Source organism: Coturnix japonica, chromosome 3 (genome assembly GCF_054131305.1).
Source record: "Coturnix japonica strain WE chromosome 3, WE-NBRP24, whole genome shotgun sequence".
NCBI classification, from domain to species: domain Eukaryota; kingdom Metazoa; phylum Chordata; class Aves; order Galliformes; family Phasianidae; genus Coturnix; species Coturnix japonica.
The window spans coordinates 59,788,576-60,076,933 of NC_140665.1; the positions used below are offsets into that span (position 1 = coordinate 59,788,576).

Consider the following 288,358-nt stretch of genomic DNA (forward strand, 5'->3'; position numbering starts at 1 on the left):
CTGAAATGGAATTCTTTTTCCACCACTGAGGGGATGCACCTGAACACTATATTGGTCTCCCTTAGTTCTGATGTCACTCTTTTAATTACATCCACCAATAAGAAATATCCAATTCAACTCCTGTATGCGCATTACTTAAAGCAACTGAGGATTAGAATAAAAACTAGGCAGAGGTACATTTTGCTTCATTCTTCATCACTGAAAAGGAAAGAAAAATGTAAGGTAATGGGCAAAGCAAACACTATGAGGAATGCAAGATAATCCTATAAGGTCAACTGATAATTACAGAAGAGTTGTTCCATGATGAAAAGTGAGTTTGTGCAGCAGGTACTATTTCTGAATCAGACACTTTTATCCCTGAGTGATGGTAGATGAGAGTTGAACAGCTGAATTATGTATTATGATCAAATAAATATTAATTTTTGCATGAAGAATTAAAACACTTTAAATTAAAAAAAAAATAATAAAAGTCTTTGTACGTCTTCCAGTAGTTTTCATACTTTGCAGATCTTCTAGATGGAAACAACATCGAGATTTCTTCTCTGAGTTTGAATTGCATCTTTTACTACACTTAGATGTTCTGGGTTTCCCAAAGATAGAACAAAGGTTGTGCAGTAGACTCTCTTTCCTGGAGTAATTTTATTTCATTGTATGAATATCAGATTCCAGTACATATCAATACAAACTGGCAATCTGCATTAATCTATGCATTCATACTGTGTAGTTATGAACCATGATATAAATTATGTTTTTATTAAAAGGACTGTCTGTTTGGGCAAGAATGATAGTATTCTATATGTGTGTATACAGATGTGTATATGGATTAGATGTGACCCCGAAGGTCTTCTGTAACAGTAGGATATTATACAGATTTTATCTTTTAGAACAAAGCTTTTCTGCACTGCTTCTGCAGGAGTTGATCTGAGCCTATTTTTATTACAATTCCTGCCCTGGCAAGTTTGACGTGCCTCCAGAGTACACACTGTATGACAGCTACATGGAGTAGAATCAGTCCCTTACTTCTCAATATCTACTTGGCCTTGCTCTGTCTTTTGGGTGGGTTCCAAATTGAGAGCTACTTGCTTCTATGATGGACCTATTTGTGCTGCCTCATAAGCTCTGGCTCTGGAGGAAAAAAAAAAAAAAAAAAAGGTTTCTGAAAGGCAAAGGTTTTTCCCCTGAGTAAAACCAACTGCTAGAAATTTAAGCTGTCTTTAGGAGAAATGGTACTATTTATAATATTTATATTTGAAGTATCTTCCTTTTCCAGGATAATTTCCCAAAATTCCTCTGGGTAGTCACTAAACAAGGGTCTAGCATCAAAAATTTTGCTTCGGTGGCAAAAAGTGAAGCAGCTAGACACATAGTGTATGGGAAGACGAAGCTTGCATAGACATGGAGTTTATTTATTCTAGAAAATCTTTTAAAAAGCAATGCATTTTTAGTGAGAGGAAGGTTATCTGCAATTGCTATTGCAAATGTTCTGTAAATATGGATTTAAAATCTTATAAGCAAAAATGTGGTATTTCAAGTTACACATTAGCACTCCTTAAAGTATTTAAAGAGAAACGAAGGACTTTTAAATGCAAAGATTATGGCGTTGATTGTCATACCATTTACAAATACTAGATTTTCTTCCAAACTGGGATTTAATATTGTTTCAAATAGATATCTTCATTTTATTTTTTTTTTATTATTTCTCTGAGTGACTTTCATTCTAAAATTTCCTGAATATCACAGAACATAAAAAAACTGGGCAGCAGAAATATTTGGAAATATTACATGTCCACAGCTAACTGATAAGGGGGCTGCTCTGAAAACTGCGCCTCCAGTTTACTTAGGTTGGTCCAAGTCATCACAGGCAGATGTTGGTGGAAGTCTATTGCCAGTATTTGTAAAATTTTGCTGCTGTGCAACAGATGGCAGCATAGGGGCAGCCTGACAAAATGGTATCTGACGTGGAAGTGCATAAGAAGCAAAGATGTGTAACTGAATTCCTCTGTGCTGAAACAGTTGTACTCCTTGATATTCATCAACGCTTGTTGAACACTGATGGAGACCAAACAATGTATGTGAACACAGCCAGGAGATAAGAGGTACATTTGTGTAGTGGTGACAGTGATGTGAGGGACAAGACATGTTCTGAATGACCATGTGCAGCTATCATACCATGAAATGAGGAGTATCTTGATCAGCTGGTTCACACAAATCAATGATTATGACCAGGGAACTGCATATAGAACTGAATATTGGCTTTATTGCATTGGAAACTATAGTGGCAAAATTGGAATATCACAAAGTTTGTGACAAGTGAGTCCCACAGATTCTCACACAGGAGCAGCAAGAATGCCATATTGCGAGTTTTTCAGGATATACTGACACAATAAGTGACTGAAGGTGACCATTTTCTGGATCACATCATTACCAGTGATGAGATTAGTGACACCATTACAGGTCCAAGTCCAATATAACTTTCAGTCAGCAATATGTATGTACAAATTAATCTTAAAATACTGCTCTTTTCAAAATGTTGCATTTCAAATGAAGCTTTCATGTATTTGAAGGAAATAGAAAACTTTACAAAAGACATTTTTGAGTTTTTATTTTTAATTGACACTTGTACAAAGCCTCTGGGGCCTCAACCCAATTTTAACAAAACCATTAATCCATCACTCTTAATTTTTTTGGAATGATGCCAGTCTATCTTTCTTCTTCCTCGAAGCATAACCAAAATTCTCTTTGGAGTCCAAATCTGTATGCTCAAATCCCTCCCAAATACATTGGCAAGATGCAGTGATTTGAAGTCACGTGAGTCAGGGAATAGACCCACGATAATTGTGTGGACCAGAAAATCCTGAACCAATGTTAGAGATTAATTATTCACTTTCAAAGTAAAACCCTCCAAGCAACCAATCATTCAATTTCCAATACCATTATAGTGAGAAATACAGCTTGCAAATGTCAATGTTGCTTTGCAGAATAACCCTGAGGGCAGGATCAGAGCTACACCAGCCATCTGTTTGAACTTTCCTATTGTGGAACATTTCTCTATCTGCTTCCAAATGACCCCATTGGTAATGATGGAGAAGGAAAACCTGGGTAGTTCTGCAGCATATGATGCCATTCTTGCACTGTAGATTAGATTTGCCACTCAATGCAGCTTTAAGTTATTGCATCCAGCTTTCCACAGTTGACATCAAGAAGACAAAAATATCTGCCTTTCATTCATGCCTGCTGTGAGAGTGGATGCCTTTTTTAGGCTTCCTGAAGTCAGAATGAATACACATGGAAGCCAGCATAGAAAGCAGTGAGTTAAATCATAGCTTAGCTTAGCTTAACTCTATACTGGTGTTCCTATAATGAACAGGCATTTAGCATTAAATTAAACTGCTGAGAGCAGCGACTCTTAAACTGGGGACTGATGCTGTAGCCATTTTTCCCTACTGATGATTTTTTCCCTGAAGATGCATAACAGATGTGATAAACACCAGCTGGCAATAACTACGCTAAAACCAACAAACATCATCAGCCAGCCAGATTTTCCCAGGAAGGTCAGTGCTGTAAGTCTTATTCTCAATCACAATTGTTTACTGTTGTTTATTGTAGACTAACATTCTAAATAATGTTTTTATCAGTCAGAATTATTTTTGTATTTTAACCTACAAAGCTGCTTTTCCTCCAAGAAGAAAACAAGGGCATTATGTGTCTGCACAAGCAAGTCCAGCATATCTAAATAACATCAGGGCTGGACTGAATAAGTCACACTAATCATAAAATTGTCTTTACCAGCTACTACTAAACGCACATGGCAAATTTCCTTGTCTTCTTTTTGAGTGTCTTGTAGCACTTGTATTAAACACCACTTGGCCTCACTCACAGCACTCCCTTGCATTTGAGTCCCAAGAAAAACGTTATAGAAGTTAGCAAGATTATACAGGAAGACATGGCAGGTGGATCATACCACACTAACACAAGCTCACCAAGGCAAATGCCATGTGCTTAAAATGGTGGAAGTAACCAGTGGATGGCTGGAAACATATGCAACCATGGTAGAAGCTATGATAGTATACCACAAGTTACTGTTACTTCCAGTATAAGTGCTTTCATCATAGTGAATATAAACAAAAATGTATTAATTTAATTAACTGACGTATATTGTTTTTTGACTCTGAGCAGTCTCCATCTGAGTTATTTGTAGGGAACATAAGAATGTAAAAGACTGAACATCCATAATTAAGGCCTTTGAATCAAACTGTTAATACATAGTTTTTTATCGCATCTGCCATTTTATCCAAAATAAAAACAATTACAAACAACAACAAAACTTTCTAACATCCTTGGATAACAGCATAATGGGCAGCTAAGTTTACAGTCCAGTGAAGAAAGCAAGATGGGATCCCTCTTTTGCAGTAGAAAAGTCAACATAATAAGAGCTATACTAAATTTAACAAATATTGATAAAATTGTGCTTTCATGTGCAGAAATATGCATACAACAGAGAAATTATATTGAAATAAATTGAACAGAGACTTTAAAAAAAGTTTTCTTTGTATCCTTAAACTTATCTGTAGTACAAATCTAGGGAGTAATTTGAAACATTAAGATCGGTGTTTGGTTTACTGCATTTCAAGGAGTGGAAAACAAATTTGATTCATACAGGTGTTGCAGGAGGAAATGCCTGTTCCTTTAAAGTCTTTGAAATACCCCGTGTGGGCCCTGCTTAGCAGACTTCATCCAAAATGAGAGTTCTTTGGCCTCCTATTCTTCACTACAAAGACCAAATCTACCCTAGAGGGCCCAGGTTTACACAACTAGAGCTTTTTGTCTCCATCCTCCTGTACATTCATTATTATTATGTTCACAAACATAGAAAACAATTTGGGCTATTTATTGACCTTTGAAAATCGAAAAGTAAATCTACCCCTCTTTACACAATTTAATACAGCTAAAAGAAGATTCCCTTGCTACTTTCAGACTTTAAAAAAGAAATTGCTTTATACACAGATAACTCGGCACAATAGATTAAGCTCAACCTTAGCAATGAGGTTTATGTGATAAAGTAGGACATTGCGGATTTAGTCAGTTGTTATATTCCAACAGGTTTATTTGGACTAGAAAAGGTAGGAATGACAGCTAAGATTTCATGTTATTTTTAATGGCGAATTGTCATTTAATAAAAATAAACATGTGGATTCATATTGTGTCTATAACAAATGGATGGTTTAGCATTCAGGTAGAAACAAATTATATTGTCTATTTGTTTATTTTTGACCTTTCTAGACCATATTGTCTAAAAAGTCTATTTTGTTATTGGAAGAGTCTCCATGTTTTAAGTATTTTGTTGTGAAATACTTGCATAATTCAACCATTAAATGAAAATGAGAACTGTGATAAAAGCATTTATACATATTTGGAAAAGAGTTGAAGATTCACTGTTTAGAGTTATTGCTGGAAGTTTACAAATTAAACAGAATAAACTTGCAAATACCACTAGGTCAAATCTCTTATTAATTGTCCTTTCTGTAAAAGCTGCTCTGACATCTTTAGAATTGCCAAAAGACATTATTAGAAAGCCAGCTTGGTCTTTGTAACACTTTCTGTCTGTAAAGGAGAGGGGGGGTTCTATGTCTTTGGCTTGAAACTTGAGCATACAGTGATTGCACATAGTTATCTTAGTCATAGCTGTGATGAGATAAACAAAGCAATTTGTACACATGGAAATTGTAATCCACATTAATGTAAACAGTTAAAACTTAAATGAAATTCTTCCCTAGTCTGCAAGTCCTGGTAATATGGTAAATATTTTGTCATTTTAGGAAAGAGACACACATACTGAAACGTATGAGTATCAAACACAAAGATGGAGACAAATAGTTATGCAGGAAAATACAAAGAAACCATAGGTAGATTTTCACATAGGCAGAGTTGTTGATTTTACAATGGAAAAATAAAACTATAAAGTCACAGTAAGTTTTCCATGTATGCTTCCATGTACATATATATGTGTATATATATACACACATAATTTATACATATTTATATGTATACATATATATGTGTATATATGTGTGTGTGTGTATATATATATATACACACATATACGCGCACACACACACATATATACATATATATATATATACACACACATGGCAGATATATAAAAGTGCAATCTAAAAAGCATAGTTTTACTAACAATATTTTTCATTCTTAAGAATCTTCCATCTATATATACATACAAAGACCATTCCTACACAGTGCCTACACTTTTAGAGAAAATGGATAGAAATAAATTGTCTTGTCACTCTCTTCTGTGGGTGACAGAGATGCTAAAGATTTCATGTCACAGCTTTCATGGCAGTGATATATGTTAAGAGAGCCCAGCTTCATCCATCGCTTTCCTCCCCTGCCAGCAGACCCAGAGCACTGTCTCCTTGTTTGTCTCTACATGGTCTCAGCCCAAACCCTGGGAGATCTCTGCATGTCCTAATATACTGACACACGTGAAACCTCGCCAAGGGAATAAAAGCACTACAGTCCCTGCTATTTTGCTGCATAAACCCTCTTTTCAACAGTAACCATGAAGAAAACAGGTTGTATGCTACAAGTAGAAATTAATTAATGGAAACAAGATTGAGCAGTCAGCATCTGAGCGCTAAAGGCATAAAAGGTGGAAAGTAACTCTTGCAACCATTTTAAATACAAAAACTACTATTAGACGACAAGCAAAATAAAGGCATAACATATTTAATCACCTCCTGAATTTAAAAGCTAGACAAAATGTAATATTTGGCAACCCGATACAAGAGACAGACAGAAATTAAACATTCTTAACTGTTTCATTGCAGCAGATATGAGACACTTGACAATGGTTCAAAACAATAATTTGGAGGCAATACGAATCACAGAAAATGAATACACTTCTCAGGAGAAAATTAAAAGTAAAACAGTAAAGCTTACTGTCTTGAAAGAAATTGTGATAAATTCAAAACACCTTAATAGCAGAGTCATTACTAGGGACAGCAAAGAGAGTAATCTTTTGCATGGGAGTTAAGAAGCTTGCTTAAGGTCAAGCAGTCAGCCAGACAAAACCATTAACTGAAAACAAGTCTTTGGAATCAGTCTGCTGCTTTAATTTGACCTTCCTACATATGGAAAATCATTCTTAGTCGCTGAATTATTTTTTAATTTGATCAAACTGAACTAACAGTCTGTTCTATTCATGGATGTTGTCTATGGATGCATATTTGATACAGATGCTCCTAATATTCTTTCTACCCCTTACATTTCATCTGTATGAATCACTGCCTGGGTAAGCACCATCTGTCCTTTGTTCTCTGTTGCCAGAATGGGCCACTTTGGAATGAAAAAAATAAAATAAAAAAATAAGTCAGCATCAGAATATTCTGAACAATGCAAATTCCAGGCTCAACACAGTGCAGCTACCCAAAGAATGAGATTAAATCACTTTTGAGACTCCTCCCTCCGCCAAACAGTTGGGTTTACTGAGTCTTTCAATATACAAATCCTTTCCCAATGTACGTAGCTCTTCTGACCCTTTTTCTGAATTTTTTTTCTGGTATGCTGATGTGTGGAAATTGCAGACACCAGACCTCAGCTTAAGTATTTCAGTTGCACTCACAATTACCCTGAATGAGAAAGTAGGAGCACCTAATTGTATATTCTTTTTAGTGCCCTGTCTCATTTGCACCACAGCCTCTGGCTTGCACTGCCCATCCACGTTGAATTGGTTATTTATCACACTACATAAGCATGAATCTCTGTAACTGAGATACACTGCTGTCACGGGTTACTTAGATTTACCTATGCCCGTGACAGGGGAAGCCACCCCGTGGGCCCCCTCCCGGGGCCCGGAAAGGAGGGGAGAAAAGGGAGTGGGATAAAACAGCGACAATCTAAGGAGGAAAAACTTATTTTACTAAATATGATACCGAAATACAAGATAACACAATATAATATAATTGAGGCTAACAAATTGAACGAAACAGAGAGAGAGAGTCCCCGAAAACCGAGAGGCCTACTGTGAACTCTAGGCGACACGGCTGGAACACTTCCCCCTCTCCGAGAAGTTCGAGAGAAGAAGGAGGGCACTCCAGCCTGGGAACGAGATTATACAGCGTCCTGGTCCCGTGACTTATCATTAACCCTGTTGTTCTCTGGGATATGTAGTCTTCTTCTGTGGACTGCACATTCAATAGAAGTATCCATACTTTACATGATGTTATGATGTGGAATACTGATACTGATAGCAAAATTACAAAACCATGACATTCCACCCCTTATTCTACATTATTACATCATGGTAAATATATATATACATATATATACACGTATGTAAAATTATGATAGCTAAACAGTAGAATTACATGTAACATAACTAAATGTACAACTATAATAACTAAAATATACTACACATGCAAACATATATACATATAAATACATAAAATTATTGACTGCACTCCCCCAGCATCAAATTCCCTTGTGGTACACATTGAACATCCCCATCCTTCTGCATTACCCACCAAGTGCACCCAGGTCCCTGGGCAAAGACAGTTCCACGGATAGGTTTGCCCTTTCCAGAAGCTGGAAGGACCCAAACAGCTTTTCCCAACATGTTCTTTACATGTACAACAGGGACCTTATCTCCTTCTACAGTGTGTAGGGGGCTAGATTGACTAGGACCGTCACGATTGACAGATCCTCTAGTATTCACCAACCAAGTGGCTTCTGCCAGATTCTTCTCCCAGTGCTTAAATGTTCCGCCACCCATTGCTTTCAACATAGTTTTCAACAACCCATTATATCGTTCAATTTTACCAGAAGCTGGTGCATGGTAGGGAATATGATAAATCCACTCAATGCCATGATCTTTGGCCCAAGTATTTATAAGGGAATTTTTAAAATGTGTCCCATTATCAGATTCAATTCTTTCTGGGGTGCCATGTCGCCACAGGACTTGTTTCTCAAGACCTAATATGGTGTTTCGAGCAGTTGCATGGGGTACTGCGTATGTTTCAAGCCACCCAGTGGTTGCCTCTACCATGGTGAGTACATAACACTTACCACTGCGAGATCGTGGCAAGGTGATATAATCAACCTGCCACGCCTCCCCATATTTATACTTTTGCCACCGCCCTTCCTCCCAGAGAGGTTTCATCCTTTTGGCTTGTTTAATTATGGCACATGTTTCACAATCATGAATAATCTGCGCAATAGCGTCCATGGTTAAGTCCACCCCTCGGTCTCTGGCCCACTTATATGTCGCGTCTCTTCCTTGATGACCTGAGGTCTCATGAGCCCATCGAGCTAGAAATAATTCACCCTTATTCTGCCAGTCCAAGTCAATTTGAGCCACCTCAATTTTGGCAGCTTTATCTACCTGATGGTTGTTTTGTTGTTCTTCAGTAGCCCGACTTTTGGGCACATGTGCATCCACATGACGCACCTTTACAACCATATTCTTTGTTCGGGCAGCAATGTCCTTCCATAATTCAGCGGCCCAAACAGATTTACCCTTCCGTTGCCAGTTGTTTTGTTCCCACCTCTGTAACCACCCCCATAAGGCATTTGCCACCATCCATGAGTCAGTATAAAGATACAGCATTGGCCACCTCTCCCGTTCAGCAACATCTAAGGCCAGCTGGACAGCTTTTACCTCTGCAAACTGACTTGATTCTCCCTTACCTTCGGTGGCCTCTGCAACCTGTCGTGTGGGGCTCCACACAGCAGCTTTCCATTTGCGATGCTTCCCTACAATGCGACATGATCCATCTGTGAATAGGGCATATTTCTTTTCATTTTCTGGTAATTCGTTGTATGGTGGGGCCTCTTTAGCACGTGATACCTCTTCTGCTGGTGATGTTCCAAACCTTTTATCTTCAGGCCAGTCCATGATTACCTCTAGGATTCCTGGACGATTGAGGTTTCCCATTCGCGCTCGCTGTGTAATCAGCGTAATCCACTTGCTCCAGGTGACATCGGTAGCATGATGAGTGGAGGGAACCTGTCCTTTGAACATCCAGTTCAGCACTGGCAGTCGAGGTGCCAAAAGGAGCTGTGTTTCAGTCCCGACTACTTCGGAAGCAGCCCGAACCCCCTCATACGCGGCTAAGATCTCCTTCTCAGTTGGAGTGTAGCACTCTTCAGACCCCTTATATGATCGACTCCAGAATCCCAGGGGTCGGCCTCGGGTCTCTCCTGAGGCTCTTTGCCACAAACTCCAAGTGGGGCCTTTCTCTCCAGCAGCAGTATAGAGGATGTTCTTTACATCCTGTCCAGTCCGTACTGGCCCCAGAGCTACAGCTCGGGCTATCTCTTGTTTAATCTGTTCAAAAGCCTGCTGCTGCTCAGGGCCCCATGCAAAATCGTTCTTCTTCCGCGTCACCTGATAAAGGGGGCTTACAATGAGGCTGTAGTTTGGAATGTGCATCCTCCAAAAGCCTACTGCACCCAGGAAAGATTGTGTCTCTTTCTTGCTAGTTGGTGGAGACATGGCAGTGATTTTGTCGATCACATCTGTTGGGATGTGACGACGTCCATCCTGCCACTTTATACCTAAGAACTGAATTTCCTGGGCAGGTCCTTTTACTTTGCTTCGCTTAATAGCAAAGCCGGCTTGTAGAAGAATTTGGATGATCTGCTCTCCTTTTGTGAAAACCTCTTCTGCTGTATCACCCCACACAACAATGTCATCAATGTACTGCAGGTGTTCAGGAGCACCACCTTGTTCCAGTACAGTTTGGACCAACCCATGGCAAATGGTTGGGCTATGTTTCCACCCCTGGGGCAAACGGTTCCAAGTATACTGAATGCCCCTCCAGGTGAAGGCAAACTGTGGCTTACATTCTGCAGCCAAAGGAATAGAGAAGAAGGCATTGGCAATGTCAATGGTGGCATACCATTTGGCTGCTTTTGACTCCAGCTCGTACTGGAGTTCCAACATGTCCGGCACAGCAGCGCTCAATGGGGGTGTGACCTCATTCAGGCCACGGTAGTCTACTGTCAGCCTCCATTCTCCACTGGCTTTACGCACTGGCCATATGGGACTGTTAAAAGGTGAGTGAGTTTTACTGATCACTCCCTGATTCTCCAACTGGCGAATCAAATCATGAATGGGGAGCAAGGAATCCCTGTTGGTGCGATACTGCCGTCTGTGCACTGTCTTTGTAGCAATCGGTACCTGCTGCTCTTTTACTCGTAGCAGCCCCACAACAGACGGGTCCTCTGACAGGCCAGGCAAAACAGACAGCTGCTTAATGTTGTCCATATCTACAGCAGCTATCCCAAAGGCCCATCGATACCCCTTAGGATCCTTGAAATGCCCCCTTCTGAGGTAATCAATACCCAGTATACATGGAGCCCCTGGGCCAGTCACAATAGGATGTTTTTGCCAGTCTTTGCCAGTGAGGCTTATTTCAGCCTCCAGCACAGTCAATTCTTGAGAGCCCCCAGTCACTCCAGAAATATGGATTGATTCTGTCCCTTCATGACTGGAGGGCATTAGGGTGCACTGTGCACCGGTATCCACCAGCGCCTTATATTCCTGTGGTTCTGATGTGCCAGGCCATCGAATCCACACAGTCCAATAAACTCTATTATCCCTTTCCCTCCCCTGACTGAGGGCAGGGCCCCTCTATTGGTTACCTGTGATGACTGGAGCAACTCCACTGGTGGTTGGTATGTCTAGTAGTTCTTTCACCCGTGCTCGTAGTGCAGAAGTGGGCTGATCATGCCACTTCCTCATGTCTTCTCCACGGTCACGTAGGTAGCGCCACATGGAAACACGCGGTGCAATCGTACTGTTGTTCTTTGCTCGAGCTGGGAAGCGTGTGCGTTTAACAGCTGAGACTTTTGATGATGCAGGTGAGGAGTAGGACTGGAATACTTTGATCAGATCCTTCATTAGACCTGGTGGCCCGTACGAGGATTGACCTTCATCAGTTGCTTCTGATACTATTACGGGATCATCATTACGATTAGTTGATGGAAACAATTTCTTGCACATTTCATCTACTCGGTTTTCTAGCCGTGAGATGGCAGAAACTGCGGCATGCAGTTGAGGGAGCTGCTGATCGGTGGTTTGAAGCATTATAATCAGCTCAACAACTCGGGGCCATCTGTCCACGAACCCTTTAGAACCTGTTACCAATGACTGTGCCATTCTTTCTGGTGCTGTACTTGTGATTTTCTGCCACATGTCAGGATCGGCCCTCACTCTCTCAGGGTCAAGTTCGCTTGGATCAGGGCTGTACAACATTTTCGCCATGGCCAATTCCCTCAGGCGCTGAATACCTTTTTGGACGGTATTCCAACTATCAAATTTAGGCTTCAAAGCATCCTTATAGGGGTACCTTTCTCTCACGGCTTCTAACAGCCGCAGCCAGAGAGTGGCAGCTCCATCCGAACATCTGCTAATCCCTCTGTCGATACCTGCATCTTGGGCAATGTTTCCTAGTTGGCGAGCTTCATTACCATCTAGAGACAAGCTGTTGGCCCCGTTGTCCCAGCAGCGAAGCAACCAAGCAAGGATACCTTCATCTTGACGCCGTGTGAACTCCTTTCTTGAGCCTTGGATTTCAGTCAGCTTCAGAGGTCGACAATAGGTGATTTCCTCCTCATCATCAGTCTCTTCTTCATGCCTCTTGGTTTTTGCCTTTGCTTTTTTCGGTACTGCTCCATGCCCGGCACCTGGGTCTTCTGCAGCCCCCCCCTGTGCTTCTCCTTCTTTTCGTTCTAGACGCGTGGACACCCGTTTCCATTTCTTGCCTTCCACAGGGGCAACTGATATTGCTACTGATGCCTCCTGTGACTGATCAGAATTAACTTGGGCTTGAATCTCAGATCGGAAACTCTCTCTCTCCAGAATAGTATGATACAAAGCACGGTATGCATAAGCCAAACCCCACATAAGGTTTACCTCCTTAGATCTCTGACCCAAATACTCACTTAATTTCTTAGGGTCCTTTAGGTGTTCAAGAGTGAAATCCCATGACACTGCGGGTCCCCATGCTTCTAAGACTTTTCCTAAACCTTTCCATATTCCCTGCCAGTCATCATTCTCTGGTTCTGGAGGAGACTTCCGCATAGAACGAATGCATAGGAACATATATGCATTCATTAGTAGTGATAACATGGATGCAAGTATGAACCCTATCTCAGTTATTGAAAGGCGTGTGGAAATCTGAGAGTACAACCTAAATAAAAAGGGTTTTTTTAGCCTGTACAATGAATTAAACATGGTGGTGTTTGTAAAATTGCCTGTTCCATCTGGGATGCAAGTACTTGTAAGATTCGCAATTCCATCTGGGATGCAAGTGTTTGTAAGATTCACAATTCCATCTGGGATGTAGGTGCCAAAATTCTGACCATACCACATCTCATAAAAGTACCAGGCAGGTGTCTCCATCAGTATCCACCTTATTAGGCTATATATCTGCACAATTCCACAACACCAAATTATGGTGTTAATAGTTGACCAATACTTTAAGAAGATCATAATTGCTTTCAATCCCTTAAACAGAGCAACTGGGATGAAGAGTGGATTCATAGCTGGCAGGCTCTGTAAAAGTCAGAGCTAGCTAGCTTTGCTCTAAGGGAGAAAGAAATCCCTTTGTTTTCTACACAAAAGTTAGATAGCAGTGCTGAGAATGTACAGCAGCCCTTAATGTTTACAATTTGTCTGGTATTTCAAGGTCACGTTCTCAGTGAGCAGCTACGAAAAGATAACACTCCCCTAACGAAGCTCTTTAAGAGTAAAGAGAGAGTTGTTCTAAAAGCTAAAAAGCTCTATGCCCGCATTCTCCACCAAAAAATCTGTCACGGGTTACTTAGATTTACCTATGCCCGTGACAGGGGAAGCCACCCCGTGGGCCCCCTCCCGGGGCCCGGAAAGGAGGGGAGAAAAGGGAGTGGGATAAAACAGCGACAATCTAAGGAGGAAAAACTTATTTTACTAAATATGATACCGAAATACAAGATAACACAATATAATATAATTGAGGCTAACAAATTGAACGAAACAGAGAGAGAGAGTCCCCGAAAACCGAGAGGCCTACTGTGAACTCTAGGCGACACGGCTGGAACGCTTCCCCCTCTCCGAGAAGTTCGAGAGAAGAAGGAGGGCACTCCAGCCTGGGAACGAGATTATACAGCGTCCTGGTCCCGTGACTTATCATTAACCCTGTTGTTCTCTGGGATATGTAGTCTTCTTCTGTGGACTGCACATTCAATAGAAGTATCCATACTTTACATGATGTTATGATGTGGAATACTGATACTGATAGCAAAATTACAAAACCATGACAACTGCTCTGTAATCTGGACTTCCTCATATTCCTCACTATCCATAGAATCACAGAATCATAGAATCACTTGTGTTGGAAGGGATCTCAAAGACCATCCAGTTCCAGCTCCTCAGCCATGGACTCATGAGTTACCACTCACTATACCAGGAACAAGATTAGACTGCTCAGGGTCTCATTCAAGCTGGCCTCGCTTTCCACTGATTTCTGACATTTTCACATTGTAGGTAATACTTTTTCCCCTCATCCTTGTTGAGATGGAAAGATTTAGTCATTTACCATTTTGATTTTTGCCTGCCTACAAAGAATGCATGCGAAGAAGAGATTTTTAGAGCAGAGGGAATGAAAAGAAGAAGAAAATAAAGGAGGAAAAAGGAAAAAAAAAATTAAAGGAAAAAAGTTCTCTACAGAGAATATCAAGGACTTTTAAAAGATCAGAAAAGATCAGTGTAGAGGCTGCTAATCTAGAAATCCAACATGTCCAACCACATTAATGTATTTATGTTCTCCTAAGGCCAGAGTCTAGCGAAGAGACATTAAATTGTTAAACACGGTGGCTGTTCTCCTGAGGTGCACAGGATGGAAATGGAAGAAGAGAGCAGTCATCTCCACATGAAATCTTATAGTAAATTTGGCTGTGAATTCCTTCTGGCAGGTATGTTTGTTCTGCACTCATCCCATCAGATCAGCGGTCTGTATCTGCAGTTTGCAGAGGCTGTGCCCATAGGAAAAGTGGTTGATCAACTCCAGAGAGTGCTTTCCTCTCTCACTCTGCTGGGTCGCTCCGCCGTCTGTGGGAACCTAATCATGCAGCCATTGGATTTACTCAATTCATTTTGATTTTAAGATGTTACTCCTCCCAACCAACTACTCCAACTACTGGAGTGAGGCACTCAAGGTCTGGCAGGACTGGGCTCTGAGCAATCAGATCTAGCTTTAGGTGTCCCTGTTCATTGCAGGAGGGATGGACTAGATGGACTTTAAAGGCCCCTTCCAACTCAAGCAGGTCTATCATTAGGAAGTATTACTTCTCGGAAAGGGTAGTCAGGCATTGGAATGCACTGCCCAGGGAGGTGGTGGAGTCACCGACCATGGGAGTGTTCAAGAAACGTTTGGATGTTGTGTTGATGAATATGATTTAGCCGAGAAGTATCGGCAATGGTTGGACTAGATGGTCTTCTAGGTCTTTTCCAACCTTGATAATTCTGTGATTCTGTGATCATCCTGTTGCGAGAAAATGACTCTTCTTCCCTCACACACCCAGGGGGCAACAAGAGTGAACCCGGAGTCTCCTCCTATCACAGCATGGTAGTGAGCCAGGAGCCGTCCCATCGCGGAGCTCTGCCCTAGCCCCGCATGACCCCCAGTGCATTTTCAGGGCTGTGAGAAGCTTCTAGAGGTCGGTGTCTGCACCCCGACACCTGCCACGACGGGGTATATACACCCAGAGCCGTACACGCCTTCCACACCTGACAGAGCCCGTTTACAGCAGGGCCCGAGAGCGGAGCATCGCCCAACGGCATCGTGCCGCGGGCAGCAGAGCGACGGGTACGGGGGGCGGGCAGGCTGCGGGCGGGGCTGCCGAGTGACGCGGCCTACGCGGCGTAAACAGCGCGGCGGCGACAGCTTGGGAACGGCCCGGCGGCCGGGAACGGCCAGCGGCCCCCTCGCTCGTTCCCCGGCCGGGCGGGCAGCCCCGGGGCCGGCCGGCCTCCCCGCCTGGTGCCGGGCGGGAGGGACGGAGGAGCCGCTGGGGAGAGGCCGGTGCTCCTTAGCGCGGCGGCCCCCCGCGGGGTTGATGCCGCAGCCCCCCGCCCGCTGAGGGGCTGCGGGCAGCGGCCGGGGAGCTCTCGGACGGGGGTTGGCGGCCTCGGCGCGGCTGAACCGGCGGCGGCTGAGCCGGCGGATGCCGAGCGGCGGCGGGGGCCGGCGGTGAAGATGGCGACCCCGGGGATGAGCTGGCAGCAGCAGCACGGCTACGGCGGCGGCTCCGCGCCCGGAGCGGGGAAATTCGGCTCCGGTTCTGCCCCGCCGGGACTGGGAGCCGAGCACAGCCCGGACCTACACTTCAAAATGAGCAAGAAGATCGCCCAGCTCACCAAGGTGAGAGAGTCCTCGCCTCCGGGCAGCGACGGGCTGCCGGGCTCCTCTGCCGCCTCGGGTGTTTTCCCCTTCTTATTTTTCTTTCCCCCTCCTCCTCGTTTGTTCATTTCACATGTGAAGGGTTGACACGCTGCCCCTCTCTTCGTCTTGCCACCTGGGCTCAGCCTCGCTGGAGAGAGGTCATCTCCTGAGCTTGGTTCTTCCAGCGGAGCGATGCTCGCTCCTCGGCGGCTTGATGCGGCTGGGCTCGCACCCGAGAGGTCGGGCCTGGCGAAGCGCGGCTGCCCTGCCCTGCCCTGCCCTGCCCTGCCCTGCCAGCTGCCCCTGGCCGGGCGCTGGGAGCTGGGGAGGGGAGGCTGACGGCAGCCAAGCGGCATCGCCTTACATCAGCTGTGTGTGGGCTCAGATTGGCGCGGTCAGACCTTTATTGGTAGGCTGATGTTTGCTATTTATTTATGAAAATAACGACTCTGTTTTCTAGCTCTTTGATAACCTATTCTCTGAGTCTTGTTAAATACATAATTTCGGGTGATGCTTCCTGTCCTTTTGCTGAAGAGCGGTGCTCCCATTTAAGGTGATTAGTGAAGTCCTCCTTAGATGGCATGAAGTGTGACCATACCTTGAACCCTGTATTACCGACTTACCGGTTTCCCTAAGGCCATTTCCAGTATAGGAAATACATTGTATCTTTGTTAAAGTCTGTAGTCAAACAATGTTTTAAAAGCATATTATTAAGACTGGTGGGCCCTACAATTCAGACCTGATTGTAACTAAGATTTTATTTAGAATAACTTAAAAATGAAAGAAAGAAACACTGTGGTGGTGTTATCTCCCTTGTATGATGCTCGAGACATAAGTGAATACCATGATTTAAGAAGTGAAGGGCAGATTGCATATCTTACTGAGAATGCACAAGAAACCACTGTCAATAATTACATAGTTAAAGCATATAAAGGTATCTTTAAAAGCACTGTGGGGGATTGCTAGCATTCTTCAAATGTATGCTGAGATGGATGAAGGTGACATGGCACTACAAACAGAGAGAATGAAGAATGCTGGCAGTCACCCAGTGGAGACATATTTCTGCACAGCTGAAGAGATCAGTGAAATAGTGTGTACTGTGGAACACTGTGCACCTTATGTTATTGGAAAACTGATGACTGAGGCATATTTTGGCTTGGCTTTAAATTCAGAACCCGGTGTCTTAATATATTAACTTCAGTCAAATGAAAATTTCAGTGTTTTAAGAAGAAAACAAGTATTAAAATCAGTTTAAGAATCGCTGTGATTTCAGTTGTGAATCAAAATGTTGAAGATATTACTACAGACTTGTGCTTCTTGAAAGGTGCAGCAGGTACCTGGAGAGCATAAATGTATTTTAGATTTACCTTAAGGCCAGTTACACATGCAAGTACTTTCAAATAACAGTTTTTACTTCTACATGCCCTCTGATATCTTTCCCTTTCTTTCTCTAGGAATTACACAGTAGTTTTTAGCTGATTTTAGAAACAGAGTTCCGTTTCTGTGGTGAAACCATGTGTATGTATACCCATGAATTCCACTTCACTAGACATGTGTGCTGTCTTTTGTTAGTGTGTGTCAGATGGCTTGAGAAAAGTGTGAGTTAAATGGGGATAGAAAGGCATAGTGCTGGAATACTTTGAATTTTTGTACTGGAAGGCTTGAAGGGAGTGGAAGTAAGTACTGTGCCTCATTCATAAGATCTATTATGATCTGTAATAGAGTTCTTTTAGTATTCTAAAGATTTTGTGCATGCGTGCCCTCCTGAATGTTTCAGAATGCTGCAAATAGAAGCTACAAGTGGCTTTCTGGTTATGTGTTTAAATAACTGTGAATTAGCTGTGATTGTACGGGGATCTTACAGGTGGATTAGGCTTTTGCAGGATTGGAATCTCATTTGTTTACTTGACTTGCAGAGTCCAGTTAGTCTTTACTTTCTGTGTTTGTGCTCTGTTTTTAAAGTTTAGGGGGAAAACTTGTGACTTTTGCTGATCTTCATGAACCGAAGGTCTGGGCTAAAGAACCATATTTTTGGAGTTAAAATAGGCTGCATAACGAAAACATTCCTTTTGTACCTAATGCAACAGCAAAATAAAGAATTTAAAGATGACATTTAAAAGTATTCCTAAGCTGAGACAGGGGTGCAGATTTTGACTGTTTTCCAGTTGGAGAGTTCTAGCCTGGTGTTTCTGCTTGTTACTTGACCATTCAGAGAGGGAAGCTTAGAAGAGAGAGAGGAAGAAAAAGAAAAAAGCTTTAGGATTATATTTTACCATGATGAAGTTTCCTACCTTCTCTGGGATGTGAAGCCTATGAAGGGAATCCAGCTGCAGGGGAAGAAAAATAAATATGATACTTAATTTCTATAAACAGGAGTTAACTGTCAGAAGATTGTAACAGATTTGTGGAAATAAGCCATCCAAATTGAATGATGGAAAAAAACAATAAGATGTAAGAGTGCATCTGTGAAGGTCTTTTGGCCAAATACTGCTGTTCTAGCTCTGTCAGGTGCTTACTTTTTGTATGTATAGAGTTACTTTCAAGTACTCTAGGGACTTCTTAATAAGTATGCCATCACATGTACATCAGCTTGTGTAATGTCTTTATATAAAATCTTGTGCCTTCCAGCTGTTCCTCCCCTCTCATCCTCTCGTCTTGTTGGTTGATTTATTTTGATCTTCATACTTTTCTCTGAAACTGTCTTGAAGATCTATCAAGTCTCAGTGGATTCAGAACTGGAATCAGGTATTTTATCTGATCAAAACAAAACCACCAACACAGTGTACTGAAAAGGAAATATAAATACATAGGGGGGCATAGTTAACTGGGCAGCTTGTATCTTCTGAGAAAAGAAATACGACTTAGTACTTTTTCCAATCCATGTATAGCTGTTACTATGAGCTGTCAGCAGTAGCAGAAGAGAATGCTTTCCCTGTGGGAAATTGAGGTCATTCATGAAGGGAATGTAAAATTTCAAAGTTAGTAATTCTATGTTATATTTTCACATTACTCAAAGGGAATCTAATGTTTTGGTTGAAACTAAATGGGGAATATAAATAAAGAAGTGAATTTTGGTTTTAATGCTTAGTTTTACTCAGTAACTCAGAGTGAGGCAAAATAAAATGCAATCCTGTTTCACTGAGCATGCTTCTGAAATGTTTTACTGTGTTTTAACTCTTGAAAAAAATATAACTCGATGTAACTTTAATATGTTTAACTCACAGGAGAAGGTAAAACATGTCAGTAGTTAGAAATGTGGTTTAAAAAAAATAACATGATGCTCATGTCATGCTTAAAAACTGCGGAAATTGTAACTGGAGCAATTTTAGGACCTCTTCTTCAGGATAAGCTCCTTATTTTAGACGTTTTGAAAGATTTGTGTACCAGTACGGGGATAAAGTAGCATCTGACACCAAAGATTAAAGCCAAAAAGAAGTAAGCCATGATTATGAGATTGCATATATGTGTTTGTACTACTATGTGCTGAAGTGCTAATGCAGTGTTGTATTATGCTTGCTGCAGATGAAAATATGCATATGTATTTTTTATTACTTTGCATAAGACAACTGGAATAGGAAACAGAAAATTAAGTTGCTGCTTTGGTACTGTCAGTATGGGAGGGCGGGTTTTGTTTTCACGATTACATGAAGAGTACAAGTTCAAGGGTCTTGCTGGCTTATTTTGGTGCTTCCCCCCCACATGCACACAGTTCTTATGCTGTAGCTTTTAGCTTAAGCACTTGTAGTTGAGAAATTCGCATCTTAAATTTGTGTACAAAATCTGTTCTGCAAGCTTTGTGATGTCAACATAAATTATGGACATTAATGAAATAATTTAGATGATCCACTCTGGTATTATGTGGCAAGAATCTTGAATGTTGAGTTGGTTGCGGAAATTTCCTAGATCCTAGTTGCAGAAGTTTTAGATGAATTGAAGGAAGAGTCTATGGAAGAGTCTATAAGTGCCATGCAGGTGCACTACAGTGATTACTGTTTCTATTAGGCTGGTCAATTTCATGACAAGAAAAATAAATCAGAAAAAGAGATGTTTTTCCTTGCTACATGCCTAGAGCAGGATAGATAAATACTGGGATGCTTCCAAAAAAGATAAAATAGTAAACAAACTAGATTCTGGGACTCTTGAAACTACAGTTCTAATTCTGCCATCAGCTTCTTGTATAAATCTGGAAAGTAGTTTTCTTCTTTGTTTTCTCCTTCATTTTCCTGGTTTAAACAGAAGATATTCTTAGCAAAACATTTTTCTTGGCCATGTAGTAGTATGTAGGTTACTCCAAACGTCTGCTATTTGTTTCCCTGGAAGCTGTAACAGATGCAAAGAGCAAAATAACACTATTTGACAGAGCAAATTCTCAGCTACAAAACACTGTTTTTCAACATAGTCACCATCATTAGCTGTGCATTTTCACCAGCAATGGAAAAAGAGTCTGCATGCTGTGCTTGTAGAAATCTTCACATGCAGTGATGACCCACTCTTTCACAGCTGCTATGATATCGTAAATGCTGGGAAAATATTGCCTGTGCACTCCATCTTTCATTGGCCCAAACAGATGGAAGTCAGGAGGCACCAAATACAAACTGTGCACAGAGTGTAGGAGGACAGTGCAGTCAAGACTGGCAGAGTGTTTCACAGTCTTCAAACTGGTTGGCACTATCATGTACTAAGAGAAAGGTTGTCTTCTCTGGCCTTACTATGGAAGTTCAAGCCTTCAGCTTAGTCTGCGTCATGATGTAGCGTTCAGGGTTGATCATTTGTCTGGGTTCCAGGAAGTCTGAAAGGATCGTTCCTATCTCAAAACACATTGTGTATCACTTCTCTCACTGAGGGCTGCATCTTCAGTTTCTTCTTCAATTCATACATCATTCCATGAGCTGCCATTTTGAACTGGACTCATAGTGGTGTCACCAATCTCATCACTGTTAATGATATGATCCAGGAAACTGTCAACTTCGGTCACCTATTGTGTCAGTAGGTCCTGGAAAACTTGCATATAGCATTCTTGCTGCTTCTGTGTGAGAATTTGTCACAAACTTTGTGATATTCCAATTTTGCTACCATAGTTTCCAATGCATTGAAGCAGTTATTTGGCTCCATATGCAGTTCTCTGATTGTAATCCACTGATTTGTGCCGGTGAGCTGATTGAGTCACTCTTCAAATTGTAATATGACAGCTGTTCATGGTCATTTGGAACATAGCTCATCTTTCACATCACTGTTGTCGCTGCTGAAATCCACCACCCACCACCTCACTGTACTCACCTCCACTGTCATGTCTCTATAAACATACAACAAGCGTTGAAGTATGTCAGTGGGTGCATTTGTTTCAGTAGGTAGAGGACACACCCTTCCTTTACATTCACTTCTGTGTAAGACATTGTTTTGTCAGACTGCCCACCTGTTATACAGCAACAAAATGTAATGGAATCTTGGTTGGAAGGTTCAACCTCTACTGCTGTACCATCAGCATCCACCTCTGACGTTGTGGGCCAACATAACAAAATGGGAGGCATTACTTTCAAAACAGTCCTCATATATTTATTTCAAAGAATAAACAACAAATCTGATAATCTTTAATTCATGTTTGTGCTCCTTATTTTGTGAACTTTTTGGCCTGAAAAGATAGACATCTCCCTCCCTCAGCTATCACAGAATGCAGCACTATGGCAGTAGCTATAGAGTTTAGCTTATTAATGAGAATGCTTAAAATGTTGTATTTCTAGTGAAACTTTGTCAGTTTTTATTTGAAAATATTCAGCCTCAATAAACAAAATAGCTACAGCTCTCACATAGGCTTCATTATATATAGGGTTATATGGGAATTTAAAAGAAGAGCCCTTAAAAATAGAGAAGTAATGAGAATCTAAAAGAGCCTCTAGAACTGTTTTGACTTTAGCTGTCATCATGTGGTAGCTGATGCCAGTAACAGTTTTCAAAAGACTCATTTTTCTTTTTTTTTTTTAAGCAACCTTATGTCATCTCTCCAATGTTTGTTAACACTGGCAGTAGGCCAGCGTTTGCTTATAGCTCCAGCATTGCATGAAAAAGACTGAAATTTCAAAAAGGGCGTGATTGACTGCAGATTTGATTTTCAAAATTTTTATGTACATTTCCAGCTGGTAATGTGGGAAGAGATGTTTTGTTGTTTTAACTGCAACAGAGATGATATTGCTGAAGCAGATGTATTAAGATTTTTCTTTTTAAGTTCTGCTAATACAGTTTCTCCACCTCCCCTTTCTAACTCTTCTCACTGTTTTCTGACTATGGCCTCGTAGTCTGCAGTAGTTTTGGTCTTAGCAAAAGTTATTCACAAAGGAGAAGTTTCTCTGTAGCTGTGATGGTTTAAGAACAAAGATGGAACTGTAAGAATTCTTCTTCGGATTTATAAAAGCAGAAGGTATTAGCTTTAACATCAGACTTCTTGTTGAAGGACTTAAGGTTGCTTCAAAGCAATTCCATTGGTGCAGCGATACCTTATATATTTATTTATTTATTAATATGGGGGGAAACTTGGTGGTCTCCAAGTCTCTTGTGAAGAACCTACACAAAAAACTTCACTCTTTGGAGCTGACAACAAGGAGGCGAGGGAAGGTTCATTGTCTTAATTGCTAGATTTTTATTTTATTTTGTAGACTAATTTATCAGTAAAATCTCTGTGTAGCGCTATGAAATTAGATGTGTGTGTCTCTTGGCTCATACAAGGCTGGCAGTGGTAAGCAAGATTTGTGTACTCTTCTATGATATCATCAGTGTCATAGCAATAACCAAAGGCGCTACATTCCAGGAATAACTAGAAGAAACAAAGGTAGTCTGAAGTAGTTAACCATCTTACCCTATTTAATGCTTTATCTGTTTTTGTTTCTTTAACTGTTTTTTAAACAACCTATAGAAGCTTGTACAGAACAGCCTTTTACTTTGCTTGTGGCTTGGTTAGGTTCAAAATGGCAACTTACAAATAGCCATTGTTGAAAAGTTGGCAAAGTCCTTTCTGTTCAAGATGCTCTTGCTAAATGAAACACAACCTTTTAGCTAATATAAGAAGTATGATGTGATGACAAAAAATAAATACATGTAGTTTTATTTTCCTTTATTAAGATGAAAGAAATGATTCCAGCCAGTTTCCTTTAATTTAATTTCTAGAAATGTGAACTATAATGTCTTTAGAAAACAGGTGTGCTGTAATCCAGAGATTATTAATTGAATGATGGTTTTGCTCTTGATGTGAGTGAAAGCTGTAACTTTTAGCAAAGGGTATGTCTGGGACTGCCTTCTCAGATCTAATATTTTCCAGTATGAAAGCTAATGTGTTTGGATAGCTTGTACTGAAATGTACTGCAGTAATTTCTTATGACTGTCTTTGTTGTTTTAAAATTTGAGAAATGAAAATGAAGATAAATTATTCTAGTAATGAAGAATAGATAAAAGAACTTGAAATAGGTTTGTTGTTTTTATTTTTTTGTGCTCTGTATTAGTAAATGTAGGCTTCCTTTCATAAAAGCCCTTTTATTTATATCTTATGGTAATAATCTATCTGAGTTGTGCTTCTAAGCTACTCATGTGTTTCTTCCCAATGTGAACCTGTATTGCCAGTGTTGCAGTATATACTACTTACATCACTTATTTTAAAATTATGTACATCGTGTATATATGAATGGATACATGCTTATGTTGTACCACTGAGTGGCTAAACGTAATTTGAAAATTTTCAGATATTATTTTGTTTGAGTTGTTCACTACTTTGGCCAGACTGGATCAGACTTTGTAGCATTTATTTATAGTCAGTTAAGTTCCTGTGGCATGCAAGTCTTTTAGTTTGTTTTGTTTTGTTTTGTTTTTTTCCTTCCTACTTTTTGTTTTATGCTGAGGTAGATGTTACATAGATTTAACTGCAAAAATTGGGCCCTAATAGAGACTAGAGTCCTTCACTAAGATCAGCTTGTGTGCTCTTTGAGCTGATCTGGAAACAACACTGTGTCCATTGTGTCCATTCTCTCTACTCCTTGGATTCCAGTCTTGCATTTAGTTTCATGCTCTGCTTCATACTTTTTTTGTGTGTATCTCTACAAAACAGCGTAGAGCATTCATAATTTGGTGTTTTGGGTATGTTGTGCCTCACCTCTGGATATCTAAAGTGTAACATTGTACTGCATTCATGTTCAGGCAGGCCTTGCCATTTTCTGTATTGCATATTCTTTGTAAGTGCAAAGCCTAAAGCTAGCTTAATTTCTACTGGTTTGTATTTACCATTTCTTCTAGAATATCAGCTTACAGCTGCTACATTCTGAACTTCATATTATTCTTTACAGATACCTGTTTAATAAAATAAACCTTTTTATTTAATGTGAATTATTTTATATGTAAGTACCCACATGTGTTTGTGTATGTGTGTGTATTTCTAATGGGCCTATGTTCAGTCATCTGAGAAAGTTAATTTTCTGCTTTCAGAAAACTTAGCATGGCAAAGTTGGAAGCACTAATAACATGTCCTCTTACTAGACAATATTAAAAAAAAAAGTGAAATGTTGATCATAGATGTAACATCAGGTTTTGGTGTACGTGGCCTTTTAAAATCTTATCAGAGTCCTGACTGACATGTTGTGTTGGGATCTAGATTTGCTAGTAATTCTTCAGCCTCTTCTGTTCTCAAGAAGCATGGAAAAGGAATTCTTTCAGGCTCTTACAGAAAAGGGTAACAGTTGTTTAAGTGTGTTGAAAGAATGTTTTCTTGTCCGGAAAGCATAAAAACCAGTAGCTTGTCAAATAATTCAGAGTAGTCTCAAGCTGATCTACAATAACTGATTTTATTGAAGAATATTAGAGACTTATAATATTGATATAGGTATTTTAGTGAAGTCTGAGCCTTTACGTGCTTCTCTTGGAAACTTGATAGCTCGTGTGATTCTCCTGACTGGAACCATCCCTTGGTCGAGGTTTCGCGGAGGCGTGGCTGACCAGCCTGTTACTGTCCGCGGTGCTGAACGCAAGGCTCGGCTCAGTCGGCCAGCCTGTTGTTGTCCGCGGTGCTGAGCTCAGGACCGTCTCCTTATTTTAGTTTTACTTCCAGTGACGTCAGGGGTGAATAATTTTTATCTACTGTTATGAAAACCTGTAGATTACCCTATAATCTCTGTAGAGATTCCACTTATTGGTTGTCCAAAGCTTTTGTGTACTCTACGTCATGAGCTACTATATATATCTTACACTGAGTGCTGTAACTTGTAGTTTGATGCTGGCCTCTCCAAAAGAATGATGAAAAGGTGAAAAAGTGAAACTGAGAGCTAGCACTGATGTTTCTCCATGAATTCTGTTGGTAAGCAAATTGAGGTATGTTCGAGAATATTTAAGTTAACAGCAGTGTTTTATTCATACTATCAAAATTCTAAAAGACAGGTTCGAGTCTGAGTTCCTAAAACTAAGGTAGAAAGTATTCTACACAAAATCTGATGATTTATTTCAGGATATAAACTTCACCTAAGTCTTCTGAAAGAACTGCCTTCCAATAATATGAGAATTTAGAAAGTCAGAAACAAAGATGTCTTGTCAAATTTACTAAAAGACAATGTGCTATTTCTGAAAGTTATATAAAGTCTGTTATATTCAAAATTTTTCTTAACTCTCAAAAAAAAAAAATAGGAAATTACATCCTGAGATATTATATAATGCTTTAAAAACAGTCATTTTTATAATTAATCAGAAAAATCGTTTACCTTTTTTGGGTTTTGGACACTTTGAACTTAATATTTTGCTATGTGTTTTTGTTTGTTTTGCCAATGGCAAACTAATGTTACCTACTGAATGTTAAGTCAGTTGCTCAGCTCTGAGAAGTTGTCCATGCCTTGCTTCGAAGTCAGTACAAACATGTTAGCTAAAGAAATCAATGAGAAGCAGCCCAGTGACTAAAGAATAACTTGGAGTAGTTCTTTGGCCTGTCTTGTTTTTCTTGCAGTGAGGTCTAATCATATAGCAGATGTGTCAACCATATTCTAGTAAGATGATTAGAAGTTAAATGTGTTTCTTTCTCACCAGGAGGCAGATTGCAGAATTTGTACATCTGTCACTAAATCTTTTTTACTGTTGTTGGTGCTGCAGTATGCTTCTCAAGATTTAACTATCTTAGCAAGTTGCCTGGAGCTAATTGTGATTTGTGATGGTTGTGTCTTGATTGTTAGAGGTTAATATTCCAGAACCAAAAAGGGGCTTTAATTGGATGATGCTGGCAATTATTCTGTGCCTTGCCCAGCCCAAGGACATTGGGTTGTAGTGACTAATATATGCTTAACTAGTCTTAAGAAACAGTTGATTCTTACCTGTATGTAGAAAAAAAAAAAACATCTAAATGTTCATTAGAGGGCTGTGAATGATTACATTTGCAAGTCTGTCCTTTTGTCACAGTGGAATTATCTGCCCTTTTTGATCAACTCCTATGTGTTCTTAGTTGTGAAAATAAGCATGCTTGAAGTCATCTGATTAATTTGACTCTCTAATTCACGTATCTAATTTTTTGCATAACAAATTAGGAAGGCATGTATAGCTGGTCTTTTACTCCTGTGTTTGACTACCTAATTGGTGTGTTATCTGCTGAGTGTCCCAGGAAGCTGTAGCTGATGTTGAAACGTGCATTTCTTGGCAGATACACCTTCACATAATGTATATCTTCCTTAACACTTCTTTTATTTAAAAGCCTACATTACATTCAAGCTGAAACTATGTAGTAGACTGCATAGCCTATGTTTAGTTTAATTGTCTCTATTCTTAAACTGGAAAAGAGAAGGAGTTGTATTTACTATACATATTTCACTTGGCAATATGTCTTGTATAGAATGGGGGGTGAGGTATTGATTAGAGGGCTTCAGCTCATTTTATGTCTATCTGGAGTACAATACAGTATTAACAGACGTGAATTTTCTTTCCAGTGAAGCTTAAGAATTTTATAAAGTAGCTTGCATTGCTTTTTTTGCAGATGTTGACAAAGGATTGAGAGAATATGTGACTTTTTGCATGGCCAGGTTTCTTTAGCTTGTGTTGATCTTTGTGTTTTCTGATTTGTTTTGTTTGTTATTGGAGTAGAAAATAAGTTCAGTTCTTTGTAAGAGCAAGGGAATTTGTCATTACTTAATACTTCAGTAACCAGACCATTATTCCTTTCTGCTTCTTTTTGCAGTGTTTATCTTCAGGGATGTTTTCTTTTGCTTTTATACACTACTGTCACTAAAATTTCATTTTAATGACACTGCATTTAATTTGTTGGAATCTTTTCATAGTGTCCTAGTGTGTTTTGTATCCTTATGCTGCTGTAGAAGACTGCGTAAAATATAAGAGGTATATTAGGAACTTGCTGAAAATTCTGTAGCAAATTAACAAGTGCAAATATTTAAATTTCTGTCAGAAAAAGGGAAACATTCATGAAATGTACTTAGCTCTGTTGGTATGTATATTGGGTTTATATGACATGGTTTTGGTAGTGGGGGGCGTGGCTGCAGGAGCAGCCTCTTAGTAGAGTCCAGCAGCTACCCCATGTCAAATCAAAGCCAGCTCCAGAAGTGTCAGGCTGCTGACCCAGAATGAGCAATGAGCAGATTAAAGAAAGGGAAAAACTGTTGCACAATAGCAGATGGGAGAGAGGAATGAGAAAATAAGAGCAAATCAGCCCTGAAGACAGCAAGGTCAGTGCAGAAGGAGGGAAGGAAGTGCTCCAAGTGTGGAGCAGAAGTTGCCTGCAGCCCATGGAGAGGCCCATAGTGGAGCAGTTCCCTGCAGCCCATGGACACTGTGTGGAGCAGATCTCCACATGCAGCCCACAGTGCAGCAGTGGATGTGGCTTGAAGGAGGCCACAGCCTAGGGAGAGTCCCCATGGTTGCAGGCCCCGGGGCAAAGTTGCAGCCCATAGAGAGGAGCTTGTGGTGGGGCAGGAGGGCTCAGGCAAATGCCACCCATGGGGCCCCATGCTGGAGCAGTGACATCCTTGAGGATGGACAGATATGGAGCTGTATTGGAACAGTGCTAGAGGAGCTGCAGCCCATGGGAACACCACATGGGATCTATTTGGGAGGGACAGCATTCCACAGGAGTGACCCTATGCTAGAGCAGGGGTAGGGAATGACCATGGAGGAGTGGCACAAATGATGTGTTATGGACTATTCACAGCCCCTGTTGCCATGCCCTGCTCAAGAGGAGGAAATAGAAGAAGATAGGTGAGAAGAAGATTCTTTTTATTCCTCGCTGTTCTATTCTGCTAACAATAGGCAATAAGCAGCATTAGACTTTCCTGCACCTAGTCCTTTTCTAATGACCTGGAAGTAATTGTTGAGTGACATCCTGTTCTTATCTCAGCCCACAAAGTATTTCATCATATTTTTTGTTGTTGTTGTTTTTGTTTGTTTGTTTTCCTATTGAGGAAAGGGGGAGTGAGAGAACAGTTGTGTAGTGATTTGCTGACCATTGGTATTAATCCACAACTGTATTCATTGAGCTTGCGTGTGTTTAATGTTCCTTATCATAAATAACATTTACACTTTAATGGAAGAGATATTATTTTTGAAGATGTATTATACGCAGTCTTTCTAACCCCTTAAGCTATAGGTAGGAAAAATCCTCTTTAAATATAGGTTATATTTAGGGAAAGGACTTGCTAAAACTAAATGAGAAGGGAAAGCTAGGTATCAAAATCTTTCCTGCTTATTAGAACCTTTCCTGACTGTGGCAGAGGAAGAGGAGTGTGTTAAATGCTAGAAATAAGTTTCAAGCTTAGCCAGCAAATAAGTAAACAATATATGTATATTTCATTGCACTCTTTATACACATATATAAATACACATACACACACGCACACATTAAGCAGAATTTATATATGCATATAAAGAGTGCAGTGAAATATACATATATCGTTTACTTATTTGCTGGATAAGCTTGAAACTTTGAAAAAGTAATTAGACCTGAGCAGGTTTGTTTTCTCAGTGAAATGCTTTATTCTACAAAGCAGTTTTTTTTCTACACTGTCTCTTAAAGTTAAGATAACATTCATAATTCTACTGAAGAAAAAATGTTTTGGAATCCGCATTGTCCATAGAATAGTCTTTAAAAGTGCTTCAGAGTAATTTCTTGATATTCTATGAATATATTTTTTGTATATAGCTTACTTGGATCATTCTCAATGTTTCTGTGAGGTGATGGATAGTTTTGCAATATGCCACTATTTTAGGGGTGGTTTTTTTTTTTGTTTGTTTGTTTCCTTTTTATTAAAAAACAACAAAAAACAAAAAACCCCACAAAAAACAACCAAAAAACCCAACAGAAACAAAACAAACAAAAAAACACAGATTTTTATAGTAGGAGTCAGATCCAGGCAATTTTATTTGGGAGACTGAATATGTATGTAAACTGACATGTGCATCATACAGACCTGTGTGTGCCTCCAGGAAAGAGGCCTTGAGCTAATTATTTAACATGAAGTTGCACGCAAATGTCTCTATTTAAAAATAATAATAATAAAAAAAAGAGTAACAAATTCTTGTGAGCATACTTAGATGTGTTCCCTGATTTAAGATCTCCAGTATTTTCTGAACTGCTACGTTAAAAAAAAACAAAAAAACAAAAAAAACCCAAAAAAACAACCAGCCCCCCCCCCCCCCCAAAAAAAAAAAAAAACAGAAAAAACAAATAAGCACCAACATATGCTGAAGAAATTAGACTTCTTGATTTTTCCTTCAATCATTCTATATCATATCAGCTCTTAGAGATTTTGTTTTGCTGCTTAGGATAGTTCTTGATGCCCAGAACTTGAGTCCTTGACGAAGATCCTCCTTTGACTGACCTTGGTGTGAAACTCTGAACAAATTTACTTACATACTTTTTGTCTGGTTAATCTCTGGAACAGTAAGAGTTAACATCTCACAATTAATGTAGAATGAAATACGGTAATAGCACAGATTTAGCAAACCATTACAATTTAAATATTCTTTGATCATTTTGATCTTTCTATTTGTTTCCCCAGTTGTTCTCCTGTCTCTTCCACCCCTCATTACCCTTCCCCACCTCAAAAGAAAAAATAAAGAAGTATGTTATTCTGACTAGTTAAGATAATTCTTGCTTCAGATACCGACATTAGCGAGCATTTCCACAAAAATTATTTAAATGAAAGAGCAAGACTTGTTTCATTGCATGCTTAGTTATTGAAAAATGATGTAATTTCAGTGAAACCATACATAGATAAATTTAAGAAAAGAAAAAAAAAACAGCTTTTTATGATGAGTGTGTAGTGGAAACTAAATGGTTGAAATCATGACACTTGGAATGGTAAGACTTAATACAGAGTTAGATTTGAAGGTGAAACAGTATAATAAAATGTTAGCCTTGACTAATAGTAAAAGTAATGAAATAGTGAAAGCCTGAACGATAAAACAGGGAATTTTATTATTATTGTTTATTATTATTTAAGACTTTGGTTTGTTTTAAGTCTAAGAACTTAATTTATTTTCAGATAGAGTATGTTTTGAGGGCTGGGAAGTAATGTCATGTTCTTGCCCTGTTTGGATCTTAGAACAGTCAGACCGGTGTAGTTTGACTAGCTTTTTTGGAGATATGCTGTTGGAGGAAGATGCTCCAGCTGCAGACTCTGGATGTCGCTTCTCTGTTTGTCATATTGTGCACCTAATGTGCTGGCCTGGCATTTATGAAGACTTTCAGTAGACCAGATGGCTAATGAACAAATACTCTTTCTTCCATTATTGCAGTGTTGTCCAAGCAATCCTGGCCTGAAATTCAGGGCTTAAGGAGTCTTGTTATGTTGCCAGCAACAGAAAGGCCTGAACTAACAAAGCATCTGTATTTACAGTATTTTCCCTAGGGAACAGAAACTCTTTGTAGTTGAAAGAATTTTATTTATTTATTTAAGTAAAGTAAAAATAGAAACAATATGGACGTGTGTAGGTTTTGGGTAGGGAGGGACATACGTTATTTTATTTTTTTTTTAAAAGGGAGAGTAGCTTGAGTGTTAGATTTAGCAATAACTTGGTTTCCCCTTTGAAACATTTGAGCAGGGTTGTCTCTTGATTATGATTAAAGAAAAATATGTCATTAAAAATGTCACTTCAATTGTTATATGGAAAAAGCTTCAGAGTTTATCTGGTGGAGTTCTATGTACAGCTAGTAATAATGCATGAGAAGGAATAAAATATTATTATCTGCTGTCTACTTCATGTATCTGTTAGTAATGTATTTATATGAATGCACTTGTAATTGTGGAGAACTTTTCTGAACAATTATAATTTTTTTTTAGTCCTACAGGAAAATACTTCAAAGCTATTATATTTTTAATCTACTAAGGAGCAGATATTTAGTAAAGACATATTTAAGTATAACTTACTTTAGTCAGCAGAGAGGAAGAAAAGGAGGAAAATGGATGTTTTGCTCATTGTAATGGAGAAAGTGGTCATTCTGGACTGCAGTAGATGATATGAATTAGTTTTTTGTAGCTATACAATAATTCCTGGAATATGTGATTTTAACATCTCTATTTTGTAAACTTCAGCTTTTAAATTTGTATCCCACTTGTATCTGTGGGTAATGACTTGTCCTTAGAAAAGTCTTGTTATTGTTTCCCAGTGTATCATAGTACTTTCTGTGTTGAACTGCTCACTTCTCTTTTACCTACTGATAGAGTCAGTCAGGCTTGTTGGTTTGTGTGTTCCAAATTGTTAATAAGTTACGCATGAATGATTCATTGTTGGCACTGTAGTTTTGTTGCAGCATATTAAAGAGAGGTGCATTCTTGGGGTGTTTCAAACTGGTGGCTGAGGCATCGACAGGCACTGGCAGCAGCACCAAAGTGTATATTGAAAACAAGGCATGTCAGTTGGGTGAGGCTGAATGTAGTGCTCTGTCTCAGGGGTCCATTTGTTGAGTCTGAAATGAAGGTTTACTAGAGATATAATTTGTGTGTGTGTGTGTGTGTGTGTGTAAGGCACATTAGTTTGCTGTTTTTCTAAAAGGTATCACTTCTGATTTCCATGTTAACTTCAGAAGAACAAACCACTCATTTGTTTTGATATTCTCTGTGCTGCAAAATTTATTTGGCACCTAATACTATTATTAAGGTGTACTATGTGGTTTTTAATTGGAAAAACATTCATTCTATCATGATTGAGTTGCTGGCTGAAGCAGATGACCCAAGTGAAGCTGGCTATGTAAGAATATAATATCTGGTTTGAAGCTATAAATGTTTCTTAGCCAAATAGTCAAATGTCTTTCAGATACAGTTTTGTCTGTATACACTAATGCTAATGAAGAAAAAGATTTCCTTAGTTATACTCCATGTGGTAGAGCTAAATAGTTCAGTGCTTGATTTTTGGCATAAAAAGGTCATTACTGATTTTGTTACTAATGCTATTACAGTTCATTGGACTGAATCACAGAGTATTTTGTTAGACTCTTATTAGTTATGCTACTGTTTTGCATAAAAGGTATTAAGACCTTTAGCAGACAATTTCATATTATTTTTTACAGTATAAATAGTTTCTTCACTGATGTATTTGTAAACATACGCACACATCTGTATGTTTGTGAGATACATCCCATGAGATATATATGGTTACTCTACTCAATACTGGGTGAAAGTTTTAGTTTTGCTGACTTTACAGTTAGCTTCAGCTGCCTTGCTCCCTCAGTTCCCCAAGCTGCTGTCTCCCTTTTCTGTTCAACTGACTTACTAGCTGGAAGGTTAGCAAGTTTATGTAGCTAGAAACCTCAGATTTTAGGACGTTTGGATTTGCAGGTTGTATAATAGATAAACTAAAAACAACTTGTATCTGGGCATCCTACAGGTCTGTAAACCAGGACAACCAGTGCAATTTAGGCATGTCTAAAACAGAATAGTTAAGAATAGCAGCTGAAAAGTGGGGGATTTAAGATTTGGAGTTTATTAGTGCAGGAAAAGAAATTGGAGCATATATTGTTTCGGCAGAAAACTTCTGTTCAATTTTGATGTTTTGTTTTTTGTATGTATAATGTGCTTTTTTCACCACTGGAATTTACAGCAGCAACATGTGTATATAAAGGCAAACTTTTAATCAGCAAAATTGTAGGTTGCAGACTGTAGAAGGCCAGTTCCACAACATGTGTAAGACTGTAATGACAAATACAGAATTTATGCAGTCAAATTCGTAAGAACATTTGGTGTCTCACTTGTATCAGGAAAACATGCCAGATTGTCAAAGTAGCAAAATGCCTAGGGTGCTTTTAATTTTTATTTTTTTATATAGCAGTTAGCCAGAATGCCTTTTCTCAGTATATTATTGTTTCGTTTTTGTAGGTAATATATGCTTTGAACACTAAAAATGATGAACATGAAGCTGCTATCCAAGCCCTTAAGGATGCCCATGAAGAAGAAATTCAACAAATTCTTGCAGAGACAAGGGAGAAGATCTTGCAGTATAAAAGTAAAGTTGCAGAAGAAATGGATCTTAAGAGAAAGATCCAGGTTTTGGAGGAGTCACTGGAGGATCATAAAAAAATGAAACATCAGGCCTTGACAGAATTTGAAGCATATAAGGATAGAGTTGAAGACATGCAGCTTTGTGCAGAAGCCCAGCATGTCCAACGTGTAGTGACCATGTCAAGAGAAGTAGAAGAGATTAGAAAGAAATTTGAGGAAAGGCTACGAAGTTTCATACAGTTGCAAGTGCAGTATGAAAAGGACAAGCGTTCAGCTCTGGAAGACTTGCGAGCTGCACATAGGCTTGAGATTCAAGAACTTCTGAAGACCCAACAGAGTCAGAATGCAACCTTGAGTAAGGGACAAGAAAAGCTAGAGGAACTGCACAGACTGGAGCTTGAAGACTTGAATAATAAAGTTGAGGAACTGAGACTGGAAAGAAAAAAGCTCATTGAGGACTATGAAGGTAAACTTAGCAAAGCACAATCCTTCTATGAACATGAACTTGATTCATTGAAAAGATCCCAGCTTTTTACAGCTGAAAGTCTGCATGCTTGCAAAGAAAAAGAGGTGGAGCTAAGGAAAGAGTTTCAGAACCAAGAAAGTATTTTACGGAAGAATCTGGGAAAACTTAAAACTGAATTGCAAATGGTCCAGGATGAAGCAGCCAGTCTACGGGAAAAATGCCAAAAGCTTCAGGTGGCGCTTAGTACAGCAGAAAACAATGTTCAGGTGAGGTCAATACCATGATGTTCCACAAATTAGTTCATTTATTTCTTTTCCAGTTTAGGCTGCCAGACTGTTACACTGAGATGACTGAAACATGTAAACAAAATTTTATACTACTCAAAATTGTTTTTCATCCACTCTAGATATTTTATTTATAGTATTTAATTTTTCCAGACTGAATTAACATGTATTTGTTTATATTCCAGTAGACTCTAGAAATCCTAATCATGGGAAAGTTTTGTTCTCCCTATACAAGCAAAGTGACTTGCTTTCCACTACACATGAAGTTCCAGTCATATCACCCAAAGTGTATCACCCATATACTGGACAGAATATTCAAAACCATATCCACTTAAGGAAGAGAAATAAAAAGTCTTGCACAAGTATGTTTTCCTTAGTTCTTCATGTAAATTCATCCGTACTTCCTAAAACAAAAGGTTCAGAGTGGGAAGGAGGATGCTGGTGACTGATAATGTCTGAGTTGTTATGCTGATTAATTGAAATGCTTTCTAGAAAAGCTGAGAAACAACTGAATATATTTTAAGAAATTTAATGGAATGGACTGCAGAGAAGATGAATATTCTGAATATTCAGTGGTTGTAGAGATCATTGGTGACTATATGACCTAAGCATCCAGAGTGTTAAGAACAACAGGTTTTTGAGAACAACAACAACAACAACAACAAAAAAAAAAAAAAAAAAACTTTCTGGATGTTTGCTTTGTTAGCTTTATAATTAAAAAAGCCTTCTGTGATGTCTTTACAGACAGTGACTGAAATGCTGCATATGTTTTCAGTTATTTCAATTTTGAAGTTGCTCTTCAATGCTGATATTTCTTGTCCATAAGGAAGGACAAGATATCTCAGACTTACAAAGGCAGGTCTTTTGGTCAGCAGAGAGATAGGACTCCGTATGCTGTCCTTAAAGGAAAAGTTTTTGTAAAGTACTACTCGCTTTTTCTAACTGTGCCTAGGTATAAAGATCTCTGTGGAGGAGCTTAAATATTTCACTTTTGGCAGTCTTAGTAAGTCTCGTGCTTCCGAATATCTTAAATATGATTGTTATAGTAATTCTGGAAGCATCCAGAACTTCATTGTCTTGAGCTGAGATATTCCACCATCTCTTCCCATTTATAATCTAATTTCAGCCAATCCTTTGGACTGTTTTGCTGTTGTCTTGTGTAATTGCTATAGGTAAAAGAACAGTCCCTTCTTCCTGTATCAGAAGATTAATACAGTAGAGTCTTTTTTCCAGTCTTCAGAGGGTCTTCCAAAAGTCCATTTCCAACTCTGTTTAATTAAAGAGACGAAAAAACTGTTTCCTTGTCATGCCATGTATCTTCTATGATAATTTTGGAAATACACATCATGGATGTGATGATAATATTACAAGACTTTAGCTTGTGTTAAAATAAAATTTGTTTGCTGACAGGTCTTTTCTGTACCTTTTCACCAAGTACTCATATGAACGTTATTCTACATATATAATGTTATACCATGTTTCCTGTAGGTTCTTCAAAAACAGCTAGATGACGTGAAGGAGGAGGAGATGTCATTGCTAAGCAAACATAAAGAAGTGGAAAGTGAGCTAGCAGCTGCCAGAGAACGCTTACAACAGCAGGCCACTGATCTTGTTCTCAAAGCCAGTATGTATGTTAGTAATGTAATCGGAAAAATGCTCTTCGTCCATTAATTCTAGCTTTTTTTTTTTCTTTAAAGCTTGTGGTGGTTTACCATGCCTAAGGGCTGCTTAATGCTCTTCATAGAGTGATAGAATTGTCCAGGTTGGAAAAGACCTTAAAATTCATGAAGTCCAACTGCAACCTAACCATACCCTAACTCTAACAACCCTCCTCTACCAACTACTAACAACGTCTTACTACCTACTACTAAAAGCCCTCCATGTTTCTGACAAGCGTTCTTTTATTAACTGTTTTGATACTTCATAGTTTGCACTTAGAATCTTTTTATGTGTAATTAATTGTACGCAAGTACAGTGTTTTACTTTGTGTGCTCTGTATATATCTTCAAGATCTTGAATCATCTTGTATTAGCTATAGTGTTTTGTAATGATTTAATGTATTAGCTATAGTGTTTAGTAATGATTTCTTGACACTATCCTTGTTTAATACGCTTCTGTCTTGCATCTGTGTGTTCTCTATATAGTCACCAAACCATTATTCCTGTTTCTCCATCATTTTCATTTGCTTTGTGATTTCACTGAGGCAGTGGTACTTTGCTTTACCCCCACCTTCAGAAGATATGCAGTTTATTGGTTAATAAATTTGTTAGGATTTTCCTTATAGCTATTTTCTTGTGGCCTAGCTCCTGAGTAGTGTGTGTAAATGTGGCCTGTACCAAGGCTTTATTTCTGTCCCTCAAATGATGAGACAGTTCTGCAGATGAGTCTAGTTGTATTTGCCATCTGGGGAGATACCTAGGACATACACACCATGCTTGTAAGGGATTGGAATAGGCTAGGTTCTGTATTTTGAAAATATAGAGGCCATTTGGGACTCAAAACTGCAAGGTCCTTCTGGATGGAAATAGCTAAAAGGAATATGTTTCCTGCTAAGGCAATCTCAATCATAGTTTTCAAATGGGTCTCTGATCTTCCAGAAAACAAAAAGGCATCAAAAGCAAGCCTCTGACCTGCAAAGATTTAGGTCATGCCTTTCTATAACAAGAATGAGTTGTAATGAATCTTTTAGTCATAGCCTCACAGCAAAATGAACAAAGTAGAATTCTGTAATTTCTACATAGATTGCATGCTGATTAAATTATGAATTTAATAACACCTCTTTGCCACTGGACGTCAGTGTTTTGTTTTCTTTTATGTAGCTTTTTGTGGGGCAAAAATGCGTGGTTTTAGGAGAGGTTAGTTCTTTGGAATTGATTGTGTGTGTTCTTAGACCTGCTTACTTCTGTATTCTCTTGGAATCAGCATGCAATTTTGAAGCAGAGAAATTGAAACTAAAGGAGCCCTAGCACCAAAGCCTCTGCAATTGTTGGGTGTTTTAACAATAAAAATGAAAAAGAGTAAAATGAAAGGGAATGTAAGCATTGCATCACGGAGATCCATGTGAAAATTTCCACTGAAGTTTTTCTAGAAATCATTAGCGTATGAATGTGTACTTCACTTACAAGACCAATGACATGAGGTTTTAAAGAGTTTTGTTTTTAGGTCACATTGGAATGCTTCAAGCTACCCAAATGACACAAGAAGTTACAATCAGAGATTTGGAATCAGAAAAGTCTAGATTAAAAGAGAAACTATCCCAACTGGAAGAGGAAAGAAACTTACTACAAAGCAAAACACAGAGTCTGGATGAGCGACAAAGGCAGCAGATTCTGGCTTTGGAGAAGGTTAGACAACTTAATTGCTTCAGCTGAATGAAAGCAGACTTGAATTTATATCGAAAAAGTGAATATGTTTTATGTTCTACCTGGTTTGGACCAGTATTAGTTTGTTCCAAGTGTACCTCATGTCGCAACATAGAATAAATAATGTAGACTGTAAAGTGAGAACAAAGGGAAGTTAGGTTAGATACTGTTCATATTCCTTCAGGCATCTTAAAAACAACACCATTTCACTTATTACGGTAAGAGCAGATACCTAATATCAAAAGTGTCTTGTTAGGGAGAAAGGTGAAGTAAGTAACAACTTTTTTAAAAGATTATCTGAAGATCTGTATATGCTGGAAAACCGTGAAGTGAAATTTTCTTCAGACTTGATACTTGATCGCTCTTTCTTCAGATTAAATAGTACAAAACACAGATTTTGATACAGATATACTGTTTTGCCTGGATATACTTACACTGTATCAGTATCAGTAAAGTTTTATGTATTTCCTCTTAGTTTCCCCCTACTATTCTCTTTGAATTGCAATAGGATTTTGTTACCCTTGGATACAAATGGTTTTTTTCTACATCTTTTCTAGAAAGTAAATGAAGCAAGGGAGACGCAGCGTGAATATTATGAGAAGGAGTTGGTAAAACTGCAAGCAAGATTAGAAGGAGAGGCCGCACAGTTGAAAGAGGCTCATTCAAAAACTTTAGAAGAATTGGCATGGAAACACCATACTGCAATTGAGGCTGCACACAGCAGCGCTAATAAGGATAAGAAAAAACTGCAGATGGTAGGTTTGTTTTCTTTGAATAATCAAATTCAAAAAATGCAGATGGTGTAATTTGAACCCTGTAGTGCGTCATTTTGTCGAATGGCAAATTTTATCTGCAGACTTACTGAACCACTCTGAAGAAACTGCTCAACCTTTTTTAAAGTAATATATATCTTACAAAACAATAACAGAAAACTCATGCTCTTCTCTTTATAGAGAAGAATTCTCAACTCAAAACAATTTGCTTCGTAATGAAGACTGGACTACTACTTTTTAATTTAATAGATGTGTTTTTCCAGTTCTTGTGGCCCATGAATGGTTGATATTTCATGTGAGATCAGTTACTCAGCATCTTGAAACTGGAAGGCTTGCTGCTGTCATAGAACTGGCCTTTTGGGATAAGAGCAAAATGTTTTTGCTGTAGTCACTGATGCTTAGGGAAGGTTTTATATTGAGGCACACTGTGACATTCTTGCCTTTTGTAAGTAATTAAATTAGCTTCCAGAATGCAATAGTCTTTCCATAGGACTGGTTAAAATATTTGAATCTTTTGTTATTGTAGAACATGTTTGCATCAATGATGTTTTTATTAATTTACTTCACGTCCCAGCTACCTTAGAAAACACTGTCTTGAAGAATTAGTTACTAAAATTAATGTAGAGAGTAAAACATCATAAAATAGTTCTTCTTAAGTCATTAAATTAGAGGTGTTCCCTATTCTAACTATAAATGTGAGAATTGTGAAACTTGATTCTAGTCAGGGGAAGTTAACTTATATAGGGGTGTCAGAGTCTAGATCTTAATAAATTTTAATCGCTGTACTGTCTCATCTATGTATGAAATATATCTTGAATCACACTTGGGGAGTTTTGAGTAATTCAAGAGAGAAACAGATGGTCTCAGGTGGTGAGAGGTGTTGAGCTTAATCTGTGGAAGAAGCATGATACAAGAAACCTTTGGATAGAGGATATGGAGATTTCTTTTGCACTGAAAGACTAGGAAAGTCATCTGGTAGTCTTTGGAAATAAATGATTTAAATTTCTTTTTATCATTTTTTCCATCTATGGAATGGACTGCTGCCATTTTTGTAGCTTATCAGAAGATAAAAAGATGAAAATAGAAATGCTAATAATTTTTAGTACTGCACAGCTGAACTGAGAAGTGTCATAAAGAATCTGATTACTCAGTTATCAGAATGGAGTCTGAATAGCACCAGTGAAATTTTGCAGACAGCAGATTTCATGATACAAACAGAACAAGTCTAACTTAACAAGCATTAATTGTCATGTGGTGAGTTATATTTACCTGGTAAAGAGAGCATACATTTGTTATATTGTACAGCAGTGCATTATTCAAAGTACAGCCCTCTATTTTGTCACTTTATCCAGCTTCTACCACAAAGAGATTTCTTTCAAGCTGTCTATAAACAGCTTGAAATAAGTTTTTATTGCATATTGCAATAATAGACTGCTTGAGCCAATAAACTACTAGGCTTATTATGCTCACCACCAGCTCTAATAATCAGATGAGGAAGGGTCAGCATCCATTTCTTCTTGGAATGAGCTGGATGACAATACATGCTGTCTTCCAGCTCCCTTAGAGTATTATGCCTTTTTATGACAATATTTTTCCTCTTTAATTTTTCTGCTATGAATCTCCCTTTCCCCAGAATCTTACTGATGCTTCAGTTGTGCTTTTTGTATCATGCAAGGCTCTGATCTATGTATTTTCTTGTAACAGTTCTGAGATATTACTGATTTCTTAGGAGTCTGAGCCAAGATATTTAATATTTCTTTCACACTTATTTCTGAAGGAGTTAGAGCAGCAGTTCGAGAAGGAGAAACTGCATTTGGAGGATGACAAGAATCAGCTTCGACAGCAGCTGGAAAACCTGAGGGAAGAACTGACAACGAAACTGACTTCTGCCAATCAGGAGGCAAGAGTCAACTTTATTGTATCAGCTAACATTTCTGTGCTTGAGATTGCATTTAATCAATAATGATCTTGTACTCCATTTATGCTTAGAGTCCTGTGCAAAGCCAAGACTACACTGTTCAGTCTGTGTATTGCATTAGTTCTATTAAAAGTAGTATATTCTTCAAGCATGGTAAGTTACTTGACTGCTTCTGAGCAATGGCTTAACTGTCTTCTCCAAAAACATCAAAACAAAAAACAAAACAAAACAAAACAAAAAAAAAATTGACAAGAACAGTCTTGCTTGTCTTAACTCTGCTTATCTTCTCATTAGATATTTAGATCTCTACACAAAGCATGTCAAAAGAAAGAGGAGCGGGGGGGGTAATATATTTTTGTTTGAAGCCATATTGGTTCATAGTTAGCACACAGTAAATTCTAGCTTCATATGTAGGTTTCTCCAAAAGTACTGCCTCGTATTTATTCCAGTGGAAACTTCAGCTGCTGCAAAGAGCACAGTAACAGTTTGATAGAATGAATTCTCAACTACAAAATGTATTTTTCAACATAATCACCACCCCTAGTTTTGCAAGTTACTTTCGAAGAAGCACCTCCTATATTTCCAACAAAAGATTATATGCCATTATCGTTTATAAGGAGACAGATTATTTACAGTGTACTAATATATTGATACATACAGTTTAGGTTAAACATATTCTCAAAACACTTTTAGTTTTGAGTTTACAATACATTAAAACCTAATTCAAATCTATCTTTAAGCTCTTATGTAATTGCTTTTGGTTGTTTTTTTTTTTGTGTGTGTGTGTGTTTTGTTTGTTTTGGTTTGTTTTTTTTATGATTAATAAATGAATATCCTTGAAATGTATCCTATTAATATCAAAACATCAGTCTGTTCTTTGGAACTCTTGTCTAGTTTTCACTTCATTGCTCAATAGGCCATACATGATTTTCATGTGTGCCTTAAAACAGACTTGAATTTAGGCATGAATTTAAGTACTTTTTTGCAGTAGTACATGTTCTGTACCATACTAGATCTGGATGTAGCAGGTGTTTTTCTAATTCTTCTGGCTTGCAACTTGCACAGACATTAAACTCTCTTTAGAAGAAAACTTTTAAAAGTGAATGTACAATATATTTTGAAAGTCATAATCTTTAGAGTTCAGCAGCAGGTGTGCTGAGTCAGTTGTGGGACCTTGTTAAACAGCAGTCTCCTTGGTAGCTATGGTTCCCTTTGCCAATACTTCAGATGTTGGAAAATGTACTAATTGATGCTGGAACTGCACTGGCTCTCTTTGACAGTATGCTTGCCTACATTTAAACGGATGAAAATACAATGCATTTGTTATTGTGAGCTAAACAGTCATACATGCATTTCAAAGTTTCATCTTGGAAAATTAGTAAGCACACTGAGTTAAAAAAAAATAAAATAGAACGCATAAGCATACTTGAGGAATAGGCAACTCTAACATAAACCAAAATAGGATATTTGTTCCATCTGCTATGTAATAGTTGAGCATACATATTCTTATGCTAGCATAATTGTCATACAGTATATTTTGAGTGTTAGGAGAATGAGAGAAACTGTGAAGAAATTAAATTCAGTGTAGTCTGTAAATCCACTCTAGTACAGAAGCAATGTGTTTTATTTTCTTACTATCTTTGTCTGAAGCACGTGAGTCAAGTACTTCACACTTTTAGTTCTGTGTTGACAGCTGAAAGTGGCTTCACAGACCTGAAAGAACCTTCTCTGAAATGTCTAGCATGCCTTTATCTCAGCTTTTATGTTTCTGCTGCTTCTTTCACTTTGGTTGTTGCTGTTGATTTTAGAGTTACAGATTACATACAGAGTAAGCATATATCACTTTCTGGGGATGTTAACTTGGTTCTGGCATATCTACTGAAAAGGCTGGTTTTGAACCTTTGCCATCCCATGTTCTTTTTTTGGCAGCTGCTTTATTACTCAAAGTGTGAGGAAAGGTCAACCCTCATTAGGCCAATCAATCTAAAATCAAGCTACAGAAGAAAATTATTATCTCCAATGCTTGCCTGACTTTTCTTTGAGAGTTCTGATAAGTCAAGACCAAGTTTTTTGTGTCCTAGAATGAGTTTACCTTTTTTTTTTATCCTTTTAGTTGTATTTCATTTATTTATTACTTCTATTTTTATTTTCTGTTCCTTTCACCAGTCAAGACCTTTTGGCAAGTCTGGTTTTAAGTACTGGTCATCTTTATGCAAAGGATTTCTGGTCATGTTACTATGGTTCATTTTACACAGTCATCAGCACTGCATTGTCCTTAATGGACTAGGTCTAAATGTCATGATTGGCATAATTATGTAAGATTTTCTTATCCTTTAGATCTGCTGGACTGCTGTTAATTCCCATGTTAATGGGATTGCCTACAGTGGGAGAGAGTTGTAGGGATGCATGTGTGTGTTTAGAGTTGCTAATGGTACTTGCATGTAATTTTGCTGACATACAGAAACAGTAGTTAATATTGCCGGTTCATACCCTGTTCTGTGTCTCTGTGATATGATCACGTTGCAGAAATTAGGTTGAGCTTTAAATGGGCTTACTTATGGACAGTCTGAAGACAGAGGAACATAAATGTTGCCACAAGTTAAAGTTTATGTATTTCAAAATAGTGCTTCTTGTGATTTTAATTTGCATAAAATATGCTTTCTCCCAGTAAAAATACTGCTAATTTCAGAACTTTTGTGTAACCTTGTTTAATGTGTCAAATCCTTTTATCCTTGTTTAATTTGTTTAACTTACAGTGTATTGCAGTAATTTAGCTTTAATACACAAAGATTAAGCGATATTAAAAGGGAAAAGAACAGGCTGTGCAAAGTAAAAATTATTTGAATTAGAAATTTGTAGAAAACCAAGTTGGCTTGACTGTTATTAATAATAATTATGTAATTAGCTTTTTAAAAACATTATATATTGTAGGTGTGTCGTTTGCAAGATCTCGTAAGAAAAAGTGAACAAGGCCTTGGTACTGCAGAAGGACATATCTCCAGTCTTCAAGAAGCTCAGGAAATACTCCAGAAAGAACTAGAGTTAACTAGAGCACGACTGCGAGAGACCACAGATTCACTGTATAATGTTGAGGTAACCATAATGTTGGAGAATAAATTGTTCAAAATACCATTACAGTGATTTCAGTCTTCTATTAAAATGGCAAGACACATTATAATTTATACATTATTGAAGGAGATTGATATGGTTTCTTTAAAGGGCTGTTTTCTCTTTTAATTCTGAGATGAGATAAATAATCTGAAAATGGTTTTTGTGTGTGTGTGTGTGTGTGTGTGTTTTTTTAAGGAATAATTTTAATGTTTGATGTGTATTGTTGCAAACACATTTTTTTTTATAGTTAATATAAACTCTACCTGCCAAAATATGCCTGTACAAAATACATCCAGAGTCAAATATTTCAGAGATTTGAGTGAACATAAGAACTTCATGAGAATGTTAAAAAAGATTGTGTTAAACCACTGCTATTCCAAACAAAGCACAGAACAAGACACCCGTTATAGAGATAATTAAAAAGTTTGTTGTTGTTTTTTGGTTGGTTGGTTTGTTGGTTTTGTCTTTCCCTGGAGGTCTTGCATCATACCATGTTTACCCCAAATAATGGTCAGTCTTAATTTTCAGCATGGATTTCAGAAGGTCCTTAAGAATAGTTTACAGATACATGCTATGATATCTTAGAAGTTGACAGGCTTACATCCAGAAAATGTGACCTCTTTACACAAAACAACTAATTTGTTTGAGCATAAATATCAATTTTGTCAGCTTAGTAGCTTGTCTGGCCTCTGACCTTTTTTCCAGAGAAGAAAAGTCTCAATTAGTCCCACTGTCAGCTCACTGTAGTACCTTATACACCTGGGACATTTCAATTCTTATCAATATTTCTTCTGCTATGTAATAATTAGAAATTAGTACCCCTTCTGTTTCCAGTGAGAAAAAGGGGAGGGAGGAGGACTTTTTTAGTTGTGTTTTTTGTTTGTTTGTTTGTTTTTTAAGCAGAATTTAAACTCTAGGTATTTTTCCATGCCTAGGCACTGTCTGAATAAGTTATACGGCTTCTACACATACAAGATGATTACAGAAAATAGTAAAATAGACATGACTTAGCACATTTGAACAGATCGGTTAAAATGCATGAGACTCTAAAGAACTGAACTCCAGGTGTTATGGCTATCTTCACCTACACTATTCCTCATTAAAATCACAATAAAATAAGATGTAAGGTTACACTGTGAGGATTATTATGATTACGTTCTAAGGAAGAAAATCTGCGATATGCGATTGTAAAGTTCTGAAACTATGTTAATCTGTTAGTAGCTCAGCAACTTTAATACTAAGTATAATTTTTTTCTCAATAAGTGAAGAACTTTTACAAGATCACAGCAAGCATTTGAAGTATTTAGCCATAGAGGTTGTGGATGCCCCATCTGTGGAGGGTCAGGCTGAATGTGGCTCTGGGCATCCTGGTCTAATGGCTGGCAACCCTGCCCATGGAAGAGGGGTTGAAACTAGATGATCTTTGAGGTCTTTTTCAACCAAGGTCATTCTATGATTCATTAAGTAGAGCAGCAAATATTTAAGAAAAAGGTCCCTGAATCTGATTTCATAACTGGTGTTATTTTCTTCAAAGAAGGAGCTTGAAGCAGGATATTGCTCTGCTGTGGGTTTTTCTGTTGTTGTTGTTGTTTTTAATTGTGTGTGTGTTTCTTGGGTGTGTTTCTTTTCAGCTGTGGTCATTGGATGTGCAGCTACTTACAAGTTTATTACTTCCTTGGAATTTTTAAAAATTTCACTAAATTTTTCTCCACTAACACATGAATATTCATATATTTGAACAGATCTTTAAAACTGCAAATGAAAAAATACTGCAGAAAAATTCTCTTTTGAAACCAAGTGATTAACATGTAGGTGGCCATGTTTGCTTCTTGTGAATGAAGCAAGCATTGTTGAGAGATATCCTTGTAAGTATGAATTTGGTAGTTTGCAATACTTCCCATACTACTAATAGTAAACAATACTATTTAAAATGACAAGATTTGAACAGAAATTGATAAAATTTCTAGAGTTGTTGTTGCGTTGGTTTGTTTGCGTTATTCAGACTCTGTTCCTGCTAGTCAAGAAATAAAAAGACATGTAAACTGTGTATCTAATCCAGATTGTTCAAAGTTTGTAATTCAGGTACTAATTGCTGATTTAAAAAACAAAACAAAACAACCAAAAAAACTGACAGGAAACCTGATAGACCTGCTCAAATTTTGATGTTGCTTCTGCACTGATTAGAACTGGAAGACCTCTTGAAATTCTTTCTAACAAATTGTGCTGTGATCTATTAAAGCTGAATCGGAAAAATATTACTTCAAAAATGACTTCTTGGAAAAAAATTCTTCTTGGAAATATGTTCCAAAAGTATACAATGGAGGTATAGGCACTAATCAGAAGGTACTTACTACAAAAGTAGTAGTCCAAGGTTTGTAAGGCAGTTGTAACTGAAGCTTGTGTTAGAATGTATGTAGATGTAAGGTTTGAAATACTTTTTTTGCTGCTGATCAGTCTCTATTGTGAAGTTTCTGTTTGCAGGGAGAACTAGACCAGGAGAGACAACAACATGAGGTAATGATTGCTGCCATGAGAGAAGAAGAAAAGTTCAAAGTTGACAGAATGGCTCGTGACTTGGAAATTAAATGGACAGAAAATCTTCGGCAAGTATTGATTTTTATACTTATTTAAGGAATAAAAGTATGTATTATATGTGAATGTAATAGCAAATGAAAAGCAAAACTAAGCCTTTTGTTATTATCTAAGCTTTTCCAATTGTTGCTGAACTCTTATTCCTTTTTCACTTCTCGCGTTTTAGTTATTTGACATTTACTTTTAGACAGGAATGTAACAAGCTTCGTGAAGAGCTGAGGCTTCAGCATGAAGAGGACAAGAAGGCAGCTATGACTCAATTATTGCAGCTTAAAGAACGTGAAAAAAATGCAGCCAGGGATGGATGGCAAAAAAAAGTTGAAGATCTTTTAGACCAGGTAATATGGTCTTTCTGAGATTTTGTAGGTCATTACAATATAGTTATTTATTACCAAGTAGCTACGTCAAATTAGTTGTGACTACTTTGACAAGTAGTTTCTTACCATAATGTTTTTTTAACCCTAATAATTAATGAACACTACAAGTAATATATGAAGGTATCTTAAAATGACGCTAATGTTCTTCTTCATGCTATTTGAATAAAACTTCTGCAGATTTTTTTGGGGGTAGTGGGAGTCTCATGTCTTCACTGTAAGATTTTTTTTATTATTATTATTATTTTAATTGTCTCTCTGGTCACCTTTATTACCAAGTCTAATACTTGAGACTTTTTTCCTCATTTTCCTGTTGTTATCCCATATCTTTACAATAAAGAAAATTTACAGGTCACTGAAAAGTCAAAACATCCTTCAGCTTTTATGATATTTTTATTACAGTAGTATCTTGAGTAATTTTCTCCATGAGGGTACAAATTGAAAGCAGTATGTTAAACTTGTTGTAGTACTTTTAACATGCTTCTAAAATGCTTATATTTTCCTTTGAAAAAATACCGTAATAGATTTCACCTACATCTTTAGAATGGAAAATGTTACAAATGAACAAATTTTTCTGCATATGGAGGAAATTTTTGAATCAAAAATCTCAGGAAGCTAACTGTAACAGGAATTTCATTGGAGAGTTTGTGGGTGAAGAAATGAATGCTTATGTAAAATATATATAAATATTTTTTTAAACTGTATCAAAATCTATTACTAAATATAATTATTATGACCATTATTACTATTTATGAATAGCATGTCTTTGGAAGACTAACAAGAAACAAAAGCAAGAGAGACTTCACTTGTATTTTTAATCCAACTGTTACTTTTCCATGTCAGTGTTTGAACTGGATAGTTATTTCACAAAGACCGAAAGATAATTATTGATGGTGGTATGGAATTAAGCTTTACATCTGTTATCACGTAATCAGCTTCTACATTTTATCCATTACATCAGGAAGTGAGAGAACTTCAGACTACAGTGTCTAAGGTGGATAACTTAACTCTTAGAGAAACAGATCTGTAGTAAATTCCTCTTGATTGCTCTACACAAAGGGTAGTTGCACTGAGTTGAATTAAAGAATCATAGACATGATGAGTTTGGAATAGACCTCAGGAAGTCCTATCTCCTTCTCAAATCAGAGTCAATGTTGGATTTGTCAAGTTGGCTAGGGCTTTTTCTAGGCAAGTCTTGATTGATACCACACATGAAGACTCTATAGCCCTTCTGAATATTCTCATCTAGTGCTTAATTATCCTCACAGTGATTTTTTTTTTCCCTTAGATTTAATCAGAACCTCCTCTGTTTCAGTTCATGACTGCTGTCTCTCATTTTCCTGTTGTACATTGCTGTAAGGGGGTTGGTTCCATCTTCTTGCTAACTGGAAGACCCTAAGACTTTTCTTCTTTAGACTGAACAAACCTAGTTCCCTCGGTCTGTTCTTGCAGTATGCATGCTCCAGTACCAGCCATCTTCATGGTGGCTCCCTTCTGAATTTCTTCAAGTTTATCAGCGTTACCATGGCAAACAAAGCTGAATGAACCGGAGGAAGAGAGTACTTCCTCCAAGTGAAATGCATCAAATGCCATGTTAAGAGAACTGATTACTTCCCTGAAACTACTGCTTATTGCTACAGCCCAGTATGCTGCTGGCATTTGTTGCTGCCAGAGTCAACTGCTGATTCATGTTTAGCCTATCGTTAACTGGATTATGTGCAGCAGAGCTGTAAAACTCTTTGTACCAATGCAGAGGTTTATTCCATCCCAGGGGAAGGACTTTGCATTCATCCTTGTTGAATTTCATGAGGTTCCTATTGGCTCATAACTGATGCAAGACCACTCTGGATAGTAGCCTTTCCTGTCAGTGTATTTTGTCCCATCCCCCTCCTATCATCCCCCAGTTTACTGTCATTCACAAATTCAGTTATGATACTTCCTGTCTCCTCCTTCAGAGCACTGAGGCACTTAAAAAAAAAAAAAATAAAAAAAAATCTTACAAATTCTACTTGTATAAATGTTTCAAGTAGAATACCATTGACTTTTCCCTTTAAGCTTTGTATGCCAGTCAGTTCTCATCCATCTGGCAATCCACCCATCTGAACTGTGCTACAGCTGGATTCAAGAATGTTAAAAATCTTGGTAAGGCCAAGGCTGCAAGCATCCTCTGCTTTCTCTTTATCCACAAATGTAATCACTTCAACATAGGAAAAAAAAATAAAAAACAATGATGGTGTTTTCAGTGTGGAAAAGAATGGGGGATTTTTAGTATGAATTTCAGAACACAGAGTTGACTATAGACTTTGGCTGCATTAGTCTAGAATGATATTGTTCTGCATTAGACCCACTTCAACACTTCAAAAACTTGTGCAATAAGCTCACCTTAGGGAGCCCCAGAGAGCTTATAGTTTAGTTTAAACAGACTGGAGGCAGTACTGAAATGAGATTCTTCTTTTACATGTGCATGTATATAAAGTCAGTGGTATTAGGAAGAATTCCAAATTTCAGTTTAATTTTGTCAAAAGGATGTTTTTTTCATTTCAGTTTCCTTTCAAACGTGCAAAGTAGAACACCCTAAGATACTGTAAAATTGTTAGACATGGTCCCGGTGTACATCAGTTGGAAGATTCATTTACAACTCATCTGAAAATCATGAGATCCATATCATTTCTGGGAAGAGAGCAAAGTTGTGACTCATCATTCTCTAGTGTGGACTTCTAGACCTGAAGCATTGCTCTGGTCCATACCAGCACTACTGTACGATCATTTGTCAAAATAATACAAGAGCAAAGGCTCATGCTCTCTACAAAATCATTTGTGAACTCTTAACTTGGCAGAAAATATGGTCTGTGCTCTTTATATTGAGAAAGTGACTAGATCTTGACCTTTTGGTGTATGGATGCTGTCCATAGAGGTTTAATTCAACAGTATATTGCAGTAGAAGGCATTTCAGAAGAATCTAATTATCACAAATTATTTGGGGAAAGGAGGGAATTGTAACAAATTACTTCTAGACAATAATGAGATAATGTATATTTGGCAGATGTAACCCAAGTTGAAAGGACTTAAATATTATTTTTCACAGGTAGATAAAATGTGATGTTCAGCATGAAACAGTGATAATAGTGTTCTTTTTACTCTAGAAAATATTGTGTTGCTTCATATGGATACATAGAAAAACTGTATGGAATATGCCTTTTTCAGGATACTCCTGATTGGTGCCAGAATAATAAATGAAAAGACACAGTTATCATTGGCAACAATATTAAAAATAAAAATAATAATAAAATCCAACAATTTATGACCATAAAATATACTAGGTTTTATTTTATATTTTGTCTACTAATTGCCAGATTTCTCCCTTCTAATTGTTGTTGCCTATTTAGTAGATGAAATCTAGCTTTTACATCAAGATGATATTTTTGCTTTTATGTCATTACTGCCTAAGTAGTCTTTCCTAGAATGCATGTAGGTTTATTGGTTTTGTAACAGTGGAGTTTCGTTGCAAGTAAAATAATTCCCTTGAGAGCAAATGCTTTTCAGCTGATCAAATGCTTAAATGCATTTTTGCCAGCTGTATAACCTCACTTAACATCTACAGTTAGATTTGTGGTTGATCCAGTTGACACTGATCCAGTTAACCTGTCTTGTGTGTAGCTCTCATCTCCGATATGAAAAATGGTTATAAAAAGCATAAAAAGAAAGTGCTTTTTATTTTTTCCCCTGTAAATTTTACTAAGCACTTCTATATCAATCCACATAGGAGTTCCTTCATGAATTATGTAAGAAGTTCAGATGTGCTAGTTCTTTTCCATTTTTCTTAGCTGTGGAATGCACTTTTAATGTTTTATTTCTTAAGAAATTTCACTGCTGAGAGGGCTTCACAGTGAACAAAATGGAAGGAATTTTCTTTTTTAAAGTGAGTGAGTTCTCTGTTCTTCTGCTTCATGTTCTTCAACCATCAATTCTGAGGAGAACTTAAACGCACAGAATAAGATACATATTCCTATATATTTCCTATTGTTATAAGTGTTTCTTTCTGTAAACTGATTTGAGTGCTGATTGTCGGTTATCTTTCCTGTATTTGAGCAAATATCGGCTTTTCTGTTGTCTCTTCAGTAAAACTCTTATTCAGTAAGAGAAAAGAAACTTTTTGTCAGCTTTTTTTTTTCCCCCCTCCCAGTTCTTAGATATTTTCATACTGTTACCTGTCAAGTATTAATGTGAAATTCTTATTTCTAATTTTGTCAATTCTTTGCACACAAAGATACCATCATTTTTAAATGAATCTAATGTACAGTAATGGGGATAAGTCTGAGAATGGACAAAAATATGCTACATGCACTTTGGTTTGGTAGCCCTTTATTTTTCCTTTTTTCCTGCTGCAAAATTGAAAAGGGTTTTGAAATCTGTGCTGAAAAGATAGTGGAAATTTTCCATTCAGAGTTTGTTTCTGTTATGGTGAGATTTCCTCTTTAAGCAATCTCATAGTAAGCATAAAATTGTTGATAACAAAGTACAAATATTGCTTTTTGATGGAGATCTTGTTCAAACTAGAATTATTGTTCAGGAAATAGAATGCTGTAGAAAAATCATAAAGCTCCTATGGACATCTATACATGACCAGTCTTCTACCTGAGTGCATTAGGTCTTTTATTTGCCTGTGTTCAGAGACCACGTGCCCACATCAGCAAAATCAGGAAATGCTAATTTCTTTCCTCAGCACAAGGATTAATGGCTTGTTCTACAGTCTGTGTAATCCTTGGTTTAGAAGATTTGCTGTCAAATGGATGCTGGAAATTTCTACTAGAGAAAACCTGCATATACTTATATATCCATTTCCTGAAGGAAGGGAGATTAACTTTTAGCACAGGATCATTTTACCCTGTTTCCTTTCACTTGATCTTGTCATGAGCACACTGGGTAAAGGCTTGTCTGTCAGAATCGAATAGGATGTAAATTTCAACCGACTCTTCCATCCTAACAATTGTCATTCTTGGTTTTGGTGATACTGGTAAGGCTAATATGACATCTAGTGGATGCTAAGTGTCTTCCCATAAGGTTTCTGGGCAAGATTTAAAATGGACATACAAATGTGAAATGTGAAAATCCCTAAGAATAAAAAGCAGAGTTGCACTAAGGAGGGGACGAAATGCAGGTCAGAGTAAGGTTCTATGTCTCTTCTCTATGGATATTTGTGTCCAGAGGGGCAAAGCTTTCTGCAGCTCTTGGAAACTTGTCACAAGTGATGACAGCTTTGAATGCAGTGGTCTAAAAAGGACTGTGCTTCAGTTCCTTAGGGTTTTATTGAGAGTATGAATACTCTTGTAATTCAGAGTCACTGAAGTCTTCAGAGAACCATCTGTTGAGGGTATTTCCCTGTTTTGAGACTGTCTGCACTTCTTAATAAGGCAGCTCCTTTGTTCTAGGCTCCATATTCTGTGCAGAGATGTGATCCTGAGATAGTCGTTTTTGGGGTTTTTTTTCCTGAAGATTGAACAATAAAACAAGTGCACAAGATGCAGCCAGCTGTACCATCTATTTCTCTGAGCTTTAGACTATGGTGTTTATTTTATTCTTTGTTTAAAAGATTCTGAATTTAATGTAGGAAATTCGTTAAAGACAATGTAAGATTAAGAGATATGATACAGACGAAAAAAATCCCAGAACAAAACAAGAGCTTTCAAAGTATTTTCACTGGGATGCAGTAGGAATACTAATAGATGTTAATTTTTCTTTTTCTTTCTGTTTTAGAACAAATGTGTAAGTGGAATTCATTTTCATCTCTCTTTTGGTCTCCATTTAATTTTGTCTCCCATGATGTTGTGTTTAGTTAAATTAAATACATCTATTTTGATGATTGAAGCAGTGATGCCATCATATCCAAATAAATTTGTCTGTCTTATCATAAACTTTTAATTGGAATGTAACATCAGTTTTTGTTTGGCAGTTGAGTTAGTAAATCTGGGAAGGACTAAAAGACTTTAATTCTGCCATCAGTGGATGAGAAGAACATTAAATTCTTAGTACAGTATGTAATTAACAATGCATGAGTAAGAAAAGAATTTAGTTTGCTTGGCTCTTACACTTCAAAAACTGATAAACAGAAACCTAAACCAAATCCAACAGTGAAACCATTTCCCAGATACAATTTTTACTTCATAACTGTATAGGTCTTTCCCTCAGTGTAAGACCAAGACTCTGGCAACAGTCTAGTTTTAAAGCATTACTCATAGCTTAACTGTTTGCACTAGAAGATAATTGTTCACATATTTGCAGAATATTGGTAAACATCTCCACAATCTCTTCAAGCCCAGTGACTACTGAAATAGATTTGCATAGGCTTGAAAACAGTGAAAACAGCAAACACTAGGAGTAACATTTATTACCATTTATGGTTGGATAAAATAGATATATGCCAGAATCCATTCATCTTCTTCAGTAGACATCTTAAACAAGTTTCTTTTACTAACACCAGGTGGATGCACGTGGGTTTTCCTCTTCAGAAAGGTTAGCAGCATTCATCAGCGGTCATTCTTAAAACAGTGTATAGATATGGTAATCTTGATCTACTTTGATAAAACAGATCAAGTTAGATCTTTTCCACTCACTTTCAGGCATTAGTACAGCAACGGCTGTTGCTGGCAATATTTTTAAAAACTCAGTTAACCATGTGCCAAAGTCAGATCTTGGCATGATTTGACACCAAAATACCTGTAGTAAGTACAGTGAGAAAGAGAGTTACATAACTCATATTTGGATGATATGAAGACTGATGTTGAACATTAGCATTAAGCCTCTGTAATGTGACTAAAGGTAATTTTTAGTGAATTGAAGCAGTGAAATGAGAGGACTGCCACACATGCAGTAAACTAATGTCTTGCAAGAAATAGTACAACTGAACTAAAAGTGGAAATGTCAGTGGTGTGATAGAGTTCCCTTCCTGAAGAAAGTACTACGGTGTGATCACCCTGGAAAGGTCATCATGGAAGACCAGCAACTGTTCATTTCAGTAAGCATGTATGTGACAAATTTAAGTACTGAACTTAACTGGAGAGTTTTCATTTTTCTTCCATCTGCTTCCAGACCTAAGACTTAGAAACTTGGTAAAAGCACTTGTATTAGAATGGTTAAACTGAGATTTTCAGTCAGTTGTAAGGCCGTTTTGTCAGCAAAGTAAGACTAGTTTCTTTCTTGGTGAAAGAAATCTGATATTTTGTGAGCAGAGGGGGCAATTCTCACTTTCTTCAGTGTTCTATTCACATGCTCTTATTCATAGAACTCAGAGTAGACATTCAAAAAGATATATTTTCTTGCAGTTTATTTTTAATGTAATACACTACTAGCCTTCTACAGTAATGCCTAGATGATTCAGTCAAAATTAAGTCCTAAATGTTTTGGAAACTGAATATTTAATTAATAAAGAATAATTAAGAACTTCCAACCTAAACAAAACAGACCGGAAAAATTATTAGATAAATTCAGATCAGCACTGATATCATTATTTGTTGAAATCTGAGCTATTACATTCTCTTGTCTACTGGACTATGGTGCCTCCTAGTGGACAACAGACTAGTCTCGATTAGAAAATTGTCTGTAACTCTCTTACAATTTTAGTAAAGTAATTGTGGATTTTCCACTATTGGGTATTTCTACATTATTCCCTTTCTTGAATCTACAAATGGGAAAATATTTTCTTCTATCTGGACAAATTATTACATAAGAGTTCCCAAGTTAAGTCTTCCAAGCTGTTGTAAAAATATTGTCTCCTTGAGATAGAAGTCTTCTTGACTGACCTGTACCAAAAGGGAAATTGGTCATGCTGGATTTAAAGTTGCTCTCACTTCATTTCTGGTGATTCTGTTCTGCGTGTGTGCCTATATGCATAATTCATGTTTATGTGTAAACACACATGTAATTATACATGTTTACATATGGAGGATGTATATGAGTCATATCAGTAATATTACATATAGAACATCTAATTGATGATCTATTTTTATTTTTGTTTTTCATTAGTAGTCAGCATCAGTATAAGCTGGTCATAGGTGGTGGACAGTAAGTCATTTTCCTATAGGTTTAAAAATATGTCTATTTTATTTACCCATCTCAACCTGAATTTTTAAAATATTAGTGTGCCTTCACTACAGACTAAAATAGTTTTCTGCCTTTTAGCAGTGAAATCTGATCTTTAATATTACACTTAATATGCTTATGATTTCAGATACACAGCTGACTGTTGATTGAATCCTTATGTAATATCTTTTCTAATAGTAATGCAAATTGATGTACTTAATGGTTTCTTCCCAGAATTATTTTCCATAAAGGAGAAAACAGTTGGACAGTTTCCAAAATGTTCAGTTGAATAATACAGGAGTATAATGTATGATTACATTGAAGAGTTAATGCTTTCTTGTATGTCCATACAATAACAGAGGAAAATACTTCATTCTGTCAGGTATTCAGTACTTCATATGTGAAGTCAAGGCAATTTATTCATTTAATTTTTTTCCAAGTAGTTTTCAATTTATTTTTCCCTGGTCATACTATAATTAATATTCTATGTTTTACTCTCCCTTCCTTATCCCTTTTTCTTTTACTTAGTTGATTTCTGAATGTTTCCCTTTATTCCTGTGATCTTTTCTTCATAGCGGCACTGTCTCGGTGAAGCTTTGCATAAATCTATCAGCAATGTAAGTGATTTGCACTTACAACTTGTAAATAGGGCATGTTTGCACTAATATATTTGCATATCCTGTATTATTGCTTTAAAGCTTTTTAGCTTGTGAAATTGAATATTTATTAATTTTGGAAAGGAGAACATGTTTGCTGCTAGACATCAAAAGCTTGTGTTCTGCCTCCATTCATCTGTGCCATCTGTGTAAATGTATGTAACACTGGACATCAAACATTATGTAAGCGCCCATAACATAAGCAACATTTTCGTGTCATCATTAACGCAAGCAAGCTTGTGGGCAGTGCAAATGTATATAGCAGAGCTTTCTGCGAAGCATGAGATCAATGTATTATAATTTGCAGTCTTGCAGTGCAAGTTATTAATATAGCCAGAATATTCTTTCTATTTTTATTTCTTAAATTCTTAACAATGTTTTTAATATGTTGAAAACATTAGATAAAAGTATGGGAAGTTTAGGGAATAGTGTTCAGTTTTTCTTGTGAATCTTCTATACAGGAGTATATGGACATGCAGTGAGACATACTGATATTTAAAAATATTGAGTGTATCAGTATATGTATAATATATCCATGTATAATATATTAAAATTATGTACTCCTCTTAAAATAACTCTTCTTTTAAAAAGTACTTGTTGTATTAGAATGGTAGGCTAATCTGACTTGGTTGTTATTCATTTAAACCTTGTCCTAAATTTATTATATAGTCTACTGGTGCAGATAGGCTTCCCCAGAGATTAACTTATTACAGGCTGTGGTTTTGCAGTCACTTTAATCTGATGGAAGTCCAAACTGTTCTTACAAAGGCTGTTCTTCTAAAATGGCTTCGGAGCCAGATGTCAGACTTCTACTAGACATTTCATTTAAACTGTTTCATATGTTTCCAAGAAAGAAATGACTTTCCTTGCTTAAAAGGTTTGTAAATGTTGGAGTAAGAATTATGGATCAGAGTCCTACGTAAAGAGAAAGATTTAACTTCAAACCAAAAACATGTTTATTTTTGTCATCTTCATAAAAATCTGTATGAATTTGACTAAGATATCAAATTGTAGTCCATTCCATTTGAATGTTGTCATGAAAGGCTTTTTAGAGTGCCATTTTTTTTATATTACTTGAGGTTCTGCAGGACTGAGCAGGACTTCCCTTTGAATTATGTAACATGTGGCCATAAACAGGAGCACAGGAAATTCCACAACAATATGCAAAAGAACTTCTTCAGGGTGAGGGTGACAGAACACTGGAACAGGCTGCCCAGAGAGGCTGTGGAGTCTCCTTCTCTGGAGATATTCAAGACCTGTCTGGACATCTACCTGTGCAGCTTGCTGTGGGAAGCCTGCTGTGGCAGGGGAGTTGGACTCAGTAATCTTTAGAGGTCCCTTCCAACCCCTGCAACTCTGTGTTTCTGTGATTGTGAACATCTGTCTGCTATCTCAGTGTTTCCGTCACAGGCACTCAGAGGAAGATTATCTGAGTGAATATGGTGGGATTTTCTTTGTATAAGGTTTTTGAGCGGTAATTAGTATCTTAAGTTTCCAACTAGTGATAAAATTATTTCTTAAGAAATAATTCTTATCTCTTAAGGCTGTCCTATCCTTACTGCTCATTCCTATGATTCTGAAAATGGAGTTAGAAAGAAGAGAAAAGGAAGAAAAGAAGCAGAGATACTGGCATATTGAATGGATTGGAAATGAGAAGCAGATGAGCTTGGGAATCAAGTTCCCTACATTTTTTCCTTGACCTTTTGTTTTTTCCTGATCATCAGGGTGGGATGTTTCTGCAAGGAGAGCAGTAGATTAGAAAAACCTCTGACTTAGAATTTGTGTGTGACATTTATATTTAATATACTCAGTAAAGGACGTGTAGTTCAGATTACAGAATGCAGTATCGACCTTTGCTATATTCTTTCACTTATGGTTAATTTCCCTCAAAGTTTTCTGAAGTAAAATGCTGTGGATACAGTACGCATGGAAACTAGTGTATAGATACAGATACAAAGACCTGACGAATTTGAAGTGCAAGTAGCTGTGGTTGTTTCATTCAAGTTAATTTGCGTGTTTTGCTTTAGTGCTAATTTTTCTTTAAATGTAGCTTCTTGCTTCTAAATATGCTTAAGCTGTTGCCTTCTAAAAAAGAACATGTCCAATAATGCTCATGCTGCAAGTTGTCCCTGATATGCTGTTAAATTTATGTTAATTGGTGAATTTTAATGTTCTGTAAATCAATAAATCAATTTGCAGTGTCTTTATTAATTGGTCAAAATTATTTGTAAGATGCGCTGATTCAAATGACACTATCAGACTTTTCATTTGTAATAAATTAGACGTTATTCCGAGACTTGAAAAAAAAATCCTTACTAGTTTAAATTCTTTGTCATGTGACAGTTTTATTTTCCCTTCAAGTCACTGCAACTAAAAAAATCATCTTTAGTAAAATCTTGCTTTCAGGATTTGAGGTTGTATCTTTCTTGCTGCCTGTGACGATGGTGGAGTTTTACTATTTTCAGTCTGAGAGGATGCTCTCTGATGTGAAGAGCAGAGTGCAAAAATATTACAAAAAAGAAAATGGGACTTTTTCAAAGAGTGCTGTGTGCTATGATGCATTAAGATTCTTGTTCAGTAAAAAGCATCATTTGCAGTAATGACTTTTAATACTCATGTAAGAAGATGAGTATTTGTAACCCAAACTGCTTTGGTGTCAGCTAAAAGCCAGCATAAAAAATCACTCTTATTGTACTACCAAGCTAATAAAAATAGAAAAGAGATCCACCAAGTTGCAGTATTTTACTTGTCATGTAGAGTCCTAAGCCACCATGTCTCTTAAAATCAAAAAGACACCCGTAAAATAAGACCATACCAAATCAAAAGATTTTAAAAAATAAATAAATCTATCAATATATATGTCACAAACTATACTCCTCTTTGAACTGCAGGATATTCCACACAGAATTGATGTGGCCTTGATATGAAGAGTAGCTTATTCTAATAATCAGACATTTTATTTTAGACCTTGATAGTGTCATTTTTATTGATCTTTATACAAAACTTAGAATTAAATTTCAGTAATTTGGCCATGAACAATCACCTTATAGGTTGAACAGTAGTATCAATATATTAGTGTGACGACCCTTATGGAGCTACTTCTGTGTAATTGTTATACCCCTGAGATACAACATAAACAAGAAATGCAGGGGATGACTTCTTGTCCCTTGTAGTTAATATTCTGGTTAACTTTCAGATGTTTTCTTATTTTATTTTTTTATTTAGTTTAGTTCAGTTTAGTTTTAATGACTAATTAATATTTGCTGTTCTGTGGATTAGATCTCCTTGCTCAAGCAGAATCTGGAGATGCAGCTTTCCCAGTCACAGAGCTCTTTACAACAGCTGCAAGCCCAGTTCAGTCAAGAGCGTCAGCGGCTGACTCAGGAGATCCAGGAATTAGAAGAGGAACATCAGCAAAGGCATAAGTCGCTTCAGGAAGCCCATATCCTTGCCTTTCAAAATATGGAAGAAACAAAGGAACAAGAACAAAAGGCACGTTAATATGAATATTCCTTGTTGTGTAGAAAATGTTGCCAATTTAGCAACTTAGATACACGTGGAAAATTAGTAAAGAAAAGTATTTTCATAACTACTAAATTTCCTTTTCAGAAGATGAGTCTTACAGTAACATTGTCCAGTTAAATCTGATTAGGACATATGGAAAGTCAGTTCTAATACTGGCATTATTTCACATCTTGCTTTATATTCTAGCAGCTTGTTGATAGTTATATAATGGTGCATATTTATTTATGCACTCACCTTATGTGTGTATATATAGTATATGTGTGTGTGAATATATAATTATTACCAACACACACATTTCTTAGCAGTACTTTGAGACTGTCATCTATTATATTCTAGGTTTGATTTGAAATAGGATTATTTTTATTTTCTATTATATTTATCAAATTCTGTTTGTGCTTTTCTGGTATTTCCTGATGATTGACTCATTTCATAACATGTTCTATGTTTTCATTGTGTTAGAAATTGTGTAAACTGTTTTGCAGCTTACAAGATAATCTTCATCTCTGTATTTTGTTAAAACCTTTACTTAAACAAAGTATCTGAGATGTGACATAATTCTGGAAGTGAAATACAGAGCATACTGCTTAATAGTGTGTATATCTTATTTATTTTTTTAGTTGAGATCTGGAATGTACCTGTGCAATGAATTTCCTAGTTGTCTGCACCCAATGCTGGATAACTGAAAGAAGAAACTATGAGCGACATCAGTGCCTTTTTTTTAATAGTTTCTAGAGTATGACAGTACTTGTTAATTTATTGTTTCCTATTTTATAATTCCCAAGGCTACTCTAGAATTAATCTTGACCACTTGGATTTTGTAGGAGTTAGAAGAACGTTTACAACAAAAGCATTCAGAAGAACTTCAGGCACTGAAAGAAACACACAAACAAGCCATGGAAGGTTTCAAATTGGAGATGGAGCAGGAACTTCAGACTCTGCGATTTGAACTGGAGGATGAAGGAAAAGCTATGTTAGGTACACTTTTTTTTTTTTTTTTTTTTCCCAAACTTGCAATTGGATCTGAAAATATTATTTCTACTCTTACAAATATTTACTCACGCACACACATGCACACACCTACCTGTAAATATGTATATGTGTACATAATGTCACTCTAGTGCCTTTCAGTTTTGATGTAATTGTTCCTCTTAAAATGAGTATAAGCTTTAACAGGTAAGTCAAACATGTTCACTTTTGAATATCTTGCTGTCAGTTTGTTTTTGGAAGAATTAAGCAACTGAATTTCCTGATGTATGTTTTGGAAAATAAAAGGAATAAAATGACAGGGTAGTTGCTCGGATTTCTGTGTCTGCTGATTTTTAGGAGTATAAACCCTAAGATTCCATCTCTGAAGCAATGAAATACTTGGGCTATGCATTGATTAGTGATTTCTTTGATACACTGAATTTGGAAACTAGATTGCATTTTGTATGACAGGAAGAAACTGAACTGTGCTTGGAAGGATGCAATGTTTTAGCTGGTTTAAGGAATATGAAACAATAAGACAAAACCATAGGAAAACAGTGCTTGTTCTTTATTTTTCTCAGTAATGTAGATGAAATGCTATTTTTTGTTCCAGAAATGTAGCAGGTTTTCCACAAGCAAGTTATGTTTGAACACATATTCTCAGTCTTAACATATGCAAGATAGATATACATAGATGATAATGTAATAAGGTAATGAAGAGATAACAGTACCATACTTTTTACTGTTCAGCAATTGAATACTTCTGCATAGTTTTGCATTTTTTTGCTAGATCTATAATTTAAGGAGTCTCCTCTGCCACACATACACATATGCACACTTTTTCTGCTAACAAAGCAGCAAAATCAGTTTTGTAAAGGAATTGGAATGAGGCAAGGAAAATGTGCTGATTGGACAGGTTTTAGGAATTTCACATGCAAAGAAAGAAAGTAGAAAAGATGGCATGATACTGAGCATTGATATGAAAGACAAAAATACTCCCATGCAAGGTAGGAAACACAGAAGAGAAGACAAAGAGAATATCTGCTATGGCATTTTAGCAGTCTGGAGCATAGAAATAACAAGGAAAGTATGAAAAAAAAAAAAATAAAAAAATTGAATCACTGCAAATAGGAGATAAATGTGTAGAAATTATTTTCCTTTTCACACAGGAAGAAAACGTAAAATTTTATAAACACAGCAGAGAAAAAGTAACAGCATAAAATGCTTGCACAGATACTTTTTTTTTTTTTTTTAACAGCTGCCAAAAATAGGATATATAAACAGTAAAATAATTACATAGATATAGAAAGACATATTTCTTGAAGGACTGTGACGTTTCCCTGTTTTCTGTCTTACCCCAATTTTCTCTGTCAGTGTTATGTGTCAATAAGTTATCGCTGGGGATACTGTGAGTTTTTTGTTTTGGTTTGGTGGTTGTTGTATTTTTTGTGGTTAGATATGAACAATTCTCCTCTGAGAAATGAATGTCTTGCCTTGTACAATGCACATCAGAATAAAAATTTTTTCCTGCCAGGAGAGCTTGTCTCCATTGCCAGAAATCCATCTTCTTAAACTAGTTCAGCATATTTTCCACTTCATTTACCAAACGCTAATGAAGTACTAGATCAGGTTGCCCGGGGCTACATCCATCCTGGCCTTGAACCCCTCCAGGGATAGGGCATCTGCATGTCTGTGAATTGTGCTTCCCATTTGGCTGAGTTTGTATAGGCAGAATTTTATTGTTGAGATTAGAAGTGTAAACTAAATAAAGGAAACTTCAGTCTAAATTCTGCCTGAATCGGACTTCAGCTATGTTAGTAACTGTAACTGCTATGTTAGTAACTGTTTATTATATGGGGGCTTATTTTGGACCCCACTGAAACCAGTGGAATTTATTTATTTCAGTGAGTTGATAATGATTTACAAACAGTAATTAAATCTTGTAGGTCCTAACTGAATTTGGTTCATATGTAACAGACGTGTTAATATTGTCATAGTAGATGATCTGGAAAAGAAGTGCTTGAGTTTGTTGGGTCATCTGTTAAGTAATCAAAGCGTCTCAAAATGTTTTAAAAGGCAATTGATGCGTATCTTACCAGCACAGTACAAATTTAGTAAATATGGGGATTTCATAAATATAGGAATTTCAAAATATGTGAATTGAATGAGATTTGAGTTGAGGATTATATCCAAATTCTGCATAGTGCAGAGGAAGCTGATGCAAAGAGATTTTTTCTAAAACCAAACAATTAATAATTAGAGAGGTGTTACTGCTGAAAAATAGCATTTCATTCTTGCTTCTGATTGACAATAAAAGCTTAGCAAGAATGTCACTAAGGTAGAGAAAATAATTCTCTTAAAATCCCAAAAAAGAAATCCTAAATCTCTCTCTGGTTTAATCTGTGACAGTGAAATATCCAGATAATAAAGTCTGGTAAACAAGAACACTGGAGAGACAAAAAGAAGTGGAGAGTAATTACTAAGGTATAAAAAAGCATTCTGTCATCACAAACTATCTGAAAGAGATAAATTAATGACAAGGAATATGTAACTCGAGAGTAAATGACATCTGGAAGTTGTTAATGCAGAAATTGTTAATGCTCTGATGTACAGAATGTCAGTCATGGCAAGTAGAACTTTTCTCCAGTTAGATTTTTTCCTCTTAATCCTGACAAAGATGTATTTAAATATCAGAACAAAGCAAATAGCAATGTGTACAAATAAGACTTCATTATAGATCTTATTTGAAGACTTGCTCTTTAAAAAGATCTTACAAGCTTCCTTTTACAGAAGCTTTCAGTATCTATAGGTGTAGATGGTTGAGTATGTTCACATAAAACCTATATACAAAAATGAATGATTGTTGTGTTACCTGTGCGTAAGTAACAGCAAACAACACAAGTATTTGCACTTAGAAAAGTAGGTCCCATTTTCAGTTCTGGCCATAAATATTTTACATCACAGGTCATGATTTTGGAAGATAGACAGCTCACCATCTCATGAGATCTCATCATTCTAAGATATCTTCTAATAACTTGTATTTTAATACCAAATAAATCTGTCTTAAAACTTTGTGGTTGCAGAGCTCAAGGGAGTTCAATCTGTTCAACAGAACATTCAATCTGTTCAACAGAAATTTCATGTGGCTAATATAAGCAGTGTGTGTTAGGTTAGTAGCAGTACTTGAAGGAGCTTTACTGTTATTGTTAATTAACAAATATCACTTGCAAAATAAACATTTCTTTTTGTTCATGGTAACTAGCTTCCTTGCGCTCAGAGCTAAATCATCAACATGCGGCAGCAATTGACCAACTAAGGCACAACCATCAGCAGGAACTGGTAGCTGCCAAAATGGAACTTGAAAGAAGCATAGAACTTGGCAGACGACAGGTAGGAGGCACTTTGGGCAATTTACTATAAAACTATATCATTGGTATTTGTTATCTATTAGCTGGAAGCAGAAACTTCTGAAATGCAGGGTGGAATTTAATCTTTCAAAGTCAGCCAGCACCAACCAGCAGGTGATGCATCCCTACTGAACTCTCTTGCTTAGCTTTTTCTTACTTCAGCAAACTTTGTTAGGAGCCTCGTAAAGGCTGCCATATCAGGGCAGTTCACTTTTAGAGTTGTGCAGCCATCTGAGAGCACACTGAATTTCCTTGGGAGGAAACTGCTGATTCTCACAAAATTCTACTCTTCCTCAGCAGCCAGCGGGACTTAAAAAGGGAAAGTTATTTCTCTCTTATGACTAGTGATATGCTTAAGAAGTGGTTTCTTAAAACCAAATGATTGATTCAGACTTAAAATATCTTTTATTTTCAGGAGTCAACTTGGAAAAGACAAATTAGCTTCTTACGAAACCTAACTACTTTGATCTTGTTTCTTATATAAAAACTAAAACCCCAAATCCATTATGGGCTGCCAATGCAGCAGTCTCCTTCTCGGGAGATATTCAAGACCTGCCTGGACGCCTACCTGTGCGACGTGGTGTAGGGAACCTGCTTTGGCAGGGGGGGTTATCTCGATGATCTCTAGAGGTCCCTTCCAACCCCTACAATTCTGTGATTCTGTGAATTGATTTATTGGACACAGTGTAAATATTACATAATATAGAAGTGATATTTTGCACTGAGAAAGTAAGAAAACAAACCCAACACACGTTATGTCTAGGCAAGTATCTTACCTAGATGGGTAACTTGGAGTGTATTGAGCTGTGAGATATTTATGACTCTTGTATCTATATGTACATTAGATATTAAATTTCTGAATCATTGACTTCATGGGCACAAGACACACATCTCGTGCTATTTTGTACCTCTGTATGGTGTTGTAAAGAGAAAATCAATTACGACTTCAGCTTACCCATATCATATGTTGTAGAAGTAGGAATTGCTAAATGCGAGCCCTGTCATTCGTAGTTGTATTTCTTTTTGTTGTTGTGTGCAAAAGCAAAAGGAAAATGTATTGAACTACACAAACTTTAATGGCAATTACAGTTTAAATTTTCTCACAGATGCAGTTTTCTTGCTGTCTAGCTTTGATTTCTTCATTATTTGTACTTGTATGCAATAGAAAAAAATTAAGCATTGTTTAGAAAATTCTGGTCAGCTATTATCTTCCACAAACAAGTCTTGTGCTTCTGAAAGGCAACTCTATTAATTTTTGCTGCTGATACTTATAGGAGAAGGAATTCTTATGCCGAATATCAGATCTACAAGATGAACTGAGACATCGAGACCATCATATAGCTGAACTGGACAAAGAGATTCTGCATCTTCATGACAATATAAGTGCATTGACAAAGGAACTAGAGTTTAAAGGGAAAGAAGTCCTTAGAATACGCAGTGAATCTAACCAACAGATCAGGTATGATTTTTTCCACTCCAAACTGAAACGTGTATTGTCTAATGTATTGTTTTCCATAGATACCTCACCGTTTGCAGCTTTTAATTTATCATTTTAATCAAGTTATGATATTTATTGCCATTTTTCATTCAGAAAGGCTATGCCCAATGCTGTTACAGTTAGCAAATATTGACGTATAGTTAAGCTGCATTTTGGTAACACATTTTGGTGTATTTTAGTAACAGTCTACTCAGGTGTTTTTGTTGTCGTTGTCCAGTTTTTGTTTTTTTAATTCATTATGTTTGTTTATTTTAAAAAGCATTAAAGGAGATGCATTTACAATGAAATAAGCTAGGAGGTTGGAGGACAGTAAGTAGTGGGTTTTGATGAGTCAGTAATTCCTTTCTGTGTTGTCTGGTATTGTGTAAAAGCCATTAAAAGAGTGGCAGAAAATCATGATGAACAAACCAGTCTGATTTTAGAATAACTCTTTTTTTAACAAAAAATAAATTAAACAGGATGCATGAGCAAGATTTAAGCAAGAAACATGAGAAAGAGCTGGATGTCTTGACAGCAGATCACATCAGAGAGAAACAAAGCATGCTGGCAGATTTTAATAAGACCCAAGAGCTGCTCAAGGAAATTAATTCAGCTTTACAAGTTTCGTAAGTTTTGTTGCATTAAAAAAGTTTGTATGTAGCTGCGTTTGAGTCAACATTAGTTCATTCTGATGTCAATAGGTTACTGAAGATACTGCAGAGGTAAAAAGGTGCAAAAAACTCGCTCAAATATAGGGCCTAATGTTGCATTTGCTGGCACAATTCTTGTAAGCTTTAGGATAGTTTAGCAAGATAATTTTTAAAGATTTGAGCCCAAAAAAATTGAAGTAGGAAAAATATTAAGTCTGTGCAGTTCTTAGAATGTTGGGTAAAGTGTGATTTCAAGAGTTTTGAGTTTCTTTCACAAACATTAATATATCTTTATATATCTTTTCTGAGAATACAAAAGTTTCTTCAGCAAGCTTGCAAATTAGAACAGTAGTAATGATTTAAGCACGATTATACAAAGTAAGTGATACAGACATTTCCAGGTTTGCTAACATAGGGAAAATTAATTACTGAAATTGATTATATGGGCTTAACAGCTACTAAAGAGTGCCTCTGAGACAAAATGCCACTTGCGGTTGGACCACGTCTGGGGAGAAGTGGTGTAGTTATATGTCATCTAATCAGTCTTCTTGTCTTAGCCACATACTTCATTCCTTTTCTCTGTCTGTGATGTAACCCATTTGGTCTGTAACCTCAGATGTCTGGCTAGGGCTTCAAAAGACATTGAGAACTTTCTGAAAAAAAGTGGTCAGTGAGAGATTTTGGATTTGCAGCACAACATGTAAGGCAGAGAAAGTAATTGGTTCTGAGTATATGATGGAAAACTTTTCTACATAAATATCAACTAATAATGGCCAGTAAAGCCCTAAATTAATCTAATTCTCTCTTAACACTGTGAGCACTCAGAAACTGTAGGAAGCTCTGCTTCTTATTCTTTTGCACACATATGCACAAATATGCACACAGAGTGTAATACAGTTACACTCTGGGCATCTGTATACAGCAGCTTACCATGGCATAAAATGTATGCCCAAAAATTAAGCCATCTGAGCATATTTTTGTTATGCTGAGTCAAATGCATTTTCTGCAAATAAAAAGGGTTTTGGTTTGTTGGTTTTTTTTCCACATTCATAATGTATTATATAAATAGATTACATAATCCCATCAAATTATGTACAGGTTATTCCAAGGTTATAAATATAATCTAATGTGCACTGTGCTTTCAGAAGCAACTGAAAGTCAGAATTATGTAGCTGTTTCTGAGGAAGTAGTCACCTAAATTGAAAAATGGTCACTTCAGTTTGTCTTGTGGAATTAAGTTTGAGCTGACTGGATACCTTAAATTCATAGGCTTTTCTCAGTAATGCTTGTTATCATCTGAGTTTCTCTTTCAAACTTGGTACACTGAATTGTGTGAAAGCAGAATATGTGAGATTAGTATTTTAACAGTTTCCTTTAGAGCAATGTTTAGCATTATGAACATTGTTTCAGAAATGAATGCAGGTATTTGAAGCCATCAGGTGTCTTCAAAACTAGTTATTTAAGAAGAAACAAGGAGATTTATGCAGTTACTTGTGCAGTTTGTCTCTCAGTTGGCTTATTTCACTTCTCTCCTTTAATGCTATCCCACTAAGCATTTCAGGTTTCCTATTTTTTTTCTTTTTTTTTCAAGAATCATGGCATTTCTTTTAATTCAGATATCCTAATATCCAGGTTTTATTGCTTTTCTCTTGCAGCTCATTCCTTTATTTCAGCTCTAATGGTACTAAGTTGCTTTTGCGGAGAGGAATTAGTTACCTGTTAGTCTTCACTGTTCTTGGATATCTTTGTCGCAATATGTTCCACATGAAATGAGGAAGATGGTGCCAGATTTATCTATCTATTTTTCCAGTATCACAAGCATGCAACTTTTTTGAGAGTAGTCATCTATTAAAGGAAAATCATACTATTTGGTTTTTCCTCACCAAATCACTTGCCAGCTTTTAAAATTTACATTACTGTTAAATACAGTGCAATGTAGTTCCTGTATCGTGTGTAATAACCAGTCTCAGTTATGTGTTCTGTAATTGTATTGTACACATATTTTATTTGTGAGTGCCTTCTTTTCAGTCTGGCTTCCAAGAGGCCTTTTTTCTAGCAACCTGTACTGCATGCATGAAAATGTTGTGAAGTTTATAGAATTTTGCCCAAAATGTTAGTTACCATAGCAAAGCTTTTGGGTTTTGTTATTTTCAACTAGCCAGAGCTTAAGTGGTAACACAGAAATTAATTTACTTCAGGGAAAAAAGAAGTCATTTTCTGTTCTAATTACTTGAAGTCTCTTTTGCACAAATCATATATTTGATTCACCTATCATTTAGCACTCAATCAGGCTAAAGGGGGTATTTTTTTTTCCTATAAAGTTTAGAAGAAATGGAAGAAAAATATAAAAACAGAGAATCAAGACCAGAAGACTTGCAGCTTATCTCAGAACTGAAAGACCTAATTGCAGAACGGGACCAGCTCATAAAGAAATTGATTGTAAGACTTTTATGCTCTCTTGGTTTAATACCTTAATAAGTACAAATGTTAATCTAATTCACAGTGTTCAAAATGCGTCTAAAGAACCAATCCTGATAGCTCATATTTGTATTCTTTAACACATTGTCCCTGTGGTTCCACTGTCTTATAACAGTAAACCTACTAATTACAGAATCTTCCACAATCAATCACAGTACATTATTGCAAAAAAATACTGCAGTATGACCTTGGTCAGATATTTTCTATCTGCAGTCCTGGACTAAGAAGTTGGCCATGTAAGCCATATAAGAAATAGACTCATGAGTTATCTGAGAGGGTTTGAAGAAATATTTAATAAGAGTTCCAATTTCTTGATGCACTGAGTTTCCCAAACTCACACCTTGTCAGCCTGGCTCAGATGAATCTGATTAGATTCTAACTGAGGAGCAAGAAGGAATAAGGGAAGTTCATGTTAACCATACTGAATCTTTTCCGATGCACAATTAAAACATATACAATAGAACTGCATAAATAGAAATTATTTAATATTTACATATAATAATATATTTAACATTAAATATGAAATGTAGTTTTTAGAATTATCAGTTTCTTTAAAAAATACAAGCATAAATGTATTTGAGATCACTTTATAGGCAGATTTGGCCACTAAGTGGTTGAGAATGCATAAAAAGAAGTTTCTATTTGTTCTTCTTTTTAGGAGGACAAAAAGTTCTATCAGCTGGAGCTAGTTAACAGGGAGACTAACTACAACAAAGTGTTTAATGCAAGCCCTAATGTTGGTGTTATAAATCCATTGGTGAAGGTATGTTCCATGGACTTCATTGCTAAAGTAAAAAATAAGAAATCTAAAGTTAGCGTATACTAAAAAGAAGAAACGTGTGTGTATGTGTACATATATCAGTCTTTATTTAAAGACAAGTTCAAAACAAGGAACATCATTCCCCATTTGTCTTTCCTGATTTTTGTGCAGGTATTTCTTTCTTTTGTGTATGTATGTACGTATGACATAAAATGCAGTTCCTCCTCACGAAACTCTAAAATCAAAATAGAAAAGGGATAGAAAGGCTGCAGAGAGCAGAAATGTAGCATACAATAGTGACATCCCAAATTAGCTTTAATTTCCATTATTTCTCTTGGCTGCTTTGGAAAATGCAGGTTTTCTTTCAGACGGTGCAGGATGGAAGGTTACTAGAAAGACAGAGAGGGGACATGAAAGAAAAGAAATAGGGGCAAAAACATGAAGAAAAAGAGTATGGGAAGGACATGGAATGAGACTGAGTGGAAAAAGAGAATTGGAGAGATAAACTAGGTAGGGACTGTAAGGGCAGCAGCAGATGGAAATCAGCTTTTAACCATAGCAGTTAGTGTCACATCCTGTATGAGTAAGAATACATCAGTAACAGCCTGTTCAACTTCTCTCCATCCTGGTGAATAGCAGCCCAGGGAGGCTACTGTACAAACAGCCATAGTAGCATCACCATCACTTAAAAAGCCAGAAGCATTCTTAATGAGGAACAAAAGTAGTCTGCAGTTGAGTACCTTCATTCTGTTTCTTTCCACCTCTTAGAAAATCAGAATGAGTTCTTTGACATTTCCTTCCTTCTTGCAATAATTCATAGGTTATTTCACCTGCATGGAAAGAAGAGATTTTTCCCAGCTATAGAGGTAGAACTTGGGATGGCTCTGAAGCAGAGGGTAGCCCAAGGTGTACAATGCAAGTAGCTGAGGTGTGCAGTGATCAAGGTTAACAGTCCACATTGGGGATAAACAGTTCATGTGTGTCAGAGAATGGCTGGGCTCAAAACATCCTTTATGCATTTGGGAAGTGGATAACATAAAAAGTCTGGTCAAGATTAAATTCATTGTTGATGCCTCCATTAATATATTTGCATATCAGTGACTACATGTGCACTATGTGCCTAAGTTCCTGTTACAGTTAAGGGATATTGATTAATAACTGAGGAAGCTTGGTGTGCTGTGGTCTTTTGAGTAGATGCCCAGTTCAGCAGAATTTCTGTCTTGATTTCTCTAGACAGTGTTGTTCCCAGTTGTATCAGTTGTGAAGATTGTATGTAGACACTCAGACTGCCACAAATACAGGCGCATATGGGATGACTTGAAAAAAATCAAGATATACCAAATAAAGCAATATAGTCTTTCACAATTCAGGGTTCTTTGACATTAGAATAAATTTCTCTAAGATCTAGATTTTGGTTATCAATTAAGGGGGTTAACCAGAGCAAATAGGATGGTCTCTCCCTGTCATTTAAGAGATCAGGCTGTGTTATTTAGCTAAGCTTTATGAATTCAATTCAGATCAGAGTATTTTCACATCTGCACAGACTCTGCCGTAAATTGTCAATGTTCTCCAACACTTCTCAGGAGTCCAGCACTTCTGGCAAGTTTATCTGCTGATACCTAACTTTTATGCATACCTGCATAAAAGAATTTAGTAGTCCCAATATTGTCTCTGCTGGGCTTAAACTAATTTGAACTCTTTGTTGTTGTGTGAAAAGTTGTTTCAACATCTTGGAAGTTTGTCTGAACCACTCCTTTATAAAGACGTGAAATGTAATCACTGAGCGTGTAAGCTTGTGTTTTGTGTGAAATCTGACGTGCTTGGGAAAAGTACTTCAACATCAGATTTCCGTAGTGATCATTCATATACTTTTATCATATACTTCTATCACTTAAAATTGAGACTCTAAAAAAGTCTTGTATGACAGAACATTTCAGTTTTTCATTTCATGAACTGTGGAATGTGTTACTTTATCAGAGCACATGTTATGTTTATTAGAGAATGAATTACAGAGAAATTGAAAACTTCATTCTCTTTGTAATAATAATAATAAAAAAACCCAGAAGTTACTAATTAATACAGGCTTTTGCATGTTATTGCAAAATTACAGCCATTGCAGTATGTGTTGGAGTTTCTCAAATTTATGCAATGGATCTGTTTAGTATGATGCTGTTGAATCTCATGTTTTATAATACTTTGCATGAACTTCATGGAAACAATACTACAATACTCACAGTCTTTCTCCAGATTTGACTGCTTTGGAAGTGTAGAGTGCTTTATAGAAAATAAAATATAATCCGTAGTGTTTCTCAAAGCACTTAATAGAGATAAATACATTTTGTAGAAATAAGCCACTTATGAAGCGCACAGATTTAACTACAGCATGGTTTAGACACAGTTTTAATTGCATTGTATAATACCTTGCAGTTGTTTTCCATACATTTGTATACTTTTAGTCTTACCCAACAGTTTTTCTATGGTGCTGTTATTTAATTCTTCTTCAGCCTGAAGAATTAGTTTAAGCTTTTGCAGCTAGTGATCTTCTACTGCAGTGATTAAAAAAGGACCATTTTTCTAGTATAACTTTCTGTTCAATAAATATATATTTAATTTTATGTTACAAGCATATGCACCACTGTACTATGCTAGCAGTGCTTTCACCTCTCAGCTTTGGAGTGGGCAGGTACTGAAATCAAAGCCAGCGGAGAACTAAATAGGGACTCTGTTTCCATTTCAACTCCTGATGCTCATGAATAAAGTAGCTTTTCTGCTGACAGTATAGATAACATACTCAGTTAATAGATAATTCACGAGAAGAAATGAATCTTTTTTGAAAATAGGGTGTTTTTTTTTTAATAATCCTTATCACTGACATGGAATATTCAATAGAATTCAGGAAACATGCGTGGTATTTTGTCAGTTATCTTTGAAGACCTAGAGAACTATTTGAAACATATTTATACATTAAAATATCTATAAAAGCAAATAAATACTGATTCCTTTGTATGATGTGTTATGGAAAGTAAAACAGTTATATTAAAATAAAGTCTGTCGGTATTTCAAGTCCCTTGAATATTATCTGTAGTTTACAGACTATTAAGGAAGTGAAAATGTTCAATTGTGCCATCTGGTGCCCAGAAGCGTTAGCTGGAGTAGCATTAGAAGCCCAGTCTTTTCATTGAGCAACAGATGGAACTCACACAGCATTATTTTCATCTTCAACAGTATTGGTATAACGCTTGCTAACTATGGGGGCATAATGATTTAAAAACAAATGTAGCTGCTTCTCTGGGTTCTGAGCAAAATGTGTGTCAGTAATGAGGTGAAACCTGTTGGAGAGATTTGGGTTTTTTCATCATTGAAATTTGCTGTGATAATATATGTCAGTAAAGCTATTCCACTACTATCAAGAAACGACTTAAATAAAGGTGAAAGGTAAATTTGAGGAAAGCTTACTATCTTTGATAAGTAAGTCTTAAAATGGAGCAGAATGTTATATTAGGAGATCTTTAAAAATAATGTGTTGATTATTATAGTAGGTCTTAATTAGAAATTTGAAAAACAAAAACAACAACAACAAAAAAAAAAGTGTTGTTCGGTTCTGGTCTAAACAAACAGTGGAACTGCATCTAGGGGGGAAATAAAAGAAAAAGAAAAAGGCCACTCTGTCCCGGCTGCTCTCCTCCCTGTCCAACTTCTCCCTCTCCCATCAAAAAGCCAGAAAAAAAAAACAAAACAACCCTAAATTTGCAGATTTCCTCAACTGTCCTGGTACAAGAAGCCTTCCTTATATTTGTTATTTTTAATGCAGCAAAAGAAGAAGAATGATAAATCAACAAACAGGTTTGTGAGTGTCCCCAATCTAAGTGCTCTGGAATCTAGCGGAGTGGGCAATGGACATCCTAACCGCCTGGACCCCATTCCTAACTCACCCATCCACGATATTGAGTTCAACAGCAGCAAACCACTGCCACAGCCAATGCCACCCAAAGAGCCCAAGACGTTTTTGAGGTGAGCGTTGCCTCACCAATGTTTTTTTTCTTTCTCAACTCAGGAAAATTTACTTTTGTATTGAGCTGACTCCCACTTGCTTCATGAACCTTTCAGAGGTACAAGTAATATTATGGAATTTTCAATTTTTACACTATATTTGTAACCTCTTTATAGTATTCCTTTTTATTGTAGACCTTATTGAAGTATGTTTTCACTTTTTCACAAGTCTTGAAGTTTGAAAACCTCTCTAGATACCTTTACAGAATTCATGTGCTTCCAATTGTTTACATATATGAACAATTGTTTTAAATGTTTGTGTTACTTGCTGATTGTCATTTAGAAATTGTTACTAGCACAGAATTTCTTTTATTCAGAATTGTGTGATAATGATTTTTATGTTAGAAAATGATTTTCTGTGCTACGTGAATGTTTTGTGTTTTCCCCTTGCCTCACCTATAACAAATCATAGGCAAACTTTACTGCAGAAACAGGAAGGGTATATATGCTTAAATGCTTAATGCTGAGCTTCTGGTAACTAAAATCAGCATGGAAGTCTAAAATCATTCTCTAATGAATCGATACAATTAATTGAATTATTAACTCATTTCTTAGAGGTAGGAATTTTATCTTTTTGCTTTATTTGGCTACGTATTAAAGGCACTGAAAAAGCGCTGTGTGCTGTATTTAGTTGGTACTGATCTCTTACCTCCAAGTTGGTGCCTTAAAGCAATGTATAATTACCAGATCCACACTTGGCTGTTTACCCTTTCTTTTGTTTTAATGTGGAAAGCCACATACCCAGCAACCACTTACTATTAAAGGAAGCAGATAGTAGAATGCGAAATGGATAAGAGAACAGTCTATGTCAAATAAACAGTTATTTTTTTTTAAATGCCATCTTTCTTATTTTTCCTGTGCATGTGATGTGCATGACTGTGCTCAGATACCGATAGCATGCATGTGCATGACCTCATGGACTGTGATGCTGGAGTTTCCATTCCAAATTGTTTTGTGTTTTGTATCACCCAGTAATACAGCAGGGATTATTTTAACATGGATTTTTACTGATAAAGAAAATTAATTGTGTTATGAAGTTATGTTTTCTTGCTCATTCAGTGAGATTTTAAATGGTTCAAAGGGGAATCAAATACTGTTCGCGATGCAGCAATTTATTTTTTCCTCGTATATTAGAATAATTAAAATACATGCATGAACAACAATGCAAGTGATATCTGTGATCAGTGTAAAGTATGAGAATAGTGTGTTACCAACCAGTCTCTGTGAGCACATGTCTACAAATATGATGCTTGCATCATATTTCCGAAAATTTAACTTTAGCACAGGAAAAGGATGCTAAAAGAGGACCTTCTACAGACACACTTTTCCTAGAAAGCCCTTTTTATTCTTCTGATGGTGCTCAGCTGTTCAGGAGATTTTTAATTATATTTCCCAAAATCTTATTTGCCCACGCTGTAATGTGGCTTCTGAATTGACTTGTCTGTGCTGCTGATGCTCTCCAATGGAGTGGATGATCACAGGTTCTATAGGGAGACATTAAATCATATCCAGAGGCACGCTGATAACGAATCCAAGGAAAAACAAGATTGTTTTATACTTGATATTCTCTGTGAGAATCTTTTTCCCCTAAGTTGTGTGCTCTGTTTAGTTGTGGGTTAATATCTTTTTCTTTCTGTGAATTTAGCCCTCCTCAGACTGATGCTTCACCAGTGGCTTCACCAGATCCACAACGCCAGGAGTGGCTTGCCCGATACTTCACATTCTGAGAGACGATTTGTTTTTGTGGCACAGCGTGATGTGGACTGTTTATAAGAGCATGACCTTAAGTAAACCCTCATGTGAACGAGCTTTCCTGTAATTTGTCAAACACTGTGAATGAGAAAATATTTGTCTTTCTGATTTGAAAATGCACTGTATTTCATGTGATATTTGTTGGAATCACTTGACATGCTATTATATAATGTGTGTAATTATTATTTTTACTTAAGATGGAAGGATCTTTAAACTTTGTAATTACTACATAATAAATTTTGGTAGAACAAACATAATGCTTTTCCCCTTTGTCCTATAAATGTGTTTTCTTTTATTTTAGGTAAGGCTTCCTCCCCCCACCCCCTAAAAAAAAAAAAAATCGCATGGTTGTTATAAATACAATGTAATTTGTGAAAGGAAAAATTCTCTCCAATTTGGGCAGGGTACGTCTAATCCATCCCAGTTCTGTTGCTTTGTAGCATTTCAAAAACTGTCCCATTCCTAACACTTAAAAGGAAGACTAAACTCTGTGGAAATCAGCGTAGAAGCTCAGAGTGGGAAGGCCATAAAAAAGAAGCAAGAATTGTTTCATTGGGGCAGGGTTTTGACACTGTAACCGATGCCCATGAGACTTTACCTTCTAGTTGTTATCTAACAAATTGTGCGTTTATGTTAAGAGTATTAACAAAGACATGCTTGATTCCTGTAGAATACCATATTACGTATCTCTGCATAAATCAGGAGTCTACGTTTGGGGCATAAAGTCTTGCTTTAGATAAAATTCATGTCTGAAATGTTAAACAATCCAACTCAAAAAAACTTTGCCATTTATACGTACTAGAGATACAGATCTTTAAACATTAATTTCCTTCAGTTGTCTATATTAAGAGTTTTATTGTCTGATATATGAACATGGTTTTCTTTCAGCTAGTGAGCATGATTCTCCAGTCTACACCTTTTATGATGCTGGTGTTGCTCCAGGAATTTGCTGCGGCATATAGAAAAAGCCTGTTGTCTCTTTTGTATTTTTTCATTCAACGATTACCACAAAGTAACTCACACTGGTAGTCTCAGGGAGAAAATTGTCTCTTTGTTTTATGAATGTATTTTTAAGCTAAAACTCTTTATCTTTTAAAAGCAGGAACAATTGTTTGAGTTGTTTAAATAAGCTTTTAGTTAGCATATACTAAAGTCTCTACCTTTAATATTTCACCTGAAGCCCTAACTACATACTTTTTTTCCCCCCTGTATGCACAAAGGTAAATACCCAGATGGATATACTTGCTAATTACAACGAGTTTTATATGTAGTATATGTATAAATGAAAAATTTGTATGTTTTCATATAAACAATATAAAATATTCTAAATGAACATTTTAAAACTTCTATCTTATAATTCTGCTTGAAAAATCCACTGAGAGCTGTACTCTGGTGATGCTGCTGTGAACTGAAGATGTATACGGGAGATTTTCTGTAGCTGGTGCACTCAAATGGAGGTAATATGCAACTTTTTAATTTTAGAAGAAAGCCATATTGGGCAAAATGTCAGATTTCTTGGCTGTTACAGAAATAAAATACACTAGCTCATTTTGTTATAACGTTCTGAAGTGAGTGTTGTGTATTTTTTCTTGCACAATTCGCAAAGTATATATTCGCGAAACAGTTTTATCCAGAAAGAAATTAACAATGAGAAGTCAAAGAGCAAATGCAAAATAATGTAGTTTAATCCTTATTGTGCTTTCTGATGGAAGAAGGAAGTAACAAACTATACATGACACCAGGGCAAAATGCAGAAGAATACTACATTTAATCAGAATGTCATCATAATCTGCCTTCAGGCAGAAGTTTGGCCCTTCAGTCTGGATTGCTTGATTTACTTCTGTGATGAGAGTGAAACCTGGTGAGTCTTCCAGGTTAGCAGAAAAAATGCTCCGTTTTACATACATACTCTCTTACCACAATGAAGAATTATGTCACAAAACCTGCATGGCTTTGTTCTGCAGCAGGAATTGGACCTGGAATAATAGAATTGCTCAGGTTAGAAAAGACCTTAAAGATCAAGTCCAGTCATCAAGTCCAACCACAACCTGACCATACTACCCTAAGAACCCCCTGCTAAATCAAGGTATACGTGAAGGTAAGGTGTAAAAACCCACAAAAAAAAAATACAACCACTCAGCTGAAAAATCAAGCTACAATTAGTATTGCTTTATCTGACTGAGTCTTGTTACTTCAGTACATTTGCTATACTGGCAATAAATTACATACAGAATACACTCATAACATTAGAAATCAGGCTTGTTCAGGATGTCAGAGCAAACCCTTATTTTGAGATATGTGTGAATATTGTTGCATGACTCCAGTACTAGTCACAGATAAATTTCACTAATTCCTTCTTGCTTATAAGGAAGGTGACGCCTTTTCTGCAGTCAACAGGCAGCTTCAGGAGTGAATCAGCACACTTACCACTTCTTATTGTACAAAGACTGTAGTGCAACAATCCATTTAGATGCCTTTGTTGTCTAAATGTAGGTGTAAGGAATGCTAGCCTGTACTTTTTGTTATATTTTTTAAAATTATTATTATTGAAATATCATTTGCAAAAACAGCAGCTTTGAAAGATGCAAAATGACTTTCAGCTGTTAAGTTGTTCAGTGTAATCTAGTAACATTACTGTTACTGCTCTTCCTAGACAAGCAATGAGCCGTTTTTTAGTAGCCAGGCCACATTCTAGTAATGTGGCCTGGCTACTTCCTGGAATTGATTGTATCAGTTTCACGTTTTTCTATAAATTCCTTGGCAAAATTTCCAAGTATAATTGTATAGCAAAATCACTTTTCAGTTTAAAGCTTAACTCATTTTCAATGTATTTTAAAATTATTATTTATAAATATCCATTTCTTTAGATACTCTGCAGTAATTGGAAGTGCCTGTAGGTAGCACTGGGATCACGTAACAAAATCTGGCAGCCTGGCTGTACCAGAACTTCTCCTGCCTGACTGCTCAGCCTGACTATTAACAACTTGTTGCCTGGCTTACCATTAAGCTCCTTTACTGCCCTCCTTTACTGTGTTAATGCTCATCCTTTTCAAGCTCATGTGCAATTAGACTTTATCTACTGTTCAAACTGCACCATAGGGCCTGGACATTCTGAAGGGTATTTGTAAATTGCAACTCAGTTATTTTCAGTTAGCCGTGGTATCACAGCCTGCTTGCATTAAACAGCAGTCTGAACACGGAGAGAAGCAGCTGATGCCAGAAGTGTTGATACTAATGTTGCTAGGAAACAAGAAGAGCTAAGCTTAACAATATAAAAGTATAGTTCCATAATAGCTACCAAAATCTGGCCTTATTATAACAAGATGTGTTCAGTGATCAGGCCTACCAAAAGTTCAGAGGGCAGCTAAGACTTCAACTTGAAAAACAGTCCTTGAGTTTTCACTACAGTTGGAAACCATCAGTTGTGGTGCCTGGCTGCATAGAGAAACATGTAACCGTACTGCAACCTGTAAATAGGAGAGGCAGACACAGTTGCACCTGACAATAGAAAAGAAACTAAGGTAGCATTTAAGCTCAAGTGTTACGATCAGATGAACAGCAAATCTCATTCATCCTGCTAAGTCTGAATCCTCACCTAACCTGTGGGATCCGTGAGCACGTCTCAGCACCCATGCAGCCCTGCTGGCAGCATCCCAGTTGCATGCTGGATGTGTACCACTGCATTGGCTAATGGTTCTTGTACTCTTGAGACATTGCCAGTTTTATGGCACACACTGTATCCTGTAAAACAAAAAAAGCAGTTTTAAACCCATGAGCCACCTCATGGATTTCCAAATGAACACAGGATACTTTTGGGAGGAGGGTTTTTTATTGACCAAGCATTTCTTCATTAATCTGTGAAGCACACAGGTACTACTAGTTATCATTTGACAGGTATAAATATATTTGGTTGGTTGGTTGTTTTTTCTTTTTGTCTTTTGTAGTTGTTGTTATTTTGTTCTATTGGTTTTTGTTGTTGTTGTTGAGGGTTTTGTTTGTTTGTTTAGGAACCACTACCAACTTGCAGCCTTTACACAGCAATGTCAGTCATTTGCTCTGTAGCTGCAATTAACTGCTCCAGCTGCTGGCTGTCTCTGCCATACAAGAAACCAGGTAACTGCTGACCCAACCGGTGTGCAGAAACATCGAATCAAAGAATCATTATGGCTGGAAAAGACCTGAATGACATCTAGTCCAGCTGCTGACCACCCATCCCCACCATGCCTGCTAACTATAACCTTCAGTTCCACACCCTCAGCCTCTCTGTGCAGCCTGTTCCAGTGCTCCGTCACCCTCACTGTGAATTTCTCACGCACATTTGTGCAGAACTTTATAGGCTTCAGTTTGTTGCCGTTTCCCTTTGTCCTGTCGCCAATTTCTAAGTATCTCACAGAGCAGTCCAACCTGAACCCTTCACACCGGCTCTGGAACACATAACACCGCCCCGTGCCTCCGGCGGGCGGATCTGCCGGGTCCGGCCTGGAGGGGCGGGGCCGGGGCCGGGGCCGGGGCCGGGGCCGCTCCTCCCGCCGCCGCTTGTCGGAGCGGTGGGACTCGGCCAGAGGGGCGGCGGCAGGTAGGGCTGCATTGGGAGCGTGTTCGGGGCCTATATATACAGCGCTGTGCGGGCCGCGCTGCGTTCAAATCTTGCCGCGCTGCTCACTACGGGGTCGGGAGGGCGGGACCAGCGGCCGCCGCCGCCGAGCGAGCGCGGGAGGTTTCACTTCTGCACTGAGGGCGGGGAGAGCCCCGGGCGGGCCGTGCCGTGCCGTGCCGGCTGCCCCGAGGGCGGGCGGGAGCGAGGAGAGCGGCACAGCCCGGAGGCTGCGGCACCGCCCGCCGCCGTTGTCTGGCGGGAGCCGCCATCCCGCCTGGCAGCCGTGAGGAGGTGGGAAGGAGCCGGTGCCCGTAGCAGCCCCGCACAGCCCAGCCTGGGCCTGCTCGGGCCTCCCTCCGCCGTGAGCTCTTCCTTAAGTTTTTAGCTTGCCTTGTGACTTGATTCTGAAGCCTTTCACTTTTTAACTGCTTTACTTTGTTTGTCCGGGCAGGTTCGGCATGGCGCTGCGCGCCGACCAGGTGAGTCTCATCGGGCAGGTGTTCGAGTCCTACCTGCTGCAGCACCACCGGGACGACATCCTCGGCATCTTGCGCCAGGGGGACGACGAGGCTCACTATCCCGTGCTTGTCGACGCCCTGACGCTGTTTGAGACCAACATGGAGATCGGGGAGTACTTCAACGCCTTCCCCAGTCAGGTGCTGCCCATCTTTGACAGTGCTCTGCGCCGGGCGGCCATGGCGGTGCTGCAGGCTGCCACCCCATCCCCAGAGCTCTGCATGAAGCCCAACCTCCACACCAGGATTTCAGGTGAGTGTTGGGCAGGGAGGCAGCAGGACAACTTCTTGCTGGTCTTTCTGACTCTCCCTGTGCTGTGACTCTTGTCAGTAGGTTATGTGAAGTTACGTAGGCCACGGTCCCTTACGATGCATGTGCACTGGTTAAAGGTTTGTTACAGGGTCGGGACTCAATTCGCAGTCTTCTTGTGAGAAACGAGCTCCTCAGACCAGGACCTGGAAATTCTAGAGGAGGGTCTACAGTTTCTAGCTGTTTTTGCCCCATGACTTCCTCATAGTGTGAACTAGCTTGCAGCTCCAAACATATTCCAGAATAGGCAGAGTCCAAAGTTTGAGTTGTCTTGCAGTTATATCTGAATTAGTTAAAATCTATGGTTAACTAGTAGTTATAAAACTACTTGTTGGAATGGACTGTTGAAAATAATTGTCATTACTAATGGATTTTACTGTTTTTTCAATACAAGTTTGCATGCCATTATTCTTCACTGTTGGGAAGACTTTGAGGTGAAGTGCAGGTTCTGAAGTTAAAACACCTATTGTAGGGCACTTGGTTTGATGATGACATGGTCCTGTCCTGTCATTGCTGACAGTGACTATTAGGAGCTGTCCAGTTAGCACAGGCAGGAGGTGGTAACCACTGTTTCCCTCCCTTGCCCCATGTTTGAGTGCTTTGTAATCATTTGTCTTTTGGCAGCTTGACCATAGAGACCATGCGCATGGCAGCCCCAGCTCTGTTTTGAGTAAAACCGAGATTTTGTGGAGTAATCTTTTTTAATTAAATAAGTGAAATCCCTGCTAGTGACACTGAGGGAGTAAATTGTTCCTCAACAGTCTGGTGATCTTCTGTGATGGAGTGACCAGCACCAGAAGATAAGAGAAGATCAGTCGATGTCATTTACCTTGTCTTCCTTAAGGCCTAGCCCTCCTCTCTCACTTCTGTGTTGGAAATATATCATTTTCATTGGTGGACTGTTAGAGAGATAAGGAATTCATAAGGAACTTCAGTAAGGTGGCCTTCTGGACTGTAAAGGCAGCTTGTAAGAAAGATGGAGAGAGACTTTTTATCGGAGCCTGCAGTGACAGGACAAAGGGCAACGTTTTTCAACGGAAGGAGGGCAGATTTAGGTTTTCTGTAAGAAATAAATTGTTTATTTCGAGGCTGATGAAACACTGGAACAAGTTGCCTGGAGGAGTGGTAGATGCCTCGTCATCTGAAGAGGTCAAAATCAAGTTGGGTGAGGCTTCGTACAACCTGATCTATTTTCTGCCCATGGCAGAGGATTTGGTACTATACAGTCTTTAAAGGTTCCTTCCAACCAAACCATTCTGTGATTGATTCTATGAATCATATTTGTGGGAATAAATGTATTTTTATCCAGTATGTTTCACTAAAAATGCTGACGCTAAAATGTAAACACCAGAAATATAATTACCTTGTAGCTCTCATAATGCATTTTGTCTGTGATTTTAGGGGGAAAAAAAAACCACACAACAGTTTTCTACCTGCTTAGATGCCATGCAGTTGGTGTACAACTGCAGACTACATGATGTGCAAGGATGGCCCCTGCGTTGTACAGAATATTGAAACACTCAGTTACAGAATGAAAGTAGGACCTAATGAAAACTTTATTTGAAGTGTTCTAGGATGCATTTCCAGGCTCGAGTTGGGGTGAGGGAAAGCTGTTTGGTTTATGTTAGGGATAAAAGTGCAGTCTTGGTGCACGTGTGTTGATGTGAACAGGATACCTAAGGAGCTCAGAGCAGGATGTGGGCAGTGTGAATAGGCATTGGTTGACAATGGGTGGTTACCCCTCCTTCCTTGAAGAGGGGACAAAGTGTAATTATCTGCATTTTAGCATTGTATGAATTTAATTGGGCCACTTCTCTTCTTGGTGCAAATCCATTAAAGGGTTTTTCCTTACCATTAGCCCAAGCACTCATGTCAGCTGTTGATAGCCACGCTGCTGCTGGTAGTTCAGTTTTATACGTTATTACTAACGCACTAAGGCTTATTCAAAGAGGCACGTACTCCAATAGTTTGTCAAGCAGTCTGATATAATCAGAGTGAAAGCTCCTTTTTTCCATGCCCAGCCTCCTGTCTTTTGCTATTCACTGCAATGTTCATAGTACATACCCTGCCAACGGGGCTGCAGCTCTCTCTGATGTAAGCTGAGAAACACTGGATTTTTATTTTTATTCCCTTTTGACTAAACTGAATAAAAACACAAACCCGTGGGAGAACAAGAATTTGTGGCAGGTTTGGAAGAGGTGATACATGGCTTTGTTACAGTCAACCAGAAAATTACTTTGTTTCCAGTTCTGATAATAGTTCATTTTTTTACCAAATTACTTCCGTAATTCAACTGTAATAAGCTTAATGTTTAATAATATTTTCTTTAAACAGAAGCAAAAAGTCAAACACTGCTTAAAAGCATCAAAGCAGAATGTTTCGTGTCTGAAACAAAAGATTTGATTTTGGAAATACCAAAGTAAGGACATTCTGCCTTTTCCTTAACAGCCAAAGCTACTGAGCAGATTTGACCTAAATACACAAATAGTGTTGGTCTCCTTAGAAAAATCATTTTCCAGCAGATTTATTATTTACATCTCCATTTTCTGTCTTTGTTTCGGAAGTAAAACTATAAGAAATAATTTTAAGATAATTAGTTTAAATTGATGATTACTAAATTCTACAGTTTCTTGTAAAACAACTTCTGAAGAGGCAGTGCATTCTTAAGACCATTCACTTTTATAAAGACCTTGCAGGCAGTTGTGTTAGACAGATCTTCCTCAGGCTTACAGCAGCTGTGCTGCTATGGTGCCCATACCAATGTACACAGCGGTGGGATCCACACACCACAGCTGGCTGTTGGGGTGGAGTTAAAGGAGAGGAGCACCACGAAAGTTTTATCCACCTGTGTGACCAGTAAAGTGACTTTGTTCTAGTTGTGTTGGTAACCCTTTTCTATTCTGACATTCTGTTTCTTGACATCTTCCATATTCTTCAGGTTTACTGGTGTGCAGGTGTGGATTTAAGGTCAAATGCTCATGTACTGTGACTTTAGGATTTGTTTAGATTTGAGAGTCCACACAAGATGCAGAACTGTGCTTTTTTTTAACCTCAGGAATAATTCTGAACAGCAGTTAAAGCATAGCTTTAACTTTAAGATGTACGTAATTCAGATAAACCAGTTGTGAATCAAGGATATTGGCAGATCATTTGAACTGATAGCTCTGAGAACATGAGGATCTTTTTTCATGAATGGAAACTGCATGTGACTACTAAGCCATTGACAAAAGTAGGAGAGTAAAATGGTCATATTTTCTGATTGTAATCAGCATCTGATGCTTTTCAGTGCTGAAGACCAACTAATCACATATATGCTGCAACAGATGAATTGTTGAATTATATATACCAAACAGCTATAGCTATAACTAGTATCAATAGGTCAGATATGTTTTCTAGTCTCTTTGTTTAATTGCACCGCAAGTATATGTCTCATGCACGTGGCCTCATGCTGCACATATTTTGATTTAACAGGTTTGCCCATTTGCCCTGAGCTGACTCGAGAGCACATTCCTAAGACCAGGGATGTGGGTCACTTCTTGTCTGTCACTGGGACTGTCATCCGTACGAGTCTGGTGAAAGTGCTGGAATTTGAGCGGAGCTACATCTGCAATAAGTGCAAACACATTTTTGTGGCTAAGGCTGACTTTGAGCAGTACTATGCTTTCTGCCGCCCATCAGCCTGCCTGAATGAAGAAGGCTGCAACTCAACCAAGTTCACTTGCCTCTCCGGAACATCCTCCTCCCCTACCAGCTGCAGAGACTATCAAGAAATCAAAATTCAGGAGCAGGTGAAATAAAGATTGAGAAAGGGATGTCGGGGTGGGGTGGGTAGCATGGTGTAGATGTCTCAAATATTAAAATAATGAACTTGCTAAAGAAGGTATTTGGGGGCTTAATTTCACTCTGGAGTAGGACATCTCCACTAATTTTAGTGAAACTGTGTTTCTGAATTAAGTTTATCCTGTTTTCATGTAAAACTTCTACATGCTAAGATAAGTAGAAACATTTTACAGGTTATTTAAGAGAGAGCTGATCAGCTTACAAGAAGTCAGAGAACCAAACTCTCAGAGATTTTCAGTCAGAGAGTTAAAAACCATAGGCACGTGTTGACTAGATTTCCATTATTAGGTACTAATTATATTGAAGATCATAGGAAACAGTGAAGGTTAGTACATGGATCAAACATCAGAGCTGAATCCTTCCGTCGCTACATGTGTTGTTCCTCTGAGTGCTGACTGAACGTGGTGTTGATGTTGTATGCTATTTCTAAGGAATAAAGCTAGCCCAGTGGTAGCCAAGGTCAGCTGTAGGGGCGCAGTATGGTCAGTACATGGTATCTGTAAATGTTGTCTTCCTTCAGTCAACAATCATATCAATAGTTACTGAAAATGTACTCCTCACAGAACTGAAGTTAGTCCTGAGTGAATGGCCTCAAGGACAGTTAAGCTGGAGAAGTGACAGGCAATCAGGACTCTTTTTACAGAAATATGTAAGACAAAACGGGCACAGGAAAAGCTACAGCATATGAAAATTGAGAATAAGCAGAGTAGATTGTATCCGATGTTCCTGTTTGTTTATATGCTCATAAGTCCTTGTTATGTTCTCTTCAGTTATCTCAGACTTTTCAGTTTATAAATAGTGGCCCTAATCTATATAATGTGTGTGTTACATACATGAAAACAAATTTCTGAAATAGAAATTGTACACTTCAAAGATCAGAACAGAAAAAAAGAGGGAATCAAACTATTGAAAATAAATCCTATGTTGCACGATTATTTTTGACATAGTTTCTGCAATATTTTTGTTTGTTTTACTACCTGACACAAAGATCTCTATGATGGGAAAGGAATGTGAGCTTATTAAACATGGTAGAGTTAAACCAAGAATGAGTTTCTCTCATTTTGTAATTACTGCTGTGACTGACTGCATGTTCCGCCAGTGCTGACAGTGATATGAACTGCCTGTGGCCATTTAGATACTACACAAGGGCGAATTACCCTTTCTAAGCATGAGGCGGTGAATAAATCTAGAGTTCTAGTATGTAAAATCCTATGCTGCAAAATGGAGAGGTACTTCTGATTCTTGTGCAGTGGATATTTTAACAAGCTTTAATTGTAAATTGAAAGATTTCTCTTTGGAAATAGTCCACAACAAGTCTGCATACTTTGAGAAAAGGAAAGAGAAACATTTTTGGTGGTTAGTGGCATATTTGTTGATATACACGCATCTGGTCATGTGCAATTTTAATTCTCAGCATCCCAGGATTGAGCACCTTCAGCTAATTTAATACTCCATTACTATCAACATCAAATTTCCATGTTTAAACTCTTGATAGCAGTAGCATATTTACAGTGTAAGTTCTACGAGGAAAAGGCAAGGACTGACCTCAGTTCGAGTTTCCTGTAGGTATGGTAAAGGTATAGGTCCTTTCCAACCTTGTGATTCTGTGATTCTATGATCTTGAAGCCAAAGTGGCAATAAATGACTTTTGAAAGGTACTATTCTTAATAAGTGCTATCCCTTCCTGTTTCCTAGGTTCAAAGACTGTCTGTTGGAAGCATCCCTCGTTGCATGGTGGTTGTTCTGGAAGATGACTTAGTGGACAGTTGTAAATCTGGTGAGGATATAGTGTACATTACATATAATGGTACCATACATATTTCTACTCTTCCATTTGAGATCTCTGCTGAGCCGTCTGTCAGCACTGAGGGTTTCTTTTAATGAGATATGTTTTTCTGTCATGTTGTTGATTCAGCTTAGAAGTTAGCATAGCAGTTGAAGACTGATCTAGAAAGCACTGTATAACCATGTGCTACTATATTAATTATTTGACAGATCAGTTTCAGTGCATCACAACACGACACTTATTGAAAGTATGGTAAGCTTGTGAGCACAAGAACCCCAAGCCATGGGGAAATGGATTGGGCCATACCTTTAATGTGATGTCTGTCTGTAGGTTTGGAACACTGTGCAAACTAATCTATCTAAGGAATGCTGCAGATGGATAAAGCTACTTGTCTTCCTAGAAGGAAGCTAATTGGTGAGAGGATGAATAAGAATGGACTAAAAATTCTTAGTTATATCCCTACAAGAAACTCATTGGTTTTACTGTCTGAGAACACTGTGGCCAGAAGGTTCACGTGTGATGCTGGTATTCTTCACATAAGTTATCAAAGGTTAAGTAAGTGTTTGTTCTTTTAGGAAACACAGTTAGATATAACTTAAAGAATTTAGAAGTAGGACATTGTAGCTTCCTACTACAGACAGAACGAATCTAGTTAATGTTTGTTTCAGACTTAAAAACTGCTGGATTGGTTTTTTTATTGCTGTTTTGTTTTTCTGTATTTTATTTTTTTTTTGTTGGTTTTCTTTTTAACTTTGTAACATGGAGTCTAAACTATACTATTATCCATTACAACAGACACATATTTGTCAGTTTTACCTTTCTTCTTTCTTTTTTCAACCAATCTTTGTTGTTACCCATAGGAGATGACATCACAGTGTATGGAGTGGTAATGCAGAGATGGAAACCTTTCCATCAGGATGCACGCTGTGACTTGGAGCTTGTTTTGAAAGCCAACTACATTAAAGTAAACAACGAGCAGCTAGCAGGTGTTGTAATTGATGAAGAAGTCCGCAAGGAATTTGAAGACTTCTGGGAAAAGCATAGGGATAATCCCTTAGCAGGTTAGTGCTTGAAAGCTTTAAAGTAGATGAAATCAGGAGTGGCAATACAATGACTGAGCATATCTTTCCCTGTATATTCCCACCACCAGTTCCTCCAAAAATGTTTTTTCCAGTAGAGGAATATAAAGTACTTATAATGAAAGATGTTTGGTACTATTTAAAAATTGTTTTTCTTTTTAGATTTCTGCTCAAGTGTTTTCTGGAATGTTTGTTAGCAAAAAAAATAAATAAAAATAATAATAAATAATAAAAAAATAGTTGCTTTATAAACATGAAAGAAAAAGCATATCCATTAGAAGTAGTGTAGACCACATATGTTTAGCGGTTGAGTAACATTGAGTTAAATCTTGAGTTATGCTGTGGTTGACCAAAGTTAGAAGTTTTTCATTTTTGGACAAAAATGTGTTAACTCCCTCAGAAGACCTCCACAAAAGACACTATGTATAAAGTCATTATGAGGTGCTTACTTATTTTGCTGGTACCATGTATTTATATCCAAATTTAAAACATTATGGTAGGAACTCAAAATTGGCTGCTTTGTTTTATTTGCCCTAGCAGTGGAATTAATGTATGACATTGATCCTGCGATCTCTTGTGTGCTGTTGGTATGAGAATCTCAAAGGGCAGGCCAACAAAATTATCATTGCAGATGGAAGTGTTCTTTTGCTCTTTGAGAATATGGAAGGAGAGGAGGAACACAGAAGAAGTAAAGTCATGATGTTGAGAAAATGAGCTGTGTTATGCCTGCATGGAGACATGTTTTCTTATTTTTCCTAAGAGTGAAACACAGCAGTTTTCAAGGGGGTATTTTGAAGTGTGGAAAAAATAAAGTTTATTTCTCCGCAGCCTCTACACTTGTTTGAAACAAAAGCAGTTGTGTGATGGCATTTTGTTAGGGCCTTTTTCCAGATCTTCCATCCATCCATTCCTTAAACTGTAATAGAATTGGCATTACTGCCTGTGACAATGGAAGATTTAACTTAAAAATTAAGAACATTTGGATAAAAGGATCATTTGAGTTTCATTTAAAGAATGAAAAAGAAAGAAGGAGAGAAAGTAAAGCAGACCCAGTTTTTTGTCAGTGCAGAGATAATCCATATCCATGAGAAATGAAGTTTTACTCTTAGTGCAGTGCTGAGTACCAATTTCTGCTCATGTTCTAGGGAGGAATGAAATTTTGGCCAGCTTATGCCCTCAAGTGTTTGGATTATACCTGGTGAAGCTGGCTGTAGCCATGGTGCTTGCTGGTGGTGTGCAGAGGATTGATGCTACTGGAACTCGAATCAGAGGTTAGTATTGCCTCTGATAGTGTCTTGTGTACTAACAATCATTCCCATTGCTGTTTTCACTCATATTCTTCCTTCTTCCCAAATTAGTAAGGTTTCAAATGCCTAATAATTTCATTTCTGAGTTATTTTTTATTAATACTAAATATTCTTCCAGAATCTCAGATAAATCATAGAATCACCAAGGCTGGAAAAGACCTCCAAGATCACCCAGTCCAACTGTCCACCTGTCACCAGTAGTTCTTATTAAATCATTTCCCTCAACACAACATCTAAACATTCCTTGAACACCTCCAGGGTCAGTGACTCCACCACCTCCCTGGGCACAGCCTGACCACTCTTTCAAAGAAGCAGTATTTCCAAACATCCAACCTGAATCTCCTTTGGTGCAACTTGAGGCAATTCCTTCTAGTCCTATCACCAGTTACACAAGAGAAGAGGCCGAACCCCAGCTCACTACAACCTCTTTTCAAGTAGTTACAGAGAGTAATAAGGTCTCCCCTGAGCTTCCTCTTCTCCAGACTGAACAATCCCAGCTCCTTCAGCCACTCCTTGTAAGTCCTGTGCTCCAGACCCCTTGCCAGCTTAGTTGTCCTTCTCTGGATGCACTCCAGACACTCAGTGTCTTTCTTGCAGTGAGGAGCCTAAAACTGGACACATTACTTGAGGTTGTGACCTCACCAGTGCTGAGTACACAGGTACAATTACTTCCCTGCTCCTGCTAGCAACACTATTTCTGCTAAAAGTCAGGGTGCCATTGGCGTATTTGGCACCTGGGCACACTGCTGGCTAATGTTCAGCTGAGCATCAATCAGTACCCCCAAGTCCATTTCCTCTACACAGTCTTCCAGCCACTCTGCCCAAGCCTCTAGCACTGCCTGGGGTTGTTGTGGTCAAAGTGCGAGACCTGCCACTTGGTCTTCTGGAAGTTCATCCCACTGGCCTCAGCCCAGCAATCTAGCCTGTCCAGATCCCTCTGTAGGACCTTGCTGCTATCATATTCACACTTCCTGCTATCTTGGTCTCCTTTGCAAGCTTACTGAGGGTGTATTCAATGTCCTCATCCAGGTCATCAGTAAAGATATTGAAGAGAACAAGCTCCAGCTCTGACCTTTGGGGAACAGCACTTGTGTCTGGTTGCCAACTGCATTTAACTTGATTCACTGCCACTCTCTGGGCTTAGCCCTCCAGCCAGTTCTTTGCCCAGCAAAGAGTGTATCTGTCTAAGCCATGGGCTGCCATCTTCCTCAGGATGATAATGTGGGAGACAGTGTCAAAGGCTTTGCTGAAGTCAACCCCTATTCCAACCTACCTCAGTTCCCCAGGTGCCTTTACATAATAGGCTTGAGGCCCTCAAACCTGAGAGAGATGGTGGGTGAAGATGCAGTGGGAGGTCCATCTACAAGGATGACTAGTTTGAAGCAGTTGACTTCATGTGTCAAGACTGCCTCAACCAGGAAGGAATGAAGGGTGATTGCCGCTAGCAACTATCTTCTGAGAGGAATGGAGGGCCCTATATGTCAGCCTGACCCTACCCAGAGGGAGGTGTGCTGCCTCCCTGGGGCCAGGGTCAGGAATATTTCTGGAAAACTCCCCAGTCTGATCTGCCTTTCTGATTATTACGCTATATTAATAGTTCAGGCTAGCAGTGATGAGGTTGCTAACAGAAGCCTGAGGGTTATAAAAAATGACTTCAGGGACTAGGGCACTTAGTTAATGGAGCAGGCATGCAGGTAGTTTTCCTCTTCTTCTTCATTAGCAGGGGAGGACACAGAAGAGCAGGAAAACCCATCTTATAAACACATGGCTCAGAGGCTGGTGCAAACACAAGGATTTTGGTTCCTTCATCATGGGGTGGTCTGCTCAGCAGCTGGCATGATGTCTGCTGATGGGTATCACCTCTCTCAAAGGGAGAAATGGATCCTTGTCCAGGAGCTGGCAGGGCTTGTGGAGAAGGCTTTAAAATAGATATGAATGGGGAAGAGAATAAAACCAGGCCTGCTAGAGATGAGCTCAGGGAAATGATAATGAGATCAGAAGTGAGGCAAGGGGCACAGCTGAAGTGCATCTATGTCAGTGTACACAATGTGGGCAACAGACAGGAGGAGCTTGAAGCCATTGTGTGGCAGGCAAACTATGTCTCAGTTGCCGTTACAGAAACAGGAAATAAAAAGGATGACTGGACTTCCTCTTTTTATTTTAATTGTTTCCAAATAAAATCAGGTAAAAACATATGTTCAGGATTCCATTAGGTGGAATATTAATGGCAATTTTTTTAGCTCAAACACTGACTTCGCTTTTTATTATATAAGTGATGTTTTGAAATTATTAATAGTAGAATATTCCCGGTGATATTTGGCATCAAAGGATGGAATATTATTTTCTTAATATGGATCACTATAGTACACCGAGAGGAAAATTTAAAGGATTCATTTTACTTTCTAATGTCAGAGTTTTCCATCTGTGATTGTCAGCACTTCTCATTTAGGTCTGTTACTGCAAGTTGTCCACCTGCTGGTTCTCCCTCTGTTGTTATTAGATGGCAGATATGCCATGTGCCAGGCAGTACACAGGTCGTACTCTATGTAGGTCATAATAATTCTGAAGTAATATGAGTGTGTATACAAATACAGGATCTTCTTAGTGCTCCAGCAACGAAATAAAATTGAACTGAAGTTGTAATAATGTTTTGTGGATGACAACATCACTTTACTGAGATTGTAGTATCCAAATAATTTACTATATTAATTACACTGTTTTGGAATCACTGAATTATGTAACTGTTGGTGATATAACAATATTAGGTAAGAAAAACAACCTGATGATTTCATTTGATCATTTTGCAGTAATTTAACTAACTGAGTAGTGAAAACATAACTAAGCCCTGGTATCCTTTTGTTTTATGTTAAAAAGTGAGCTGAATCTAAGGAAGGAGCATTCTAAAATGTAAGAACTTGCATTACAGAAGTTTAGTCAAATACCTGCTGTTATTTTTAAAATAATTCATTATAACTATTTGGTTTGGGTACAGCAGTATGATTGCGTGCTTTTATTAAATGATATATTGATCTCACTCTGTAAACAGTGCAGTCTTATACAGAATTGCATGTTGTCGTGTTTATGTAGTGCTAAACGTAAGATGAAGAATTAGGAGTATTATTTAACTCATTTTGCATATATTTTTCTCTGTACATGTACTACCTACTTCTATGTCAATATTTTCCTCCCAGGCGAATCACATCTTCTGCTAGTTGGAGACCCAGGAACAGGGAAATCTCAGTTTCTCAAGTATGCAGTAAAGATTACACCGCGGTCTGTGCTTACTGCAGGAATTGGCTCTACAAGTGCAGGTATGTGCTTCTTCGGTTGCAAGTAGAAGTCTTTGTAATGTACTCCAAAGCAAATAGTGTAGAGAGGCCTTTTACCTCTGGATTTCAGGTTGTATGAGTACAGTTTAAGCAAAAAACTGCTTGTGGAGGCATGCCATGTCTCTGCAGAAGGGCAGTCCTGTTTGTTCTGTATCAGTGAAACAGCACGATGAGTTTCTAACAGGTGATGCCCCATGATTATGCCCCATTATGAGCCCCATCCAGGTGTATCTCTCACTGGTTTGCTAGGAGAAGATGATGTGGATCTATAGTTTTAGTGTTCTTCCCAGCTATGACAAAAGTGACATCTTTCCAGAGCTCACTATGTGTGGTGTGCTAGGATCATGTGGTTTTCCCTGAACATATATATTCAGGGGAATACATGTTCTTCTGTTGTTCTATATATTTTTGGCTGGGTGCTAGTTTGATGTCTGCTTCTTTTCTGGAAGTGTGCCCCTGAGCTGAGGAACTATTTCTGATACATAAAAATGCCTTCATAGAGCAAGGTTTATTTAAAAAATAACACAGTCAATTCTTTAAAAAGAACCCTCCAACAACCTGTAAATACGTCCTAGATGCCTCTGAATGCTTAGGTATCTTTACAGACTCTTCAGTGGACAATATGTTGGCTCAGATCACCTCTGCAAATGACTTTATTTGAGCAAATGACTATATTACTAGTACATTCACAGCTGTGAAATAATTAAGGACAAAAATGAAAAGGTTTCAGCTGGTGTGTGTATCTTAAATGTTTCTCAGATACCACTGTTCGCTTTACGTTTGGAAACAGCATTATTTATTATACATAGGAAAACCAGCTAATAAATCTTTGCCAGTTCTGAAGCTATGAGTATGTGTGTGCTGTGTCTTCTGTAGCTTTGGAGCTAGGACAGCTATTTCAGTGGTAGTGGAATGAGCATGTACGCTCTTGTTTGAAATACACGTGCCTCTGATTTTCCACTCAAACAATTGACAAATATGTCTGAAGAGAAACTAGAGAGAACGTTTTGGCTCAGCATAATGCTATATCTACATTTTGTTCTGTGTTAAGGACTAAGAACAGGCTGGATTATTAAAATTTTGCCCAGGGACTGGCACTGACCTAGAGTAAAGTTTTGTCATGAATTTCATTGTGATCTTGCCTTCTTTCATTGGGAGTAATCTCCCCATGTCAGCTGCTCTTGGTTTCTAATGTTGCTGTTGCCTTCTGCACCACATTTCCCACTTCACCTTCGTTTTCTGTGTGGTCTGGTTTATGCTATGACAGCTGTGTTCAAAGACACTTCCCTGAAAACCAATATGGTAGTTTACAAGCTTATAGTGATACACATGCAATAGAATCAGCTGTAATTATGTGTGGAGATAAATAGTTTCGTCTCACAAAAGGATCGTTCTAGATCTTTAGATCATCTGCATTTCACTTTTCCTTATATTTTAAAAAAGCACTCGATCTCCTTCACTGTCCTGAAATCTTACTGCAGGTGTGTCAGATTTCTGCCTTGAAATTCTTAAGAACCCTTATCATGAGTGAAACTTGAGTACCTCAACAGAAACCCAAACCACAGTTCAATTGTAGAAACGGTCTTCATCATTAGAACTGCTGGACTAAAGCATTAATTTCAGGCCCAAGAGTTTGGGTGTAGTTTGAATTATTTTCTTTGGTCTCCTATTCAAGGAGTGTCTTATTAGTGTTTTTGGAGGGGTACCTGACGTTGATTTTTGTCAACTTGCTGTTCATGCAGAAGCACCAAATGACAAGTTTTGAGTACTATAAGATTGTGTTAAATTTCTTGTCATAACTTCACTCTTCAAATAACCAATTTCTACTTTCTCATTGGAGGAGACTCCTAATGGATGTTTTCTCCTCCACAGTAGAAAGACTAATCTGTAAGTTCCACTTCCTCCTATTTCCCTACATTATATAGGAGTAATCTGGAATGCAGTTTAAATCCTGACTCTGATTACAGCCTGCATATGCCAAAAGACACATTCATAAATTGGTAAAGCCCTGGATAAGCTAAAAGTTGTCTTATATTTCATAGTATCATAGTCTCGTTTGGGTTCCTTTTTCAGAGCAATCTGCCAGTAACTCACCAAACTGTGCTAAGATCTTTTACATTAACATATCTTGTATCTGCTGCCCATCTGGTAACTGTTTGGGAACACTGGGATTCTTCTTCCAAAACTGACTGTTGAATCAGTTTTCCATTTTTCCATACAAGCATTTCTTGGTGCCCGGATGTAATACTATATAATTAATGCACTTGTTGGACTAAAACTCCTTTTGTTTTCTGCTCTACCTTAGGAAATATTTCATTTTAGATCCATTATGATTCTTTGAGGTCCTGCAGTGTCATCTGCCTGCTGCAAACATGTTGCCCTATCTAGACCTAACTAGAATTAACTTTGCAGAATTGCTGAAAAAGCATTCCATCTCTTTAGCTTCATTTACTGTCAAGCCCCCTGCTCTTTCAAACAGGTTTCTGCTTCCCCCAAGGCCTTTTAAACAAAATCTGTGCTTCATAAGATGTGTTTTGCTGGTTTAGAAAGCATGATCCAGGCTAACACGCTGTTTTGTTTTATTGTTATTATCATTTTTTCAATTGAACCAGTATTGAAGATCTTCATCTTTCTTCATCCTTCACGGAGAGGCTCAAGTTGACAGCTTGCTGCAAATAACTTTTCCAAAGGACAAGTAATCCATTCTATCTGTGGGTAAAAACAGAACCTTACTCTAGGTAGCATGTTGAGTTTACTTGTTTTACTAGGTTGCCTTTCTTGCTAACATGCAATATAGGTTTTCTGCTGATAATTATCTCCAAACTTATGACTTTTATGAGGAACCAAGCTTTATTCCTTTGTCATCTCTTCCATTAAATTTGTCATCCACAAGGTCAACCCACATGCAGCAACTCAGTGGCAAAAATTTCCTTTGAGAATAGAGGACTTTCTGATTTGTAAGCAAAAGATGGGAACCACCTATCTCACATTATGTCTACAGACTGTATTTTCTGAAGGCCTGATTCATTCTTTCTGCTTCCCATTTGAGAGTGACAGGTAGTCGTTCACATGCCCTTAATTTATCAATATTGGTACATACATTTCCAGACTTACTGAAGATAACAAAGTCTCTATGTTTCCACCTTACTACTGAGTTTAATTGTTTTTCAATTCTCATAGCTATAGTTCTGCTTGTGCGTATTTGGATGAGATAATCACTAGTAGGAAAATATTTCCTTTTCCTCTGGAGCCCGAGATTTGCAGCAATCATTTGAGTGTTTGACTCCATAGGGGTTGCAGCCCACGCATGCCTGCTGCTGGTGGGTCTGGAGCTCGTGGGCACTCAGACCACAGTCATGCTGACATTTTTTGGTGCATACTCGGCTGTTGAAATTTCTGGAGAGTTGTTCAGTCTGCAGATGGACTGCATCAAGAATTTTGTGAACTGTGTTCAGAACAGCTTGTCTAAAATGTGGGAGACTATCAGCTGTTTCTCCTACTCTCCAATTCTGTACAACATGCCCTCCTGAGCTGTATAAAATACAGCCTTCTGGCCTCTCTTCTTACAGCCCCTACAGGGCCCCCTCAGAGTACTGCCTTTTGTTGACATTTTGCAAAGTCTATCACTGTCCGTATAGATGCCAATAGCATTTTGGTACTATTCGCTCCTTCAGAGCTCTTCAGTGAAGGCAACAAACTCAAGGGTAAACAACCATTTTTCTTCTTGTAGTAAGCCTTTCCCTGCTACAAGGTCTTCAGATGCTAACCATTCTCTCTTACCATCCAGCTCTTAAGAAGAACTTTAGCTGGGACCATAAATACAAATGAGAAGGCCTAGCATGAGCAGTCCCCCATACACTGTCTGCCATTATAGGTAGTTGTCTGATGACCCTGAGCAGAACCCTCCGGCAAGCAACAAATGTAACACACCATCTCCAGCCCAAACTTCTTTCGTGGCTCTCAATAGAACTTAAGAATGTGGCTCACTAAACTTTCAGGCCACTGTCTTGAAGACTATTTGATGTAGGCGAGTAGCAGGGTAATAAAGGAAGTGAAAGGTCTCCTGCAGTTGTCCATACAGAAGTCACAATATTTAGTTACTCTGCTCTTTTCTGTCTCTCATAAATGAGGATTAGTGTGGAGTGTGCATGCATAAAGTTTTTTTTCTTTTTTCTTCCTTACCACCAGTTTTGGATGGCAGTGAGCAATCTTTATATATATGCAACTGGGCTAGCCTTCAGTCAGCTGACTTCAAGAGAATCAGCAGTTGAGGCCCTTCAAAGAAAAATAATGGATTGTCACATTGTCACCTTTGTCTGAGTTGTTTCAGGAGTACAAACTGCAAGGCAGGCTGTAAACTAAGTGACCGTGGTTACTGTAGCTACGTTCTGAGCCCTGAAGATAGGAAGAAAGAGAAGTATCCTCAGTGGTGTTTTGCAGAGCCATTAGGGAGGTTACACTTCACCAGTCTCCCTGATGGAGCTAGAGTAATTCGCCCCCTTCCAACTCTGAATGTCTTAGTAATTCAGATTGGAATAATGCATGAATTAATCACAGTGACTGTAAGATTAAGGGACAGTGCTTGTGGGTGTGTTTTTTTTTCAAGCTAGACAGAAAAACAACCTCATCTTTCATCAGTAATAGGGCCTTGTGTGATCCATCTGTTTCTTTGTATATGAAAAATCTCTGATGAATATTATGACAATCTTCTAATGGAATTGAGTACATCTATCTAGCTGAGGTACAAGTACAGTGAGATGTATCACTATTCCTGTCAACAGAATCTGCAGCATTCCCTTGAATGTTGATGGTTTATGCAAATTGAAGTTTGTTGGTAAGTAAGTGAACTTGCCTTCAGCATTGAAATTGTGGTGTTCTGCTGTCAGTGCTACCTATGTTTGCTAAGCAGTCCTGCTGTCCTGAAAAGTTCAAAGAGACAAGACTTTATAGAGGTGCAGTATATTCACTCTGTCTTTTAATGCCACTGATTTTGTGCTTTGATGTCACCTGGTCATTAATTCTAAAGCATCTGGAATACTCGAATTCCTTATTTCTGGAATATGGTTTTACCAGGAAACGTGGCAAATACAGAAAACAGTTTGTATGGACTGCTAAGATCTAGACAGGCTTGAAGAAAACCTGAGAGCCCTCCTACCTACTAGAAAGCATAGAAAGACCACTCCTCTCAAAGACTGTGAGATGCTCTCAGAGTGGGTATGGTGGTTTTTCTGCAGTTATCACCAAACACAGCATGGCAGTTCTTTTTTCTGCACCTGATGGGTCAGCTATACGTAGTGTTTGTATCGCTGAGGGGCTGCCATGTTGTGCTGCAGCATTATGCCATCTGCACCCAAGTTCACAAGTACAGATGACCCTTTTTGTTTCTAAACAGTGCATCTTCACTTTCTGAATTTCTCTAAATAAACTAACTGGCTTGCAGGCTGATTGATGTAGTTTTGCTCACCATGTTTTGTAGTTGTTCTGCAATGGCAATAGCAGTTTATTTCTTTCTCTCACTGTAGTATATGCTTCTAAAAATCCTTTGTGCTACTGGTGGATGGATCCTGGTTATAGGTTGTACCTGATCATACTTTCTATCACTAGCAGGAACCAGTTTGTAGTTTGAAATACTACTACAATAGCTTTAGCTCAAGTCAGACATTGTTTAGCCTAACAGCTTTTCAGCAGATGACTTATGTTAAATGTTTATATTTGAGACATTGACTTTTGCAGTACTGCATCAGAATTTGGGTTCCAAATATTAACGGCTCTCAGTACACACATATACTCTGCTGAGTTGTAATGCAAGAAAGAAACATGCATGTGTAACATTCACACCAGGTCCTTCCTTTGCAATTTGAAAATATACATTTTAAATTAAAGACAATTGTACTAATTATATGAAAAAGACAGAAATGCTAACTGACTGACTGGGACATCTTCATCCCTGCTAGAGAATGCAGAAAAAGGAGAGAAAGCATTCTATTCAGAGCTATTCTGCCAAGTCATCATGAAATGTATGTGTTTTAATGCCTGGAACCTACAAGGGTCCATAGTTTGTGTGGTTACTAGTAACCAGCAGAACAATACTTCTGTAATCTGACATGACAGATTACAATTTAAATGCATATATAGTCACAGTAAACCTACAAGGCTGACAAGGATTAGAAGGAATAACTAAATTGTTAAGTGTCATAACAATGTCTTAAGTCTTTACAATTCACTGCCTTATTCTTTTTTATCTTCAAGGGTGCCTCAGGTAGGGAATGTCTCACTGCAAAACCTTAGAGATAGGCAGTGCATTCTCGAGTAGGTAGTGCCTGCCACAAAAGGGTGCGAATCTTAATTTATACCAGTGGCCTTAAAGGGTAATAAGACACTGAAATATTTTAAATTCCAGATGGTTCAAAAAACTGAAAGAAAACATCTAAACTCCTTATTACAAATTAAAAACACGAGAGCACAGCATACTTGAAAAATCAGTGTATGAACCAGCAACAGTGTGTAACAGTCTCACAGAAGAGCCATTTCTTGGGGTGCTCATGTTATTCCTTTTGACACTTAAGTTTTCTAACAATTGCTTGAATCCTTCCAACCACCTACATATACCATTCAGTGGCTGCCAAAGAGTTTTCTCATGAAATGGATACCTAAAAGCCATACGAAGCACTGTCCTCAACAAACCACTGTTTAACTAGCAGCAGGAGATTAAGAAAAGTCCTAAAATTGAAGACAGCAGATGGTAAATCTCAAATTGCACGCTTTAAGTAACCACTATGTGCCTTGAAACGAAAAGAAGCTTGCACTTAAAATTATACCGTGCTTCCACAGAAAGAGGACTGTTGGGGTCTTGTTTTTTTTTAAAGCAGCAAACACTTGTCTTAGCACTTCCTCTAATAACAGCTTTGCTCTTCAGGTGTTTAATTAAAGGGCACTTTATATTTGGTATCTGGCTATCAGAGAGGACACAGCACAGCATTATTGCTTCATTTTGCCTGAATATTTCAACTTTCAGTTTTTTTGCTTTCATCAGTGCTTACAAAGTAAAGGGGAAGGGGGAAGGAAAATGCATACTTTAATAAGGTTCAATTTAAACCAACAGAGTAACAAGTTAGAGAAAAAAAACAATTACTTAAAAATAGTTGTATTTATATTCCACAATTTGATCAAATACTGTTTTTTAGGGTTTTTTTTGTTTTTTATAAACTTTCTACAGGATGTTTTAAAACAGGTTCTTCACATTGCTTGTCAACTATATACTTAGGGAAACTGAGGGAAATAGTTCTGGTTGTTTTTACAGTTTAATACATGTACAGTACCAAAACGATGGTGGTTAGTCACATGCAGTCCATATGAGATTCTAACATAACATTTAATGAATTTTCTGATGTTGACCATCCCTTTGATGCTGAAGGTAACGCATCTGTCGAAAGCAGTGACTGTAGATTTGGGTTACTGCTCTCTGCGTCTTCCAGTTTTTCAGTGTTGTCCTCCCAGTTAATGTGAAATCTTGTGACTCTGGGATTAGATGCCAAAATATTCCTTTGAAGCTGGGTGGGAAGAAAAGAAACAGATTATATGGTGCTTATGTCTCCAATCAGAACTCACATGCATTTGTGGTTTTTTTTCCCCCTTTACTCCTATATCCATATACGTGCAAAATAATTTGTTAGTGTAATTGCAAATTCAACAATGCAATAAATAAAAAAGGAACATATAAGTTTAAGGATCAAAAATTAACAGTAACTGTGAATTCTGAGTACACTCAAGGCTTCTGAACCAATCCTTGAAAATAAAGTTTAGCATAGAAAACCACTAGCAACTTTTAAAAACCAGTTTACATACCACTTTAAGCTTAATTACATTTTAAGATCTGTTTCAGATTATGGGGGTTATATCTGTACTAGTCATTACAACATATATGAAGAACTGAGTGGAATAACATATCTAGATCATGTACACTTGAAAAATAGCCATATTTTTATCACGACCACTGTGAACATGAACATGTATACATCAGCTTTCATAAATGGGAAGCCCCAGTTCTACAAGATCTTCCACTAAAGCAAGCCAGGATACAGCACAGAACCTCGTGTGTTTGTCCACACAGGAGAACTGCTGCACTGTTCCCACACGAGTTGGTCTGACAAGTTTTTGATGTTTAATTGGTTTTTCTCCTCCAAATAATTCTGTTTCACATCTCATTTTTATTCTACCCCTGGTTCAGTTTTTAGCATGAAAGTAACTGTTTTTAAAGTTTATATTTTAACTTCTTTTCTGTGTCGTCCATTTATTGAATAGTCATCCAGCCTGCTCTTACCAGGTTACCCATCTTCTCCCTTTTCATAGAGAAGTTGTTCTTCAATTTCTGCTTTACAGAATATCAGAATAGTTGTGTAGGGACTGTGTTGAATTAACACTTCAATTTACGATCCTAATTACCTGTCCTTTAAAAAATATTATTCTGTTTTTTTTGGAAGAACAGAGCCACTTTGTCAACAGGGATTCAGGTAGAAGGAACCAGTCTATTTCATTTCATCAGTGTAAACTCACACTGACATCCAAACAAAGCTTCAAATTAGCAGAAACTGTTACTGATTTCTAAATGTTCACCAAATTTAGGGCAACTGCACAGAACTTCCACTTTGTCCCCCAGTCTTTTTGTGTTATTCAATGTAATTTATGGAATATTTGGAGTTTACTTCCTAGGAATATTTTCTAAGCATACAATAGATAGACTAGAACCGAACGTGCCTTACCTTAGAAAAGTCTGGTTTTACTGGTGGATTCTCCCTCAGTTCTGTTTCCGTATATTCGTTGTTTACGTAGTAGCCTACTCTAATAAATTCTTGACCTCGATAGGTGCATGTAATTAGCACAACTGTTACACCTACTGCATCTGCATCTGGAATAAGCCCTGGGTTAGGTGCATCAGCCTAGATGTGAAAGACAAAGACTTATTAAAATAAAATCAACATCATACGTCTACCTAGCATGGCAATCTCAAGTAGTACATCCCAGCACCCGAGTAGAGACTGTGTGTAAATTTAAACGTTTCTTCCAAGATAACCAGAAAGCAGACCTGCTTTTATAAAAACACCAACCCTGAATTTAGGGCAGTATCCTCTAGAGACAGAATTACTTACAACAGAGTAATATTGTGTGCTGACATTTCTCCAGGGTGATTAGACAGCTTTGATCCAAAACTGCTTTTCAATACATAATTAAGCTGAGCTGTTGTTTGAACAAGTGTGCCAATACCTCTCTAATTCTACAGTGCCATTATTCTCTAGCCCACCTTAGTAATTTAGTACAAGTATTTCTTTCCGTACCTCTTAAGTTGACTTGATCTGTACGCGTTTTTTTTAATAAGACTAAACCCTTAAAAATACAGACTGTAGTTTATATTTCAGCAAGAGCAGGACAGGCTACAGTGAGGGCTGGACTGTCCCACAAACATCTAGGAAAGGAACAAACAGCATCTCTCACCTGCTTCCACATGCTTACAGTTCACAGAATCACAGAATGACCCGGGTTGGAAGGGACCTCAAGGATCATGTAGTTCCAACCCCCCTGCCTGGCAGGGCCACCAAACATACACCTTTACTAGATCAGGTTGCCCAGGGCCCCGTCCAACCTGGTCTTGAACACCTCCAAGGACGGGGCATCCACAACCTCCCTGGGCAGCCTGTTCCAGGGCCTAACCACTCTCCTAGTGAAGAACTTCCCCCTAACATCCAACCTAAATCTTCCCTCTTTCAACTTAAAACCATTTCCCCGTGTCCTTAAAATGCAGTTCTTAAAATGCACACAGTTAAAGGTACTGACCACTGCTGGACATCAGACATTTTTAACCAGTGGCAACTAACACAATTTTCCTTAGCATCCTTACTTAATATAGTACTGTAATTATTAATAATCAATAAAGATTACTTCATAAAAATAAAGCTTACCTTGGTCTCTTAAAATGCTTTCTAACTAAACACTTGTTGATAAAAATATGGTACCTCTAGAGTTTAGAATAACATCAATTTAAGAAAAAAAAGATGAAAAAGATTCATGTTTATAATTTTGCATGACAAGTCCGAAGCTAATAATGAACACTTTTGTTCTGAGTATAAATTAGTACTAATTATGTTATAACAGTTCAGGTGTATTGAATCCTGCCTTGTGACAGAGGATGAATGGGATTAATTTTTGCTATCCCTCTTATCCCTGTTTTTCTCTGGTATTCATATGCTCTAATACTGTGAAATTCAGGAACTAGTAATCATGCATCATTGACTTCTGCTCTTTGCTACTTCAATTCTGAGCCTTCAAACCAGCCTGACTTTTATAAGAAGCTACAGGCACTTTACAGAAAAATTAAATGAACTGGACCTCTTGGGTATAAACACAACAGAGGGGAGTGAAATGCAGCTAGGGCATTGGGTAGACTCCTCCAGCACTGAAGGGAGCACGCAGTGACCAAATGAATTGATAGTTTGTCCAGGGGAATGGCCAAGGAAAAGAAGTGTAGAGGCTACAAGAAAACACAAGAACTGCCGATATATGAATTTACTACATTCAGTCATCCTTCTCAGTGCCCAGGGCCATGCGATTACCTGAAATTCCACAGTGGGCAATTACAGAATAATACACTGCAAACGTACACTCTTCCATTTAATTCCCTATGAAAAACTCAACTCTCACCTAGCATGGTATTTCAGCTCTTCCTGACTCCCACTGGCATTTCATGTGCCATAATGTGCTATGATACAGCTGCGAACCTGCAGACATACTGTCCTAATCCTACTTAGCTATTGAGTACTGTTTTGTTGAGTGGCAATGACATTGAACATGATTTATATTTTTTAAATACACCTGTTGGCTTTTCTCAAATGTCTGTCTCCCTGCATTGGATATAAATCCTCCCAGTTCCCTAAGGAACAGGCAACCATACACAGGGATATGTGAGTGGTTGCAAACAGATGTTGTGGTAGGGATAAAGAGGTAGCAAAAATAACTTCCACATAAGAAAATCACAGTCTATGCGCCATTCTCATGCTAATAATTATTTAAGGATTTTATGACATCACTCAACGCATACGCTGTCTTGAATTATCTTGGTTTTCCCACATAAGACAGATATGCATTTAGCTATCACCAGAGAGTAGATAAATGAGTGTACAGCTATCTCCCCGTAAGACTATAAATCATTTATATTCTCCAAAAGAATTTACTGCAAATCCCTAAATGCATAGAGAGAAGGCATCGGGGTTCACTACCTCTGTCTCGATATTTCAATCTAAACAGGCCAGGCAGTTTGCCTTTAACACTGAAATCCTTTGAAATGTTTTAAGAAGTTGATTGTCCAAGTCTGAGAAGCACAACAGTTCTCCATCTTTCTGCATGTAAGACTAACGTACCGACGTGATACACAGCTCCTATTTCGCAAAGGTAGTTTTATCACCCTCAGTATTACATGTGCAACACTTCATTTCATTTGCGATTTCAGCAATTTCTGTATTTAGCAAACTCTACAGCATATTACCAGCTGAAAACTTTATGCCTTTCTGCAAAGGTCTTTTCCTGTGTTATCCCTGACAAGCAACACCTCTGGTTTATACTCGATGCTTCCTGCAGCTCTGCATTGTGCCCCATTCTGCCCTTCCCTTGTTCTCTCCATCTCCCGAGCAGCATTAGTTTGGTGAATAAAGCAGGTTTAGTCATCAGCAAATGCCACTACAGCGGTTTGATTCTTGGTAGTCTCTTATATAAACATTAGCCAAGTCCTACCCTCACCTGAAATCCAGTGGTTTTGAAGTCTGGTGTACTCAGACCGACAGTAATTCACTTAGAAATAAAAGGGACGCTTTATAATAACACATCAGCTCAGTCTCTTACCATACCTATTCGAATGTAAGCAAGATGCTCACTCCTAGTTTAGCTTCAGTGTTGTTTATAAACATTCATATCCATTTTAAATGGAAAGGAGTCCATTCTACAGGAACTATAAGATCAATAAATTCAATTGTCAAGGCCCTCCTACATGACAACCAAGATATGACATTTTAGGCACCCACCTCCTGCTCCTCCCCCATTGCTGTCAGTGATGACTTCTTGTAACTTGACTGAAAATAGTGCAGTATTTAAATCAGAAATAAAGTGCTAGCTGGTATCTCCAGATATAATGCTATAATCCATAAAAGTTCAGGCTACTCTGCTTCAGTTTTTTCTCCTCTCACTGATCTAACCAGACATTAAACCATCTTAGGGCTTCCTCTCTTTTCCTTCCCTCAATTATTTCCTCTTAGTTACTTCTTGCTTCAACAGCAGTGTTTTATAGGATCCTCCCATGTTTCAGTGTTTGGGAAACAGTCTCTACCTACCACTGGAATTCTGTCTTATTTTACAAATTGCTATTTTGTGTCATAACCTGCACGCTCAGCCATCATGTTCAGACATCATGGTTGATCATCTACCCTGCCAGACAAATCAACTCAACTGTTCTGGCTGAGTTTCACTGTGCAGTTTTCGGCCTTCTACTGAAGATACCATATCTTAACCTAATGCACCTAATTGTCTGAAACTGCCACCAACAGCCATACAGTTAAGCCTGACATTCCCAGTTAATGAGTAATCTAGAATACATTTATAAGCTGGACTAGTCAAAATCCCTGGGCACCCTGATCAAGTGAGCGGCAGCCCTGCTCATAGCAGGTGGTTCAAACACAGTAGGCTTAAATCCCTTGCAGCTCAAGACATTCTGTTATTTTATTATATAAAATCATCATCACCTACAGGAACTGCACCTTTACCAGTGTGTCTTATATCAATACTACCAATGAAAATATTACTATGGAAATATCGGGGGCAAAATATCACCTAATGAAAAAACCTTAAAGAAAGGTGTATCATAACTAAAGAGCTGACTCAAATATTTTCAGGTGCTTCTTAGCGTGGTAGTCATCTTCAGTGATCAAAATTATTCTCTTCGAAACAGTTAATTCCCACTTACCTGAAATACAAACATGTGTCTGCCTGCAGGAACAGGTCCTACTAAAACAGAGTCGAGCACTTGGTCATACTCTTCACTTTCAGCTGAACCCACATAAATTATCTTCCATTCCAAATCTGCAGAACATAAGTTAGATAACAAACATTATTTATCATTATAGTTAAGGGTCTTCCGCTCTTGACTGTCTGTGATTTTGCTTAGCTTAAAATTGCTAGTTTAGCAACTGGCATAAAGGATCAGGGAACTTGTCTTTATCAGGGAAGCTGATGCTTTCTCTAGTCCTCATGAACTAGACCATCCCATCACCTTTCTCCAGTCTGCAGAAGCCCCTCTATTTTCATAGACTGGTTAAGCTGCGATTCTCCTACAGCAGGTAGGGCCCATTTACTTGCTGGGAGCTGTAATGAGAATTTGTACAGTCTGTAGAAATGTCTCCAGCATTTAGGACTGCAACCTTTTTTTTCCTCATTAATGAAATTGTAACCCTTCATACAGCACGGCACAACGGGCCAGGTTCTGCATCAGAGGTTCTGTTTACCCCATAAGCACCTGGTGTTGGCTGCTGGGGTACTAGGCACTCATTGGGTCAGCTGGTGACCTTCTGTTGGAGCCTATGTAATTTGCTGTGTTCAAGGAATGGGGACATAAGAGGCTAGATCACTTAAGGTTATCATACCATCACTTGCAGTTATTCCAGGAAAACAAACTCATTCTAAACCAGTAATACTTGGTACTGAAAAACAAGCCTTTGAAGATAACTTATACCTTTAAAAGGTTGATCTGATACTGCTGATACATGATGACTTGGAATAATTTAAAGACGGGGGAAGTGAACTCAATTAATTTACTTTTAAGACCAGTGGTGCACAGGACTGGCTGTAAACAGCAGAGCAGACATTAGCACACAAACGCTAAGGAAATGACAGCAATTCATTCTCTTCAAGAAGCTGTTTAACCTCATTTTTAAACGTGAAAGATAGCAATGCTTGCCCTAAACATATCCTGTAGCCTAACCTTTGTCAGATGGGGGAAGGGAACTGAGAATTTTGAACTGGGCCACCTCCAGTTCTCATCCTGACTGTCCAGATTAATCGCACTGTTAAACACACAGTTAGGAGTGGTCACAAACCAAAGGAAAGGCAAGGTGATGCCTAGTTCCTGTGCTGCTGCAGGCACTGCTGTGTGAGGATTCAGGTGCTGCTGTCCTGAGTGAGCCCTGACTGCCTGAGTCAGGGAGGAGCAGCCATCAGCATCGGGATGTGCACGGAGCTTAATGGCGCGGGCTGCTCAAACTGAGTTGTTGATCAGTTTTAGGATGGGTGGCAGAGGCGTGGGGGGAACCCCAAACGCAGTCAGGACTTTGACAAAGTTCTTGACAGCACCGCCAACCCTCCACACAGGGACAGAAACCCGCGCCGAGTGTTGAGGGAGGCAAACTGAACCACAGCAGCAATAGAAATGTCCCCATTCTCTACTGCCACGAGTTTCTTTCCCTGCCTCCCGCTGTCTGCCCTGGTTCCCCGGCGATCAGGCGGCACTGTGCCCCATAGCGGCACCTGTCCTGTGGCTGCTCCATCGGAGCGGCCTTTTCCTGTCTCTCGGTGCCGCTCATCCCGCCGCTTCCTTCGCCGTGCGCCGCCGCGTTCGAATCTCCCGCCCGGTTGTTCCCGCGCGGACTCTCGGGGCGCCTCCCGCGGAGAGGCGCGGCGCGGCCTGCCGGCGGCACGGACGCATCGTGCCGAGCGAGCCGGCCCACGGCGGGCCGGGGGCTGCTCGCGGCCCGCCGTGCACACGGGAGGACTCGAGCCCGGCCGAGAAGGGTCCCTCAGCCGCGTCTCCCGTCCCGGGGTCCCCGCGGGGCGGCGTGCAGGGCGGCGCCGAGCCGCCTCCCCCGGCGGCAGCCGGTAACTTTCGAGTGACTTCCAAAAATAGTGGCTGCCGCCTCCCCCTCCTCCCGGCACGGCTCCGCGCCTCCGGACCGCCACCCACCGGGCTCCGAGCACTGCGCCCACCGAGAGCCGCCCGCTCGTCCGCCCGGCCTCCAGCTCTGTTTTTTTCCTTTTTTTTTTTTTTTTCCTTCCCTCCTTTTAAGTATTAAAATGGACCGTGAGGCCCCGCACCGCACGCTCCAAACGCTGCCCGCGCTGCGGGTACCTCCCGTTGGCAGCGCTACGGCCGCGCAACAGTTCCGCTCCCGCGTCGCGGGGCCGCGCGGCGCCCTGCCCGCCCGCCCGCTCCCGCTCTGCCCCCCCACGCACACACAAAGCTGGCAACATGGCTACCACCACTCTAACAAGTTCCTCGCAACTTGAAGGCGGCCTCGGCGACGGCGCGGCGGGGAGCGAAGCGGAGCGGCGGCCCCGGAGCGAGGGCTCCGCCGCTAACTTTCCCTGCCCGGGCCGGGGCCGGGCGGCCCCGCCGTAGCTCCGCATCCCCCGCGTGGCCGCACGGCTCTGCGGGGAGGAGAACCGTGCGGCGGCGGGAGCAGGCCCGGCCCGAAGGGAGCCCGCCCGGCCCCGCATCCGACAGCCCGGGCACCGCCGAACCCGCGTCCGGAGAGCGGTACTCACCTTCCGACAGGTCCTCTATGCACTCAAATGTGATTTCGAACTGGAAAGGGTTGTAGAAAGGAGAAGGGTTGTCCAACACCACTACATTGTTCACCTGAACCTTTGCCATATTTTGAAAAAAAATCACAATAGGAGGAGCGGGTGAACGCCGCACGGCAAAGTCCCGAGCGGTGATCTCCGCCTCGCACGAAGCCCCCTGCCCCCCGTCGGAGCGAGGCTGCGGAGCCGCGACTTGGGGAAACTTTTCTTCCCCCCTTTTATTTACACCGGGAGCACTCCACTCTGTTCGCAGCTTTCCTATTTCACTCAACTACGGCCCATTCTGCCCTGCTCTCCGCCAGCGCCCGTCCGGATTGGCCGCGCGCTGGGCTAGGGCCCTCCTCCCCGAGCCGAGCCGACCGCCGAGCGGCGGCAAGACAGGCACCGCCGCCGCCCGCCCGGCCCCTCCGCGCCGCTCGGCGCCCCCGCCCGGCCGGCGCCCGACACCGCCGCCAAACCGCCCGGCAGCCGCCGGCCAACGGCCGCGCAGAGCGGGGAGGGGCCGGGCCGAGCGGGCGGGGCCGAGCGCGGAGCCGAGGGGCGGCCCCGGGAGCCGTAGGCCGCGCCCCTGCTCGCGCGTGGGTTTCCGCCATGTGCTGTGGGTTTGCCGGTTGTTAGTGCCCGAGGAAGGCGTGCTTTCATTCTTTTTAATTCTTTTCGCGAACCCGGAGGTGTCAGGTGTTACGTGCTGACTGGGGACTGCCCGACCGAGCCCTGGTCCGCTGTGTGAGCGGCCTCCAGAAAGCTGTCAACCCGTGGCTGTGCTGTAGTGAAGCCTCCGGCAGCGCCGCGCGCCCCGAACACAAGCGGCCCTTGGAGGAGGCCATTTTAGGCTGCCGTGTGTGGGGATGGCAGCGGGGATATGTCACGTCACCGCCCGCCGCTGGGCTGGGGAGAGCCGTGCCCCGGGCTGGGGGTGTGAGGTGTTTCTCGTCAGCGTGAGAGGCGATTCCCGGAGGAAATAAATACGTGGTCATGCAGTAATCGTGCCTGCGGGGAACCCTTAATGTGCGGCAGGAAGGTGCGGAGCAGACATCTTGCCTGAGCCATGCAGGCAAGCAGCAGAGTGCTGCCATGTCTACAGTGAGGCCCTTAGCAGTCCTCCAAGCCACTGCCAGGTTTGGAAAGGTGATTACGCTTCTGTGTTGACAAAGAAGTGTCTGATAGTTGCCTCATCTGTTGCTCAGTGTACGTTTTTAGCATTCTTCATGTCAGACGAAAGGCCAGATTGGGCACAGTAGAAGAGACTCCTCACAACAAGCTACTATTACTATCAATAAACATAAATTGTCAATAATTTCTGACTGATCTGCACAGAGATCTGCCATGGAAAGATCCTTGGGCAAGTTTCGTTGTAACATTCCAGGAGGTTTCAGGCTGGCAGCAGCTTGTCATCTACCAGGATATTTTGAGCAGAGCACTTTGGAGTGAAAAAGAAGGGCTAAAGATAGAGAAAAGGCTGGGGAGTAGGGACGAGGAAATGGGAAAGAGCTGCACATACTTGATAGTGAGCAGCCATTATCACAGCTTAGAAACGTTTCTGACCTTCCGTGCTCCCAGTGTTGCATCACATGTAGATTCACAAGTGCCTGCTGGGAACTTATTTGGTTCATTTCATTTTGGATTATTATTTTTTTTTTCTTCTAAGCTTTATTTTTCAGCTCTGCAATATTTGTCTATTTCAGTGGTTGGTGAATGCATCCATTCTATACATTTGTGGGCTTTGTAGTCACACCAGTTTTCATTTTAATATAGTAGATTTGATTTTCTCACCCTTGTTAATAAGTAATTACTAAATTTGGAACGCTTAGCAGAATCTGCTCTGCAGATCATGGCTAACCTGTGTAACGCTAGTGGGATTTTCTACCGGCAAGTGTAAATGAGATGCATGGTAGAGGTATGTGGTGGAGTTAACCTGCTGTTTCTCCTTCTGTCTGTGGCACAAGCCAGCATGCCAAGTCCCATTCTTTCACTCAAGTGCGCTCCTACAATCTGAGATAAAGACTGACTGCAATAATTGATCCTTTAGGTTTGACAGTGACTGCTGTGAAGGACTTTGGGGAGTGGAACTTGGAAGCTGGAGCACTGGTGCTTGCAGATGGAGGCCTCTGTTGCATTGATGAGTTCAATAGCATCAAAGAACATGACAGAACCAGTATCCACGAAGCAATGGAGCAACAAACCATCAGTGTAGCAAAAGCAGGGTGAGTGGCATGTTAACGTATGTGACAAAATATCGTTTCTCTTATACTTGCCAGTTGAAGAGACGTGTGTCATGCTAATACATTACAGCTGTTTTCTTTGTTGTACTACATAGTTTTGTTCTCAGCAATATTGGTCAACATGGTGAAACAACGTTTCATAGACATACCTTGTTCACTTATAGAATCGTATCATAGAATGGCCTGGGTTGGAAGGGACCTCAAGGATCATCAAGCTTCAATGTCCTTGCCATAGGCAGGGCCGCCAGTCTCCATATCTAATACTAGACCAGGCTGCCCAAGGCTCCAAACTTCTGGGTTTTCACTCTGCTACTGCCCTTAGATGAGGCCTCTTACCTAAAAAGACTGTTCTTGACATTTTGTGGGAGCTGTCATAATAATTGTATGTGAAATGAGGAACCTCGTTAATTTACTATTAAAACTCAGAAAGCAGGACTTCATTTTTTCCAAAATCTAGTAATACTGGATTTCCAGGCTGTTCCAGCTTGTATGTTGGGCAAGGCATGAATATAAATTTCTACTTACGTTCATGTCCTCACTTTCTTTTTAAAACAGTATCTACTCAAATCTGCTGTTGCTTACTCAGCCATAAGCAGCTCATGTCCCAGCCCAGATCATCCCCTGGCTGATATTACTGAAGTCTCTGCTACTCAGAAGGCACCATCCTTTCCACATCCATCCTTGTTCCCATCCTCTCTGCTCTTGCTCCCATCACATTTTCTTATCTCCTCTAGTTGATCATATCTTTTCTTTTTCTGGGCGTCTGCACTGAATCCTTCTCCAGCCTCTTGTGCTCTTGCCATTTTTTCCACTTTACAACTCACCTCCTCTTCCCCTCCTGTCTGCTGCTTTCTCTTTTGGGATTTTGCTGAACACTTGCTGTTGCCTGTATGACACCTCACGTGTCATCTTTTCCTTATGTTATATACTATGTTATACTGTGCTGTATATTGAAAGTATGCATGAATTTGCTCAGTTTATGCATTCTTAACAATTCATTCACTCATACTTTTTCACCCAAATCAATTCTGATGCAGCCCCTGAAAAAATACTAGGCAGAAAACAGATAGATTGTGTTCCTCTCATCTGGGAAAGTGGGAGCCTTTTTGCCAGCAGTGCAGATGGGGACAGATAGTTGGAAACTATTTCTGCGTGATATGATAGTGATGTATTTTAGTCGGGTTCCTTGTTGCAGTTCTTTGAGTTTTGAAGACCTCAAACCACAACTTTACCTTTTGCCTTTAAAATTCTAACTTGGTGACTAATCAAAGACAGAATAATGGCTGCCTTAACTGAAACAGTTACGTTGCCCCACATTTAATAACATAGACTAGGATAGTATTGTTAAGAGGGAAAAATCTCAGTTACCCTAGAAATACAGCTCATATGGCTGCCGTCACTGTTTGACTGGGTTAATATCCAAAATGTGATTGCAGACAGGAGTTAAATGTATGTTACATTTTATTTTGCTTTCTTAAAATGTGAATTTAGACAAAATTTACCTTTAATTGTGAAAAAAATATATACTGTAGGAATCTACAAAGTAACATCTATTTTTGAAAAGCTGTGTTAGCTTTAATCAGCTAAGGATCTAGCTGTATATAAGGATGACTTGTGGGAATATCACCTAGTTACTTTTGGTTTGCTGAGTACAGTCTTTGGTTGCTGTTCACTGACTGAGAAAGGGTTTGTATGCAGTATTCATTAATACAATAATTATGTGTATTATTTATCTCTTAACACTCTTTGAGGGTAAGTTGTGCTCTTTATAACATAAAAACATGGTAATTGTTGTTAACACTTTGGAATCATTTACCCTTCCCAGCTTAATTCAGCTGTTCATCATACCTCTCTCTAGCTTGGTATGTAAGCTTAATACAAGGACAACCATACTGGCAGCAACAAACCCCAAAGGCCATTATGACCCTGCTGAGTCTGTCTCTGTCAACATAGCTCTTGGCAGTCCCCTGCTGAGCAGATTTGACCTGGTCTTAGTGTTATTAGATTCAAAGAATGAGGAGTGGGACCGCATCATTTCATCTTTCATCTTGCAAAATAAAGGTAAGAGCAATCTTTTTTAAATTATTTTTTTTAATTATTAATAATAATTATTATTATTATTTTTACTTCCTCCACCTTTCATTTCAATATTTTATTTTCAACCTTTCTCATGAATCAGTGTTCACATGTTTGCTGTGATAGTTGCCTGTGATGGCGTTTTATTCCTAGTGGAATAAAAATGGAGAACGCTAATTAGTAAGAGGTGAACACTGTACTGTTACCTTTTACTCTGCAATCAGACTATCAGCCCAGCTCAGTGAGTGGGTGGTTTCCATCTTGGCCTTTATATTTCTTGATGTGCAGATCCTACATGATAGCATTTTACATGCTACAAATGGGAAACTTAATTTAGACTGAACAATCTGAGCTGTGTGTGCCACAAAGCTCATGGAGTGCTTAAACTGTGTGCCAAAGCTGCGTGTTGTGGAATTAGGAAAACCAGTGTGATTGGATTTTAACCAGCCCTTTCTTCATCTGCTTTAGGAGGATGACTATGATCCCTATTAGAGATGAGGTAGTTAGAGGAGCTTCTCCAGCTAGTTTCTCTTGTTTTCTTCCCCTCCCAAAATGTCTCCCTGCAGAAAATGTTCAGAATATGGTGGGTAGTCTTTAGCTTCTGTGAAGCAGGTAAAACAGCCAGAGGAAGTACAGCAGTCACATGGCACTTTACATTTTACACGGTTCTGTAGCGCTTAGTAACAACCAGACCATCTGGAGGGCAGTGAGCCTGACAGCACTTCTGCTGAAATTGCTGCAGGTTTTGCTGTGAATCGTGTTAGGGGAGGGTCTGGGTGGTATGTAACATTCCATGCTGGAATGTAACAAAGTCTTCGAGTACTAATGTGCAGGCACTCCAGTATGCCCTGGAGATACAGTAAGATGTCTTTTATATTCACCCACCTAATTAACAGTAATTCTTAGAAAAGGGCTTCATGGCTATTGTATATTTACTGACCAGGCAGTTGTTACACAGGTTGCCCTAGCAAATCGGAAAAGCTCTGGAGCATGGAAAAGATGAAAACCTACTTCTGCCTTATAAAAAGGATACAACCAAAGTTGTCTGATGAGAGCAACCTCATCCTTGTACGTTATTATCAAATGCAGCGTCAGAGTGACTGCAGGAATGCTGCCCGGACAACTATTCGCTTGTTGGAGAGTTTGATACGCCTTGCAGAAGGTAAGGCTGGGACAACTTTATTTTTAGGCTACCAATTAACCTTTATATAGTGAATAGATTGGAAGTTTAATTATAGCCAGCAAGCGGAGTAGCAGCTTTTCTATAGAGATACAGATAGATGAACCTTGTGTTACTTCACAATCTAAAGAGACCTGGTGTCGGAGATTTTGAGTGTAGGAAAAAGTGTTGTATTGGGATGATCAAAATCAGTTTTAATTTCACTGTTCTCACAGCCATAATAAAAACTAAAGCCACTGGAAGAAATTATATTAGAGAGAAAAGTCTCCAAAGGTACGTGTCTTCATGAAAAGCATATCTCAGGATTCATTTTACTTAGTTTGAGTCCTGGGTTGCTTGTGGAAAGGTGTCAAGTATCGGATACTGTCCTAAAATGAATAGAACATCAACATGTTTTTATTTCCTTCAGTATCAGTAATCAAGTCTGTATTTTGCAGTAGGGGCTACATTTCCAACTGTAAATTCAAGTTATATTTCATTTACAAGAACAAAACCAAAGGAAGCATAGAGCTCTATCTTAACACTGTTTCATTTTCTAAAATGTCCTATCGAGGTGAATTTATTCAAGGTGAATTCAAAAGAATGTATTTTTGTACAAAGAATCCTAACTGGCCGTCATGCTTTTATATGCCAGTGAGCAGCGTAGTACTTTCTGCATCAGATGTTTATACTTTGGTCTCCATTTTCAGGGGAAATTATTTAGTTGAAATAAATTCTTAACCTTTAAGATTCACGTTATTTATGTGTTTAAGGTTTCTTCCATTCTTGTGTGTCTCATATTTGGGACGTCTAGTGGCGCTTTGTTCTTTCAAAGTGTTATACTGATGGTATAAATTAAACTTTCTCCTGCTGAATAAGAACCATGTTTCCACAGCCAATTAGGATAGCTTCATGTAGAAAATCATTGCATTTGCATTATACCCACTTGCAAAAATCAGTTTTGTTTTGCTGTCTTATGAAAGGGAAGCAAGAAAAAATAGAGCTCTGTAAAGAAAAGCATATTTTAGAACAGATAGAAGAAATTACATGTTTTCTGACCTATTGCTGCCGTATCTAGCATTTTATGTCAACTACAGCACTTTGAGCGTTGTTATTCAAACTGTCCTGTCACAGTAATCCAGAAGCACTTTACATTCTTTATTTGTAAGACTAAGTCCTCTAATTTCTATTGGAAATGACACCAAAATCAAAAGGACCATATTAATGTTTAAGTTTGATCCATGCACAAGTGTTAGAAGAGCTAAAGAAGTTTGAAGAAATATAATCTCCCTTGTAGTGCAAAAAAAAAATGCTTTTGACTGTTAGCATACTTTCAGTCACACTCACTTTCAGTTCCCATTTATTTTCGCTAGCTCATGCCCGCTTGATGTTTAGGGATACTGTGACTTTGGAAGATGCTGTAACTGTGGTATCGGTGATGGAATCTTCTATGCAGGTAAGATTTGCAGACATTATAATTTCTGTAATACTACATTAATGGATTTATCATGTAGATATATGCCAACTCCTTTAATGTCTTTGGAGAAGATTTCGTGTTATCATGGAAAGTAGATCAAAAGAGATACTGACAATTAATTTTTAGTCCATCTTGATGATGAAAGTCCTCAAAGGCAGGTTATAATGGAAACTCTGAACTGGTCATAAAAGAATAGCATTTCTTAATAGACTTTGCAGTCTAAGTGGAGTTTGTTATGCTATAATAATCTACTTCTTAAAGACCTTTTGAGGCAGAAGTTATATCGCTATCTTTAGCAGTATCTGATGAATTTTTCTTGTCTGTCATTACCTTGTCTCTCATAAGCTAGGTATGAGAGAACCAGTCAATTACTTTGAGGGAGTTCTGAGTAGCTGCCAAGATCAACACCTTGCATTGCCACTAGAGCATTTTAAAACATGCTGTTGATGTTACTGAAAGTTACAGTACTTTTAGGAGAATAATTTTACTCTGAGAAACCTTAAAAGTTCAGTATGTTGGCTGCCATACACTGAAAATAGTTTTCTAGTTATCACGTGGATTTGTGTAATATTTCTAAGCAAGAAAAAAGAAAAGGTAAAAACACACACGGAAAGAATGCAGAAGGCTACATTAGAATTTACTGGAGCACCATTGGGATACTGAATGTAAATAAAAGAGGCAGATTTGGAGCACAGAAAAGGGATATGAATCTGTTAGAAGCTTTTTTAAATTGAAATCTGGAAAATATTTTTACTTCTAAAATATATTCAAAATAGATAGTATTCCTTCAGATAGAAAATTTTAAAGAGAAATAAAGCTTAACACTTTGGAATAGAAAAACAAATTACCGTAAGTGGATTATCCTATATTTTTTGCATGGGGTTGTTTTGCACTTCTGAATTATTTGGTTTGGGTTCTGTCAGAGATATAATACTCTACTGCACAGATCACCAATCTTGTACAACCCGGCATCCTATATTTCTGTATGGATGGATATGAACAGGTCAAAATTAAAACAATTTTCTATAGCATCCATTAGCTCAAATATGTTAAAGACTTTTGCAGAAGTGGATGTGGACCTTTTTTGAAATAAAGTGCATCCAGGCAGACATACAAAGTCACGTACAGCTGGTAGGCACTTGTGATCTCCTTTTCTCTTTCAATGAAGTTTGAGAGATTAATTGCAGTTTGTGCCACAGATAATCTACCGTGCATTGTTGCACATGGAATTTGTCTTTGAAAAGCACTGCAAGGTCTGACCTTACTGAGTAGCAAAAGGTTATTTCTCTGTCTGCTGCAGTTCATCTTGCACTCTTTTGAAGAGCTCAGCTTTTCAATGACAGTACTGCCTCTGAGTCAAAATAATCTGTAACGCTATATCCAATTGAAAGAGCAGAAGATACCGTGTAAGTGTTCATTCACTGTAATTAAAACTTACTTATGTTGGGATTTGCTGGGACACTGATTTCACATCAGTATGATTTTGAGATACAAGAAATCTGAAATATTCACGTTTGTTTTTCATGACTGATCAAAAAGTGGAGACTAATGAATGTATATTGTCATGTGTATGTCATGAACATTAATAAATGTAGGAAAGAAAGAGTACTATTTTAACTATGGGTCACTTTGTCATCTTTCTTTGTCCTTTGGGGCTGCAGTTTGCCTAACAAGCATATGTCTAATCAGTGCTAGCAAGAAATTTGCCTGAATTATGACTGTATAAGACTACCTGGGAGCAGTTTGTGTGCTCATCATCTTTATTCTCATCTCTATTCATTGATTTTTAGGAGGAATTAGGCACATGTGTTTGTTTTTCTAAGAATCGCCAAGCTTGAGATCTGCTATTTGAGGCCAAATTTTACTTTCCACTTGGAAATTATAAATAAATCTCTGAAATTCTTTTTGAAGGAAGCGATTTCTTTGATTTCTTAAAATCTGAGTAAAAGCAGCATGCATTGGTTTCTTTTCAGAAAGCGGTTCCTTATCTAGAAAATAAAATTGCTTTTATGTGTAGGTGCATTCTATGTTTCTGGCCTAATTGTAGAATAAGGTTGGAAATAAAGAAGCACCTGTGTCATTCTTGAAGGACTGGCTGCCACCTTTCAGTTCAGCAAATTTTATCTTAAGCATCGTCTTTCCAACTTCTACAAAACAACGTATTCTTACCAGTATAAACTCAAAGTTCACAGTTCTCAGGGAAGTATTTGGATATTTTATGTGAGCCTGCGTGAGAATCACACACACACAGAGAATCACAGAATGACCCAGGTTGGAAGGGACCTCAAGGATCATGTAGTTCCAACCCCCCTGCTTGGCAGGGCCACCAAACATACACATTTACTAGATCAGGTTGCCCAGGGCCCCGTCCAACCTGGTCTTGAACACCTCCAAGGACGGGGCATCCACAACCTCCCTGGGCAGCCTGTTCCAGGGCCTAACCACTCTCCTAGTAAAGAACTTCCCCCTAACATCCAACCTAAGGTGAGGAGGAGTAGTAACCTATTTTCATCACTAGCCCAGTTCATTGAGGCTGTTTTTTTGTTTGTTAGTTTTATCCTCTGTTCACCTTTGTTTTTCTCAGGGAGAACAGAATGTAGTTGTACCTATTGGGCATATGCTTTGAAATACATAACCATATGTTCCTTTTTTTTCCCCCGCTGGATTCTTATATCACAGGTTGACAGTACTCAAGCAAAAAGCAACTGCTCCTTGTCAATATTTTGCTCAGAATTTTATCATTTACTGTTCAAAGGCTGTTCTACAAATAGAATTCTATTTTTTTTCCATGTGCTTTTCTGTGGAATACTTTTCCAGTGTATTTCAGAAATAGTAATTTATATTCACACAGTCATTGTAAAGTGATAGGATGCTGCTACTCCTGTTCTGTAATCCGGAGTTGATGTATGCAAGATCCTTCTGGATCTACATGATCAGGCATCAGCTCCGGATTACAGAACAGGAGTAGTTGTCTCACTCAGACTCATAAGAACTGGAACTTAGCAGAGATAAAGTCTCATTTTCATCAGTAGCTTTTAGCTGTCCTAGCCAGCAGATGAAGCTTTCCTTTCTACAGCTCCTGCCTTATTGTACAGTTTCCAACTCTTGAAACAAAACAAAAACTCACAATCAAATAGATTCATGAAACAAATTAGTGTTGTACAGAAATCTTTTTCACAACTGCTTTTATGTGGAACAAATTTATCATCTACCTGTACAATCTGTGAAAAAAACAAGTAATAACTGAAGTGGGATGCATTAATGTTTGCACAGCCAGCCTTAGTTTTAATATCGCTTAATATTGTTTGAATGTATGGCTTGAATTAGCCACGTGAGTGTTGTTACTTCAGTGTGAGTTGTTTTTTTTTTTAATGAACTTTTAAAATTGCAAAATGGAAAAAAAAAGAAAAAACAAATTGCCACAAACAGCACCACATGAACCACATTTTCAATAGGGACAGCCTATAGACTCAGAGTCTCTATGTCCAGAGGCTGACTTTATTGAAAACTTGAGGGCCATGAGATGCTGTGGGTGGCAGTTTCTGCTTTTAGAGACTGCCCACTTTTGCTGCTACTTTCGTGGTGCTTGATAAGCACATTGTTGATCAGTTGGATTGAGCTTTATAGATTAGGCAGGAATGGTAAATTCTGGCTAATCTGAGTTTTTTGTGGTTTTGTTTTGTTTCTCCGAAGAGCTTATTTTGTGTGGAACAAGTCACTTTGTGCAGATGCTCTGTTCCAAATCAAAACTACTTCATTTCTCACAAGATTAGAAGTGTGGAATTACTCCTAAATAGTTACATCTATTCAAAAATATTTTTGTAGTTTAATTTCTCTCGTATTAACAAGCCTTAATACCATGTCTTTCCATTTAAATAAATAGGAAAAGTTAGTGAAAAAAATTAGCAGTCAGAACATCTTCCATTACGAATGTTGCTCACAAGATCAGAATTTTTACAAGGTATTTGGAAGCCTGCTTTTAATTACTAATGTCTGTTTTTAGTAATGATATTCTCAAGCCTTAGGTGGACGCTATTTTTCTATAAAGCAAATAAAATCAGCACTCGGGAATAGTAAATAGCAATCTTGAACATAAAATTGTTCAATGTGAGCCTGTGTGAGCAGACCTAAAAGGTTTATTTGTGTTGTTGGAGTTGCTCAGTAAATATTTGCCATGTTAAGCTTTAAAATATCTGAGGGAGAATTTTGTATTAAATGGTCTCTGCTGCTTAAATCTGATACTAAACAATAAGGGTAACTTACCTTTTAAAAATCTCGTGCTATAGGGAGGTGCACTTCTTGGGGCCATCAATGCCTTACACACCTCATTCCCAGAAGATCCAATGGCGCAGTACCGAATGCAGTGTGAGCTCATATTGGAGCGACTGGAGCTGCAAGGTCTTCTGCAGAAGGAGCTACAACGACTTGACAGGTATTTGCAGAGTGACAAAATAATTCGGCAGAGTAAAATAATTGTTTGACAGTAATTTCTAAGGAGAGTCTTAAAATAGAGTGTGACCTTGGAAAAGGTCTTGTTCTTTAGAGGACATGAATAAGCATTGTATTAAAGTAGCACTCTGAGAGCATTGCAAGATCATTTCTCTCTCTGGGTTATGGAATGCAACAATAATTTTATCATCTCAATTGCTTCCCAACATATACCTCAATTCTACACTCAGGTAAATTCCAATTGAATTTCCTAGGGTACGAGATTCTGTTTCTGTGATTTTCTAAAACATTTTGTTAATTCCTTGGTGAAAAACAGCAGGTCTGCTTTATAATTTTTTTGCCTTCTTTTGTGTTGAGCTCATGAGTCATGTCATTATTTTAATGAAAAATAGAATTCTGAATCAAAGTTCTGTTCTTTTTTTTGGGGGGGGGATTCTATTTTTACATGCAAATTTTCCTTTATTTCACTAATTTTCAATTCACTGCTGTAACCTCTGGAAAGTCTATTTTCTGTTACTAGCAGAGAGCCTTTAACTCACTGGGACTGAGAGGAGAACACTGTGATTGGTGGGAAATAAATACGAAAAATAATAGTTGTTTCCTGAAATGAGATCAGGCTTTAAAGAAACTTGTACTTTCTTGCTGTTAAAGGAATACAGATGATTGATATTATTAAAGCTAAGGGAGTAAGAACAGGTGGGAAAACACATTTTTTTTCTTCAGATGTTTTTCAGACTTTGTTTTTTAATTTTTAGTTAGGATATCTTAAGAACAGTGGCAATAAAAGGAGATAAAAATGGGTTATTTCTAATAGGCAGAAAAAAAGCTAGTTTTAAGAAGGAAGTGTTCATAAAGAATTATTGAAATACACTGTGGGATGGAAGAACAGACAGAAAGGTAGGATCGGGTCTGCTGTTGACCTTTCTGGCAGGGACTTCTGTTATCTTCTTCTTAGACTCCCTAATGAAGGAGATTTCCCATTGCTTTTGGACTGTCTGTTTCATTGTTGCTGCCCAGGGAGGTGGTGGAGTCTCCTTCTCTGGAGATATTTAAGACCCGCTTGGACGCCTACCTGTGTGACATGGTGTAGGGAGCCTGCTTTGGCAGGGGGGTTGGACTCGATGATCTCTAGAGGTCCCTTCCAACCCCTACAATTCTGTGATTCTGTGATTATTGCTTCATCCTAATACTCATAAAGGTTTTCTCCATATCTCTGAATCCCTTGTACTGCAAATTAAGATGATTTCTTTTTCCGTCCTCTTAAGCAGCTTAGAAATGACTGTCCTCTTTAAAACAGTCCATTCTGTATTAGACGACTTGTCCAATGTATTTCCCCTAAACCGTATTTTGACAAAACAGGCATATATCTCTCAGCACATCTTGGTCAACCCAGTCATTTCTGGAACTTTGCATCAAAATCTTTAAGTGTGTTCTATCGAAATAGGTCTATTAGTACATAATTGAAAGAATTATTTCTAAATGATTTTTAAAATATATGTCAGTATAGCGTTTTCTCTCATGAGAATAATAGAAGAAATTCTTCCACTTAATGCAGAAAGTTCTGAGAGATCAAAATGAGCACAGACTGCAACACCAGCTTCTGGAAAGCTATACATGAAACTGAATTATTCGGATACTTGACCATTATTTGTAGCTTTTCACCATTCATACATACTAAGCGTCACTAGGACAATAAAGGAGGAAAACCTGAAAAATAGCTAATTACTGCTTCATTTTTTTTTTTTCATTCTACAGATTACAAAAAGAAAACTCTTGCCAGTTACAGCCTGAAGAGACAACTTTCCATCCTACAACAGAGTGCTTGAATAAAAATACATTTGAGTCGAAGCAAAAGTCTCAGTCAGAACCTGCAGTTCAACAAAAGATAAGCTCCTGTCCACAGCCTTCTTTGCCTAAAAGCAATTCTGTAGGGGATAAACACCCAGAAACCTTATGCAAACCAACACCTGATAATAATGTAGGTACAAAACGCTTGACTAAACTTAACAAAAGAGGTGATGATAGCAGCCTGGGATGGTTTGACAGCCTTGGAGACAGAAGCATTGATGCTGAAGAAACTTTTTGGAAGACATCTCCATTGCCCAAGACACCTCCAGATAATGTGGCTTTAAGAACCACGTCTAAGGCCTCCTGCTCAGAGGAAAGAAATTCTTCAATCCCAAGGAAGGAAAATGGAATTAAAGGGTCACTGACAGCTGTTACTCTTTGTGCTTCTTTGGAGCAAGACAAAGCTTCGGAGATAAGCAGCAAGAGGACTGAGGAACACAAATGTTTTTCTTCAGAAGCAAATATTCAAGACCCAGCACCAACAAGTGCCAATGTACAGGATTCAGTTATTACACAGCGGGTCTCTAGAAGCCTGCGGAGGCTGCGCACAGAGAAATCACGTGGATTCTTTACAAGTACACAGAACTCTGAAGCAAAGACCTTTCCCTCAGCATTGCCTGTATCTGGCCTGCTGGATCTTTCAAGTGATACAGACTCAGTAGTAGGAGATGAAAATAATAGTACATCTGCAGCAAAACATTCAGTAATTTCCATGAGAAAACGAAGTAAAGGTCAAGCAGAGAATGAAGCAAAGGCAGTAAGTTCTCATGAGCCAGAAATTACTGACAGTGAAAGTCCTCCAGCAGCTAAACTAGCTAAATTTTCTTTCAGACCAAGGACAAAACTTGATCATTCTTCTGAGAAGAAAAATGCAGAATTCTCCCTTTTTCCATGTGAAAATACTGTTAAGCAGAGAGAGCAGGTGCAAAAAGATTGCTGCCCACCTGAGAAACACAAAATGACATTGACTCACTTAGGAAAAAAGAGTTTGGAAAAGCAACCCATTGGTAATAAAGGGAATGAAGAGCAGCTGAGTCAGGCCTTAGGGAAGGAGACTGGGGGAAATGCAGTGATACGTTCTGATGTCACACCTGATGTTGTGTCACATCCACCTACAGACAAAAGACGGGAGGAAGAGGAGAAGCTTGGTGGTCCAAGCACAGTGAGGGTGTGCTCCAGCACGTTAGAAAACCTCTCCAGGTTCTGTTTTGTGTCGCGTCCTGACTCAAAATCAGAAGCTCCACCAACTATCAAGATGGACACTAACAACAAGGAAAGCCTCAGCCCTTTGCTGAAGGTACATGTGAGCAATCCTAGCAAAAGGAAGAGTTTTGCATTGGGAAATGCAAGTAAAGACAGTGTGGTCACCCGAAAATCTCTCTTCTCAATAGCAGAGCTGGATGATGCTGCATTAGATTTTGACTGGGATTAAGAAGTAGGGAAAAATCCAAGTTTGTAATGTGTATATCCTCCAAATTACTTAACACATAACTGTTCTGAATGTACATCCTTCTGTTAATTGTATCAGCAGTATCCATAGATTACTGAAGCATTTAAAAATAGTCATCTTGGATGCCTGTTGATACCAATGAACATGCTTTGAGGGCTGTATACTTCACATCAGCCAAAGATTGTGTATACTACAGGCTTTCTGTGGCTTTTCATTTTCTAAGCTCTTCCCAAGAATGCTAATGTCGATTGACTGTTCTGAATGATCTGATTTAACCCAAAGACTCATGTGTTTCATATATCCAAAGTACATTAGCGGAAGAGCAGGTTTAATTGACCGTTGTCCTTTTTTTCATGAACCAATTGGAACTATGTGTGATACAGATTGTCCATTTGACTGACTGTGCTACTTTGGAAAAATGATGATGCTAAATTATGTTTTGTTTCCCTCTATATGTTTGTTTTCAGCATAGCTGGCTGTATTGTGATTTATCATCATGCTGTGCTGAATATTCCCTTATTATCAGTATCATGACAACTTTGCTACGTGTCTGGCTACTGTGCTCCTTATCACACTGCTGATGTTGAAGACATGTATCTAGGGCTTTTTATTTTTGAGTCTGGATTTATTTTTTTAATTATTATTTTATTTCAGTTTTAAATACACTGTGGTTCAGTTGTATTTGTATTCTGGGTCATTTTATCAAAACCCAATTCTGTAATAAATGGACAGCGCTTCATGGCAGAGAGAACAAATTTCAGGTAACTGGAACTCCTCAGTAATCAGAGTTACTTCAATGCAGGTGTTAAGCCCTGGCATTTAAACTGTGCTTCAAACCTCACTTCATGGTGAATAGTTGCCCTAGCACAACTTGATTGTGCCTCAGAAAACATTTAATTGACTATTTGAATTATGATTAGTGTTTTACTACACCTAATACGCAGTTTATCTTCTGTGGCGTGCTGCATCCTATGTCATTCATTTGTCTGATGGGAAATTAATCTATTAGTGTATTACATATTTACGGAGAGAGGCGAGCCTTGAATTTCCTTCAGTGACTTGTCAGGTATGTTTCTTCTGTGTCTGAATTCTCCGCAGAATATTCTTGTTATTATCTACAAGGTAAACAGAGAATGAAATGGTTGCTTATGGCGCAGTAAATCCTTTGAGAGGCTTGCTAGCACAAAGAAGGCCTTATTTTTCTTGATTTGTTTAAAATTAGCAGTAGCTCTCTTGAAACTAGGTGAATTAAAATAGTGTAAAATGTCAGGAAATGAGGGGGAGTGATAAGCCCAAGTATTTCTGTGTGATGCAGTGAAATCATGAAAACAGTAATTACAGTGGGTGACTTACTGCTAGGAGTTTGAGAAAATGACAGAGATGTTATTGTCCGTGCTGATTGTATAGGAGTGCTCTGCTGGAACCAAAAGAAGTGAACTTTATCCACCTCTCTCCCAGAGCACAGAGCCACCCACAGAGACAGGGTGTGGGTGCTCTGTACTTTGTCTACACTGAAACTTGATCAGGAATCCAGGATCAGGAATCTTGAATCAGAAAACAGAATTCTCATTCTAATGCTGTTAATGTTAATGGCACCTTTCTCATCTAGAATAATTTGATGCGTAAAGTTATGTTAAGAGTTGCGCCGAAGAACTGCGTGCATACTTCTGTGGGAGGCTGGTTGACTTTCTTCTTTCTATGCACTGGAAATGAGAGATCCCTGTTGAAATCAGTACAGTCAGAATGGCACAAAATTGCTCTTACGGTCAAGGTTAGATTTTTCTTCATGTTCTCTATGCTAACATTGTGCTTGAGAATGTTCCTATCTTTATAGCCTGCTAATACCAAATTTGTCGCACTGTAAAATCTACCTGAGGGCCAGGATAACTACATAGTGAATGAGGGAAGCTGTATTTCTTGAAAAACTGAGATGCTTTGTAATGCAGACAGCCACCTTCCTTACTAACAAAGCACCTTGTATTCTAGAGGGAGAGAAAGCAAGAAGGTAATACTAGTTCACTCCCGTTCTTGCTGGGGATATGTGAGGACCGTTGCCTAAGGCAAACAGTGCAGTCCATGGATGTTTATGTGAAGGCAGTACAAGAGAAAGTACCTGTTTTTCAATCCAGTTTTCATCTCACCCCCTTCCTTCCAGGCCCTCACTGCTGCCTTTTTCTGCAGCTCAGGACTGCTGTCACTGCCTGGTCCAGCAACACCAGTGTAGTCCTGCTTGGTACTCCCATGGGAATCATTACCCTTGTTACTTAAAGCAAGTCTAGGGCTGGTGCTCAGTTCTTAAGCTCACCAAAAATAAATCTGTAATAGGAATCACTTGCCATGTAAGCATCTTTAAAAGCAGCCTTGAATTCCTTCCCAGCATCGTGAAAATATTAGATATGACACGCAACAAAATGTGGCAGAAGACAAACAAAAGGGTGGTATGTACCATGGGTATCAGCTGCTCTGCTAACGTGTTCTGTCAGCTGGTTTATTCCTGTTTATGTGCTGCTTTTAGCTCCAAGTAACTAGAAAGCAGAAAAAGGAATGCTCTGTGTGGCTGAGTTTGCTCGTTGCTTGTGTTAATCTCAGGACTATTTGAGTGTCACGGTTGACATTAAATGTGTAAGTTACTGTTTTACATATCGTGGTGTGATGTGCACCAGAATTATACAGTGAACTAAAGGCAAAGGCAGAGCAAAGTCAGCCTAAGCAGAACTGGAAGTTCTAATTAATGGATTCGACTTGAACAGATCTCCCAAGTGAAGACATCTAACATCACAGAGGGAATGCATTCATTGATGGGAAGATGAGGTAAACAGGGTATTAAGTGCTCGGTATTTCACACGAATGAGGCAATAGCTTCATTAATAATGAATGCTAATTATGTCATCTCCCTCTGACATCTGATATTCCCTGGCTTATCGATGCTTTCCTTCCTGCTAGGCAGAAGAATGTTAACAGTTCCAAGGTCTAACGTTGACCTTTACCTGTGAAAATATATCTAGCAAGTTTGATTCTTCTGTCAATGTGTGTATACTTACAACTGCAATTATTCAGAGTAGATACAATACACTAGAGTGATAGTTTAAGAGACTCTTTCAGAGCACAGATCCACCTCAGCTGTGAGGAGGGCCAGGCCCCACTAAGAGCTCCAAAATTTAGTGGGGAGAGTGTTCAGTGATGGGAAGAATTAGGGTAGTAGGCACTTATGCATTGGTGTAAGCACTGGGTGATGTGCTTTAGCAGAGCTGGTGGATCTGGCTCAGCATTGCTCTGCTCAGAACAGATACGTGTGAGTCCTCTGCACACTGGGTCCCAGTGGTACAGTGCTGTTGCCAGTCCTTTCTCAAATCCCAGGTGCTGTAGTGATGTAAACAGTCTCTGTTTTCATTCTGAGCAATACCTACAGATAATGGTGCCAACTCAGAAATGTGAAACTAAAAGGCTAAAAGCTAGAAGGTAAATACAATGTTCTTTAAGAGCTTTGCACCAGAGGAAATGCTGAGAGGCATCTAGTCTTACTTTTTTAGCCAGGGGTGGGAGAAACCACACTTAAGCTTTGGCAAGTTAACCTTTTAAAGAGAAAAAAGTAAGTTGTATGATGTCTGGTTTACAATTTCTGACTTTATGGCTGATTGTTCCACTGTTATTGTTGATTGGATTTTTTGCAGCTTAACTTTAGACAGGTGTAATAGCTACACGGAATGAGGTAGAAAAGTTCCAGCATCTATTTTGGGATGCCCCTAATCTATTCAGAAGACCAACATGAAGTTTTGCAGCGTAAAGCCAAAGCTGTTTGTAAATTAATTTTAAAACAGTTGGAGCAGAAAACTTTAACTTTTGCAGGGGAGAATGATCTCTCTTTGAAGGTTCTGTAGATGAAACACATACCTTGGACATGCACCATTTCCTATGTGTGACTGTTCTCTCTCATTTGTTTGGTTGCATTTTAGCTTTCACACCTGAAATCCTATTTGCCTGCATGGTGTGCTGTGTTGAGCCTGACTACAGCTTAGTACAGCAAACTCTCTTCTGTAATGCCATTTACATACAGGGAAATAGAAGGGAAATACTTCAAATAAAAACGAGGGAAGTTCTAGGCCACATAACATGCAGAATGTATGAAGACCTATTCCTAGTTTCTTAGCGTTACATGCTTGAGCTACTTTGCACAGCGTTTTCACAGTTTCTTCTTCATGTGTATTTTGTTTATACCAGGCACAGCAGACCAGCACATGTTAGAGCAGTGATATTAGTGGAGATCAGCGATCGATGGCAGCATGGGGCGATAAGGGGATGTGCTTCTGATGAGCATTCCTCTGCATGCACTATGCGAGTCCAGTAAACTAGACTTAGCAGAAGCCTTTTCTCCTCTGTTTAAGAGAATGTCAGTATTTTTTTCCCCAGTGTAATATCACCTACCCCAGCTAGATGCTCTCATAAGCAATGCACTGGTACTTCTCCCTTTTAATACGATGCGTGAAGTAATTGTTTAATCGAAGACCAGCAGCTGGGGAGCAGGGAAAGCACTTTAGACTGAAAGTTGGTGCAGAACCAGCAGAGGGAGCTCACAAGTCTGAATTCTTTGCTTTGAGGAGCGCGGTGTCTTTGAGAGACAGCTGTAGTTTGGTACTCGGTCGCTGAACACCGATGGCCGCCTGCCCTGCTTCTCCCCTGGCCCCAGGAATCACAACAGCAAAACGATGCCACATTTCTTTGTGTAGAAGTCATTTTCTCACATGCTCATCATATAATATAAAAGGTTTTTGCAATACTACCGGTTACCAAAGAACTAATCCTGGTATGATAGTAAGATCTACTTAGGAAATAGTATGCTAAGGTTTTCATATTACATTGTACATCTGCACTGTGACCCTTATCGCCTACATCCATTGCACTTAACAAAGAAGAGACAATGAAGAGCCAAAACGTGACATCAAATGGCCTTTTTCAAACTAAGACACATGATATCTCAATAAGGTGCCTTGGCTTGTGTCAACACATGCTCTATCAATTTTAGAATTACTTCTAATGTGACTAATACATTAGAAGAATCGCTGCACCTTGATTACTGTATTTGGCTTTGGAACCCTTCACTACTGGGTTGATATTGAGATGCTCAGGTATGTGCAGAGAAGAGCAATGAAACTGGTAAAGGGACTCAGAAATAAGTGTTATGAGGAGCAACTGAGGGAATGGGGAGCCAACTCCCCAGCATCAAATGCATTTATGTAGGACAAAGGTAACGTGCTTCCAGAAGTGGCCACATTTGCATTTCTTTGCTCCTGTTTTATTGTGAACTGTCCACAGTTCCTCAGCTTTGTTCTCCTCAGACTCTAATTTTAAAAGACTTCAAGACAACATCCTATTTAGTTTACCAAGAAAGTTTGGGGCTTTCATGTAAACACAGTAGAGCTGCTTATAAAAAAGAATCCCAATACAATATTTATTCTTTCTTCTAATAAGCTACATTTGTATCAGTTAACCTTAAATTAAGCAAAAACATTTCCTCAGTGAACCCAAAGGTTCCCAAATTATGGCAGGACTCTTATTACATTCCTTTTTACCTCTTCATCCAAACTATGGCTGTTGGATTGGCTGAGGTGTTGCATCTGAGCTAACTAAGGCAGGCAAACAGGACAAAAACTATCTATCTGGTTCCTATTACTGCCACAGAACAGCCCCCCTCCTTAGGCTGAGTGTTTGTGATGCCAAAATGCTAATCAGGTCAGTGTGTCAGCTTAAATTGTGCAGGAGAGGAGCATTAAATGTTTACTAAATTTAGCTGTCTGTTTTTGGAACTGGAGCATCTGTTTTCTAGGATGGAGCAGGAGCAGAGACATTGGGCTTTGAATTAATCAAAACCAGTATAGTGAAAAACGTGCAGGAAATGAAGTGGCAGTCAGACTTACAGTAATTATTGCATTATCTGAATTATAAGGCCAAGCCAAAGCTGCAGACAGAGATAGCTTTCAAAAAGGGTATTTTGTAAGCACTGAGATCGCTTACTCTGGCTGCGGTTTGGTGCGACTGCCTAGATAAATCATCCAGCAAAAAGAAGGTGTGGGAAGGAACGTTTTGAAAAGCACACAGAACAAATTTGCAGATCTGAGTGAGGTACCTGCTGAGCTGTGGGACGTAGCAGCACTTCCTAAGTCCTGGGTCTGGGTGCTTGCCCCAAAGTATTTCATCTTTGTCCTGATTAGGCTTTTACATGCGCTATCCTTCTCATTAGGCCGTGGGCTTACTTCCATGGCAGGAATCTGGATGCCCACCCCAGAAGGCAGCGCTGCAAGATTCTGGCAGAAACTCATCTGTGAGATCAGGAGAGCAGGTTTGCTGCAGAGCATATCAGGTCCAGAGCCTAGATACAGTGGGAATTTTAGGTTTTTAGGTTATCAGTATGCGCACAGGGCACAAGCTCATCTTTCTTCCCAAAGATAGACAGAAGAACAGCAATATGCTCCTTTTGCAATATGGGGATTAAAGCACTCCCTCATGAAGAGAGACCTTGGTTAATGATATTTGTCCCAAACTTACTCCTGTACAATCGCTCACACAACCCTGCAATTTATTGCTTCTGGGAGATGGAAGTTTGACCCTCAACCATGTCATGCTTTCCCAACCTGGTAAGACTGAAGTGTGGTAAGCCCATTGAGATGAAAGTGATTCCAGTTGGAACCTTTTTGTTCATAAAACTGTAATTAATTGGTTCGTGAACATCCTGGGATATGAACAAGTGCCTTCACTGCTGCGTCAGTCTGTAGAACATTCTGGTGACAAAACTGGTGTTTTGGGGAGAGGTCTGAGGAGAACAGATAAGGTTGTGATAAATGCACTAGAAAGGAAAAGTGCCTCAAAGCAGCTAAGTTTAGTTTTAAAACCTGAACAGAACGATATGCTTTTCCTGCATGAAGTGAGTCAATTTATTTTCTAGTATTAAAAACAGCGCATGTGCTTATTTTTAGATGGCATTGTGTAGCTTACACACCTTGAAACAATAAACACCGGGGACTTGATGTAAAAATACAGCTGGAGTAAAAATAGATGTTTTGCTCTATATGCTCACAGCTTCTTGGAGCTGTATGTTTCTTAAAGCACCAGTGTGAGAGTAAATACTGTCAGAATGAAGAGGACAAGGACTGTCCCTGTTTCACATAAGTTAATAAGCTGCCCAAGGTAAGCTTTGCTTTATGTTCTTCCAACACATGTTCCAGGCTGTGTAGTTGCTCAAGACTTGCAATCAACCAGAAGCTGCTGAAATATCAACAACCACCATCAGCTTCCTAAATGAACTGTTGTCAAACACTCCGTCACACTCTCTCTGTTTAATGCTTATTTCTGGTAGTCAATAGCTGCTATCCAAGCAGGCACTCCTTTCTTCCGGGTGTTTGCAAAGCAGAAAGGGATCTGGTGATAAGAAGGAAATCAACTGTAATTGTTTCTATCTAATATGGCTGACGGGAACGTACCTCTGAGACATGGCAACAACAACATCTACCACTGAACTGTGCAAACCCTACTTGCCTCAATTTATCTATTAGGAATTTGCACTTAACAGCATCAGTAGAACCTGGCAATGAGGCATCCTTCCCATAACATGACAGTACTGATGAGAAAGCAGCTGTCAAGAATCTCCCTTTTCCCTCAACGTTATTAAAAAGGAAAAAGAAGAAGGAAAAAAAAACCCACAAAAGCAGGATAGTATAAAGCTAAAAGTAGGATAATACAGACCCACAAACCACCTCAGCAGCCTGGAAACAATACCCTGAAGACATGAAGTGGTTTTTGGTCAGTAAGCCATCGAACTCCAGGGAGAATAGGTACTGAATAAAAGGAAGAGCACTCTTCTCTCTTCTGACCCACTTTATCTGTTCTTCTCTCCCTATCAGATCACTCTCTTCTGTAACATGCTGTACTTAATACTTGTGTATTTCACTTGCCTTTTATATGTAAAGAGGGAGAGACAGTGAGAGGATGGAATTCCTAGGATTGATGGATGCTGACCCCTAACCTCACTATTTGATATTACCATCCTGTTTATCTTCTGTCAAATAACAGCACCCAGGAAATAAATACTAGTTTCTTAACAGCCGTCCTGGAGGCTACATCCCTATTACTGTTCTTTTTGAAAGAACAGAGTAAACTAAATAAAGTTACATGAATTTATCAGACATGATCTCATATTGAAAGAACCGATGTCACTAAAATAACATTCTAAATCCAACAGTCTAATGTAATAATTAAAGTGGAATGTGGTCTGTTTAGTACTGTACTGACTTAAGCTACACTTTTTATTTGCAGCTGCTGCTGGCATAGGGTTAGCCCTGCTGATGTGGGCAATACTGAGAAGACAGCAGTGAATAATTTTAATGACCAAGATTTATTATGTGGAGCTTAAGATTTTTCAGCAAAGAGTTTAAACCTTACAAAAAGAGACCTTGCACCTATGGGACTGAAAGATGAAGAGTAACAAGAAGCTGAAAAGCATCAGACGCCTCTTTTGCCTGTCTAGAAAATTGTTTAAAAGGTGACTTCTAATGCTCCTTTCTGTGTAGGCTGATGCTGTGTGGCTTCACTCATCCTTTGTCCCTGCGGAGGTGCCCTTCTTCTCCACAGCCTGTGATGTTGGGCTGTCTCACATCCTTTTCTCTTCTGCCCCTTATTCCTCCTCAGTGGCCCCATTCCTCCTCATTTTTCACCTTCAGTGCTGACCTTACCACCTCAATCTCTTACTTTTATGGAGCTCTTTTCACTGGAGCAGCTCAGCTTCCTGAAAGCATGAAAGCACCCCCCCACACACGCCAAAGAATGCTCTTTCACTTTTTTGCTTCTTCTACTATGAGCTTAGAGCCATTATAAATGAATAGAATGCTTACAAATATATGTATATAAATGAGTCTACGTGCAACTTATGAATGCTGGATCTGGAACACATCTCTTTTAAACATCTCAGAGAAGGCGTGTGTATGAAGGCTTGCCAGTAAGCTGTGCCAAATATGTTCCTCGCTCGCCTGGCTGGGCAGTCACAGTAGTATGCTGTGCTATGAGCAGAACAGCAGATACACCGGAGAAGCCAAGGGCGGCAGCCCTGCCTGTTTGAAAGAGAAAGAGGAAAAATACTTAATAATCTCTTGCTATAGTATGTGAAACGTGCGCTTCATTACTGAGAAGATTGTGGGTTTAGTTTCTTCGGTAGATGCAGGTAAAGAAAGAAAATGCGTCCAGCAGAGGGAGCTCCAAAATCTCATTTGCTCGTGGCAGTGACGCGTTGCGCGGCTCAGAAATAGCTGATCTGTGGTAGAATGCTGGTCGAGAACAGATAAACCCTTGGGTGATTTTCACTCCCTTCTGTTAGGAATTCCTGTCTTCCATGTCTCATAATCCTCAACATTGAAATGATAGCAGAATTTTTCTATGTGCGGAGGTATTTTTAAGTTTGACATCACATTCTAGAACAATTTACATATATATATATATTTAAAAATTTTATATATGTATATATAATTTTATATAATATTTAAATTAATTTCAAGTTACATTTTAAAGCAGCAGATAGATAGCATAGCATTTTTTCATAGCATTTACTTTAAATGCTTCTATTCATCTTTGCTATAAAAAAATCATAGCATAGGAATTGCTGAAAACAATCTTTGCTCAGCAAATGAGCAAAGATATTTCCTTTATGCTAAGCATACGTATGTTAATTCAATATGCATTCTCGTGGTCAAATAAGGCAATCTGAGATGCAGCAGATAAGTGGCAAATACTGTGAACTGGACTTAAGCCTTCACCTTTCTCTGCCAGCAGCTCTATCCTCACTTCTCAGATCCATCAAGGAATGGCCACATCCTACTTCATCTACTTCATTCTACTTCATACTACTGTCTGATTTGAAGTACAAAGGGTAACCTCTATGTGCCATTAATTAATACAGCATTTAGTCAATAAATGTAGGCAAATAAATAACATCTGGTCAGTATGCTATATTTTAGCTAACTTGGAAAGAAATATTTGAAATATTTGCCTGTCTCTTGTTCACTTAAACTTTTGTCTCTGCACAGAAGCAGATTGCAGTTTTCACAGGCCCAGTGGCAGAGGTACTGAGCAAGGGAAGTATAGAAAGCAAAACCTATCTATCTAAATGCTATCTATTCCTTTTGGCCTCATTTTCCATGTTCAAAATGTCCTGAAGATCAAAAACCTGAGGAACCTGTAACAAACCATGCTCGCTGCCCTCATTCTTATAGTAAAGACAGAAAACACACAGCATTTAACTTCTGGTCATGTCACGCCACTAAAAATTCTGGTCAGCTGGGGGCTATTCGTCTTTCTCTGACTTAATGGATGAAGAGATGCAATGGGAGCAAGCTTCAGAGGAGTAGCTGCACAGTCCTGTAGCAGCTGCTGTTGTGTGTGGGATGGAGGCCCATCTGAAACACTGTGTGGCATTGCCCTTGATGCAACTCCTTGTTCTGCCAAAGAATTAATGTCAGGATGTACTCTTTCCCAACCCAGATGTAGGAGAGAACACTGCTCATTTTGCAAACAAGAAAGTGGCAAACGTTTTCTTGCTTATGGCTGCTTGCTTTGTGCGTGTTGCTCTGCGGACAGAAGAGAGCTGGGAGCTATTTTGTGCCATTCAGAGTTTCCTGTCACCAGCTTCTGGGTGTGTTGTGACTCTGTTGTGCTCAAATAATCAGAAATCAGAATCTGGTTCCACAATCTGTTTTGCTCCTCTCTTCCTTTCCTCTTTTTGATCTGCTTCCAAGAGCATCCTTTGCACTCAGTGATGTTGGCTGGGCACTTTGGATGTCTGAAAAGCCAGCCACTAGTTTAGTTGTAAAAACAGTGCTTTAGGCTTTTTTTTTTTATTATTATTTTTTAAAAGAAATTTACTGTATACAAATATTAAAATGCTGAAACACTGTTATACTGAAAAAAAATAATATTACTAAACTGGATCATATTTATTTGTGCGTTTTAAATGTGCTAAAGTGCTGTCACAAACTATTGTGACATCTCACTAAGGGTGGAAAAGCAAAACTTCCATTTGATGCCATCAGCCTGCAACCTGCTCAGCTCCCAGCTTCTCCCCTTCTGAACTGGTGCCAAGTAGAGCTGGGAGATCAATCCAATTACTCTGGAAGTCCTCACACTCTCAAACCATAGTTTGAGACCCCTTTATGTATTCTCCAGCAAGGCTAATTTCTGGGATCCTGAGTAATATCCTTGCAAACTAAAGCTCTGTTAAAGCACTGTCTTTTCTGAATCATATCCCTCTCTCCTGTTTCTACCACCTACAGTGTAGTGTCAGTCACAGATGAGTGTTAAGGAAGTAAATTTGTCCACTGCATTGGGCATTTTTCTTCTCTTGTACTGCATCACACCTGATGCCTTCTCTTGTTTTGCAGCTGTGCTACTTACCAGTGTTGTTATTCTCCAGCACACTCTGAAATACTTTATTCAAGCCATATTGAATGAGCTTGCCCTCCAAACATGAGATCTGTGAGAGAAAAAAAAGCATCCTTTCCCCATAGATGATGTCCTCTGGGTGTTTTGAACCCTGAGGATGACAGAAGAGTGGCCTGTTTGCCCATTTCCCATAAGATAAGATGGTCACCGTGCTGTGCCAGCGCCCATAAGATGGCTGTCCCTGTGTCTCCTACCCACAAAGATGACTGCTGTATCCCTTCAGAGCAATCAGATGATGTATGGGGAGAACTGGCAGTCAGCTGGAGGAGGGAAGAGTGATGTGGGGTGTGAGGACTGGGTTAAACCTGATACGTGACAATGAAGAAGAGAAGGAGGCCAGGTGCAGGGGATGGCTGAGTAAGGCCTGAGCGGATGCAGAAGTGAGAGCTGAATTATGCTGCGTACTTCAGATGGAGTCTTTTATGATCTGGGAGGAGTAACATTTCTTTATTTTTTCCCCCACACATACACTTTTGCTTTTAACTTGTGGGATTTAAAAGCTTTCAGCAACCCACAAACCACTGTGCTGATGTGCAGCAGGTTTTTCAGTGGAGGAGTGGTTGTACTTCCTGAGGGAATGCAGGTTATGCCTGTGGCATCAGTACTGGAACGGTAAGATCCTAATTGAATTGTGCAGCTTTTTCTAACACAAGTTTTTAAAAAAGATAGGTTTAAAACCAAGCTGATCCTGAATAAATGTGATCTGACACATCACTGTCCTTTTATTGTTCTCTCTAGTTTTAAGCAGTAAGTCGAAGAAGCTCAAAGCTTCATAGATGAGGTTCCCAGAGTGTGCACATCAATAGGACTCTGCGATCGTTTTCTTTGTAATGAAGCTCCCTTAACATTTCATGAGCCTGTTGGATCCAGTCTGCAATGTGTATGTCAGCAGAAGTAACAGAGGAATGAGAAAAGTGAGACTTACTTGTGTATATTTATTTCTGATCTGGAGAAACACAGAAGGCTGAAAATTCTGGTTTGGGGGTTGTTGGATTTTTCTGTTTGGTCTTTTTTTGTTGTTGTTGTTGTTTTTAAATTTCATTTGTGCAAATCTTTATGCCTTATAGCACAACAAGCCACTGACATTTGTCCTCCTGATCACAAGCAGCATCCTGGCTGTGCCCCTTGCCAGCTCCTTGTGCATGCACCCCCAGCTCCTCACTGGCAGGGCAGCATGAGAAACTGAACAGTCCTTGGCATAGTGTAAGCACTGCTGAGCAGCAACTAAAACATCAGTGTGTTATCACCACTGTTTTCAGCACAAATCCAAAACACGGCAGCATATGAGCCTCTGCAAAGAAAAGTAACTCCATCTGAGCCAAGGACATAAGCTTCCTTGGAACTCTGAGTTCTTTGGTAGTGCTGTATTTTAATTCAGTCAAGCTGGCAAAGATATTCTCCAGGCAGAAAGAGCAAGTCTGCAGACAACGATGCAGACCCACCTTTTGTTCCAGAAAGATCTGTCCAAATTTGGTTGGTTTGTCCTCATTGCTGCAGCTTTACCAACAATCGAGTAATCTGTTAAATAGTTTATACAACACTGTTATCTACTCACCCGTCTTTCCCAACTGAGCATCCTCAGAGATGAGCACACTCACATCAGTCTCCCTTGTTCTTACTATTGAGGTCTCCTTGTTGAGATCTCTGTTCACACCATAGCTAGGCTAGTGAGCAATCTTTTTTCCCCTTCTGGTCCCATAGGAAAGGGTTTAGAAACTACTAGATCAGTGTTACTGTGAAGAAAATCATCTCAAAAGAGACAAGGACGGCTGATTTTAAAAATACATTAGCAGGGCATAAGTCTCCAAGGTACTGTTGGCTGGTGGTTTACTGTCTGGGAGAGAGATGTCCAAGGGGTTCTGTTGGCAGAGAAGCTTTCCTGCTCTGTTCTGGCCTCCACCTCCTGCAGTGCCAATACATTCAGGGCCGCCTGTCACATGGTCCTTGTTGGACACCTCCGCAGTGAGAAAAGAGGTCTAAGACAGCTTTTCAGCCTTGCCCAGCCGTGCTCCTTGGCACACACCCTGCTTCCTGGGGAAGAGCAGCCAACTGGATGCCCCACAAAAGCACTGCTTCCAGCAGGAGCTGGAGCGTCAAAGAGAAGAACAACCATTAACAGAAGTACTGGGAAACACTGTTGAAAACGAAGACCGTAATTTCCACTTGCATTCTTTTCATCTTTTAACTGCTTGTGAGTAGACAGGCTTTGGGGAGAATGAAGAGACGTGAAATGATCAGGACGAGTCTATCCAGCCCAGGTTTTGGTAACACCAAGCTGAACAAAGGCTATTAGAGAATCAGTAGATGCTGAGGGAAAGTGATAAAAAACAGGAGGAGAAAATGTGGCAACACGTGAAGAAGAAATCCTGCCCATTAATTCATCCTTGACCACACGTGGATATAAAAAGAGGGAAGGATGCACAGCTGTAATGTGGAATTGGTGAAATGAGAAGCTGGGGGTGGCCACAGGAGCACGGGGTGTGAATGTGACTAACACTGTGAGGTCTGAATAGCTGGGATCCCTTGTCACTAGCAGCAACACATGAAACACATCGTGTGCTGGCAGATCATCCAGGGAGGGCCCTTGAGAGAGATGCATGTACATTTCAAAGGAGATGCTCTAATTTTCTTGCACTCATGTGCAGTCATGATATGTGGGTGGGTGGAGAAGGTCTAGCACTAGACAGCCTGCCAAGCACATCAGTTTATTCAGTCTTAAATGCCATCATTTGGTGCTTACCTCATTGTTCTGGAGGCGTGGGCCTGACTCAAACTGGCAATGTTCTGCTGAAAAGTCAGACTGCAGTGGAAGTGAAATGGCACTTTGCTGCTTTGCATTTATTTGCTCAAGCAGAGTAATGTGAGAATGATTTAGAGGGGGGAAGGGAGGGTAGGATTCAGAACTTCTAGCCCCCTGCACTTATAGCGTTGGTAGGGATTAATGATTAGGAACTATTCATTACAAAACCACAGGCATATTTTCTACAATAATCTGTTTTGAAAGGGTTTATTAACACAGGCTCAGTGTGGCCTTGTGAATCAATGCTGTTTAGAAATCCTTTGCATTAGGAGTTTATGCGGGATATATAATTGCTCTCGCGATTATAAGAAGCCTTGAGACGTGAATGAAAAAACACGATGTGTAGAAAAAAACTCTACCTAACATTTTTTGGCATTTATTTATAATGGCATAATGACCATCTGCTTCCCAGAACCTGGGGAAAAAATAAGCTTGCTATGCACCTGTTTTTATTGCACTGAATGTCAATATGTTGTCTTTCCTGTTATCGCAGTATCGGTCTCTGGTATCTGTTACTAATGCAAAAAAATGGTTTATTCCGAATAATAGAAAATGGGTCGTAAACGAGCGCCCTAGTTTACTGCTGAATTGGGGCCCAAAAAAGTGGAGCAGATTTATAGATACTCGTGAGGTTTGTGTACTGTAGGGAGAGATGGCAATTATTATTTTTCAGAACAAATCCCTCTTAAATTTCCTGTGAGCATGAGATACATATTAACTGCTGGTGAAAAAAATGTGCTTCCTTCTGTTTAATGAGGAAATAGAGCAAAGAGTGTTTCAACTTTTATGCTGGTTGAATGGTAATATTCAGCAGGTTGTCAGTGGGATTTAAGTTCTTTTGCAGACATTGGGACCTGTCACACAGCAAAGCGGCAGCCTCTGAAGAGCAGTCAGGTTGGATCTTTGTACATCAAGAAACATTAAGTCATTCAGGACTTTGCTGTCCCCCATATCAACTCTGGATTGCTGTGAAATAGTGGACCAAGGGTTCTGTCCCCCACGATCATAGTTATTTGACTATGTGGAAATCTAATCTTTACAAAATCATTAACAGGCATTCCCAGTGCTGGGGGGCTCTTCTCCCCCTGTGCTGATGTGGGGGCAAAGAAAATAACAGAGAACATGCAGGGACAAAGAGGAAGCAAACTAGCAGCAGCTAAAGCCCAATCAAAGTGTTTGTACATGGAGGAGTGCCGCTCTTCAGCAAAATGAGAGTCTGTTTCCAGCTCCATTTAAAATCCCTGAGCAGAGACAACATTTCTGTTCCTGTCCATGCACACAGCCCCAGAAAGTGGTGGAAGAGGTGGTGAGGATCCAGGATCTGCTGGAGCGCAGCTTTGTGCTGAGGTTCAGCACGAGGACCTCACCTCAGAATGGGATCGGGGATAAATGCTTTCCTTTTCACAAGACATGTATATCACAGGCAGGTTTTTCAAGCCATTTGCATTACTCTCAAATTGCTTGTTTCTTGATCGCCTTCCAGTTGTAATTCCCTCAAAGCTTTCCTCCAGCTTGCATCTGTAGGCTGTGAAAAGCATGGTAGATAGGAAGGAAAACAGGAAGTTTCAATGTAATTCCCAGAGGTTCTGTGCGAGATTGAAACAAAAAACTGTTTGATGTTTATTTTGGCCTGCATAGCTGGAACCTCGAGCTGTGCGGTTATTAATGCTCAGAAAAACATTCCAGTGGGTACGTACCCATGAACCTGCTGACTTCTTGTTACCGTATTTAAAGAGATGCTGTAGAAAATAAAACCTAGTTTATCCAGTGAACATTAACAGCACTGCATCTGTTCGGATGACGTGGTTTCTAAGAATATGCTTTTTTTAGAGCTCCTGTTACTTTTCTGATCATTCCTTGAGCCAGGGCTACAGAACTGTTCGTACAGATACTGCCCGGCTCCTGCATTCCTGACAACTCATTTATTTGAGTGGAGAAAAAAGGAGGAGGAACAGCTCATACACTGTGAATTTTCCCTCTTCAGTAAACTGAAGGCTTCCTCCAAGGAGTCCTTTGTGGCGTTACCTCCTGCAGTGCAGCACACTGCTATCTAGCACAGGTGGAACTTTTGGTGTGTCCCTTGATTCCTCTTGGTCCTCTCTTTGTAAATGTTATGAATGCCTCACCCTCCCCTGACCTAAACACTAATTTGGAATATGACTTTGGTTGGAATATGACTCTAAACCAGAAAATGGGAGCCAGTAGTTTAAATCTGATCAACAATCAATTCTGTGGCCAGAATAAGAAAAACAAGACAGAGAAATACAATGACCAAAAACAAAAGCTAAACTAGAGCTGATCTATAAAGAAATTGTGCCCATGAGTTCTCTCAGTCTCCAAAATGTAGAGAATGGGCTGGCTTTTGTTTTTTTTTTAAAGAATGCAGAGTCCAAGTTTGTATCCTAAAATTGTTAGCAAATGACTTGGGGTCCCCCTGTAGCGGCACAGAGCATTTCAACAGTTTGCTGGGAAAGTGGCAATGATTTGTGCCTGTCAAGTGGAATTTCTACTACTGAAACCTCCTAGCAGATTTAATTAATGCTCTTGCTGACCTGCACCAACTTCTCAGAAAGTGCTTCTCATCTGGCCTCATAATTATCACTCAGAGTATCCGTAAACACCACACGCCGTGCAATGCGAGTGTTGGCTGTGTGAGGGAGGCACCTTCCCTGTACACTGAGCAGATACAGCTGTCAGTCGTATAAGTAGTTCAGACTTTAAAAAGATATGTCCTACCACATTTTAGATCAAGGTTTTGTGTTTTTGTGGTTTTTTTTTTACCTACTAATTGGAATTTATCTTCCACTTAAACTGCTTTTCAAAGTCATTAGCACTGTTCAGCTGGGGAAATAGCTGAGGCTGGTGGGCATAAGAGACAAACACATGAAGCAATTAGTAACTGAATGCCCTGGGCATGTAGCTAAGTTTAAATGTGTACGTGCTGGGCTATGCCATCAAAGCTGGCTGATGAGGATGTCTAGTGTTACTCAGATTCCTGATACCCTCTGTAAAGGGTAACAGGACTTATATGTTCTGAGTAAAACAGCAGAGGACTCCAGATGTGGAGCCCTCAGAACAGGAGAGATGTGGACCTGTTGGAGCATGTCCAGAAGAGAGCCACAAAAATGATGCAAGGGATGGAACACCTCCCCCGCAAGGGCAGGCTGAGAGAGCTGGGGCTGTTCAGCTTGGAAAAGACAAGGAAATGAGGTGACCTGATAGTGGTCTTTCTGTATTTAAAGGAGAGCTACAAGAAAGAAAGGGACACACTAATAGTCCATTGTGATAGCACAACATGAAATGGTTTTAAACTTAAAGAGGGTAGATTTAAGTTGGATATAAGAATTTTTTACATTGAGAACAGTATGGGACTAGAACAGGTTGCCCAGAGGTATATTGTGGTCCTCCTTTGGATGCACTCTAATTGGTCCATGTTTCTGTCCTGTACTGAGGATCCCACATCTGGACTCAGTGCTCCAGGTGAAGCCTCACCAGCACAGAGCAGAGGGGCAGGATCACCTCTCTTGATCTGCTGACCACACTTCTTTTGATGCAGCCCAGGATACAGTTGGCTTTCTGGGCTGTGAGGGCACATTGCTGATTCATGTCCAGCTTCCCATCCACCAGTACCCCCACATCCTTTTCAGCAGGGCTCTGCTCTAACATTTTGTGCTGCAGCTTGTACTTATGGTTGCTACAACCCAAATGCAAGACCTTGTACTTGTACCTCATGACTTCTCAAGTTGTTATTGGAGGCTTGAGAAACCTATACTCTTGTCCTCTGATATTGTCTCATGGTTACTGTCAACTGTTACAATTCAAGGCACAGCCACAGTGGAAACCTCAGCAAAGACAGAGTGCCAACACTGTGGACATTTTAAATGCATGCTCATCTATTTATGCTCCAAGGCAATTAGTCAGTTCTTTCACCACAGCTCCCAGTAATGGACCTGAAGAATGGCACTAACTTGCTTAATTGACATCCAGTTCCTTTGGTGGCTTGATTCCCTTCATCTTTCTTCCTCTTTTGTTCATGCTTTTCTATTTGCCAGTACAGTAGCTATCTACACAGAGTGGTTTTCAGGTAGGGCAGATATTAGCAATGATAGGTCATCTGGAAAAAAACAAACAAACAAACAAAAAAAAAAAACCCGTAAGTTTGTACACTCTAAGACATCCAATGCAAGTGCTGGAAAGTTTTGTTGCAATATGCTTGTTCCAGCAAAACCATCGGGGAGTTCTCTAATAATCATATATGGATTACTAAAACACTGAACTCAGTTTCCTGCACTTTACCGGTAGATCTTGTATTGTTATCACATCCTTTTTCCTCTCCAGTGCTTCAAAAATATGTTTAGGATGATAGCTGACTCTGATCTATCCTTGATGGGTGAGCTGGAGAAGAACATGAAAGAGCAGAAAGTAAGTCATTGTTGAGGGTTCAGATTACTTACAGACCTTCCCTTGAGTAACCTGGGCTCAGAGATGCTTTCATTGTAACTTTTCTTGCTCTGTCCCACTGGACTGAATGAAAGAAAAAAAAATGATATTCTGAAATACAATTACCAATACGTGGCTGAATCATTAAAGATTTAAAGTTGCAATGGAGTAGACATTACTTGCTCCTTTTTATGTGAGCAACAGCGCCTATTTGTACAGCCTTATGTGCAAAAATCTGCCCATCCCCAGACAGGAAAAAGAAAATTAAAAAAAAAAAACAAAAAACCCCACTTTTGATTTCTGTATATTTCAATACACAGTTCTCATGAGAGAACTTTTAAACTGTGCATCGAATTCAGTTCCTGTGTAAATATGTGTGACTCCTTCCAAAGTACCGTGTGCTGGATTTACCTGCTATCCTATAGGATAAACACTATCTATCCCTGTTGGACTGCATTTGGCCTGAGATTTAGAAATCTCTCTTCTTATTAGTTCTGGTTGCATAGAGCCTTTTGGAGATAATTTTAGTGAAGTGTGAGCAGTAGCATCCAATTCTGTGCTCCAGTTTTCCACAGACATACAAAGCAGCAGGGGAAGCAAAGACGACAGGTCACACTTACCGTCAGCTCTGTGAAAAGAATAGTATTAATGGCTTAGAAATCAAATTAGTCACTCCTCCTCTTTTAGTGAAAGCTGGTATGTTAAAGGTTGCTGTCTCTCAGGAGAACAGTGGGGTGCAGATGGCTGAAAATCCTGTCATGCTTTTATGGAAAATAAGATTTTGGCGCATCATTTTCTTTCAGATCTTGGAACTCCTGAGGAAGCCACTCTGTCACCCCCTGGCTGGGCTCCCCACACACAACCACTTCCATCTGTAGCCATCTTTGCTCCCTAGCTGAACAGATTTCTTACACAGACTGGTAGTTGTTTGCCAGACAGTGTTAGGTGGCTGTCAGCAAATGGGCTGCAAATCACTTTTCTATTTGTTTAATTGAAGTTTCTTCTCTTGTCTTTTATTCATCTTCAGTGAAGGTCAAGGGCAACAGTTTGAGGCTTTAAAAAAAATAAAAAACAAACCATGTTTCTTTCCCAGTTAATGTCTGTTTGTGGGAAAGTATTACTTCTTACATATGTGGCATAATGCTGGATTTATTTCATTATTAGATCCCTTTCATACCAGTGTTACCCATTCATCTTTACCAAGAATTCATGTGTACCTTTCCGTGAGACATTTGAAAGACTTTGCACCTTAAAAGTCATTAGACAAGTTGTTAAATTCCCATTTTTGGCCCAGTAAATATGTGGAAATCCAAGACATTCATTCCAGACCATTCCACCCAACCTCTTCTTGGCTTTGCAGCGATTGCAGAGTTTGTCAGATTAGTGCTTTAGTACTTCATATATGATGCTGCCGGCATTTTGTGGTCCTGAGGAGGATGGACATTTTTTTCCCATTGTGGATCAAGACCTACTCCACAAAATCCTGTTTATTGTAGGCTTTTTTCCCCCAAGCATTAAAAGTGATCAACAACGTGAAATTTCCCTTCTTTTACATATCGTCTGGACCACTACAGAAGTATGCAGAATATCCACCTAGATTTTGGGCTGTAGGAAAGAAGGTGACAGGTCCTTTAGCAGGATCTTCTGGGACAGGACAAGGGGAAATGGTTTCAAACTAGAAGAGGGGAGATTGGGGAGATTTAGACTACAACAGGTTGCCCAGAGAGGTGGTAGAAGACCCATCTCTGTAGACATTCAGTCTAGACTGGATGTGGCTTTGAGCAGCCTGATCTAGCTGTGGGTGTCCAAGTTCATTGCAGAGGAATTTAACTATATGAGTGTATGGGAAACTGTTAATCACAGCCTGAACCTCTGATTAACCATCTGAGGCAAGTGACAGGTCAGCTGCAGGAGCACAGGTGAAGGTAATTCAGCTGTGCTCCTGGAAGGGGTGGAGCTTGACTCAACCTCTCCTAGATCCCATTTAAGGGCTGACCACCACTAAGGTAGCATCTCTTTCTGGAGACTGCTTCTGTGTGGAGTTTGTACAATGATACTTGCTATGGAGAACTGTAATGATTTATTGTTGCTTCAACCTGAGATTCAGGTGTGAAACAGGGTCTTCAGCACCGCCCTTCTTAATGACTGTCAGCTGATGCAAGGCTCGATAAGGTAATCCGCTTTCAGGTTCTCTGACTGATCTTTTTTTAAATGCAATTTTCCTGAAGAATTTAGGTTGAGGTATAAATCAGTCCTCATTTTAGGGCAAAGGCAGTTGTGCAGACTGAAAGGGAAAGGGAGGGTATAACTAAATTTTTATTATTATGTCTGTAGGTTAGCAATTTGGTTTAATTCACAAAGGAGATTGCTTTTGAGAGAGACAGAGAAAACAGCATTTCTTCCAGCTCTTTGCACAGCTTGATGCAAATGGTTGCTTCCTGAAAGCATGTTATATGTGTGCTTTGGTTTTGTTATATATTTTCAGCAGCAGGATGTTTGACCTGGATATATTAAATTGGAAGTAACAAATGCCCCCAACTCCATCACAATCAGTTTTTTCTGGTACTACCCAAAACGTTACTGTGAACCTCTAATTGGTGTAATTGGTGTTGCTTGCACCCCTGGAAGTATCAGCATAGTTAAGAAATATTGCTATTAAGGAAAAAAGGAAATCCCAAGCAGTGTTTCAGTTGACTCTTAGCTTGAGTCCTTGCAGGTTTTCCCGAGTCCTTTATCACATCTCATCCCTGTTTTCTGAACACTGCTCACAGCATCATGTCAGTCATGTTACAGGAGCCTGTGCTGCCCTCCAGGCAGCCTCTCTTCTACCTATCTTAATAGCCGTTCTTCCTTCATGTAGCCCGGGGCTGCCTAACTCTCAGGAGGAAGCAGAGTGCCAAAGAAACCATCTTCTCCTGCAATAACACCCATCTTGCTCCTAGCTCTTCCCATCCTTCAGAATTTGCCCACATGTGTTCCTTTCCCCCTCACTCACATCTCAGGATGACTTCTCAAGGGCTCTGGGGCAGCTTTAGGATATCTGCCTGGGTAGCCAACCTGCCAAGAGGTGTAACTGGCCAGTCAGTTCAGTGCTTTTAAGGGAAAATCCACTATTTTTGATCCAAGATGGATCTAACTATTTCTATTCAACTAGAAACCAGTGCTATTGAAAATAAAATGCAAAGGAACTGGCAGGAAGGCCAAGCTCTCAAGTCAAAAGATGAGACTCATTCCAGCACCTCGTGCAGACCTAGAATTGTGAATAAAACTCTAGTAAATATCTATAGTTGATCCAGATCTCTTCCTGAGCTTTTGAGGTTTAAGTCCTTAGGACAACTGATGCTTTTATCATAAGTCAAGTTGTGAAATGACAGGGTAACTTCAAGAAAAGCAAGTGGTACAGCATGTTTGTGCACTGTGGAACATGGTAGGATTGACTTCTTGTTTAGCCTGGATGAAAAGCAATGTCAGAGAGTGCTGCCCTTGCAAGCAGTCTCTGAGAAATAACCTGTCACACTTGAAAACTGAATCTTCTGAATGTGTTCTTTGTTCTGAGCTTTGGACTCTACTGCAATAAAAGGTTTAAGAGATACTTAGGTCTGAACTGTCCTCTTATTCTACCTAATATTAATACTGACATTGATTTCTGTGAGAGCAGGTCCAGGCTGCTGCTGAGCTCCCTCAAAATGCAATAAATGTAATGTTATTAAAAGGAAAGCTATTATGTTAATTAAAATGGGATCAATTTTCTAAATACCAGGAATCCCTGTATTCCTGAAAGATCTGTGACCATCGAAGTGCTAGGGAGCAGAACAGAATACCTACAGTTTGTGCTACCTGAAGCTTCCTTAGGTCCCAGTCATCAGTACCTAGAGATCTAAGAATGACTCTGGATGGTCGTGACCAAGGACAAGTTCTTCGGATTGTAAAATAGCAGGAAAACAAATCCTTGCAACATTGGAAACATTTAAACAACCCCTCAGGGTATTTAAAAATGAAAAGCTGTAAGAAAAATAAGTTAGGATGAAAGATAATATTTTATGCCATTCTTTATTTTACTGTTTTAATTAAATACATTGTGCTCTAAATGTGTTAAGTTCTGTGTTCATCAGCCAGAATATCCTTCTTATAGCTTCTAATAAGGATGTAACTGCATATTCTTGTAATTATAACTCAATATACACCATTTTTGGACAACAGACAGGAAATAAATAATGTATGTTTCAAGCCTAATTTAATTTTCAGTGATTAAGAAGTAATTAACACCAGTTTGGGCAATCTGTACAATCTCATTTCTTGCCATCTCTTTAATTTCCTTGGAGCTGAAAAAACTAACAGCTTTTTAAACGAAACAAAACAACTGTTGTTTTGGTCTTTCCAGGCTGTTCACAGTAAATCCTGCTATCCTCATGCCTGTAATTAGTTGTAACAATTCCAGTGAAATCCCTTGTTTGGTATTTAAGTGGAAATGAAATGCAGCCCTTGAGTTGCAGTAAAAAATGAGGCAGTGTCAGAGCTTCTGCTGGGTCCGGTGCAGCAGCTGCTGCCACATGCTCTGCCGTGGGGTAGTGGGCCCCTAATGTGTGGGTTTGGCGGCAGCCAGGCCCTGACACACAAGCTCTGCATTGGTATTTTGGGCTTTTTACACAGAGCATTTAGCTTCTGGTTCCTCTTTTGGATGTTTTCTGTTGATGCGTGTATTCCTCCTTCCTTCATTCACCTTCCTTTCTCTCTACCTCTCTGTTTTTCTCTTCAGGCCGTATTTGATTTTAGTCAGGCATCTGCTTGTAGTGCTTAAGTCATTCTGCTATGTAACTCCAGTTTACTGCAGAAGCTAAATTCTGACTTACAATCTGCCTTTAATTGCAGCAGGGTCAGTCAGCGTGCTTCTTGTCTGCAAGTGAGCCTTTAATTGCAGCAGGCTCAGTGTGCTTCTCATCTGTAAATGAGAGCAGCAGTGTCCTACTCTGAAATCCCAGGATAGCAAGCACTTGCTACAGAGCCCTACCATGCTGTAGAACATACACAGACGCATCACCACTGCAGAGCAGGGCAACTGATACCACATCCTCTGGAGATGTTTGTTGGCTTTGTTTTGTGTCATGCAGATTTAACTATTTTCTATAGCACAGAGTTAGCACATTTTTAAACTGATGACAGGTTCTGTAACAATGTTCATACATTTTGAGTGTTGTCTCAGTATGTTATGGCATCTTACTTTTTCAGACTATTAGGAAACACTAAAACTTCTCAACGTATCTATCACATAATTAATATATCTACATTATAACATACATAATTTCTGAGTTCTGTCAGTTCTTTAAAGTTTAAGCTACCAGTTGTTCTGCAACATTTTAATAGGGAATGAGTAACATTAAGAGATCATTAAAGGGGAGTTTGTAAACATTCACTCATCAGTTCCTGAAGTAATAATAATGGCTGTACCTGTGAATATCTTCGGTAATAAGTCCTTCTGTTTACGCTCTGTAGGGAACAGACAAGGAAAAGGACTGTCAGACTTGATTGCTGTCACTGTTGTTTTTATCACTGCCAAGATGAATGACCTCAGGTAAGTTGTTTTACAGATCTTTCCACACCAAATTTTTGTCAGTGTAGAACAAGAATTCCCAAATGCCATTGTTTTGCTTGTTATACTGCCAGTAAATTTTTACACCTTCAAACACCTTCAATTCATTAAGCAGTAAGTATGCTTTTAGAGCTAATAGGGATGGGCTTTTTATCCTCTGGTTGTGAACCCCAATGACAAATGTGAAAAGGGTCAGCTAAGGTGGATCTCTTTAGGAGTTTGCATTTTGGTTTTGTATTTTTCATTAGCCTAATAAGTAGTACAGAAATTGGCTTGTCTGGAAATGCTAGGGTGAATTGTACTTGTAGCAATATGAAGTGAAGAATAAGTGACCACCTGATTTTACCAGGAGTAGTTAATTTTCCTGTATTTCTTTTGTCCAATTGCAGAATATTTGGTGTCTAGCTGTTGCATGTACACGTTTCTCAGTGTTTTCATATTCTGCACTTTCTGTTTTCTTTTCATGGCCCATTGCCTAGGAATTGATTTTACTTCCCACAGGGAATTCTCCATAAATAAAATCTTGTGAATAACATCTTAACTTAAACAGTCAGTTATTGTAATTCTCTGTTTATTCACTTAATCAATGGTTTACAGATGATAAAAGCAATACACACTGGCTCTGAGACAGTGGGTAATTTATGCAGCCCTAGCCTGAATCCTTTCACACCAGTTGCATAAAGACCCTACGGCAAAGTGTTATTAATAGGAGATGCTGGTAGATGTCAAAACACCATATTTCTTAATGAATAACTTCTACCTAGGAGCATCAGCCATCAGGCGCAAATGAGTTGTCCTGGATGGGTGTTTCTATATCCATTCGTATTTATACTAGGGAAATCATTATTTCAAAAGTCAGACTCTTATTTATGCAAAGGTAACGCAGTGAGCAGTACTGGCATACCGTATACTGAGGCGCTGGCAGTGAGAAGGTGCCTCAGTCTGCTGCAGGATTGCATTTTAAGTTAATTGCTTCATTTTTGTCATTGCAGGATCGTGCATATGCATAGCAATTTATGCAGTCACTTTGTGTTGGTTATTAATAACCGTTTTTGTCATTCTGATGAATAACTTTCATTACATTGAAAGTGTATGTTAATGAATCTGAAATGTGAAGTGTACCTTTAAAAATCAGAAATTACCATCACTAAGTGTTAGAGGATGAGGGAGGCAGGCTGTTAATGCCAACATTCCAGTGATATGTGCTTTAAATACATGGTGCAATCACTTGCTAGTACTCAAAACACCCTACCCTGTTCCAATGCTAAGCAGAAGCTCAGGAACCAGTGACTGAAAGATTGTGACTGAAAAGCTGGGATTAAAAGTTAAAAAGAGAAACATCACAATAGTTTTTAATTGTATCGCTTAGGTGAGAATATCTTATCTGATGCTGTTAACTGGCAAATAAGTCACAAGTCAGAATGAGAATGTGGGGATGATTCATGTACCCTGAGAACAGTCATTGTCTAAGAAAATCCTTTTAAAGGTCAAGAGTGAACTCTTCATGCATAAGCAGTTTCCAAATGTAGAAGTTATTTTCTTGAAAAAGTAACTTCTTATCCCACTAAGTAAAAAACTCTTTGTTACTTCAGTGGGAGAAGGTTTGGCCTGCAACTGGAATTTACTTTAAGGGAAATATCAGTGACTGATACTGGTATCTCAAACCCTGCTACTACAAAGGTCATGCAATCTGAACTACAGAATATGCTTGTACTTAAAAGCATGAACTTCATTTTTAAATAATCCTTGGTGCTTATTCTACCTACACCTATAAATGTTCTTGGTATGTCTCTTCACTCATTTAAATTGTGACAAAAGAAGTGGGTTGAGGATTTGATTGATTTAATGAGAGGCTAAACTTTTCACATTTAACTCACATTACATGTTACGTTTTGCATTTCCCAGAAATAATTATTTGTATAAATATGATAATAGATTCTCATGGGGTGTCCTGCCCTGTGAAGGACTTTCAGCATCTTTATATATTATTACAGATTATATTTTGTCATTAACCAAAGTGGACATGTACGCATAACGAAACAGATTTGGTGTCAGTGCCTGATGTTATATTTACTAAATCAGCGCAATACCATTTTAAAAGTCTTTCAGCTCATCTTTTTTAAAGATCACTTGTGTGATTAAAAGAATATTGTTCAAAACATGTTTCTTCTTTGAATAATTACTTTAAAATTTGAGTTCTACCTTTTTTCTCCCATTACAAAAGAGTTCGTTCCTTCGAGTGAACCAGGTACACTGTGTTTACATAAAAGAAGAACAAGTTTGACCTCCCAGAGTTGTAAGATTAAACTTGGTGCCTGTATCTTAACTAGGTTTTTACAGATTATCTACAACTAACTGAAAAAGTCTTTCAAATGAATTTATTCTCAAAAGAAACCTGTGGAATGCTGTAGTTTGCACCGGATTCTGTAAATTGCAAGCAAATAGAGTCAAGTTCAGGATTTTTTCATCATGAATAAGGTACAGCAGGATCTAGAGCTCTTTCTCTACAGAGCGCCACCTCTACAGGCCTCAAGGTATTAATAGAACCAAAAGAACATTGACAGTGAAAACAATAAGCTGAACAGAATATCTGTGAAGAGCAAACCACAGAAGTGTAACCCTTCCTCTTCACTTTCAGAATTAGACAAGTTTGAAATTAATGGATTTTTGAACTTGTACATAGGCTGCATAAGGTCAAGATAAGCAGTTATGGAGATGGCCAAGTAAAATGAAAGAAAGGTAGTCCACAGTTAAGTACTTGCTTTGAGTGCCTAGAGTAATTTTAACCATGTGGGATCACAGCTGAAAATGCTGGAAATACATTAGTCTGACAGAGATTCCATTATTTATGTTCTTGCTGAGGTAAATAAAGCGATCAAAAGCAATTGATTTTGCTCATGTTGTAAACACCTTTTGCAGTACAATATCAGCATCGATGCATTTCTAAAACTCATATAAGCCTATGATCTTTCCTTAACAATGCCCTGAATCAATCCAGTGTGGCAGGAAGATTCTTTATTTCATTCCTTTCTTTGACATGCACAGTGGGAATTCCTGTAATGAGTGATTATTTCTAGCTGTGATAATAAATTTTCTTAGGGCTTGATGATGAATTGTTTGGATATTGTATTTCAACTGGCTGAAATCAATCTCCATTTTGGAATTTGAAAAGGAAGAGTCCAGTATTGATTTCAGATGTGTAGTTTGCAAAGAACTAACAAATATACTGCTGGGAACAAACCTTTACAAGGAGTGGAGCAGAAGCACCCCAAAACATTTCAGTGATTCACATATTTCCCACAGGTTCTTCCATAAGAGGAGCTTTGAATTGAAAATGCTCCCCTTTTTAAAAAAGGAGGGTTTGATGTTATGCTTCATTTTAAAATTCCCCTTGTCTGTTCCCACACTATAAAGCAACATGATTTAATTGAAGAAGCAAACTAAAAAGGAAGAACCGTTTTTAAAAATAGATGTTACTCAGGACTGTTGCTCCTTAATGAGAATAGCTAATGTGAAGGAAGAGCTCTGCATAACAAAAGGTCTGAATTCCAAAACAGCTCCTCATTAACCAATAAAATAATGTTGCATAAGCATCTATCTACTATAGAAATACTATCGGCTCTAGAGATCCACAGTTATAGTAGGAATTTCTGTGGCTTTTTTTTTTTTTCCATTCAGTGAATGTCAAAAATGATTGTGGACAGCAATTATTTAGCCCACAAGTATTTGTCTCTCAGCCCAGTGAACTTCTACAGTCTTCGTTTTCAGACCTAAATTACAGATCTAAATTACAGGTCTAATGAAGCAGATCTGATCATTCTGAGAACTGTTTGCATTTGTTGCAAATAGAAAATGGCTGTATTTGCAATTACCTTTGTTTCAGTGGGAACAGGAAGGTGTCTCACCAAGATTGGATAAATGCAATGGAGGGATTCATGCTATGGCAGGCAATGGCATAAAACTGTCCAAATACAATCAGTGGTAGCAGGAATCTTCCTCACCAGTGTTTATCTGAACATTTGCCTGGATTCCAAGAGAAAATGGCAGTAGGTAAATCCCATTAATCTCATGAGAAGATGTATCTCTTAGTAAGGAAAAATGCTTCAGAGTTTCATTTAAGCTTCAGGAGTGTTGCATCAGAAAAAGCAAAGATTTGGGCATCCAATTTAAAATTCATACCCACAAAGCGATGCGGTACTTCTGCAACAACCCAGTGGGAGTTTCTGTGTGCCAAGTCTTCACTAAATAAATTCTCTGAGGATTTGAATTCATTTTTTGCATATAGTCTGTTGCTACCTCATACGCAGATAAGCTAATCCACACTGAGAGTTTTGTTTTAAGCAAATATTTGCTGAGTTCATTGGCAAGATTAGGTCCATTTATTATTCAATTAATTTGATTCCGCATATCCTTAAAGTACTTTTGCTGTTAAACAGAGTTTAAACACTTGTTCATCCTTCATTTGTGAATTCTTGAACTCGTGTTTCACAGAGATGCTTCAGTTAGGTGTAGGATGTTATAGGATGAGACAATTTCAGTCTTCTTTAACTCAAAATGAACAGCTTTACAAAACAATAAGAAAAAGATTTGGCTGAATAGTAACTTAATGACTAGACAACTTGTGCAGTTCGGGGAATGGAAAGAAGTCTCCAGTTTTTCTTTCCACTCTTGTGAATACTTTACATTAAGTATCCTAGCAATAAATGGATGTCCTTAAACATAGTTGAATTCAAGGTTATGGAGAGACTCAGCGAACGTGTAAATATTTAAAACAAAGAGCAATATTTTCAACACAAGGAATCAAGAGAACTTCATCCCATCAGATGTGGTTAAAAAAGTAACTAGTTTGCGAATCCTAAGCAATATGAGCTTCCTAAGTATAAATGGAGCCCCCAGGGCACTTAACATAGTTATGGCATGTACCTCTAGTAGAAAAATGACATTTGGGATGCTGGGTAAAATGCTGCAGGAGAAAGTGAAGAGTCAGGTAATACTTAGGCCAAAGTTGGTAGAACTTCCAGAGCTATGTTGGTATCACTTCCCGTGAACTGCTTCTACTTCTTTATGTATGACTTCTACCTCTCAGTCAAACAAAAAAAAAAATAGTAAATTTAGTATGTATTTAAGGTCATCAGTGTTGGCCACTTCTGTCACAGAATCTGACAATAATAGCATTTTGATAGGAAAACATGAGTTCAGAATACTTTTTAAGTACGTAAAAATTGAATTTGGACCTTTTGTATACTGTACCAACAAGTGGATTATTAAGAATTAGAGATCTTATCATATCACACAAGTACAACAGTGTGCATGAGGAAGGATTGGCACAGGTGCAGAGGTTCAGGAAAGAGTTCATATCTGTGATTATAGAGAAAGTGGAAGTTTTGGAGCTCCCAAGCTCCCAAATTGTTACATAAAACATTTCACTTTGAAGAGAAGAAGGTGGGAGAAAGAGAAACTATTATGACACAAAAATACTTTTAATTTTGTTTTCTTTTATATCATCACTTGCTAGAAATCTTTCTGGCAAGAAGAGTAACTTGGAAAGTTAGGCATTGAATAGCTGGATGAAAAGAAACTAGTGAAAGGGTTAAAGCAGTAAGAGAAACACAAAGAGGAAATAGAGATGAAATTCAACAGCAAAAAGACCTTTTGCTCTAGATTAATTGCAATAAGACTGGTATGTCAGGAGACAGCCTTTTCACTTCAGTCATGCCATTTTTGCATTCTTCATTAATAGCCCCCTCATCTCAGTCATGCATCCACACACACAACTATCAAGGATTGTTCTTCCCTCCCCTGAGTAAACAGTGTCTGAATCTCATGTATCTGCTGATAAGAAGATAGTAGGGAGTAGGGATAGATAGTAGGGATGGTAGGGACTGGAGATGTCACTGCTCAGGGACATGATTTAGTGGAGGGTTGTTAGTTTGGTTAGGTTGTGGTTGGACTCAATGATCTTTAAGGTCTTTTCCAACCTGAGCAGTTCTATGATTCTATGATTTACCTTCTCAGGTACCTCAAGAAGTTCCAAAGTTACACATGATAGCAACTATCCTGCATAGCAGGTGCATTCAGTGGAAGCAAGAGGTTTAAATTATGTTTTTCCAGATACTCCATGCTGCTTAGATGATCTGAAAATGCAGTGAGGAAGGATTGGGTATGTTTAATGGAGAAAAATGCACAGAAACCAGATGCAGTTTCACTGAACTAGGTGAACTTTTCCTTCAGAAAGCCTCTACATCTTTTCACTTGTGTTATGTAACAGAGCAATGCTGACTTGCTTTAGTTGCTACAACAGATATTTCCTTTTACATGTGTATGCCTAGTGATTTTTCAGTCTGATATGTAGCTGCATAAGCCAGACCTCCTGGAGTCTATGCCATGGAGCTGACTCAGTTTACAGACAAATACTTTTCCTTAATCACTCACCCTGCAAAGTGAGACTGTAATCCTGAGGGCATTCTGCAGGTTTGTTGACTTATGCCCAGAAACACAGATTCTCTAGGCTAGGTCTGCCCTTCAGCAATCCTGTGCAACTTCTCCTTTCTGTAATTCTTCTGACTTCTAAAGCCACACCATCTCTGCTAAATTCTTCAGGTGTCACAACAATCAGAATTTAGTCTTACAGTTATGACTTTGTTAGCAGCATTTCATCCATTTTCATGAATGCCACTAGTCTCTACCTTATCTAATCACCCAATGGGATTGCTAATGGTTGACAAAAATGCAGATTTGAAAGTATAAATCTTGGTGAGGCAATCCATGTTATTAAAGACATGCCAAACTGCCTGCAGTATCAGATGTTATCAGAGCTTTTCCATGGGTTCACAGTGTTAGATGCATATTTCTGCGAGCTGGATATTAGTGGCAGCCTTCTACAGCTGCTAGATGCTAATTTGGAAACAAAAAAGAGACTGTCAATCCTGTTTTAAAGGCTGAAGGAAGCTGGCATGGTTTCAGCTAGCAGTCTCCTTACTTTGACACTGTCTCCTACAGTATTCTCCCAGAGGAGCTGGCAGCCCATGGCTTGGACAAGCACAAGACAAGCCTTACTATGAAAAAGACATCTGGGCCCTGGAGCATGTCCTGAGAAGGGGAACAAGGCTGGTGAGGGGTCTGAAGCACAAATCCTGTGGGGAACAGCTGAGGGAACTGGGACATTTTAGTCTGGAGTAGACTCAGTGGAGACCTTAACACTTTCTAGAACTACCTGAAAGGAGGCTGTGGCAAGGTGGGGGTTGGCCTCTTCTCCCATGGAACTAGTGATAGGACTAAAGGGAATGGCCTCAAGTTGTTCCAGGGGAGATTCAGGATAGAAACTAGGAAAAAATTCTTCCCAGAAGGATGAGAGGAAAAGGTTTCCTAGGAAGATGGTGGAGTCACCATCCCCGAAGATGCTTAAGGAAAGGATAGCTGCGGTACTTAGGGACATGGTTTTGTGGGGAGATATTGCTGGTAGGTAAGCAGTTGTTGGACTAGATGATCTTAGAGGTCTTGTCCTACCTTGATGATTCTACGAAACTGTTGCAAGAAGGTGGTAGAATCATAGCCCTGAATAACTGCTGGCCAAATTCTGCCTCAGCCCACTTATCTTCTCCTGATCTGTTCACATTCATAACTATATGACCAAGAAGCTGTAAAAGGTCAGTACAGCCTTTATTAAAGACATAAAATACATCTCCTGATAAAATCAGTAATAAATTATAAGACCTCCAGGATGCTTTTCATTTTTAGGTTTCAGAGCACGTCATGGAGGTATTACTGTTCCAAACATGGGGTTACTATTAGGAGTAATCAAGCTTTTTCACAGACATATTTCATACAGATCTTTGTTAAAAGAATTTCTCTCCACATGCTATTTGTTTAAGATATACACATAAAGTGCAAAGAGGGGAGGTGGCAGTTGCTTGTAGCTCACCAATCCAGTGCTGGCTGCCTTTGCACTTTGCAGCTGGTGGTTTATGCTACAGGCACGCAGCTTACCCCTAATTACCACAATTTCCTGTTGAACGTATTTGAAAAGAGAGTTTCTGAGGAAGTTATGAAGACTGCAAGTAAGTTGCTGCCTTAATTTCTGTATGTATAGTTAGGAGTGCTGTCTTATTTATGATAGTTGCAGTTTATCTACTGTGTTTCACAGACTGTGATGTCTTTTGGAGGGACGAGAAGACTTGTGTATCCATGTAACATATGGGCAGATTGGGGTTTTCAGCAGTCCTATCAGTATGTTGCTCAGGATCAGCTGTAGAAGGATAAAGTGCTGAAACTGTGAGGAAAGCAGTTTGAATATTCAGTTGCAAGATGCTGCTGCAGCTGAGATGTCACATAAGAAAATATAACCACTAGTAAGTCTACTGTATGACTGCATGTGTTCCTTAAAGGCAGTAAATGAAAAAAGAAAAAAAAAAGTATTTCACATGTTCCAACCAGCATGTATTTATAATTACTGAACTGCTTATGTCTTCAGGTGGACTTCCCCAGCCTTATGAAGCACAAGCTGGAGACCTCCCTCTCTGTTCACAGAACAGATTTTTCAATAGAAAGGATATTTGTACATTTTTTGCTAGCAGTCATGGCTTCCTGCCTTTGTTAGGGGAAACGCGGTGGAGGGAAGCAGCAAGCTTGTTGTCTGTCTGATGCACAGATAGCCTGCTCTGGGTGTACAGCTTGCGGCACAGATAGGACTGGTTTGACTTTGCCTGCAGTTTCTGTCACGACAGCAATTGCCCTGTTAGCTAGAGCTCAAATGAGTACAAAGAACTAAATATAGCTCTCAAATAAGGGGATTATCCAAAGAGAATACTAGGTGCTGTACTTTTTTCTGGGCATACAATGTGTGTGAGGAAATGTTATGGGAAAGTCTGGGTTGCTAGGCAGTTGTTTTGCTGGTAATATGGGAACTTAGCCAAAGCAGAGCAAGTCATAAAGACTGTTCTTTTCAGGCCACATAACAGCAGAGAGCCTTGGTAGCTTCTTTGCGCTCAGTTTTCCTCAGTGTTAGAACATTTAGGAAACCATTTATGTCACACGCCCTCACTCCTTGCAGCTGGTAAGATACCTGCTACGCTCTTCTCTCCCCTCATCCAAAAAGCTTTCCTATTTTAATACATCTTTGATCTTCAGTTTTTAAATTTCAGCTTACTCATGCAAAACTTCAATCATCACTTCTGGAAAGAGTGAGATTGAGAAAACGCAGGATGACTGCTAACCTAAAAACAAAAACAAAAAGTAAGAAAATGAAAGTCAGAATTATTAGTTTAGTGTGTGAAATGAATAATTGAGAAAATAACTTATTTAGCTTTATGCTCATTGGTGACACTTTGAGTTTTGTTGTTGGCATTGCTGTTTTAAAAATTAATCCTGCCTAAAGTTAAGCAAACTATAGAATACTGTCCAAAACAGTTACACCAACTTGAAACATCAGTAACTGGATGTGCAGTGGCTTATGAAGGCACAAAAAGATTCCTGTAGTTCACATGAAGAACTACAGAATCCAGAGTCTTATGAAAGCAGTGTCAGTAATAGGAACTAATTTCCATTTCTTAGTTAAAGAGAGAAAAAACTGTAGCCCTTGGGCACTGCTGTGCCAGTCAGTGAACTGTGCAAGGCAATCTTAGCTACTTCAGTTACAGGATTAGAAATTCAACTCCAGGCAGTAGGATGCCAGAGTGCTGTTCTCCAGGAGTTACTGATACTGTACCAGCACTCTGACTCTGATTTAAAGAAGAGAGAGGATATTTTTCAATCCTAGTTTGTCTCCATCGCCTCCTGTGATTCTGCAAAAGAGTTGGTGTCAGTGGGACTACAGTAAGGAGGCACTGATGGGCATCACCACTGGCACTGCCAGCAGAGCCTAGAGGCCAGAGAAGTGTGGAGAAAAAGATTTTGCATTCTGAGCTACCTTCCCAGTGTTGTTTGACAAATTTTAACTTAAAGGATTACTGTAGTTTAGTCTTAGCAGTTCCACCCCAATCTCTATCTGTGCCAAGCCTGGCAATGATAGGAATGGTTTGCCATCAGTGTTTAGGAGGAGGATGAGTTTCACGTAAAGGGAAGCTCTCAGTCCTGCTGCCTGTAATGCACAAGCTCTTTGGTGGCTTGAGAAACCAGAAGCTTGGTGTCATCTTTCACAGTTATTATAAGTGCCTGCCTTCATTTGTTTTGACATATTTGTGTTAATTTTTCTTAAAGCATGGATAGAACCTTATGGCCTCATTTTGGCTCATATTCATTAGTTTCATTTTTAGTTTTTGTATTAGTAGAATATGAAATGGTATTTTGTTCGTACACTAGTTCAGTGTCTCTCTTACTGCACTTCATAAATAAGTCAGTTCTCAGGGTTGTATTACAGAAGCTCTACTAGCTGATAAATAATGCATTTGGTTAGCCATATGATTCTGCACTTGTCTGTCTGCCCAGAGCTCATCTAATTCACAACATGTTTATTTAATGATAAAGAGTGTAAGTTGAGATTAGAATTTTTGTTGTACCTCTCATAAAACTCATGCATGTTCTGAACTAGATGCTTCTGCAGTGTTTACAGAGTAATATTGTATAGAGAAAAAAATATTTCTTTCTTTCTTGTCTAACACCTATGAGTTTTCCTTTTCTATTATTAATTTTCCTATAAATTAATGAAACTTGGATTTGATAAGCAGCATGTTCACCTAAACCCAGGTGACTGCCACATGCAGATTCCCTTTTTAAAGATCTTCAAAAGGTATCAGGGCATCTCAGGGGATGGCTATTCTGTGTCCATCGTGTACTTAACATGTATGAAATCCTCTCGTATTGTCTGCATGATTCAGGAAATCAAGTGGTTCTGTTATGAGGCAAGAGCGTGAAGAGCAGTTTGCAAGAAATATTTGTGTATTGATATTAGAAGATATCCTGGCCTGTGAAATGCTGTGGGATTCTGAGAAGTCATATGCATCGTGAGCAGGGAAACCCTTAAAAACATTGCAGAAAACTTGAACAGCTAAAGTGGAAAAAAAATTGTCAAGAACTTTGAAATTGCAGATTTATCTTTAGATATTCAAGCTGAGAGAGGTATTTAAAATAATGAGGACTAAGAAGGAAATAATGCCAGGCAGGCCTGAGACCATCAATGAAATATTCAGGAAAATATTCAAAATAATCAGCATTTATCCAGCATTCAAAATACAGACCTTTACATGCATGATAATGATGAGGATTGCATTTTACTGGAGGAAGTCAAGAGCACCGGCCAGAAGTCTCAGTAAAACAGTCTAGAGAGTACATAGCTCTGAGCAAGATGATGCACAGAAGGAGGAGCTGTTCAGAAAGTCACACGTGTTATGTAATACATAGAAAGAAAAAAACAATTCTTAAATAAAGAATGAGGAAAGTCAATTCTGCAGATAGTGCCTAAGAAAGGTGAGCTGTTAAGCTGCACAAGTCACCACAAGATAGCTGCCCAGTGAGACTGAGTCCTTCTCAAAAGATTCACAGTACAGAGAAGCCTACTGCAAAATAGGCTGTGGCTCCATGTCTGGAACCGATAAGCTGTTTGGTCTGCTTTAGTGAAGCACTTCACCTGGGAGTTCATAAAGCCTTTTCTGGGATCACTGTAGGCAGGCAGTGTTAACTCCAAGAAACTTCTCAGGCGTTACAAGGTCAGTGATCTTAATGAACAGCCCAGACCAAGCAGCCAGTATGAGGTCAAAACTCACAGTAGGTAGGATATGTTATTTCCCAGTGCTTTCCTAGCCTTCCTTGAGAAGCTCATAAATGGAATAATAATGGCAGAAAGGATGTCTTGTGCAATAAAAAAGCAACAGAGAATGTAGATTTGAAAAGGAAAGTCAACTGCTTCTTCAGGCTGGTGTGTCTGACAGGAGGCAAAGGATTGTATTTGAAGATACCACTGACTCTGATGGAAATATGATAGCATTGTCTTTGAATTGATCATGAATCTGGAGATTCACTATCCTAGAGCGTTCTTTGGAAGAGTTTGTGTATGATGTCTTGTGAGGGGCAAGGATATAAGGTACTGAAATCTTAGAAGCCCTCACACAAGCCAAAACCTTTTCTGAGAAGTTCTTAAAAGTGTGTCAATAAAGTGTCCGTAAAGGATATTGACAGGAGGAATGTATACTGAGGTGAAATGCACAGGGGACAAGCATTTGTAAGGCAAAGATCCCAGTAAAAGCTGTTAAGTAATAAGCAGATGTAATTACCTGCCTCATATGCTCTTCCCCCTTTTAAATCCCTCTGATAGCAAAGGTTTAGTTCTGTCCATTACCACAGACATTCATCGCTGCTTCCTGGTTATGGGTCCAGTAAACGTATTTTTCAAATGATGATGATGTACTTCCGCTCTCATTTCCTCCTGCACACACGTGTGTATGTCACACAAATGCCATATGGCTGTATTCTGGTGAATCTTTTGAGATTAAACAAATAGGAGTTCCCTAAGGGGAAGGATGAAGTAAATAGCTCATAGAACTGGTGTCTGAAGTTTGAAATGACAATAAAAAAATAAGAAACTGAAGCTATGGGGATGCAAAGGTTTTTCAGAAAATGAAAAACCTGAACCTTGATTTCTGAGTGCAGCTTCCAACAACTAATGATTTCCTTCCCCCAGCCCTCCCAGCACATATGTAGATATTTTCCTCAGAATAACAAATTATGATGACTACAATGCTGAGGGAGAGCCAGAGGACTTGCTAATATATACTCTGTATACCAGTGGTGGCTATGTCATACAGAAAAAATGCATGGGATTTTTTTCTACATTTTTTTTTTTTACAGCAATAAACAACAGTGGTCAGGACATTTCCTAAGGATTTATTGACTGTTTTGAGTTAATATCCTTCATCTTACTTATGAACCAGCATTTGCTCCTATTCCACTATTAATCTGCCGGGAACATCCTGCAGCTTGACACCATTTCCTACATAACAGCAATGCAAATCAGTAGAAATGGTATTCAAAGAGCAGGTAGAAACTGCTGTACACATTAAATGCGTGCTATGTTCAGGAATAAGTTTGAACAGGACCAGACTATCTCTCACGGGATGCAATTCTGCTGTTCCTTTGACACTCATGAAAACTGATTGACCTCTCTCCCATGCAGTAGCCTCACTGCCCACAGCCAAACTGGAGCAGGTAGCACTACCTGATACAGCAGTGCCTCAAGATGCTGTGGCATAGGCATGGGGCTTTCTGTGTCACTGTTTTGTCCCCTTCAAATATCCAGCCTTAAAATGTACTAGATAAATGCATAATCTTTGATGAGCCTCTGAATGAAATTGTGTTTGCCTTCTGGGAAATTAGAGGCAGAGAATGAGTGTAGCATAAGAACCGTCTCAGGGAAAGCACAGATGGAATCTGACAAAGGAGAACCATGGAAACTTCATAAATAAAGGCAGAATTGTTTGTAAATATTTTCCTTTTTTGAGTGTGGATGTGAGAAGTTGCATTATTTGAATGCACTTTTCTCTCACCGCATGTTTTTACCCTCAGTGCTGTACAAGGTTCCTACAGAAGCAGGCAGCAGTAATACCATTGCCATGTGCCCACCAGCTGTCCCTGCAGGGAGTGCAGCGTTGCTGGGGCACCCACCAGAACCTGGGATAAACCTGCAGCAGAAGCTGAGCTGTGAGCTGAGCTCTGCCTCTCTCTGCCTTGCAGCCAAGCTGGGGAACTCTGGCAGACCTCTGCTAACGTGACTTCACTCCCAGCAACCAAACCAGGCCTCTCGCTGCTGCCAGCCACTTTGTACTTACCCTCCTGTTGCTCAAGTGGTTGCAAAAGGAGCTTTCAGCACATAATGCAAAGCTTGTGTGACATGGAGGGTGTTACAGTTTCACGTAATAGAATTAATTCCTACTTGAATTTACAAAACAAAGCTTTACAAGCAGTTATGCAAAAAATCAACCTTAACAGAGCTTTGCTTTCAGGATGAGGGGTGGCTTTATTCCTGTGGTGTCTTACATGCTTTAAGAGCACACCTTTGGAGTTCACATGAACTGACTCATACCTTGGAATTATGCAGTCCACTTTCACTGACTCAGCTTCTCAAAGTGCTGGGGACAAAGTTGAACCCTGGAGAGGGCAGGAGAAGTGTGGGGTGCTGAGCAGGTGTGCAGGGCCAGGCAGCGCAGCATGGCACAGCACAACATGCCACAGTGCAGCATGGCATGGCTGGGCACAGCATAGAATGCCACAGTATGACCTGGCACGGCATGGCACACACAGCACAGCGGAGCAGAACACCAGCACAGAGGTCACATAGCAACAGGAAGCTGCAGCAAAGGGAATTCTCTTCGGAGCAACCACGCAAACAGCGCTGGCAGCGTGAAGGTGCACCAGAGGGTGAAGGCACAATCCTCACAGAGGTCGTAAATATAGAAAGAGAAGGAAGCTGAAAGGAGACTGTCGCTATCTGGAGAAGGAAAAGACATGGGGAAGCAGTGCAGGCTCATGAGAAAAAGTGAGCTGAAAAACAATAAGCAGATTTAGTCTCCAAACAACACGAGCTATGTGACCAATGACAGGAGTACTGGTAGGTACAAGGATATTTCTAGCACTTATTTCTGATAGCTTTTAATACATAATTCTAAAAGCATAGTAGTATGGTTTTACTGCAATGTTATTTAAAAGGCTTTTTTTTTTTTCTTTATCAACACAGTATTAAAATAAGAATAGTAATATGTGTTTAAATCATTTGTTTTGGAAATGAGTAATGCTGTATTGATATTCCTGGTACTGCTGTGTGGTGAGCCTCAGCCAAGAGGTTTCACAGACACAGAGCAGCAGAAAACTTCTGCTTTGAAAATGTTGCAGAGCAAATAAACGAGGCACGGCCTGGGAGATAACAGTAGCCCTTAGCACTGTCCTTCTGCTTTATTCTCCTTTTATTCTCTGCTCTTCAACCTGAGAAGCTGTGCTATGTTCCAACAGCCACACGTTCCTCTCTGGGCCCTGTGGGCTGGCAGTGGTGTTAACGGGGAGGAGTCCTGGGCTGTGGTATGGAGCATTCATCTTATCCTCCTCCCACAGAGCCAGAAATGGGAGAAATGCCATGACTTAGGTGACAGGAAAACCGCATATCCTGAATTAAAATCCATGACAAAATAGAGTCCTGAAAGCTTGGAGCACCATCCCGGTGTGTCTTCCAGGACTGGCCTGCCTGGTTGCTCTGTTTGTCTCTCCAGCCAGACCAAACATCCACTCTTATTTTCCTCAGTTTTATGAATGATTTCCTGGAATTTTCTATTAGTTACGTCAGGAGGAAGAAGCATTTGACAAGACTTACATCAAAAATAATGAAGTTTGCTAAGCTGGAAATGCCTTTATTTGTGTAACTGTGGTGACCATAGGCGGTTCAGGAGGAACACAGGAGACACACAGAGACTGGGCTGCTGTGCTGGGGCCAGGGCCAGGGCTAGGGCAGTCCCCAGGCTGTGGTAAGTCCTGAAGAAGGAAAGTGGGTGGCTGAACTGAGGGGCAGGGCTTGGCACTGGGACCACAGGGCAGAACATTCAGCTTTTGTGCAGAAGAAAGAGGGATGGAGGGCCCAGCCTGGAGAAGAGTTGAGCACTGATCCTCATGTGGGATGCTGGGGTGTGGTGCCTCCCTCTCCTGTTCTTACCTTAAACTGATAGTTCTCCTTTAAATGCTGCTGGAGCACAAAAGGAGCAGCAAACTGTACTATCTCAAATAATTAATAGCTCAGCTTGTAGATTAATACATAGAAAATATTTGTGTGTGTTTAGCTGAGATGCAAATATACAGTTTATTAGCAACTTTGTACTATATTCCCATAAGTTTTTCTTAGTATGCAGAGGTGAGGTATGTTTCTTCTTAGCATGCAAAGGTGAGGTATGCTTCTTTTATGGTAGTCAAGGGGCATTTTGTGTTCAGCCTGGAGGAATCTGCCATTGGTGTTTACTAAGCCCTGCTTGCTTCTTGTGCGTCAAGGAGCTTTTGGCTCACACTGCTGGAAGATGAGGAAGTAACTGAAGCCAAGTGATGAGCTGAGAGGCATCTTTCTTTGGTCTATTCTTTGTTCAGCCTCAACTCCTGTGTTTGTAGGACGTGCAGAGTTGTTTGCAAACCCAGGCACTGAGAAGTCAAGAATGTTGCTGTGAGGGCAGCCACACTCCCTGAGCTAAGAGAGAGCCAAAGCTTGGGGGGTTGTTCAGAGAGAGAAGTTCTAAGGGAATAAACAAGCATCCCAGACAGTTCCTTGTGTTATCTATGGAAGAGACATAAAGGTCAACTTGTTGTAATTGTCAAGGCTATAAATGCTGAAATAATTAATATGTGTTTAATTAGTAGATCATATCTATGACAATGGGTGTTGTATGGTCTAATAGCTTCCTGTGGTATTTAAATGCTAAAACCAAATCAAATAGTTTGGTAGAAGTAAATGCTGAGGTGAAGAGGTGAAAACACACATAAAGTACATGGGTTTGTAGTAAGATTATTTTAATTTGACACAAAAAAAGAAGAATGAAAAGGATTTAATATTATTATCAGAGGCTGTTAAATGACACTTGACTAAGCTGTCATTAATCAAGTGCCACATTTTAAGTTCATTTTAAACAGGCTGTTTGTTTCTTTATAGCCTTACAATTATAAAAATCACCTTTTTATTCAAGAATAATCTGAAAAAGAGCATTGTTTGCAGTTAATGTTATCTCTCTAGCAGCCAGCCAGCCAGCCAGGAATAAACTCTGATGTCATGCAAGGTGTCATTTGCAAGGTCATATCATGAGAAATATGCCTTTTTGCAGGATAATTTTCCTGCTGATACATAAATACTCTGACATTTATGAAAAAAATACACTTCAAGGCGAAGCATGTTCATGTTTTCAGCAAATAACCAAATATTTATACAGTAATGTATAATTGTTTGCTTTGAGGGGAAGTCTTAAATTATACCAACTCTTTTTCCTTCTTCTGATTGACTTAACTGCAGGGAAAGTGAAGTGTTTTACACAATCTAGAGTGTTACTTTATCCAACCTGTACACATCCTTATAACACTATCTGAAGCTGCAGCAGTTGGGGAGAAGAGACTTCCTGCTACCTCTGTCCATAGCAGTCTCTCCACTAGCGTGTTCCTCCCTCCATGTATATTTGCCCTATTGGCTTCACATCCTGGTTTTTGTCAGCATTGGAAATGCATCTGTATTTGACCTAGTCCTTTTTAAAAGCCTGCTATGGGCTTTCTCATTTAACTTCTCAGAAGGAACTGTGATATTGAATGCTTCCAGGAAGGGGGCATCCACAACTTGCTGGGTAACCTGTTCCAGTGTCTCACCATCCTCACAGTAAAGAATTTCTTCTTAATATCTAGTCTAAATCTACCCTCTTCCAGTTTAAAACCATTTTCCCGATTGTTACATGCACTTATAAATCTGAGCACCATTTCTGCTGAATACCCAGTGTATTTTGGGTCCTCACACTGACAGATGTGAGGGTGCTCAGATCAAGTTCCTCATAGGGGAAATGTGACAGATACATGCATTTCAATGTCTGTGGACCCACTGCCAGATAAAAAATTATAGAATCATAGAATCGTTTGAGTTGGAAAGGATCCTAAAACGTCACCTAGTCCAACTCCCCTGCAATGAATAGGGACCCCTACAGCTTGATCAAATTGCTCCTCCAGGCTGAACAGCCCCAGCTCTAGAAAGCACATGCAGAATATGGCTCTGTGACTTTAATTATGCTTTCTTTCTTTTTATGGAAATACTATATGTTTGTCTGCAATTTGAAAGAAAAAAGAAAAAAAAAAAAAAAAAGAAGAAGACTCAATATACAAGAGCATAAAATAATAGCTATAGGAGGGAAAAAAAATGAAAAATCCAACATTGCTTAATATGCAAAATGTTTTTTAATGTTTCCTTTCTGAAAAGAGTCCTGAAAAGTAATGAATTCTTTATGTTGAGATTACAGTAACCAGTTGTTTGGTTTTGGTTGTGTTTGTTTGTTTGTTTGTTTGTTTTAATGTAGGGCATTTTAGAATTGGATTTACATGTATAATTTTACTCTATTTTGTGGTTATTATCTTCTTAATTTGTTGTATCTTCTTGTGGACTGTTGGCAGGGCCTATGGAGAGTTAGAAGTTTTCCAGAGGAGTCTGATTTATTAAGTTTCTTTTGGCCTAATTTAGATCCCAGGATTTCTTTGCTTTTTCTGTTAGGTAACAGAAAACACTTCCACAATCTCAGATCACACAGAGGAGTTGGTAGGGCCCTTCATGCTTCTTAATGAAACATACCTTCGCTGTTATTGAGGAAGCAAAGGCTGCAGGGGGGGAAGATTTCCAGTACAGGTGATCCTTTTTCTGAAGGAGCTGGTCAAGTTTGAACCTATAGGGGAAATCCTGCATTAGTGCTTGGAGTGGTTAAAGGAAGTGTGAGCTACTTCAAGAGAGAAAAAAAATAAAATAAAATATGGAAGTCATAGAAGAAAAATCACATTTGGATTTCCAAGGTTTATGTAGAGGTCTGGTTCAAAACTTTCACAGAAGTCCCTGGATTTTGAACATAAGCTTTTTTCATTTCAGAACTAAGAATGATGTAAATGAAAAAAAAAACAACAAAACAACAACAACAAAAACCCCAAACAAACCATAAAGCTACTGATGGAAGGTAGGCATAGCTCACTTAGAAAGTGCATCCTGAGTTGCTTGTGTGGTTTTTCCTAGAGAGGACTTACACCACTTAACTGGTGTTGAGCAGACTGCAGCTTTTGTCTGCTACTGGAGCCAGTGTGCATTCTGCAGCTGGGATTCTTCTCATTGATTTGTTCCCCTAAAGGGCTCTCAAACTGGCAATGGAAGCAAAAGATAAAATGACAGGAAGGTTTTGTTCAGTGCTCCTATTTTCAGAGATGCATTAGGCTGTGCAAAATTAATAGGAGTAGGGTTTCCTGTTTCTGTCCCAGTGTTTTTACGGTTGTGCAAATATGGGAGGTGCATATACCTCTGGTCATATTTCCTGCAGAAGCACCATGAAGCAGACAGATAAAATGATTTACCTAATTAATTCAGGAGTGTTATCTGAAGGTAAAGTTGAACAACACGAGTGACTGTTAAATTCATTACCAAATAAAATAGCTTCCATGAGTGCCCTAGAAAAAATAATGAACGTTTGTACCACATTTCTTTTCTATGTATGTTTTAATATCTTGCTACAGAGGCAAGATTTATCTTTGAGTATTTTCCATTTACTCTCTAATCTTACCATTAGTCTGTGCACAGATATCTCTTTCCAGCCGTGCTTTTTCTGCTTTTCTCTTAAAGCAAAAAGCAATAAAAAATGCCTTTAATCCTGGGAAAATTAACTGTGTTAAGCAATTCTTGGGCCAGAGTGGCTTGAGAGATGACATGTAACTGTCTTATCTCTGGAGGAGTGGACAGTGTTCCTACGCACTTCCTCATGCATGGAGAGAGTCTGTCTCCCTTCAGAAAGCCTACTGCTCTCTCTGAAGGTAAAAGTTGCATCTCTTTTGGCTGGACAACTTGCTCCTTCAAAGTGGTTCTCTGCCATCTGGCAGGATCAGTGCCTTCATGTTTGCTGGTAGGACTTTTAAGACAAAAAACTGCTTGATGCACAGGAATCGAGGATTACTGCAGCAATACGTCCATTTTGCTTGCAGGTTTGGCAAACAAGCATGCAGAGAGGCTCAGGAGTGACTTCACACGGGCTACCTGGTGCACCACTAGGCCACCCAGCTACATGGGGTCCTCAGGCAGGTCAGGGGGTGAACACCCATTGAGGTGTGAGCCCAGGAAGGCCTTGAGGGATCTCTGGGGCCAGGGACTTCAGTCAGGTTTTTCAAGACACAATGGAACAAGTCAGCTGTTTGGAGATTCAGGGATCTGCCTGAGAATGAGCTCAAATCTAAATGTTGCTTGATTTGTTCCTCCCAGGAAAAAAGCTCATTATTTTCCCAGTGATTAGGCACTAATAAGGGCACTAGTAACTCCAGTTTAGGAATGAAAGTGTGATATTCATATTTCTCCTCTCTAAATTTAGTCTAGTCCTGAGCATACAATGCTTTCTATCAGTTCCTTGATAACCCATCATGAATTCCACACTGATTTGTTGAGCTGGGATATATGCAGTGATTCCTCTGGTAAAGCAAGCCAAGATAATTTATCTGACATGAACAACTAGGAGTGGTGTGTCATTGGGGATTTATTCAGCTTTGTGAAATCTGCAATCAGTTTGTGAGGTGGGCAGATATGGTTTTTAAAATAATTTTATTTTCTTAGACTTAACACTGTGCTGGAAATGCTGTTTGTGTAAATTTCATGTAAATGCCTGAGAGAAAGAGATTTCTTGATGTTGGTTCTTTGTTTAGTTGTATGAGCGTCGATCTAAATATTATATGAACTTACTGAAAACAGAAAACCATAAAACTATCATATGTGGTACTTGCCTACATGTGTCATGGTTGGGTATAGCATGAAGAACGTTAACAAAGCAGGTGGTTTACACCAGATGACTTTCTGATGGTGTAAAGGATGCAAACTAGGCCCTGCTGGCCCTATTGTTTATGCATTGCATCACCTAATGGCATTTACTCTGGTGGATCTTTCTCATCTCAGTAGTGTCTCTAGGACCTGCACTGCAGTTGCCTATTCATGCTGCACTTGGCAGACAGCTAAGTGAATAGAAATGCACTGTCCAAAAGAGCAGCTTACAATGCCTTTCCATTAATATTCCTTTCCTCTTTTTGGAGAGTTCTAGGGGTGAAAACCCATCAGGACTGGAATCTGTTACGTATTAAGTAGTTGTTACCACACAGACATGTCAATATTGATGTCAGGTCCTGTGATGTGATGGAGCTTTCAAAATAATGTCAACTCTCTAGTGGAAATCAGGCTAATGTTAAATACATTACACTTAAGAGGCCAGTGGCTATGTGCAATGGCTACATCCTTTGTTCAGTGACCTGGAACCTGATTTGTAAATGCATTTGTCTGGGTTTACATTCATGTGCATTCTTTGTGGCTTTTAGTACTCGTACAAACATATTTGATGAAACAAGCACTTTGATTAGGTTTAGGCTTGTTTAAATATTTCACTTTATCTATCCTCAGCTTCTTCTTCTAGATAACCTCATTTTATTGCTCATCCAGTATTAAAACTTGCCAAGAGCCTTGCTCTCTAGTGCTTTGACACTACATTACTACAGCTTAACTCTCCCACAGAAACGTTTGTGTACAGTAATATTTTTGTGCATGTTTTAAAATTGCATTGTATAGTAAATACACTGTTTGGTGACTTCTGGAATCAATTTAGTAAAAATGTAATGAAAAATTACAGATGCTGGAATTAACATTTAAAAGGTGTAGTACTTCAGAAGGAGCAAAACTTTGTCACCATAGTTGACTGGTTACATTCTACATTTTTCAATATATAGATATGAAAAAAAAAAGAAGAAAGATATAGGGCATATATGCTTGGCATGTCTTTTAGGCAGCACCTTTCAACCCAATTGCATGAAAGTTGATATACAAATGATCATTAAACAATGCTTTTAATTGAAGAAACAGTCATCCTCATTACACAGTGAAGGGTTGAAAGACTAAAAAAACCACTTTGTCTGAGGTCAATTAATTTTATTTGGCCTCTGTCTTGAAAGAAGTAGAAATTCAAGATTAAAATCCAATTTATTACACACTTTTGTGAGTAATGTAGGTTAGATTTTAATGGCTTTTGCTCTATGGCTCATTTATATTCTGTACGTCATCAGATGGCTATCTATGAAACCATTTCAAGAAAAACAGCTGTAGACTCCTATGCACTCATCAGATGCTGATGGAGTCTGGTCCATTCATTGTGCCAGGCTGCACAAAGGGGCTGGGCACACACACAGCATTTCAGATGTGGTCTGGGAATTATATTTGAGAGGTTGGTGTATGGTTCTTCAGCTGGGAAGGGGCTCTCTCTCCAGAGAAGATGCTGATAAAGAGAGAGAGTGAGGTTTTTTTTGGTTTTGTTTTGTTTTCTGATGACGTCTGTAAGTGCTATAAAAACTGGAAAAACAGCAAGTCATGCGAGAAATGTATTAACTTCTCAGTCTAATAGGAATTACAATCAGTATCATTTATTTTATCACAGGTATTTGATATAGTATGTCTAGAAAAAAAATATCCTGGTTAGTCCTGTAGGCTGGGATATCACGTTTTGTAAAACAAGAACTACAAGGAGAGAAAAAAGAGGAGAAAATTACCTATAATCTCCCCTTCTAGTCTTGCTATCTTTGAAACTAAATTTCCTTCTTCACTCCTTTTGTTAACAGCCCATGAGTAAAGCAAGGTTGTTTGCACCCTAGACACTTTCATACAGTATATATTTTGGACCAAAATCTTAATTTACTGATGATAAACAAATCATATTTTGGTCACATGCAGATGTCAGAAAGGATTTAATTCAGCTGCACGCAACCAGGCAATTGGTTTAATCCCTGATGAACTTTTTTTCATCTTCCATTCTTCAACAGCAGACATGATCCTAAACACTGAGAGCTGCTGCTTGTTTGTGTCTTACTCACGCTTCCAGAATCAAATCCATGTACAACTTTTTGAGAACTCAGGTAGGAAGTATTTCTTAGGACAGACTAAGAAAGAATCAAGAGTGTTTCATCCTCTCATGAAACATAAGGCATGCCTAACCAGTTCAATGCCTTTGACCCAATTGTTACTGGTATTGGAATTTCTCCGGTTCTGTGTATGTAGGGCACACAACTTTTAGGGACTGGGATATTTTAGCGTAAGAGAAAACCAAAAGCATGGATAAAATCCCAAGTCCTGTATTATAGAAGAACTGGAAATACAGAAACTGATAATTATTCTTGTATTTGACATTCAGCTGTCCCATGATATCTTAGTTACTTGTCCACATTCCTATATAGGCAAAATGATAGAAATAAAACAAAACCATTTAGTTTCCAAAGCCATATTCTACAATCTGGGGCAAGAGGCAAGCCTCGCTGATAAACATAAACACCTTAGAGCTGCACCTGCACAAAGAGCCTGTGTCGACTTCTTGGGATCCAGTCAAACATAGACCACAAATGCTGCTCTCAATGAGGTTACAAGAAGTTGAGGAATTTCTGGTCGGGATGGCACTGCTTTCTAAATTGTAGACCGTGCCTTAATCTGCAAACTACAAATCTGCATCTAAATACAAACTCAAAGCAGTTAATTTTTCTTTCCATATGACGTGAAGACAGACATCCAACTTGCTCTCTTGGATGGAAACTGTATATTTCCCAAATAAACCCCAGTTGGGTCCTGGGATTTCCTTTGCTGTCAGAAAAAAATTTAATTGGTATGCACTGAAAATCTGTGGCCTGGCAGACTCAGTGTCCATGTTCAGTTTTAGATCAGTTTTGGCTTTTTTAATCTTATTTATTTATTTATTTATTTATTTTTCTGTGAGAGCTGAGAAAGCTGACATTCACTCGGTGTGTTTCCTCTGTGCTGAATTGCCCTACACTGAATGGCTAACAAGAGACCAAGGAACTCTGTGAAGTTATCTTTTCATTGCTTGTGCTCAGATTTTCCTTTCATTGCCAAGACACAGCATCCATTTCCAGCACTAAATGTCATGCACACAATAGCTCTGCTGTCGGTGTGAAAACCTAACTTAACTGTAGGAGGAGGCATAAAAGATCAGATCACATCCTCTGTGTGCAAAACTGCAATCTGAAGCATGTCTTTCTCAGGCAATTCAGAACAGATTGATTAGATAGGATTGTATCCTAAGGCTTCATTGTCTGCCTGCATCAAATGTAATTTTTTAAATCATCTTTATATGTCTATGCACTGAAAGTGATTATGGCCCTTACTTGACCAAAAGAAAGTAACATTTGAAGGAAGGTTTGCAGACAGGAGACTTGCCTGCACATTGCTGAGCACTGGATGGATTAACATAAAGGCATACTGGGGTTCTTTGTGCAGCTCAGGGCAAACAATGTTTCAGAAGCCAAGTTTAAGTAAAATAAGAGGTGGCTTTATCTCACTATTTGCATGTGAGGGACATCAAATGAGGATTGTTAAGGGAGAAAAGAAAGCAGAGACAGCCAACTCCCAGTGCAAGGCAGCACTGAAAAACAAGCAGCAGGTCAATCACTGAAACAGGAGTAGGACGCAAATCAAGTTCTGAATCTCCACCCTTGCAGTTTGACCTTCACTACATAGTCTGTAAATTGATTCAGAAACCGTATAAATTCCTCAATACAGAAGTGAATAATTTATAAGAATATTTCTCCAGCTTTATGTAGTAGGGTGTACATATAATCTCATTTGAAAAATAATATAACACGCAATGAGTAAATGGTATGCTCTGACATTCAGTGGTGTTTGTAAGATATAAGTCTATTTCTAGTGCAGCGTAGGCTTAAAGAGCCAAGTGGTTTTTATAGGAGATAGGCTGCTGCATTCCTTTACAGTTTGCTAATATGTGCTTAGTCTGCTGAAGTAAGCCAGCCTTGTGCTGAATAAAGATATGGGTCTCTGTTCATGTATAGGAGAATGTGAATAAAGCACTGTACCTTCACTGGAGATCTGTGCAACAAATGTCATGTCTTAGACTGTGAAAAAAAGAAAACAGAATTTAAACAAACTGATTGTTTTCACTGGATACGCTCCTAGGATCTGCATATGCCTTAGTTTACCAAGTTGAAACATGAAGTAGAAATGTAATTGGAAAATCTTTGCGGTGGGTACTGTAGAATTCCAGTTGTGAAACTTAGTTTATTCTTGTAAAACAGTTTAGTATCTTTGTTTCAAACCTGTTTAAACCATAAATGCTGCTGTTTGTTTTACTGCTGTTGAGTGCTTTCGGTGTTGTATTACATTAAGAAGCAGAGACATGCTGTTGATTTGAATACAGAAAGATGAGGATACCTAACCATTTAGTGCCATCATAAAGTAGAAAAGCAAGGAAAAAAAATATATATTTTATAGCAGGACTGGCAGTCAGTGGAAAAAAAAAATACTAAACCTAAAACAGATGAGCAAATCTTAATGAGTCTTCATCTTCAAGATAACTTTGACTCATTACAAAGCAACTTAAACCAAGTTTCTGCTGCTGTCTTTCTCTGCGGAGATCTGAACAACCTCCCAAAAACAACAACTGAACTTTTCTTTATGCAGTTAGTGCAGCATTAGGAGGTATTAGACTTTATTCAGAATCCTGCCTTCCATCTCCAGAAATTCAAATAGCACTTAGCTTAGAAAGGTGGTGCTGAGCCAGAGTTTATGATCCTTTCTTGGATCTTGCTCATGTAAAACTTACATTCATTTTAGCTAAAACAGACTCCTCCTATCTTGTTCCCACACTTCTATTGAGGATCATTTTAACTGACATTATTGCTGTGATCACTGGATTGGGCCAATGTGCAGTAGTTTAGATAGAATCATGCAGAATGCCAAGGAATAATTTTCATCTGTACAATCTAAGTCTTCAGCATGAAAATGCTTGCATGTGGTACTACCTGTCTAGCCACTTGGAAATACATAGACTGTGTGATGCTTGAGCAGTGTTTAACTCCAGAGGGGGATACTATAAGCAGAATTGTAGACCTCTAGCTGTGGCTTCTAATGGAAACAAGGACAGATCACGAATGAGGTAACTAAAGTAGCTAAAGTAGGTTATATTAATGCCCACAAGGAAATATATCCATTATATTTTTTTCCTGTGGCTTTCCATTTTATCTTTTTCATTTAACAAGGATCCATATACAAGGAAGGACAAACTGGGGGAGGGAAATAATTCTTTAGGAAATATCCTTTTGCTTTCAGACTAGCTGGATTTTTTCCTCTTTCTTAAAAAGCCCTATGCAAAGCCAGTGAGCAGTGTCAAATGCTTGGTTTGAATTTCTCTTTGTGTGTCTTCTGTCACAAAGAAGATATTGGCTTGTAAGCAAACAGCAGAGCATTGAGCAAGGATGTGTTCTGAAAGACAAGAACAGCTGAGCCTTCTGGAGACTGTACAGTTTACTGATTATTGTGATCTCTAGGCTGATTTTGCTCACAGTTATGTGTATGTAATTTACCTGCACATCCAATTCTATAAATTAATCCAAAGAAGAATCAGAATAATGCTGCTCTCCAAACTTCCCTCTCCCTCTTTCTAAACTTAAGAGGAAAATTCTCAGCTACTGCATTTTTGTCAAGAGTGAAATTCTTATTCATTCTCCTTTACTCTCTTTCTCTTCTTTCTTTCCTTTCTTGCTTGTTTTCTCTTCCTTTCTTTGTCTCTTTCTTTCTTTTTTTCTTTTTCATTTGTCTTTCACTTTCTTGCCTTTATACCCATTCTCTCCCTTATTCTCTTGTTCTTTCTCATTCTTTCTTCATTTTCTCTTTCTAAAGTGACTCCATTTTTTCCAGAGGGGGAAAATTACCTTTGTGTTTTATTGCCTTCTAAAACATTTTATATGAAGAGAACTTGAAAAAAGCTTGAACAGTTTCTGAACTCACAGTTTCTTGAAGAGAACATGAAAACTCAAAAACCTGATACTAATAATTTTGTGAACAGTCATTACTTGTTAATGCTGATACGTGTTTCTTTGTAGATCCAGAAAATCATATTTGACTGCTGTTATTTAGTACGAATAACAGTGTGCTTCCAGCTGTTCAAGAGACAAATGAAAATTCAGAGCCTCCTACCAGGAGCCTTATTTCTGAAAAGCTATGCTTTAATTGTGGTTTAGAAGTTAATGTTACTTCAGAACTGACTTCTTAATTCCCAGAGCTGCTATTCTACCAATACTAACAATCTCTATACTATATTGCCCATGACTCTTTGTTACCAGCTGCTACACGTCCAAAATCTCATTTAGCACACTACTAATTTGAAGTTCCTTTTTAATTTTTGGAGACTGAACCACAAGAGCAATCAACCCATCTGGTGTAGCTACTGGTCAACTAACTGCTGTTTTTATGACATTCTTCATTACTTTTTCTTATAGCTATGCACAGCATAGTTAGTAGTTGAACTATTTTGGTTCTCCCTGTAAAATTTTTGAATAATTTTGTTTAAATGACTGACTTGAAACTGGTTATTAATAATAATATCACTGTTACAACAAACCATTTTTTACAAAAACTTGGCTAAACTAGGAATTGACAATTCTGGAGGTGATAAGTACATTTAGCAAAGTCCTATAAGGAAGATTTAAATGGGAACACTGTGCTGTGCTTACTGAACAGGAGCAGATGTGTATCACAACCATTTTCCATCCAACTATTGGTACTGTATGATGCCGTGACACATTTACAGGGACAGTTCTCTTTTCTGTGCTGTGAAGAAAGCTGAACAAAGTCTTCTACTCTCCAGATAGATCTACAATAGCAAGACTGACTGTTAAATCTCAGGAAATTATATAGAGCTCATTTTGTACTTAAAAAGATAACTGATGAGCATGAGGGAAGGGCCCATTCAGAAATGTTGGCTTTTTATTCTTTGCCAGTCCCACTCTCAGGCACATTTTGAAAAATGTGGGAAGATGAGAGCTTGGGAAACCTGACCCTGAAATCCTTTGATAAACATTGTCTTCTGGGATGGTAAGCAGTGTGATTAAGTCATCTAACTAATTGGACAATTTATTCTACGGTCCTGTGTGTTGATTATTTCTGCATTGAATCATTTGAGAAGGTATTGAGGACCACTCAATCAATAAGCTATTTTTCAAGCTTTTTCAAGTGTGTTTGGAGACTCTGCAGATCTATCAAGCTGAGCTTCTATGCACACTAGAGCCAAGTGTACTCTACACTTTTGCCTTTTCCTGCACTGAACAGATAACTCATCTCTGCCCTTTTTGGACTGAATCAGAACATGGTGCATCATGAGGCTTGCAAGTCTCTATCAAGTCTCATCATTTCTATCCATATGGAGTCACCATCATGCAGGGAGGCCCTGGCACTGTGGGAACATTTGCAGCAACTGAGGTCTGGGCGCAGTGGCAGACACTACTTGGAATGGCAAAAAAGATTTCTGAGGCCAGCTGCAGGTATCGTTGATTGGGACTCTTTTCTTTGCAGTGCCATGTGGGAAATTTCATTTCAATGACTGCTTGCTTGTATTTTAAATGAATAATTTTTTTAGCAATTTAGACTCTTACCATATGGTTCAGTCTGAGTCCATATATACAGAATTATAGAATTGTTGAATCCTTAGAGTTGGAAGGGACCTCTGAAGGGAATCTAGTCCAACACCCAATTTACATAATTAATATAAAATTATATTTTAAGATAATATGAAATATGAAATATGGCAAAAACAAACAAACAAACAAAAAAACAAAAAAACGTGAGGGAAAATTAGAGACTTTATTAGATAGTGAAATACAGTTCGCAGCCTCTCAGAAAAGATGGTTGTGACCCAACTGATTCAGTGTGTCTTACAAATCTGAATTATCGGGTTTTGTTTGAATTCTGTAACTCTTTTAGTGCTTCAGAATTGATCTGGAAATCTCACAAGGGAAACTTTGTTCTTAACATTTAATATGCCTCATGATGCAAAAAAAAAAAACCAAAAAAAAAACCCAAAACAAAACAAACCCCCAACTTTAGTAGTTATGTTTTAATACTTCTGTAGAGGCAGTTTCAGTAATTTAAGCAAGATGCACCAAATGCTAAATATATAGACCATAGGTAATTTTTTTTTCTTTATTTGTTTGTTTGTTTTATAGAGCTTAGTTTTCTTATCATTTTTATTTTATTATATATTACTATCAAGGAACTGTTCTCCTAAAATTGAAATGTACAAGCTCAAGGATAACTACCATTTAGTGCAGCATATAGGAAATATTACTGTTCAATTAAGTTCTGCATTTAAAGTTCACTACACTCTTTCAGTGTTTTATTTTAGAGGTCTATGATATTCAGCTGTCAGAGGTGATACATTATCTTCAAACACAGAAGTGAAATACAAGTAATATCTGCATGCCTTAATTTTTATTTTTATTTTTTTTACAATGGTCGTCTGTTTCTTTTTCATTTCTTTTCCATTTCTCAATCTAATTCTTAGCAGTTGTAGCTGTTTTAAGTAAAGATCCTATCACTGGGGCTGCTGGGGCTGTATTCCAGCAGGATCTTATAATGTTCATGCAATGTGTGGTCAGTAGTGTCCTCTATCAAGAGCTCCCATGAATGGATTGACTCAACAGAGCATTTACTGGAGCAGTTTGCAGATGGGAATTCTGTGAATAACTGTCTCTTGTGCTTTCTTAATACACTGCCATCCATTTTATCTTCCTGTCCTGATCTTCTTGTTCCATTTCAGTGTATCTTTTTGTTCTTTGTACATTTTTTTTTTCATGGGAGCATACACATAATGCCTTTTTGCAAGGACATATCCAATTCTGAACTACTAGGTAGGCTGTTTATCTCTTCAGTTAATCCATTTAATTTGGGTGGTTCAAACTACTTACCTTGTAAATAGATGATAATTAGTTGTCCTCCAGACATTATGGTGACGTTCCCATGTTCTGAAGATTGACCCAGAAGATTGTAAAGTTGAGAAGAAAATGGTCGAAGTATAGGGAATATCTTACAGTAATGTCCTGTATTAATGAGAAAATTAGAATCATAATTCTTCAATTTAACTGATGTAACCAGACATCCTTATTTAAGAAACTAGAATGGTAAACTGAGGCATTCACTTATGTGCAATTCTTAAAACACAGGATTCCTAAATTAGTGAAACAGTCTGCAAAATTTTAAGCAGTGATAATTACATATTATATACCTTATATATATATATACATTTAAAGCAACACGCTCATTTACAAGCTTAATTTCTTCTTGTTCTCTCTGCAATCAAAGATCAGGTTGCATGTTTACTGAATTGCTTCCCGTATCAATTTCATCCCTCAAGCAATGAGTTATAAGTAGAATCCTGGAGAAAGTGCTTAGAGCCAAGTTAGAGTCTCAAAGTTACTTTTAGTAAACACTCTTGTCTGTGTTAATTTTAATTCAGAAGCAAAACAGTCTAAAGGGTACTGTGGTGGATTCATATGTATTGCATTTAATAACTGAGGTCCTGTGACACAAATCTGGTGGGCACTGTTGCCAGTACAAACTAGTGCAGACCACTTTTCTGTTTAGATATTTTTCTACTTTTTTGTTAACTAGATTTGTCTAAATGTGTATGCTAATCTACATGTCTGCCAGTTTAATGCCAGAATGCGATTAAAATAGTGACAGATATGAAGCTCTAGACAGAAGGAAATAGTGCTTTGCAGCCTCACGCATAGGAAAACCAGAGGCTTGTTCTGTTGGCTGCCTATTCTCCACACCAGGATGCTCCCAGAAGTCTCACAGTGGCTGCTGGCCTCTGTGTGTTGTACAAGGTGTGGGCTGCATCTGAGATATCTGCAAGTGGCTTGCTGTGTGGGCTTAAAAGTGTCTCTTTAAACTGTTTCTGCTGAGAGAAAATGAGGTTATCATAATACAGACAAATCAGTTAGAGTATACAGAAACACACTGTTGTGCAGTCAGCATAGTAATTGTTGTAGAATCAATGTCAGTGCAGGAAAAAAAACAGGGCTGTGAGGGTCTTCACAAAGTGTGTTATAGTTAGACCATGAAATAAATTTTTCCATGTGACTATTACGTATGGGCATATGATAGCACAGAGCGGACTAAACTGAGCACTGGCACAGTGCTTTCACTTTACTGAAATTTCATCCCTTTGCAGTAATCAGGGGTTTGGCTCAAACACAAGTGACCAGAGAATTTCTTACTAGTAATGTTCATAGGCTGTATTTCTGTCAAGTCATAAACAAACTCCATATTTAAAGCTATAAGCAGACAGAGATGGGTATTTGGAAGAAATTTCCATTTGAAAATATTAATATAAAGTCACACTGCTGGTTGGTTGATCTCTGTTTGGCTGTCTAGTTTGGAATCATTTGTTGCTTTCAACTCTTTCTCAACTCTGTCTTTTCTCATCTCACTCTCTGAAAAATACTAGAAAATACTGTCAAGCAAAATTATCATTTCTTTTTATTATTATCACAGAAGACTGTTGACTGCAACAAGTTTCAAACAGGACATTTATCAGATGCTCCAGCAACAGGATAGATGCAGAATATCACCAAGGCATCTCAATCCACTTTCTTGATAGGATTTACTGCCTGTTATTTCTTTTTATCTTAGACATACTGGGAAAAAAATAAAAGATGGGTGCTCCTAAAATTAAGCCAGAAAGGAAAATCAGTTAATAGGCAGGGAAGGTCTAAATGTTTTATTTTGAAAGATGTTGAATATGTTAATGAGTCCCACCGGTAGTAGGGAAGGAGACTGGCCGCTCCAGTATAGGCAGTCTGCTGTGGAATGTATTAGGAGCCAATCCTGGACGCTGCCTGCTGCCTTTAGGTTTTTAAATACTCTCTGCATCCCCTCCCAAGCCACTTGTTTTTCCCTTTCTTGCCCTTCTGAGAAGGCGATAGAGAGGAGGGAAGGTGGAACAGTAGAACTAAAAAGAAATCCCCTTGAGAAAAATACATCTGGAAAACTCCTTGTCTGTTTCACAAGACGCTGGTTAGATGCCACTGCATTCCACACCCAAAATGAGTCTTTGTGGTATCAGAGTTGATGAGTGCAGGATTATTGTTATAAATCTCTTTTCATTTATTTTAAAATTTTATGATAAAAAAAAATACATTTGTCCTCCCCAGCAGTAATGAACCATGTAAACTGAATAACTCCCAAGAGTTTCCCAGCAGTGGCACAGACTAAAACATTTTCAGGCTGAGATTCTCATATTCTGTAACTGATAGTATTAAGAAGAATCTGAAATTTCAGGAGGCTTGTAATAAAACCATAGCTATGGTAACAATAACCTTCTTGATTTTATTCACTGTCGTGGTTTCAGCTGCTACTGAAAGAGCAGGGCAAAACAAGTTCGATTCCATATCAGTTTTTGCTCCTTTGTGAAAGACATGCTTCCTAATTTACTTGTAGAAAAAGGCGAAAATAAAAGCATTGCATACACCATTATTTCCATACGCCTGCTTTGCAGATACCAGCTGGCACAGTTTATTGCTGATGCTATACAGTGCAATGTCATTTCAGTGGAACGTTTCAGTCTTTTATAGACCAACCTGCCCCTGCCGGCAGGGTACGGTTTATGAAGTAACCCATGCTGTTGTTAGCAACATCCCCCCCCAGTGCAGTTTAACATCTTGCTTTGTAACACACATAGCTGTTTTCTGGTAAACCAGGAGAAATTGTTCTCAGGCTCTTTTTAAAGGTTGCTTAGATTTTGCTAGGACATCATGTTCAGCTTCAGAAGCTGTGGGTGGAGGAAAATCATTTCTGTGCTTAGTGAAAAATACTAATAAATCAGTAGCTGAAAATCTGTGATTTCAATTTCCGAGTAATTTAGAAGGTGTGTTTGCAGAAGTGATGCTGTTGGTTCTGACAGAATGCACACGTTTGATGTTTTGATCAGGCAGTGGAAATAGTCTGCGTTTTCCTAGAACAATGTTTGGCTACTTAGCATTAGAGGTTTTGAGGGTTTTTAAAATAATCTTTTAATTCTATTAAATGCAAAAGCAAGCGTGTAGAATAAATACTGAACACGTTTCTGCCTTTAATCGAAGGAAAAAAGACTGCATTCAGAGGTTACATTTCTGCTTAATTTCATTTAGATCATTATATTTTTACTCAAGAAAAAAAAAAAAAAAGATGTGATTTCTGAACCTAGAGATAGATCACAAATCTTGGGGAAGATGTGCTGCAATTGACATTAATGAGACAGCATCTGCTTAGTACCAAGCACTTAAGCTATTACTTTCTATTGTTGTTTTTCTTTGTTGATTCTGCCAAGAGGGAGGAGTTTGTGTCATGAGGAAAGAAATGGGGAAAAGGCTTTGCAGACAATAGGAACTTGAGTCCATTCACTGTCTGGAGCATCGCATTTCACAACAATTATACCGGCTGTTTCCACTTAGCATAGATTTACTTGTAGGGCACCACGCTGCGACTTACTATGAGTATCCTGAACTTTATACACCTCTGGAGTGGGGCTGTATTGGGACAGGAATTGCTGTACTCCTAAGGGTCAGCTCAAGGGATTTAAAAGGTGGTAAGCTTGTGCAAGCGCTCCTAGTGCAGGTAAGCACTATGAGGTGCAGAGGCACAAAGGAAGTGGCCCAGCAGTACCCAGCTTCTCTGCTTAGCTGTGCCCCGTAGATCAGAGAGCACAAAGGATGGCTTGGGATATCCTCAGGACCTACAAAGTGAGGTCCATGCAAAGGATGTGCTTGCCCCAGCAGCAATAAACAGCACATACTTGGCTTTGCAGGAGGCCCATTCCAGCTAGCACAAGTTTTTTTGTTTTTTTTGTTTTTTTTTTTTAAAAGAAGTTTTTGAGAATCTCTGACAGATTCAGCTCCCTGTCTAGAACTATGTACGTAGGCAGACTGCACATGCAAAACATTTCTGTAAAGTGCATAAAGTATTAGCCAGCTGAATACATTCGTAGAGCAAAACCACTGACTGCAGTTTGGCCCAGTTTCCAGGCAGACACACAGAGGTTATTTGCTTTAACATTTACATTCAGTTACAATAACTTTAAAACCCAATCAAAACAGTGAATGTATCCCAAGTTCAGATATCTAACTGATTAAAGGGTTTTGTTTATTTGTTCTTTCTGCTCTGAGCAGTAGCACTTTAAAAGCACCAATGAGTGGGCTCAGACACCTTGGAAGACAAGAAGCTGCTGAGTCAACCTCCCTCTTCAAGCAGCGTGGTGGAAGTGAGTCAGCCAGCCAAACCCATTGTGTTCTGATCTCCTCCTTATATTCATGTTTGTTTGTCATTTTCTTTTCTCTGAAATATTCATGAGTGGTTGAGATGTATAGAAAACTGAATAAAGCTTCCATGCATGGCAGTGCCAATAATTATAACAAGAATCATAACAAGACTGCAGTGAGACATTAGGAGATGAAAGAACTATTATCAGAGCATTTCTGGGCACACAGCTTTCTGGTGGCACGATCTGCCACTGGATTCTTGCAGCTCCATCATAGGACAGCGTCACAAACTGCAGAGCTCTGCACTGATGGGGGAATTTTTCTGCTCATCTGATGCCAGATGCCTTTCTTTTCTTGGCATTCAGTTTCCTCTCAGGTTGCTGTGTTCTGCTGCGAATACACTAATGGCACACACTTACCCAGAGCTGAGTAAAATCAACAAAAGAGCATGCAGCAGATTTTACACCTAGACAAGTTCTTTATACAAGTATCAAACCGAGCTATTCACTTGTTTCTTGGTCCTGGGTGCTGTACAGGTTTTACCACCTTTTACTGCCCCTTCTTACACTCATGCTTACCTGCCTTGCTCTCACTAACATCGCTGAGTATGGAAGCTGGCTTGTTGGCAGAAGGGTTACATGTTTTTGGCTTGTTGTTACTGATAACTTACCCTTTCACATTGGTATTTGTGGCATCTAGAAAGTGCTTCCACCCTTTTGCCATCCAGAGGGCCTCCAGAAATATTCTGAAGGTTCTGATGGAATGTTCTGGAGTTCCACTTTTAGTACTGCTGGTTTTTATTCAACATTCACTTTCTGAAGCCCGTGTTTCTACAGCTCTACCTACAGAACACTCAGACAATTATGCTCCCTGGGTTGAATGAGCTGGTGAGGAATGCAGAGAGTCACATCCTTGGTGAGTACACAAGGGCTGTGTGCATACAAGAAAAAGGACACCACAATATGCAAGCATTTCTATATGCTCATTCCACTATTTCAGAGGCCTTTATTTTACTGAGTACATTATGAATATGTAGCTAGGTGTAAATAAAATATGACATAGAAAATTCTAGCATATAATTTCCCAAGCAGATAAAAGCTATTCTGTGACAGCTACTATTAAAAATGTGTTGAGTCAACAGGAAGTATTTGAACATAGATTTTATGTATCGATTGTGGATGTTTTGCATGAATTGCTCCTTTTTTACCTCATTTCTTAGCCCTGTCATGTCCACTGTCCCATACCATACAATGGTAGTAGTGGTGGGTTTTGTAATGTTGGGATGGTTACACTAAAGGTGGAAGCCACCTAAGTATTTTCTCCTTCATTTTATGATCTCCTGGGCAATGACAATCACTGACAGATTCAGAAAGCAGTTTGCAGTGGGGATCACTGGGCTCCAGTTACAGACCAACAACAACAGTTACGAGTGCTGCTGTGGCAGAATTCTCTCCTGATGTATTTTGGCAGCCTCAGAACAGCTCTGGTTGGATGCTTTGTACTGTATTTGACTTATTGCTGACAGGAGCATTTTGTTTCCAACCCTGAGGCCTAAGGTTGATTGTGATGCTTAGAATTACCCGCTCAGGGGAAAATTGTAATTCTTCTTTCTTTGCACTTCTTTCTTTCTTATGAAGACCAGGGAATACAGGAAAACTGTGATTTTATAATAAACCCTAGTAAGTCTGGATGTATAGGCCTTGGGTACTTTAGAAGGTGTAATTTTGGAGAAAATAATTTCCTCTTTCTTTACTGATGACCTTGATATAAAACTCACTTCCACCATGGTGGAATACAGCCATATGGGTACTTACGAGGCCTGCCAGCTGCCTGCTCGGCAGCAGCTGCACTGCAGACCCCTCTCCAGGAGGGCATGGCAGTGCCTGGGCTGTGACCCCGTGCTGCGTTCTGCCGCTCTCCCTCTCCTCCACTACGGCCTCTTCCCTTTGCCCCTCCATTTCCACATGACGTTTACATGCCCTTGCTAATTGGCTCAACATTTACCTGCCTGGATCGCAGTCTAGGTGGGAAGAAAAGGTAAATGGAGGGTGCCGCTCACGCCCCAGCTCTGTGTACCCTGAGGGCAAGCTGAGGACGTTCCCATTCTCTACGCAAACGGGAGCGCCCATCTCCTCCTCGGGACCTCAGCAAGTCCGCAGGCCGGGTTGGGGCAAGGCGCTCACCCCGCTACATCTCTGCCCTACCCACCGCTCGCCCCGCGCCCCCTCCCCGTGGGCCGGCTTATGCAAGCGGCTCGCCCCCGAGCTCCGCAGCATCTGCGAGCTCCCGCCCCTGTCCCCGCCCCGCTCCGCTCCCAGCGCCGGAGCAGCAGGCGGCTGCGGCGGCAGCGCAATAAAGCAAGTTCTGTCTGCGGCGGGGGCGGTCAGCTCCTCCCGCCTGCGCGATCGCGGCCCAGCAGCATGGCCGCGGCACCCCGGGGGCACCGAGCCGCCCGCTGAGCCCCTGCCGCCCGCCCGGGCCGTTTGTCCCCCGGCCGGGACCGGCCAGCGAACGGCTCCGCGCTGCCGGAGCGCGGCACCATGTGGGGAGGGCTGCAGCCTCAGCTCGGCGCCGGCCCTCGCGGCTACAGGGCGGGTAAGGACCGGGACGTGGGGATGGGGCAGCCGCGGCCGCGAGGATGGGGACTGTGGGGCCGGCGCCGTTTCCCTTCCCCTCCCTTCCCCCGCCCTGCCCGCATCGCGCTCCCGGCGCCCCGCAGCAGCGCCCATGTCCGCCGGGAAGCGGCTCCCTCCCCCGCCCCGCGGAAGGAAGCGCCGCGGCGGCTCCGCGGGGGGACGTGGCGGGGAGCGACCCCCGGGCTCGGCGGACGCCGATGCCGTCAGTGTGCCGCTATCTTTAGGGCCGCCCGCGCTCATCGGGCTGGTTTTCTTTCTTAAATCTGCGGCTCGGTCTCTCCTGCCGCGGGGGGAGCCTGCCCGGGGCCGAGGATGGGAGGCCCTCCCTCGGTGCCTCGGTGTCGCTGGGTCTGGAGCGTCAGAGCAAAGCTGCGCTTACCCACGTAATCCCTGTCTGTGGATCGGGCTCTTGTTCTTTTGTCTTTTTTTTTTTTGTTTGTTTGTTTTTCTTCCTTTTCTTTTCTTTTTTTCTTGTTAGTGTACCGTTGAACGGAGGATCTAAGCAGAAAGCTCGTTGTTTCCCTTCGTGGCTTTTGCTTTACATTATTTAGGTTGCAGCCTGTTCCGGTTGTCGAGGAGATCGAGTCCTATTTATTGCATCACTTTGCTCTGGGTTTCTGGGCTTTAAATTAGAATCTGGCTCCCGCAGTTTGGCAGGGGGGAGTTTAAATTTGGTGTTAGTCTGGCAGGGAAGCCGGCCCGAGGGTATGAGTGCTTGGGGTGAGTAGACTGCAGCGTGACATAACGATTGCTTTTGCGTAGGTAAGCCCAGATACTAAGCCTTTATTTTTGGGATACTTTTTCCAGTTTTTTGAAGGCATTGTGATCCAAATTCAGCGAGCAGAGCTCCTGGGAATACTTGGAGACTTTTTACTAACTGAAGTAATAGACAGCAGTGGTTTGGTTTGGCAGCGCTGTTACAAGTGCAGAAATAATGCTCTTGTAATACTGTTGTGGTGTTATTTTGTTTTCTTTCATTCAGAAATTTGGCATCGTGTTTTAATTTTGGACTTGGAAAGTATGGCTGCATAACGTGTATTGGGTTGGTTGACGTATTTAAATGGAAGGATTGTTTTGGTTTCACTTGACAGTGCTTCTCTTGCGAATACAAGAGCTGCTAAGATGTTCTCAGCAGCTGCCTGAATCTCTGCAGATAGCCTAATGTTCGCTCCCTGTGATTTGAATGGAGGCACTGTTCCTTTTTTCTTTACTACTATTATTAATTCCTGTGTGTAACGTGTTTGCCTTGCTGAAGCGTTGTGGATTATATATATTTTTAATGCTTCTTGTACAAAAGCAAAGTTATGTTTTCGTTGTACTGCTGCTTGCTGAGATTGGATATCCTCAACCAAGTGCGCAGATCTCAGTGAATTTGATGGAAACTGCAGGAATTCAATGTTTCCATTCTTGACGGTTCGTGTTTGGGGCAGGAATACTCTGCCCTGGTGAGGCCTCATCTGGATTATTGTGTCCAGTCCTGGGCTCCCCAGTACAAAAAAAGACAGGGATCTCTTGGAAAGAGTCCAGCGGAGGGCCACTAAGATGGTGAAGGGCCTGGAGCATCTCCCCTATGAGGAGAGACTTAGGGAACTGGGTCTGTTTAGCCTTGAGAAAAGAAGGCTGAGAGGGGACTTGATCCAGGTTTATAAGTAACCTGAGGTGTGGGAGCCATAGTTGTGAGGCTGGTCTCTTTTCAGTAGTGCGTGGGGATAGGACTAGGGGTAATGTGTTTTTCTGTGCCCGCCATTCCTCCTCTTCTTTGAATACTTGCAGTTCATGTGAAGTCTAAAATATATTTGTATGTGAGTTAGGTAAAAGAAATAGTGTAAGGTTGCAAAACTTAGAGATAAACCTCCAATTTCAGGTAAGATAGACTAGCAGAAGGTAGCAGTTAATACAAAGCAAATGCGTAATGATAATGTTTAAACTTAAGATACAATTTCTGCATTGTGGTTCCAGCATAGTAGATTCTTCCTTCATTGGTCTTACTTTGAAATGGTCAAGTTGTTCTGTGAGATTGTGTAACTGTGCTAAAGGAGTGGAAGGTAATTAGGTCAGTTCAGGCACTGTAATGAAGAACCGATGGCTATAAAGATCCTGTGCTATTATGTTATTGAAAGATAAGGTTTGTTTGTTTATTTATGCTTGGATACAAGTCGTCCAGAGGAAATATATTTTGTTGGTTGTATCCTACTTCAGTGCAGAAGTTAAAGATTTAAACATATTCTATCAGAAGGAAAAATCCCTTCAGCTTCAAAATTAAATGCTTTAGCAGCAGCTCCTCGGTATAGATCTTGATGGTGTTGACTTGTAAGCGTTGGTTTGGGAGCATAACAGTTTCCTTGTCAAATTCAGTTCATTGCTGAAAAGCATTATGTTTTGCTAGTTGTATCGTAGTCATGCATGGACCAGAAGTTCTGTTTCACTGGAAGTCTTACAATTCACTTACAGAGCCAGATGCCTACTGAAAAATTCTGTAACTGTATAGGGAAGTTATCTTTTTTTCAGTAATAAATGTAGATTAACTGTGATTTTTCTTAGAAGTGTAACAGGCACATTGTATGAAAAGATGTGCTGTCCTGTTTGCACACCTCCTTTAGATGAGTGCTTGTTGTTTTAGCCAGTGAGGTTAATGAGATATTTTGCTGCCCAGACAAGGAAGATCAACTCTTAGGCTCTGATGTCCTGTCCCTGGAAGCATTCAAGGCCAGGCAACATAAGAATGTACTATATGGTTGTTCTTAGGGGATAGCAATAGTTATAATCTCTTGTACAGTAAACGTTTACTGCAACATCAACTTATGATTTCGCACCACAAAAGGACAATTCTATCCTTTTAAAACTTTAATGAAAGGAAGCAGTAATTTGTCTTAATGATTTCAAGAAGAATGCATTGATTTGAAATAGCTGTACAGAATGAGCATGTAGTAAAAGGCAGCATGAGCCATCATGTCTGCAGTGTGGAGTGGAGGCAAGGGAGGTGCTTGTTGGCATAAGAGCGCCTGTAGTTTCTGCATTGTACATCTAGGATTTGTCAAATATTGCTGCTTAGGTGACATGGTAAGATTTTTAGCAACAGGATTTTGAGGAGTGCTAAAGGACATGTGCCTTTCTAAGTATGGACAAATGCAATAATGATATGTGGTGGTAAGGGTGGTTAAAAACCCCTTGTGAGTTGAGGTTATAGCAGGAGATGGTCATCTGCCCTTGTTGGAAGCAAAGCTTGTTGGTTGTGGACAAATAAGGAAAAGGGGGGTAGTACTGTAGATGTGTCCAGTACCAATGCTCTGCTTTGCATGTTCTTTGGATGCTTGATTTTATGAAATAACTTGCCTGTGGCTTAGTGGTAGGACAGTTAAACTAATTCAGTTTCCATGCTTAGTTGCCTGATGACTGAAAAAGTGCTGACTTGGTTCTAGTCATCATTTATTTTTCAGCTGCTCAGACGTGTCCTGAAACTGTATGCCGGCAATAAAAATCTCACTGTGGCTGCAGTTTGCTTTAAACCATACTCAGTGTATTTGCTACGTGAGTCAAGAAGTGACTTTCTGTTTGCCTTCTCTGGTGGGCTCACCTTGCCTGGCTGCCAGTCATTCTTGCTTTGCTGCTCTGCGACAGAAAAACAGGATAGCAGAGTTAGCAGGTTGGGATCTGAGGGAAGAGATCAATCACCATCATGGGAAATCAGGCTCTGCGTGGGCGAAATGAACTTAATTTGTGGCCAATTAAAATATACTTATGTAGTGAGAAGCAAAGATAGAAACAAACAACAAAAAAAAACACATGTACAAATCACAAGAAGACCTCTATATTTTCCCTACTGTGCTCCCTCTCTTGGGCCTGTCTTCCCTTCTGACAGCACATCCTGATCAGGACAAGGGTTGTGGTCATTCCAAATGGTTAATCTCTGCTGTTCCTTCCTCCTCATGCTTCTCTCCTGCTCTGGTGCAAGTCCTTCCTGAGAGCTGCAGTCTTTTGTGAAACTTGCTGAGGCTTGGCCCTATCTCAGCTGCAGAGCTGCTCTGCCATGGCCTACATGGGCTACATGTGAGCCTGAAGCACCTTCTCTCCTTTTCTAACTTGGATGTCTACAGGGCTTTCTCTTTCCTCCTTGCTTGTGGGCAGTGCTTTAGCTTTTCTTACTGGAGGTGCCACCAGCTGTGTGTAGCATGGGGCAGCCCCTGCCTCTACTCACAGATACCACCTCTGCCAAGTCCATGACACCCAGACCCAGTACAGTTTGTTGAGAAGAATGCTGGATCTGCAGTAATGCTGCGTGTTGCCCTGAAGCATATTCCTGCCATTGCTCAAGGAGGGTGTTAGAAGGGATGCTGAGGTCTGCTCAGATCACCTAAATGGGAGCTTCTTGCTGTTAGACTGTTTGAGGAGGTGCAAAATATGGCTCATGGGAGACTGCAAACCAACTGCAGAGGCCTGCAAGTGGATAGATAGAAAAGATAATATGGGTAAACAAGTTCGAGTCTGCCTGGGTTTATACTGGTCCTGACCATTCCCTCCTTCAGACCAAACCTTCAGGCTCCTGTGTAATTGCCCACGAGATGCTCATTTTCCACAGGCATCCGGCATTGTTGCCTGGGCTGGAGCGTCCTATTGATCACCCAGCTGTATTCCACTGACCTATTTTTCCACAGCCAGCCATGTGGCATCACATCCTTCTGTTCTGCTTTCCTGATGACCTTGGTTGTTTTTTGAGAGTCAGATGGCTACTGTAAGAGGAAGCAGTGATGCAAGTAAGAGAAGAAGGGCAAGGGTTGAGAATTTATTTACTTTCAAGGCATTGCATTCCCTGAAGATGTAACAGAATTGCCTGAACGGTGTATGTGTGTGAATTACTGGACATGGTTTTCTTTTACAGCTAAAATATTTTAGTGGTAGTTCCTATGCTTCTGGCTACTTCTGCTCACACGTGCTTTCTGCTTCCAAAGGGCCTGCTTTGACAGTTGTTCAGCCTTATGGCAAACTGATCTGGGGAACTGGAGAAAGGAGAATACTAATGGTAAATAAATGATAAAGGAGGGATTTACATTTGCCTGATTTCTGTTTGAGCCATTGTAGCAGGAAGAGTCTGTGCTGGTGTCAGGCGAGTGCAGAATGCCTGGAGTCAAATGGGCTAGCTGTAAAGTCAGCTTGCAGGTAGTGGAGAGATCTAGTGCGGTCTTGCTTCTTCAATGCAGAACTGCTGATGACGTCAGGAGGTCCCTAATTAATCCTTAGACTTGCTGTGAAGGCCAAGAACAATTAACGGAGAGGATCTGGAAAGCTACATTAATTCTACTGGACTTCCATTAAAGCTAAAAATGGTTCAGAGTAATGGGCAGTGACTGACAAGGTAGTAGAAGGCTATCTCTGTCGTTCTGAAGAACAGCCTAAGTAATGTCAAGGGAAAAAACAACCTGCTGCTTCTCTATGTATTAAAATACCTGGAGTAGCAAATGATCCTTTTCAGGCTTTTAACTTTCTAGTGTGTTAAGCGATTTGTAGTGTCAGGCAAGAAACATTCTTGAATCATCCTGGAGAGAGATCCGAGATTCCTTATAAGGTATCTGTATGTTTTTAATGTCTGCTTTGTTCCTTTCGTAGCGTAGTTTCCAGATGGTGTGGAAAGCTGCAACTTTTTCAAAGGTTTAGAATAAAATATGGTCTTTTTAAATTAGTGTTTCTTTAAAAGATGGTATATTCTCTCCTGCAGACTCTGCAGCAAAGATATTTTTGTGTTTGCAGATTTTAACTTTTGGTAACATTCTTAAGAATTAACACATGTAAAAATGCTTTGTATTAAAAAGTTCAGTGACTTGGACTGATCAAAGGCTGAAAGTGGGAGTATAGGAACCCTAAGAGGCATTGGCAATTCCATTATTTATAACTTTATTAATCTTGAGAAGAACTGTGGAGAGCCCTGCTAACAGCTGTTATCTTAATCTCTACCTGTTTGCTTCATCATCCTAAATACCAAATGGGTTGAGCAGAGCTCTTGTGTGTTCTGTAGAGTTGTTGTAATAAAAGGTTTTGCATCACTAGTGATTGAAGTCGTGAAGAAGTTAAGAGCACATAAATGGCTGTTTTTTGGCTGGAAGTATTTTATGTATAGTTAGTCATAACAATGTACGGAAGAGGTATGTATATATTTTTCTGTTTTAAACTACTGTGCTTTCTTTTTAAATTTCAGAGTATTCTTCCTTGCTTATTTAGAGCATGTATGTGAGAGATTTTGTTTTCTAAACAGAGGAACTAAGCTTGTTGAGAAATGTTAACTTGTGTCATGAGCCTTAGAAGTTAGTGAAGAAAATCTCCTAATGTCTTACATGAAACCAGAATGTTGCCCTTTTAACTTAAATTTAGGTACTTAGATGTTGTGTGGATTTCTGTATGTGTGTATTAAAAATGCAGCCTGAAGGCTATGTCTTCGGTGCATCCATATGAAAGTTGATTCTACCATATGTGTAATGCATATTAAGTTTCTTTGAAGAAAGGTGAACAAATGCTGTCAATTATGTTTTAGCAAACTGGTTCCGCGAAATGATTTAAATATATATTTATTTTTGTCTCCTTGCAATTTCTTTCTGTGCCAAGGATATCTTTACATCTGATTACAAGGAGATATTATGTTCCCATTTGTAAAAAATGAAGCATTTTTTAAGTGAGGGAACTGCATAAAATCGTTTAAGGTTGTTGTTGCTGTTCTCAACCCATTGTAGAAGCTGTCATTACATTCTCCTATTCAGAGAGGAGATGGACTTGTTTTAAATGCAGTGAGGGCAGAGGTATTTCTGGTAGAAGAATGTTGAGACAGCAGAAAAAAAAAGTCAGAGAGTAACTTGCTTGATTGTGGTTTTTAATATCAATATGGCTAAACCCAAAGAGAGGCTTAAATGTAGATGATAAAGGGATTTATGTAAAGGATTTAGCATTTCACCAATAGTATGCAGCCTTCTAACACTCTAGCAACTGACTGGGTGTCCTGAGGGCGTGCTGTTCTATGTCTATATATACTTTATGCGTAACCATGTATTATTTTCCTGTATGTTCTCCTCCTCATACTGTGATAAACTTAGCAAGTTTGAAAGGTAGGCTTTTCATCTGCATTCTCCACATGAAAGTGAATGGAAGCTAAGAACGTCATTTTGTGTTTGTGTGTGGTGAATAGTGCATTTAGTCCGAAGACAAAGAGGCAGGCCAGCATAGCAGGCATGAGGTAATACATGTGGTCGGTGTGCCAAACTTGAAATAAGAAACATCTGCAGCTTGTGGAAGTTCTGCTTTATGCAAATGCGCACTCTCTCTGGAAGAGGAAAACTCACAGGAGAGCTATCAACAGTTGGATGCAATGCCTGGTCTTGCCCAGTCAGTGATGAAGTGGAAGCGAACTTATTCTCCCAGCAACTGTGGGAATTTCACTATTGGGGTGATGCTAAATAAATGCAGATAGATGCCATCCGTATAAAAACTGGTAAGGATGTTATGAATTGAGTCCTGGTACTGTGTACTTTCTGGACTAGAAATCAGTCTGAGTGTTATGTGCTGTGCCAGTGTAAGGATTTTGCTACCTTTTTAGCTAGTGGAGTGCTATGTTGAGCACAGTTTTTTGCTAGCTGAGCAGATTTTGTCTTGCATGGTGAAGCTTGCAGAAATTTACGCTTATCTTGCTCTAGTTCAGAATAAGCCTTAATGCACAGTTTGGCAGTAGATTGGTTGGTCAGGCACTTTCATCTAGTGATGAGCTAGTTGCTGTTGGGCATTTAAGTGTACCTGTTTGTTCCCATTCCTTGCTTAGCACTGCATCTGGTTGACCCCTTTCTGAGGCAGCTTTGGAGATCAAATTAGAAGAGAACTTTGTAAGTGGAGACTGTTTTCTTCCTGAAGCACTTTCTGCTGTATATGCAGTGGTAGGGCTTTTGCTATGGAGCAACAGCAAATCTGTGGATGGGAAGAGTGACCAGCCTGTGCATAGCAGCTAACCAATAGATCCGATTAGTGCTAATGTCAGACAGCATTCTCAGCTCAACCCATTTTTGTCAGTGAAATAAGCTTGCCAGCTGGTGGTCTCAGTGCATAGAGAGAGAGATGGGCACCTCATGCTTTCTGTTCTGTGTGGCTTGGTGACAAGTGAGATACCTGGTTATGTCCTTAACTACAGTACCAAGGTTCTGAAAAGCTTCTCTGTCAAATTGCCATGTTTTTTTTCCCTAAGTTCACATTCTTTCTTCTAGATTGCGTGCTTCCCAGCATGAGAGACCTTGTCACATGCTGACTTGGTATTGTACAGTGCCATGCACATTTGTGAAGTCATAAAAATATGTAGCTTATTAAAGCTTAGAGATACTGTTTTACAGAGAAGTCAGTTTTCGTAGCTGTGATCTATGAAGATAAATTGTACATTTACCTATTTCTATTAAACAAACAAACAAACAAAAACTTAATATTTACTAAGGAATTCCAGAGGCAAAATAAATCAGGTGTGTTGTCACAGTCAGCTTAAAATGCATCTCTTTTAGGAAATTATATTGTGAATACATGCTCATTAAAAGTATGACTCTAGTCAAGTTCCAGTTGATACTGCCAATCAAGTGTGTGTTTACTTTGAGGACTGTACTTTGAGGAGTTTCTTCTTTAGGGTTTTTCTCCCTTACTTTTCTCAGCTGCTATTTTATAACATATTTATTCCTCCCCGAGCAAGTGAATTATTTTATGGACAGACCTTTATTTACTGGGTATTTTTCTACTTGAAATTATTCCTGTCTTTTGTTCTTGCTTCCCTTTATATATGTACTTTATTTTTTTCCCATTTCTTGATGTTCATGGATATTCTATTCACTTTTGAACTGAAAAAACAGGAGAACGCAGCTAAATAGGTTCTGTCAAGAAACACCAATAAGGGATGTGAGTCCTCAGGATGAATCATATTTCTGCTGTCTGACACTGTAAAGTGCTTTGGAGAAACTGAGTTTCGGTAATTGAGGCTGTCAGTTCATCCTGCTTCACTCTGCTTGTTCATGCACTGAGATGAAGCTGCATCACCTGCCGACTTGGAGCTGTGTTGGTGGGAGGGTTGGTGCTGGGACCTGCTGGTGCTTTGGTTCATGCCAATGAGCAGAGCTGTAGAGCTGTGAGCTTCCACCACCTCCAGGGCATGGTGAAGCGCATCTTCACACTGTCGTTTGGCTGTTTTCCTGAAAATATTAGGAACTCAATTTTTTCCAGACCACTGCTCATCTTAAACACAGGATTTTAGAAGAGGTTGCGTTGTAGACCTGGAACGTGTTTTGGACACTTGTTATTAATAAAAGGCACAGCTCATTTTGCAGAAGGATCACAGAGGTGAAGTGTGTGCCAGGTTTTGTATTATTATTTTAAAGAATCCTTACCTTTTATTCCTATAGAACAGCGAACAGTTCCCCAGGACTGAATGTTTGCCTGTCTGTTAAAGAGCTTCAGGCAGGTTCTGCTATGATCATGGTCTGAATTTTTGCTGTATAGCCTGGTCTCCTCCATGCTGACCAGAATAAGCATTGAGCTGTCAAGTTTTGATAGCACTGTAGTAGAACCACCCTTTCAGAATCCTTTAGTTGTGTGCACTTGCACCAGCTGTCACTGGTATTTCACTGCTGGTCACAATCTGTGTCAGAAACGTGGTGTGGAGTGGAAAAATTGGCATCCTTCTGTTGCAGGAGCCAGTTAAGTCTTTTGGTGCTGTGTTTTGATCAGTATCTAGGTAGATGTCATAGCTGCCACTTCAAATAATTTTAGTACTTTCGGGCATGCTGGAGGTATTTTAGCAACAAAATATAGTGACGCTGTTGTGTGTGGTGATCATTTGGTAACATATAAGAAATTTTGGCTTGCTTCTCTTACCCCACTGCGTATTTTAGGCAGATGGATGCTAGCTGGTGGTTGGCAGGCTGGTGAACAGCAGCAGGGTGAAGCAGGTGTGTAGCTGAGCAGCAAGGGCAGTCCTGTGTATCTTTCCCCTTTTTATGCTTGGTTTATTTAGTGTCATCTGTTTGCTGCATGGAAGATCATATTTTCACTGTGAGCTGCTGAAAAAGAGATGGGAAGCATATCAAAGTACAGATGATCGGTGGTTCTTTACTATTTGGCTCTGAAAGTCTGTGCCAAATGTGAAACTAGTAAATTGGTTTTTAAATGCTGATTAGGACCGATGGAGGTGTCTATAAGGGTTTATTTTTTGGGTTATTTTTCTTCTGTGAAACCTGCATAATTTCCTTCCCTCAGTGATGGAGGGCTGGTCTGTTGTCTGGCACTTTTGTACCAGGCAAAACCCTTAGCTTACTGTTAAACTTTCTAATTGAGTGTTTTTCTCAATCAATGTATTTCTACTATCTTGCTGCTTTATGTATTTGCCATTTCTGGGGCTAGGTTCAATCAGTTTTGAAAGACTTTCTTATATGGACTGTTACATGTGACCAGCCAGACCCAATGGGACAGGTAGAGTGAGTGCCACAGCCAGGAGACCTGTGGCCCTGGTCACAGTGCTGAGATATGAGTGCTTCCCTGGAGAGCCAGCTGTGGTCTGGTAGCCAGAGCTAATGAACCTGTACTCTGCTCATGCTGGTCTGTGTGAAGGTATGTACATGGACCAGCACTGAGCTCTCCAGGGCTGCTGGCTCAGGATTCAGTCTTTACAACCTAATTTTGAAATGCTCTCCAGCTGCTGAGGCAGACATGCCCCAAAAGTTCCTTCCTTGCTCTTCTTTTCCATTGGACCATGCTGCAGCACCTGAAGCTTGATGTGCCCATAATCTTTGTCCCTATAGGTATAGAATTGACAAGATATCCCGAAACACCATTGGATGCTTTCTATTTCCTCGACTTACAGTAACTATAGAGATTGTGCTGTGGGTGACCATCTACACCCTACTGTGTTAGCACTGTTTGTAGGGTCTAGCTGTGCTATGCTGTTCCACCTTTTGGGATATGTTGCAACATAAGAGATCTGATGTGCTAGAGATGCTCATGGGGTGTTAGGAAAATCTTCTTTGTACTGAAGATGTTTAAAGACTGAACCAGGTTGTCTGGAAAGGTTATGGCATGTGTCCCTGGAGATTTTCGAGGCTCAACTGGATATGGCCTGGAGCAGTCTGATCTAATTATAATTAGCTTTGCTTTGAGCAGCTGGCTGGACTGGATGACCTCTGAATGTCCTTTCTCACCTATGTTACTCCCCTTTGCTATTTTATGCCTAAGTTTTTCTTAATGTTGCAAATAGTTTTATTACTCTGTCCCTTTTGAGAAGATGCATATAGGTGGCTATGTGTCCGGATACTGAACATCTCTCTGACTGATAAGTCAAAAGAGATTTGCGCTTAATGCATTGATTTAATGTGTGGTGGTAGTAACATTTGCTACAGTTCTGTTAACACTTGTTTAATGCCACAAAAGCTAAAAGCCTCCTAAGAGGTATATTGTGGAGAAAAACACAATAAAGGGTAAATTAATCTGAATTTCTCTTCTATAAATCTATTTTAAATGTCTCCCTACATCAGAACTGCCTCAGACATAATTAGCTTAGGCTCTCATAAGTCAACTCAGTTCTTGCTGGAATAGTTAGCTGCAGCTTGAGAGGTGTAATGTGGAACTGTTAAGGAGAGCAAAGCTATTTAGAGAGAGGGGGAAAAAAACTGCTCCCAAAGCAGACCGTGTGTTTAATGAAAGAAGTGCTGGGTGATGGAAGAGGAAGAAATGTCCTGATTTCCCACCAGCTGTATGTGAAACTGCCATGTGGCAATATGTTTGATGGTGATACGGAGAGGTTAGTAGACAAGTGGTACTGGAGTGGTGCCCTGTTGGGATCTTGGAGCCCGGCAACTGGCCAGCTGTGGGCACTCGGGCCTCTTTCCCTGGTTTTAGGTTTTGCTGTTTGATCCTCGAGCTTGAAGGGTAATCGAAGGGATAATGAAGAGTTAAGAGACTCTTGGGAGAAAAGGCAAACAGTTTGAGGAAGTGAAGGAAATGTACTTCACAAGGCTATGCATTGCACAAGGCTTGGGTAAAAAGGAACAGTTAGTGAGATACTAAAGAGGCAAGAGAAGAGGCAAGAACATGCCTTAATGGAAAGGAGAGGAACATCTCAATACTCTAAGTAGAGATTGAAGTTGAGACAAGTGGGCAGAGATATCGAAAACCTCTAGGAACTACTTACAGAAGGCACGTTTAGATGTCACGTTACATGTAATTGCAGCATACAGTAAGGAAGTGCATACTGTATTCCTCATTTTACAAGTGGTTTTGTGAGCAACTACAGTTGCTCTGGCTGGTAAGTTTAATTATTTCAGTGCTACATGGGGAGTATGTGCATGTTTATGCTTCTGCGGATAAATGTGCTTGGTGATGGTTAACATATATGTTTTTACATCATTTTCTGAACTTCTTGATTTATTGTGAAACAAGTACAGCTGGAATTAAGAGTGAGCTGCAGAAGTCCTTGTGGACACAAATTGCTCTTATGGCTTTGGGTGCTGATGAAAATGTTTAAATGACCTAAGAATGCTCATGTGTAGCCAAAGAGACACTATATGCGAGCTGACAGTTCGTTGAGTCATTTCCTGCTGAAAGTGTTATGCAAAGCTTGCTGCTAGAGGGGGTGTATGTGAGCAGTTATGTAGAACATCAAACCTGAGCTGTGCTTATCCCCAGAGTTCTTTATGCGCCTCTGATGATGTGGAGTGCAAATATGACAATCAGTGTGCTGCCTGTAAGCCGTGCTTAGGTTTAGATTATGGTTATTAGAAACTGTGATCGTCCTTTGGGGTTGTGCTTTGGGTTTTACTTTCTATTTCAGATCAGCTATAAAATAGGACATGTTCTGAACAGTTCTTTCAGCAGAGAAACTATTTGCTGCTTTGAATTGTGCTTTCAAATGTAACCTTTCAAACATTTATGTATTTATTTATTTATTTTAAAGCAAAATGTAGCAAAACCTGGATGAGTAGGATTCTCACAAAGCCTGTGTGCCTGCTTAATAGTCTGTCTTGTGATATAGCACAAAAAGATAACAGATGACTTTAGGTACCAGTGCTTGCTTTATTTTATAACCTCAAGTCATGTCAGGTTTATGCAGTTGGAAATGACTGTTTCAACTGCAAAAGCTTCAGCAGGTTTCTGTTGCTGAAACACATTTATTTCTTTGTAGTTAAATGCTTGCAGTGCAAAAATCCTGCTGAATGTTGAGAATCAATTATAGGATAGGAAGTGCATGATAAGTATCTTGGTGAAGTTACCACAAGAACAGTTTAAGGACCATGTTTTTAAGTAGTAAAAATGTATTTATTGGAGCTTCTTGGAAAGATTCCACGTAACAAAAGGCCTGTAATTTCAGAAAAAAAAACAAACATTAACATTCATTCTATTTCAAACCTAATCTGTAAAAAGATAGGGCTCAGTTTTCACCTTGACTGGTATTTTGTTGTTGAATTTTGTACTGTATCTGTAATGACAGACTTCTGGCTTCCTTCTTTATAGGCTCAGATTATTCCTCTGTGGGATGGTTACCTGGTACTGAATCCCTGTGGCAGTCCGCAACCGCTGCGTCAAGCAATCAAAGCAATCCTGTCAGAAGACACAGTATAGCTTCCGACAGCGGGGACACTGGGATTGGTACCTCCTGTTCTGATAGTGTGGAAGGTGAGTGTACGCTGTAAACTTTGGATGTTTCTGAGAGAGAAATGATCCAAATGGTTTTAAAGGTATGTTTCTGAAGATCATGTGCAGTTCTAAAGTTTACTGACTGGACCAAGTCTTTGTTTTGGTGAGGCTTAATTAATTTACTTCTGCATGAGTTGTGCACATTAACTTGCATTTCTGCAACAAAGCTGGTAATTGTTTCATCTTTTGGTAGCCGCAGTTAGAAGAGGTGCCAGACTTAATCAGGGAAATAATATCTTGTGCTATGGTGCTTGGTAAACAGCTGGTAAAAAGCAGAAAGAAATTTAGGAGTTGCTGAAAGGACACTGATTTCTCATGTTTTTGTGTGCCAACAGTGAAATGTTACTCACTGGGACTTTGGGGAAAACAGAGTTAATGTTCACCGATTTCTTACTTCTCTTGGGAAATAGATTTGCATTTTACTGTGTGGCATTTGAGACCTAATCATAGGATCACACCCTCCTGAAATTTCCTTTTCTGATTGAGGTACATTTAGAAGGTCAATTAATCAAAGGTCTTTTGTGGGCATATCAACTGTATCTAAAGACAGTCAGAACTCAATTTGCATTAAATCTAGATTCCTCTAAGTTACTTTTGTTAAGGAGGGTTTCAGCCTCTAAGATAGCAGCATCTCCGTAATATTACAGCCCTGTCTATGGCATGTGGAAGTGGAAGGAGGAGAGAATACAGTGAGAGGAGCATGAGATTGCCTTCTTGCAAAGCCTGGTATCCCAGGAAGATTTTCAAGAGTAAAAGAAATGAAAATAAACCTGTAGTATAATTTTCTCCAGTGCTTTTCTGTGTGGAGGAGTGGACAGCTGAAATGAGGTAGTGCAGGGAGAATCAGTAGAAATGAAGAAAGAGATGCTGTACTATATGAGCTGCAGGATAATACACAGGAGGGCTGAGTGTTCCTGAGGGAGAGGCTCAGCTTCTGCCATGTCTGTTAGTCTTAGCAGAAGAAGGCGTTGTCTGCTGTCTTTCTTCCTGTTAGTTGCCCTAACTTCTGTCAGTTAGGGCAACTAACTGTCAGTTAATATGGAAATCTTACTGCCTTTTTAATTATTATTATTGGAATTGTAGGAGGATAAAGCTCTCATGCTTACTGCATATGTATCTGCAAGCTGACTTGCCCGTGTGTTATAGAACAGTATTTTAAATTGCAATATCTGAATTGTAACTTTTTTTTGCTTTTTTTTTTTTCCTGTCTCTTCTCTTGAGGACTTTACCATTTGAGGGGAGGGAGTAAGAAGAGGAAATGAAACAGCACCTCTTCATCAGATAGTTCTCCTGGCTAAGGAGACCAAAATAGCTGTTCTTTGATGGGGGCGGGAAGGAGGGGGTGAAGCTGATGCAGCCACAAGTTTGAAAGTCATTTGTTGCTATCTAATGACTCTGAACATTTTAGTGCTTTTTTGTAGAGTATTACTGCAAGCTGCATTAAGAGTTTCTCAGATAGAAAGTGAAGAGGGAAAAATGGCAACAGCTGGTTTATGAAGTTTGTGCATCTGGTGGTACTTACACATAACGGTCTTTTTTTCCTTCCTGTATCTTTAGCATTGTTTCCTGCCACCTTGTTTAAGAAACTTTTAGCAGAAAAGAAAATGTTGAAGGAGAAAAGAAGGAAATGTAAAGTGATAGATAGCGGAAGGAGTGTATGACAGAATTGGATGCTAAATGTATGTACATTTTTAGTGGGAGGTGCAGTTGCCTGAGATACCTAGCTGTCTACATCTCCAGCTGCTCCCTCCCCACACCCACTAAAAGAAAAGAATATTGTGATCTGCAGGTCTGCTGGGCCAGAGTGGTAATTGCAGGCTTGATGCTGGCCATCTGCTCTCAATGTGCTGCTTTGGACATCCCTTGGGGATTTTGCAGGGGGGAATTTTTCTCACAAGTCAGCAGATCATTAGAATTTTTAACAATGCTTGAGAGTGAAATGTGGCCTTGCTGTTTCCTTTCTACTATGTCTACTAAAAAGCAAAAACTTAATTTCAGAGTTAATATTAACATCTTCAATTATGGAAATCTCAGGTGAATTAATTTGTGTTGATTTGTAGGGACTTGTAAATATGCCATTACAGGGAATGGAGCTCAAATGCATTTTAAATCTGTTTTTAGTATGTTTTGTTTTGTAAGTAGTGGTTGATGTGGTAAGGTTTTTTTTTTTTTATTTCTTTGTTCATGTTTTTGCTTGTTTCCTGCCCCTAAGTGCTAGGTGGGTACAGCTGAACTTTTGAATGAAGGAAAAAAGCCCCACAAATGTGTGTAGCAGGAGGAAAAGATTTTTACTTTGGATCTTTCAAAGTTCTTCTATTTTTAAACTTTTCTCTACTAGTGAACAAGGTGTATTATTACTGTTTTCATCTCATCCTGTACTTATCCTGACTGTGTAGTTTACTCTTGGGCACTGAATGCTATTAATGTTCTGAAAAGTCTCATTGTTAAGAAGGAGAGTGGAAGGAAGTGAAGTGTGGAGCCCTGGGTTGAATTCAGAGGATCAGAGTTATAATAATTTCACTAGGCAGTTAATGTTCTGCTAGTTAAATTAATATATTTATTTTTTAGTCCTGTTAGAAGTGGTGATGTAAGATGGATGTCTAATTCTGTCTCTATCTCTTTTCATTTAGAAATATGAGTAAGCATGGTCTGTTCATAACCTAAAGCAATCTGCATAGGGCTTTGTATGTTGTCAGTTCATTTTAATAGGCAGGACTTCTTTGGAATACTTAAAAACAAGTTCCTATTCTATCATTTAATATTATGAGGCCCAGAAGAGTCTCTGGTCTTTACTGAACATGTTACCTTGCTAACTGATTTTAAAAAATCTAATTACTTCAATTTAATTGTAGTGCTTCTTTGTATGCCAGGGAGGCATGGTACAGGCAGCTCTAAAGTTGTTTAATTTTCCTACATCAAATCTTCTTCCAGTAGGACCTTAGCATGAGGAGGAAGAGCTGACAAATGTAAATGTGAAGGGCTGAATAGACTTTCAGGAGGTAAAATCTCATTATGAGTAACTTAAAGGAGTTTTTGTTTTGTTTCATTTAGCACTCTGCTAAAGATAATGGGACTAAGGATGCATTTATCTCAAATATTAGCACACACTCTCTGTTTTTATGTCAGTCAGGAAGGTGCGGTAGCAGAAGGATCCTGAGAGCTGGCACATATACTTTGTGTTCATTGTCTGTTCTGCTCAGTGATTTTTTGGGGAGATGATGGATTTTCAGAGGAAATCATTGGCCTTCTCCAAGTGGAGGTCAGTCTTTTTAGCATTTGGATCCTGGCAGATAGGGTTATAAGTTTGGTGAAATGTTCAGTTATTTGGTGAGAGGAGAATAATGAAGTTGGTGCCATTCTTCCTTCATTACCTTCTTCCACACTGGCCAAGTTTCACATTCTGAAGGAGCATTCCACCCTCTTGTGTGTCAGCCTTATTGTGTTACTTGGGTATTTTCCATCCTAACAAGCAGAAGTGTGTACTTCACTGAAGCTTGCATTAAACTCTGTTCTTTGTCAAAGGGGTACTGTTGTTCCTTACCACAATGAAAGCATATTTTTGAGTGGAATATAAGTATTGAGTGCTCAGAGGTTGGCTGTTCATTTTCTGGTTGTTTTTTTTTGTTGTTGTTTTGTTTTGGTAGGATTCAAACAAAATGGAAACACAGGTTCTTTGAGAAGTCTAGTAACATTTCTAGAAGTGGATTTAAGAAAAAGTATGCTATTAAGTTACCACTTAAGTGACTGAGAAATTGACTCAAATTACTGTAGAGTATCTGATGACTGAACAGCTCAAATTATGGGTAGTTTTCACTCAGTTTTCTTGAGATATGTATCAGATTTCCCTATCTTTCCGTATTACCTACCAGGTATACAGAAGTCCTTGAGCAACAGAAATCCCACAGATAAGTTTGCCTTTTCCCAAGGAAAGTGTAACCCATGCTGTCTTTCCCTGCTGGTTCTTTATGCACACTGCTGGTACCTTATCCCCTTCCACAGTATGGAGGGACTTTGGGCAGGACCAGCTCTGTAAGCAGATCCTCTAGGGGTTTATTGATGGAGTGGCTTCTGCTATATTTACATCTCAGCATCTGAAGGTCCCTGCAGCTGTCACTCAAGTTTTAACAGTCTGTTATATCATTTAATCTTCTCAGAGGCTCTTCGTGATACACTTTTATACTCTTTCCTGCCTTCTCTCTTCCCCTAAGGTATTTTTTTACTTGTCCTGTGAAGAAAATACATCAATTATTTAATATGCATTCTTATTTACAGTGCAGCTTCTGCTACTAAAATGGTAAAACTAGGTAAGCATTAGAAAGAGCAAAGCTTCTAAGTAGAATGTTGTGTGAAACTCTGATTTGTAGAGTTGTGAATAGAAAAATATCAGGCAAGGTGATGTCTAGGGGAGTTGTCTTTATATGTCCTGTATTTTAGAGTGTGGTGGATGTCTGGCATTCTGATAGGAAAACAAGGAGCATCATACAATAATTCTTCTTCTGTTTAGGTTAGTGCCATGGGACCTGAGCGCACCAGACTTGCATCTTTGATAAGAGGTCTTATGGAGGATTTCACATTTTCATTGCTACTGTCAAGTTAGAGAAAGTTCCTGGCCTGCATTCATCAGCTTGGTAACTTGGGGTCTCCTGAAGCAAGCAGGAATTACATTAGAGATCAGTCTCAGAGAACAGCGTGAGAGGAACCTTTTGAGCCATAAACACTAGAAACTTATTCAGATACTATTCAATATTTAATGTGTGTATTCAAGCAGCATTTCCAGCCGTGTCTGGAATAAAAATCACATGACCCCACTGTAGTCTTTTCCACTGTAGGCAGTATAGTGCTCTTGGTAGGTTACCTCTACTTGTTTGGGGTGTAGGCAGTGAGTGGTTCAGAAATGTTTGCTGAGCAAAAGAAAATGTTCTGGTGCTGCCTGTAGTTGTGGGTCAGGACATGGCAGAGAAGGCTGCTTGTATCCTCTGCAGAAAGGTTTGTAAATCCCTGCTGGTTTTGTTGTGTTATTTTCAACAGATTTATACCACTGCCTATATCTGGAGGGCTTTTTCTATTCTTTAGTTTTTATTCAATAAAAACTAAATTTCTCCCTTAATGCAAGTAATAATTTTATTTTTTTTTCTAGCTATATATATTTTGAGTATGGGATCTAGTATATTTAGCATCACCCTTTATTTTAGCTGTGATTTCAGTACTGACAATAAAGAATTTTGTAAAATGCTTCGAAGTAGAGTGCAAAAGCTCCCTGTTTTTCGGTACTGCTCTTGTGTTTCTGTGGTAAATCAGATGGACTTCTTACATCAATTTTGCCTTTATAAAAACAGCAGCAAGAAAAGTCTGTCCAGAGACCACTCTTAGATGAAGCATATTTACTCCTTTCATCTCACTTCCTTCTTCACTAACTTCCTTCAGGTTAAGGGAAGTGAGAGAGTGAGGGAGAGTGGAACTGTAGCTGCTTTGTTTTTAAAGCAGTTAAAGCTGTCACTTTGTTGTTTTTTAACTGTCTTTTTACTCAGTCAAACTTAGACAGGAAAATTGGTGGACTCCCCCACTGGAAACATGATTTAAAAAGAAAAAATAAACAATTTATTCTCCCTTCCTGTTAAAGAGCTGGGGAGGAAGTCTTTGTGTATCAGCCGTGGTTGAGGAAGTCTGCATTTTAGTAGTGTACTCAGCTACACAGAGGTCACTCCTTCGCTACTGGAAGGAGGCAACCCTTCATTCTGGAAAATTTTTATATACTTGACTGATGTGAATCTATGAAAACTCTGAACTGAGATTATGGTGAATTCACCCATTAAAAGTATTATGGAGTATTATAGATTATGGAGTATGGATTATGGAGTATTATATGGAGCTATCAGCTGTCTTGCAGTTAACTGCAGATTTTTCTTGCTTCCTTACTAGCTCTCTTTTGGGTTTTGTTGTTGTCCCTATATGGTTTTCTTAAGATCCCGGAGTTGATGTTCATGTTCTCCTACTGTTATCCTGCGGTCTCATGGTGCTTACAGAGGTTGCTTTCAGTGTCTGTCGTTGGTACCTGAAATCTGCAACCTGCAGTGCTGCAGTGTAGTTTTATTAAAGTTTTAGAGGAATTTAGGATTTGTGTTGTGCCTTAGGTCCATTTACTTGTCTTTTAATAGCTGATTTAACCGAGTTTAAAGGTTTTATATATACATATAAATACACACACACACACACACACATATATATGTATAAATAAAAAAGTAGCATATCCTGAACTGATGTTAAACAAAACCACAGTAACTAGGTGTTAAAAGATCATTAATATTGGTTCATAGTAAGAGTAAACAGGCTTTCAGTTGGTTCTTAGGTAGAAGCATGAGTGAATTTAACTCCTTTGTTGGGTGTCTGTTGTTGATTTACCATTCTTTGTTTTAGCCAGTAGTGAGGTTTTAGAGATGAGGTGCAAGAGGAAGGTTCTTAAATCCAAATAGATTTTGAATGAAGAGGAATGTGTGTGAAATACGTCAGGGGAATGGAGGTGAGAACATTTCCCAAGTAGGTGTTCCTACATCTGAATTTTAGCTTTATAGCTATGCTGTAGATCTATAGAAAGAAATCTATAAACATTTTTTACGTAGTCTGAAGAATAGTCCTTGTTATATGATATGCAGAGATGAACTTTTCTGCCATATGAACTATATTAATCAAATTCATTAGGGTGTGCCAGGCAGCTCTAAGTGACCTGGTCTGAGGTTTGGCAGTTGTTTTCTGAGTTCAGAGCTGCTCAGAATTCAGTACTGGGCGAAAATGAACTTGTTGCTTAGGATTGTGTTTTTGTGTGGCTCTGTTGCTAAGACAGAGACAGTATTGGTTGTGTTAGTACTGCTAGGAAGGGGGAAAAAAAAAAAAAAAAAAAAAAAAGAAACAACAACAAAAACTGGAGACTCTCTGTTTCCTCTTGGCTGCAGAATGGCCATTGAGGTGCAGTAATAAATAGCCTTTTCATTTCAGGGTAAGATTTGGAGCCCTTGTTTGTTTCTCCCTGTTCTCCTTGAAAGGAGCTCTTCTCTTTACTTTCTCTGTAACTTCATGATAGAAGAGCTAATGGATGATGCTACAGATTACAGATAGGATATCTGAATTTGTTGGAATTTTAAGCCAGTTGTTAAGACAACTATAGGATGTGTCTCAATGCAGAAACTGCCTTTTTCTTTTTTGGCTTGTCTTGATGGAACTACATGATCCTTGAGGTCCCTTCCAACCCGGGTAATTCTGTGATTCTGTGTGTGATTCTGTGACTTGGCTTTTTCAGTGCTACTGTAGAAAACAATGCTCAACTTCAAGAAAGTGGATTTTAAATGTATATTTCTGTTTGTGTAGTAAGCCTTGTGTGCTGCTATTCAAACTTTTTTTTTCATTTTACTTAAAATTTGGTTTAAAGTTAGATCTCTTGACTAGATAGAGATCTTTGGCTTGCTTTTTTTATAAAGGAAATTCCCTTAAAATCCTCCTATGGATGGAGGAATATTGGCTGTGGTGAGGGAATGCTTGTATCTTGGACATGTTGTTTTTAGTTGCTATTTCTTTTTCTCTTTCCTGGGAAATCCCTTTCCCATCCCTCCCTAACTTACAATAAGTCTTTTACCAACTGACCATATGGAGACTTTGCGGAGGTGTGCTTATTCGTTTTAAAGATCCTCTATTGGTAGTAAAGTAAAATTACTAATTTAAGAGAACAAAGACTGGTTCTAAAAGCATGTGGTTATTGTCATGTGTAGGTAAGTGAATGTGATGTCTTCTGTAAGAAGTGCTTTCTGAATTGTACTTGAAGAGGATGCTGAGTCATTTTTGTAGATTTGATGGAAATGGAGTCTTAGAGATGGTGACCTCTCTGTAAGTTTGCAGGCTATATAAGAAAACATGTTCTGCTGGTGGTACTGCTTATAATCATAGAACGGCCTGGGTTGAAAAGTACCGTAATGATCACCTAGACTTTTATATTCCCATGGGAATAGTGTACCCTTCATTTACTTTAGAAGTTGAAAAACATTATTTAGCTATTTTCTTAAACAGGTGGTTGTTATTCCTGCTGCCTGGGGTGTAAGTGTAGGACTTGATAAAGCGTCTGACAAATATGATTGAGTTCTGTGCTTCAGGTCTAGAGAACTGAGAGATTTAGAGAATTATGGATTTACTTATTTTTTTCCTCTGAAACTGACTGAATTTCAGGCTGGTTACGTTGCTTTGTTTCTCTTCTGTATTCACTTGTATAGATATTAAAATAGGCAAGGAGAGTTTGTGTGCCCGTATGTGTATAACAAAGATATTGTACTTGTTTTTTCATAGGATGTCAGACATCAGAAATTTCTTTAGCCTATGATAAATGAAATCATCAATTAAAATCCTTAAAATAAAATGCAGTACGGAAGCACAGTATTAAAGCACATTTTTTTTTTATTAATTAGCTGTTCTTGCATTCAATACTTACAATTTTATTATCAATACAGTTCTGGTGTTTCCAGTACTCTTAATATTTCAGTATTATTATTGGGCCTAATCTGTCTAGAATTGCTAGCCCAAGACTTGAAAAAGAATTGAGCTGTGGTTTATTTTCTTGTTTATTTATTTATTTATTTTTAACAAGTATTTTATGGAATGTGAAGCATGCTAGTTTTGATTTCTCTAAAATCATTTGTGTCGACCTCTTTAAAGCTAAAGTGCATTAATAGCCTTCCACCACTTGAGTGATGATGGGAAGTGCTGTATAGCTTCTAAAATTGCTACCCTTCACGGAGTTTCGGATTTCATCGTGCTAGCTTGGATGCGGGCTAAATGCCATTACAATTTGCTATGTTAGGGATTTGCTGGTACTATTAAGTAACACTGGAAAACATACATACTGCATTGCGCAAAATGGCTCCCTTGTGTTTCTCTGGGGTGAAAGAAGACTTTAAAAACTAACATTATTAGACAGAATTACATATATATTTTGGAACAGTTGTTAGAAGTAGATGATTCAGAATCTGTGAGCTAGTGGTTATGGAGCTGACTCTGAAATAGCAGATAGCTGTTTTATACCACGCTAATTTTTATGATGTACTTTACTCCCTGCGTTTGTTTATCATATTTAAAAAAGCAAATCTGAAATCGAGTCTAGTTTAAGAGTTCTTATTTTCATTTTTGGGCCATGCTATGATCGTAATACCAAAACTAAGTTGTTTCCTAGTAGGTTGGAGAGCGGAGGAGAAGCAGTCTTACATTGTTTTGTGTGGGTCAAAGCACTACTAATGTGCTTGGATACCATAGTGATGATTACTATAAATACCCTAATGTATGAGCCAACAACTGGAAATAAACTTATAAACACTAAATTCTTTCCATTATCAAAGGCAGCAATTGAAACATTCTCTAGTCTCCACCTCTGTCTCTGAACTCACAGCTGTGCACGCTGGAAAACAAAATGGATGGGCAAACACTGTCTTCTAATTTTCATGGTTCACAGAGAGAAGTTATCATCAAATTGCTTAAAGAAAAGCTTAGTTTTGGTTGCTGTTAGTTGGTAAACAGTGAACCAACCCCTCATATTTTAATACTGCATTTCAAAGTATTGAAGAATTCGAAGAATTTAGTACTCAAAAGACAGTAAGTCTTATAGCAGCACTTAAAGTAAGTTTGCAGTTCTTGTGTTTAAATTGAAAAGTATCCTTAGTAATGCTGGTGATGTACTTTAGGGAGGGGTTTTGGTGTTGAACCAGTGTCTCATTTAGGTGGTAGGGAATCCATCCAGGTAGACATTACAGTACCAATCTGATTTATTTTAGTTTAATTTTATTTTTGTTTTTTAGAATGGGGTGAACTCCAGAACATTTCTGAGGATAAAAGAGAATTTTCTTCTTTCTGTTTTGAGAACTTTAGCGTTTTTCATCTTGGCTGACTGTGGAAATGATGGTTACACTTCTGTTTTATGCAGGGGATCAGGTGTTGTAATGTGAGACTGTTTGTCATTTGCAGTGTGTGCTGAGTTTTATACCAGGGAATATGAATTTGATGGATGAAATGGTGCCTGACATATACATAAGATGTCGGAGGAAAATTTTTCAGGATAAAAAACATTCTTTTAAGGCTTTTGTCATAGTTTGACATACATTTTCTTGCCCTTGTCGTGTAGTTGGGTTTGTTGCTTTTATTTAATTAGTGTGGTAATGCATTAAATTTTAGAAAATGTGTCAGAGCACTTAACTCTTCTCTTTGGCAAAGGTGGTGGGGGAAAGCAATTAAAATGTTTGGTTTTGTTTAAGTGAATCACCAGTGAAAGAATGGAGAAGGAATAAAATGCTTTTAATTTATATATATGTGTGTGTTTGTGTGATATATATTTGTGTGTGTGTGTGTGAGTATTAGAATTGCAAAACTTAATATTTTGACCAGGAAAGCCAAGATAAAGGACTATACTGGGCATTACACAATCCTTTCCTAATTTGGTATCTGTTTATTGAGGCATGCTTTGTAGTTGAAATCAGATCTTTCAGATGGTCTTTTTGGAAGGATACAAATGGCTTACAATTTTCAGAATGTTTCCCAAAAAATTGACTTATGGGTTCAGAGGGACAGTGTGTAAACATGATTATGTAACCGTCTTTGCTTTGCATGCAGTCTCTACTAGCAGGTGAAAGTGCTGATAACCATCAAGATATATGTGTATATATTCCTGTACCCTGGAAAGGTTCAGGGAAGTAGTATTCAGATGGCAGTGGGTTTTTTTTTTCTCTCAAATTGTATTTTGTAGCTTCTTTGGTGGACGTAAAAGCAAGTATATTCCTTTATTGGGCTGAGGCTTGCTTTTTACAGTGCATAAATTCTCCTAAGAGTGTAATATTTAGTTCTAAATATAGTCTCTGATTTAACACAGCTAATTTTAACTAAATTATTCACATTGGCTCAAAATATCAACTGTCCTCTAAGGAAAGCAAAGCCAAGTCCTCAGAGTGTATGTGGAGAAGATGGAGGGGTTGGAGGAAGGTTGTTTGGGCGTCACAGAAATGTGAATCCCTGATTTCTGTTTCATGCTGCACAGAAATGAAGCATTAGAAATCGGACAGTATTCAGGTGTTGTCAGTCTCAGAATCAGACACAGGTATGTCAGAAAAATGAAAGTATTTGAAGTTAGAGTCAAACTGGTGAAAGACAGAAAAGTACAAGAAAACAGATTTTTCCACATCTATTTATTATGTTGTAGTCAGTGTTATAGGGTGGATTTTTGTGACTTTTTTGTATCTTTGGCTTGCCATTGTCGTTTTCTGAAAAAACTCTATTAGTAGTAAGAGAATGAAATTCTCCTGGTAATACTAAATTGCTGTTCTTCATGTGGGAAATGGAGACAGTAATACTTATTAAAGCACAGAAAATACCTTTAGATTATAGAGTAATGCTCAAATGTGACTTAAGGTTGCTCCTGTGTGACCTGAACTGGGTTCCAGATGGTGACCTAGTGGTGACATGGTCTGATTTATTGTGGAAGAGCTCAAGGTTCTCAGTAGCCCAGTTCTAACTGAATATGAGCTATAGTAACACATTACTTTGTTACTGTGTGGGGACCAGCATCTGAAAAGGAGGAATTGTCCCAACAAGTTTTGTTCTTCTTGAGGAAGAAGTTGAATCTTGGGATTAACAAGGATGACTTGTGTCCCTTGGAAATGCTTGGTGCAAGTATACCCAAACTGTATGAAGTAAATGGCATGTAGTGTGTTCACCACTTCTGAGTGGCATGGAGCAGGGGCAGGTTGTCTGCATTCAACTGCCTGGCCTGATAAGTGCTTGTGGCAGGCAGGGAGGGAGGGACATAGTGTGCTGAGGCACCTGGCCGCAGAGTGCTGCGAAGGCTGCAGGCTGTGTGCAGGGCCTTATTTTCCTGCCTTGGGGGGCCTGCAGCCTCACTGCTGCAGACACAAGTCAGCAGAGGAAGTGACAGTGCATACAAGGTTGAGTCTGAAGATGAAGGTCTGTCTCCTGCATGACTGTATAAAGCTGAAAGCTGCTACTCCTGTTGGAAGGAGCTGTTCTTGGTGGCTCTAATCACGACAAGGGGTCAATTTCTTAGTGGTGAGCAAATGGGGCACAGACTGATATGGATTTAATATTTTTAGGCTAAAGACTGGACTTTAAATAAAAAAGTAGAAGAAAACAAAATACCCTGTGGCAGAAGTTTCCACTTATTCTTTCATTTCTTCAAAATGAAGTTTCTTGATTACGTGACTGCTGTTCTGGAATATTGTTTTATCCTCTTATCTGCGGGGGGGAAAAATAGAACCTGTTAATCTAGAAATTGTTCTACTTAGTTACGTAACTGATGCTTAAAAATAGCTTTGGATTGCTGGAAAAGAAAGATTAGACATTATGAAGTAGGATTTTCCTCTTCTGTTCAATTTCTTTTCCTTTATGTGGAGCATCTACATTTTAGACATAATCTTAACAATTTTGTGGTTGCCAGTTGCTTGTTACGTGTACTTCCACGGCATTATTCTGTAGCCCGGCTCTGAATTGTACATGTGCTGCAGTAAAATAGCATCAAAGCTGAATGGCAAAAATTGGTTGGCAGAGAGGTCTTTTCATGGTGGGGCAGGTGCTGCTGGGAAGGCAGATTTTTCGAAGGGTTCAGAGCATTCCTTTTTATGTTGCGTTCTTAGGAATCATGGTTATATTGGACTGGGAGCGTATAAGTGTATACTGGATGTATAAGTGTATGTAAGTATAATGTATGTATGTAAGCGTATAAGTTTATACTGGGAGTGTATAAATAAGGTGGCAAAACATATAAATAAAGTTCATACTGTCTTTGGAGAAAAGTGGTTCTTTAAAGACCCAGTTCTATTCAAACATGCTCAGCTTTGCAATTTAAAAATGTTTTATCTAGGTTAGGCTAACCTTTGTAGATGAATCTAGCAGACAAATCTGATTTGGTAGCCCAGTTTTCATTTTGGATTGCTATTGTGACTTTGGCAGTTATTTATGCCTCATTTCCAGTGCCTGAAATGGGCTTACCTTCTGTTTTCTTTACCATCTTTAATAAGATGGTCTGCGTGTTTCAACAAAAACAAAACGAAAAACCCCACCAACTATATAGCATCATATTAGCCTATTTTTTTTTTCTACAGGCTTTCAGTGGAACTATATTTCCACATCCCTAACAATGACAGCTAGAATAACTGAGTACAGTAAGGAAAATAGTCTTGCAGTAATTGACTGCTGTAATTATTTATCTCTGCAGAGTAATCTAATATGCTTTACTTGCAGCTTCATGGACGACATGATGCTTTGTTAAAGCTGTCCTTGCTGCTGATACCTTCCTTTGTTTTAGAGTGGCAGCATCCCACTTCTGTTTCCCTCCTTTATATTCACATGTTAAATCGTTTTCCATATGTGAGCTTTATGTGAGTGAGTTTTTTGGTTTTTTTTTTGTCTCAGATCTGACTTAAGAAGATGGACGTTTCTTTGAAGATGTCTTTTTCCTGGAGTCCTAGACTCTGCAGCTGATTATTAATAGCCTAGATATTGCTAGGCAAATTGTTACTTGACAGAAATGTTAGTAGACAGAACTATTTTATATTGAGTCCTAAAATATCATTTATGCTATGATCCCTTAAGTAGCCTGGGTGTGCTTGGTACATATGGGATGTGTTGAGGGCTTGAGGGTTTTCTTCTGATAACTTTTCTCCCTGCCTGCATACACCTCAATGTTTGTTAAAACCTAAGTTTTGCTACAGTAGATCTTAAGTGCTTTACTGGGTGACTCATAGACTTGTATCTATTGGCCTTTTTTTACTGTTGTTGTGAGGTCTGTATTTGTTTTCCCCTGTAATTTCTTTCTGTTGCACTGGCTTGATACATTCTCTCTGAAGTCTGCTGCTAGTAAGAAAACACCAGAGATTTTTGTTAGGCTTTATTTGTGGAAGTTTTTGTTACTTGAGATGTGATGGTTCTTACTGCCAAGCAGCTAGTTTAAAGGAGCAGTAATGAGGATGGGAATCATTTTATTCTGTTTCAAGGCTGTGTGTGTGTGTGTGTGTGTGTGTGTGTGTTTTGTTTTCAATGAGGTAGTTTGGATGACAGATTGTTTAACCAAGTGGCTTTTAACTTAATTGGTAACTTGAACCTCAAATCTTACTGTAATGTAACATAAGAGCGAGCCTTTCTATAAGGCATTTCTTTCCTCAGTGGTTTTGGTTTTTAAACCAATTATGCATTTGCTTGTTGTTCTTGTTTTTTGTTTGAAGATGACATTATCTCCATCTTGTGCTTAATTTTGTTGCTGTTTCTGATTTGATTACACGTGCAAGTCTGTGGGAAGCTACACCATCTCCTTTGTTTTCTAACTCAAGTGATTAAATTAGGAATTTTGGCTCTTGAAATGGTGGCTATAAATGTAGAGACTGATTAGTGTTACTCAAATAAGATCATAAGAATGTTGTCTTTCTGTGTGGCCCATTATGCCATTTAATTGCTTGTCCTTGTTGCTGGAACCTAACAGCTTTGCTAATGAGATTTTTGTCAAAGCTTCATCTCAGGTGTGGTGAAAACGTGGTGTACACAGAGGACTTGTGAAGTTTGGGCCTTTTTACAGATACTTCAAAGTTGAAGAAGATCCGCTTTGCCCTATTTGTCAAAGACTGAATTTTAGAAAGTATTTCAGTACCCTAATTACTGTAAGTGATTGCACTCTTAAAATAGAAAGTCAAGTAGCTTTTACAGAGCTGGTTCCTTGTCAGTAATGTGTCCTGGGGAAAGGCAGGGAAATATGAATGAGAGTAGACAGCTTCTTCTGTGATGTGCTGACAGCAGGACTATCCTATGTATGAAAGTAGGAAAAGGTGAATAAAAGATTTTCACTGAGTAAATAACTTTATTCTGCTCAATGACGAGGCTTTTCACACCTGCTTTTGCTCTGCAGACATAAATGTGACACAGGCAACTTGGCTCTTTGACGGTAAGCATTTTAGTATTTAACATACTAGTATTGTAAATCAGTATTACTTGAATACTAGTTAACGCAATTATTATGTTAAATAATATTTCACCTGCAGCAATTTATTTTTTTTCTTGCTGGATTTCTTTTTTTCTTGTTCATGACCAGCACTTCCTGTTCCTAAATATGATTTGCTTATGTATGAGGATTTCAGGCCCACTCTCTCTCTCAGAACTTATTAAATGCCTGAACAGTTCTCTCTGGTCTGCAGGGCTTCCATTTCTGACACAGCTTTCTGTGACACATGATTGTGTTTATTTATTCTTTCAAAGAGATTCATTTTCAGAGACTTCCTCCATTCAGATCTTACTTCAAGTTTACTGTATGAAAATATAGTATGAGTGGCATTTGTGATGAGAATGTTGAGGATTTCTGTGCAGGGGGGGAAAAAAAAACCCAAACAAAAGCAAACAAACCAGCCCATTCCTGAGACTGGCTATTGCTGCCTGGGAAGGCACCCTTTTTCTTCCAGGGGGTGATGAGTCAGTCCCTTAAGTGCTTTTGCTTAGGGCTGGCCAGCTGCCCATCCGTGTTGATGTCCTGCAGTTGGCTCAGTTGATTGTCTGTGTTGCAGTCATGCTATCCCAGTATGTAAGTAGGTAGGTACTGGGAACACAGGTATAGCACAAACCTTGATTTGCATGGCATATAATCCCGTTGTCTTTGTCTTGTGTGTGGGGCTTGTTTTATTTTTACCAACTTCCAAGAGATTTTAGTTGCTCTCATTATTGAAAGCAGTGAAAACAGCTGTTGTGGAAAAGATTTCCAGGAGGCAGCCACATGCTCTCATGGTACAGAAAACTTGTGGCTATATCATTGTTGTATGCTGGACACTGGATTTGCTCTGGCTTGCTGCTGGAGTACGTGAAGTTAAGTTACACCACAGGGAATAGTTTAGCAAACATCCTGTTACAGACATAAGAACTTTCTTATGCTGAAGCTTAGTCAGATTCAAGTGGATATGTACAATAGTGGTTTGGCTTCCCCCATCTGCCTTCTGCTCAATTAGTGTTAACATTTTAGTTTATTTTCCTGGATTGGGGTAGTCTGCATCTGCCTTTAGGGGGTAGGGAGCAAAGCAAAAAGGAAGAGAACATCATCTGTTTCTAATAGTGACTTTATTCTCCATGGTCAGAGCTTTCTAATTATAGCTTGGATAAAATATCAAATTTCAAAGTCCTTCACACAAGGAAGGTCTCTGTTTCTAGTGGCATTAGATACACATGCATCTCACTGACATATGCATTGTAAGCATTTTGGTTTTGATTAGTATTGGGCAACTGAACTAGCTGATCATTTGATTGGGAGAAATGAAGAAACTGTTAGGTACGGAAGTGTGTCTTGCAGATGAGTATTCATGAAGTGCTGATTTCAATTTGCAGCCAGGGAAGGTTTTCAGGGTTACAGTAAATCTTTTCTGCCTCTCTTGCATTATGACTGACCACTGGGGCAACTGATAAGGACTTGAAGTAGCTGATTGTGTTATGAATCTGACCTGAGAAATGGCTTCAGAGATTTTCTTTTAAGTCTGGTAAATGAGGATGGAACTAGTGATGTTTTAAAGTAAAAACCACCAACTAAACAACAAAAGGCATAGGAAAGTGTAAATAAAGAGTCCATTAATTTGGAAGGCTGATTTTTATTTCATTTTATTTTTCTCCTCTTCCAGAGGAAGTCTCTGTCATTCTTGCTCCCACTTAAATGAAATTCCTGTGATTTAGTTTTTTTGGAAAATCAAAATTGATTCTCTTGCATTATTTTTTTTTAATGCCAGATACAGAAATAAGGTAATTAAGAAATATAACACAGGGCAGTAGGAGAGCCATATGGAATGTTATTCACTTTTGGTTCTGTCTTCTGCTACTATGTGATAGAAATCTTGTAAAACACATTTCTAAGATACTCTTATTTATGTGATGTGGGATCTGTTGTATCAAAACTTAGGAGTTTGATGCCAATTAGATGGGTGGCTTTGTGGTAGGCACAAAAAGATATCAATATGATTGAGAAGCAAGTTTTGATTTTTTTGGTCTTGATGATGTTCAAATGAAAACCAGTAGCAACTTGCTATTTCTTTTTTCTCCCGTCTCTTCAAGTTTTCCTTGATGAGAACAATCTTAAGCATTGAAAGACTAATTCTTTTTGTATGCAAGTCATGTTTAAGTGCATTTGCAGTCTTCAAATAAAGACTAGCTTGATGAAGCAAAAGCTGAACCATGCTGAGAAGAGAACAGTAGCTCATTGATAACTCAGTTTGCTTATTCTTGGATAGTGCTTTCCAAAATACGGTTTGAATTTTGGATCATCCTGTGTGGAGCCAAGAGTTTGAATTGATGATCCTTGTGGGTTCCTTCCAACTCAGGGCATTCTACAGCTCTATCGTATGAGAGGGGAAAAATGTGTTTGCTTGGAGTCGTCTTTGGCAGGATTTGGTGAGAAGGACCTTTATTATTTATTTATTTGTTTTTAACTTCTCTTACTGTGTGAATCACCCCACACTGGTACGTGTTGCCCAGAGAGGCTGTGGAGTCTCCTTCTTGGAGATCTGCAGAACTTGTCTGGACAGCCTTTTGGGCACCCTTGTATGGGTGTCCTGTTTGAACAAGGGTTGGAACAGCTGGCATCCAGAGGTTGTTTCCTGTCTCAGCCATTCAGTGACTCTCTAAACTTATTGCTCTGCCTGCAGGAGTAATTACATCTTATGAGGTTTGCTATGGCATTTCTCAATTTTGTGTTTCTTATACTATGATGAGATGTTTTAGAATGCAGACCAGTTCTTTCCAGCTGAGCCTGTGTTCAAGGCAGATTGAAGCAATATGCTCTAAGAAAATGTGCGAATTTTCTCATATGTTTCAGTGAGAGTTAATGGGAAGACCAATTAGGGCAACTTGAAAGCAAAATTGCTAGGTTACACTTGGAAACAAATTGTCAGATACATCCAACTGCTCTTGCTGTATTGCAAGTTGAGGCTGCTTGTTGAGTTGAGAATCAGAATTAAGGAGAACAAATCTAGATCTAATTCAGGACTTTAAATGTAGAGTAGAAGAAAGCAAGATACACCAGTAAAAATAGGTGAGGGAATGCATATACTTCTAATTATTACCAGTTTTAATTCTAGTTTGATGCTGGTGTCTAGATTACATTATCTATATTTCAGATCAAAAACTCTACACTGAATACCTCTGTAATCTTCTTGTTACAAAACTGTTTTTGAACTTGTGTAAGCCTGCAGGTTGGGTTTCAGCTCTTACCATTCTCTTCCAGACGTGACATTTCTACTCATAGAAATCAACATATCCTAAAATATAGTAAGTATAGTTCTCCACTGTCAGAGAGGTCTTTCTGTATTGTAATACTCTGTTCCTGATGCAGGCAGATTGGCTACATGTGATGGGCACATCACAGTTTTAGGAACTTGGTGTTGTGCATCACTGTCTCCACTGCTGTGGCAGCTGTTTGGCCAGAGAACCATGATTCCTTCAATTTTGAATGGATTGCATAGCATTCTGTTGTCTGACTCCTGCTTCTTGAGCAGTGTCAAGGCAGAAAACAGCCAAGGAAAATGTGTATCTGTAATACAGGATTTTAAGGATGAAGTGCAGGGAGGAAGGGCGGGCTTTGGTTGTGCATGTAGCGATGTCTCACATTTGTTAGCAACACTGCATCAAGTAGCAAAGCTGGTAGTATTATCCATCTCATTCTTTCTAATATGACCATGCTGTGTGTCCAATGGGTAGCTCTTAAACTGTTGGTCCATTTCAACCGCATCTGATAATACTGTGGAAGTCTTAAAGGTGGCCACATTCTGTAACTGGTGTGAAAAGAGGCAGCTGGGTAGAGGTAAGAGATAAAGTAGTATAAGCTTTCTCTTTAAAATGAGAGAATTTATGGTGGGGCTGTTATGAAGGCTTCAGCAAGGATTTTCACCTCCTTAGTGGCCTTGACTGCTTTAGGAGTCAGATGTGTATGTAAGAACCCAGTGTCAGTCAAGGAACTGTTTATTATTTTGTGGAATATAATGTATTTTTCTGTGAGATGAGGAGTGTGCCTTTATTGCTGAGATATTTTGTGTTGTGATGCAAGTGCACTGAGAAAATCTTGTCCCCAAGCAGGAAGAGTATCTGAGCTGGGGGTAAGGAATGTTGATGTCGATACATAGAAGTGCTGGTCTTCCTGTCTATGGCAGGGTGCATTAGAAAGCATACCCAATTAGTAACTTGTTCCGGCTTTTTGCCAGAACATACTAACCTACTGCAGTCATCAATCTGGGTAGCCTAGCTGTTTCAGAGTACTTAGTTGATCTATATGTATGAATGTGTGTATAGTTTAAGAGAAGTGTTAGGATTGTATCTGCTTTACTCTGAGCAAAAAGGATCCCAAAAGAATAAATAAACCAGCTCTTTCATTCTCTTATCTACTTTAGACCTAATAAGCAATTGTGAGCTTGGGTAAGTTATAGCCATGTGACATGGTGGGAGCTGATCCTCTAATGAGAGAATTAGGTGCTTATTTCTGGTTGTCCATGTTCTGTGATGTGAAGCACCTGTTGCTGGGGATGTGTGACGTCTCAGGCTGTCCTCAGTCACCTCTCCTTTACCTTGGTCATCTTTGCTCTTCTGTCAATTCCTGAGCATCATCTCACTGATTTCTCTGTTCTTGGTATTTCAGCTTGGGATGGATTTAATAAACTTTGCTAAACACAGTTCCTATGCTGTGTCCTCTTTGGATTTGTAAATAATACAAAACCTAAAAGGAACATTTTTAAAAAAAAATTATTTTTTTTTTAGAATCCTTTTTTAAAATCACCTGATGAAATGTAGTTAGATAGTGAAATCTGAAGGGGGTGTGTAGTACTGTCCAGGAGCTGTCACTATGTCTTGTCTCAACACTTCAGTTTTACAAAGTGTGCTCAGTGAATTGTGTTCCCCCTCAGAGAAGGAGAGGAGGGGTTTTGGGAGAACAGCAAAGCAGGGAGCTCCTAAATTGGGTCGCATTTATCATTTGTGTCATTAAAACTATTCTGAGCTGTATGGGGAGAGGAAAAAAGCTTTGCCTTGCGTGTTGAAAGTGAGAAATAAACACTGCATTCTGCCCACAGCCTGGTAAGTGTGTCTGGAGCTGCTCTTACTGCCTTCTTAGTGCAGTTCTCAGCAAAGTAAATTTGAAAAGCTCTTATTTTGAGAATGAAAGCATATTGAAATCTTGAATGGCTCAGAAGACCCTGTTTTGTCAAGAAACCCATTTCCTTCTATTTTTGCATTTCACCTTGAGGTTGATGTTTTGCCCTCTGGATGCTGCATTAGTATTCATTTTGTGTTGTACTTACGTAATAAATCTTTCTTCCCAGATCATTCAACTTCAAGTGGTACATCCTCGTTTAAGCCCAGCCGATCACTGGTTTCTATTCCCACTGCCCATGTGATGCCGTCTAATGCCAGCTCTTCACTTTCCAAACACAGGGAAGCTTTCAAGTCTGATGGCTCTAAATGGAGTACAAGCTTTGTACGGTCAGGAGGTGGCAGAACTCCAGATGCCCTAGACAATTCTCTTGACATGAAAGCTGCAAGACCTGTAAGAAAATGGTCCTCCTTGACTAAGCTCAGCTCACCAAACACCTTCAGCCCGGATGGCAGTAGTCATTCAGTGGACTCCAGAGCTGGTACAGACAAAGCTGTGTCACCACCATTAAGGACAAATGGGCCAAACTGTTTGCATGACAGCATGGAGTTGCTAAAAATAGAGGACAAGGAAATAGGGAAAAAACGGTCTTCTCTACTGGACTGCAAATACAAATTTGAAACGTGCAACAAAGATGATTTTGTTTCAGATTCCTCAAGTAGGAGACATGCCTTAGACTTGAACTACAGTGCCTTACCTGAAAGCAAACCTGTGGCAGCCAGTTGTGAAGCTTTTGGACAGAGATATGCAACCTTGGGACAACAGGCTGTGAGTGGAGCTCCCATACAGCCAGCAGTGAGGACTCAAATGTGGCTTAAAGAACAGTTACGGGCAAATCCCCTGGACTGCAGGACTGCAGAAGAGCCCTATGGTGTAGCTGCATGGCATGTACAACAACTTGAAGACTTTAGGCCCGGGAGTGAAGAGCCTGTGCAGGTAAGACTATAGCTTGGTGTTTGCTGCCATCGTGTGGCCACTCGTTGTGTTCGTGAAGAATAATGCCTTTCACACAGCTTTTAATAAAATACAAAAGGAAATAAGTCCTCTTAACTAGGTGGTGGTGGTTTTAGGTGTATGTTGGGGTTGCTGCTCCTTGTGTCTTAGTATCATTTATCTGCTAGCAATTTTCTTCTGACTTCTGTTTGCTTAGATTGAAACTGCTGGTTCGCATGAGACCAGCATCTCTTGTTGAAGCTGGATAAAGTAAGAGGTTATCAGAAAACATTTTTAACAGTTCTTGAGAGTGTTTTTGGTCATAGTGTAGTGGAGGAAATGTGAACGACAATTTTTCATCTGAACTGAGACATTTAATGTACACAGTCAGAAGGACTGATACCTGCATGCAACAATATCACTATGTTCAGGGCTTAGAAGCTCAGTTCAATTTGCTGTTACTGCTTATTTTTATTTATTTATTTATTCATTTTAGTAAATTAGCTGACTACTGTTAATTAGATTCAATCACATTTATTTAAATGAAATGCGTTTGTCTTATTTGAAGTTTATTTCATGAGTTGTGATTACTTTTATTTATTTATTTGGAGAGGGGATTTTTAAGCCTTTCTAATATGACAATTCCCAGTCTTTGCTTCCACCTCCTCCCCTAATGGGAAAAGATAGCTTGTAAGGGGAGGCATCAAAAGAAGTGTTCATGCTTACATTTGTTATGCTGTCTGGCCAGGAAAGTTGCAAGGAGATTACAGTATGTAAACTTTCACAGCAGGCGGTGTGAAGTTAGTCTAGGATATTGTCCCACCAAAGATAATCTAGCTGGATGTGAAAATAACTTTCTTCCAGCCTGATGATAACAGTTGTGCTCAAATGTTTTTGCTTCTTCCACTGTGGGAAAGACTGACAAATGTAGAGGTTATCAGGATCCCACAATGCTCTTAAAGGGATGTGTATTTTTATTATTATTTATTAACATAAAAAGTTGAGGCTGGTTAATGTTACCAAATTAATATCACCATGATTTATAAATAATAACAATAATGACCTTTTTCTAGGTTCTTCACTTCTCACAAGTGTATCCTCAGTCTGGTTGTGGTGAAATGTAGTTTCCCTTTTTTGGAGCAGTTGAAGCCCTGAGTGTATTATTATGGTTATTGTGCAGAAATCTCTTTTTGTGGTTGAAGGCAGGTAGGCAGGCATAGGTGTCCAGCTGTGTTTTGAGGACAGAGCCCATAGGGGGAGCACAAATATTAGTTACCTTTTTGGCTCAATTTATAAGAAAAGTAAAGCGTGGACAAGAGCTGGACTCTTCTGCTGCTTCTGTTTGCAGGTGTGATAACTCTAGTAAGGAGGGAAGACAGAAGGGGATGAGGAAAGGAGGATGTTTTTGACAGATTTTTAATTATGATGAGGTATTAAAAATGTTTTTCTGGATATATTGTGTGGTCTGCTGTAATATTTTTCAAAGATATATGCTGTGTGTGCACCTGGGAACTCAGATGCTATTTTTTTGAGAAGAAATGAGCCTCACTATCCTAAGTGAAATACATATCTGGGAGAGAGATCAGGAAGCAAAAGAGTATAAGACTTTTTAATGAAGAAGCTGTGAATGAAAACATGCAAACTCTATAGTATCTTAGTTTCAGCTGATATTGTTTTCTTACAAGGGCCTGTTACTACTGTATGTTTTGGTTCTGGGAGAAAATAAAAACCAGTGTTGATAGCACACCAGTGTTTATAGTTGCTGCTAAGCATTGTTGTACAGAGCCAAGGCCTTTTGCTTTGAAGGGCCCCAGGAGCTGGGAGGGAAAAGTATTAGGACAGCTGACTTAAGTTGAGTCTGTCTCTCTTTCTTCTGCTTCTTGGGTGGGGGGGAGGACTAGCTGGGCATTGGTCTGGGGGTGGTCATCAATTGCTTATGAAGTACTTGCTGTATACATATACATAGTCATAATGATTTTTCTTCTTGCTATCTAAGTTATGACTTCTGTCTCAAGCCATGAGATTCTCTCTTCCATCCCAGTGGGAAGGGGGGCAGTGAGAAAACAACTGTGTGGTGCTGAGACACCTGCTGGGTTATACCATGGCATATAGAAATCTTTCTCCTTTCTCTGTTCCCTGCCCCCTCCCCTGTTAGTGGTTATTATTTCAGGTATTATGCTTTCTCTGTAGGCAATGATGGAAATGCAGTGCTTTTACAGGATTGAAATAATTTCCATTTACCGTAATTTTACTTTAAAACTATGTTGCCCTGAAAAGAAAACAAACTGAACTTTACTTTTAACAGAGTATCAGGCAGCTCTGTATAACTTTAAGGTGTGCTGGTAGCATATAGAGGATAACAGGCTCTAAAGATGTGAGAACCATAAAGGAAGTTCAGAGTGTTGGGTATCAGACTTGCAGTCTGTCCTGAAAGAGATTCTCAGTACAGCTGTGATTTATATTAGTATGAAAGACGCTGTAGATCAACCAAAGCTCTCCTCAAAGGAGGCACAATGTTCATCTGTGGTGTGATGTGTGCCCAGGCTTCTGAACTGAATCTCCAAGGTGGATCTAGGCTTTGTTGTGTAACGTGGAATTGGGTATGGAAATGTTTTTTTATAGCAAATTTTTATTTAGTGTAAGCTTTTTGAGGATTAACATTTTTCTAGACATTCAAGGGACAGATTTTAATGATACTTCAACAAAAATGACTTTCATGCAGAATTTATATTTGATCACACAATCATTTTTTCAGTGTTCAGCTGATCTTTCGGTATTTCAGCAGAGGTAACTGTTGTAATACATCTTTATTTTAAATTCTCAAAGTTAATGATTGGCTAACCATTATGCCTTTGTTAAGAAGAAAAAACAGTTGTAATATACAACAAACCATCTACTGAGCTTACAGGACATGTAAATCTGGATATGAAGGTTCCATGTTTCCATGCAAATGCGTTTCTTAAAGCCTGATCCTATCATCAGATGCAATTAGGTAGATACTGTGTGTTAGTTCAGGGTATGCCTTCAAAATCATGGGAGATAATGCAGGAGGAAAGAAGTTTCAGAAGGCTTCATGTATGTAGCACAATACAACTAATGTGTTTTTATATATATATAAAATTTTCCAGTTTAGTGGTACACTTTAGATTTGGTGTGCTAACATTGAGCAGAATATTGCAGAGATGAGAGATGGAAGTTGCTTAAGTGCGTCTTCTTCCATTAATGTATGTCAATTACTTTTTTCTTCATGAGGAAAACACTGTCTTGTTCATACCATATATATATTACTACAAATCAAATTTTAATGCAGTGAGAAATTAGAGGTGCTACAACAATCATCAGTTCAAAACTGTGCATGCATTCATCTAAACATCACCAAACATGTAAAAGTTCAATTGAAAGCAAATATGCTTCACATCATAACTGTTCTCACTGAATTTTATTCTGAAATGTGAACTCAAAAGTGGTTTTTTCCTTATGATTCTAACAGGTGAGAAAAGTGAAGGAAAGAAGTAATTGTAAATGTTTTTCCCAAGTCAAATTTTGAAAACATACCTTTCAGCAGGGTAAAACTTTCAAACATGAAGTATTACCACTTATAGTTAACAGCTCACAGCAGTGAGCTAATTCTGTTATGCTCTGTTTCTTTTGCTGTGAGGTTGTTCGCAGGCTGACAAATGGATTCAACCCATAATGAATACGTGGGCTCAGTCTAAGTGCTAGCAGATGGTGGTAAACCAAGCTTGGACCGTGCCTGATTACAGAAAAAGGCTTGGCATTGGATGACTGATAGCTCTTCCAATTCTGTGCGTCATCCCTGGAGAATGCATGTTTCAGCAGCATCTTTCAGCATTTATTTAAGGTTCTGTGATTTTCATCGCTGTCTGGGAAGAAGCGTGGTGTTGTAGCTACCCCATGAAACATCCTAATGGCAGTTTGAGCATAATTTCAGAGCTGGAAGTAAGTGATAGGTAGAGTCGGCAGGAGTAGGTCAGCCCTGTAATGTAGGGGATGCCTGTGGTATCAACAGCAGGGAACTCCTTTTGTCATTAGGGAGCTTGGGACTTGTGTTTTCCTCACCTGTGGGCAACACCTGCATCTTGCATACCAACAGACCTGCATGCATTTCTGTAGCATTAAATTTACAATATGATACATATATGTTACATTTGGTTCCCAGTCTGTTGGGGGAAAAGAGAGATGCCAAAGAGCAGACTTCTTGGCCTCAGTGTGGTGTTCGTAGTCGACTTGTGGCCTCCTTCTCTCCGTATGTGTCCTAGGGCTGCCTGCTGGGCAAATGATTCTAGTAGAAAGGAGCTCTCCTTGGTCACTGTCTTTTGCAGGGAGTGTGGAGAAAGCAGGTCACCCTGTGAAGGGCTGAAGGGGGAGGTCCCATGGGAAGCTTTCATTGCAGGCTTGATGTGAGGATGAGGTATGGGTGGGTAACAATGCTGCTGTGGCACATATACAACAAGTGGCTTGTCAAACAGCTTGAGAGCTCCATGCAGCACTCTTGACCTGTGCGTAAGTGCTGAATCTGACTTGATGAGGATGCAGCACTCTTGTTGCTGTTACGCAGAGGCACTGACAGCTCACATATACGGCAGTACTAAAGGATTCGTGGCTGTGATAACCCTTGCTACTGGACCTTGTTTGGTTTTGATTTTTGTTTTGTTTGTTTCAGATCTAACAGCAGCTGCTTCTGATGCTGCTGTGTAACATGAATGGTTTCTGGATTTAATGTGTTGTTGTGAGCCACAGGTGTCAAAAACTCAAACCCTAGAAGTTACATTTTCAGATTTAAACTTAACCAGTCCACATCTCAGTTGCTGCAAACCACTGTTCATGGGTATTCCTTTTCTATCCCCAACATCTGTGCTTTTATGTTCCACAGGTGATCTGGAATTGTTTTTTGAAGGATGTTGATCTTTTGCGGGTCTTTAAATGCGAGTTGACTGCAGCATTTAGAAAGCTAAAGTAACTGCTTATGTGTACATGGATTTCCTTCTGTACTCAACAAGGCTCTGCTCTCAGTGCTTTTCTTACTTAGTGGCACAACATAATTGTGTGTAGCTTTTAGGTTCGCTTCTGATAAAACCCTCTGAACACATTTTCTGTCAGGTATTTCAATCTATGTGGTCTTGGTGTATTTCTGGTCAGACAGATTGTTTGACCTCCTTACGTTATCATTGCAAAAGAACCCCAAACCCTCAGAACAATATTTGAAAAGGAACTGGAACCTCCCAGGGATTCACATCAGCTTCACAAGGATGAATGCGAGCACTAAAACCAAGACTATGAGCAGGAAATTGAGCAGCAGGTTGAGACCTCTGTTGGTAGCAAGATCCATAATGTGCGCTGGTCTGCCCTCTTGTGCTCACAGCAGCCCTCTGGACTGTATGCTCGATGGTAAGCAGCGCAGAGTCACACAAATTTCATCGTCCTCAGCTGTTCACCTGTTCTTAGTTTCTGCCGATTATGAAAAAAATTATTAATAGAAGATACTTTTTTCTTTCAAAAAAACAAAACCAAACCAAAAACAAAAAACTGAGTGTTCCTACAAGCCTCCTTGTTTTTCCAAATGCCTTTTAAAAAGAAAAAAGTTAATGGAAGACTTCAATTTTGCACAAATTGGCTCTTTATTTACTTCTTCTGCATGCACAGAACTCTGCAGGACCCTGTGATGTCTGACACAACACTATTCTCAGGCTTTACTTCCAGTAGTAGATTGTTGGAAACACTGTTTTTCTAAAGGATCTCTGTAGGTGAAAAACACAACGTATTCTGGGCAAAATGCATCTCTGTTAATTAGAGCTTTTCCTATCTTTCTAGGTACTGGTGTTGTGTACCATGATATAGGTAGTGTTTTGCCAACAGTATGCTGCATAGGATTCATTGCATCTTCACAACCTGAATTCCACAAGAGGAGACCAGATTGCACTGGTAGAGGAGGCGTCTGTAGTGCTACTAATATCACATATGCCATAGCCTTTTGTATGATAATATCTTACTGATTGTTTTAAATGCAGATATGAGTATGTAGAAAAGAAAGGAAATGAGTATGACTAGTTATCCCTGACACTGAAGAGTTGCCAGACCTTTTTAATAACCAGCTAAGTTCAAGCTAAGATCAGAAGAGGGCACTGTTCTATAGTTCTGTATACTATACGAGATGGTACTTCTGTGATTTTTATTTTTAAGAGCAAAAAAACCGAAAAGTAAAAGCAACAAAAAAGAATCTTAGAAAGCAGTCATCTTGACTGAACTGGTTGTCAGATACTGCAGTAAATACAGAGCCCATTTAAAAATGACTTAAATGATCTGAGTTCTTGTGGAGATTACCATCAGTGTTTAAAGGAATTCTTAGAAATGTGTCCTGTCTCTAAGCCTTGCAGTGAGCAAGAGGTGTTCTCTCATCTCTTTCCGTAAGCAAAACACAGACGTCCTTCAGTATTTAACATCTAGTCAAAGCTAAAGGATCACATTCAGTGTAAAATATGATAGCCCTGGATCCTGTAGGACCTCACAAATATTTTTATGACAGTCAGTAACCATATAAAGCTGGTATCTGGCCATAATCTGTCATGCATCAGTCTGCTTCCAGATAGGATCAAGGGTACTCTCTGAATGAACGTGTTCATTGCTCTGTGTTCAAGTTTTGGCACAGCAGGCTTAAAATAAGGTGTGAGTGTGTATCTGATTATTGTTTTCCAGGTATTCTTTAAAAATTTCTGTGGAAGTTCTTTGTGCTTGGAGGCCAAACGCTTTGCATTTTGTGAGAAGCTTTATTAAAGGCTGTCCTACCCTTAAAGGCTGCCTTACACAGGTGCTGGACTGAGTGCCAGACTTGACAATGGCTACCTCTCTTTCACATAACTTTATTATTTTTTCCCAAGTAGATAATGGGATGGATGCTTCTTTTAAACAATTGCATTTGAATACCTTCTTTTATTCAGTAATATATTTTCAAACAGTCATTTTAATAAATAAAAATACACCTGATGCTAGTTTGGAAGCTCTTAGAAGTATACAAAGAAAAATACTCTGGGTTCAGTTGGCATTGTAAAGTGGAGCATGGGAGTAGTTTTTCATATCAACAGAACCCTGAAGTGCAGATGAACCTTATAGTACTTTAAATTTATCTGTGTTGATGTAAAATAACAGTATAGCTTCCAGCTTATTTATACCGTGGTTTATTCTTGTTTTTTGTTTTTAAATGATTAATGGCTTTTGAGGTACGTAAGAGGAAAGCAGGTATTGTATTTATAGGGAGGCTGTTTTTTCTTTATTTAGCAATGTTCTGCTTTGACTACAGGCTTGTAGATCTTATAATTCCAAAATGATCTCAGAATGGGTACTGCTACTTTTTGCACCCTTTTCTCTTCAGAAAGCTTTTTTAGTACAATAAAACTGTCAGCTATTTCCAGTAGAAGTTTACTTCAGTAAGTTCAGTGTAATCTAAAATGTCTGTATGAGAAAAGCAAGTATGGAAACCCTCTCATCACATAATATAGATTTAAAAAATAGAAGTAAGCTTTTCATTATTTGTCTTTTCCTCACAGAAGTTGTACACTGTGGCTTTTCTTCCTTTTAAGTAGTAGTAGTGATAGGAAAAGTGCATGTATGGAAAATCATGCATTTGTGAAGATGGTCAGAATGCATGAAACAGGAATTGAGGTTTATATTGACGGTTCTATTCATTATGGCTTGAAGTAGGATGTGTGTTTACATCAGTGTTTGCCTTAATCCTCATGCAGTAACTAATGACTTCGAGTGACTAACATTACCTCAGAGATCTGCTCTCAGTGTACCTATTTGCTAGTTGGGAAGTGTGTCACCAATGAGCTTGCATTACATTCAATATGAGTTTTTTTCCCTTGAATATTTCTTCCCTTTCTGCTCAGTTGTTCATTGTCAACCTCTGCTTATGTAATAGTATTGTTTGCCTAGGGTGGTGTAGAAAGAAGCTGGTTTAAAACATCTGATCTATGTATATTGATTGTTGAGCTTTCTTTTGAAGTTTGAGAGCTGTAATGTTTCTAGGAATTTAACCTAACACCAGCAACGTGTGAGAGGGCTGGAAGTCTGCTCAGGCCTGTTACTGATATCTGCTGGAGAAGAAGCTTCACCTTGTATTTGTATAGACTGTGTTTTATGTGCTAAATAAGTTTTTCTGCAGTGTTCTTCCTCCTGTAAATAATGATACGTATCATTTATCTTAGGAAAATACTTGCTTGTTCTCTAACAGTCATTTATAGTTGAGGATGATGGTGTTGCTTGTGTTTCTATGGTATGCCCCATTTGCAGTAGTAAAAATGACCTAAACCATTTTCTTTACCGCATCAAATGTAAGTCGCGTAGAACAGCAGTGGCAGATATAAAACTATCTGTAGTTTTAAACTTGGGCACTTGTTATATGAGCAGGCAATACTCAAGTTGGCTGAAACCAAACATTTAAGAACTTGGGGGTATTTATGATTTTGTTGTGTTTTTTACTTGAGCCATTTGTTTATGCTACTTACAGAAAATGAAATCTTTGCCAGTAAGGTAGTATGCGTTTGTCTGCAAAAATGTACCAAAAGATCTTTCTGGTTGTCATTTAATTCTGTATAGTTATATCAAGTGAAAATGGAACAGTGACAAATGCCAGTGGAGAAAAAAAAAAAAAAGTTGCCTTTTTGTTTTTTTACCCAAGGTGTGTGCATATAGAAATACACATATACATTATATATATGCACACATTTTATATATATATAATGTGTATGTATAATATATATGTATACTTTATATAAATAAATATGGTTACATATGTAAGATCCTTTAACTTTGAAGAAGAGCATTTGAAAATTAAAAAAAAAAAACAACCTTCAGAAGATACTTTTTGTTTTACTTTTGTTCTCATAAATGCTAGAACAAGGTGAATACCTTCAGTTGATAGCACAAAGATGGAACATGTTTTAGGACTCTGAATAGATGTTTTCCTACTCTGCAGTATGTGGTATGTGTGCCAGCAGCTCTTCTTTAGTCTGAATTTGGAACATGCCCAGTGGTTTATGGACTTCTAGAGAAACTCGAAGATCGTGAAAAGGTGCACTTGTTGTTTGTCTATAGGGGCTAACCCCTGGAGAACTGGCTAAAACATGGGGAGACTTACCAGCCCTCTGGAGAGGCAGTTCCCTGCACCAGTCAGAACAGCCATCTCTTGACTGAACAGATAAATTAGGTCATGCACAGCTGTGTAACAACAGGCTTTAGACACTGTTCAGCACAGAAGTGTGTTTTTAATACATGTGGCAGGCAGTAAGAGCAGCGCGATGGCTGGCACACAGCACAGCCTTAGTCCAAGTGCTAGCCTCTCTCCCAAGGGGATCCTTGCATTGGGGTTGGAAGTGGAGGTCGCTCTTCCCTTTGGGTGGCTTTCCTAGAGAACAGTGCAGAGAAGTGCTGGAACTTCAGAGGAGCATCACAATGATGCAGATCAGCAAGAGGCAGATTAAGATCAGGCAGAAATTCACAAAGAGCTCCTGGAGCCTTTGGCGTGCTTGTGGGTTGACCTCAATAGTTGAGGCTCTCCTCAGAGCAGAGCGGGTTATGTATTGGACCTTCTCCATGGCAGCAAGAAAGCAGAGGGCACAGATCAGAGGTTTTAGAAGTGCAGGAAAGGAGAGGAGTTGTCAGGAACAGTGTAAAGTGCTTGTTATCTTCTCTTTTTTGTTTAGACAGCCTTTGTGGAGCTGGGAAAGCAGGAAAGTGAAGAGTTAGAAATGCAGAAGTAAAGTGCTTCGATAGGTGCAGATGGAGATTGTTTTAAGGTTCTAAGCAGCTTGAAGTAAACACATTGTTTTCACAAGGGCTTTTAGTTTAAAATGATGTTTTTTAAAATGTTGTTTTCCAAGTTCAGGTTTGTGCTGCATTATATTTCTCCTCCCATCACCTGCTTTTCAACAGGGGTTGGAGACTGTAAAATGGAAATTGTGGAAATGTGGGACTTACCAGGTCCTGCCTTTTTATATCCTTATCTTTCCATCCTTTGTGGCCTGAGACTGAGGTTGCTTTCCACCCTTCTCCCCCCATTACTGCTAGTTTAAGCACACCTGAAGCTTTGTGTTAGGGCTGGAGGCCAGGATGCCTGGCTGTATAGATGATCAGACTTGTTTTGGAAGGGAGGAGAATTAATCTTTATGCGCTGCCATTCCAAGTAAAAATACTTCATATGGTGTGAAATTAAAAGCTAAACATGACTGATTCAAGGAATTTTAGTAGTATATTTTTCATTAGACAGGATAAAGACTAAAAGGTTCAAGTACACCGGCTGCTATGGGAGCAAGATAAAGCATGTATATTACTTTGTCTCCTGCTTGAAATAAAACATGCACTCTTGCATCTTCTCCCTTTTGATGGCCGATGGAAGCACAGGGTGTTGGTTCTCTTAGAAGTCCCAGTGGGTTATAAAAGCCCTACTGTGCAAATCTTCTGTGTTGAGAGGCTGTGTGCTTGCTTAGCTCATGGCAAAGGGTAGATACTATAGCAATGAGGAAAAATTTGTTCTTAACATGGTGATATTGTATACATCTCTCAAACGTTGCTCTGAAAGCTGAACTTGCCCCCTGGTGGTTTGTGAGTATATACTGTAATAGCATCTTTGACACAAGGCTTCTCCTTATCTTGTTTGGTGTGTTTTGTTGCGTTTTTGTTGTTTTTTTTTTTAATCTCTGGTGAATTATACAGATACCTGCCTTCCTCTCTTTCTTATATGCCAGGTAAAGGCCAACAGTTGGTTAGGTATCTGCTGCATGGTTTATAGGACATTCTGACTGCGATGTTTTATCACCCGTGAGCTTGTCTTCAGGTGTGTCTAAAACAGAACCTTAAAATGAAACAAAAGCATTTTTCAGGCTCTTTTTGAACCCTCCATGTGGGTCTCTAAGGTTAGGATGGCAGAAAACATGTATTTTCAGTATAGATGACAACACTGATATTAAAAAAAAAAAAAAGGCTTTTGAAAGGAAGCACATTATACATGGGATTTTTTAAATCTACTTTTAGGTGATTCCATGTGATGGTATCTCCAAAATCTGAACTTTAGATTTTTCTTACAGTGACTTGAGCTGTCGTTGGTCTTAGCTTCATTGCAAACAAAGTGCACACTGAGGTCTTAGTTTCCTAGCACTGACTGTTTTTCAGCTTTGTTTGACATAACTCTGTACCTGTTCTCATCTATGTAAGCAGTGAAGGTGCTCAGCAGGCACAGTGTGCTGTGCTCTTTGCTGGCTTCTGCCTGTTCCCAGGGCAAGGATTCCTTGAATTGGTGGCTTGGCATTTCCAGCCTTGAGTGGGCTGCTGTGGGCCAAGCCGTTTGTCTTCTGCACAAGACATAGGAGGTGAACCACTGATGGACATAAGCAAGTACAGCTAGGTTTATGGAGCTAGCTTGTGTGATGGACACTGTACAGAGATTAGAGTTTCCTGAGGATGGCTTCACCCCAAGTCACTGTCATTTTTATTTTTTTTTTAACTTATGGGGTGTGTAGCCTGTGGCCTCTGTGTGCAGCCTGCTGACAGCGAGCTTCACCCTAGCTATTCCATTTCTTGGGGGCACTCAGAAGAATTTGCAGAGGAATGGGATTGTTTTACCTGCTCCTATACACACTGAACCCATTTCTGTGGGCTATCTTAGATATCCTGTATGCTTGCAGGCACCTGTACATCATGATGCTGAATACATTTCCAGGGGCAGTGACTGAAGACATTAAAGTACTGCTCTAAAAGATGGGGTGGGCATCACAGGTGAGGAAAACATCACCAGTTCAGGGAAGCAGAGAGTCTCAGGGAGGACATCAGCACACAGCAGTCACTGTGCCAGAGTAGTGACACAAAAGGATTTAAAGAAGAAAATAGTATATTAGAGCATATACCCATTATTACTAGAAAAATACATAGAAAAGGGATGAAGAGAGGTCAGATTACAGTAACAGATTGTTTGGGGTTTGGAAATTTTTGAAACACCTGCATGTTGCTATTCTTACTTAGCTTGCCTGTGGGAGAGGTAAGCAAAGGGAACATATTCTGTATAATCAGGTTTTTCTTTACAAGTGCATAGTTTCAAGCAATAAGCACATACCTTACTTGTTAGTCCTCCATGATGCTGTCACCACCAGAAGTCTGCATAAAGAGAAACAGAGTTGGTAACACAGCTGCAGCTGAGTAGCCAACAAGGTCAAAAAGGGCAGCCTTACGATTAGTCTAAAATGAAGGCAATCACTGCACAGATATTAGTTTTCTTTGTTGTTTGCCCACTGTCTGTGCTTTAGGTCAATATGAAGAAGTATTATGCATGCACAAAACCACATCTTGAAAGTGCAGCAAATAGTGATATTTACTTGGCTTTGAAGCCAAACTGAATTGTCTTTGGGTGTAACGAGCCCAGAGGGGAAACTGTTGGTTGCATTGGTGCACAGTTGTCTTTAATGCAGGGCTGCTAATGGATGTGAAGGATCTGTCTCATGCCCAGGGCAGCTATGCAGAAAGACATGACATGGTTAACCCCATGTTGCTGTGTGGGGTATCCCCTACACCTGGGGCCTTCATGTGAGTCACCAGTTACAATTACTGCCTCCCCCTTCACTGACATATGACTGTTCCCCTGATTTGTGTCAGGCTATTTTTATCTTTGTTTCTGGATGTCCTTCACCATGAGAGGAGATCTGTGACCAAAGTGAAAACTGTGGGCCACGCTTGTTCCTGGTGCAACTGCACTGACTCCATTGAAGTCACACAGGATAAATTTGGCTCCTTTGGAAATGCCACAGCAATTTTAGACACAGTCTGTTTCCTGTCATATGTTTACTAAATGCAGTAGTGATATCAGTGGCGTGGGTCTGACATATTTGATTTGTTGCTGCCCTTTACAAGCAAGCTAAGCCCTGAAAAGGCATTGTTAAGCTGCTGCACAACAGGAGTTTCTATTTCACAGATTTTTACAATGAAATTTTAAAAACAAACAAAAAAAGCCCCAACAACAGTGGTCTCACTTCATATACTGGAAATAAGTCTCTAATAATCAGGATAGCAATGCAGAAAAGCACTTTTAAATTCTGCGATCCTTGTTTTACATGTGTAGAACTGTACCCAATGTAAGAAATTCCTCTGTACATTTGTGTGAGCAGCGTGGTGTTTCTGGGCACGTTCTCTGCACATTCAGAGGAGATGCGTTTAAAGGATTTGTGTGCACAGTGCCAAAGTGAAAAAGAAATGCTGTGAAAATAATGTTGATTGCTGTCTTTTGTCCCAGCTGTCCATGGATTTTAAGGACACTGGTGTACTAAGTCTTACAGGGAGTTATAGCTCTGCCTGCACAGTGCGCCTGCAGTTAATGTGTAGGCATGCTTGTCATCTCTGCTGGCTTCCTGTGTTAATGTATAGATATTATTCCCAGTTGCACTGCTTTGTTTTGAACCTGGCTGTAAAACATCACCTCACTGACCGTGTGGAGCCATTTCACTTGAAACTTCCCAAGTCTGAAAAGTCTCCTTTTCCGAATTGACAGCTGATAAGGAACCGGTCTGAATTGGCTTGAGAGACTTCTAGTGGGTCTCTGCTCTCAGTTCAGTGAATAAAAGCTTTCACTGATAATAAAAGAAGTTGCTTGCAGGTTTTCAACTGCAGAAGGGATCTGTACAGGTATGTTACAGTTTTCTTGTAAAAGAATGAAATGGTATGGAGGCAGCTTGCTGGGTTTTACGCCTTAAGCTGGGTTTGTATTTACCCACACTAGGGGTGCAGGATGCTGTTTTCCATTCTGATTCTAGGCTGTGAGCTGCACCAGGCAGTTGTACCAGTGGAAAAACTGTCAGCCAACTCAACAGCTTGACTGCAGGGAACAAAACCCTGATTTAAAAAAATAGTGAAGAAAACGTAAGGGGAAAAAGAGCTGGCAATCAAAAACAGACTGGGGTTGGTGAAGGCAGGAATGCAGAAAATACTGCAGGTGAAGACAAACTGAGGGAGAAAGTAAGGGGAAAAATGAGCAAAGGAAGAGCGTGGGAGTGTGGAAAAAGAGCAAGGAATTGCATGAGGAGAAACAGAAAATTGCAGCTGGACTACATTAAGTCAGTGCAAGGTGCCACAGACTCACTAGTAGGATAGGGTGTAGTTTTATTTATTTATTTAATGGCATGCAGAGATTATTGCTTTTGGGGTGGGGAAAAATAACAGCTGAACTCAGATTCTTGGATGTGCAGGTAACTGGAAAAGCGAACTAATTTTTCTGTTTTGAAGACTGTACTGTACTGAAGTGTCAGTGTGGAAGGCTCATGCTTTAAAAGCAACAGTTTAGATTCCGTTTTTCCCCTTTTACATTTTTCACTTTGACTAGTTTTGATGTTCTCCATGTTCTAGAGATGAGATCATCAGTTAATAAGAGCCTTTCTCTATGTTTCAAGGCCATGAGAAAGATTAAGGTCTAGATATATTAAAATAATAATAATTAAAAAAAGGTAAACTATTAAATTCTTGAACATGCATAGCCTGGCATTTTAAAATTTATTTTATTATTATTATTTTTTGGAGGATATTCACGTACTTTGTGACTGACTGTGACTTCTATCTCTATTTCTGTCTATTAAAGCAGACTAGAAGCTTCTGTCTTTGGCTCGAATTTAACTCTAGGTTAAATTCCCTGCAAGCGCTGCAGAACAACACAGTGGGGTCTTGGGCAGGTGCCTCAGCCTCCACACTCATCTGTTACCTCAATGAAGTAGGATGGAAGATGCTATGTACTTTTTTTCCAGCTGTTTTATATTATTTACTTTTTTTTAAAATAGAAATAGTTATTACTGGGAGGTGGCTCCTTTCTCTACTGCATGCCCTGAGAATTTGACACCTTGTAGTTTCAAGTTAGGTTTTAGGTTCTGGTGATTCTGATGTTACATATTATTGATAAATTGGATAGGTGCAATGTGAACTGGAGTGAGTGAATGTGAACTGAATTGCATCTTACAATTGCATCTTACTTACAAAAGTGTACAAGTGGATGGGTGTTCTGAAAGTTATTTCTTATTTTAGCTTTTTCCAACAGCAGTGATGTGACATGGATTGAAAGAAAAAAGAAGTAGATAAATAAGGTGGATAAAGTAACTCAGTGCCAGGAAAGTCCTCATAAGCCACATACTAATCTCTGGAAAACAAAAGCAATCTTCCAGTTCTAAAGTATTTATCTCATAATCTAGGGAACAGGACATAACTTTCCAGCTGGGTTTTGGTTTCCCAGCTGGGATGCTTTTCTATTTGTAGTTCTAATTAGTGCTACGGCATGTAAAAAGGTGTGTGCCTTCCCATGTAGGTGTATCTCATACATTCTTGTTTGCTGAAAAATTCAATCAGAATCACCTTTATGGTGTCTAATTATGACCCAACCTTAGTTTTGAGCTACACAATGAAGATGCTACTTCCTAAACCTTTTAGAAGGATGAGAAATGTAATGCCATTTTTAAAAACAGATGTGATGTATACATAAATCAGAATCTCTGGAAATACCCCAAAATACAGTTGTCTTTAGAAATAAATGGCAAAGAAGCAGAAAATTGCTCTCTGCGTGCTAAGTGTGGTACTTCATATCTGATTCGTTACAATTGCTGGTTTTGCTGAATCTGAACGTCTGCAACATGGGATGTTAGCAGTGTGAAATTTGCAGTTTTGACTAAACAGCAGAGCTTTGCTCATGTCTACTTTGGAGCAGCTTCTCTGCACTGCTGTGATAAAGTATGTGTGTGATAGCTGGAAACCAAGCCATGGTGGCTGCAAGTGGGTCCCTGAAGAGCTGCCCTAGCGCTGAAGTTCAAGTGTGCCTGCATAGGCAGCGTCATTTTAAAGATGTGTACGTGCTACATGTGTTGTAGGAGGGAAGGTGCTCTGCTTGATAGAAAATATACACTTTTTTTTTTTTTTTCCATTTGAAAACATTTTAAGTGAATCCAGTGCTAAAAATCATTTTGCAGAATCTTCCTCCTTGTCATAGGTTTTGGATTTGAAGGTAGTGTGGGTCTGTAGTGCTGCTGCTGCCTGCTAGAATCAGCTTCTGGAAAGCTTCCCAACAAGCTGCCTGGCTCCAGGGCTGCAGAGCTTCCAGCCACTGCCTTCATGAACGCTGGTTGCTGACCACAAAGCCAGCTGCTCCTGGGTGTCCCTGCCCAGTGCCTACCAGTCAAAGGAAAAGGAGCCAGGTGCCTCACAACGTCAATTTGTCCCTTTCCTAAATCAAAACTTTAACAATACCGAAGAAATAAGGTGGGCATCAATGGAGCAGCAGCTTTAAGGAGAAATTTGTTGTGAATAAATCTTATTCCTTGTAGCAATATTCATAGATGTTGAGTTGTTTTTGTATAAATATCCTTTGTGGCATGTTCCTGATTGAAGTGTGTGTCTTGTTGCTTGCTAAAGCTGTATTTTGTTGTACAGTGCATACACTCTTCCCTAAGTTGGAATTAAGTGGATTACTTTCTGCATTATAGATTAATTTTGCGATGTTACAAATCCTAGTTACCTTTTTATTTGTTATTAGAAGTATTCTAGCTTGGCAGTTACAGTGACCAGAAAGACCAAATAAACCTTTCAAAGGAATTCACGGCAGTTATGTTGTATGAATTCAATTGTTTAAGTATCAAATGATGTGATTCAATTCCATTTCTAGTGCTGCTATAAACCAGTTAACGCTTGCAACGAAGGATGGTGGTACTTCATACAGCAATGGAAGTTTTTGTTGGTCATTGTCACATCAGTAGAGCACTCCTCTGTGAGTTCAGTGGCGGAGGAGCTTTGCCTTTGTGGGGCTGAGACACGCAGCTGGGTAGTGCCTCTGTGAAACTGAGTTACTCTATGAAGGTTTTGTATTTAAAACAAAGCAAACCAAACAGATTAAGAGGAGGAATAAAGGTTGAAGGAAGGTGATGAAAGTTTCTCACTGCTTCTGTGACAATGCTTGTATAAATCGTCTGCCCAGGGATAGTTAAGTGTCTCACCAGCATGTAGAAAAACCTCAGCTGTCCCTTAAATACAGCACTGTATAAGTGACTCAGAGCAGATGTGTCTAAGTTTCCCTACTTTTAATGAATATTTAGAACTGGCTCTTAATTTGAATAGCGGAGCTTATGCAGAAAGCCTCAGCTACAGTGCCTTGCTGTGAGGGTTAAAAGCATCAAATAGAGGGTGCTTACCTCTGTTGCAGGCTCTTGGGAATGTGACGGCAGCTGTGTGTGGGTCTCTGGTAGCCTGTCCGAGTCTGTGACCAAGTGCTGGGAACAATTGAGGAGGCTGAGGGGAAAAATAACAAAAGTTCTAGAGGCAGGGCTCCTGGTGTCATTCAACGACGCAGAAGTTGTGATTGGCCTCAGCCCTGCCTTCTGAAGCCCGCAGTTTTCATCTCTACTTGTTGGCAGCGGGAACATGTTCAGTTTTGGCAGCTCCTCTGTCCATGTGGGGCTCAGGGAACTGCGGCCAGGGCGCGAGGGAGGGGGTGAGCTGTTTGCTGTGGCCTTTTTTATGTTTACTTATGTGAGAACTTAAATAGGAGTTGGTTTGCAGGGCTGTTCAGGCTGTAGTAGTTTAGCTACAGCAATGCAGTTTCTCATTAACAAAATCCAAAATCCCTAGTGTCAATGCATTCCATACGGGATTTGGATCTGGAATGATGTTCCTTTGTACCACAGGTTTCCTGAACTATGTGCTCTGTGTGTGTATATATAGATTCAGTAATATTGTTATACAGCTGCTATATGGTTTACAGTGTGGTGTGAGTTCTGCAGTATCAGCTTTCTTCTGACCATGCTTGAACTTAAGTAATTTTTTTCTGTATTTCATGCCTCTTCCACCCTCTTGAGTTAATTTGTGGGTTGGAAGGTGTGGTGTGTGGTGGTGATGGTGTGTTTTTCCAAATAAAATTCAGCATGTATAAATTAATCTTCTGAATTAATCATTCCTATATAATTTTAAGTATTTTACTTTTCTCATAAAATACCACAGTACCCTTGTAGCATCTGGGAATTGTGCCCATATGATTTTGTGCCCTGTACTCCAAAGAGAAGTGCAGCTGGATAAGACGCAGAAGGTATCCTGCAGTGCTTTACTCATGTCTGGGGAATGCCAGGTAGGGCCACAGCACACATTGCATCCTGCACTTGTAAGGAGGTTTGTGCTGTCTGTTGCATGGGCCACATTTGAGTAGTGGGGTTCGTGCATCCAGGAAATGGAGGATTTACTGGCTGTGGAGGCACTGAACTGCTGTGTGTGAGAGCACCCTGCGTCAGGCTTGGTGTGTGGACGTTACAGGCAGTGTGAGCGTTATCCTCATTTGGAAATGGCAGGCAAAAATACAGAAGCTCAGCCTAACTCTAAACATTTAGATCCAGTTTTGACAGTTGTTGCTTAGCATAGATTAGTGTCTGGCTTTGAACAAGAAACCAGACGTGATAGGTTGACTCTTTTCAGTTGGTTTATTGTTTAATTTTTTTTTCTAATTCCCTGTAAGCCATGCTGTGATGCCTACTTCAAGCCAGAGGCAAAAAGTACTTGAAGACTTTGAAGGTGATAGTTAGCTCTTTTATGCTCTTCATGGCTATATTACAATTAAAGTTAGAAACGGAGTTTTTATATTATAAATGTGACTGTTTTCTGTTATCCTTTAATAAATCCAGGGTCACTTGTTTCAATTGAAAGTTAATTGAGTATCACCACAATTATAGTTCTTCACCAGTGCGGAGAGTTTCATAACTTACATATAATGACCTTATTAACATTATAAATCTATAACAGTCAAGCAAACTGCATTTGACCTTTTTTTGTGAGGGAAGCTTCATGTTATCGCTTGCTATCCTCCAGCAAAAGCACTGCTATCTTTGCAAGATGTAATATGAAACTTGTACAACTGTTACTACTGAAATTCACACCTTCTATTTGTTATTAGAGTCCTGCACCCAGCACTGCAGTGACTAATGTCAATTCTTCCCTTTGACCAAATCATCCTAAAATCATAGGATTAGTTACTCTTTTCCTGATTCACACCTTTTTGTGTTGGTGAAATGCTTGTAATCAGCATTCTAGAGTTTTTAAACGTGATATGCCCGTAAAGAGTGCTCATTTTTGTTACTGAGCCACTGTCAAGCGAGGAGATGCAATCATAGCATAGTCTTCTTTTTAAAGAATGGTATTTAATCGTGAATGATAAGGCATTAATGCAAATGGTCATACCACATCAGAAATGTAATGCATGCCTTCTCTATGTGTCTAACTCAGATAAGAAATGTTACATTAAATGCATTTCCATTCTTATTTTAGTAAATAACAATAAAATTCCCCCAACATAGCTCTTGTGAATGCATTGGATTTGCATTGGTGTCTCCCTGGCAAGAGGCTTGCTGGGATACCATCTCTCCCAGAAGCCTGTCCAGGTTGGTTTGGTGTCACACACTGGTGGGGCTTGCAAGGACCTGTGCGAGGCAGCGTGCTTCCCAGGGACCAGGCAGCAGGACCCACGTGTGTGAGGGCGTTTGTATGCTCTTCAGTTCCCTCCTTGGTAGCTTGTGTCTGAGCACCCACGGAGACCAGAAGGGAACAGCTTTTAAAAAAGGAATTTGTGTTGGAGGTTTTGGTCTGCTTTATTTTGTTCTGGGGAACAAAAATGTGCAGCTGTTGCTTGCTTGACCTTAAATGGAGATGGTCTGGGCTTTCTCCAGTGGGATTAGAGATCTGCCACCAGAGCATGTTTCTTCTCATAAATTTATTTGGAGATCCGGTTGATGTTTGGGATAATGTCCAAAAAGAGATTGTTATACTCCAGCATACTGACTCCTCCATTTAAGTAATAGTAAGACTTGTATCTGTAACAGCAATAATTTCCTATGATTTATTTTATTTTACTTTTTCTGCTTTCATGTCTTGGTTTTGCAAATGTCAACTGTAGAGACACTGCTAGCTGAATACTCTGTGTGCAGAGTTTGCGATGTCAGTGTTTGACCTGTTGATAACCTGCAACACCACATAGAAGTGAACCATAACCCAAATCTCGTTATTTATAAAAGTAGAGAAATTCAGCTATGAGTCCGTGTACTTGGGTTACTGCCATATTCCATAGCGTTGCACCAGTAGTTTTCCCTCATACTGAAGAAGAGTACATTAACAATATCATACAGCCTTGTGTTGCATGTCTGGTTTTAAAGCCATTAGAAGTGAATGGAAGGGAGAAGTGCTTGTTCCCACAGATGTGCACTGGATTGTTTGTGTAGGAGGAGCAGAGTGGCAGGTAGCGATATGAAAGTTGAACACAAGAATGCAAGCTTTCCTTTTGTAAGTTTTTGAACTGATTCTGAGGTGCAGTCCATACCCACTGCCCTGGGGACCCTGTGCCAGTACCTGACCACCCTCTGGTGAAGTGCCTTTTTCTGACTCCCAGTCTGGCCCTCCCACACACTGCTCCATGCTGTTCCCTTGGGTCAGCACTGACCCTCTGCTCTCCATAGGGACCTGTAGGCCACCATGAGGCCTCAGCTTCCTCCGCTCTGGGCTGACACAAAGCTCAGCTCAGCCACTCCTTATACAGCTTGCCCTCCAGACCCTTCACCATCTTCATAGCCCTCTATGGGACACTGCCTAATAGTTTTATGTCCTTATATTGTAGCATCTGAAATTTCACAGTTGTTGAGGTGAAGTCCTTTTGGGTCTTTCCAGGTCTCCTGTTCAAACACTCAAAGCTGCTGACGGTCATTTTTACATTGCAAGGTGCTGTGATCTGCAGCTTCTTCAAGGAAAGGTCAGGTTGGGAGTCAGGAAATGGTTCTTCACTGGAGGGTGATCAAGTGTGGGAACAGGCTCCCCAGGGCAGGGGTCATGGCACCAAGCTGCTAGAGTTCTATCATCATTACCAGTGTTTTCATATGCTCTATGATCTTTGTGGGCTCCTTCTAACTTGGGATATATTATAGTTCTAAATCCTGCAACAAGGGTAGAAATCCAGCCATCAGCAAATATGGATTGTGAGGTGCTTTTTTTATGTTCTCTGGTAAGGGAAATGCATCTTTCAGTTTTATTGTATTACATGTATCCTTCAGTTATGTTTGTACAGAAGACTGAGTTCAACTTAAGGGCAGTTTTTCCTTATATTCAAAAATACAGGCGAAGTACTATTTTCAACCAGTGTGAACAGCAGTCCAGATTTACCGCAGGTGAGAAAATAGCCTGATCAATTTGGAGATGTTCACATTGCTCACAACTTTGAGTTCTCTTGCTTGAATTTGATAGATTTATGACCCAAATGTTTCTGTTCTCTCTGATGCTTCCTTTAATACTTTACCTGGATCTGGAATATGAGTAGATTCTGACAGTCATTTATCAATGTTTTCTAGGTGCATGTGGAAAAACTTGCCTTTTTGAGACTGCAGATTTTCCTCCTGCTATCGTGATGTGATTCTGTGATTCTGTGATGTTTATGGCTTCTTTTAGTATTGTAGAGGACAGCTCTGCTGAGAACTGTATCCTCAGTGTCATGTTCATCTCCTTTGGGAGAAGTAGTGTTTACTTCAGCTAAGCATTGGACAGTCATTAAGTAGTCTGATCCTCACATTTTGTTCTTTGTTATAAACAAGATGAACTAACTTTTGAACTTGCAACTTTTGAAGCATAACACTGCAAAGTGATTAACAAACCTGTATGAACAGAAAATGGTGACTTGGGCTGAACTATTTCTCATTTTGGGAATGTTTAAGGCTCTGGCAGGGCTAGTTGGTTATTAGTAAATCAGGCAAAGGCATTTTCAGAAAGGTCAGCCTGAATGTTTTCAGTATAGTCGGTGTTACTGGCATGAACTTGTAACTATTAATGCAGATCACAGAACTCACAAGTGTGTCAGGCCTGTTTATTGTCTTTTGTGCTTTGCCTGGGGTTATGAGAAAAGCGGGGAAACAAGAAATTTGCCTGGCTCTGAAAATTGATGGTAGCTTCCCATACCCCTGTAGAGAACTCTTGTTTGCCTTGGATGCAACTGGACTAGCACAGACTTGACTTCTTCTATTTTACAGCAAAATACTGATGGCACAAAAACCCTGCTCTTTCAAATTCTTACTTATATATCAGTGAAAATAGATTAATGAAGGTCAAAATAATTAGTAACTTGAAGAGTAGCAGTTAATTACAGTAGTGCAAAGTGCCTTCAAAATAGCAATGTGATATAAATTAAGACATTCGTGATCATTGTTAGGGTGGAAAGTTTTTTCCTTCTTATGAAATGCTTGTGGGAATTGCCTTTGGTGTTTACTGGTGTCCTCAGTTGACTAAGCTGAATAATGTGTTTTAGGCGGTACGCAGAGATCCTAATACCTAAGAAACTGTGTTGAGTGTCTTTGAGATAAACTGTTCTAGCAAGCACAGATATTAGCTGTGTTATTTGACATGTTATGAGTGATGGATGAATGGCGGGACAAAGGCATATGAAGGAGAGATAAAGTTGGAAGCCATGTTTCAGTTGCCAAGTGTTGATGCTGGACTGTCTCCACTTCAGCAGCAGCACAACAGAAGAGAAATGGCTGGGTTTGGACTCAGCTGCTGCCTATCTCCGGCTGCAGGTTGTCTGAGCAGAAACAAATGATGAACTCACCATTCAGCCTATAGAAGCAAAAAAGTTCTCTTGTGTGGGACATTACAGAAACCAATCCATGTGGCATGGAGGGGCTGCTTGTAGGTCAGTTGCCAACATCACATCCACCTGCCTGATAGGCATCATCATTCAGGTTGGCATGGAGACAGTGTCAATCAGACATCGAAATTTGGTGTGCCAAGAGAGGCTCTTCATGCTAATTCTTAGTTGGTCCTACTTTGAGAGGTATATTTGAGAAATGCAAATGAGAAATACCTTTCCTCCTCTCGGTTTTTATTTTATTCAAACAGCGGAAAGCCTTTCCTTTCTTCAATAACAGAATTTTGTTTCACAGTTACATATGCAAGAAAAAAAACCACTTTATCATAAATACTTTGTATTTTTCTTTTACCCTGTTATGCAAGATGGCAAAATAAAACGGTGATTTACTCTTCTAATTCAGACCATCGATTGTGTTAAAAGAACAGATTTCCCTATCTTAAAAGTATTTCCTAACTCTGTATTTTTTTGTGGGCAGCTGCTTCCTGATAAAAATTCCTCTTCTTGCTCACTGGAGGAGAGAAACTTTGCCATGCAGATTTGAATTTGACTAATATAAGTGATAGAGCATAGCTTAATGGAGATAGTTATAGACTAGAATGTGAAGAATAATGAATTTCAGTCCCACTTACATTACCGCATTTGAGGACATCTTTGGTTTCTTCAGAGATTGTAAGACATCTGTTTTGAGCCTTAATCATAGAGAAGCTGGATAAAGGCTTGCATGTACAGCTTTGAACCAGCTTTTAGTTCCATCCAAATGTTTAGTATTATTGCTGTACTGTTACTGCCTTTGTAAAGGTTTGCTGCAGATGTCTCTGTTTTCCTTTTATTCTCTCTATATTGGACAAAAGGGATTCTCCAGCCAGGTGGGCAGGAGGAGACTGTTCCAGGCTGAAGTGTAATGCAGCACTACAGTGTTTTCTAGCAGGATGAAAAGTGGCGTCTCATACCATTCACGCAGAAGACATAGCTTGATCTTTATTTTAGCTTAAAGAATGTTCTGGATGGATATGACCATGTTTTTCTAATTCAGATACTTAATTCAACGACTGTCTGGTTTGTTTTCTTTAGCCAGGAATAGTCTTGCTTGTGTTTGACAAAGCCACTATTTTGTTTACATAACTTGGTTTCCACACTAGAGAATCTGCAGCATTTTGGTACTTTCTGATGAGCCTTGGGGAAAAAAGCATCTTCACTTGTATCTCAATATCATTTCTGTAAAATTTGGCTAATAAAGGTAGTTTCTTTGTAAGATCTCTTAGAGACCTGCGAGTGGGATGTGCTGACTGATGGAGGTGGAAGCACTATTTATTTTTAGTGTGATTTTTCTCTGCTGTTTCTACTTATATTAAGATGCTAGGCCTGCCCCCATTGATTTATCTCTTATAGAAGGAAAACACCTTCACACACTGACACCAGTGTTAAAATGCACCCTTACATCATCCTGCTGCTTTTGTTAGAGACAAGTGTGTTTCAAGTACCCCTCATAAACTCAAGTGGAAAAGGTTCATAATTTGGATTGAAGCCAAACAGTTTAAGACTCCATCACTTGTTCCACGCTCAAGTTATGTGACTATCTTCCATGCTTGTGTGGTTCCCAGTTTAAAAGAGAAACCTGTGTTAAACTAGTTGGGTTTCTTTTATTTGTCAGTGGTGCGGATATTTCAGGCTGGAATCTTCAAATACATGACACTGGATGCTCTAAAAGTTGATTTTTCAGAAATAAAGGCCTCTGTAAATTTGTTCTAAAATTTGGTTGGGGGGGGGGGAAAGAACATAGTTGTCTTTTTCCATCATCTTTGTGTTCATGGTAGTGAGAGCTGAAGAACAACAAAAGTGGGTTTAGCTGTGATTGAGTTTTCATAGAATCACAAGGTTGGAAAGGACCTATAAGATCATCTAGTCCAACTGTCCTCCCTTTACCATACCTAGGGAAAAGCCCTAAACTGTATCTCCTACCTCCCTATCCAGGCACTTCGTTTTGTGGGGTGTTGTGTTGTTTTTAGTTTGGGTTCATCCACATAAGGGTGTAAAAAGTAGTGGAGAAGGCCTGATCACTACCAGATCATCTCTAGGTGCTCTCAGTTAAAACACGTACAGAAGTTGCATCTGCAAAACTTGAAATGCATAGTTTATGAGGAATTTGTCTGGATCCCATTCTTTGTGCGAGTGCCCACTGAGACTGGTTCTGGATTGCTATTTTTAAATAAAGTGTCCTTTTGTGAATTTGTGTGAATACTTGGTTTTGTTTTCATGTAAATATTTTGAACGTTTATGCTTTATTTTTCTGGGAGTTTTTTGTTTGTATTTAATCTCTGTTAAATCTGATGAATGTTAAATTCATGGTTAATGTTTCTTTTAAAGCCATGAAAAGCTGAACCAAACAATGCAGATGAAGAGAGGCCCTGTTTTCTGGTTTTGGGCTGACACTCTTCACAGAATCTAATGATGATCCATTTGAAAAATGGAGCCCCTTGATCACCTGAGGTTCTCCTCCCCAAATGCTACTCCTGCTTCAAATTACATTGAAAGGAACACCCCTCTCTTTCAAGACATTTGCATGTCAAGAGATTCTGATGCTCTGCTTCAGTAGGGTCTTCTAAATCTTCTTTTCCAATTATTGCACAGCTGTTCTTTTTATCTAATGTTTGCTTAAGTTAAACTCTTTTAATTATCCTCCTGTTAGAAAAGGGCTCCTGTCCATTTCCGTGCAATACTGGTGCCTGCTCTGCGCATCCTTGCGGAGTTTCATGCAAGCTGGCAAAAACAGAAGTATTTTTGCTTTTTTTCTGGGTCACTTTTTTTGCATCTACTTTTCTTTGAGAGTAAGCAGGAATAATATTCAAGTAATGAACAAGCAACTGACACAGACTTTATCAAACTGATGTTTATAGATATCAATGATGTTTATTTAAAAAAAGAGATTTCTGTAGGTGATCACAACTGGTCAGTAGGCGTCTGAGTGCAAATGACCAAGATGCTGTACTTTCAGAGATGCTTCCATTCATGATTGATTTGTGACTTACATTTTCTCCCCAACTAGTCCTTTTCTAATCCATTTCTGTCTTACTCACGCAGCCCATAAAGTCTTTCAGTGAATAATGTATGCCCTACTTTTGTTTTGCATGTGAAACAGAGGGCACTTTATGGGCTTCCAACAACTATAGTCACTCTTTTGGCATTCTGCTTTTCAGGTCAGAATACAAAACACAAGAAGTGAATTTAACTTCATTGTGCTGTTTCCCTGAAGGTTTCAAGGAAAAAAGGTTATGGTTGTTCTTGTGGAAGCTCCCTTTCATCTCCTGGTTTCTTTTGAATAGAGAAGGTTTGAATTTAACTGTAATGTGAAGATAAACCAAACACTTAATAAAACAAGTGCTTCTATACTTAGGAAAGCCCCAATTGTTATCAGTGGAAAATTCCAGACACTGTTGCTTTTAACGTCATGTTAAGTGGCACCTAGAAGTGTTTTGTGTTCATAACATTTGCCAGAATATAAATGGAAAGGATTTTTGACAAAAATAAAATTGGTGTGGTGTGGACTGTAGAGCAATGTTATAGCAACACACAAAAGCAAGAGCTGTTTAATTGCTCTTGGGAAGATAGGCAGAAGAAGGTGCCCAGCTGGCAGCTCTGGAATTGCTGCTCGCAGCCTGGTGGAGTGTGGTGGCTCAGAGTGGCTGATGTGGGAAGGTGCTGAGGGCTGTGGCCAGTCTTGGTGTGACCCTCCTGCTCTCACACACAACAGTGCACTTCAGGGGCTGTCATACCAAGCCTCCTGGGAGTCACTGTGTTGACTACTTAGTTTGTTGGTTGAGACTTGCCCCGTAATGTCTCATATTCCAGTGTATTGCCTGGGTTTTTTCCACAGCTCCTGCTGGTTGCATTTGGGTCACCGACATGTGCAGTCCTTGCCTGTGGGCCAGGGCTGTGATACCCGACCCTAAGCGTGCTGCTATCACTCAGCTGACCTACCTGCTCTGGGCTGTTCAGAAAGCACTGTCATGTGGAAGGTCATTTTCTTGAACTAACTTGCAATTCTGAGCACCAGATGTTGGCTGATAGTCATTGATTAGGAGGCTTAGAAATTATCCACTGAATGGATAGTCTTTGAAGAGTTTGGCACCATCTGAAGTCAAGATATCTCAGTTTGAGGTTCATACTCACCCAGTGCAAAGCTGTGCCACTGCATGTAATCTCAGATGCTGCTTTTCTATGTAGCAATGTGTGCCAGCGTGAGATATCATGGCCTGGTGTGGTGGATCCAATGCAGATAACCCATGTGTGTACAGGCAGGGAGGGGCTGACAGGTATGAGTGTCAAAGAGAGGGGAAGGAAGGTATGTCTTGATAGCAGCCTATGTGCATGCCACCCTAAGTGACCACGTAGCTGCTGTCAGAGCCATGCAGCTATGCTGGTAGTAGCAGTGCTGTGTTTTTCCCTCTGTAGTGATCAGCAGAGTTGGCCACAGTATTTCGTTTCTATGTGTCAGTATCCCAGAAACTCACTACCCTGATGTAAGCTGCTGGAGTGAGGAATCACAGCTTCCCTCTCTGCAGTTGTCAGATCCAGCCTTGGCAGATGAGAAGCTGCAGTACTAGTGGTGCTGGGAGAAGGAAATGCACAAATGGCAGCACCATAGAGGACAGGTTCCTCACTGGCTGCTGTGGGATGAGTCTCTGAGGGCCCAAATGTGTGGGTCGTGTCCTGTCTGCAGCACTGCTTTTGTAGAGAGGTGCTTCAAACGTTTTGGCAAAACATTTGATTAATAGCAAGAGGGAGGGTTGCTTTTAGGGGGCATTATGGGGGTGTTACTGTTGATTCTTTCTATATTTGGAAGCTTTCCCCTTCTAAAAAAACTGGATAATAGTCATGTCTGTGGATATTCAGCATTAGAGTTTTATTTTTTTCTGGAAAAGGTTTAAGAAGTCATACAGTAGATGCAATAGTGCAAATGCCTAATAGATGAGAGGCACATTGGCTGCTACTTGCATAGTCAGACATCTCACTGTTGCAGTTCTGAATGAAGATGAGAGGGAGCAGGGCAAAGCACCAGTAAAGGACTTCATGGGTTTACTTTATAAGACCCTAAATGAGTCTTCATGGCCAGCATGGCTTGATCTAATTATGTAATGGCCAAAAAAAACCCCAACAGCAACACTTGAAAATAGAGGGAAAGTTGTCCTTTTTTGTTGTATTGTTTAGTCAATTTTAAGACTCTGGTTTACGAGCATTTAACCAGCTTTCACAAATCAGGATACCAGAAAGTGTATCTGTCATTCTGGCTGACTGTTAGAACTTCTCTGTGTAAAACCCGTACTGTTGCTTGCCTTGTGTTTTCTAAAATTTATTCAGTGTAGATCTTAAAGTTTGAATGTTATTTGATTGCTTGTGATATGCTTTAGTTGCTTTCCCCAGTCTTTTTAGTTTATCCTTTATTTTCCTGATACTCTTATCCCAGATTTCATTCCTGGTTGTATATGTACTCTCAGCCTGGAAAATGTATTATTTGCTGTTTTGTTTTATGCTTCTACAGCCTTTGTCTGTAGTATTTAGTTCTTTATTCTTTTTTTTTTTTTTTTTTTTTTTTTACTAAGCATTCTGATAATTAGGATTGCTCTTCTTTGAACATGTTCTACTATTTCAGTGACTTTCTATGAGTATGATGCCCAGAACTGAACGTATTTTTCCAGCTGGGTTTATTCCAGATCTATTTAAAGTCACCATTGTATTCTTTCCCTCTCTCCCTTTCTCTGTGACCTGACAAACCCAATGTAGGCGGTCCAGACTTACATTAGGCTTGTTTTCAGGCACCTTAAATTGTGAGCTCCTGACAAGTTTATTCTCCTTGCTAGTCTGTCTCCTTCTTTTGTTAATTATTTTGTAGTTTATATGTCTATATAAAGTCTGCTTCAGAATTTTTTCCAAGCTTTGTTGATTTTTGTCACTGTTCTTATTTCATATTTTATCACTCCCTGCTAATCTCTTCATAATACATCGGTAGTTCTTAGTACTGTACACATTAAATATGCTGCAATTTTGATTTTGTCTCCTCTTCATAAAAAATTCCCCAAGGAGCAACACAAGTAGCAGTGCTGGAGTGGGGGTACAAGGGCATGATTAGATGCTCTTTCTCTCCCCCGTGACTGCTTCAGATTTGTAAAAGCACAGCAAAACATGGTACAGCTTTTGTGTTAGTGCCAAGAACTTCCCTGGTTATATTGGGCTGAGCAGAATCACTGTCTCCCCTAAACAGCAAAGGTGGAGCAGAGCGGAGCAGTAAGGAAGTGGTGATAAAGCACAGATGCTGCAAGTCAGGATTTCTTGATTTGATCTATATTCATGTTTTTACTCATAGGGGAATGTATTTTAATGCTGCTTTGCGGCTGCTTATTCTAGTGCATTTGGGCAAGGCACGGCTTATGCTTTGCTCAGTCACAATTCTACCTTTTTGTGGAAACGATTCCTTGCAGAAATGGTTACTTGCTTTGCTATAAGGTCATTTAAAAGTAGAGTCTGATTCAGCATTAGGTCACTTGTGCATTGTGAAAACGAGCCCCGTCTTGCTTTGCTGGCAGAAAGACAGTCTTGGAGGACTGTCTTGACTAAAGTATCTGTTTCATTCCAAAGCACTCTGCATGATGTTGAGAAGAAATCTGGGGAGGGAAGGGATGGGTAAATCCTTATTTCCTTGTTGTGAGTAGGGAGCTGTTGCAGAGCTTATCAGTGACCACTGTGCTGGCTCACAGATGGGACCCTGTTGCTGTTGAAGGGGAGGAAAGAGCAAGAGGCACCTCTTTAGTAATGGCTGCATGTGTGGGTTTGCTGGTGCCCTTGACACATATTGAGATGGGATGGCAAGAGGTGAGTCCCTGAGGTGCAGCTCGTGAGGGAATCTGAAGTGTTCTCCTCTCTGACAGTCCTTCAAAGAGAGCTGCTTGCTGTGTGGCTGATGGTGGTTGCACTGATTCTTTGCATTGGGGGTATGTGGGTACACAGACTTGGTTTTCTTCCAAGTAATGAATGGCAGTGGAACTTCACAACAGAAGCTGGGTAGCAAGCCATTGACCAAAAGAGATCATTCGTGTGAAATCTTCACAGTTTTATTATAAATACTGTTAAAGTACTTGAACTGCTGCTTCAAAATTCAAAGTCTTCTGCTTTCTTTGTTATTGTTGTTTTTACAGTAGATGTCATTTTGAGATTTTTGGGCTGCTCTTCTACTCTGCAATACAGCATATTATGATGCGGAGTGGAATGCTGCTCAGTAGGCTGAAACACTGAACTATTCTGGGTAGAAACGACGGAGAAGATAATGTTAATTACTGCAGTTAAAATCACAGTCATTATTGGCCTAAATGATCCAGATGTTGTTATCCTGTAGTCCAGGGAAATGTTATTTTCCCACTGCTAAGAAACATGACAGAATCAGTTAGCAATGTGTATTCCAGCGATAAATATTTACATATAGGCCAGTACAGCAAAGATTTTTAAATTTTATTTCCCAGCAGCTCTGTCTCAGCAGTGACTTGAAGGCCTGCCAAGTCATGAAAATCAAGGCCAAGCCCTTTTCAAAAAGAAACAAGCAAGAACATTTGGACACCACTGCTTTAACTGAGCAGATGTTCTTAGTCCAAGGCTGATACGCTCAGAAAGGGGGCCAGTTGACAAAAATAGTTCTCTTTTGGGGGCCAGATGGAAAAGAATTCAAGTTAGGTTTATTTTGTATGCGTGTGCTTTCTTGTATTGTGGAGGATTCAAATTGAGTACTTGGAGTTGGGAATGATCTTCTGCTCTTCTGCTTGTGAGTACTAAAAACATGTTTTGCTCTTTCTGTTTGGCTTGATGTCCTTAAGAGATGAACTACTCAAATGTAAGTGGACCACCTGCGTGCTGCCACGCCATTCAAAGCATCTAGAAGGTTGTTGGAGTAGTCAACACCATGTGCTCATAAATAAGTGAAGTGTCTTTTTATTCTGGGCAGCGCTAAGAAGTATTTTTAGCAGGTTCTTTTTTTTTTCTTTTTAAATTACTGAAATGCGATATCAGAAAGATCTTTTGTTGTTTTTGCCTCTTCGGAGTGATGACTTGGAGAATGCAGGCAGTTGATATAATGTAAAATAATGTTTCATGTGTTGTTACGTGTTGTTATGTGTATATCCAGCAGGCATATACTCCATACGATTTAGTTGTATTCCAACGAACATCTTGATCAGTCAACTCAAGGAGGCAATATGTGTTATATTTTTTTTAAGAAAATACCGCTAGCATCTAATTGGCAAACTTACTCAGTTCCTATCTTTGTAAAATGCATTGCCTTGCTTTTCAGCACCCATAATATTTCATTGTCTTCTTACATAGTTTTTTATTGAAATACTATGTTGAAGTCTTTATTTTTAATTTTAGTGTTAAATATATAGTTTGCATATGTGCCAGATTTAAGTAACAGGCTTGCTTTGAAGAATTGTGCTAGGGTGGTTTCCAAAATGCTTTCAGTTAAGACAGCTTTATAGTTCAATAGTTGTCTATAATCTCATCCCATTTTCATTCCCTTTTAATTACTTTTCTGTTTATTTTTTTAGTTTGATCTTAAAAGACAAAATTTGCCTAGCTCAGTAAATTGGATGAGTTGGCTTTATAAAGCCATAGACTTTCTGTTTGTAATGTCAAGCAGTTGTGGGTGCTTAGTTGTTGGGTTTTTGGTTTTGGTTTTGGGGGAGGGTTGGGGGTAGAGATGGAATTTCTGGTTCTGAGAAGGAAAGAAAGTGGAACGAGGATCCAACTTCTTTTGGGACTGTTCCTTTTCTTTTTTATCTTTATTTCTTTTTCTGACTGCAGCACAAGGGTACTGAAGTGGACATATTAAAAGAACAGTTAACGATGTAGTGGGAGAAGCAAAGGAAAAAATTTGTGACACAAAGTGCAATGTTAGTAACTGATGTTGTCAGTTGGGATGACATGGCATATGTGACTAAGAGAATTTGACTGGAATAGTTTTGTGCTGGTGACTATTAATTCTAGCAGTCACAAGAATAACTGTAATACAGAACAATATGTGACAATCCTATGGTATTCTGTAAGTACTGATGACTACTTTGAAGTTATGCAGCCTGGTATTGGCAACACAGACAAAATTAATTTTTCATTCATACATCTGGGAAGATTAATCATGTGTTGTTACAGGAAGGAATCATTACTTGGTTAACAAATTAGTGGGAAATCTTAATCCAGCTTTTTCTTTCCTTACCTCCCAGTAGAGCACCATCTTGAACAAGTATAAGTTTGATGGATTTATTGGAAATAACAGATGTAAAAAGTTTTATTTGAACAGTGTTTTCACTAAGTGTGCTCCAGCAAGCAGTTGTACGAGGCACCCTTTTTAGGCACAACGGTTGAGAGAGTTTCTGGATGCTTTTGATGGTTTTTAGTGTTTGTGGGATGTAGTCATGAGTGAGCATAGGGCAAGAAATAGTAATCATAGGCATGTAACAGTGAGCCATTTAAGGGTAGAACGTGGTAGTACTTGCAATGTAGTATGGGAAGTATTATTCCCAGAAGCAGATAATTGGACATGATAGGATTTTTAAATTTTATTTATTTATTTATGACAATCTTAAAATAATCTTGAACTCGTTGATTTTGTCTTCTTAAACCTAATTTTAAGTAACATATTAAATGAAAGAAAGTGTGTTTCTGCCTTCTCAGGTTCATTTGTCAATGAGCAAGTTAGTTCAGTTCAATCCCTAGACTGAATGAGGAAGTGTACTCTCTCAACTTACAGAAGAGGCTGTCAGTAGTTCATGATGTCAGCACATTGTTATTCTTGGGTTTAGGCAGTAATTTCTCCATATTCAGTATAAATTTGAATGGAAACTTGAATATTGCAGACCTAACTTTAATACCTTATGTCTAATTCTTAATATAGTTAATTATAATTGTAAGTTTTAAATGTTTAAAGCAATCAAATACAAATGAGCAATACCCATAAAGATACCATTAAAAACTGTGTTTAAACTTTTAAACCAAATTTAGACATATTTTCACTTTCTTCTTCTGTCCTCTTCCAAAAAATTAGAGGCACCGTAGTCCAAGGTTACTCCCCGGTAATAAAAAGATAAGTGCCCAGAGAAGCTGTGGCTGTCCCATCCCTGGAGGAACTCAAGACTGAGTTGGATGGGGCTCTGGTCAGCCTGAGCTGATGGGTGGTAGGCCTGCCTACAGCAGGGGATTGGAATTGAATGGGCTTTAAGGTCCTCTAGCCATTCTGTGGTTCTGTGATTTTTCTAATGATGAGAAAAACAGTGGAAGATGAGATTATGGCTCACGGCAGCTGATGCTGGGTTGCCTCCATCTGTATGCTGAAATTCTAAATTAAACTTTCCCTTATGTGGATTTCTGACACAAACACTCATAATGCTTTTTATATTCTGAGTATAAAAATATTCCCTATTTATCATTCCAGTTAGTTATTTATTTTTCTTCTAAACCATGTTCTTGTTGGCTCCTATTCAGCTTAACTGTTGTCTTCAGATCAGATTATAATGAGGCAAACTGCCTGGCTTTTGTGAGTATCAGTGGCCAGCCTGTAATCTGTTACTTCTGAAACTTGATTCTTGGAACAAGTTAGAATTTGACCAGGATTGCATTCCCATATTCTGTATTTCAGATGCACATACTTCCAAGGCTCTTTCCCTATTTGCTAAAGTTACAGGTGGGAGTTAACAAGTGAAAGGAGTGGTGTTATCTGCGGTTTTCATGCAGATCTAAAGCTTTTTGGCTGTCTCATTTCCAGGACTCGCGGTGGGATATGAACGTTTTCTGTTGTCTTAATAATGTATTTAAGTTCTAAATTCATCTCATACTAGTTTCAAAGCTATGAAGTGGTTAATCATTCTAAAACAGTTTTTAAGTCATTTAGTTTGGACTACAGTCTGTTTAAAAAAAGAGTGTGTGTAAATCTAATTGTTTTAAATGAAGTAAATCTGAATAAAGCACAAAACAGTGTTACATTTCTGAAACAACAATCCACTTTGTAAATTCCCCAATATCTAGGAGATAGTCTACATTTACTGTTTTGGAGGCTAATCATAGAAATATTTTATGCAGGTTCCAACTGGAACATCTCGTCAGAATTACCCAGCTACCACATATCAGGACTTCAGCAACTGGGAATCTGTAATGAAAATTAAAGAGGGGCTGCTAAGACAGAAAGAGATTGTGATCGACCGGTGAGTAAGCTGCTCTTGCTGCATTTCTTAGATGACGTGAAAGCTGCAATGTAGAAACTGGAACAGTAGAACCGTTAGCTTTCAGTCCAGCAAGTACTTATGCACAAAATATGTGGGACTTGGACATTGCCAGGAGAGAAGACAGGCTGCTTACTAAAAGTCTTCTACAAATTTGGGAATTTACTCAGGGGTTTGAGGCTTTTGCAATGGAAAAGGAAGTGCAAAACCAATAGCTAGTTCTGCTGTCAGATTGCCCAGTGTAGTTTCATGCAAGTGTTCATATTGGACATATTTCTGCTTGTACGTAGGTCTTGGGATTGATACAGGCTGAGAGCTGGTAAACTGCTTTATGCTGATTTTACTTGTCATGGGAAAAGAAAGAAATGCAGTGTATCTGAAGCCAGCTGAGAATTGGAGCTCTGAGAAATTGGTCTTCGAAGAAACATGCATTAGGAAAATCCTATTTAATTGCTCAAACAAATTGTTCAAATAATAAAATACTAAAATCATTATCTACATATCAAGAAATACATAGTTACAAATTGAAATTGTTATCAATCAAAAATAGAACTTGGCAGCAAGGCACTACTGTAAGTTTCTAGTACAGATTGTATAATTTCTGGAGTTCTAGATGTTTAGATGATATTAAGCCTTAATGAGGAAAATGTGCTTTTAATAATGGGCCTGAGCTTAATGAAGCTTGCACTAAATTATCAGATGTCATCAGGAGCTGCAGAGTTTGGATGTAGGACATTTAAGAAGGATATTTTTGTATTTGACATAATTATCATTTGGCTTAGTCTGCGTTTTAATAATAAACTCTTGACTCATGACTGAAAGTAGTGGTTGTTCTTATCTTGAAATAGTTTTGGCCTCTTATTGATACTCTGCTCTGCAGCCTGGGTAGAGCTGCATTAAAGCAGGTGTGTCCTAATCACAGGAATGTCAGGCATCTGGGATGTTTTTTTTTTAATTTCATCTGGTAGTTTTTCTCCCTTAATTGGATGGAAATGGACAACTTTGGCAGCAGAATTACACTTGTGCTCAATCTGTTCCTTCCTTTCTTGCAACAGAGAAGGGAATTGTGGTGAATTAAGATGTTTTTGCCCCCTAGCAATCTGACCATCACCTCTGCTGGTCAGCATCATTTTCTCTAGATCAGCCTAGACACCTGGTAGCATGCATTTTCCTGCCCCAGCAGTGGAAGATGGACCGCAAAGTAGGAATTGGTTGGTGCACGCACTCAACGTTCTACTTCAGTGCAGAACTCCCAAGGGGACAGGCAGTTGAGATGGAAGCATCTGTAGCTGTTGCGTAGATATCCTCTGTCAGAGTCTTCTGATCAGCTGTTTAGGGCCTGTCTAAATTAAAGCAGCTTTACCAGGCCTGTTATATCAGTAGTAATGCTGTATAACCTGCAGTCCTTTCAGTGCCCAAGCTATTGCTGGCATTTGTAAACACATAATGCGTGATGGCCAGGGGCTACCTTTTGTTGCCTCTGCTGGGCATCTGTGCTCTACAAGAAGGCTTGTTACACAATGGCAGTTAAGGCATCAGTTCATATTACTCTTCATGTAGTGAAAATGGGTTTTTTGTAAAAAGCATATTTTTGTATGACTTAGCGAATACAGCACTTTCTGGACTTATGAGAGAAGTCAGCTGAGGTGATCCCTTTTCATTCATCTGAAAAGGCAAAATACACTCCAAATGCTACTGAAATTACCAAAAAAAAAGACCACTTTGTGATCTTACAGTCATTTGCTTTAAGTAGACACTTGGCGTTTCAGTTAAGCACAATGTAAATTGCAATATATTCATAAACCACAGAGAGGGCAGTTTTCTAAATATTAAGCCTCCATTTGGGCAAAAAAAAAATTGCCTCAAGATTTATGATTTGAAAACAAAGTTATTTCAGATAGTTGAGTTGTTTTATTTAAAATCAGTATGAAATGATGTTTTATGCTTAGGAGGATATTGCAAAAGATTTTACTAGGTCGTTGTGGTTTTTTTTTTTTTTCACTGATGTTTTCATTTCATGGAGGAAATAGGACATAGTTGCAGTCCAAAATTCTACGAACAGAACAACATTATAAAGTGCTAGTGTTCTGTTTATTATTAGATGGAATATTCATAATTCTTAAGCATAAGTAATGCCTTCTTTCAACACTATCCATGTTTTACAAAAGGAATGCAAGACATTACACTGAGAGCCAATATGATGTCTGGGACTAAACCTTGGATTTTTGACTCCCTTTCTATTTGGTCTTAGTTTAAACTTTGTTTTGTTGTTTGTTTTTTTCCCTAAGTTAATGGAAATTCTGAATACTAGTCTAAAATACGTAAAATAAGTGTGTTCATTTTGCTAAAGTTTTGTTAATTAGAATTCAATATGATGAAAAAGGGTTTGATTCCCTTGGTTCTTGCAGAGCTTTGAAAGGTGTGGTAGTCTTAAAAAAAAAAAAAAAAAAAAAAAAAAAAAAAAAAGCCCACATGGCTCATGTTACATTTATAACCTGGTAACAGAAGGATATCAGCAAGACTTGTTTAATTATGGTGGAGCTGGGGAGGGGCAGGTCATCTCTGTGACATCTGGAAATTGGAGGAGTGGTGTAGCAGTTGGCCAGAGGATGCTGGAGGTGGGGCTCTAGGCTGGTGCTCTGGTCGTAGCTGTTTGCAGTTGAGAGGTACAAGAAACAGCAGAATGAAAAGAAACTGTCCAAAAACTGTCCACCCTTATCTTGCTGTTGTCACTAGCTGCCCTTTCACTCTCATGATTGCTGTCTAGTTTATTTGAGGTTAACACACGCTCTTCTGTTGTGAATTGCAGCAAGAGGTAGAGTTGAACATCACAACTTAAGTGCTTAAATCTGTTGATGTGCAGGAAGGGAGAGGTTGTGTACATAGTGGTGTCCTTGAGGTGCTCTACCTTGTTGTTGTAAAGGCAGCAGAGAGGAAAAAGAAACCTGCTGCCTGCTTCCCTTCTTATCCCATTAATTAAAGGGCAACAAAATCCAACCCATCCGGATAAGATTATTCAACTTCCTTGTTTCCATCAGAAGTCTAACAGTTTGGAAAAGCTGCAAACAAGATCTTGTTTGAAGTCATTCAAGAATTAACACTTTCTTTGTGAATCTCCACACTTGGTTAGGTTGTGTGTCACTGCAATTCAAAGCCATTAGTTGAATGTTAGGGGAAAAAAGCAGCATTTGTGACTAGAATAAGTGGTTTGATATGTATTCTGTACACTGTGTCAAACATCAGATTTACTAGTAGATGAGTTCAAATTGTTTGGACTTGTACATCTGAACAAGTATAAATGAACACAGCAGCATAAATGTGCGGGTATAAAAGCAGTTTAATTTTGCTTTTAAAGCTGCTGTGTAGGAGGTCTGCTGCTGTAACACTTACTACTAGAATTGGATTATGTCATTGCCTTACTTCTCCTGCAGTTTTAAGTGCAACACTATGTTGTATTTGGCACCAGAGGGAGCCAACACTATATGCATTAGTTTAGAAAATTACAGCATCACATTTTAATTCTCAGCGCTGTTCCTGTGCTGTGCCCTCTGTTCGGTATATTAACAAAACTGAAATTACAGCATTTTGGTACAACTGTGAACATCTCCTGTGACTGGCAAACCATTGTGGATGTCTCTGCTGTGGTATTGTCGCTGTTTGGCAGGGATTGCATATAGGGAGGTATGTGAATAAATGCCAAATATCTGAACATATGACATAAACTGCTGAAAATAACACTTTGCATGCTGTGTTCTCATCCAGGCAGCTTAAGGGCATTTGAACTGCTTTTTATGGAAATGTAGATATAAAAGTATCATTTTAGTGAATAGCTGTCGTTCCTCAGGGCATAGTAACATTCACAGTCTCCAAACAGTCGCTGAATTATTAGCTTTCCATCCAGAGTTGAATTACACTTTACTGTTTTCATCAGGACGTTTGTATTAGATGTTCTTTGCCTCCTGCCTTCACTTGTTGACGTCAGACTGGGTGTGCTGATAGTGTTCATGTCACCGCCAGTGCAGGGCTGTAATTTCTTAATTTTTGGATGCTCTGTAATGACCTGCAGCACTAGCATATCTAACTGAAGGACCCGTTAATGTCATTTTTGATGAAGTAACACTGAAGCTTTATGCCACCCTGGATCTGAGCAAACTCATACAGCAGGAGTCCTGTGCAGGGATTAGACTATGGGGAGCCTTCTTGAGTGTCTCGCTGTGTATAATACTAATTGCTTGCAATAATATCTTCAAAAACACAAATTTACCTTCTTTTGATGTCACTGATCCCTTTGGTAGTTGATGGTTGAGGTATCTTGGGCCAGTAAACTTCAAATAAGCATTTTAGCAGTTTTAAAAGTTTACCCTTTCAGGGAAGAATAGGAGTAATATTGCTGAAGTGCAATGTAACAGTCCTTCATTATGTAACAGACTACATTGTTGCACAAGTGAGGCACCTGTCTAATACTTGTTCCAGTACATATATACAAATACAGTGTATTCCAGGGGGATACACTGCAACAGTATTGCTCCTGACTCATGTAACCTGTTCTTTAAAACCTGCGGTCACAGATGCCCTACAGCGTTTCCAGAGATTACTTAGCTTAATCATTGAAAAACTAAGTTTTTTGTCCTAGATCATGTTTTCTGGACCTCTGGTAGCTTTCCTTATTCCTTGAATTCTCTCCAGCTGATTTTTACATCTTCTGGAAGTGTCCAAGTTGGACAGCTGAGGCTTCCTTCCTGCTGCGTCCCTCTTGCAGGCTGGCTTTCTGCATTGCCTGCTTTTGTAGTACAGCATTGTGCAGTTATGCTCAGTAATTGCTCAATAATCCCAGACATTTCCCTCTGGAATTTCATTTTCTTTTCTATGGGTTTAAATGTTTTTAGGAAGTCCCACTATTGACAGCGATGGGAGCAGCACGGCTCCTGTCAGGAGGCCACTGGAGTCACAAAACTCCATTATGGGGGGGAGGGAGCATCCTCTGCCTGGGCAGGCAGCCATGTCCATGTTCACCTTGTTCCTCACTCCCTCTTCGCTATGTAGCTGACATCATTTGAGCAAGTTGAGTGTACTTGTTGACTGTGCTTTCATCTGGCCTCCCCATATGTCAGTGCTAACATGCCTCCTGAGGACTGGGATAGCATATCAAACTTCAATTCAATTCAAAAGAGTAATTAAAAAGTAATAATCCACCTATAAGAGAGATCCATTCTGGAAATCTACAGGTGATACTCTCATATTCTTCTCCACATTAACTTCTCCATGACAGATGGAAAGGTAGTGTTCCTTTTGGGTCACAGACACAGATTTGGGGAAGGGGAGGAGAAGAAAAATAAGAAAAACAACACCAAAAAGACTTGATTGTATAGGAAGTTGAGTCTGTCTTTATTTGCACAAGCTTTAGTGGTATCAGAGCTCTTTGGCTTTATCTTCCAAGTTACGGAAATGTGTTTGCATTGTTTTTAGGACTTTGTGTACTACTGACTCCTCTATCAGTGCTCTGCACGTTTGGTCCCAAGAGATTGAGCCTTTAAAACAAAGGGATATAAAAACTAGTATCTAGCTTCTTAAAGCAACAGAACAAAGCAGCGTACCTCTAACTGTGGTGTGGAATGATTGGTGCTTGTGCTTCAGAAGGATCCGTATTGTATTGTACTTCATGTTCTGATTCTGAGGAAATCTTTTGAAGCATTTTCACCTAAAGTGACGATTTCTTGGTAACCTTTGAAGGTGAGCATCGATTGTCATTTGACTCATTATGAAATTACAAACATGACTTCTGTAGTGGAGGAAACTGCTTTCTTCAGTTCCTGGAGCGTCTGAAGGTGCTGGACTTTTATCTTCATTTGTAATGTAGGACTCTTAGATTTATGCTAATTTAAGACTTTCCAAAGTTGAAAGGGGGAAGTAATTCTCTGGCAGCCATGGGTTTTCAAGGTGCTTTCATATTAGAATAAGTGATAAAAAGATTTTATGGAAACAGATGAGTTGGTCTCAGGTTGAAGGAAATATGGCTTGTTTCCAGGCAAATGTACATACGAGTGTCTGTCTAAGCATGTGTGTGTGGTTGACTAGTCCAGTGTGAATATGAGAAAATGTTGTGAATGCCAATTATGTTCTACAAACGTTCTAAGAGAGGCACAGAAGCAATTTATGTATTAAACTGTTTATTTATTATTAATGCTGGTCTCTGAAGGTAGTCCAGGCTTTTGCATGTGGAGCTGCATTGTATTTGTGCACCCCATGTTCTTTGTGCTGATCTGAGTTTTTGAAGAAGTTTGTTTGAGCCAATGGACAGAACTGCAAATGAATTGAAATCAAGATTCCCTCTGCACCCCCCAAACTGATATTTTACAGTTAAGGCTGTAGTTTGCTTTTTGCACATTTAAATGTCTTCAGTTTGTATGGATGGATACAAGTAATTTTCCTTTGGATTATGACCAGCTTCATAAATAGGATCTCAGTTAACCAGCATGGGATGAGCTTGTCTGCCATTTCGTGGAGGGCCATGTGTTGTCTTCCCCGTGTGAGGCTACACAGGGGAACAACACAGGGGTTATGCACCAGAAACAGCCCCTTGCTGCCAAAGGGGCAAGCAGACTGCAAAAGTAGCAGCCCCCCAGGGACTCTCAGGATAAAAGAGGGTGGGTGGGCATTGGGCAAAGATCCACTGTGCTCTATATATATGTATAGCACTGTGCTATTCTTCTACTCGGCATGTACCAACTGAAAGTGAGCTGCTGGTTTATGGACTTGGCTTTAGGTGCACTAGCAACAGTCAGAAAGTGTAGTCAGAAAAGTGGCAATTTGCTGTAAGCAAACATAGCTGGCATGTAACTAAAGTGCAGATTGGGGCAAAAGAGCTAGATAGAAGGAAACTTAGAGCACTTAGCCCCTGAGTTTGCCCTTTGTCTTGGATAACCTGTCACTGCTGCTGAGTCTCTTTAGAAAGAACATAACTGGGAGCAGCACAGGTAGGATTTGGTCTTAGGGTATCTATGGGTGTTTGTATCTATAAATTATGGCTGAAGTTCAAAAAAGGTGGTGAAAAGGCTCAGAGTGAAACTCCCATGGTATCAATGGAAATTTTAGAATAATAATAATGAAAGCGTGGGTATAACAGGCAGGTTATTTCTGAGAAAAAAAAAAACATACAAAACTGACAAATCAATCTATCTGAAGTAAAATACAATACAATAGCTTCAGTATCTTCATTGCAGAGCTCTTCTCTGGGAAATGGAAGTGGTATTCTTGCTCATTTACAGAAGATATAAAATTCATTTGTTCCTATATTCCCCATTCTTGGAGACTTTTATGCCTTGAAGGGCAGCTGGAAAGATTTGTGCCAGATTTGTTTCTGAAAGCAATGGTGTTAGTGCTGTGTTTGTATTGGTTGGTTGGATGGGAGAGTTTAAGTTTATACACTTTTCAATGATATTTTTTTCTGAAACATCAAATTAGGTAAGGCAGGCTTTTAAGTATCCCTCCTGAAAGGATATCTTTCATTCCTGTTTTTGTATCTTTCTTTATTTGCTTTTTTTGTGTTGGTTTTTTTTTGTTTGTTTGTTTCTTTGTTTGTTTGTTTGTTATTTTAAAGAACTACTCTTCCCTTTGAGTCTTACTGATTGGTTTGCAACTTCAGAGCAGGACTGTGCCTCCTGTTCTCTGCCTGAGTGCAAAGGAAGGGGCTTGTCTGGACAGAAACTTGAAGTTTTTTCTCATCTGACTGACAGAAAGTTGAATGAAATCCCATGACAAGTCCCATGATACTCAGATGACATGCCAATAATTGTTACTTTGCCTTCAACACAGAGTTGCAACACCCAGTGATGGAGAAATTGAATTTGGAGTGAGAGTAGTTCTTGTGGTATTAAATACAATGTTTCTACTGCTGTAGCTATGCTCCAATTTCTGTAGAGGAGTGTCTCATGTTAGTCCACCATGACCTGAGCTCAGGCCTGGGCCTACTTATATTAACACATGGCTGCCTTCTGGGTCATAAACATTAGGAATGCCTGGAGAGAGCTGGTGGCGTTAGCAGCTCATTAGAGAAAGGGAAGAACTGCAAAAAGTTTGCCAAGATTGGTCAAAACAGTTACAGAATTTCAGCCTGCTCTGGTCTGCCCTCTGCAAACATGTAGGGTGCACGTGAGTCACTAACACCGTAGCGGTTACAAGGGGAGGGTGGCCTTGCTGTCCCATCTTTCCATCTCAGGATTATTTTTATGTTTTTTGCCTGCCCAGGGTGGTAGTCAGCACGTACCTGAATGGAAGATTGATTGGTGATGGGGAGGCTTGTGGGGACAGTGTCACCTCTGCAGTGTGCAGGTCGTGTTTGTGAGAGCGCTTTAATAATGCTTGCAGCCTGTGGTTATGCTACAGATTAATAGTAACAGCTGTGGGGTAACAGAAGATTAAAACTGTCTTAGCGTATGAGAACATCAGTGAGAAAACGCATCTGGTATGAAGTCTCCAAAGACTTACAGGACTGTATGTAAATAGTAAATATGTTTCTATGGTGCTTTATCTTTCCCTCTGCTTGTGACTGCTGGGCTGTTCGCAGGATTTTTGTCTCTGGGTGGCATGAGGTTAATGATATTTTGAGAGAGGCAGTTATGTGGAGAAGCTGTGCAGGATCTACACAGACGTGAAACATTTTCATGACAAGTTTTGTTGGCCGGGTTTCAGATGGGGCAGAGTTTCATGCTTTGCAGAGCAAAAAGAAATGCAGCTCATGCAGCTCAGCTTCATCGTGGATTAATTTGTTCTACCTTTTTTCCTACAGGGATTTGTTAGGGTAGGGAAAAGATTATGAAATCTGGTACTGTAGTTGGAGGTTCTAAAATATTTTAAAATGCTTACCCTGGGCTGTAGCATTTGTTTCAAGTTATTGAATTCCTGCCCATAAAGTGAAGCTCTGCTAAGATGTGATCAGCCAGAAGGAGAAAATTGCTGTAGTGTCTTCAAGGGATGAGTGGCAAATGGATGAATAATGTTAAAATAAATGGGGCAGGGATGTTGTAATAGCTATATCTGGTAAGTAATAAGGTAATAAAAAATGAAAAACGACTTCTGTTCATGGATTAAGACAAATCATAATAAATGATCCCAGTCTCTGTGACCAAGCATGCAGCAGAAGTCAGCAAGGCTTTATATTTTCTCACATCGTTATACCAGCACTTGAGCTTGTATATGGCCTGTTACAAGTTACAGCCATACTCTTTTTCTTGATCTTCAAATCTGCTCCTTCCAAATTAAGTTTGAAGCTTTTGGATTGAAGTGCCCTCATACAGGATTATACCAACCAGAAGAGCTGAGTCCAAGTACAAAGTTGTTTGGTGTTACATAGTCCATTTATATGGACTTTTTTTCCCCATGGATAGTAAAACTGAAAAGTGAAGCCTCAGATTCACTCATTATATATTGTAGGACTTGCTGTGGAGTCATCTTTATGCATTTGGTTGCTCTTATTTATGAACTGTACTGAATGAATCATCTTAAGGCAGTACAGAACTGCAACTGATTTCCCATTCATTGCAGTTCTTTATAGATGAAGGAAAAAGAGAAATGTTAAAAAGATAAGGTTTGTGCGCATGCATCCTATCTTTGATGTTCTTCTAATATATATATTTTAAAATAAAATAATAAAAAAAGAAGAAGGAAGTACAATTAAAGGAGTACATAGAATCAAAACAGAGCTGAGATCAGATGGGAGCTCTGAGTCCATCTGGTCCAGACCACGTTTAAGCAGGGACAACCGAAGGCAAAGCAGGCTGCTCTGTGTGTTTCTGGTAGGTACTGATGACTCCACTCTAGTCACTTCATGAAGTACCCAGCTCTCCTCAGAGTGAAAAGCAGAGCTGGCAGTCTGTATCTCATGTAACTTGGACTGGGGCTGAGACATGTCTTGCGTTTGCCATCTAGTCACACTAGTTCAAATGAAGTCATAATTTAAATAGTGATACAGTGTGTGATATAATTAAATAGTGATGGAAGAGTGATGCCATTTCTGCTGTACACTAGCCAAATGATTGCTGTAAGAGGCTTAATTCTTTAATATGCAGTGAAGGATTTTACTGTAGTGGTGGGGAATGTATATAAAGCAACTAACTGAGAAGGCCTTGAGCAGTGTGGAAAGACAGACCACACAGGAAAGCCCTGCTGTCTAACTTTTGTAATGACGTTTTCTTTTTAATTTTTCTGCTCTTTGCTTTGTAAACCTATTTAAACTGTCAAAAGTCAGCTCTTACAAAGAGAGAGGAGTCAGAGCAAAGTCCAAGTAAACTGAAGATGTGAGTTTCATTCTGATTTCTGTGTACTTCTTGCTACTTACATTTCTGGGTGTAGTTCTCCTACACTCCTACATTTTCTCAATGGCAGCAGAAGCTGCTCTCCAGCCCCTACAAAACTGGTATCCAAGTACATATTTCTGAAAGATTAATTTATGATTCCCAGTTGAGTGCAGGCCAGTTGGGGTATGCTTAAGTGAAGGATGCATGGCAGTTCTAGTTTAATAACTCATATCCTGATGAGATTCCAGTTCTGGTGTTGAACTAGGCTAGTTGCAGTCTGGCTGCAGTGGAAAAAAAACCTACAGCTAAAGTAGATCCAGGATTATAAAATACTTAATCTGGTTCTGTTGAGTATTTGTTACTGTTTCATTTGACATGAGAGGAAGTAAGTTGCATGCATTGCTGTAGTGTTACCCAGTGCCAGTCTCAAGATCATTTTTTTTTTCTTATGATCTCTGTTCAATTCCATTTATTTTCAAATAAAATTTATTTATTACAGGCAAAAGCAGCAGATTAACAGTTTACATCAGAAAATAAGAGAGAATGAGTTACGAGCTCAACATGCAAGACTGAGCCATCTTGTGAACTGTGAAGAGCCCTACATGACTAATTTGCAGGTAGGATGGATATTTTCGTTTTAGAGAATCTTTCAGTTATGCAGTAGCTGACACTTGCAAAAATGCTCACAGTTCACTGTAGGATAAAATGCTTTTATGTTTATTAATGGTTGTGTCATTGGATAACTGTAAATTGTTTAGGGTAGAAGAACCTGAAAATGTTGTTATTTACATCAGATTTGTGGAAATTTAAGTTGTATTAATACTGTGTACATACTTATTTTGAAATCTGATGAAGGTGGGATAAGAATCCTCATTCATGTTGCAGCACTGTGCAAAAACGATGGTTTTTAACAGCGCATGTGTAACACAGCTATATAAGGAGATAATAGAAGATAAAATATCTGAAAACCACTGATAATAGATTTTCTGAGTTCTGCAAGGAGGTGCTACCCAAATTAGTGATTACAGAGATAGTGTCGATACAACCCATCTCAACACTTCCACATATCAAAATGGCATTGCCAGAGGAAAATGTTAAAAGCAGATATGCAGAGAAATAGTTTTGCCCACCCTCTTTTATCACAGGCACCGCACCACGATCTCAGCTAGCATACTTCAGCCTGATGTTAATTATGTTCTTGGAATAGCACAGTTGTGTGTAAGGCGAGCATGTTTTGTGTAAGATGGGAGGAAAGTTCACGTAGTAACTCAGTGTGAAGGTGGATAGAAACAATGTCTGAATGTGGATTTTGGTGCTTATGAAGAGACTTCTGAAAAATACCCTAAAACTCTGCCTAGATTAAGAATTTGAAAGGAAAAAAAATCATGGAAACTGAAATATGAATGTACATAACCTTAGTGTACCAAATACACTTCAAATAAAGCAGCAGATGCTTTCATCTTTCATACTTTAAAATGTACAAGCAATTTATTATAGGTCTTAGGATTTCTGCTTGATTTGTTTGCTTTTCATGAGATTAACTTGCAAATGAAAATCTATTTTAATGGAGATTTTAATCTCTTGTAATGCTTTGCACAAGGAATGTTATTTTAAAAGCTCTCTGTATAAATTCTTTAAAGATTTCTGTTTATATTATTAAAAGAATATGAATCTGAAAGCCTAATGGGATGCATCTCCTTTTTCATCCCACGGGCAGTTGATTTCCATTTTGTGGGCAGTGGAAGTGGGAGAACAATACTGAACTGCAAGAGATTGGGGGGGGCGGGGGGGTTGGTGGACATGACGGAAGGCAGGAAGCCTGCCATCTGGTTGTAGCTATAATCTCAGACTATCCCTGCACCCTTCCTCATCTCAGATGTAACAGCTCTGAGGTTTAACTGTTGTCTACTGTTGTTCTACTTTAGCAGAGTCTGTGAGATTGGAGCATATCTTACTTTATAAAATGTCCATGAATATATTATAGTGTTTTTTCTCTGTAGGATGTAATAGGGTAATGTAGTGGTAGTGACTTGTTTTGGAAATGCATTTTCTTTGGATCTTAAGGGTTGGAGTTTTTTGTTTGTTTGTTTTGGAAGAGAAGTTGCACTTCTTCAGTACATCTGAGGGGAAAATGGTCCCACAATGTTCATTTTCATATGTTGTGAATGTAAGTGTCCGGCTTCTGTTTTCTCATTCCTTTTTGTTTTCTCTTCTCTGCAGAAGATTCCTGAGATACATACTGTTCCCACACATTTTAATGTTTGAAAATCAAACTCCACCCTTCCTGAAAGGGCGGAGGGGGGGGAGAAATCCAGAAAGACTGTTTTCTGCTGTGCTGTTAAAGTATGCAGTGGTATGTGTACGCTCATTTATATGATTGTTCTCTTTCTTTTTGAAAGCAACCACAGTATGAGAGTGTATCACTGCAGCCTCACACTTCAGAAAGATCAGCATCCCACCTTGAGGAGCTTGAGAGAAAGATTGCAGTGGCTGAGAATAAGGAGTTACAACTCAGTGAATTTCTAAAGCAGATTTCAAACAAATCTAGCGAGGAGAAAAAGAAGATGGAAGAAAAAGTAAGTGTCTTTCATGCTCCAAATTTTCTTCTGACTTTGTTAAAGCAGCATATGTTGTGCTTGTTAGGAAGCAACTTGGTGTGGGGATTACAGAGCTGTTTTCAAAATGAAGATAAAGTTTATCTGTGATAGTAGGCATTAGCAGTGTGTAAATTTGAACTCGTAGTAAAGTATCAATTGATACACATATTTCAGACCTGGTAATATCAGTTTTAACCACTTATCAGTTAAACTTTGAAGATAAGCTGCTCAGCTCTAAGCCTAAGAGTTTATTTGGCTTGCATGTTTATTACAGTAACTGAAGTATTGTCTAAAAACATGGGGAAAGCATGGAAATGAAAGCTCCTATTTAACATGATGTGTAGGTGCAGGCCTCATGCTCCGAGGTTTGCTGAAAGTGCCTACTCAGCAGAAAACAATTCTCTTGCAACTTTCTTAGGACATGTGGAGCAGCCTTCAGTCTGAGACAAGGAAGGGGCTTAGCTGGCTGTGTACTTGGAACTCTTCTTATGAAGTTGCTTTGAAGGCAGAAGCGGTACCTAAGATGGTTTTGAATGTCCTGGCAGCCTGTCATTATTGCAGGCTGGAATGTGCCACTGATCAGTGATATGTAATGTTCAGTGAGATGTTGGCACTGTTACCTTTTCTTAATCATTAAGCCTTACTGCTGTACTTAGATTTATATTCATGCAGATTCAAGGGGCAGGAGCGGTGTGGTACTGTGAATCAACAGATAGGAAGGAGAAATAGAAGGCATAGTTAATTTCCATTTCTGCCTTCCTGTTTCTAAATCCTGTTGTATGCCTTTCATTGATGATAACACTCAGGAAGGGCAGAATCTGAATTCTTCTGCTTCCTCCTGTTTCTTTTAGTGTTTCTGGTGCTTGTATTTCTGTGTAGGAGCTGCTGCTGTGAGTGGTGGCAGTTCTGAGGAGCTGTGCCCTAGTGCCTGTATCTGCTGGATAGCTGGTCACCAACAATCTGATTTGCTGTACAGATCTGATCCACCCCGTAATACTCACCCATTCTGTGTGCTGAACAAAAGGCTCTCAACAAGAAAAAGGACAGGAAGGGGGGCATATATTGTAATAATAAATCAAATGCCCTCCCGTTCAAGGGAAGACTACAGAGGGAGGAAGATGTGTTGTGATCCTGCAGTGGGCTGGGTACCAAGCCTGGGAACAGCCCTCTGCAGTTTCTCAGCTGTGCCTGCAGGGACAGTCCCAAAGCCCAACAATCTTGGTGTCCCTGCTCAGTGGTACTGGACATTAAGGGCCAGAGAATAGAATTTCTGTACTGATGAAAGGGATTGTGGCTGGTATCTGTTCTAGGGTTATTTTGGAGTGATTGCCTGTGTTTTTGAAGAGGCTTTTCAATCCTAAGCCAGGGACTGGGGAAATGCTAGAAGCCTGAAGCAAATCAGCTTTGCTTCAGATGAGCTTTTTAAGTACATATCTAAAAGGACATGTAGGTTGCGTTAAGGTTGCTGGCATATGTATCTAATTATCTAGCTACCTACTGTTGCAAATATTTTTTCTTATATTGACATTTTAAACATACAACATTTAAATCCGGTGTGCAGATGATATGTTTTTGATGGTAAAAGATGAGCTGTGACTGTCTGTTCCAGTGCAGGTGGGAGGGAAGAAAACATAAGGAACTCTCCCATTTCCTTGTTCATCGGTTGTCAGTGATGAAAGGTCTAGGAGAGTCTCCCTCATCACAAAAACAGGATGTAGTGGAAATGTAGGAGGTTCAGAGGAGGGCAGTAAGGCAAATATCTAACAGAAGAATACAGAAATCATAACTGCCTCAGGAGAAAAACAGACAGAAAGCAACTGGAGACTGGAAAGATGTGTTTTCCATGTTCTTTCCTTACTGTAGACATCTGCATATGGCACTGCTGGAAATGAAGCATTGAGCTAGAAGATTTCTTAGTCTGAAGTGCTTTGTCCCTTCTGATTTAGTGAGTGCACTGGATGCTTTCCTTTTGAGAAACAACAGAGCCTGCAGAGAGAAGAGGTTCCCTTTACTCTCTACATGCTTTGTACCTCTCTTCCACATGCCAACATGCCAAGCAAGGGAGTATTTTTTACTGCCTTGAAAACAATACTGGTACCTGAAGAGAAGTTCTGTTTTTCTCCAGGCTCCACTTGTGCTCAGTGTGGAATTGAAGTAACTGGAAGTACTTCAGTGGGTGCTGAAATTTCAGCAGCCTGAAAAAGCTCCTCTTTTTTGCTGGCCAGATACCTTGGCAGCTTGTGGCTTCCTAGCTGAAGGAGTCTGCTGAGGTAGCTACTACAGCACTCTTCACAAGTGTTCTTATCACAAGTGCTTAGCTTCTTCCTTTTCTTTCTGCTAGGCAAAAGTGTGCCTTGTAGTATCTGTAGATTTTGCTGTGCTTGCTTTAGTTTTGAAGCATTTCATCTGTAAACTGTGCTGCTGGACTGAAAAAGATTTCAGATACCTGCACTGGAACATACTGAAGGCCTAATACAACAACATACTTCCTAGCAAAGTGGTTGATGCCTGTCAGTGTTCAGGAGGCAGTTGGACAATGCCCTCAATAGCATGTTTTCCTTTTGGTTAAACTGCCCGAACACTACCGGGCTAACAGTAATCAATGCTTTTATGCAGTTGAGAATATAATTCTTGAAGAGTGACCAGCCTCTGGTCCCAAAGCAGATTTATTTTCCACCGTAATCTTAAAAGATTTATTCTTCTTTTCTTCTAGCTTAAAACTAGAGACCGCTATATTAATAGCCTGAAAAAGAAATGTCAGAAAGAGTCAGAGCAAAACAAAGAAAAGCAGAGACGAATTGAAACCTTAGAAAAATACCTGGCTGACCTACCAACACTGGATGATATTGAGGGTCAGGCTAAACAGGTAAGATGAAAGGAGTTGGTTTTACTTTCTGAAAACAAGCATAAGCTCTGTAATATCTGTTGTCAAATGTTTTTCCAATACATTTTCCCCACTCTGTTGAGGAAGAAAAGTGTTTCAATGCTTTAGGAGACACTGTAGCTATTAGGTGTTGTCATACTCAGATAACTGTGGTGGGGCTAAGACTATACATAAGGTAACTGCAGAGCTCTGGCCTGCTGCAAGCTCTTCCAATGTGGCATTGTGTCTGACTAATGTAACTTGTGTTAGCTGCAAATTCTAGAGGAGAAGAACAAGCAACTTCAAGAAACTATGACTGAGTTGGAGAAGAAACTTGGAGAGGCTCGATCACAGTGCAGAGAGAGAGAAATGCAACTGGTGTGTCAGAAGAAAAAGGAAAAAGAGCTGGTTACAACAGTGCAGAGGTACAAACAGCTGCCTAACTGAGCCCTGAAGTAGATGTGCTTTACCAACTAATGTCAAGATCTAATGTTTTGGGTTTTTTTTCCACTTACACTCCATTGCAATACTCACGACTTTATGGCATAAGTTTATTACTGTGCAGAGTGGCTGTGTAATGCAATAGAAAATTCAACAAAGGCTGGTTTGTATCAAGTTGCAAGGAATACCACAGAGAAGTCTATCTAGAAATTCTTTGCTGGCATTTCTGAAGATGTAGGATGTTACCACAATGGCATCACAGGCTGCTGCCAGGCAGAGGACAGAGTAAATGCGGTCAGGAAAGGAGCACTGTATAGAAGTTGTCAGCACTCCTTTGTAACTAATCTTGTCACGACCTGCAGTAAAGCTCCCTTGGATATTAGCTGAAGGGTTTATCAGTTAAGGGTCAAAGATTTAAATAAACTGTAGCTGTCTCTTATCTTTTCACTGAGTCTGAGGGATACTTACAGAGAAATGTAGCTGTTGCTTGTCTGCTGTCATTGAACTTGTAGAACTGTATTTAAAAAAAGCAACAAAGCCAACTGCAGTAGGACAGGTCGCCCTGAGAAGATTCCAGATGAAACTTTGAGGTACTGTTACAATTGTGCATTTTAGATCAGCAGGGATACTTAAGTGCTTGTTTAATAACAAACAAACAAACAAGGAGGGAGAATCACTTTTAATATTGATGTGGGTGTCACTGCAGTTCAGTGTCCAGCCCTTCTGTAAACATGCATGCCATAGCAGTCTGAAAGTGTTTCCATGATGAAAGGCAAGCTGGTGGGGACATCTTGCCAGCCAAATTGTTGACACATTGTTTCCATCTTACCAGTGAAAGGCCTTTTTTCTTTGTGCCCTCATAATCTAGAGGGGGATCATTTTGTCTTTTCTGAAAGCCTACAAATAGCTGAAGTGACCCTTGGTTTCTAAATTAGGCAGCAAGATTAATACTAATAAAATCTGTGTTGTTTCTGAGTGAAGGTGGAAAGGCAAAAGCTGTATGATTCTAGGAGCTTGATTTTAGCTGCACAAGGCCTGAAAGTCATGCCTTGGGTGTGGAAGCATCTGGCAGAAACGGCTTCATGACTCCCTGGCAAACCAGACAAAGAGGGTATGGAAGGTGGGCTGCCAGTGCTCAGTGCTGCCTCTGATTCTGGACTCTGCTTTGGGTCACACGTGCCTCTGTGACAGAGTTGGATTTTTAAGGCTCCTGTAACTTGGAGAAGCTCAAAGACTGCTCTGACCAATGCTGGTCAGGAGCATAGAGTATCTGTGAACTACACAAAGTTTTCCTTGCTCTTTTCTGCCTTTCCTTATGCCTGGATCTGTTCCTTTCCAGAGATGTACAATATCTGGTCCATTAAACCATTTTTACATAAGTTGACTCTAGTCAGTGTCACAGGTACTTCAGTCCTTTAGGACTCCTATATCATTCATCCACTGTTGGTTTGCTCATTCATTATGCTGGATTCTGCTAGTTACGATTTTGCAGTTCTGTTTGGAAAATGATGAAACTTCCTCATATTTTGCCAAAACACAAAGCTCTTTTGCATTTTCTCAGTCTAGTGTTTTTTTTCCATATTGAATGGCAGCTTGCAACAGAAAGTAGAAAAATGCCTGGAAGATGGTATTCGCCTTCCTATGTTGGACACAAAGCAGCTTCAGAGTGAGAACGAGTGTCTCAAAGAAAAGAATGAGAAAGCCAGTAAGGTTAGTCTGCGAAACTGTATGTGTTATTTTTAACCTTGAAGAGTATTTGCTCTTTGTTTGTTGTTTTGTTTAACTTTAGAAACAATTATCTAACGAATTATTCATTTGTTGCTAAATCAGTTTTCTCTTCAATATCTGCTTCTGTCCAGTGGAATTATTTTGTATTTGTTTCCAGTTGTGTGAGTTAAACTCTGTCTTTTAATATGGTTTTTCAAAGTTGTCATGTGAATTCTGTGGCTACACACCTCTAAGTTGATTTAAAAAAAGAGAGGGGAAAAAAAAAGCCACAAGCTTAAAAGTTTCAACCTCATTAAATTACTCAATTTTATTTCTAGGTCATAGACAATCAACAAAAACAGATAGAGGGACTGATTTTAGACATGCAGGTAAGAAAGAGAGTATATTCTGTTTATTTTGTTTTATTTATTGTTTATGTTTACTTCATACAGGTGACATCCAAATAGAATGTAAAGACAGAAATACTAGAATTTAATCTTACATTCTGTAGTTGGCATGTGTTCTCTTGCAATCTTATAATGTGAATGAAGTTTGTAGGGTTTAACACTCTTCAGATACTTAGAAAGTGGTAAGCTGTTGCTATATAGCATTCTCATTCAGCTGATCTAGTAGATGTTATATCAGAACTATGTATTTCAAGACTGAAAACTGTATTTTGTGAAGCATTTCAGCATTGGGACTCAGATGATAATCTGAAGTACAAAAAGTGACATTGAGCTTCACTGCTGAGGTCCCTAGCATTATGGATGCCTTTTCAAACCATACTGTTTCATAGAGTTGAAAAGGATTCCTCTTCAAATGGTCTCTGACATGTTGCTCGATAAAGTCTTGCTGGATCTTGGACACCCAGGGTAGAGCCAAGGATTTTTCAAGACATTAGAGGTTACTAGAAGTCAGTTGCAGCTCTGTGGGTCAGATTAAAACATCAAGTTCTTGATCCTTGAAAGGTACTTAGTGACCAGTGTTTGTTATGGAGAAAAGGAAACATTATACAGGATATAAGGAAGAAGGTATGACTAGCTCTAGAAGAAGCTGAGCATTGAAAGCAATAAGTAAACATCTGTTTTCGTCAAGTATTGAAGCCAAATTCAATAAATCCTAGTTTCTGTGATCTTCTTCCAGATTGGTATTTGTCTCCAGATTTCTTCTTCCCATACTCTGCAAGAATTAAGTCACAGGTTTGATCCCTGAGGGTGAGGAGGGTGTTTCTACTTTGGCTCAGTGTGCTGTAGGTTTGGGAGAACAACAAAACGGTAGCTGAATGCCTTCTCCTTCTGAAGCATAAAGGAGTTCACTATGGAGGTAGAATCCAAGTAACAAAGCGATGCAAAACTGCTTGCTTAGCACTTGATAGGAAAATGTGCTTTTCTTACTTTCACTTTGCTCACTGTAGCAGAGTTTTCTATTTGTATCTGTTGAAAGTGAGTTGTCTTCCCCTATGATATTGTTTCTTTTTTCTGCTGTGCAAGTAAACAGCAGGTCTGGTGTCTGTTGACAACGTTTTTGTTTAATTGAACTACAGTATATTAAATGTTTCTGTAAAAAAGCAGTTTGGAGTTGCAACATAAAGTACATCTGTTAACTGAAAAGCAAAAGCAGACATCTGAGCTCTCCTTGGTTTGAGGACAACAGAATCTAACGAATGGTTGTGTTTGCACAGAGCAGCCTGCTGTATGTGGAAATTATGGCACAGGCAGATGTACTTCCATAATTCAAGAAACAAGGTCACAAATTGAACTCCATAACCTTCTCAAATTCTCCACCCTGCTCCATAACTCAGTTTATATTGTTCTGTTGAAATACCCACGTTATATTTAAACCAGCCTAAATCTGTTTTGAAGTTCTTAAACTTTCTAATCTTTTTCTCACCACCACCTTTATCTTGAGACTTAGTAATTTCGGTAGACATCTATACAGATCACTGTATAGCACTATGGGATCTAGGAAGCTGGAAAGTGTAGTGCTTTTTCTGAGCTTTAAGGTAAGGATAGCATAGAGTGATAGGTGTTAGGTGTGCCTCTCAGAAATAACACTTATTTCCATGCTTAGTAGTTGCTGTTATGTGGCACAACTGGTGAGCTGACCGTGTGCGTGTTATCTTGAATATTCCTAAAAGGTGATTTCAGAGCAGCTTGCACTGTTATGCAAGTTCAGTGAAGGATGTAGTTCTTAAAATATACTGGGAAATGTACCCACCTACCCACCCTAAGGAAGGCTGCACAATCGAATCTTTAATGTCTGTTGCTGACATAAACTTGAAACATGGAAATAATAGGACTAATGCATTTGTCTTGATTGAAGCTCAGGGTGTCCCTGAACTTGCTTATGGAAGAAAAATACAATAAAGACTGTTAAAAAGTGAAGATACTCAGAAGGTGGGAAAATAGTTTGGGTACCTGTTGTACCTCCTTGTCTCTAAGCAACTTCTGCATGGCTGCTAACAGACACAAAGTCCTTCAGTCTGACTCAGTGTGGCCATTTTTCTCAGTAGACTGTTCTTAAAATAAAATGAAGGTGACTGTTCTAAACCACTGCATGTTACACTCATCTTTAAGCGCAACAAAGGAAAAGCATCAAGCAGAGCTATTTCCTGCCCTCTCTTGGCCCACAGTGTTTCCTTTGACATGGAGCCGTGATCCTTTTTCTTCCTCCTCTTCCTTTGTAGCACGAAGCTGTGCTTTCTAGCCACTGCTTATCTATAGGATGCACACTATTTCAGCACTTCCTTGCTAGGGGCATGGTGTGGGTGAACAGAGAGGCACATAAAGCATGTGAAAATGTTCTAAAAACAAGTAGCATTTCTGGGTTCTGTCTTGTGATTCCTATTACTTAGACAAAAAGAAAAAAAAAGTATTTTCATCTAGTTTGAATGTGTAAATTTTAACACCATTGTTTTCTGACTTTGAAGAAGATATCACAAATTTTTCTGTTACTTGTGCTGCATTGAGCTGAATGTCATTATTAGGAAACTTTCTCAAAGCTGCACACAATTTCCTGTTGGCCTGCCTTCCTTCTTACTACTTCCCACCTCCTTGTCAGCAGTGTTCTTACAGCTGGCAGGTCAGTTAAAAGTCTTCTTCTCCATTAGGTAAGCTATATATGTGGTATAGGGTCGGCCTCAGTGCGTAGACATACCTTTCTATGTTACAAGTCCACAGTATTAGTACCTTGAAAGTTCCATTCTTCATACTACTTAGGAATAGCTCTTACATAAGAGTAAATTTGGCTTTCTTCCCAAACAGCAGTGGAGTCATTGAGTATCCTAAATTGGAAGGGACCCACAAGGACCATCAAGTACAAATCCTGGCTCCACACAGGACCACCCAAAATTGAAACCCAGTGTCTAAAAGTGCTGTCCAAATACTTCTTGAACTACATCAGTTTAGGGCTGTGACCACTTCCTTGGGGAGTATGTGCCAGTGCCTGACCACCCTCTGGTACAGCCCCTTTCCCTGACCCCCAGCTGCCCCTCCCCTGGCACAGCTCCATGCTGTTCCCTCGGGCCCTGTCGCTGTCACACAGAGCAGAGCTCAGCGCTGCCCCTCCGCTCCCTGTGAGGAGCTGTAGCCACCATCAGGCCTCCCCTCAGCTCCTCTGCTCTCCATTGAGCATACCAAAGGACCTCAGCTACCCCTCATGCACCTTGCCCACTAGGTCCTGGTCCTTCACTGTCTTTGTAGTCCTCCATTTCCTGATGCTCTTTAATAGTTTTATATCCTTCTTTAGCACACTGCCATATTGTAACAGTTAATACATCTGCTTTACTCAAGAGTGACTTTGATCCTTCCGTAACATTTTATTTAAATTATCACATAGAATACCCAATGGCAGAGTTCTTTATTTTGGAAGATGAATATTTAGGATTTTATAACTACAGAGATTCAAGACAAACCATTCTTCTCAGACAGAGTCATTCTATAAATTGAGATCCATTGGTTTGTGAAACATTCCATCTCCTCCTCCCATCGTGGTCTCTGGTTCCACTCCATGGAAGGTTACATTCGAAACTGTGCCAGAGCACGCACTGTTGTCACTAATGCACCAGCTGTAGTTTGAGCATGATGAGATTGGATTTGCATCTGATAATTGACACAGGTTTTACATATTAATGTGCTGAGCTAGGCATGGGGAAGAGGCACTTCAGATGCAATGTTGTAATCCGCATCCATAGTTTTATGGAACTTCTGGTATTGGTGATGATTCAATTCCTTGGACTTTATGAAACTCACAGCTTTTGATTTGCACGATGTTATTAATTTTTAAAGCTTCTGTGCATAAATTTTCTCAATGTAAGGTTCAGTGAAATCTCATCAAATGTGAGTTGCTGGTGGCAATTGCATAATCTTCTGTTAACTTCAAGTCCCTCTTCTTTACCAGCCATCATCAAAAGTGCCTTCAGTAGCACTGCTGTAATGTAATCTCTGCTGCTTCATACAGATCAAGAGCTGTTGCTGTGTCTTCTAATGGCACCAAAGAAGCTGTTTCTTTAGTGATAATAATGGATAACTCTAATGAAAATGGCAAGTTGAGCAGTACCTATAGCATCAGTACTGATGCCAAAGCATAACATTGAAATAAGCAGCTTTACTGTCCACATTTCTTTTGCTGGATGTTCCTGTTTCTTCAGCTTGTCTGGATACAGTCTGGTGAGACAAACTGATTTTAGAAAAATCTGGTTTTTATCATGAAAAGTTGTATCTGCCACACTTCCCATGGATTGCATAATAAACTACACCCTCAAAGTGGGTTTGATTTTACTGCGGTCAGATTTGGTACTGCGTAACTAGCTTTTATAACAGTCTGAGTTGTACCTTTTTAAAAGATCTGTTGAGTTGACAGGCTTTTTTTCAGTTCTGCTTTAAAAAGCATTCCTTGACATTCATCGAATTTGACAGCATGTTTTTGCATATAATGTCTTTTTCAAAGACAGTCTTTGAAAACTGACACAATTTCCTTACGAATTAAGCATAGTGCCATATTATTTGCCTAACAAGAAGTGCTAATCTCTCAGTTTTTCATTGAACACCCTTCTTTCATCTACAGTTTGTCATTCCTTGGATTGTCTTTTCTTTGGAGACTACATTAGGTAGCTAGAAATATTATTGTCAGCGATCACTGCATTTGACTCGCTAAGTGGCACAAGCACATGTAATGTAGTACGTGTGGGTTTCAGCTACACCCTCACCCTTGTCCTGGTTTCAGCTGAGATGATGGTAATAGCACACTGATGTTTGGTTGCTGCTGAGTGAAGGGTACGTGCCTGGGGCCGAGCCAGACCACTTGGTGGGAAGAGCGACTGCCATGGTGGTGTGGGGCACAGAGTGGGCTGCAGTGTGGGCTGTGCTGGGCCATGTGCAGCCCAATAGATGTGGGCTGGGTATGCCTGCTATTGCATTGTTATTAGTATTCAGATTATTTAAATCTCCCCCTTTCTGAATCTTGCCAGATGACTTTGAAACAAATAGTAGAGTGAAGGTGTGCATTTGACAGCTGAGGTAGCTGTGGCCTTGCTGAATTCATTAAAATCAATCGATCAATAAAATCTCATAGGGAGTTGGCAGCAGCTCTTTCCGTGTTTCAGGAGTTGTTGGTTTATTGCTGCTTAAGATTGACCTGGAAGTCAAACCTGGAAAGTTCTAGTTCTTAAGTACAGCAGCATCTGAGAAACGTATTTCAGATTTTATTAATGATGACCGTAATTATTGCTATATGACACCATAAACTACAAATAAGTTATGGGCCATTTATTTATTTATTTATTTGCCCGCTGTTGTTATTTCAGCATATTAAAATTGTTGTACACTGTTCTGATTTATCTTGTGTGAATGGTTTCAAAGAGGATGGTACTGTGTGTCAGCCACCAGAGACTTTCTTCTCTGCTGTGTAACAAATTCAGGAGGAAGATACTATGCTCTGAAAAGTTGTAGGATCCTGTGCCACAGTCTTCCTGGAAAACAGAGGCAAAACAAAATGTTCAGCTGTAACTCTTAAATTACTTAAAGAAAGTTTACTTGTCACTAATATGCTTTTTTCAAGTGAAATAATTTGGATGGAGTAAACAAGATTGCATGATTGTTTTAGCTTTCCATACATCCCTTGTTAACTCTTGTTCGGGTAACATTTTACATATGCGGTCTTTTTGTTTGAAAACACATGCTAGTAATTTAAAGAGTTTCACAGATATTTGGTGCATCTAAGCTAGTGTCCAGAGAGCTCTTGGAGTTCAGTTGAACGCTATGAAGTGTAACTTGGTAGAAATTCAGGTGTAATTCAAAAGCAATGAATAACAAGCATAGGAATTGTATTGAGGATATGTTTTTTGTCAGTGCTAACCTGCAGTATGAAAATTGAAAACGGTTACCTGTGCTTTCTTTCAATTTAGTCTATGCAAGAGAAACTTATGCAAGAAAAGAGGACAGTCCTGAAGATGACAAATGAGCTTGAAGAAAAAGAACGAAATGTGGAACAGCTAAATAAAACTCTCTCTGAAGTAAGTAAAAACTCCAAAAACCCAATCCATTACTGTGCCAGCTAGGAAGAACCTCATGAAGTGATTGCAGTCACTTGTGGTAGGGCTTTATGAGCTTAATGCATACTTTTCTGTGATAGGTGCTATGCAGAAATACAATAAATACCACCCCTACCTCAAGAAGAGAAATTTTTACTGGTGAAGGCCACTAAGAGCTGTGTAAAAGCTGTCTATTTGCTGATCTTTGGAGAGGCCCAGCTCTTATGTATGGAAGTAACTATTTGTAGTTAGTATTGCTTGTGATTTGATATAGGAAATTTTCTATGATGCTACACGCTGCAGACTAACTTGATCGTTTTTTACTCTTTATTTCTCATGAAGAACCAAAGACTGACAGAAGAAAATGCTTCTCTGAAGGAGCAGATACGGCAGGTGGAACAGTCCCGGCAACCAGTGTCTGAAAAAATGCCTGTTGCAGACCAGTTGTTCAAGGAAATGTCCCACTGCTTGTTTGACTTGAAAGCTTTGTGCAGTATTCTTACGCAGAGAGCTCAGGGCAAGGAGCCGAACCTTTCCTTACTGCTGGGAATCAGATGTAAGTGATGTTGTCATTCCAGTGCTTACTAGTGTTTTGGACGCAGAATGATAACAGTTAAGTGGCTCTCTCTTGCCAGGTGGAGAGGACAGTCTAGACAGATGTCTAGGTGTTCATACAAACTCAGTCCTGGATATATTCACACTGTTAAAAAGGAAAGGCATTTCCTTGTGTCGCATGTATCTGTGTGTCTCCATTGTGATGCAAACAGCAGTCAGCCCTTAAGGGTTAATGGACTTTTTCTGTCAAACATGTTTTGCCCTCTAAAATAACAAGGAAGGTGAGGCATAAGCAGGCCATTTCTTAAAGTTGTATGCCTGGCAGCTCCAGCTTTGATAACGTTATAATTCCATGTCCTTCTCCATTTCCTATGCTGTAAACCAGGAGATAGAAAGTACATCCTGATGTCAGCCACATAGATATTGGTGTAGTTTTTGTTAGGTTTTTCCTTTTAACAAGCTTAATAAACTTTTCCTTTTTTTCACTTGAATGTATCATATCCTATTGTTTTCTGAGTGTTAATTAGAACTACTCAGACCATTTGCTGAACTCTGCCTTCAGCAAAGTCGGAAGGTAAAAGTGCAGTGTTCTGTAGGCACCATGTAGATTCATCTGCTCTGGAAACCTCTGCAATGCTGTGAGTGCACATATACCTGTCCCAGAGTTCATGAGATCATCGTCAGCCAGCAGGATAAATAGTGCAACATATCTGTAGTACTATCTCATAACCTTATACAGTCTCATTTTCCAAGCCTTTGTTACTGAGTGGCTAGAGGGTTCAAAAATTGTTATCCTACCCTACTTTTTCACTGCCATTGAGAGTGATTAGTCATTACCGAGTCTAGGTACAGAAAGGAAAGCATGTCTTTCAGCAGAGCAGGGGTTCTCAGCTCTCAACTGGCTTTAAGTTCACATGGTACGATGTTTTGTTGGCCTTTCATCACACTGGAGCATGGTTTTTCTTGAGTTAATTCAAGTGACTTTCCCTTTATTTCAAGAGAGGCTGACTGGTGTAGGTATTCAGAGCGCAGCTGTTTGTTAGAGCTTTAACCTTGACTTTTGTTTTTTGTAGCACTGAACTGTTCAGCTGAAGAGAATGAAAATTATCACAGCACAGAGACTCTCTCGAAGAAGCTCTCGGACGTTTGTCAGTTACGAAAGGATATTGATGAATTAAGGACGATAATGTCAGACCGTTACGCTCAGGACATGGGGGACAATTGCATCACTCAATGACAACATTTCATCTAGTAGCAAATGACTTATTAAATGCTGCTATGTCACAGGTCTTTGCATTTCTATTAAGGAGCCATATTGGAAGATAGCAAATACCACTGCACATGCCTCTCTTTGAGGATCGTCGTGTGTAATCTTGGTAACTGGGTGGGGAAGGGAGAATCACAGTTTGAACAGAGTGGTACAGACTTCAAGAAGTCTTTCTTTTCTCCAAACTACTGAATGTAGGAACAAGCTGTGAAGAATGTTTCAGTTGGATTCTCTGTTTCCTTCATTGGGGCTCATTTTATTGCTTCAACTAGTTTCTGGAGTCGGAGCTTTGGAATAGTCGTGCTGCTACTACTCTCAGTCCTTTCGTCCTTCAAGGGTTTGTGTGGCATTATCTGCGTTACTGAAGTCATTTCGGAGAGCCAAATGACCTTTGGCTGTATGTGGTGAAGATGGAGGCTTCTGAAACCTGCAGTCGGAACAGTCTTAGACTGCTACAAACAGTAAATGCTCTTCAAGTTGCCTGAAAAATTTGCTACAGAAAATATCTTACTGTTTTAGTAATGAATGTGTAGCTTGTTTGATGAAGAATGGAAGAAAATCATCTTTTCATTCCTTTATGCACATGAAGCCCGTAAAATTTAAGCATCATCATGTTTGCTTTGAGGAGTTTCAGTAACATCAAATCTGTGACAAACCCAGAGGAACTGGGAGGTGTGAAACTGCAGTGTAGTAGGTGGCTGTCCAAAAAGAGTAGACTGTATTTTAGTGTTCATACCATAATACTTTTTATTTATGCCACATCCATTTTAAAATGTGGCTTCTCTGTATCTGTATCCCTGGAGACCTCTGATGAGGTTGTAAACAACCTCAGCCATTCTTTATTGCAGCTACAAAATGAGTGTTAGGCATTTGGCAAAGTCAGGGCTCAAAGCAGAACGTCTCCGTTTATCGGTATTAAATGCTCGGATGTCCAAGGACTGCAAAGTTTTCTACACTGTTTGGTAATTCGTGATCTCTCCTTTCTTGTAGGAAGAGATTACCTTAAGAAAAATACGATCATATTCTGTAGTTTATTCCATGAGTGTCACTTGGCAGTGCTGCTCCACTCCTGTGGGGCAGATAAAATATTAACGCTTCACGTTCCTGGAACAGTACTGAAAGTTATGAACAGTTGTGTGTGTTGTAAAGTGGGATTTAACTGAAGGTAACAAAAACTCATAGTGAGCAAAACCACTCTAAAATCACGTTATCAAGAAAATGAAAGACCTTCGGTCATACATGTGATATTCAAGTTTCAAGTGGCTACGGTGCAAATCAGTCTGCTGACCTACATCAGGAGCAACAGCAGAAATCACTTAGCATAGAGGTTATAATTGTGTAAGTTCTAGGGTAACATTTTTATAGGACAGTTTTCTGATGATGTCCATTTTAATAGAAGAAAAAAAGAAATGGTTATAGCAATGTAGGCCGAACTTAAGAATTTTAACTTGGTGTTTTGCTTTCTGTTCATTGTTATGCAGTTACTGTTAATGTGTTTATAATTTAGTGTTGGGGTTTGGGGTTTTTTGTTTGTTTGGGGGGTGTTTTGTTTTGCTGTAATGACTAATTTATTTGACAGTTTTCTCTATCACGAACCTACAGGTGGACTGATCTGTGACAGATGATGTTGCAGTGTATATCGTTGCTACGCAGTCTTTTCAGATAGAGATTAATTTGACTGGCCCAGCTCCGGTGGGTGCGAAAACATCCAGATTAAATCTCAAGTGAAATTGCGTGGTATCTCAGCTCTAAGGTTGAAGAAGGAAAACAAAAAAAGGCCATTTTATTTTGAATTGTTGAATTCTGTTCTTTCTGTAGTTTTGAAAGTGTACTGTTATACTAGTGCAAAACTGAAAACAAGGCTCTTTGCACTGGTTTTCCACTGTCTCTTGTATAAAAGCATTGGCTTTTTTTATGAGGGCCACAGCCATTTCCTTTGGTGTAGTGCAGTGGTTTTGGCCCTGCAGTGAAGGAACAGTCCTGTTGTGTTGTTGCTTGACTGGTGTGGCTCCGCTGTCTCACCCGTTGAATGTACTGCAGAGTTGAGATCAGTAATTTAACATTTGCAAAGCACTTCAGGAGCTGCGATGCTCTGTAAGTAGTAGCTGAAACTCCCTCAGGAAGGAGGTCCCATTGTATTTGTCATACTTTGATTGCAATGCTGTAATCTTGCATTTTAATATTATTATTTTTTTTAGGGAACCCGTGATATTTATGTTGACTTTAAAGCACTTGGTTGTTGTTGTTTGTTTTGTTTTGTTTTAAATATGTATATCAATTGAGTTTACCTGCCTCAGACAGATTAAAATAGGGCCGTAAATGGTGGATGTTTGAGCCAAAGATGCAGGCTACCAACTGAATATCTACACTGATACTGTATTTTGCTTTGGTTTCTTGAAATTGGGCCTGTTGTAGTAGTAGCAGTTACTATATACGCATCACTTTACAGATGCCTCTAAGTGGAATAAGCTTTGTCTAAGATATGCATGACTGATTAATTGGTTAAAATGTAGTGCGTGTGATCTCATTCAGCGTATTTAATACACAGTTGATTAATGAATGTTAACATTGGAATTGCTTGGATTTAGTCATGACAACTTTCTGCTGTGGCTGTTAGACAATCTCAAGGGCTGAAAAAGAACTGCTAATGAATGGATACTGTACCGTTCTGTTTGTCAGCAAACTTGTACAGTAATTTTTTTGTATAGTTTCAGATTGAATTTGTACAATTCTTTTAGAAAGTATTTACAGTAACTACTGTATTCAAGAATGTATTTTGAAAAAGGCTTGGAAAGTCTCGGGACAAGCTATAGATGATGCTGCCTATTTGCTATGTAGAAGTAACGCAGCTCAACAGTGTGAAGGTGATTTAGGTTCCTAGCCCCAGCTGTGTCTGTTCTGTGAGATTGCTGCCACCACCCACTCAGACTTCAACATTTGAAGATGCTGGTGGCTGTGAGGTAATGGCAGGAGCCGAGTTCTGTCCTTTCCACTTCAAGATGTTTCTGCCCTTCCTTTGCTCTCACTGCCTGCTTCTTGTAGCAGATGTTCTTCTGGCAGGGCAAGAGCACAAGGAAAGAAAGAAAGAAAATCCTTCCTCTATCACCCACTTCCCTAGCACTTGTTCTTCTCACTGATGTTACATAGGAGGAGATGCGGATGTTGGTGGGCTCTTCCCATTGATGTAATGAGTTCTGTGAGGAGAGAGGAGACGACCTGAATTAATCCACTTTTGTAGGCTGCAAACCAGTCAGTGGTTATTACTGAAGGGGGTGATTTATTCCAGTAGCTCATTAGCAATATTACTTCCACAGCTGCATACCTTTGTGCCTTTTTTTTTTGCCTGAAGTTAAGTAGAAATTCCCTTTGAACTTTAGATAAGTTGTTAGAACGCTGATGACTGCACCTTGTTTTTCCTCTTACGCTCCAATATCTTCTTGTTGGGCTTTTGTAGTAAGAACTCTGCGTAATATCTAGAAACATAAGTACTTACAACAGGTACTGGGTGTGCACTCGGAATGTCAGCCTGCTAGTAGTATGCAGCTTTCTTGAATATGAAGTGTGAGCAGGAAACTCAAAGCATAATGTGATTCTTTTGTGTGTACTAATTGCAGTATATCATTAGTTCAGTGGGGAGGAGTGTCTGGAGCCTCTATCTTTTAAAAGCACAGCTGACATATGTACTGGATCAGTCCCCAGAGGCTGGTAGTTGTGTAAATTGGGTTCAATTTTTGAACCGCTCAGAATACCTCATATGTAAATAGAGTTGTCATGACTTAATCAAAATGTGTTCGTTGTATGATGTAAAGGAGCCACTGGCTGGCTCAGCTTTAGGCTTGTTGTTCTTGCCTCATTTTGTAATTTTTTTAAAGTAGGGTTTACAGCTAGAATTTTGAATGCCAAAGTTCTATTTATTAAATAATAATAAAAGTTTTCATTGTTAATGACTGGTATTTTTTCACTGGAATTTGTTGGTTGATGTTTGGGATTTGTATCCACAGAGCAAGAATAAATTTTGTTACAAAATGGATTTCTTCTTTGCTGATTTTTTTTTCGTAGTTTTATTTCTTGTTCTAACATCGAGGCATTGGCAGCAAAACTGCTGCTTCAGTGCAAGGCAGTGATTTTGAAGTGGAGTTGCTTGTCATGTCTCTCCTGCTTTTCTCAGAGGATGCTTCTGTCTTTCCTTGCTTCCTGGGAGGAATTATAGATAGAACTTTAAAATAGACTGAGTTGGCATAAACCGGTAGGGAGGGCTGTTACAATCTTTAGGTTCAGAGCTTATAGAGCCATAAACAAGTGGTTGCCCCAACACCAGTCAAGCAGGACAGAAAATAAAAGAATGGGATGGTGAAGCAAAAGCAGCAGTGCGTCTGGGACCGGGGAGAATGGGCACGTGGTTTTAATTCCAATTCTTCAACTGTGAATTTTTCAGTACTAACAGATGTCTGGTCATGCTGGAGAGCAGTTATGGCAAACAGAAATCCTTCCTGCGTGAAACACCACGGGTTGTCACAGGCCAATGAAACCAAGCAGCGTTGACCTCAGCGTCAAATTAGCACCTTCTGAGGAAAGCAAAAAGGTACAGTTTGAAAAGTCCAAAGAAGAGTTTTCTGAAATGCTGAGTAAGTGTGCTTACCTGGAAATGATCTCAGGCTCCTCATAAGAAATCTTAGGGCCCAGCTGGAGCACCAAGTGTTGAATGGTCTCTCTTAGCAACTTGTCTTCCTCGCTCCCTGGCTTTCCTCACTGTGCAGAGCACAGAGGTCAAGGATCTCTTTCCTCACCTTTTTGAAGATGATGGGAAATTCATTTTGATAAGCTAATGTATGATATATGGTACATATCACTTGCTTTTCTCAAACCTTGTGACTGAATGTTGATTGACGTGCTTTTAATTCAATTAAAACACCCCGTGCCCTGTATAAATGTATATAAAGGGTTGCACAGGTGCCAACTTTCCATAAGATTTCTGAGGGTGACCTTTTGTGAACTGTTCAAAGTCAGGTTTAGATTTCAGAGTATCGTGATGAAAGCACGGCTAACAATAGTAGTGGTAGAAAATGTTCTCTTGCCTTTGCACCACAAACGAAATACAAGTCCAAATGTGGTTAGAAGTAAAACATCAAACAAGAACACTGCAGGTAGCACTACAGCATCTTGAATGAGGAGAAATTTGCTGCAGCAAAATCTGCAGTAGATTGCCTGTTGTATGGAAATTAAACAATTCCATTGCTAATTATTCTGCGTCATTTGTTTTGTAAGTGAATGGGTTCAGTGTACTTGGAGAGTTTCCAAGTGGTGAAGGAAAGCATATAATGAAGAACTATAACATTAATTACATGAATATACATTAATATTGCATAGCTCATGCATATTTATTTTCCTTTCAGTGAGTTACTCCCCCTTTAGGGTCTGCTGCTGCTTTTATCAGTCCTTCCTCGATGTTACTGGTCCCAGCTGCATGGAGCTGAAGCCTCACTTCAAGCCATGGTGTTGCGTGGCTTGTGGGGAACCTGATAGGGTCAGCTAATGCATGGACAGCTTGGCAGCTACCCCAAAGAATGCAACACGTGTGTATTAATAGAGCAGAAAACTGATTCAGTGCTCTGTGTACCTGTGAAAGGATTTGCCTGGAGGAAGGAGAAAAGGAACCATTGTCAAATTCTGGACTGGAGTGAACTGTAATGCTGGAGTTGTGGTAAGCGGATTTTCTGACTGGAGTTTCCAGTCAGAAGGGAGAACTGAGTGGAACTTGATGACAGAACTAGAGGGAATGGCCTGCAGTTGCACCAGGGGACGTTCAAGTTGGACATTAGGAAATACCACTGTGAGAGAGTGGTCAGGTGCTGGAATGGGCTGCCCAGGGGGATGTTGCAGTCACCATCCCTGGAGGTGTTTAAGAAACACTGAGGTGTTGTACTGGGGGACATGGTTTAGTGGGGTAGTATTGGTGGTAGGTAGATGGTTGGAGTGGATGATCTTGGAGGTCTTTTCCAACCTTGGTATCATAGATGCTTGTGTCTCTTACATTAACAGCTGAGACCGCAAGCAGCTCCTGACCACCAGATGTCCTCAAACCATTGCTGACCACACTCATGCTGAGCTTCATGGTAACCCTGAGTGCCAGCCTGGAAAACTGGCTCAGCCCTGCAGCTGTCTGTGGTGTGATGTGGGGAACCTGCCCAGCTGCGGAACCAGCACCACCACCCCACAAAGCCCCTTCTGGCAGAACCTGGCCTTCTTTTAAGGGCTTTGCCTGGTTGGGACACAAGCATGGCAGCAAATTGCTTCAGACTCAAGGAGTGTAAGCCTTGCTCCGTGGAGGTTAGTTCGTATGGAGGCAGCTATGGAGCCAGATTCACCTCCTCACTGTCCCAGAGTTTGTCACATTGAGGCAGTAGTTTAAAGTATTTTGGAAGGTGAAGAAGTGAAGGTAAGCAAAGCACAGCACACAGGGCCAGGCCACAGCATCCTGCCACTGCCACCTCCTCTGCTGAGATGGGACTGCCTTACACTTAGGAATAGTCATTTGTTTTTTCTTCTTACTTACTGTCAATAGATAATCATAACTTTAATCACTGCATTATTTCTATGGTTTATTGCAGTTTTTCCCTCCGCCTGCACTATAGATTCTCTTATGCCAAATTAATCATCATTTTCTTTTTACAACACCTGTGCTGAGAAGGCACATTATGGAAACCAATTTGGCTGAGATTTTGAAGCTGGTGTAATAATTTGAGCAAGGACTCATTGCACTCACTATAATCATATCCACTTCCACTCATTTACTGAATTATTTTCCAGGCCATTGCAACCACTCTCAGATGTCTTACAGTTTGTTGCCTTTCTAACCTCAGGTGCTGTCTGAAGGGGTTTGGGGCTGGGGGCAGGTGGGAAGCCCCAGAAAGAAGGGCTGCTTGCAGGAGGGGGCTGTGATGGGCACAGGGCATCCCCCAGTGTTGCACCTGGAGCTGGGCCATCTCCAAACCTCAGCCCCTCCCAGTATTCTTTTACCCACCTCACTCTTGCTTCAGTAATGGAAAAGGAAGGCTGCAGCTCCCCTGCAGGAAGCAGTGCTGCCTGATTGTGTGGCTGGCCCTGGACACGCTGTGTTACGCAGGCCTGCCACAACCAGATCATTGGTCACACTATCTATATCCCCTGCCTTAGTGCCCATGAAATTGTGAAGATAAGCAATGGGATACTTCTAGTTTGAATTAGGGCTTGAAATTGTTAATTAAAAGCCAATTATGATCAATCTGTTTCTAACAGCCCTCCCCTCCCATAGTCATAAAATTAATTACCACCTTAATAAGCCACTGAGTGGCTGTGCTCTGATGCTGCCCAATGACAGCTTGAGAGCTGGATCTGTGACTCTGGGGGGCTGCACACGCAGATCCAGATGAAGCCATGCAGGCATGCAGGGCTCACCATGCTGTGCAGTGCTCTGAAGGTCAGCACATGAACTGCCCCAATAGCTGCCAGAGCAGCTTTGCTTCCCAAGCAGCCTCAGACTCAGTGCATGCATCAGCTTGTCTATATAACGAGTAAGTAAGAATAAACACAGAAATCATCCTTTGGCTTAAAATAAAAGGGTCACCAAACTTTGTCATGACCTTCAGAGAGCTGATCCTGACCTGCAGAAACAGAGAGATTTGGGCCTTAAAATACCTCATTTGGGAATTAAACACATTCCAGCAACTCTGCTTCAGAGTACAGAAATTCTTGCTCTGCCAAAGAGAAATCAGCCATAGCAGTGGAGGGCTTTTCTTAATTGCTGGGAGAAAAGGGAAGCTGCTGCTATTTCACATTGGAATGGCATTGCACAAGGCTCAAGGGGAAATAGTTTTAAACTGGAAAAAGTTAGACTTAGACTACATATCAAGAAGAAGTTCTTTACTGTAAAAGTGGTGACACACTGGAACAGGCTGCTCAGCAAGGCTGTGAGTGCCCTTATTCTGGAAGCATTCAAGGCCAGGCTGGATGGGGCTGTGAGCAACCCCACAGGTGCTGATAGCTGACCTGTAGTGCGGATGGGAACCTTTAGGACAACATTGGACTCTTAAAAATCTGATCTACTGCATAGAGTAGGTAACAAAACCCTCTGCTATTTCCACAGGAAAAAAACAAAAACAAACAAACAAACAAAAAAAAAAAAAGGCAGGTTGTTTGTAATGTACATTGCAAGTGGCAGCTTTACAAAGCAAAGGGATGATTCTGAGGCCTTGATGGCGTAAAGTAAGAACATCCAGCTCAAGGCAGAAAGCCAGATCTTTTTTGGTTTGTTTTTTTTTTTCTCCTTTCTCTCAGATAAGCAACGAATCACACTGCTACAGGCTCACAGACAAATAAAGTAGCAATTGCAGTAGCAGCTGTAATTCATCAGTTTGTCCATGAGGCTGCTAAAGGAGATGGAGTGAAAGCCTTGCTGAAGTCAAGATAAGATCATTCATTGCTCTCCTCTCGCCCACTGAGCAAATCATTCTGTTGTGGAAGTCTATCAAGTTGGTTACACATGATTTCTCCTTCATAAATCCACGCTGACAATTCCCAATCACGCTGTCTTTAATATGCTCCGAAACCATTTCCAGCACAGTGTGCTCCAGCACCATCCCCAGGATCAAGGTGAGGCTGACAGATACTGAATTGCCTTTATCTTTTTCTTGCCCTTTTTGAAGGTGCCGTGCAGATGATGTTTGCTTTCTTCCAGCCCTCAGGACTCTTTGCTGTGACCATCATAAGATAATCAGGTGTCTTTACACTGACTTCTGCCAGCTCCTGAGTACGTGTGGGTGCATCCCATCAGGCCAAGGGATTTGTTTGGCTTGCTTAAAAGCCTAACCTGAGCTTCCTCAGCCAACAGAAAGGCCCCACTGGTCCCTGTGACAGTAAGCAGTTCCCAGACCTTGAAGATAAGTTCATCTCTGCCAGCTGTAACTGCACTTAGCACTAAGAATTTGTTTGTACACAGTTTTCAGAGGTCTCCCTGGGAGGCAGTCGGAAGCAGCAATAGTGGCATTTTCCGTGCCTCATGACAGGAAAAATCAGAACTACTTTTCTCTCCGTTCTGTGGCTCCAACACAGAACAACCTCAAAGTCCTTCTACCTCACATCATGTCAGGAACCAGTCTTTAATGGTGGCAGACGAGCTGCACATCAGCTCATTCACTGTACTTCCCATCCAGTACTGCAGAAGCTCATAGATGCAGGGACATTTGGTTTGGTCCTATCGTGGGAGGAGTGGAGCTCCTGCCACCAGTTCCTGCACAGACAAAAAGCAGCCCAGCTGGAAGCCAACTGCAGCTGAAATCTCTGTGCATCCCACTGTTGTGTGCCTTCTCCTTGTACCATCGATTGCTCTTCTACCCACTTGACATTTTGCTAGCTAATGAATGACACGCTTGGCCTTTTCCAGATTCAACATCACAGCCCTACCCCACTGTATCACACAAAGATAAAAAGTGATTCTGTCACAGCCTGTTACAGAAACATCCAACTGACTCTGGATTGAGCAGCATGGATTCCATTCACATGAAGGTTCTCCTTTACAGAGGGGAAGAGGGAAGGAGTGGAGCTGCAGAAAGGCTTCCTGGCTGATCTAGCAATGGACAGTATGTAAGCATCATTATCTTCCAAGATGACTGAAAAGGAGAAAGGAATAGAATACTGTTGTTACCATGCTCTGCACCAGCATAACAAGCAAAAATTAAGTTGAGGAAAAAGTCTAATAGTACAGCTAATAAAATACCACATTAAATTCAAGTGGAAATAAAGGGAATTCACCTGAGTAATAAAAACTGTCCATTCATGCCAAGGAAATCCTGTGCAAAACAGCTCCCTAATTGGAAGTGCAGGCAGGTCTCTCTAACAAGCAGATCTTATTTCTTCAATGAGAGAGAAGAAAAATGAACTTGCCTGACTTGCTCATGCATACATACCTCACTATGACTCAGAGAGATCTCAGAAGGGAACCTCCTGAGTTGCCCCATCATTCATGGGCTCATCAACTGCAAGCAAGCACCATATGGGAGTCTAAGAGAAGTAAAGGAAAGCAGATACACCAATATATACACCAACCACCTTTCTTTCTCTATTGGCTTTGGTGTCCCTCCAGAAGAGATGGCTACAAAGAATGCTCATGTGACTGGAAATAAGCCTTCCCCAAGTGTCCTGTCACACTGTGGATCCCTTTGGCCCCTTTCTCTCTCCCTCACTCAAGCAGGTTGCAGGCTTCTGCTCAGCCAGGCCTCACATCCCCCCTTGCTTCCTGTCCACATCCCCACAGAGGAAAATGGAAACTCTCAGGGCAGCTGCCAAAGGCGTCCGGATATGAGGTGAAGATCCCAGGGCAGGGCTCCCCAGCACACTTCTTCCTGCTGAGGAAATCTCTTGCAGAAACCTCAGGGTCCATGGGAAGGCAGCAGAGCTTCCTGCTGGCTTGCAAACTCCATTTCTGTTATGCAGTTTTCCCTGAGCACTCGGCAAACCATTCAGATGCTTGGACTGTACAGTAATCCATGTCTTGGATTAATTTTTAGCTGTATTAGTGATTTATTTGTGGTCACTGTTCACTCTCCAGCAACACACACCCCAGCAACAGCCACACCAGCTACACTATTAATGTGGTGAGGAATTTGGTTAGCTGTTCTGTTCCTGTCACAAAGACAAGGAAGAAATGTTTTTAACTGGCCTCTGCTCTTAGTTTACCCTAGTTTATCTCCATAACAACAACTTGCCTCTGGGCCAGCAGGCCAAGCTGACCTGCATGGCTCCTGTTGATGTCTGCAACTGAGGCGTTGCACCACAAGAGCTTCTTTGTGGTGACAAACAGAAGGAACACCTAAGGAGCACAGCAGGCTGAAGATAGGGATGAGGGATGCTCACCCAGCTCATCAAACCTCAGGCTGCAACATGAGGGAAGGAAGCCCACAGAAAAGCAGCTTGTCAGGAGTATGTGGTGCACATACACATGTATGTACAGCAGCTTCATTGCTTCCTGGCTGAATGTTTGACCTCTCTGAATGAGGCATGGGATAAAGACATGCTAAAGTGCAGAACGATGTTCC

The 288,358-nt window shown here is 39.5% G+C and overlaps 5 protein-coding genes and 2 long non-coding RNA genes across 21 annotated transcripts; 3 read left to right on the forward strand and 4 right to left on the reverse strand.

Annotated features, from left to right (window-relative positions):
* Positions 1-15,910: 15,910 nt before the first annotated feature.
* On the forward strand, positions 15,911-76,119 carry FAM184A (family with sequence similarity 184 member A). 2 transcript variants are annotated; one of them, XM_085541763.1, is made up of 19 exons: positions 15,911-16,421; positions 33,764-34,618; positions 36,125-36,260; positions 37,799-37,980; positions 38,556-38,753; positions 40,549-40,671; positions 43,621-43,782; positions 46,282-46,407; positions 46,584-46,730; positions 55,418-55,459; positions 58,778-58,990; positions 59,845-59,998; positions 63,252-63,379; positions 64,671-64,855; positions 65,353-65,499; positions 67,845-67,962; positions 68,660-68,764; positions 72,573-72,772; positions 74,457-76,119. In XM_085541763.1, the coding sequence occupies exons 1-19, from the start codon at positions 16,257-16,259 to the stop codon at positions 74,536-74,538; spliced, it is 3,468 nt and encodes a 1,155-aa protein (XP_085397889.1). In that variant the 5' UTR covers positions 15,911-16,256; the 3' UTR covers positions 74,539-76,119. The 2 variants fall into 2 exon arrangements, with proteins under 2 accessions (XP_085397889.1, XP_085397891.1); XM_085541765.1 differs by lacking the exon at positions 55,418-55,459.
* Positions 76,120-76,225: 106 nt separating this feature from the next.
* Positions 76,226-78,304, reverse strand: LOC107311775 (uncharacterized). The gene is made up of 2 exons (XR_004306505.2): positions 78,159-78,304; positions 76,226-76,539 (listed from the first exon to the last, which is right to left on the reverse strand). It is a non-coding gene; the product is annotated as an uncharacterized LOC107311775 (long non-coding RNA).
* Positions 78,305-79,070: 766 nt separating this feature from the next.
* MCM9 (minichromosome maintenance 9 homologous recombination repair factor) lies at positions 79,071-122,297 on the forward strand. 5 transcript variants are annotated; one of them, XM_015858684.2, is made up of 13 exons: positions 79,071-79,139; positions 79,612-79,928; positions 83,457-83,773; positions 85,521-85,602; positions 86,472-86,672; positions 87,836-87,961; positions 91,189-91,308; positions 108,965-109,139; positions 111,016-111,218; positions 112,192-112,395; positions 113,766-113,848; positions 118,156-118,301; positions 120,074-122,297. In XM_015858684.2, exons 2-13 carry the CDS (start codon positions 79,619-79,621, stop codon positions 121,596-121,598), a joined length of 3,492 nt encoding a protein of 1,163 aa, XP_015714170.2. In that variant the 5' UTR covers positions 79,071-79,139; positions 79,612-79,618; the 3' UTR covers positions 121,599-122,297. The 5 variants fall into 5 exon arrangements, with proteins under 5 accessions (XP_015714170.2, XP_015714171.2, XP_015714169.2 ...); XM_015858685.3 differs by lacking the exon at positions 79,071-79,139 and adding an exon at positions 79,231-79,451; XM_015858683.3 differs by lacking the exon at positions 79,071-79,139 and adding an exon at positions 79,260-79,521.
* On the reverse strand, positions 98,308-107,220 carry ASF1A (anti-silencing function 1A histone chaperone). 2 transcript variants are annotated; one of them, XM_015858696.3, is made up of 4 exons: positions 106,897-107,220; positions 104,327-104,442; positions 100,086-100,262; positions 98,308-98,876 (listed from the first exon to the last, which is right to left on the reverse strand). In XM_015858696.3, the coding sequence occupies exons 1-4, from the start codon at positions 107,003-107,005 to the stop codon at positions 98,664-98,666; spliced, it is 615 nt and encodes a 204-aa protein (XP_015714182.1). In that variant the 5' UTR covers positions 107,006-107,220; the 3' UTR covers positions 98,308-98,663. The 2 variants fall into 2 exon arrangements, with proteins under 2 accessions (XP_015714182.1, XP_085397894.1); XM_085541768.1 differs by lacking the exon at positions 106,897-107,220 and adding an exon at positions 106,585-106,781.
* Positions 122,298-139,689: 17,392 nt separating the features above from the next.
* Positions 139,690-160,096, reverse strand: LOC116653118 (uncharacterized). Its single transcript, XR_004306487.2, has 4 exons — positions 159,927-160,096; positions 145,777-145,815; positions 140,188-140,286; positions 139,690-140,005 (listed from the first exon to the last, which is right to left on the reverse strand). It is a non-coding gene; the product is annotated as an uncharacterized LOC116653118 (long non-coding RNA).
* Positions 160,097-160,230: 134 nt separating this feature from the next.
* On the forward strand, positions 160,231-281,319 carry CEP85L (centrosomal protein 85L). Of its 7 annotated transcripts, none has more exons than XM_015858642.3 (13): positions 160,231-160,451; positions 195,823-195,984; positions 216,351-217,117; positions 250,899-251,020; positions 261,830-261,947; positions 263,730-263,906; positions 266,641-266,793; positions 267,061-267,215; positions 268,824-268,941; positions 269,277-269,327; positions 275,342-275,449; positions 275,810-276,023; positions 277,096-281,319. In XM_015858642.3, exons 3-13 carry the CDS (start codon positions 216,425-216,427, stop codon positions 277,257-277,259), a joined length of 2,073 nt encoding a protein of 690 aa, XP_015714128.2. In that variant the 5' UTR covers positions 160,231-160,451; positions 195,823-195,984; positions 216,351-216,424; the 3' UTR covers positions 277,260-281,319. The 7 variants fall into 7 exon arrangements, with proteins under 7 accessions (XP_015714128.2, XP_015714125.2, XP_085397895.1 ...); XM_015858639.3 differs by lacking the exon at positions 160,231-160,451 and adding an exon at positions 181,440-182,284; XM_085541769.1 differs by lacking the exon at positions 160,231-160,451 and adding an exon at positions 181,440-182,284 and having other exon boundaries at positions 216,463-217,117.
* Positions 219,823-234,410, reverse strand: PLN (phospholamban). 3 transcript variants are annotated; one of them, XR_001554269.3, is made up of 4 exons: positions 234,325-234,410; positions 229,236-229,276; positions 226,269-226,848; positions 219,823-222,583 (listed from the first exon to the last, which is right to left on the reverse strand). XR_001554269.3 is itself a non-coding variant. In XM_015858644.3 (3 exons), the coding sequence occupies exon 3, from the start codon at positions 226,723-226,725 to the stop codon at positions 226,567-226,569; it is 159 nt and encodes a 52-aa protein (XP_015714130.1). In that variant the 5' UTR covers positions 226,726-226,848; positions 229,236-229,276; positions 234,325-234,410; the 3' UTR covers positions 226,376-226,566. The 3 variants fall into 3 exon arrangements, 1 of the variants encoding a protein (XP_015714130.1); XR_001554268.2 differs by lacking the exon at positions 219,823-222,583 and adding an exon at positions 222,735-222,873; XM_015858644.3 differs by lacking the exon at positions 219,823-222,583 and having other exon boundaries at positions 226,376-226,848.
* Positions 281,320-288,358: the final 7,039 nt, after the last annotated feature.

Bases quoted from the DNA above. Each gene is read 5' to 3' on its own strand.
- FAM184A (XM_085541763.1), top strand. From the start codon at position 16,257: ATGGCGACCCCGGGGATGAGCTGGCAGCAGCAGCACGGCTACGGCGGC. The intron at 55,460-58,777 runs GTAAGTGATTTG...TCTGTGGATTAG, and splicing joins TGCATAAATCTATCAGCAAT to ATCTCCTTGCTCAAGCAGAA. The intron at 59,999-63,251 runs GTACACTTTTTT...CATGGTAACTAG, and splicing joins TGAAGGAAAAGCTATGTTAG to CTTCCTTGCGCTCAGAGCTA.
- MCM9 (XM_015858684.2), top strand. From the start codon at position 79,619: ATGGCGCTGCGCGCCGACCAGGTGAGTCTCATCGGGCAGGTGTTCGAG. The intron at 85,603-86,471 runs GTGAGGATATAG...TGTTACCCATAG, and splicing joins AGTGGACAGTTGTAAATCTG to GAGATGACATCACAGTGTAT. The intron at 118,302-120,073 runs GTATTTGCAGAG...TTCATTCTACAG, and splicing joins GAGCTACAACGACTTGACAG to ATTACAAAAAGAAAACTCTT.
- ASF1A (XM_015858696.3), bottom strand. From the start codon at position 107,005: ATGGCAAAGGTTCAGGTGAACAATGTAGTGGTGTTGGACAACCCTTCT. The intron at 100,263-104,326 runs GTAAGTGGGAAT...TTTCACATCTAG, and splicing joins GACACATGTTTGTATTTCAG to GCTGATGCACCTAACCCAGG. The intron at 98,877-100,085 runs GTAAGGCACGTT...CTTCCCACCCAG, and splicing joins TAAAACCAGACTTTTCTAAG to CTTCAAAGGAATATTTTGGC.
- CEP85L (XM_015858639.3), top strand. From the start codon at position 182,230: ATGTGGGGAGGGCTGCAGCCTCAGCTCGGCGCCGGCCCTCGCGGCTAC. The intron at 263,907-266,640 runs GTAAGTGTCTTT...CTTTTCTTCTAG, and splicing joins AAAAGAAGATGGAAGAAAAA to CTTAAAACTAGAGACCGCTA. The intron at 269,328-275,341 runs GTAAGAAAGAGA...CTTTCAATTTAG, and splicing joins GACTGATTTTAGACATGCAG to TCTATGCAAGAGAAACTTAT.
- PLN (XM_015858644.3), bottom strand. From the start codon at position 226,725: ATGGAGAAGGTCCAATACATAACCCGCTCTGCTCTGAGGAGAGCCTCA.